This window comes from Hyperoodon ampullatus, assembly GCF_949752795.1.
Source record: "Hyperoodon ampullatus genome assembly, chromosome: X".
Lineage (NCBI taxonomy): Eukaryota > Metazoa > Chordata > Mammalia > Artiodactyla > Ziphiidae > Hyperoodon > Hyperoodon ampullatus.
In genome coordinates, this window is record NC_136913.1 from 6,862,935 (window position 1) to 7,147,893 (window position 284,959).

Here is a 284,959-nt window from a genome sequence, read left to right on the forward strand (position 1 = left end):
TTAATCACTGCTTCAGAGCCACAGGTGTTTTCCAGACCATACAGTCGCCCTGCCTGGGGGTGTCGACGTGCCTACTGGCCCGCCCGGTCGTCTTCCCCATCTGTCTAGGGAAGGGTGGTGGCATCCAAGGTGGCCGCGTCTGTCCCGCTGCGCATCAGGATCCCATGCAAGCTCGCTGTCAACTGCCTTGTGACCATAACGCACACGGGATTTTTAGTGAATAAAAAAATCAGTGTTTGTTCTCGTTTTCTGTGGCCCCTGAGCTTGTCTCCATTAGTGGTTTATATATGAGTCCATCCCAGCATTATAAAATACACCAACTCATCTTTTTTGGGAAAATTTTCACCTGTATGAATGTGTCTACACACACACACACACACACACACACACAATTATAAAATCCTTATGTAATCACAAAATACAACACGGGATCAGGCATTAATTACCTTCACATGTACAACATCCTGAGTATTATATTTTTCAGTCATCTCAAAAAGAATGCAGTGAAAAACAAAAAACTACAGGCGGTGTTTCACAGCTCTCTTCCACTTTCTCCTCCCAGCTTGCTCACAGAAGGTGGCCCCCGCTTCGTGAAGACCTCATCGCCGTGAGGTGAGGCTAAGATGAGCATAACCAGTGACGAGGTGAACTTCCTGGTGTATCGGTATCTCCAGGAGTCAGGTAAGAGGGCGGCCTCCTGTCTATAGGAAATCACCTTCCACATGCCAAGTGCAAAGCGAGCAACCATTCACTGGTCGAACACCCAGGCTATAGAAACAGAAGAGCTCAGAACACTCTTGTTCAGAGGATTACAGGGGGGAAGAGAAGGTTCAGGGGCCGTCCCATTCCTGGGGTGGGATGAGGCAGCATGTTCTTCTTTCCCTTGACATTTCTGTTCACGTGAAATCAGATTGGAATTAAGATCAAGAGCAGTTGTGATAGATATGGTGACGGGCGGGGGTGATTGGGGTTCTTGGCCCCAGCACAGGGAGGGCATTTATGGGCCGGTGTATACATGTGGTGTGTATATGTGGGGGTGGGGTGATTTGGGGTTCTTGGCCCCAGCACAGGGAGGACCTCTATGGGCCGGTGTATACATGTGGTGTGTATATGTGGGGGTGGGGTGATTTGGGGTTCTTGGCCCCCAGCACCGGGATGGCACTTACGGGCTGGTGTACACATATGGTGTATTTATATGGGGGTGGGGTGATTTGGTTGGGTGGCTTGAACAGAAATATATTGTCTCAGTGTTCTGGAGGACAGCAGTCTGAAAGCAAGGAGTCAGCTGGCGTGGTTCCTTCTGAGGGCTGTGATAGAGTCTGTCCCAGCCTCTCTCCCAGCTTCTGGTGCTTTCCCAGCTGTCTTTGGCTCTCCTTGGCTTGTAGGTGCATCATCCCGTGATACATACCTTCACCTTCACGTGGCATTCTCCCTGTGTGCATGTACCTCTCTGTCTAAATTTGTCAGGTTTCTCCTTTTGTCAAGACACAGTCGTATTGGATTAGGGGCTCACGGTATTCCAGTACGACCTCATCTTAACTAGTTACATCTGCAGTAACCCTTTTTCCAGATAACGTCACATTCTGAGGAGTACTGGGGGGGGTAGGACTTCAACATATGAATTTGAGGGGCCAGTTCAACCTGTAACAGTTTGTTCTGTGCACATTTAAGCTTTATACACTTGGTGTCGTGTTGTATATATCCTGCAACTTGATTTTTCAAGAAGGAAGCCAATTCCCAGGTCCCACTTGCCAGAAACACACATGCTAGGACTCAGGGTGAACCAACTGTGGGTCCCTGGGACGGGCTCTTTCAGGGTCAGCCCAGAAGGGTGCGATGGGCAGGCCTTGCAGGTAAACCAAATGGCTCGATTCTTATTCTTGAACACATTATTCACCCATTGGAAAAATGGTTATCCTGGGGCTTCCCTGGTGGCACAGTGGTTAAGAATCCGCCTCCAGGGCTTCCCTGGTGGCGCAGTGGTTGGGAGGAGTCCGCCTGCCGATGCGGGGGACACGGGTTCGTGCCCTGGTCCGGGAGGATCCCACATGCCACGGAGCGGCTGGGCCCGTGAGCCGTGGCCGCTGGGCCTGGGCGTCCGGAGCCTGCGCTCTGCAGCGGGAGAGGCCACAGCAGTGAAAGGCCCGCGTACCGCAGGAAAAAAAAAAAAAATAGAATCCGCCTCCAGTGCAGGGGACATGGGTTTGAGCCCTGGTCCAGGAAGATCCAACATGCCGCGGAGCAACTAAGCATGTGTGCCACAACTATTGAGCCTGCACTGTAGAGCCACGAGCTACAAGTACTGAGCCCGCACGCTGCAACTACTGAAGCCCGCAACGCCTAGAGCCGGTGCTCCGCAACAAGAGAAGCCACCGCAGTGAGAAGCCTGTGCACCACAGTGAAGAGTAGCCCCTGTTCGCCGCAGCTAGAGAAAAGCCCGCTCAGAGCAGCAAAGACCCAATGCAGCCAAAAAATAAAATAAATAAATTAGAAAAAAAAAAAGGTTATCCTGGGCAAAAGGGATGAAATACATCGGGCATGTAGCATGTTATAAATAAACCTCTCCCCAACCAAGCCTGGATCTCTCTTTCTGCTAGCGACCCCAGCTAGCATTTTTCATGGAAAGTACACGTTCTTTCTACATATACACTCGAACCTTTGGATTAGCTTTTGCCAGAACATAGTATAAAAAGTTGATAAGCACGTGAGCCATGGCTGCTGAGCCTGCGCGTCCGGAGCCTGTGCTCCGCAATGGGAGAGGCCACAGCAGTGAGAGGCCCACGTACCGCAAAGAAAAAAAAAATTGATAAGCAAAACAAAATAGACACTGCCTCACCCCTGTAAATCAGGGAAATCACCACCGCTGCTCTGTTACCTTAACCTCAGAACTTAACCAGGGAATCTCTCACCTGGAGTACAAGTGTTCCCCTAGCACTGATCTGATAGATTCCCAGAAACGATTGTAAGTGAAAGTTCCATGTACCACACCCTGTCTCCCTGTAGACTTCCAGCATTGAATTTGGGATTCTTTCCTTTTAGAAACACCTCCTCACAAAGATAGGATGAAGGCAAAAGCACGGTCAAAATGTGTAGACAAATCACACGCTAAAATCCCCGTCCCTCTGTCTGTGAACATCAGGGTAAATAAAGGGTGTGAAAGAAAGCTTTTGTGTAACCCAGAGAAAGGTTTCTCCCCGTGGTTGGTTCCTAGAGCCGTGCCGCAGGAGCGTTGCTGACCTCTTTGAATAAACACAGAAATCTCCATTCCTCCCCCAGAAAGGCGAAACTTCCTTTTTTGGTGTTTGTTTACATTTGTCTCACATTTGTTGATAAAGTTTCTGTAACCAGGCAACTGAGACGGAGACTTGGGAGACAGCAATGTATAGAATTTCATCAACGCTGATTGTATGTAACCTCTGCTGAACTGCTGTCCTAATTTGTCAGACTCCCTAGAGAAAATCCCATAGGTTGAGTGAGGAGTTAAGAGATTACTCTGTGTCCCTCTGATGACTGACTCGAGTACCCCATGAGGACATGCTCAAAGGAAGAAATGCCTAATGTGTAACTGTTCATTTTGGGGTGGTTTTACATGTTTATCTCAAATCTCAAGCTTTGGTTAAGCATATATTTATCGAGCACCCACCAAGTGCAAAGAGCGCCTTCCCCTTGGCCTGTTAATGTCTCCTTTCTAGTTTTTCAAAAAAAAAGAAAAAGAAAAGAAAGAAAAAGGTCTCTTGATTAAGTATCTGTGCTCTCTCTCCTTTGCCGCCATCAAATGCATTCAAGCTAAGTCCTGTATTGTGATAAGTGATTCATTCCTCAACCCCTCCCAGCGTGGCTTCTGTACTAGAGGTTGAAAGTTCTCTGTTGTGAAGTCTTCAGTAGTCTTCATCCTCAGGTTGTGTGTAGAAGAAAGTGGGTGCGGAGGAGGCCGGAGATGGTAGGTGGTGAGGACCCCGCAGTGAGGCACACCCCTGGTTCTCTGGTAGATCTGCCCACCACCTCGCAACCAGGAATAGACTCAGAGTGTTCCACGCCCGCTCTAGGGACAAGTTCCCTGCAACCACGGGCACTCCTGCTCCTGCCACCTGAGCCGATGCAGAGAGTCCTGCACTAAACGTATCACATTATCAGGTAGGATGCTTTCGGCTGCAAGTAAGATAACGGACAGGACATTCATCCCCCCAGATAGCAGGAAGGCAGGGTATTGAAATGATACTTTCCTGAAAGTGTTGTGCAAATCCACGTCTCATCTCTGCAAACTCAGGAAAGAATCTTGAAAATGGGCTTGTTTTGTGTTTCTGCCCTCAAGAGGCAGAATTCGTGTCATCTTGGACTCTTCCCTGACCTTCATCCAGCTGTATATATATTCCACAGCCTTTTCCTTAAAGGCTTGTTGTCACTGTTCGTTGTCTGAAGCAAGGGCCATGCCCGTAGAAAGCACTCCCTAAATACTGTTGATTTGTGACATCTCACAGTTGCGCTGCATGGCAGCCTGATAAGTGAAACTGGTTAGTCAGCAAGGCTTTTCAACTCAGCAGGAGGAGATTTTGACCAGCTCTGGCACCAGAGTGGCTCAGTTGGTTTTTGCATGAGTTAACGGTAGTCCAGTTTTGAGGGCTAGGAGTCTGTTGGCCTCTGCCTTACAGGGATTAATCGTGTGGTCAGATCTGCCGTCTGGGCAATTGTTAAGAAGCAGATTGTGGCAGAGCGTCTTTGCCACGCAGCCCATAATTCCCTTCATGATCCGAGCAAAGGCTCACTGCCCAGCATGCATAGAAGCCAGTACTATGCCAGCAGCTTTTGAGAGAAGAAGGAGGTCTTTTGCGAGGTCAACCTGCAAGGACACAAGGGGCAGGACTCACACCTGTCTCCCTGATCCAGGGTTTGGGGCAAAACTCAAAGGGTTGGGGGAGTTTTGAACTTGGAAGCCGACTGGCTAGTCTCCAATCAGTCCGTACAAGCTACTCGCACTGCTGGAAGCCAGGTTTTCCTCATTGAAGGGTTTCTCGCTTCATGAAAGGCTCTGGTGGCAACATTTCTCTTCTCTGAGTTCCACACACTGAAGATTCTTGGTTCCGGGGTCATCCTGGAGATGGGTTCTCGTGTTGTGCTGACACAGGGCTGTCTCTGTAAAATAACTCCAGGTTCGATCAATCAACAAGCTGTTTAAGAAGGCAAAGCCCGTTTGAGCCGGTCGGTGTTTTCTGTGTTCTCTCACTGTGGACGCGTGTCAGCCTGCCCGGGCTTCTGCGAGCAGCCCCTCCGGACCATCCGATAAGTGAGTCTCTGTAGGCACATTAAATATTTCCTCTGGGGCCTCATCCTCAAATCTAAATTATAAAGAAACATTGTTCTCCCAGATCCAGTGGGGCAGGGACCCAGTGGACACTAGCATTGGTGGCAGGCAGCTCTTTACACAACCAGGGGGTTTACCTGCCAGGAGTTGCCAAGGCTCTGGTGAAGGAGGTGAATGAATGGCTTTGGAGATCTGTCACGAACAAGCCCGAGTGTCTTTGTTATGTCGTGTGCACAGGACCAGCTCCATGACGGATGGAGGGAAAGATGGTCTCATATGACGTTGGGTCAGTGTCACCATTAATTCTGGAAAGGAGAGAAGGTCTGGGGGTTTGGGGCCAGATTCTCCATGACGTTAAATCGTGACAAGACCTTTTTCTCGTTCATCTCAGTGGGCAGCCTTGGAGAAGACAGACATGACCTTTCCTTGTTAGATGTGGCTGCTTCTCCCCTCCCCACCCTCATCTATACCATCTTTTTCTTTTTCTTTCTTTCTTTTTTTTTTAATGTAAGGTATAATTTTCATGCCATAAGATTCACCCTTTTTGGAGTACAGATTTGCAGTGTTTGCCAGACGTTTACAGTTGTGTAACCACCAGCACAGTCGAGATACGGAACAGCTCCATCACCCCAAAAAGTCCCCGGTGGCCCTTCCCCCACTGCAGCCCCTGGCAGGCACCGCTCTGCTTCCTGTCCCTGTAGTTTTGCCTCTGCAAGAATGTCTTAGATGTGGAATCTTACAGCAGGGAGCCTTGACAGTCTGGCCTCTGTCGGTGCGTTTGACGTTCGTTCACACTGGTGCATACGTCCGTAGTTCCTTCTTTATTGCTACGTCATATTCCATTTTAGGGGTGCAGGGTGGTTAGCCCTTTGTCCCATGTGAGAACATTTGAGTTGTCCCCAGGTTTTGACGATTACAGCTAAGGCTGCTACAGACGTTTGCATACAGGCTTTTGTCGTACGTGGGTTTTCATTTCTCTTGGGTTGGTATCTGGGAGTGGGATTGCTTGGCCGTGTGACAAGCGTGGGTTGAGTTTATCAGAAGCCACCACATCCTCTTCAGTCTCACTCCGCAGTGAGGCACTTCACAACCATCAGTGGTTTTATAGGTTTGATTCGCGTTGTATAGCTAATTGGTGCCTGGGGCGCAGGACATGTTGGAAAGTAAGTAAAAGGACACTGTGCCCCGCAGATACATCTACAGGATACTGATGAAGTTTTATACTTCCTCTCAGGGTTTAAAATTAGCCTTCGTGAGCCTGTACCGGGGTCACGGTTTCCACAGATCTGCTGAGTGAGAGAACATCCACCCGTGGACACCTAGTCCTCCTTAAACGTGCACCTTTCTGCAGGAAACGAGGGAACTCTGCCGCCTGGCCAGCCCTCCAGTGGGTAAGACCGAGCCTGTGGGCAGGACATACGTCCGTCTGGGCCGGCTTCCAGGTAGATAGCAGGATTCCTGCCGGCAGGGCCCCAGGTAGGGCAGATGCTAAAAGTTTCCATGCATTGATTTGACTACACACCCGAGGTATTAATGTCATCGAAACTTGGGGAAGGGTTTCTCTACTGTGAGTTTTGTGACTGACATTTGCACACCATGAAGAACAGACAGAGGCTTAATCAAAACCACTTGACGACTGTGGTGGTAACTGTAACATTGAACACGGAACACAAGTGAGAAGTTGTTTCCCTAATGTTTTGTCAGGTGCGGGTGTGTTACCAGGCTGCGTGTCCCCAGTGGCTGTCATTTTTAGCATTTTAGACAGTAAAAGGAGCTTATCATTATGATAGATGGTAGAAAGTCATTTATCGTATATCACAAATCATCAGGATGGTGAACTTCTTGCTTCATTGTGGAGATTTAAAGACTTCCGAGTAGGATTGAAAACTCCTCCTACGCTGGAATTTACTTTCTGATCTGTCATGATTCGTGGTCGAGAGGCCAATCTCTTACACATATGTATCGCCTATGTTAGCATTGCTTTATGTGCCTTATTCTCAGAGGAGCATCCATGGTTTTCAGAAGTAAAAGTCTGGGGCTTCCCTGGTGGCGCAGTGGTTGAGAGTCCACCTACCGATGCAGGGGACACGGGTTCGTGCCCCGGTCCTGGAGGATCCCACATGCCGCGGAGCGACTAGGCCCGTGAGCCATGGCCGCTGAGCCTGTGCGTCTGGAGCCCGTGAACCACAACTACTGAGCCTGAGCATCTGGAGCCTGTGCTCCGCAACGGGAGAGGCCGCGACAGTGAGAGGCCCGCGCACCGCGATGAAGAGCGGCCCCCGCTCGCCGCAACTGGAGAAACCCCTCGCACAGAAACGAAGACCCAACACAGCCCCCCGCAAAAAAAAATCACAGTGGAAGCAACCCAGTGTCCATGGACAGATGAGAGGGAAACACAGTGTGGTGCCTCCATTCAGTGGGATGTTACTCGGCCTTAAGAAGTAGGGACCTCGGACCCGTGCTACCACGGGGATGGACCTTGAGGGCCCTGTACTCAGTGAAGTAAGCCAGTCACAGAAGGCAGATACTGTGCGGTTCCACTTACACGAGGTCTCTGGAGGAGTCACCTCCACACAGACGGGAAGGTGGGTGCCAGCAGGTGAAGGAGGACGTGGGGAGTTAGTGTGGGACGGGGACAGAGTCTCCTTTTGGGAAGTTGAACAGGTTCTGGAGACGGTGAAGATGGTCGCACAGCAGTGTGAATGCGCTTCATGCCCCTGAGCTGGGCGCTTTACATAGGTAAAACGGTGCATTTATATCATGTATATTTTAACCACAACTTTTAAATAAATCACAGTATTATAGGTAAGTTTTGTGTGTAGAGTATTTCAGAGTTTGGAAAATATGTCTCAAAAGGAAGATAAGAAGCCACTTAAATTCCACAGTAACATTATTAACACTGAAAGGCTTTTTAATAGAACTGTACAGCGTTTGGGGTGAGTCCTTGGCACACATGGGGTCTTTTTTTGTGTGTGTGTGGTACGCAGGCCTCTCACTGTTGTGGCCTCTCCCGTTGCGGAGCGCAGGCTCAGCGGCCATGGCTCACGGGCCCAGCCGCTCCACGGCATGTGGGATCTTCCCGGACCGGGGCACGAACCCATGTCCCCTGCATCGGCAGGCGGACTCTCAACCACTGCGCCACCAGGGAAGCCCCTACATGGGGTCATTTTTAAGCTAGGTTGGTATCCTACAAAAATCTGGTTATTTTTTAAAAATAATACTGAGAACAGCATGTTTTGCAATAGCAGTATACTGGAGATTTCCCCAATGTCTGTGATTGGCTAAACAAATTGTGGTGTGTCCATATCCCAGAGTCCCACTCAGCAATAAGTGGGAACGAATTATTGATACATGACACAGCCTGAGTGAGTCTCCAAGGAGATGTGCTGGAAAAAACAAGCCATCGTCAAAGGCCGCAGAGTGTATGGTTCCTTTTGTAGAGCGCTCTGAAAATGGCAAGCCTGCAGAGATGGCTGCCGGGTGTCGGGTGGCTGGTCCACCTGCACAGGGCTGCTTTGGGGGAGTTCCTTCGTGCTGATGAAAGAGCTCTGTGTCTTGACCACAGAGGTGATCACACATGGACACATGGGATAAAACTATACACGCTACGTGTGTAGGTGATGCACGTGCACACACGCACATGCACAGGTCAGGAATGGTGAAACCTGGAGAAGGTTTGCAGTCAGGTGACCAGTCAGTTGGATGTAACTTCTCGGTTTTGATGTTGTCCTAGGGCAAGATAAGATGTCACCATTGGGGGAGGCTGGGTGAAAGGCACACCGGACTCCACTATTTTTACCACTTCCTTTCAGTCCATGATAATCTTAAAATTATTAAACAAAAAAATTAAACAGCAGTGATAATTTTGCACTTCCATGGTCTGCAGAGCTGTGTGTGTTTGTGTGTGTGTGTGTGTGTGTGTGTGTGTGAGAGAGAGAGAGAGAGAGAGAGAGAGAGAGATCAGTAATACAACTGAGGCCGAGACATTTTAATTAGAATTTGCAGGTCATTAGCCATTGTGTAGGCCTAGGTTTTGATGGGGTGTCTGTTTTACTTGGATTCGACTCATAGCTGTATTAACTAAGAAGTGAATAGCCACACTAACCTTCTGGGGCTTTTGGAAACAGAAAAAATAATGAAGAGTCATCTGAAGGTGAACAGCAGGTGTCATGTATACATAGCACAAATCTTTGCTTCCTTGGGAACTCAGCAAACTCAGGTGTGCATCGTATGCAGTGCTCACCTGGCCGTTTCCTCCTGGGTAATTGTCATGAGAAGCAATTCTGCATTTGATTGGGCCCATAGGTACTGGACGGGCTGTATTTTTACGGGGAGGATAAAAGTCTATGCAGTGTTCTTCCCCACCTTTTCCAGTGTTGTACAAGGTTTTTAAATATCCCCTTATGGTCTTTAGCTTGAAGAATTCTATTAGGTGGGTAGAGTTGAGGGTCTTAATCTCTGGAGGTATTCTGAATGGCCACAAGAGCGTGCATTATCAAAAGACTGTCAGCCTCTCCTGGCAGTCAGGAAAGAGCCAGGGTTTCTCAGCCTCAGCACTGTTGACATTTGGGGCGGGCCGTTCTTTGCCGGTGAGGCTGTCCGGTATTGTAGGTTGTTAAACCGCATCCCTGGTCTCCACCCACTGGATGACAGCAACGCTTCCCCACCCTCCTGTGTTACAGCCAAAAATGTCTCCACTTTGCCAGATGTCCCCTGGAGGGCAGAATCGTCTCCAGTTGAGAAGCACTGATACACATCCCTGAGTTGTGGGGTGTTTCTTCTTCCAGTTAGTTTTTATTGGAAAGTGGAGTTGTAATGGGATTCTCATTTTCTCACTCTTTATCATCTTCTTGGGCTGCATTTTGATTCCTTCTGCTGCAGAACTCAAGTAGATTTTAACAGTGAGCATAATGCAGTCCCTGTTTTTATTAAATTTTTCCAGAGTATTTTTCCCCTCGAGGAAGAGGGAAGTCTGCCAGAACCGTTCTCTAGCAGATAATAAAATAATTGGAAGTAGCAGTCTTCAGTCTGGGTTTTGTTTTCGGTTTGGGGGGGGTGCTTTGGACTCCCAGTGAGGAGGTTAGATAACCAGGAAAAGGGTGTTCCTCTTAATATTTTTGAATAACTGCATCTCCAAAAATGATTAAGCGGCATTGCCCTCTGTAATCCCAGCAGCTGACAGATCACCCGGTAGGCTCCGCGGTGTTTCCTGGGACCAAGGAATGACTTCTTATGCAAGACACGTTTCCCGGATCCGGGAAGTCATTTTAATGGTTCAACTATCTTAATTTAAACACAAGTTCAGGGCTTATTGTTCAGCTGAGTCTCTAAAAATATTTTTGACTGCAGTGGCTCTTTTACATTGCTAATGTTGTCCCTGTTTAGAAAGAGAATCTTTACGAAAACGGTCAAGGCAAGCATTTCTCTGAGGTAATGGTAGCCTTTGCTTTAGAAATCATAAAGGAAAATATTGGTTTCATCAAATAATAAATCAGGAAGACCTGAGTAGTTTGTGCCTATGAGTAGAGGATGAAAGTACCTTTAAAATCACGTGAGGGAATTTCCTGGCGGTCCAGTGGTTAGGACTCGGCGCGTTCACTGCCGGGACCCGGGTTCGATCCCCGGTGGGGGAACTAAGATCCCGCAAGCCGCCCGGCCAAAATAAAAAAACAAATAAACATTAAATAAAACCATGTAAAACAATAATGTCTCATGTCCTCATGTCTTCCAGTAGATGGAAGCAGTGCCTTTTTGGTGGTTTGTTGGCTGCGCCCCCTAGAGCACGCTCAGGCTCTATGGTTTGCTAGAAGGATTCACAGAATTCAGTAAGTGTCACACTCAGTGGATTCCAGCACAAAGATACAGATTATAATGTACCGCGTGGTGTTCTCACTGAAGTAGGTACAGGTTAATTGTGTGAGGCCATGCCTGTGTTAAGTAGCCTGTTGTGTAACCCTTGCACAGTGTATATCCGTGTGTCAAAGCATCGCAGTGTATGCCTCACATTTACACATTGGTATATGTCAATTATACCTCAGGAAGGCTGGAGAAAAAAGATACAGATCAAAGTCAATCCTATGTCTCCATTTCTGTTATGTTCCTCTTAATTGTAGTATAATTGGGTTTATATTTTGTTTGTTCAAATGTCTTGTTTATGCAATATCTGATAGTGCCCTTTATTTTGCATTGATAGCTTCAATTTTTCTCCATTAAAATTTAATCAAGGGGCTTCCCTGGTGGCACAGTGGTTAAGAATCCACCTGCCAATGCAGGGGACACGGGTTCAAGCCCTGGTCTGGGAAGATCCCATATGCCGCAGAGCAACTAAGCCCATGCGCCACAACTACTGAGCCCACGTGCCACAGCTACTGAGCCCGTGCGCCACAGCTACTAAAGCCTGTGTGCCTAGAGCCCGTGCTCCACAACAAGAGAAGCCACCGCAATGAGAAGCCTGTGCACATCAACAAAGAGTAGCCCCCGCTCGCCACAACTAGAGAAAGCCCACGCGCAGCAACAAAGACCCAACGCAGCCAAAAATAAATAAAAATAAAATAAAATAATTTATTTAAAAAAATTAGTCAGTACACCCGCCCCCCCCAAAAAAAAGATACAGCTTACAATCAGCCAAGGGAAAAGGTGAACGGGGTCCAGTCCAGGAGAACCAGGCACACGCTTTGCAGGTGTCCTCTCCTGGTGGAGTGACCTGATGGCACCTGATTCTCCCAGCAGCATGTACGATGACACACGCGCAGTGTTGCTAGCCACCCGAGCTTTGGTGTCCAGGTTTATATCAGAGGGCGGTCGTGAGGGCCTGCAGCACCTGCTGAGGGGGACAGGAGGAGAACCTGGACAGACCCTGGCTGTGTCCCTCCTGCCCCAGTCCAGTCCAGTCCAGGTTGTGGTTGCATATCTATATCATTTATGCATTTGTGAGTCTGTGTTTACCTCACTTTTAAAAATCACTTTAAAAAATGTAAGGGCAGATAAGTAGCTGGAGAATATGATAGCCATGCCTCTTATGTAGAAAAGAGTAAAGCACCCCCCAGGAAAGCTTTGTGGCATCACTAATGCACACTTCTCCTCCAGCGAAGCCTGCCCACGTCCCCTTTGCAGAGCACAGTCTGCAGCGGGGCTGAGCCTCCTCTTACGCTGTGCCCGGGCGTCGGAAAGAACCTGTACTACGAGAATCATCTCGTCACAGACCCTCTCGTCGTGGTGCTAGTTGCCGGCGAACTCCTCTTCGTTCAGGAAGAGTGTTTTCCTAAACTGCGCTTTGGGTTTGATCATAACCAATTAGAGCAGAAAAACGGAACCGCGGAGAAGTTGCTTTTGTATGTCCCAGATGTTCACAGTCATCCCGGTTCCCGTGCAGTTTTGGTTGTGCAATCTTTTCTAAGTTTACTGCTCTCGTTGGTATGTGTGTAAAAGCTCGGATTCAAGACTTGCCATTCTTGTGCTCATTAATTTGTCGGGGGTGGGGGGTCGGGGGAAGCAATTAGAATAAAACTCACTTGAAAATCAGTTGAGTGTTTATAAGTTACAGTTGTTTAAATATGTGTCTTGCTCAGTACAGACAAACAATTTCCATTGGTATTGCCCTCAGAGAGAGGTTAGATGCTGTTGAAGATGCCCTTAAGTCTTAGGATACTGTTGTTTCCAACTTTAAACGTTACTGATGATATGAAAAAACCTAAGATGGTTCCTGTTTCCTTTTTTTAGCTAAGACGAAATAACCACTTACTAAGGTGCCTGTTTTCCAAAGTTCATACACCATTACATTTAAGATCTGCCTGCTCTGAAATTCTAATGTGACCTTAAAAGTGTCCAGCTTTAGTGTATTTTATTTCCTGCCAATTTCAGTTCCCTTTCTTCCTTGCAGACTGAAGAGCCAGTCGTCTGGACTGTCAGACACAACACTGTCCTTTTCCTCCCAAGTTTCTATATGTTGTTCTACTGATGTCTCCACGACCCACTTCTTAAATGCCATTGTCCCCAAGGTGACATCCTTTTCTTTCCCTCCCATGTCTATGTGGCCAGTGTGCTGTTCCTTCTGCAAGTCTAGGTGTCCATCCTAGCCTCTCTACTCACCCCCAGTCTAGGTGTCCATCCCTAGCCTCTCTGATCCCCCAGTCTAGGTGTCCATCCCTAGCCTCTCTGATCCCCCAGTCTAGGTGTCCATCCTAGCCTCTCTACTCACCCCCAGTCTAGGTGTCCATCCCTAACCTCTCTGATCCCCCAGTCTGGGGGTCCATCCCTAACCTCTCTGACCCACCAGTCTAGTTGTCCATCCCTAGCCGCTCTGTTGCCTTCCATACTGCTGTTTTGGCTGTATATCTCCCAAGCATTCTTTAACATAATTCCACACGTAATACCATTGCCATTTCCTGACCAATGTCCCTCCCCGGCAAAGAAAAACTTCCTCTGTCCCGTAATCGTATCACAGTTTAATATGAAAACATCTGAATCATGTTCAAATATTCTTTGTCCATAGTATCTTTCCTACTGTCTCCATCAGCTGGGTACTCCCCATATCTTGTCAGTGCTACATCTTTCCCCATTGTCACTGCCTTGCCTTAGTGACAGCAGCTCCCATTTATTGAGCACGTGCTCTGTGCCAGGCATGATTCTAAGTACTTGACCAATAAAACTATTACCCCTAAGAAGTAGGTACAGCAGCCGGTATCGTTGACAGATGAGAAACCCAAGGCGTTGAGAAGGTAGCCACTTGCCCAGGTCACACTGCCAGGAAGTTGTAGAGCTAGGATTCAGAACAGGCCATCTAGCTCTGGAACGTTACACTTAAGTGATTTTTCTTGACTCTTTTTTGTTTGTTTGTTTTTGGCTGCCTTGGGTCTTTGTTGCTGCGCGTGGGCTTTCTCTAGTTGTGGCGTAGTAGGGGCTACTCTTGGTTGCGGTGCGCGGGCTTCTCGTTGCGGTTGCTTTTCTTGTTGCGGAGCATGGGCTCTAAGCACGCGGGCTTCAGTAGTTGTGGCTCGCAGGCTCTAGAGCGCAGGCTCAGTAGTTGTGGCGCACGAGCTTCGTTGCTCCGCAGCATGAGGGATCTTCCCGAACCAGGGCTCAAACCCGTGTCCCCTGCATTGGCAGGCGGATTCTTAACCACTGCGCCACCAGGGAAGCCCTTTCTTGACTCTTAATGTGGTGAAATTGTTGATTCATCTTTGGACATTAAAGCCTGTGTTCCTGGAATAAACCCCACTTGGCCCGGACATTTTGTGCTCTTCATATATATCACTGAATTCCGTTTGTTAGTTCTGTGTCTGGTATATTTGAGTGTATTTTACCAGGAGAAGTTAGGCTGTGATGTTCCTTTTTGGATGTCCTCATCAAGTTTGGATCTTAGGGTTATAGTGGCCTCATAAAACAAGTTGAGGGATCAGAAACTGCTTTCCTAAGCACCTGTTGGTCCCATCGCCTAGTTTAGGTGTCTCCCCTGGATTAGTCGGAGGAATCTTTCTGTAAAAGATAGTAAGTATTTTAGTCTCTGTCACAACCAGTCATTTCTGTCTTTGTAGTGTAAAAGCAGCCATCAGAAGTACATAGACACGTGAGAGTCGCTGTGTTTCAATAAAACTTTATTTGCAAAAACAGGCAAGGGAACAGATTTGGCTCAGAGGGTGTAGTTTGCAGACTCCTGTCCAAGCCTACTAATGGAATGTAGGAGTTTCTCCCCATCCAGGGAACCTGGATGCCCCCCCGCCCCCATGTGTGTATAGTGAGTATCGATTACTTCCTTGTCCTTTGGACACTTCTCTTGCCCTCCTCTGTCTATACGTGTATTTCCCATCCTCAATTCTCTTGTACTGTCTACATCATTTTTGCATATACCTAAAAGTATTTTGTTAATATTTATTAACATTTTTCCTGAAATTGAAGCAGTTACTTTATCCTAAATTTTCAAATATATCTATTAATCATACTTGCATGATGCACATCAAAGTAAATAACTTTGATTTTAAAATATTTGCCCCTGTGCTGTGTTAAATTGTTTTAGGTACTGTCAGAGGTATGGATGCCATCCGGGAATCCTTGATACGCACGAATAAAGCAGTTGTCCTGACTTGCAGTTCTATAAATGTCTCTCGCTGGCTTGTCTGTTGAGTGGTGGCACTGCCCTAGGTGCTAGGGTTGGAAGGACAGATGGGAGGGGGAAGGAAGTCTTTTTCCTCCCCACCCAGGGAGTGTCACAGATATTAAAGAGGCGTCTGACCCAGAGGCTGATACGTGTGAGGTTGGAGGAGTTCGCAGAGGACCATGGGGGAGGGTGCGGAGAGGAGGAGGCATTGAGCTAGAACTCTTCAGGCAAAGGAGGAAGGAGAGCGTTTCAACCAAAAGCAGGAGCCCGAGTTAGTGCCCGGAGGCTCAGCCAAGCCCCGCATGTTTATGGAGGAGGAACCATCTTGGCGCGGGGAACAAAGGCTACAGGACGGGAGGGGAAGGAAGGAAGTGCTGGGACGCTGGGTCAACAGCCCACGAAGGCCAGGCTGTCCGGTGGGAAGCCACTGATGAGTCTTTGAAAGTAAATCCGGAGGCTGTGTATGTAAGTCAGGGATGACTGTCAGTGAAAACTGAGAATCAACCAAAATGGTGACCATTGAGACCAATTAGCAACCAGGGGAAATGCTTATATTGTGTTAGGTAAGAAAGAACACGGGTGCAGAATTCTAGGACCACAAGAATTACATGTAAAACTTAATTTGCGAGGGCAAGCGGAGTGGAGGAAACTCCCCCGTGTGAGAACGGCACTTGTGTCGAGCATGTAATGGTGTGACTTATTCCCTCTCTCCTCCAACTTGGTTTCTCTGTTTTTCCCCCAAGTCCTGTGTTAATTGTAGTTTTTAACGGTCCTGTCCATCGTAAATCTCTGGTTTGGCAGTCGTGCTCGACTTTCCCAGTCAACGAATAGCGGCTCCGGAATTCACGAGGGTTCAAAGCTGTTGCGGCGATGGTGCCAGAAGGAGCGGGCCCCGAGCGAGGCTCCTCCGAGTGGCGGCCGGAAGCGGGAGCGGAGGTCTGGCTGAGCTTGTGGCGGCAGGCGGCCGCCTCCCCGGCGCCCCTCACGCAGCTGCCGCCCCCCGGCCAGCTGTGGGCCCAGGAGGAAGTAGCACCCTTGGTTCATAACCTGCCTCGTGCTCTCTCCTCCTGGAGGCCTCCCAGGTTTAGCGGATGTTACAGGTCTTGGCAGGACTGCGAGGTCTGCAACAGCCAGCAGCCCAGGCTGCTCTCCGCTGCCGCCCCTGGGGTCCAGGCCAGATGTGAGAAGTGAAACCCTATTTTTAACGAGGTCCTCCTGGTATTTCTTTTGGGCGCCATCCAAGCAGTTCCATTTTACGCTGAATTCCATGTTACGGCAGGTCAGTGAGAACAGGTCTGCAGCTCATAAAGCCACCTCCCTGCACTCGGTTTTATCTCCAGCAAGATACTGGAGAACTGGGACAGTGTGGGAGAGCTGGGTCTCGGGGATTTTTTTTTTTTTTTTTTAAGATAAACACATTGAAGTGTAGAGTTGTTATGGACATGTATAGTGATGTAGACTGAAAAATCAAAAAGAGCTCTCAGCATATGTTTGTGCTTTTTACCATGGGTAAAACTAGAGTTTACGGTTATGAATTGCTTCCCGGGCAGAAAATGTAATCCTCTGGTGAGACGAATCCATCACTTCCAAAAAGAAGAAGTGAACTGATTATACATCAGCCGCCAGAGATGAGGGTATGATTTCTTATTCTCCCGCCTTTTCTGTTTACATCTTCTCACTCCGTGTGTGTGTGTGTGTGCGTGCGTGCGTGCGTGTGTGCGTGTGTCTGTTCCTCTGTTTGATTTATTTGGTCCAGCTCTCTCTGGACCTCCCTCAGCCTCTCCCGTCTTTACTTTTATTGGTGCTGTCCCCACCTGCACACCTGAGTCACCCGGTCCCCCCGCCCTCCTCGCCCCCCAAGAGGAAGGCGGGCCGCTTTGCAGGCAGCTGCAGTTCTGTTAGATAAAACTTTATGATCCGGGAAGTACTGACAGAGGAGAAGCTGTGCTGCTGACTGCACCACGTCCAGGGATGTTACAGAAATAAGGAAGTGCCACGTAGTCCTTAGCCGTCCACAGTTTCGTTTTCAGAACGACCCCATTGTCAAACCCCGGTAGCCAGTTGGACTGGATGAGCGTGTTGACCAGTGGCTGCTTGGTGGTCATTAATCGTAGGGCTGGACCGGCGGCCAGAGCCACTGACCTCTCTCTCTCAAGGTGGGTTTTGCGGGCACGTGGAAATCGTATTACAGTCCTCCCATCCACAGACTCTCACATGTGTGTTTTCACTTCCTGTCCAGTAGGCGACATCCCCATCAAGCTCCTCCACCCCCGTTATATTCATAAATCCGTAGTCCCGGTTCCTCTCTCTGTTTCTTGGCGTTCTGGTCCCTGCGTGTGATAAGGTTTCTTGTGGCCCTGGTGGCCTGGCGTGGCCGCTTCCCACTGGAATTGTAAGTGATGGACTCTTCTTTCCGTGGCCTTCATCTCTCCGTTTCATCACTCACTCACCTCCATAAATTAAAATCCCGTGGGTTTGATTGGGACGATGAGGTCATTTTTTCCTCTGCCTAGAATTTTAGAATTGAAAGGGACCTTGGAGATCGCCTAATTCCACCTGTTTGTTGGTCAGAAAAGGAAGCCGGGGAAGCAAGTGAGGGCAGGCCCAGGCCGTGGAGCACATGGGTGAAGTGTGTTCTCTCTGTGAACAAAAAGAAACAGTATCAGGGCTTCCCTGGTGGCTCAGTGGGTGAGAGTCCGCCTGCCGATGCAGGGGACACGGGTTCGTGCCCGGTCCGGGAAGATCCCACATGCCGCGGAGCGGCTGGGCCCGGGAGCCATGGCCGCTGAGCCTGCGCGTCCGGAGCCTGTGCTCCGCAACGGGAGAGGCCACAACAGTGAGAGGCCCACGTACAGCAAAAACAAAAAAAAAAGAAAAGAAACAGCACCAAACTCCTGCATCACTGCATCTGACTTTGCTGTCTCTTGTTCCTAATATAGCTCTCTTTATACACTTCGTCTTTGTTTGCCTCTTTAACCTGGAAAGCATTCCGTCTAGTTTCTGCAATGTAGGCCTTGTTTGCAACTTATTTTGTTGAAATTTGAAATATAAATGGTATTACTGATGAGATGATTTTCTTCCTCTTTTTAAAAAGGATACCATTTTGAATCATTCAGAGGTTTCTAAACAAATTTCAGTAGTGTGTGGTGTGTGGGTTAAGAGAATGGACTCAGAGATCAGATGGCCACTTGCTAGCTGTGTGCCCTCGGGGAAATCACTTTTAACTGCTCTGTGACTCAATTTCCCCATCTGTAATAGGGATTTATTAAGACTAACTCATAGGTTGTTGCCAACTCGCTAACCTAATTCATGAAAAGGGCTGATACGCATAATAAGCACTTAATATCATTACCTTTATGATTAACTATTATTATTCTCAAATAACATGATGGGTTTTTAATTCTGGTATAGACATATGGCCAAGAGCCCTCTTTGGTGTTTTGAGACTGTTGCTTGTATGACATCTTCATCTAAAAGCTGTTTTCCCAAAACTGAGTTATTTGTAGTGAGGTGGATGGACCTAGAGACTGTCATACAGTGAAGTAAGTCAGAAAGAAAAAAAATACCGTATGGTAAAACATATGTATGGAATCTAGGGGAAAAAAATGGTTCTGAAGAACCTAGGGGCAGGACAGGAATAAAGACGCAAACCTACTAGAGAATGGACTTGAGGATATGGGGAGGGGGAAGGGTAAGCTGGGACAAAGTGAGAGAGTGGCATGGACATATATACACTACCAAACGTAAAATAGACAGCTAGTGGGAAGCAGCCGCATAGCACAGGGAGATCAGCTCGGTGCTTTGTGACCACCTAGAGGGGTGGGATAGGGAGGGTGGGAGGGAGACGCAAGAGAGAGGAGATATGGGGATATATGTATACGTATAGCTGATTCACTTTGTTATACAGCAGACACTAACACACCATTGTAAAGCAATTATACTCCAATAAAGACGTTAAAAAAAAAAAAAAAGAAAACAGGGAATGAGAGGCTTCGAGGGCTATTCCCACGCCTGCAGGCTCTTCACTGCTTTTGAGAAGGAGAGTAAGTCCTAGGTTCCTTGTGGTGAACCATCCAAGTTACTCTGGTAGTTCTGTGTCCCATCAAAGAGCACCTGGAAAGCTTGAACGCTGCTGCCTGACACAAAGGAAGCACTGAGTAAATGTCGGCTACTGGGCTGCTACCGTTGTTACCACTGTTAATCAGACAGAGCAGAAGGAGAGTCTTAGTGCCTTTGGGCTGCTGTAACAAAACACTGCGGACTGAGTGGCTCATAAACACACACGCTGTTTCTCGCAGTTCTGGAGGCTGAGAAGTCCTGGGTGCCGGCAGGTTCGGTGGGACCCGCTGACAGCCCAAGAAAGTGTTCTGGGAAGAAAGTTGTATTTACTCCTAGAAAGATAACTGTGAGAGTTTTTGCTCGTGTTGATGTAAGGGCACTAATCCCGTTCATGAAGACTCCACCCTCACGACCTCTTGCCTCCCAAGGCCCCGCCTCCTAATACCATCACCTTAGGAGCGCGGGTGTCAACATATGAATTTTGGGGAGACAGACATTCAGTCCGCAGCAGAAAGAAATGAAAGAGCAGATATGGGAAGCCATGACATCTGCTTTTGTGTGGTCCATGTGTGTGTGTACACATATATGTATACATACATATATCTACGTGTCTGTGTGTATGTGTATATCTATCTATCTATCTGTAGTAATCAAGTTGGCACACTTTTCCTATAAAGGAGTAGATAGTAAATATCTTTGGCTTTGTTGGCCATACTAGCTCTGTTGCAGCTACTCAGCCCTGCTATCATAGTGTGAAAGGAGCCGTAGGCAGTATATCAACTCCTGCGCATGGCTGTGTTCCAGTAAAACTTTATTTCCAGGCACAGGCAGCCGTGGGCCTCAGCTTGCCTGTCCCTGATCTAAATAATTTTCATATCATGCCCATTGGCCTTGGATAGCTGTCAGTATTCCAAGTATAAAGTCCATTAAGTACTTGATAAAGATTCTGCGTTTTAGTGCCTCAAATTGGTGCCCTTGGTATTTGTTCCAGCTGAAGATGCAGAACCAGTGGCACAGCTGCCTAAGTGTTACATGTCTGCTTTTCTCTGCCGAATAAGCACTGTCTCTAAGGGCCGTGAGTGATCATTTAGCAGGTTTTGCTGATGAATCAGGCCAGCATTAATGGGGCAGGATGGTTCACTGCACAACTTGAATGGTTTGTGAAGCCATTGTGAAAGAGGTATGGTTTAGTGGTTTTGCAAGAAACAAAGCATGTACTTAGTTTGTTTTAAATCTGTTTTTATTGCCTAGTTGGACGAAGCACCTTCATGCACCTGCTGTTTCCCTCTCTCATGAGACTGTAGCACCTTTCAACCCTAAATGGGAAGGATCTTACTCTTCAAGATCTTTTTTTTTTAATTTATTGTTTTTATTGAAGTATAGTTGATTTACAATATTGTGTTCGTTTTAGGTATACGGCAAAGTGATTTGATAGGTGTACAGATATGTATATATATATCTATATAGATATGTATATATCTATATTCTTTTTAAAAATTCGATTCCATTATAATTTATTACAAGATATTGAGTATAGTTCCCTGTGCTATACAGTAAATCCTTGTTGGTTATCTATTTGATGTATAGGAGTATGTATCTGTTAATCCCATACTCCTAATTTAGCCCTCCCAATCTTCCCCTTTGGTAACCATAAGTTTGTTTTCTATGTCTGTGAGTCTCTTTCTGTTGTGTAAATAAGTTCATTTTACTATTTTTTTAGATTCCACATACAAGTGATATCATATGTTATTTGTCTCTGTCTGATTTACTTCACTTAGTATGATAATCTCTAGGGCCCTCCATGTTGCTACAAATGGCATTATTTCAGTTTTTATGGCTGAGTAGTGTCTTATTGTGTACCCACCACATCGTCTTTATCCATTCATCTACTGATGGACATTTTGGTTGCTTCCATGCCTTGGCTATTGTGAACAGTGCTGCTGTGAACATCGGGGTGCGTGTATCTTTTCAGATTACTTACTCTTGAAGGTCTTACTGTGCTTTATAAAAAACGTAGTGCTTGTTTTAAACCTTTCCCAGTTTATCATGATGATACCCTTTTTTCTCCTCGGAAATATCTTCACTTCATCTGGTTATCCCCCATTACCATGTGTTATCTGAATTCTGTGACTTGGTTTTCAATGGCAGCAATCCACCCGCGGTGTTTATAAATGCAGCAGAAGTGTGAGTAGACTAGACCTGTGGATTGTGTCCTTTCGGGGGGTGTGCTTCCTCTGGGTCATTGGTTGTCTGCCGTGGTTAGGGTCAGTTAGGCAATAACTGCAGGCCTTTTTGGTTGTCGTGGCCGGGAGGAGGCTTGCTGCTGACGCCTAGTGTGTAGAGGGACCTCCCTGGCGGTCCAGCGGTCAGGACTCGGCACTTTCACCTCCGTGGCCCCAGGTTCAGTCCCCTGGTTGGGGAACTAAGATCCTGCAAGCAGCACGGTGCAGCCAAAAAAAAAATCTGTGTAGAGAGCAGGGATGCTGCTAAACATCCTGCAGTGCACAGGACAGTGCCCCTTCCAACTCCCCGGCCCAGCAAAGAATGGTTTGGCCCAAATGTCAGTCATGCCACCGTTGAGAAACCTTCCTGAGGAGAGATTCATCAGGGATGCCTCTTGCTTAGCAGGAGGCAAGTCTGCGGGCTTCAGTGACCGCTCCAGGCTGCCCGAGCAGTGGACACCAAGGACGCTCACACTGAGCCGTCCCAGGAATCTTTCATCAAGGTGCCACCAAGCTCTGTATTCTGCCCTTTTTTACCAACTTCCACACCTGCCATGGAGCCAGTTCTGAGCATTTGCATCTCTGTCACTGACATCCTGTTCTCTGTTCCTCCCAGTGTCTTGTTGGGGAGAAGAAGGGATGCCCTGAAAGCTGGGGGAAAGCTGAAGAGGCATAAGGCACAGAAGTCATAGCACTGGCAGACTGAAAATGAATATGCTCATTAGCCCTGGAGTCTCATTGGGAGGGCTGGGGCACTGGTGGCGGCATATGGACGCTGGCCACCCCCAACACAGGGGCATCCTTCCTGGAGATGCCAGTCTTCCAAGGTGGCGTATTACACGGCACCTTGGCACAGGGCAGCAACCGTGACCTAAGAGGGAGTGCTGAAGCAATCCTCCCTGACAGAGGCTGAGGACATCCCCCTGTTCCACGGTGAATGAATTCCAGAACCGGGAAGTACCCTAGCATCCTCATTGCATGGACGAGGCGACATGGAAAAGGGATGTTTCCACTAGTTCATGGTCTTCTGTGTAGATTAAAAAGCATCTGTGGAAACCATGTAAATGTCCATCGACAGATGAATGGGCTAAAGAAGATGTGGTACATATATACAATGGATTACTTCCTACCCAGCCATAAAAAAGAATGAAGTAATGCCATTTGCAGCAACACGGATGGACCTAGAGATGATCACACTAAGCGAAGTAAGTCAGACAGAGAAAGAAAAATACTCTATGACATCACTTATAGGTGGAATCTAAAATATGACACAAAACAGAAACAGACTCACAGACAGAGAGAACAGACTTGTGGTTGCCAAGGTGGAGGGCGGGGAAGGGATTGAGTGGGAGTTTGGGATTAGCAGATGCAAACTCTTATATATAGAATGGATAAACAACAAGGTCCTACTATAGAGCACAGGGAACTATATTTAATGTTCTGTGACAGATCATAATGGAAAAGAATATATATATGTATAACTGAGTCACTTTGCTGTACAGAAGAAACAAACACAACATTGTAAGTCAACTCTCCTTCAATAAAATTTTTTTTTTAAATCTTGTGATGAACCATAATGGGAAAGAATATGAAAAAGAATGTGTATATGTATAACGGAACCACTTTGCTGTACAGCAGACATTAACACAACATTGTAAATCAGCTCTACTTTAATAAAATAAATTTAAACTAGAAGAAGTGTCTGTGTTCCTGCTGCTCTTGCCTCTGCTTCTCCCTTCGGCTCCTGAGGCACTCCTTAGCCCCGAGTGGTAGTAAAGGAAATGGAGGCCCAGCCCAGTGAAGGGGCCTGGCCCAGACACCCAGCCCCCGTGTGGCTGAGCTAGGACGGAACCCAGGACTCCTGACACTTTGTCTGCCTGGCCCTCCCACTTGCCTTGATGAAATCTGCTTGGCCAGAAATCAAGAAGAAAGTCTTAAAAACAAATGGACTGAAAGCAACCATTGATTTGGAGGCCACACATAGATCTGTCCAAAGAAATGCAGCTAATGTAAATGTAAACAAATAGGAGGACTCTTCTCAGCAGTGACATGGAACATTACAGCAAGGGTTTGAAGATAACCTCGTTTCCAGTCATGATTTACTGTCATCTCCAGTAGCGGACCCAAGGGTTCAAGGTCATGGTTCCCTTACAGAGCTTTATCCCCCTTAGTCATCATTTTGCTTTAGTGGGGGGACATTCCTTCTAGCAGATGGCTTTCAGCCCTCCTCCTTGCAGAAGCCTCGGACTCCCACACCCCGCCCCCGTTCGTCTTCACTGCTCCATCCCCTTCTTTCAGCAGTCCTTCACTGAGTATCGTCATCAACATGTTCTAGAAATGGAATCTACTTTGAAGAGCAGTATCCCGTGGAGAGACAAGAAAGTTATGCAACCAAACTATATCCCCAACCCAGATAAAGAGAGCAATCCAGGACATATTCAAGTCTTGGCTTAGAAGTGGGTTTGCACCCAGTTCTTTACAAGTTGCCTGCACTGTATCTGTGGCTGCTGCCGATTCAGAGCCACTGGTGGTCCAGCTGGGAATGGGCTTGGCATCCACCTGGAGAATTTAAGAATTTTGGTTCCTGTGCCTTTGGGTCTTAGAGTAAATAAGGTTAAAAAGGTGAATCTTGGAGTCACATAGTCTAGAGTTGAAATTCTAGTTCAGCCTCTCATCACATGTATGGACCTTGGACAGGTTATCTTATTTCTCCAGCATTTGTCCTTCTCATGTGTAAAACAGAAACACCAACTCTCAACAGCTGCTGTGAAGATTGAGATAATGGACACAAAGTGCCCAGGTTTGATTAAAGGTGGTAAGGTAGTCAGAATCTGCTGTGTTTCACGTGACTTAAGTGGCATTTCTAACAAATATCATATATTATTAACACATATATGTGGAACCTAGAAAAATGGTACAGATGAACTGGTTTGCAGGGCAGAAATAGAGGCATAGATGTAGAGAACAAACATATGGACCTCAAGGGGGGCAAGTGGCAGGGGTGGTGGTGTGATGAATTGGGAGATTGGGATTGACATGGATACACTAATATGTATTAAATGGATAACTAATAAGAACCTTCTGTATTAAAAAATTAATTTAAAAAATTCAAAAAAAGTAGCATTTTTATGGCCCTGTGTTACTTGAGGGAATAAATGAGTGGGTGAGCAGATGAATGAAATAATACTTCTGTAGACTGAATTTTGAATTTCCCTTCCGAAAACACACACACACACACATACATACATACATACATACATACATACATACATACATACATACATATGCTGAAGCATAATCCCCAGTATGATATTTGGAGGCAAAGCCTTTAGGGGGTGATTAGGTCATGAGGATGGGGCCCTCTTAAATGGGATTGGTGCTCTTCTAAGAGGCCGCATGGAGCTCTCTTGTTCCTTCCACCTTGTGAGGTTACAGGGAAAAGACAGTCATCTGTGGACCAGGAAGTGGCCTCTCACCAGACACTGAATTTGCCAGTGCCTTGATCTTGGACTTCAGCCTCCAGAGCTGTGAGAAATAAATGTCTGCTGCTGACACCACCCAGTGTGTGGTGTTTTTTTATAGCAGCTGGAACGGACTAAGACATAGACCAAAAGCTTGACTTTTCTTCCACAGCTGCTCCATCAGTCACTGAGATGTGTTTGTCAGGAGCCCTGGTCACAGTCAAGGCTGTGCTCTGGTGGAACACTCTGTAGAAGTTTCTAGGTGGAGTTTTGTGGTGGGCTGCGATTGGTGTCCTACTGCCTGAGTTTGGAGCTAGTGATTGGGGTATGTCAGTTAATTTTGGGAGATCTCAGGACCCGATCCGTAAAAGGAGAGAAAAGAGAATGAGGGAATGACTGTAGAGGGTTACGGAATTAGGAGGAAGTCCTTGGAGCAATGCCTGACTGACAGTGTGTACCGTGTGAGGGCTGGCGGGTGTTATTTTATTACTGCCGCGGCGGGCGTAGTCCTGCACTAGACCTTGTGAAGATACCAGGAGGATAACAAATGGCTCTCAGTCCAGTGTCCCGTCCCATCAGCTGGTGGAGACACGAATGGAAGAGATGGTAGGAGCCAGGTGGGCGGGGCTGTCACCCAGGAAGAATTCTTCCGAGAGAGAAGCCACTGTGGCCCGGAGTATACAGGGATGAGCCCATGCGATGGGGAGTCCGGCCGAGAACCCACTCGGTTCTGTTCCATCCACTGACCTCAGATTTTTCTAGTCTACCCCTTGCCGGAAAATGAGTGATAAAAGCTTGGAGATGAAGACTGTCCACAGGGTGGCAGAGACTCGGGGGGATAGACTCATTGGTTAACACAGGCGTGGGTGGTTCTGTTCTGGCAGGAGTGGGTAGGGGAACGGAGGGCAGAGAGAGAGAGAAAACAACTTAGAGGGAAGAGGGAAGGCTGAATGCAAAGGGCGTTTGTTCGTGTCCTTCAGAGAGTAAGAGCGGAGGGACCCTGTGCGGGGAGAGCCTCCGAGGCGCTCTCCTGTACGGTCTAACTTAGGGGCTTACAGTGTATAAAGAAATACAAGTTAATAGCAGCTACAGTGCTGCTCCTGAAATAAGTATCAAGTGCCTATTTTATATATTCTTAATAACGAGGCCACGAGCAGGAGGTGGGGTGAGAAGCAGGGAGTGGAGAGAGAAAGGGACGCAGATGCAGGCAGAGCTCTTCTCTCGCGAGGCAACATTGCCACCTGCCGAGCGTTTTGTTCATTGCAAAGGCTGCGTGTGTTTTGGTAACGAAAGGCAGAAGCCCTGGGGATGTTGACTCTGATGCAGGCCAGGGGCCCCGCCGGGCTGATGAACGTGAGTGCCAGAGGCAGGGAGACCCCCGCCAGCCCCCCGCCAGCCCCCCGCCAGATGAGCCGGGGTGATGGGAAGGCGCTCATGGCAGAGACAGCTTGGGAGCGGGCTGCCCGGGACCCACGCAGGTGAGCGTCTGACAGAGCACAAGGCAGCCTGTGCCTCGGACCCGCACCCCTGTCCCCCATGGACCCCCGGCTCCTCCTACCCTGCGCCCTCCTTTACTGAAACAGGCACTGTTTGCTCCCTGCAATCACCGTCCTGACTTGCCTCCCGACGTTTCCATCCAAGCAGCTCCATCCACACCTCATCTGCAAGCCCCTCTCACGTGCCCAGTGTTGTCAGCAGCTTCCTACAGAGGCACTTGGTGGGGGGTGCTAGGGGAGGAAGGGGGGAACCCAGCACCTCTTAGCCAAGGGGATCGCTCTGTTTTTTCGGTAAAAGGACCCAAGGCCACACCGCTGAGTCCGGACCAACCTCTTTTTCTTCGGACAGTGGGTGGTGAGATTCATGTGCCGCGAGCCCTGCAAGGAGTGCGCAGACAGGCACGAGCCTGAACTTCTGGAAGGAGCCCTGCAAAGCCAGGCAGAGAGCCCTGCCTCCTGACTTCTGTAACAGAAACCTGGAACCGGGGCAGACACGGGCCAGTTTTGCTCTTAATAACGCGGGAAGGGCTCTACCTTTACAGCTGTTTTCCCGTCCCGTGCAAGCAGAGGCCTGCCTCGGTCTGCATCTCTCCCTGTCTCTGCCGGATCCTGCCCACGACACCCCACGTCAGAGGCCGGGCATCCTACGGCCACGTCCGTTCCACTCTTAAGCGCGTCTGACGTCAGCGGTGCCGCCTTTTCGGTCTCAGTGGCTGTGCCTTCCGCCCTCGGTCCAGGCTTCACGGAACCCTGGCCTCCCTGTCTTGCTGCAGGTTTTTCGCACTCGGCCTTCACGTTCGGTATCGAGAGCCACATAAGCCAGTCCAACATCAACGGGACTCTAGTGCCGCCGGCCGCCCTCATCTCCATCCTGCAGAAGGGCCTGCAGTATGTGGAGGCGGAGATCAGCATCAACGAGGTACGTGCACCGCGGGGCGGGGCCGAGCCGCGCAGACGCCGGAGCGTGCCTGCGCCGGGAAGTCGCGCCCCCTTAGCACACGGCTCCCCGCCGTCGCTCACGGTCGGTTAGGGTTCCTTATCTCTTTGCGGTAGATACTTTCTCCAGCGGGGGACGGCGCTTCTGTTGCACCCAAGGAGCAATCTTCCGAGGCCCTTTATTTAGCTGGGTGTGTGGTTTTCCATATCCACGCGCACATCGCCAGCTGTTGACTGAAGTCACACTACGTTGCCCAATGGGAAAACCACGCAGCAGATCTGCAGCTGCTTTATACGGGCGTCCCTGGGTACGCACCGGGGATGGTTCCGCGACCTGCCGCGGGTACCGAAAGCCGTAGTGCTCAGGTCCCGCAGCTGGCCCTCCTGCATCCGCAGATTCCACACCCGCGGATTCTGCCCACCGCGGATGGTCAACATAGTAGTAAACGTGTTGGAAAAAAGAATCTGCGTACAGTGGGCCCAGCCAGTTCAGACCTGTGTTGTTCAAGGGTCAGGGGTCCTTCAGGACAGGTGTGGGCCTTGCACGTGCACAGAACACGCCCTCCCCCCCGGAAGAGTTTGAGCAGTCCAGTCGAAGAGGGATCCTGGGAAACATTCGCCTAGAATCTGTGTTTCGTGTGAACCCGACACAGGGCACAGCCGGAGACCACGGAGGATACATGAGGACTGTTGTGTCCGAGAGGATTCCAGGGGGTGGTTTTGTTGCTCGTTGCAGAGCTGCAGGGGAAGGCGGCAGTTGTATCCACAATTATCCATTCAAGTCACTCCAATTTGTTTGTGTCCCCTCCCTCTTTATAGATGGGGGCCCAGTGTCCCCTCCCTCTTTATAGATGGGGGCACAGTGAGTCCTTGGGCCAACGTCATACCGATGTTTAAATGGGCTCCTTTGGTTGAACACAGTGCTCCTCTCCCCTGTTCTGTTTTGCTCTTGGGATCGTCCTGTGAAGAGGCCCGGGGCCTCCCCTGCATCTCGGCCTGAGCCCCTCTGATTTTCACCGCACTTCCCGCCCTCTCTCCTCCTCTCTGCCCTCGTGTCTCCCCCCGCGGTGTGGCACGCTGCACTGCACCAACTTCCCGTCTTCTGTCACGGTCCGTCCTGCACGGCTGACGCCGTCCGCTGCCCACGCGCCCCTCTTGACCACCAAGTGTCCCCTTCCCAGGTCACACCACCCTCGGGCCCGTCTTCCTGAACCCTTCCAGTTCCCTCCATCCCCGCTCCCTCTGGACTACTCTCACCCTCACAAGCCTTTTTTTTTTATATATACATCTTTATTGGAGTATAATTGCATTACAATGCTGTGTTCGTTTCTGCTGTATAACAAAGTGAGTCAGTTATACGCATGTTTTCATATCTCTTCCCTCTTGCGTCTCCCTCACAAGCCTGTCTTACGCATAGCATTTAACTCCACTTTCTCTTCAGCTTTCAAAACTACGGAAGGAGTGTATCTTGTGTTCTGTCACGTGTATTCCTCTGCCGTTTTCCAAAACCCCACATCCGTGAAAACACCTGAGTGTCCGCCCACCCTGTGCTCTTTCTTGCCTAACAACGGGCAGTCTCCTCTTTCCTTGTCTTAACGTTGGGTGCCTGGGATCTTCCACCAGCAACTTGAGGCCCCGTCGCATCTCTCTTTCCACAAAGCAAACAAGTGTGGGGATAGGGTTACAGGACCCCAGAGGCCCCACCAGCTCTCAGATCGTGTGATGCTCAGTGAGACTGGATTTCCCTTCCCCCTGCCCCTGTGCCCTCTTGCCCCAGTTTCCACGTCTTTCAGCTGCAGAGAAGCCCCCATACCTTCTCTCCCTTGGCCATTCACAGTCCAGTGTGTCCAGAGGAGAACGGAAGGTCGTCTCATTTGTCCCTTAGGTTTCGGGTAGTTAAAAGTGAGACAGTGTGCTTTTAGAGCTGAAACTAGAAGGTTTTACCCTGGGCAGTTACAACCTTTTGCAAAATCATCATCCATTTGGGGCTTGAATATACGAAGAAGGAAGGTGACGTAGAAGCGGGCTGACCAGTTGGTCAGCACTGGCCCCTCCGTGGCTGGAACCCGGGCAGCTGATGAGGTGACTGGCTACTTTTCCCCATGTTCTGTGTTATTTTATATTGTTTCCCTTATTTTCAAATACTGTATAGTAACCTGTAGTCAGCCGGGGTGATGTTTCATTCACACACTGTGTTGCTGGAACTTAGGTCCTTCAGTTCTTCCTAATTTATGACAAGACAGGCTAAAACATGTTTGCACGTCCAGTAGACACACTGAGAGGCTCTGAGTTTCATGTGACTGATCTTTGGAGCGCTTTCTAAGGAAAGAACTCTCTCCTGTGGTGCTAAGTTTGTTTTCATCATCTATGGAAGCCAGAGACTCGAAGGAAGTTCGGGAAATAGGAAGTGTAACTGAACAGTGCTGTTGTTAGAATATCATGGCTGTGTTAGTCTGTGCCCTGATCCCAGGAAGTCATTTCAGATGGTAGCAGATGTGTGTGTGTTTTAGTACATCAGACGGACAGATGCATTAGGAATCAGATCGTGAGCGGTGCAGGGATGTCTGATTTGGGCCTGCGGTCTCCGAAGATACGTCTGTCCCGTCAAAGGGGAGTGGTTCCACACTTGTCAGAACGCCTGGGCGGGGTTTCCCACCCTCGGCACTCTTGACACTTGGGGGCCAGATCATTCCTTGCTACGGGGCCGTCCTGGGCCCTGGGGGGTGTGGAGTAGCATCCCTGGTCTCCACCCACTAGATGCCGGGAGCACCTCCACAGTCGTGACAACCAAAAATGCCTCCAGACTTGACCAAATGTCCCCCGAGGGGGTAAAATCACCCCCCTGTTGAGGAGCAGTGTGTCAGGGGTAGCCCTGTCGTCATGACAGGAAGTATCCGCATTCAGGTTGGTATCTGCCGAGTGCTGGGTGCCCCTGGCAGCGGCAGGCACACCGGGCCCTCCGCGGACGCTCGCTCTTGCCGGCCCCTGCCCGCCTGGCCACTCCGTGATCCCTTCCCCTGGCTCAGGACGCCCGGCCCGGCACGGCTCCCGGGAGCCCGCGTGTGTGTCCCCGGCACGCGCCCGTCTCGCCGGGGGCTGACGTCTGTGCCTGGGCTCTGTCCGCAGGACGGCACGGTGTTCGACGGCCGCCCGATAGAATCACTGTCCCTGATTGACGCGGTGATGCCCGACGTGGTGCAGACGCGGCAGCAGGCCTTCCGGGAGAAGCTGGCGCAGCAGCAGGCCAGCGTGGCGGCCACGGTGGCGGCGGCGGCGGCAGCAGCCCCGGCAGCCCCGGCGGCCGTCTCCCAGCAGAATCCACCAAAGAACGGCGAGGCCACGGTGAACGGGGAAGAGAACGGAGCACACGCGATAAGTGAGTGCGGGGCTCCAGAGCTTCGCGCTCCTGGCAGCCTCTCTCTGGTCTCTGAGTCCGGGGTGAGCCCCGCAGGCTCCTTCCAGGCCTGCCTGCTGGGCGGTGTGTGTGCGTCAGTGTCTAGGGTTTGCTTACTCTGTGGCTGGGAGGGCTTCGTGCTCTGGGTTTTTTCACTGAGATCCTTGGACACAGCATCCTTTACTTACACGTCCCCAGCTTTAGGAGATTGTGCTGCTCTGAGAACTCCTTTGTTCCACCTGGTGATGACCATCTGGCACAGAAAGGCGGCCCCCGCGCCGTCCTCCGGCCTCGTGGACAAACTCTGACCTAACACTCGGAGCTCACGGTCACTGACAGGGCACCCGGCCCAGACAGCAAATGCTGTCTTATTTGGTGGTTGCAGCAGGGTCCCCGTTAGGTAATGGCCCTAAAGTGTCTGGCAGACAAGTCGGAGACCGTGAATCTTTACCCAGGGAACCTGCCGGAACTTTGACACGCGGCTTATCAACTCGGAGACAGCTTCAAGGTCTAAGCTCAGAGTGTGTGTGCACGCGTGTGTGTTCTTCCTCCTCTGAAAATCATTTCCCTCCGAGCAGCTGTGCCGCCCCCGCGGGGGCAGCTCATTCCCCCGCCCCGGCACAGGCCCTCTCCCGCTAGAGTCGAGACGCAGCTCCAGCGCTGCGCGGGAAGCCGGGGCAGGCTGCATTGCGGGTCGTGTTACAGCGGGGTGGCTTAAAGCCCATCTGTCTAGCGTCAGATGAAGAGACCTCCCGCCGGCAGGCCCCGTGATCACTGTTAACGAGGTCCAAAATGACGGGACAGGGAAAGAAGAAGAAAAAATAGGTGGCTTGTACCCACGGATCACTTACGGGCTGCCCACTCCCGTGGGGTACATCCCTCAAGGTGCCCAAAATAATAAAGAAAACAGGAAGGAGGTACGTGTCCTTGTCTTCTTAGTCTCCGCCCCAGGCAGTGATCGTAACTGGTGAGCTCTGAGAAATCCGTATATCTGCCGAGACACAAATTTTGCAAACTTATAAATTGCACCGTGTATTTTAAATCTTAACCTCTAGGGGAGTGTGGCCACGTGGAGACCGTTGTGTGCCTTAAGGAATGCTGGTGGCTGGCAGGCAGGTAGCCTTTGTTTCAGGAGTCCCTGGGCATTATTTTTCACCTGAGGGCTGGCCGGCGCCCCATCCCACGTACACCGTCCAGTGGTTTCCGACTCTCACTTTGTCCCTGAAACTAGTCCCACCTGCTCTTTGCTCCCATCTTGCTACAAGGCAGGCTGTGGCCTGAATGTAGCCTCTGAAGTGATACTTCATTCTGATCTTCAAGAATCCTTTTTCTTGTGCCACATAGGGGGGAAACGGCCACTGTCCAGGGGGAATCTCTTCTGGGTGGCACTTAGTGTGGCTTGTCACCCTTCCAGAGCCTGGACCCTATGGGTCATCTGGAAGGAGGACTGCTTGGGTTCAGAAGCCTGGTGGTTCTGCTTGGCTTGAAAAGCATGGTATGCAGATGACTCCAGTCAGAAAACAGCACTGGAGTCCCAAGCCTCTGAGGGTGTTTGAAGGCAGAGGGGTTGAGGGTGGCAAGCCTTCTGGCAGGATCATGGCGTACCCCCGTGGTAGCTTCACAGATAAGGAGCTTCACAGATAAGCCGCTCACAAGGGTGCTTCCAGGGAAGATCTGTTGTCCCGTCAAGAGAAGGAACCTTCCGGCTCTGCTCACGAGCCAGCTGGCTGTTATCTTTTCTGTCCAGTCTTGTTCCGGCTGTTGTTAGAAATTAGCCTCGCCCTAGTTATAAAGAATAAATACCAGTTTTTATTCCTCTATCAAATTTGGAGACTGTGAAGAAATGTCACCTATCTACTAAATTACACAATACCCATGATTTGGTTGTAATCGTCGTGGGTGCCCTGAGGATGTTTCCTCGGTATCCGTCAGACCTGTGTCTTTTCCTGTTTCCTGTGACAGATAATCATTCAAAACCAATGGAAATAGATGGGGACGTGGAGATTCCACCCAACAAAGCCACAGTCCTTCGGGGCCATGAGTCTGAGGTGTTCATCTGTGCCTGGAACCCTGTCAGTGATCTCCTGGCTTCCGGGTAAGGGTGTCCGGCTGGGGGTGCCCAGGGTCTGGCTGTCTGAGTTCTCCCTCACAGGACACGCGCTCCCCCGCCGTACCTCGTTGGTGGCATCTTCCCAGTGAGTGCAGACCAGGGCTGGGGGCGCCCCGAGTTCCGCAGGCTGTACAGAAGTGCCCGGTCCGGCCGTTTTCTCAGCGGGGTGGGGAGCAATGCACAGACATTTCAAATTACTAAGTGCAAAAAAGGTCGGGAAGAGAAAACCACTGTGAGTCAGGACAGAGGACCCCGTGCCGAGGATGCCCGACCTAGCCAGACAGCAAGTAGCGGTGCGCATTGCTGGGCCTGGGACCGGAAGCTGAATGCTGTGTGTGTTCCTTGCGCAGATCTGGAGATTCAACCGCCAGGATATGGAACCTCAACGAAAACAGCAACGGGGGCTCCACGCAGCTCGTGCTGAGGCACTGTATACGGGAGGGGGGGCACGACGTCCCCAGTAACAAAGACGTGACCTCGCTGGACTGGAACGTAAGCCTCCGCCACCGCCCAGACACTCGAACACGTGTACACCACAGCGAGGGCCGCCGTGATGCTGACGGAGCCGGGCAGACGCAGGAAGGGGGCAGTACTGTTGGTCAGCCCACCCTGGGGGGTTGGCCCCCGTTTCTGAGCGCTCCTCCCGAGGCCCTCCGTGTGGGCGGACCTCCAGCTGGGTATTCAGTAGCCCCACGTTGGCAGGATGGAGTCTTTCTGGTGATTTTATCAGGGAACCCGTTCTGCTGGAGCTCTGTGAGTTGTCACGAAGGAAAGTTGACTTTCCACCCTGAGGCTTCAGCACCTGTGCTACGTGCATTTAATACGTGAGAGACACAGAGCTCTCTCTTTTTTTTTTTTTTTTTTTGATTGGAACATCTTTTGATTTGCTTGCCCTTTATCATGTTTATGCATATTCTGTCATTTCACCACTCGTCTCTATTTGCACATATTTTTAAGAGCTCACCTAAGTCTCCAGGAGTCTCACGATAACTTTTTGTACAGTATTTTTTGTTTTTTGGGTTTTTTTTGCGGTACGCGGGCCTCTCACTGTTGTGGCCTCTCCCGTTGCGGAGCACAGGCTCCGGACGCACAGGCCCAGCGGCCATGGCTCACGGGCCCAGCCGCTCCGTGGCATGTGGGATCTTCCCGGACTGGGGCACGAACCCGTGTCCCCTGCATCGGCAGGCGGACTCTCAACCACTGCGCCATCAGGGAAGCCCCGTACAGTATTTTTTATGGACGTCGTCAGTGCTGAGGGGTTGCCACGTGTTTTCCTTGCCCTGTCGCCTCCTTGTTGGTTGTATGCGGGGAGCCTGTTTGGTCGCACATTTTATTTAATTGGAGGGCAGTGCGAGCTATAAAGTAGGCCAGCGGGACTGGGGAGTCTCGTGACTGGAAACCTGTCGTTGACATCGGGTGCTCCAGCCCGGGGCTAATGAGAGGGGCTCTTTTCCAGTGCTGCCTCTGCTAAGCTGTTTCTGTTGGTCTGTGTTTCTCCCTGACCTGCAGAGTGACGGCACACTGTTGGCTACAGGTTCCTACGACGGTTTTGCAAGAATATGGACGGAAGATGGTAAGTCCGGACTCCCCTGTGTTGGGGTCGGAGAGGAGGTGCTGGGTTTGTCATCATCCGGTGAACAGACTGAGGCTCGGAAGTCACCCTGCTCGCTGTGTTTGTGTTTTACGTACCAGGTAACCTGGCCAGCACCTTAGGCCAACATAAAGGCCCCATCTTTGCCTTGAAATGGAACAAGAAGGGGAATTACATTTTGAGTGCCGGAGTAGACAAAGTGAGTGTCTGCTTAAGATACATACATTGCTGTGATCTGTAGATGCTTATTTATGTCTAATCTCAGATAACATCGTGCTTTCTATGAATTCTGAGAATTCGGCCTCCCGTTAAGAAATCAGAAGGATCTCTTTTGTTTGTTTCTGTGGTTTTGATCTTAGTGTTCGTTTATAGCACATCGTGTCTTAATGTGCTGTAGACTGCTCTACAGACCTTGATCAAAGCTCTCCCCCGGCCCGTCACACCTTTTACTTTGAGGTTCATAGTTCACTGATAGAAAGAAGAAAATCCCCAAATTGCATTTGTCCACTGCTTGAAGAAGCCCACTGGCGTGGGGTGTCCTCTGCATAAACTTACACCCCCCAGACTGATTTTAGGAATACAAACGGTTTTCTCTCCCCAGGCTTCTGTTTTCCTAGTCTGACGACTTGTTGCTTCGCGCTGTAGACCGCAGGCTTCCCTGAGAGCAGGAGTAAGGTAGACGCCCATGCGAGGGGCTGGGCTCTCTGGGCTGATGCGGCCCATTTCACAGAGGGGGAAATGGAGCCCCAGAGAACTTCACTAATTTGCCTCGGGACACATTGGTATAAAGTCGGATTGGAACTCAGGCCCTGGATGCCAATGACAACTGCCCTTTAGCTTTCACACTCTTCCAGAGAATTCTTTGCATCTGCAGGTCCTCCCTGTCCCTGAGGCCGTTTTTTATAGTCATTGTGGATTTTCTACCTGATTATCTTCTGTTTCTGCCAGGCGATGAACTGGATGGTTAGTGGAAATGCACATTTGGAATTCTAGTAGCCTCTGAGTCAGACACTATCTGCCATGATTAGTCAACCATGGCAGGAGTAATAGTCATGTTCTGTAAAGTGATATATTCTCGGGGAGGAAATGTAATTTAGGGATGTTGGCTTTGACCTTCAGTGCGTGCTTAACCCAAAGTGGCTAAAATGTGTTTCAGTTTCTTGAAAGCTTTTGCATAAGGAATACTTTCTTTTGCCCAGTGTATATTTAACATTAAAACATCAACAAGTTGTTACAATTATTGATGTAGTAGGTGAAATTGTATCAGAATTGTGGAAGGGTTTATATGTTCTCTGCCTTGCCAGATTTGTGAGTGGCTCAATTAAGAAAAAAAGTTATACTCCATCAAACAAAAAATTGTTGGGAATTCCCTGGCAGTCCAGTGGTTAGGACTCCGCACTTTCACTGCCAAGGGCCCGGGTTGAGTTCTCGGTTGGGGAACTAAGATTCTATATAAGCTCTGCGGCGCGGCCCCCCCAAAAAAAAGGTTAATTGGTCTAGAGCTGGCCGAAAGTTTCAGAGATACTCATTGCTCTGAGTATTTCCTCTGAAAATTACTGCTGTTGATACGAAATAGAACTAGTTCTTCTTAAAGTAAAATCTTTATTAAACGTCATTGACAGGGAGGTGTAAAGGTTCCGATTGAGTTGAAAATTCCAGTAGATTAAGAACTAATTCCCGTGGTCTTCATCGAGCTGCCAGATGCCTTCTTCCCTAAGTGTCTCCCAACTTTAGTACGTTCTTAAGCATTTGTGATTTACTTTGTTTTCTGGGGAGGAGATCTTTTTTTTTTCCTCCTTATATATAGACCCATAAATCAGTGCCATACCCCAGTGTAACCCAATTCTCTACTCTGTCTAGTGATCCCAATTCATGGAGTGACGGTCAGGGGAATTTTCAGAAATACTCATTTCTGCAGCTTTTCATTGGGAAAAGTGCCAAAAAGGTGTTTATCGTTATAGTTTTTTCAATAGCTTTTCATGTTTGGGGATAAGGGGGATTTCCCACCAAAACTGGTAGTTTTGCGAGTATCAGTTACAGCTGCTGTGTCTGGTGGAATAACCAGTGCATATGGCCAACTTCATGAGTGTGACCCTCTGGATCGTTAAGTGTGTAAGACACACCCAGGATTCCAAAGACACGGGTGAAAAAGAGAATGCCAAATATCTTGTTGATATGAGTATGTTGATCTTATGTTGAAATGATAATATTTTCGCCATGCTGGAGTGAAATAAACTTTATTGTTAAAATTAGTTTTACTGGTTTCTTTTTTAATTTTTTAGTGTGGTGACTGAACATTTTAAACTTGCTGTGTGACTTGCATGCTATTTATATACTGTTTATTGGACAGTGCTGCTTTAGAAAAGAGAGGGGCTCACTGCATTTTCTTGTATCATAAATTTTGCTAGAGGAAACTTTGCAAGAAGAATAGTAACTAACTTTTTTTTTTTTTTTGCGGAGCACAGACCACAATAATTTGGGATGCCCACACAGGAGAGGCCAAACAGCAGTTTCCGTTTCATTCCGGTGAGTATTTTTTAAAATTTCCCTTTTTATTCTTTGTCATTCAAAAATAATGACTCAGAGTCCTAGGAAGTGTCCCTTAAAGTAATGGTAAATGTGTAGAGGATGGCGTGCATGGAATATAGCTGGTAGCGAGGAAACCCTTCTCACAGGAAGCACTGCTCTAGAGGTCTCCAACGTACAGATACCCTCAGCGCTCGTTTGCTCAAAAGTTTAAAGACAAAGCTGCGAACCAGCCCCAGAACTGGTGTGGGCTCCTTTCTGCTGCTGCCCCAAGGGCGCTGGGTCGGGGGCGTCCCTAAGACCTCGCCCAGCTTCCGCAGTTCACCCGGGAGGACCCCCAGGGCGTGCAGTTGAGTTCATAGCTCAGATGGATTACAGTAAAAGGATCCAGAGCAGTGTCGGCAGAGGGCAGAGGCACATGGGGCGAGATCCAGACCTTCCAAAGGTTGTCTCCTGATGGGGTCGCGTAGGACCTGCTGGGTTCCCCCGGAAGCACGCGGTGATCGTGCGTGTGAAAGGTCGTGTGAAGTCAGCGGAGCCCGGTGCCCAGCATTTCTGGTTAGTAGGCACCCTGTGCCCGCCTGCACCCGAATTCTGCACTCGCAGGAGGCGCAGCGTAAACCACGTTGTTTGCACAGACGGTGGAGGCCCAGAAGCCGTTCTTACCGGTTAGGACATGCTGGGAAATCCGAATTCCCAGGCTCGGGCCAATGCCATCCCTGCCGCCACGGCTTCCTGCAGGGAGCAGTGTCAGGCCTGCAGTGGTCTTGCCTGCTCGGATGGGTAGCTGCTGTTCTCGACCACACACGTCGCTGTGTGTGTCGGGTCCTCACCAGGCCACGTGGGGCGGCCAGGGGTCTAGGGAGTCCAGGTTCCCAGATTCCCACCTGATGCTTCATGTTCCATGTGACTCAGTCCTGTTGTGAGACGTGGTCTCTTACCTTAGGACAGAGGTGGAGACGAATACACTGTCAGGAGAAGCTGGCTTGAAGTCGACGGCAGGGGGCGGGTGCCACTTCCCTTCCCGGGAGGCGCCTGCTCCACTGAGGGAATCGCTGAGTGTACAGGGTGGACGTTTACTGTGTCAGGTGGCCCCGGGACAGTGTTCAGGAGAGGATCCGAGGGTCTTTCCTGCTGGGTATTTCTGGGTGCCTGGTGATGGTCTGAACCAGAGGACTGGCCCCGAGGACTCCCCAAGACAGTGCGTCTCCGCCGTGCCCAGGGAGGGCTCCACGCGGGGGACATACATGGTCTTGCAGGGAGCAGACCATGAGGAAAGGTCCCGACAAGGCTTTGACACGACTGTGACAAATGCCTGGGCGCCAGTGTCTGTCACTCCACGCGGCACTCCATTCCCTCCTGACGGAGGCAGACCCGGGAGGTGCCGGTTTGCACCCCGCTCCCCTGCAGAGGCAGCCTGTCTCTTCCACGGCTGTGCTTGGGACCACACCGGAGACACCTGCTCGGGCCGCCAGTGAAGTTTCTTGTTGCTTTAATCTGATGCCACTGATGATGTGGAAGTTGGTGAACGTTTTATAGAATATATTTCCCCACGAGGAAGTGGACAGGGCTCCAAGAGCAGGCAGCTTGGCATCCCAACCTGTGTCTGTGTGTGTGTATGTGCCTGTGCGTGTGTCTGTGTGGGTGTGCTCGGACCGGGCAGAATATACAAAGCGTTCCGCACTGTCTGGTTCCACAGCATTTCTGTCCTCCCATCAGGAGACCCCTTACCCACTACGAACCCACTCCCCATTCCCCCTTTCCCCAGTCCCGGGCAACCCAGTCTCCAGGTTTTGATCTGTGTGTGTCATCTCCATGTCAGACATGTGTGCTGTAGCCTCTGCAGCCCAAAGCAAGTGAGTCCGGTGGATGTCCATCGAGTTTGGCATAAGTCCCAAGCCCATCCCTACCTTTGCTGTCAGGACGGATGCAGTGACAGGGCAGAGGCGCAGAATACCAGGTGTGCTGGCGTCCGTGCTCACGTGACGGGGGAATATCTGTGATGAAGAGAGCTCTGGCTTCTGTTTTTCAGAGAGTGATTTGCCCAAAATAACCATCGGTAAGGTTCGTCTAACAGTTTTATCTTAAGAATTCGTGTACCAAGGCTTCCCAGAGCGTTGCCAAGGTCCATGGAGTGGCTTTCCGTCCCACAGACCACATGTCTCTTGTGTCCTGAGAGAGCTTCTCACTTGCGGTTTTGCTGCCCACGAGGTCGACCCATATCCCATTGCTGGGTCAGGAAGCTCCGTGTGTTATTTGCTCTTTCTCTGTAGTGTCAAGCGGTGTGGTAGAGACTGTCCAAGATGGAAAGAAAGGGTGCTGTTTTTCAGGTTGAAGCGCAGGCAGGGAGAGCGGTAGGGGCACCTTTCCTTAGCGTTTGATGGGTGGATCTGTGAAACCGCCTTGCCCCATAGGTGTTCACCGTGAAGGCCTGGTGGGATGCGTCCGCTGTTCACCAACAGCAGGGAGTGTTAGCTCAGAGCCTGACGGCGTTCCCCCGCTCGGCAGTGACAAGGGACGGTTACCAATAGACTACTGATAACACGCGACGGCTTGGATAGGTCCTCAGGGGGTTCTGCTGCGTGGAAAAAGCCAGTCTCCAAGGGTCACATGCTGGATGATGCCATTTACATAACATTCTCGAAATGACGAAATTTTAGATGTGGAGCCAGAGTTGAGGGGTGGTCCAGGGAGGGCTTGGTGTGCTGGTGACGTGGCAGAGGGAGGTCCTCGTGGCGATGGAACAGGGTTCTGGATCTTGACTGCGGTGGTCGTTGCACAAGCCTGCGCACGTGATCAAACAGTGCAGCACTGCACACGCGTGGCGCCCATTCACCTTCTGGGTCTGGGCGTTGTACTGTAGGGGCATAAAATGCCACCAGCGGGGGAAGGGTACAACGTGGGGCCTCTCTATTACATCTTCGCAGCGTCCTGCGATTCTGTAAGCATTTCAAAATTAAAAGTTTTTTTTTTTTTTAAAGCGAAGTAGTAATGCTTGGGTGTACCTGAGTGCTGCTGACGGTCAAACGTCATTGGCCAAGTGTGGGCAGGGAGGCCACACAGACCCCCCAGAATAGCTTAGCCCCGTTACCTGGCCCCACCCACACTGGATGGTGAGCTCCTGGGGGGAGGGCAGGGTCCTGGCAGCACCGTCGACACAGAATGGGGCCAGACGCCTGAGTACACAGCATCCTCCGTTTAGATGGCAGGGGTTCGGCGCACGTTAATTCTTACGGCCAGGTGCTGGTCACCAACCCCTGAAACGCCCGCCAGATGGTGCCTCTTCCAGGCGTATTAATTGCACACCCCACTGCAGAGGCTGGCCCAGGAATTCGGGGTTTGGCTCCTGCAGTGTCGTCAACGGCAGCAGCTGCGGCTTTGCTCTTTGCTCCCTGGCTCCCGGGAACGTCCTTCTGACCAAGTGGATCCGGTTCCTTTGTTCCAGTGGGCACACGCGGGAAATGCAGCAGAAACCGTGGGCCCGTGCTGAACTGCTCTGCAGGGGGTGTGACACACACAGATGCGTGCCCTGGGTTGTTGAAAAAGCCATTGCTGCCTCCCGGCCAGATCCTCCCACCCATAGCCTCTGTGTGGGGACGGAGCTGGACGGGGGAGCTGAGGGGACCCGGCCCTGCAGCTGTGGAAGGCTGGCGCGTGCGCACGGGTGCACCTCTTACTTGAAGGCTGAGCACGGGAGGGGGCGGTCCGAGTTAGCGTATCCTGAGGAAGCTGGATTCTTCTCCCAGTTCAGTGCTGACCTGCCTGTAAGAAGCACACGTGGGACACGGTTAGGAGTCGATCTGTAGATGAAGGTCTCACCGGGGGCTTGCAGGACTTAACCCTCTGTTTGCCCAGAAGCAAGGAAGTGTGTGGAGAGAACAAAGATGCTGAGTAGTCTCCCGGGGCGGTTCGGAGAAGGGAAGAGGGCCGTCACCATCCCGCAAACCTCACAGAGCTCTTGGAGCCACTTGCCCCTGAGAAAGGCCCAGGAGCCAGAGGCAGTGTTCATCGTAAGGTCACTTGTGTCCCCTCAGGGGTTCCTGTCAACGATAAGCATCCTCCAGTTGGTGGAATGCATTAATTGTGTGGTGGGGGATTTTGGGGGGCCGCGGCACGTGGCCTGTGGGTTTTCAGTTCCCCGGCCGGGGGTGGAAGCCGGGCCCTCGGCAGTGAGCACAGAGTCCTAGCCGCTGGACCACCGGGGAAGTCCCTGTGGGAGGTTTTCTCAGTGCGGATACCCTGAACGTAGGCTATGAAATCTTCTTCCTCTCCTCTCTATCTAAAACGAATCCGATCAGCCCAGCACAGCGATATTCCCGGGAGCGGCGAGGTGCGGGAGAAGACGGCGTGCGTCTCCCCTACCGTGTCTCACCTGTGCCGGGGGAGCAAGGGACTGCGCTTACGGCCCCTGAGGTGTCACGGGGTCTCACTCCGGAGGCCTCTGGGCGTCCCTCCAAGTGCGAAGGACAGACTCTAAGGGAGTGCGGGACAGAGGCGGTGCTCCCACTGGGGGTGCTGCTGTGTCTCGTCCCTAGGCTTCTTGACTGTGCTGTTTCTTGTGCGTCGCCCGAGCTCTGTGCACGACTGCTAAACGCAACTGTTCCCCCGGCCTTTTGCTGCTTCACAGCCCCTGCTCTTGACGTGGACTGGCAGAACAACACCACCTTCGCTTCCTGTAGCACAGACATGTGCATCCACGTCTGCAGGCTCGGCTGTGACCGCCCGGTCAAAACGTTCCAGGGACACACAGTAAGTGCGCGTTCCGACCGTGGGGCTCGGGTTCCTGCGGACGTGCTGGGAGCTGGGAGCTGGCTCCCCTCTGCCAAGGGTTAAAAGATGCTGTTCTTGGGCAGCCCACTGCTCCTTGGGCTGCTGTAGCTATCTCAGGTGATTGGCTAACCCAGTTATCCATCTGGGCAGGCAGTGTTAAAAAAAAAAAAGAAAAAAAAGTGACCTCACATGAGCCAGATGTTGGATTTTGCGGGAAAGCCTTTAAAGTAGCTATTATTAGACTCTATGAGGAAATAAAGGAAAGGCTGCTTGTAATGAGTGAATAGATGTGCAAGGGTAGCAGAGGAAGGAAGACTGTTCTTAAAACAGTCAAGTGGAAATCTCAGAATCGAGAGGTAGAACGTCTGAAGTGAAGATCTTAATGGATGGTGGAGAGATTGCAGAAATACGGTTAGTAAACCTGAAGAGAGATCATAGAAACTAGCCAATTTGAAGAACTGATAAAAGATTGAACGAATGAATAGAGGCTTAATGACCTACGAGACAGTGTGAAGCACTGTAGCATATATGTGTAATGGAGAGAGAAGACAAGAATGGAACAGAAAAATTATTTGACACGATGATTTTGCCAAGTTTTCCTAAATTGGGTGGAAAACATCAACATTCAATCCAAGAAACTCAAGACACCAGCTGACTTCTCACTGAATTCGTTTTTTTAATGAATTAATCTTTTTTATCAAGGTATCGTTGATTTACAATATTACATAAGTTTCAGGTGTACAACATAGCGATTCACATTTTTAAAGATTATAGTCTATTTATAGTTGTTATAAACTATTGGCTCTATTCCCTGTGCTGTACGATGTATCCTTGTAGCTTATTTATTTGTACATAATAGTTTGTACCTCTTAATGCCCTCCCCCATCGTACCCCTCCCCCTTCCCCAGCAGTCACCGTTAGCTCGTTCTCTGTATCTCTGAGTCTGCTTCTTTTTTCTTATATTCACTAGTTTGTTGTAGTTTTTTAGATTCCACATATAAGTGATAGCATGCGATACTTGTCTGGCTTAGTTCATTCACTAAGCATAATACCCTCCAAGTCCATGTTGTTGCCAGTGGCAGAATTTCATTCTTTTCTTGTCTGAGTAGCATTCCGTGTGTGTGTGCGTCTGTGTCTGTGTGTGTGTGTGTACCACATCTTCTTTATCCATTCATCTATTGATGGACACTTAGGTTGCTCCCATGTCTTGGCTATCGTAAATAACGCTGCTGTGAACATTGAGGTGCGTGTGTCTTTTCACACTAGCGTTTTTGTTCTCTGGAGGTATCATCAGATTCTCCCGCATAGCCCACGAGGCTCTTCACAGCCTTTCCTTGGCAGAGCCCTCTGGTGTGCAGCGCCCCCGCCTCTACCCCGGTCCTCCTGGAAGACCTGTTGGCTGGGAGCACCTCACACCTGCACTGCTCCCCGCCTTTGGCTCACGGCATCCCTTGCCACTAACTTACCCGACATAACTTGCACTGTCCGTGGCACTTGCCTGTTTCCTTATACCCACTTTTTCCAGCTTCTGTCCTTACAGGTCCCTGCTTCCAAAAGAAGGTTCTTTCAGAGCCCAGGGACCAATTGTCCTGTTAACGTCTTGTCGTGGCTATAAACAGACCCTTCTTTTTTCATTTTTCTGACCTCGACTTCTTTCTCCTCTACGCCTAGACCGTCCCCGAGCTTTTAGTAGGAAATCTTTGTGACTTGCCAGCTGCCCCGTTTGGGACTTTCATGCCCCGCACCACCTGGCTCTTTAAACGGGTCCCATGGCAGCCCACCATTCCACACAAGCCGTGAGCTAAATGTAGTCGAGCTGATTTCTTCCCGAGACCCCGTGCGCCGTTTCTGGATGCTTTCTGGGAACTGTGACTTGGGCTGCAGACGGAGGGAGAGGAAACTCCACTTTCACCCCGGAAGATGGGAGAGGGCTCGCCTGGGGACGGCCAGTGGGCACCAGCTCCCTCTTGCAGGCAGGCCCTCGGAGATGCACCCTCGGGTTCTGTTCTCAGCAGTTACGCTCAGAGCCCCCCACGCTGCCCTTGTCCCTGGTGTGCATCTCTCACCAGGCACCGCTTCTCTCGGTGTCCTCCCGGGTCCGCTTGCCTGTGCGCACACGCTCAGTCCGGCCGCCTCGACCTCCCGGGCTCACCCACAGGCCTGCCCCTTGTCCTGCAGGTTCCAGTCCCTCCCTGTTTTCTGGGCCTTCCACCTCGGGTACCACAGGGAACACAGACGCAGCCTTATCCCCCCCTGTCTCGCACGTTCAGCACTCAGTGCCTTTAGCGAGTAGCATGACCATTACCATTTGTCATCCAGACCAGAGCACTTGGCAGCGTGCAGTTAATTGGGAAGTTAATTATGAGTGTGAAATGAGTTACTTGTTAGGCTGCAGCAGCAGGCCTGAGAGAACGGGCCGGGGCTCCACGGTCCCCCTACTGGAAATGGGAGGCCCGGGACCGGCGGCTGGCTCCCGCCATCTCTCCCCGGCCCACCCCGCCTCCACTCAGCTGCAGGCGGCTCCCTTGCCCACGGGAGCATTTGCCTTCGCCCTCCAGGATTTAGCCTCGAGGTCCCCTGGCCCCCAGAACCGGAAAGCCGCCTGCAGCCTTGTTCCTTTCTGTGCCTCCGCCCAGTCCCCTTTGCACACTGGCCTGCCTGCTAGAGCTTTCCATATGTGCCGAGTTACAGCGTTCTGCTTACTTGGCCGTTTGCTCTGGAAATAGCCAGGTAACGTGTGCTCGCCTGCATGTGTGTGTTCACGTCACATCGTCTTGGGCCTGGGTTACCCCTCTGGGTAACCTTGCGTCTTTACGTTTCCTCCCCCTCCACTCAGCACCAAAAGAGAGATGTCCTGACAGATTTAGACAGAGCGGGTAGCTGTTGTATTAATAGTGAGCAGGGAAATGACTCTCCAAGTCAGCTTTAAAATAACTTGCTGGTCTTCCTGCTTTTACGTGCTGCCCTTACTCTGTGTAAATTCATTTGGCTTCCTTCCTAGTTGTGATTTTTTTTTTTTTCCTTAGAGAAATAAGATGAGGGTGGCTGGCTATGTGTGGCACACGGCTGTGCATTTTGTATCACTGAGCAAGGCGGCGTAAGGAAAGGGGGAATACGCACGTGGCCTGGGGTGTGTGCTTTTCTCTCCAGGGTGGATGCAAGTAGGCTTTTTGCAGAGGACAGTGCGCTCCCTCCCCCTGCTGGAAGGTTGTGTTACTGCTCCCAGGCCTGCCTTTCTTTTTGAAACCCTTTGCTCTCTTCCAGAATGAGGTGAATGCCATCAAATGGGATCCTTCTGGGATGTTGCTAGCATCCTGCTCTGATGACATGACATTAAAGGTAAAGCTTTCTAAAAGGCTGAGCCGTTTGACCAACCCAGGTGACCCCCCGTACTCAGTGCTGGTCTTAACATTCACGCTCCCCCAGCTGGCTATTCTGTTCCGAGCGCTGTTCCCACCCCTGTCGTCTTTCCTCTTGGCAAATGGCAAAAGTCTCTGTCCTGCAGTGACCTCACTGCTTCATCCTGCCCTTCCCGCGGCCTCTCTCACGGGTGCCCCCTAGTGTTCAGCTGGCCCCTCTGCTGGCCAGTCCACCAGCTGCCCACCCCGCTGGGCGTGAGCTTCCCAGAGGCGGGAACCTAAGGCATGCCCCCAGCAGGGGTGGTGGAGAACCTGCCCCCGTGGGAGAAGCAGCCGCTGCTCACCGTGTTCCCAATGTGTTCTCTAGATCTGGAGTATGAAGCAGGATACGTGTGTCCATGACCTCCAAGCTCACAGCAAAGAGATATACACCATAAAGTGGAGTCCCACCGGGCCAGCCACCAGCAACCCAAACTCCAACATCATGCTAGCAAGGTAAAGGGAAGGCAGCCCTCAGCCCAGTCTCGGTTCCTAAAAGCAGCCTTGCTCACTGTGGCTGAGCCAGCAATGTGGCCGGTCAAAGGTATTCATATCCAGAGAGCCCAGAAAATATTGCCAAGTTGTCTTCCAAATGTGCTTACACCTTTCCATAGTAAATGGAGAGGCGGCTGATTTTGAAAGGGCCCCGAGATATAAATTATCACGTGACGGCTAACTCGAGGTAAGGACGGTCTTCACCGTGAGGCTGGTGGGAGGAATCAGTATGTGTCCAGGCTCCCAGCACTTTGCTTTCCTGATGGAGAAAGGTAACAGTTCAGCTTGGACCTTGGGCTTGGTGTACTTGGTTCAACTCGGAGCTGCAGGTGGTGAGAATGCTGAATGGTGATAAGTCTCCCCAGCCGCAGCCAGATCTGACCTAACTGGTTTATACAGTGGACCCCCCACCACCACCAAGACACCAGCATTGGAGGCAGAGGAGTGGCTAGTCAGTCAGATGCCAGAATTGAGAAGAGTGGTTGTAAGTCCCCACAGTGGCCTCCGCGGAACTACATCACTTAGCCTGCGGTCAGCAGACTCGTCCCCGTGCTCATCGGACCCCATGCAGGATATAATGTTCCGATCCCAGTATGATATTTTAACAGGAACCTTTAGAAAAACGAACTAAAGAGATTCTGAGGCTGAATTTCCGGGTTACTTAGGGGTCCGGAGCCCATGATGCAACAAAGCGTGGGTGTTTGTTTAGCTGTTTGGCCTGGGAAGGAATGTCTCCCTGCCAGGAAGCAGCAGTGGGTTGGTTCTGTGTAGTTGCAGAGAACAGGGTTGTGGGGCAAAGTGGCAGGTGGCACGGCCCTCCTGTCAATGAGGGAGAGCCCTCCGTCTTTGCTTTGTAGCCGTGGGGTGGGCGGCCTCGCCAGGCAGCAAGGACTCGTGTTACTGAAAGGACCGACCCCAGGCCGTCTCTCAGAAAACACTGGACGGAAGTCCCACATCAGCTGAAAGGCCGATCCAGAAGAACACGAAGGCCGTTACTCTCTTATTTCAAGTAATTGTCCTGAAATCCACTTAAATGTCTAGGATACAGAACGCTCTCTTTTCTCTTTTTTTTATAACTTGGAAGGTGCTGTGTATCACGTGGCACCCATTACGAGCGTAAGCGATCCTTCTACTTACCAAGCATAAAGGGACGTGCTGCTGCCTGTAAGTCCCTGCAGAGAGAAGCAGCGCCGGGTAAAGCATCTTTGTGCTGTGTACGCTTCTTTCAAATTTGGAAATTACTAAAATTTGCAGCTCCCAGGAGTGCGATTGTGTATTTGGATGCGATTATATTTTAATTCTGTACTCGCTCGGTTTGCTATTTCCCCAAATACGGCTCTCAGCATTATTTTAGTTGGCAGCGATAGATGTCGTGTTGTAAGTTGTGGGAGCGCTTTAGAAAACGTAGTGAATACCAAAGTACATATCATTCATGTCTTAGAAAAACGCACAGACAAATGAGTGTGGATGTCAATTTGTCTCCCTCGTAACAGCACCCAAAAAAAGAAGGAGAAGATGTGTTTTACGACCGTGGCTTTGTTTTCAGTGTATCTGGTTCACGTTTTAGAAGAGGAAGAGTGTACCCGCTTGTTGTCCCTCGAAACGTAAGAGCCAGGAAAGGAAGGCAGCGCCCGCTGCCCGTGCCGCGTCTTAGGGAAACAGTCGGGAACCCGCGTGTGTTGTGGTGACGTTTTCTCTCCCGTCTTTCCAGTGCTTCGTTCGATTCTACAGTTCGACTGTGGGACGTGGAGCGGGGCGTTTGCATCCACACGCTCACCAAACACCAGGAACCGGTCTATAGTGTAGCTTTTAGCCCCGACGGGAAGCACTTGGCCAGCGGCTCCTTTGACAAGTGTGTGCACATCTGGAACACGCAGGTAATCCCCTGATTCCCACCGCCCAGTCCTCTCCAGAGAGAGCGCCCCCACAGTCATGATTTTGGTGGCCCACGCCCGGAACAGCAACCAGGGAATGAGTGTGTGCTCAGGAATGCCTCACCTCAGATGCGGAGCCTTGACACAAACCCCAGCTCCCCGGGTGGAGCCCAGACCCAGTGCCATCTGCCCTGTGCTCCGTGTGGGCGGTCGGTCTTCCCCGCCAGGGACGCCCATAGACTCGTTACTTTTTCTGAGTCCTTGGCAGGTAAGCCTTCCACCTGCCACTTCCTTCTCTTGGGTATGAGGAGTCACCTTGGAAAATCGTAGCCCAGTCATCTTCCTACCCGAGAGGCTGCCCTGTGGGTACTGAGGTCTAGGTCAGAAGTGTCCTTCCATCCGAGCTTTCTAGGGGGAACGGCCGTCCGGGGTGAGGCCAGCCCTGACCGCCTCTGTTCCACACCAGCTCCTGTAGCTTCTTCAGGGAACAAATCAAGGACCATGAGGAATATTCGTTGGCTGTTGTCATGGCGTTTTGATTTTTTGAAGGGAAGTGCTTTATGTTTGGGTAGCGGCAGGTATGTCACTGTTGGTTATGCTGTCACGGAAGTAAAAGGAGACGGTGTTTGAGTATACTGGGCTCTTGGGTCTCCTGCTAATGGAAGAGAGAAATGTGCTATGGGAGGGGTCACTGCAGACAGCCAGCGATCCATTTTGTGTGGCCTCAGGATGGATGAAGTGGCCTCTCCTCTCCTGGTTTTTGGGGGAGTTTTTTTTTGTTTCGTTTTGTCTTTTGTTTTTGTATTTTTTGGCCGCCCCGTGCAACACGCGGGATCTTACTTCCCCGACCAGGGATTGAACTCGTGCCCCCTGCAGTGGAAGCGCGGAGTCCTAACCGCTGGACCGCCAGGGAAGTCCCCCCGCTCCTGTTTTATTCCCACGCTCCTTCGTGATTCCTTTAGGCCTGGGTGGCATTCGGACGAACGTACTTTCTCAAGCCCGCGCCCCCTTGTGGCTGGTGCAGGGAGGCGGTGCGGGAGCCATGTTAGCTGGCGGGGTTGGGGGGCCGAGGGTGGTCCACTGAGACCTCAGGCTTCCCAGGAGCCGCCTCACGTGCTCATGTCTTCTCGGCGAGCAAGAGGCGACGGTGGCCCTTGCGTGGAGCCAGCCTGGTGCCGAGCCCAGCCTCAGAGCCCCCGATAGGCCACCCGGAAAACAGACATTAACGCGTAGCAGGAGCTTTTGCTGGAAATGGTGATGGATGGATTTCTAAAATGACATCATCAGTTAGATAACTGCTGCTGTCAGCAAGTCATTAAATCATTTTACGCCTTTATTTTTTTTTTTTTTTTAATAAATCACAGAACTCTTTGAGACGTTGAGGGTCTCTCTAGTCCTCAGTGAGATGGACGCCTCTAAATATAAAGACGCGCATGACCTTGTTGACTTGCTCCTTCCCCGGCTGCCTCAGTTCCCCTGCCACCCTCAGTCGCTGGCCCCCGGGAATGACCCCTGGGAGGCGTGACCTCGGCTGCAGCATGTTCAGGCCGACTCCGCGGGCTGCCGTAGGTCAGCTACGCCCCCACGTGGCAGCAGGTCTGAGAGGCGCGTTACAGCCGCTGAAAACTCCGTTAGCTTCTCTGTTTGAAAGTTTCTGTGCTGACACCCTGGGGGTCCACGTCGGCGGTCTGCATCGCGAGTGACGGTGGCTTTGCTTTGCAGAGCGGAAGTCTCGTCCACAGCTACCGAGGCACCGGCGGCATCTTCGAGGTGTGCTGGAACGCCCGAGGGGACAAAGTGGGCGCCAGTGCGTCGGACGGCTCCGTAAGCAGCACCCGTAGTTTCCTGGGGGGCGGAGGGCTCGGCGGTGGAGACACGAAAAGTCAGACCCCTGATACCCGCGGGGGCCTCCAGCGCTGTGGTGGCCTCCGAGCGCCGCAGCCAATGTGTGTTGGTGAAGGAAACTTCTGGGCTGGCACCGCCTCTGGGAGCAGCCGTCTCTCTTACTTACTGAATGACGTTTTCTCGGTGAAATTGGTGGTCCTCGACCGGGGTGATTCTGCCCCTGGAGGATATCTGCAATGTCTGGAGGCATTTTGGTTGCCACTGCTTTGGTCGGGGGGCTACTGGCATCTGGTGAGTGGAGGCCAGGGCTGCTGCTGAACCTGCTACAGTGCACGGGATGCCCACAGGAGGGACGTGACCAGCCCCAAGTAGCGCAGGTGCCGAGGCTGAGAAACTTGGTCCTGTCTTGGCTCCCAGCCTGCTGGGCCCTCGGGTGATAAAGGCCCGACTTTGCATTCCACGGGTCTCCGGGGTCCCAGTGGCCCTATGTTGTTCCCCTAAGATGTCTAGCTTTTGGATTCATGCCTGCACTTGGAATTGCCATGAGCTGTAGGGCAGGTGGCAGTGGGCTGGCTGGCCAGATGTCAGCCCGGCCCCCAAATGTGTGCTCAGGCGTGATTTGCCCTCTGCCCTGCCATGTTGGTGTCTGGTCTGTGACACCCGCCGATGGCTGTGGCCACCCCATTAGTTCCTAGCATAGCCCTCGACCTGGCTATTCCCCTCTGTCCTGTTTGCCTGGGGTTGGTTGGTCATATGCTCAGATGTTAGTCTGTCGTTAGAGATGCTCTGAACCCTCTCTACTGTGTACCAATAAAACCTTGTAAAAAGTGGGTGGCAGGCTGGATTTGGTCCATGGGCCGTTTGCCATCCTCTGCTCTAAAGGCGTCTTGTGTCGTGTCTCAAGATAACAGGAGCTTTCTCTTCCCTTCCAGGTGTGTGTCTTAGATCTGCGAAAGTAAACACGAAATATTTTAGAAACAAGAAGAGAATTCTAACGGACCAGCAGTGAATGTGTGGGGTTGTAGCACTATTCAAACACAATTCTGTCAGCTCCAAAACTGTACGAACTTGACCTTAGAGTGTACTTTGAAATCAACTCATCCCTGGCCACAGGAGTCTCTATTTTTTTGTAATCTTTATCAAGAAGTTTAAAACAAAAACATACACACAGTCATATAAAAGGGGGAAAGAATGGTTTCCACCTGGAACGTTCAGCCTGGGAAGCATGAAGCCACCAGCTAGACGGTGCACGGTTTGGTTCCCATCCAGAACAGGCTCTGATGGCTGAGAGGAAAAGAAAGAAAAAAAAAAAAAAAAAAAAAAACTGTGCCAAAAAGAAAAAGGAAAAAAATGCTGTGATAAACCAAAATGGGGGTGGGGAACTCCTCATGTGGTGGGTTTTTGTTTTTTTTTTTTCCTCAAAATTTGGACACTACAGTTACTCTCACAAGGATGTTCAAAGACCAGTTTGTACGGATGAAACGGGCAACTTTGTAATCCCAACACTTTCTATTTTCTAGACTCTTTGTCCCGTGGTTTTTCTATGGGCTGGAATCCTGTCGTCTGGGGGCCTTGGGTCTGAGGTGGAAACTGTTTTGGGTTTGTTGCTTGTTTGCTGATGTCGCCGCCCCCTCCACCTCCTCCCTTCCTTCGTGGTCTTGGTTGGCATCACCCCCTCACAGAGTCTCTGACGGGCGGGGCTTTCTCGCCCTCCCCGCCCCACACTCTCTCCGCCCCTTTCCTCATAGTTGCTTCCCATCTTAGGTCTCAAGGGCACTTTTGGCGCATAATAAGTGCTTTATGTAAGAAGGCAGGGCAGGGGGACTTTCTACAGGAGGAAAAAAAAAAAGTGACTTATAAGAGAAAGAGCCCAGAGTATTTTTGGAGAAAAAAAAATATTTTTATGTTAAAACAATTTTAAAATCCTAAAATGGCCATCAGACATAGAGAGCTTTGTGTGATTCATATTTAAAAACAAATAAAGTTTAGGAAGACACAGGCAGGGTCTGAGGTGGCTTGTTCCCTTTACCTTCAGCTTCTCGCGAGGCAGTAAAGACTCTGTGGGAGGGGGCCAGCTCTGGGGTCGGCGCTGGGGCTCTCCTACGGCCACAGAGGAAAATCCGGGCCCTTCCAGCTCGAAGACGACCCTGGCATTTTTCAGGGTGTGTGGACCGTATAGTAGCCGGCAGGAGAGACCCGGAGAAGCGTGCCTTCGGAGCCGAGAAGCGTTCCCAGGACCAGCGGTGTTGAAGGGGCCATCCCAGCCGTCCACTCGGCAGGATGCCGCCTGGCATCGTTCAGGCCACAGGGCCACCTGTGGTCCCCCCACCAAGAGCACCTCGGCCGGTCCTTGCGCAGCTGACGGGAGAGGCTCCAGGATCTCACTGGGTCTGATAACGACAAAAAAGAACAGGGAGAGAGGTTTTCGGTCCTGAAGGTGAATTCCGTAGGTAGAGTGTCACTAATCATTTCTGTCCTGTTCATAGTTTCTTCCTCTTGCCACGGAGGAGGAGCAAGGTTTTCCTTTTGTAATAATGAATCTTTTTACTGTTTTTAAAAAATTAAACATGGCTTTGTGTTCCTGGAGGAGCTTCCTTTCATTGGATCCGGTGACCTTTGTACTTTGTTGTCATAACCCGACGCTGACCCATCTTTTCAATTAGCAGCGGGGGAAGCCGCGGAACACGGGGCCTCTGGGTTCATCTGTCTTCCTGCAGGCAGAGGCCGGGGTGGGTCAGGGGGCCGGGCCCGGGGGGCTGGCGGCAGGCAGGGTACAGCCGTGTGTGTGTTCCAGCAACAAGGCCCGTGGTTACTTGAGGGTGCTGTCTGTCCGTGGAGGCAAAAGCTAACGGGCAGAGCAGACCAGGCCCTCCTGCAAAACTTGGATTGTCCGGGGACCAGCCCCAAAAGCCAGCGTGCATTCATCTTTCTCGGATCGTTAATGGGCCTCCATGGATCTGTGAGTTCTTCAGGCCCCGTCTGTAGGAGACCAACAAGCGCTCTGTTCACGTATGAGTCGAGCATTTTATTCCGGATCTGTTACCTAAACGCTTGGCCTCTAAGAAGATCAGCGTTCTCCGGAGTCTCCACTGCCATCTGTGAAGATGGCAGACATCCCCGGGTACACTGGTAATTGCCTGCCACCGAGAAGTTACTGGGTTTGAGGTGCAGTTTGGGGGGATCTAGACGAGCACCATCCGGACCCCCTCACCTGATGAAAATGGGTCACGTCTACAGACATCAGCTGTCCAGGGTCAGGACACAGTTTGTGTTTGACAAGCCAAAGCCTGCTGACGGGTGAAGACAGTCGGTTCACGATACGATCCTCACTGGACGGTCGGTACCCAGGGTCTCCAAGTGCTGACTTTAGCCTCTTGGTAAATCTGAAGCAGTTGGGAGTTGCCGGGTTGGAGCCGAGGGCTGTGAGGCCCCTGACACGGGGGCTTGATCCCGGGCCTGGCAGTGACCTGAGGCTGAGGAAGGCAGACCATCCGCGTTCCTGGCGTCCTCGGCCGGCCACTGAGAAGGGGCCTCCCAGGGGCCCCAGGGAGGCAAGACGAGGCAGCCAGCGCGCCTGGAACCCCATTCCCACTCTCAGCAGGACGGCAGCCGTGCCCTGAGCCGCAGACGCTGCCCACCAGCTGCACCGTGCCAGCCAGCGCTCAGCGGACACATCCCTGTCATCGGTGCCCCGTGGCTCGTGTTAGCGTTGGACGTCGTTTACAGCTTCTAACACTTGGAAGTCAATGCCTCAGTCTCAGTGACCAAATGGGACCTTGATTCTGAAAGCAGGAGTCACACAGCGATCCTCCCCGGAATTTTCGGTTGGGTTTGCGGTGACTGAGAACTCATTCTGCGCACACCTGGGCAAGGGATGCGGCCCCACGGGGCACGTCTGACCCCACATGACACCCAGAACGCGACGCTCGTTTTGTCTTTCTAAAAATAGATCTTGGAGCCGAGTGAAGTGCACTTTGTCAAACATAAGGGTCTGCTTCTGTTCCTTGTAATTTTTCTCTCTTAACCTTCTGTTCCACCTTTTTTTTTTTGTCGTGTTTCTTGTCAAATGCAGAATCTTTCCTTCCGCCGCTCACTGAGGTTGTGAATTCTGGCTTCTGCGGTTTTTATTGTCTGTGTCAGACGTGCAGCCAGATGTGCTCCTGCCCGCGTTTTCCAGGCTCTGTTCCATCCACACGGCCCCCGTTTCGTTCTCCGTCCGCCCCTCACCCTCACGCGCTCCCAGAAGGAGAATCACCTTGTGCGTCGTAGCTCATTCGTTCCAAGAGAGAATCAACAGATCATATTCAGTGTCTTGAATAAATTGCTCTATTTTGATAGAGAACTTGGTGGGTGTGCTTTCTTCGTCTTGGCCGGCACCTCTGGGGCCCACGCTGACACCCCTGAGCGTAGACGGAGCTCTGTGTCTTCTCCAGCAGAGAACAGCGGGAGGGCCGCTTTCGGGGTCGCGACGGCAGGAGGGTCAGCTGCCCCGTTACGGTATAAAGGGAGCGTGCTTTTTAGTACGTTTCCTTTGTGTTGCTGTGTTTCAGGCTGGCTGTTTTAGAAAGTCAAAGCGGATGAATTTTCTCCTGTCAAGTGGGGTTGGTTTGCTGGGAGTTGCAGTTCAAGGGTGAGCTTTGAGTAGTTAGCAGAACCTAAGGTGGTGGATATTGGTGAGCGGACACCGGGCACGATGCACACAGACATCTGGAAACGTGGACCGGAGTCTGCTCCGTGCCAGCCCTGGCCAGGTGTTCCCAATGATGCCACTTTCATCAGTGGACGGATGTGACATAATTGAATTGAACCGCTGTCCCCGTGGTAGGCAGACGCAGCGAGACGGGCTGCGTTTGGCTGTACACGTGAGTCACAAAAGAAGGGCGTGGTGCCATTTCCTCTAACCCCAACTTGATCCTGGGCTGGAACAGAGCCAGGGGCTGGCCCCTCCCTTCCTCTCTCTGCCCCGGTGTTGTCTGGGGTTCAGCCTTGCCTGGTTTTGTTTTTCTCTTTTTTAAGTCTTGCCAAGTTGACCAAGCGTGTTCCCACATGGTGGATTTGGGGTGAAGCTCCGAGCACCCCAAGCCCTGCTGCTAAAGCCACGGGGAGGCCCCGGGGAGACCTTTGTAGCAAACACAGTGGGCTTGCACAGCGTTGGGCAGAGCTTCCCGGGGTGGATGCGTGTGGGACATGGGCTTTGGTGGCTTCGGTAACGATGCTGGTGGCATAGTCATAGCTTCGAAGGGGGTTCTTCGTGCTGTGAAGGAAACTGGGTTGAATCCAGATTGTCCAACTTTCATCTTCAGATGCATGGTGCCCATTGCTGCAGTGATTCTAAAAATGTTTTGTCCGTTGAGGCTCCCACTTTATTTCGGGAATCCAAGTTTCCCCTCACGGCGCAGAGACCTGTTTTTTTTTTTCAACTGCCCACATCTGGGTGCTTTTCCTAAAGGGCCTTTGAGGTGTTCTCTATATTCACGGAAAGGTTTCTGTGCACCTGTGGATGCTGGTGGTGCTCACTGTTGGTGGAAGCCTGGACATCACTTGGTGAGATGCATGGAAAGGGCTGGGAGAGGGTGGGAAGCAGATAACGTACCCTTACAAAAAGACTCAGAATTGGGTGGAATGTTCTTTTTGTTTTTTTCTTCCAGTCTGGCTCCTTTTTCTCCCAAGTGTCTTCATCCATTTGCAAGGTAAGCAAAGGAAGACAGCAGCTCCACCTGGAGGACCACGTGGGGGGTCGCGGGGAGGGGACCCGTGATGCGGGAGGGCGTGGGGAGCCTCGGGGTGGGGGGCGGGCAGGGGGGTACCCATGGTGGAAGGAAGCAGGGACTGTTACAGTATTGCCTTCTCCTAAAACTTGAAGTTAATCCTCTGGGGGATAGGGTCTCCTATTAGGAATATCCTTACCCTCGAGCAAAGTTCTTGAGAGAAACGCCACCAGAAACACAACTGTAAACAACGAAGAGGGTATCTTTGGAATAGGGGGAATAAGTAGCTTCATTTAAACGTTTCTTAAGGTGTGGTAAACTGGCCAATAAGTTGAAATCAAACAGAAGCCACCTGATCCGAGCAGGCTTATCTTCCCACCCAAGCTACACTCCCAGCTACACCTGTCACATCCCGACTCCTGGCTCTGGGTCCCATTTCCCTCCCCTTTTTAAGAACCTTCCCATCTCCCATCACCATCGGTTCCTCTCCCCTAGGTCTTTCCCCTTACCGTCCCAGCTACCGTCTACAAAACAATAACAGCAGCCCCTGCAGCAGCCAGCCTTACAGGGAAATTGCTTAAGGCCAGGCGTGGTCTGTCGTGATCTGCTGTGCTCGTTTGTTTGTTACTCCCCGGAGGAGTGACTGATAGCATCTCTGTCTCTGATGCTCATTTCTGTCCCCAGTGCCCAGGTGTAGCTTAGGGCGTGGCATGTAGTCCCGTGAAGGTATCCACTCACCGTCTCAGTCTGCCTCCATCCCAATCAAAACCACCCTGCCAGCTGCAATGCTGACACCCCATCTACTGAGAGAGGTCACTTTAACCAGACACTCACAGCAGCCTGGGTTCTCAGGTGCAAACTCTGAACCTGACTGTGGCTAATGTAAAGCCAACAGAATGGGTGAGGAGGACATTGAGCGCCTCGGGGGCATCTCTGGAGAACCAGGCTTGGGGGCCGTGTTCAGCTGCAGGATCGGGCCCATACACATAACACCGGGCACAGACACAGCGGTGGGAGCTGCCCACACCTTGATACTGGACACTGGGCCGGCCCCTGAAAGCACACCCCGGATGCCTTCCAAAGCAGACGCACCAGCTGCCGACCCCTTTCCAGCAGTGCTTCTGCACGGCCCATTGCCTTGGGCACCAGCTTCCAACTTAGACTTGGGACACGAATCATTTTCTGCCAGGCCCATAGCTTGCTCTAGCTGCGAGGGAGCCTGGGAAAGTGAGCAGCTGGCAGCTTTGCTCTAGAGTGGGGTTGAGGCTGTGCCTCATTCAGCATGGGGAGTCCTGAGAGGACGGGCTTCTGATGCTGCGGGCAGACGGAATGTCGATGCAGAGATTAAGGATGCGGATGACACCCAGGAAAGTTCAAACTCCTTCACACCTGCTGGGCACTCTGGGTCAAGGTGGCTGGGATGTAGGTCCATCTTTAGGAGCACGCAGCCCTGGGTACCACGGTCGCAGTCACAGGATGCTCTGAATCCATCTGTGGCCATGTGACTCCAAAAGCACAAATCCAGAAGCATCCTGGAGAGCTTTTCTAGAGCAGGATGGAGTCCTAGTCTTGATACGAGGATCACATGGCAGAGCTGACTGCAGTGTCCTGAGGAAATGGTGCCTTGCCTTTCGATAGACTTACCTAGGTGGCTTGCATCGCCAGTGAATAGTATACATAGTATTTTTGCCCCCAGATATATATATATATATATGCACATGTATACGTTCAATATCTATAGTATACAAATTTTATGAACAGCCGACCGTCTGCACTGCCCATCCCCCAGCCCGCGGCTCCCGGGGATGCAGAAGACCCCCTGCGGATAAGGAAGACCCCCCCGCGGATGAGGACCAGGACCCCTGCGGATGAGGATGAGGGCCTCTGGATTTTGAAATCCGTGCGGGTCCTAGAACACATCTCTCATGGATATCAAAGGACAGCTCTCTATATAATTATATATGTATACTTTATATATGTAATCTATATTTCAACTGATGGAAAGATGGAAACGTAGGCAATGTCTGAGCATAAGTCAGGTCCTAAGGATTCCTTAGACTCAATCATTGCTCAACACAACGTGGGGACCGAGGGCTCAACTGGTGGTCCAAGCCTGTCCTCCGCTGCCCCCTAGTGGTGGATAAGGAGCTTGCTGTGCAGCTGCTGCTCTGTGCTCCGTGGATCCTGCTGCCTCATGGCCTTTTGGCATCATCACTATCTGACTCAAGAGCATTCGCTGGAGGTGTTGTTCAGACAGAATCCAAGTCAGGCTGGGAGCTCGGACACAGCTAGTTTATTAACTTTTCCAAGGACCTGGATCTGGCATTTACATTACAGCCAGATCAGAAAAACTAATGTCGATGGAGAGTCTGGAGAGTGTCTGATCTCCAAAGAGTCCCCCTGCCGTCCCCAAGCGCAGGCTCACGGATCATCCCTCCTACCTCAAAGAGGATCTCGGGGGACACACTAACGTGGTGATGGGGGTGAGATTTGGGGGAATGCTACACCCTGCAGTGTGCTGACTGCAGGCGAGAACACAGTCCTAGGGGGTGAGACACGTGGAGTCTGAGGAAGACGGGTCTGGACCTCTGTCTCCTCCTCTCACAGGTCTCCCTGGGCTTTTGGAACAGATTCAGCCTCCTTTCCGTTGCAGGACACACTTGCAACATGGATTTCAATTGTGCTGGCGTCAGAACCTGGAGAGGAAAAAAGACTGTCACGTGATGGTGTCCGTGCCCGAGAAGGTCTTTCACAAGCTTCACAACCGTCTGTATTTAAAAAAGAAAATTACATGATGCTTTCACCTACATGTGGTTAAATCATTCCGAAGGACAAAAGTCCTACAGAATCCTCTGGGCAGCTGATGTGTGACCCCCCTGAAGGGAGGTCCACCCCGCCTCCCTTCCTGCAAACCTCACCGCTGGGCAGCTCACCGCATCTCAGCCGAATCCTGTGGACGCTGCAGCCCAAACGGAAACAGACTGTTGACCCGGGGGAGTTTCGGAGCCCTGGGACACGCTGTCTAAGGGGCCCGAGGTCTCAGTGCACTGCGGTGATGGTGGGCACAGCTGCCCCAGGGGCCACTCGGGGGCAACAGGGCTCCGGGGTCGCCCAGCCACCTGCTCTCAATTCCACGAGGTGCCCCAAGGACTCCTCTTACTAAAACTTAAGAGGAGGGACGTAGGTGACAATCAGTAGAGTGAAAGCAAACATCACTCCAGCCAAAAGAATAATCCTGGAGGTCTGTTTAGCCATCCCAACAACACGCCTTCCTTTAGAAGGTGTGGGAGATCTTTGCAACAGATGTCAGAATTGTTCTTTCTACGGATATCACTGCACAAATATCCAGGCCTGCCTGCTGGGTGCCAGGTTCTAGGGTGTGTGTGTCAGGAATACAGCGAAGGAAGACGCAGAGAAGGGTGGCCTTTTCAGCTGTGCATGGGGCAGGTGACTGCCTTTCAGGAACATCTCCAGATCCCAGTTCCCTCCACCGAGAGGCCCCGCTGACGGCTGCAGCCTCCTCCCCTCATGTCCCACTGCTCACTCACAACCTTCAGGCACATGCTTCTCTTCCATCCAAGCTCAGTGCTGCCCCAGGGCCTTTGCACATCTCTTTTTTTTTGCCTGCAAAGCACTCCAGATTTTCTCATGGCTCACTCCCACACTGCATTCAGGTCTCAACTCAAATGTTACCTCCTCCTCAAGGAGGTGTCTGGGACGCGTATCTAAAACCACTCTCCTGCCCTCTTGACGTGTTCTTTGCAGCACTTCTCGCTGCCTTGAATATTGTACAGTTCTTTGAGACTTTCATTCACAAATGCTGATATAATAATTATTATGTAATCATATGGAGAGTCTCAGTGGACAGCGCATTTGTCTACCTTAGTCACCACAGTATCTGCAGTCCCTCAACAGGCCCCCGGCACGATAAACTAACATTGAATGTCTAAATACCGTGGGGTCACCGCCTTGACATCCGTGGGACACGGCACAGGCACCTCAGAGCACTCATGGAGACTAACGTATAAACACCGGCAAGAGCAAGCCCGCGGTAAGAAGAGCCACATGCAGAGTTTAGAGGACACTTCGGGGGAAAAAGGAGAGGCCGTCAGCACTGTGGGCTTGGAAATGCCTGGGGAAGCCGGAGCTACAGGAACAGGTGACGATATTACCCAAGAGGAAGCAAGCGCGGGGTCCGCTGCGTGGCCGACACACCACCGTCCCCACCACCACCCAAACCCCACAGCGGCCTGCGCTGCGAGAGGCGCGCAGCTCCTCCCAGGGCGGCCCCGAGGCGAGTCCGGGAGAACACAGGTCGGAGGGAAGAGCCCACCAAGAGGTGGGAAAGGAATTCAGAGGACGGGGGAAGGGCCAGCATCGCCGCTCTGGGCCCGAAGCCGGCTCCGAGTAGAGGCCGCGCCGCCCTCGGGGCAGGTGGGAGCGGGGAAGGCTCGGTTCTCCGGCGTCGCTCGCCGTTCATGAGCGCGTCCTGGGCTCGTGGGAACTTGTGTGCGATTTCTGTGGTCTTTTCGAAAAGCCTCTGGGTTGGAGCGTCACACGGGGGCTCGGGATCAAGATCTGGCCCGTGACCTGACACTTGGGGACATATTCTGCCCCCTTTTCCAGAGTTCCTGCTTCCTTCCCCGTCCCCCGGGGCTCCACGGAGGAGACCCCTTTGTGTCACGACAACCCTGAGTGTCAGACGCCAGTGCCGCCGCTGAACACAGAAGCACACACACGCGCACACACACACACACGCCCCGCGCCCCTGGTCCCCAGGCCCGCCTGCGCCGAGTTGGCCGGGTGCTTGCAGCGTGGGCTTTCCGGCAGGCCTGCCTTTCCATGGGTTTTCGCGTGTGGTCTTAAAGTCTCTGAGAAGCAAATCCAAAGAGGCCATGGTGGGGGTGAGGGACTAATTCTCTCTCGGTGCGTGTGCACATCTGAGTGTGCGTGCGGGAAACGCGGCTGCCAGCGACCTCCCAGCGCCCAGGGGCCGAGCGCCTTCCTAGCAAGTCCCGTCAGGGAGCCTTGCAAGCCCAGGCAGGTTCTCGAGAACTTCCGGGCTCCACGCGGACCTAACAGTTGGGAAGGCATGTTGGGTGCCTCCGGTGCCCTCAGCTGTTGCTCCTGGATCCCTTCAAACCTCGAGGCCCGAGATCAGAAATCCCAGCCAGGTGGTCAGTTGCATGAGCCACAGAGGGCGCACAACCCCTGGGCCTGCGTCCCCATCAAGGTGTCGAATTGGGTCCAGCCAGCCCGACAGAGCTGGAGGCCCTGGGGTGTGTTCCCTCCCACACTCCCCTGGCAAACACAACCCATGGCGCCCCCTGGTGTTACGTGGAGGGGCTAGTGACGGCAGAGAGAATCACAGACAATGAGGTGTATGAGAGAACGGAGAAACGGGGACGGTAACGGGGAAGCGTGGGGGAGAACAGGGAATTTGGGGAGGTGTGAAGCTGTGATGGAGGGTAAAGAGATGTGGGAGAGACGCAATGCGGGGAGAAAGTCCTGTGGGAAACGGCAGAAACCTGGTCGGGGTGGGGGAGATACGGAATTGCCAGGCAGAACAGAGAGTGATGGGGAGAAGAGTGTTGTGGGAGAGACTGGCCGTGTGGAAGAGAGGCACCGCGGGAGGGAGAACCGTGGGAGATGACGGGCCGTTGTCAGAGAGAAGGAATCAGGCTGGAGAACAGAAATCTGCGAGAAAAAGAACTTGGGGAGCGGTGGGATGCGGTGGCAAAAGGAACTGTAGAGACAACAGATTTGTGAGAAACCCTGAAGAAGCCAGAATTGTGGCGGAAAAGGGGAAATTGTGGGAAGAGGATTGTGGGAGCAATAGGGGCTGTGGGGGAAACACAGAACTGTGAGAAAAGCAAGGGGTTGTGGGAGAGGATGGAGAATTGTGGGAACCACAAGGGAGCGGGGGAGGGAAAGGGCAATTGTGGGTAAGAGGGGACGGCGCAGGAACGGGGGTGTTGTGAGGGAGACAGGGAAGTGTGGGAAAGACACGGGGAGAGAGACGTACAGTTACGGCCCCTCACTTCCATCCACTGTGCTCTGCACAGGCCACAAGCTTCCCACCTGTGGACACACTACACGTGCTCTCTTCTGACGACAGCCTTCCTCGTCTCCCCACACGCCCCGCGTCTCGGCCCTACCCCACTGACGCAATCCTTTACACCCTGCGGTCCATCTTGTCCACAGCCACACCCCTATCCCTGTGGCCACGCCCCTCTGCCACAGCAAGGGAAGGCCTGTTCTCCTCAACGCCCCTCCCCGCCAGGCCTCTGCCTAAGACACGCCCCCTTTGGGACCACGCCCCCACCTCCACCGCCGTCCCGCCCTGCCACCAGAGGCGTGCCCCCCTGCCGGTGGGCAGGGCTTGGGGGAACCGGGTCCAGGGTGACGTTGAAGGCTAGGGGAGCAGATCTTCCGAGAAATACACCCCCCAACCTTTGAAGGCAATGATAAGGTTAAAGTATCCATCAGATCCTGAACTTTCCCGTTGTGAGCACAAGCGTCCCTGTTGAAGTAGGGCCAGAGGTCTGACACTACGCTTCGTAAAGCTCATGGACAGAGGAAATAATATTTTAAGGTTTTCTGGTGCTCACCAGATAAAAACCAACCAGGTTTTTGCTTATTTGTGACAAGTACCCTTTTTTCTTGACTTTCAGTCCCAAGGGAAATTCTGATGCTTCGTAAAGATGCGATTTTGAACGAAGTTTTCATAGAGAATTACACACAGATCCCCTCAATGTTAGCTGTTGCCATGGTCACAAAGCGTGATCGTCCAATCAACTCTCCCACATCCATTCACTAGGCTAGTCCTACAAGCAACTCTGAGTGCATCTCTCCACTTAAAAACCTTAACTGGCCTCTCTCTGGCCACTAGATAAAATGCAAACTCCTTAGCAGAATCTGTAAAAACCCTTCGTTAGCTGTTCCCGACCTGCCTCTCCAGCTTCCCACAAATCCCACGCTGTGGCCACCCCTGAACGACGTACAGATGTTCTGCACTAAGTCTCCACACGGGGTGTCCTCCGGGCTTCCTCCTCTCCCTTTCCAGGCTGCGGTGCAAGACCCAGTCTGCACATCACCTCCTCCGGAAACCCTCACCCATGCGCCAACACCAGTGGAGGCCCTGCCTTTTCTGTGTTCCTTTAACGCGTCAGACTTTTTAGAATGAAATATAGTATTGTCTTTACTTAACTGATACTTGCAAGTTTCCTACATGATATTTGCCAGGGACACTCACAATCCACACACACCGCCCCGCCCCTCAGCTAAAATACTGTTGACCATATTGCAGAGGCTCGATGAATATCTGTTCAAACTCAGTGGACTTATGTCAAGTACCTAGTAAGTGCCAGACACCACGTCAGATACTTCCTGTCGGAGGCTCAGTGTAAGCCTGTTGGCCTCGAAGTGAATCCTAAAGTAGTAGACAGAGGCTTAAGGATATGATAAACCAGTGAAGCTTCATCTTAACCAGTGCAAACAGGGAGAAGCCGAACTGTATTTACTGCTTCGAGTTTGTATCTCTGGGCTTTTCTCCCACATGTAATAGTACTTTCTGTCTCATGAGTAGCTCCCTGCCTTTACTAAAGAGACTAAAAGCAAAGGGGCTGGGAAGGAGGAGAAAGGAAACGGCCCAAGACCAAGCCAGCCGTATCTCATTTCCAAGATTACCACTGTAGACAGAAGGCTGCCGTTTCCTGAGGGTTCTGGCAGCAGCGTGTACAGCCTGTGGTATAAGAACAGGAGTCTCCTGCCTGGGGACCATTCTGCCCTGGGCTTGTTTCCTGACACGTATCCATGTCGTTAGCCCAGATCGCTCTGCCTTCCTACTTTAAACGCAGATTGGAAATTTTCATGGACTCTTTCATTCTATTTCTCGCCAACATTTGCTCCATGTCTCCGCTCAGGTTATGAATATGTAATGGGGTTTATGTATGCTTACTAGAGTTAGCATTTATGGAATGCCCTCTGTGTCCCAGCACTATTTAAGCACACAGCACAAAGATCTGTTTAATCTTATGAAAATCAGTGTCGTTAGCACCCTATTAGAGGTCAAGAAATACTAAGTGAGATTTGCAGGAAGGGCTGGTCCACAGCTCACTTGGAGGAGGCCAAGATGGACGGTCCTGCGCCCAGAAGCCACGAGCCCTCCCTGGAGGTTATCATCGTGGCTCCTGCGTAGCAAGTCCATTCCTTATACTTAGACCATATGTCACCTTGCCTCTAACAAGCTTGACAAATGTTGCTTTTATTCAAAGAAAGTGCTTGCTCATTATAAAGTCTTACTAAAAAAAAACGGTTAAGAAGATCTCAACTCTTTTTTTTCCCCAGCTCTTTTGAGATATATTTGACGTAGTACCCCAACTCTTATGTTACTAAGAATTCTTTAAATCTTATGTCTAAGAAGTCTTTACATCTTACAGTTAATTACTCTTAGGCCTTTTAGAACTAATGTCCCATCAAACATGTGTAATTTAACATAATTATTACAAACGACTATTGGGCCCTTACCACGTGCAGTGGTCAGCATGAGTACAAGATGATACATGGGCTGCAGAGTGATGCATTCCGGTTAAAAGCGTTTTCAACCAGCCCCAGTGTAATAAAGTGCGAAGAGGGAGGGGCTTCAGGGCCTCAATGGGAACAGAAGGAGGGCGTGGGGTGGCCTCCTCCCCAAGCAGCATTTGTGGGAATCGACCCCCTGACCCCCAGAGGAGGTGCTGCAAACATGTGTCTGCTCGTAAAGAATTCCCAGCCTTGTGACTCAATGCTCACAGCAAAATGTCTGCTCAAGAAGAATCTTTCAAGGGAATAAAGATCTGCATAGACCAGGGACGGTAAAGTTAATCAGTTATCATAACCATGACAGTCCCTGAGATTTAGTTCGGAATAAGCATCATAGGTCTAGTGACTATTCTCTCTCATGACCCATCTTGATTAGACTATAAATGAGCTTTTTGTAATAGTAAATTCAGAATACGGAGCAAATGATAAATTATAAGGTTACAGTATGTTTAATGAAAAGCACATATAATAGATTTATTTATTTATATAAATAGTATTCATGAATATATAAATATAAAATGTATGTAGTAGTTTAGTAGATAGCAACCTTTAGAGAAACGTTATTTGGGTCTTGAACTTTCTTCCTCCTTGTCGGCTGGGTTAATAGACATAACCCCAAGTCAGATTAAACAGGAGTTTAAAAAGAGGACCAATTTGAGGACCACAGTGCTAGAGTCTTGAAATGAAAAGGACAGATCGGAAGAGCCAGCACTGGACGAGCAGCGTGTTGTCTTAAATGTCCCCGAATGAGGTGGACAAACCAAGCTGCAACTAAAAGCTACAGAGGTCAGGCTGTACCATTCATTGTCTTACAGCAAACGTTCGCGACGGCTTTGAAGGGGCCGTTTATCTCACATGCAAAAAGCCATCCAGCCCAAGGTGGAGCCAGTTATAACGATTACAAGGCTACGGTGCTTAATACCTAGAGGAAAGGTCCCACCGTCATAGTAAAAGGAGAGGTGGATGATGCAATGCAGGCCTAACGCTGGCACTTTCCACTCTCGCCTTGAAGCAGGTTCCGGACATCAGGATAGAAATGCTATGCACCAGCCACGTGGCCGTTTATCAAGCGTTTCCAGGGGAGCCAGGGGCCCCACCATCTGCCGGCCTTGGCGGAGGGGCTCTTACCTTCAGACAGCAGGCTCAAGGCCTCGTCGGAAGTGTGCTCGCCGGCCCGCACCTCCTTCCCGGCAGCGGGGCTTTCCCGGGGCTCACGGGAGCCCCTCGGGGACGGGGAACCCCGCTCGGCGGCCGAGGTGCTCATCGATTCCCACTGGATCTCCTTCCTGGGACCCCGAAAAGCTGGGCGCCAGCCTGTCCAGCCATAGAAGGCCAGGGACAACAGGAACCCTTGGGCTGGATTCAGTATCCCCTGGCAGGGAGAACAGAGAGACAGGGGTGAGTCAGGGTGAGGCGGTGGGAATCAGAGCGCTGGGTGCTCCCAGGGTGACTCGGGGCCCGCTGGGCTGGCCTCACTGCAACCTGCCCCACTGGCTGGTGTAGGGCGAGACAGATTGGCTGGAGGTGCTGGGCCCTCAAAGGTGCCTGAAGACCCAGGAGGTGGGGTGGGGAGAGGAAGCTGAGTCAGACCAGGGAGGAGGCGGGAGAGGGAAGGCCCTGGACGGCCCGGCAGGGCTGTCTCACCTCTGGCCCGTGGCCGTGCTCGCGCCCCTGGCAGGATGTGACTGCACAAAGGCACCTGAGCCTAACAGTCAGTCTAGGAAACTGCTTACGTGTGGTCCCTGCACGTGACCAGAGCACAGGCAGGGGTGGAGGCAGCTAATGCTGGTCTTATCCTCCTGCATCAGCTTTCCCCCGACTCTGAAGCAACATGAATTTTAATGCTGTGTAGGGCACCGTGCATCTCTCCACCAACAGCTCGTGTATGGATTTTTGTATTTGCAAATGCAATATAAAGAAAACATGGAGGGAAACGACCCATACGCTTCCCACCTTATTAGGATTTTATGTATTTCTCGGCAATATTTTTTCATACACGTGTTACTAGGTAGTTGAAATCAGTATAATTTTTAGATCTTGCATTTTTCACTTAACACTAGATTTCACAATTGTCCTTTTTTTACATTGTCACCTTCAACATCGGCTTAACATTCCTCAAGATCAAAGACCATCATTAACTTAACCGTTCCCTTTTGTTTAAAACAATGTGGGTTATCTATGATGCTTTATAATTACGGATAATGTTATAGGCAATACCTACATCCCTATGGTTTTTTCAGTCTGAAACATTTCTTCAAGAGAAATTCCCTGATATTTTATTTTATTTATTTATTTATTTTTTTCAGGCACAAGATGTATATATTAAAAGTTACTGGGATACACTGTTTTGTTTTGTTTTGTTTTTTTCCCTGATATTTTAAATCTGCCTGAAAGGTTTGATTCACTTGCCAAGTTGATTTACCAGAGTCATATCCGTTTAATAATGATCCCAACACAATGAAAATAGCTAGCTCGTGGACCAAGGCCAGATGTAAGCATCCCAGGAACCTATTCAACTCCCTGCATATTTAAATAACATATAGATCATACTTCTGAGTGGTTTTATCCCTTCTGTTTTTTTTTTTCTTTAGGAAGAACATTTTAAATTAAGATGGACCTACCATCATGAACCACGTGGTCTCGGCTGCATTTCTGACCTGTTTCAAAGAGCCTCCATTGATATCCGGTTGCATTTCAAGATAGAATAAAAGGCTTTCATTGATGATATTCGACACCCAACTGTTAGAAGGAAAATGGCCCACAGGGCCCACAGGTGAAGAGAACATGTGACATAATTCTTTTTTTTTTTTGCGGTACACAGTCCTCTCACTGTCGCGGCCCCTCCCGCTGCGGAGCACAGGCTCCGGACGCACAGGCTCAGGGGCCATGGCTCAGGGGCCCAGCCGCTCCGCGGCATGTGGGATCCTCCCGGACCGGGGCACGAACCCGCGTCCACTGCACCAGCAGGCGGACTCTCTACCACTGCGCCACCAGGGAAGGCCCCATAATTCATTTTTAACGCTGGGGGTCAGGGACCATGCCTCCCGAGACCTAGAGGTCCTGGGGCGGGGGCAGTGCCTGCTTAGCAGCAGGGAGGACGCGGCACACCAAGCATCTGACGTAAGACCTGCCCCCCCGCCGAGCCCAAAGCAGAGACCAGCAGATCCTTCTGATGGTCGCACTCAACACCACATCAGGTGGAAGGTTCTAGCACATGTGAAATAACCCAGAGTTCACCCTTCCTCTGAAGAGTAAGCTCATGTTTTGATGGAGACCACAACAAATCTTGACATTTTATGTCTGAATTTTTTGAGGTTATTGTTGGCAGGCAGGTGACGTTTGAAACCACAGGCTCGGTGTAGTTTTAAGGGAGCTGATGTACGTCTCTCGTCTCTCGTAGGAGACTGTCCAAACAAACATGCTCACATCACATCAATTATTAACACCACAAAGGCGTGCTCTGTCTTGCGAAGCATTGCTTCACCACAGCGAAGTGTTTCCTGATTCCAGTCGAGTTTGCATTGGTTACAGGTCTGTGCCCAGCACACCCACTTGCAACGCTGGGGCAGGACACCTGTGGAGGGGGTTGGGGTGGGGGGTGGAGGGAATGGGGGGTGGGTGGACAGGAAGATTGCTCTCTACCCTTCTTTTTTTTTTAATTTTTTTTATTTTTTTGGCCGTGCCACGCAGCGTGTGGGATCTTACTTCCCCAACCAGGGATGGAACCCGTGTTCCCTGCCGTGGAAGCGTGGCGTGCTAACCACTGGACCGCCGGGGAAGCCCCACTCTCTACGCTTCTTGCCTGAGCGGCGAGTCATAACACTAAAGATGGGTCCTTGCCCTTGTATCTTGTCAGATACAGGAATCCTGGTGTCAAGACTGATGCAAGGACTTCCCTGGTGGTCCAGTGGTTAGGACTCCACGCTTCCACGACAGGACGTGCAGGTTCGATCCCTGGTCGGGGAACTAAGATCCCACATGCTGCACGTCAAAAAAAAAAAAAAAGACTGCTGCAAATGGGTGGATTTAGAAGGCCCTTGATTTGAATGCTAACCCCAGCGATGGGGCAAAACTCCGGAGGCATATGGTTGGGATGCATCAAAACTAAACTCGGGACTTTTCGTTCTTAGGGCTTTTTATACAGTTTGAGTAGATGTGAATATCCTTCCAGAAGTTCACGGAGGGTAGACTTGCCTTCCTGTCTCGCAAGCATTTCCTCCAAAGGCTCCTATAGCACAAGTGTCAAAAATTTCCTCTCCAAAGACGCTTCCCTTTGGAACTTTCAGGTCACACTTGGAAAAGCAAATGACAGGCGGTTTGCATTTCCCTTCCCAGCGACAGTTTTAAAAAAAAGAAGAAAGGTTACCAAATAATGAAAACCAGCATGATTTTGAAAAATCGGGTCTTGATCACGTCTCCCATCCGCCTCTCGTTCTCCGTGTAAACTCCTTGACTTCCTTTTAGAAAAGAGGCCACTGTGAAGAGCAGAGGGGGACAGCACGTCATTTCATTATTTACGTTTCCCGCGTGCAAAGCAAGGGCCGTAAAGCAGATGGGAGCTCAGAAGCACAGCCAGGAGAGCGTGAAGCCCAGCAAGACCCTGCCCGTGCTTTCTTCACCACCTCCACGTGGGACTTCTCGGAGACTCACGGCAATATAGAGTTTTTAAACGTTTACTACGAAATCACTTTAGATTTACACAAGATTTGCAAAGACAGTACCGAGAGTTCCCGTATACCTACACCCAGCTGTCCCCGGAGTTAACATCTTACACAACCATAGTCACATTGGTCACCATGAAGAAATCAACACTGGTACAGTGCTATTAACTACACTCTGGAGTTTATCTGGATTTTACTAGTTCGGGAACTACAGTTGTTTACAGTTTATATTTTTTACTATAAAAATGATGCGTGCTCGCTATTTTAAAATGTTGAAAGATTTGACATTTATCCTTGTAGACAAGTTCGAAAATATAAAAAAGTTTAGAAAAGAATTGATAACCCATAGTTCACCCAGAGACAAGCATTGTTAGCATCTTAGTGTATTTCTTTCCAGTCTTTTTTCTATAAGTCATTTTCATTTGTTTGATGTAATCAAATCACTATTTTTTAATGCAATTTTGTTTAAAAAAAGCTATATTTAATAGACTAGTTTTTTGGGGGGAGGGGTTTTTTGTCTTTAATTTTTATTGGCGTACAGTTGATTTACAATGTTGTGTTAGTTTCAGGTGTACAGCACACTAGTTTTAAGTGCAGGTGTGCAAAGAGAGATGCAAAGAGCTGCAGTGATTTTTCCCTCCCTAGTGGTAAAGCACGTCACTTCGGTTAAAGTTCTACAACCCGCAGCTGATCATCCAGTGACCTTTCTGTTCAGGTGTGTTTCTTTCTTCTCATTCTGCTCGTGAGGGACCCACAGGGCGGCATGAGGGGCCTGGAGACTTGCCCCAGGGCACGTTTCCTTGAGGATGGGATGGGGGCTGGAATGCAGGTCCCCAGGCTTGGCCCGGAGGTCAGTCCAGTGCATTCTGCTGACTCACAAGATCCCTCTCACCCAGTTCTTCCTGATGCATTTGACTCACTTCCTGTGCTCTCCTTCCTGTTTACTGCCCAAGTGGGAGAAGACACAGGCCCACACATCACGGGAGGGCCCAGGCTCCCGGGACGGCTCAGTCCACGTCCGTCCCTTCCCCTCGGCTACCCTTTCCTGCTCCCGTCTCCCCTCCGCAGTTTTCCAAGGCCACTCGGGTCCTCTGGGGCACGCCAGTGGCAGACTCAGCATGAGCCCAGACAGAAGTGAAAAGCCCCCCGGTCCCGGCTTTGAGCTAGCAGACGTTGGCCAAGGACTCGTACAGCCCATAACTGAGCAGGCTCGCTCCCTCCCGTTTATTAACCCCCTCCGTTTCCCCAGCTGTATTCTGCTCCTCTCTGGAGGATGACAGATGAGGTCCGTGGTCCTAGATGATGATCAGAGCCCGGGGCCCGGGGCCGTAGCCGTGGCCTCACCCCCAGAGCACTTCCCTGTGCTTTACCTGCAGTCACTGTCTTTCGGAAGAGGATGGGGTTGGCCACGAGGACGAGCAGCAGGGGCAGGTACGTGGTGACGTAGTGGGGGACGGCGTGCTCCAGGCCCCTCTCACACCTGAGGGAGGAAAGCCGGGTCATGCTCGGAAAAGAAAAAACGGGGCTTTGCCTGAGATACGCCGACTTATCTGGACGTCGAGCTAAGAGGACCAGATCGAAGAGGGAAACACACAGATCGACTCCTGACTCTGCCCGAAGGAAACCTGACTCATATCTCACGTCTGCGGACAAGCGATAAATCACAGAAGACGAAGGATCCATCATGGCTCTGTTTGTCTCGTAAATCAGGGAGCTTTTCAAGTTCCCTGCTGGGAAAGGGTGAAGAGTGGAAAAGGCTCCCTGGGGTGGTGGATTCCCCCCCGTCCCGAACTCCCCCACTGGGTCTCTCAAACAAGTGGGTCTCCCCCTACTTGTCTTTCAAGCAAGGCAAAGGCGTTCTATGAACCAGCTGGGTTTTCAGCACTTACTACGTATGTGCTAAGCCTGGCTGACATCACGCATAAGATCCAAGCTCTGTTCTCGACCAACTCAAAATACCCAAGCCTCACACTGCACAGGATTATCTGTTCTCATGGTGACAGATAATCGTTTCAGTGGTTCTTTTCAGGGAGAAGGACCAGGATTTCTACTGACGGGTCTTGAGAATCATCCGTCACCACAGGACACGGTGGAGTGCCACACACAGGTATGTGACCAAGGTCGGGGCTATCAGTGAACAAACACACAGTGTAGAGGAAAATGGCCAAGAGGAAGAGAGAATCCAAAGCAAAGGGGATGTTGCCCAGGCCCAACCCCGGACGGGGTGGAAAAGCAGAGGAGGGAACAGGTCCTGTGGCCACGGAACGTGGAATGATAAAAATCCTAGCACTCTCGTTTTCATATGGATGACGTGCTCACACCAGAGGCGAAAGTGGCTGAAAATGCATGAAAACAGGTAAGAAAAACGCAGTGCCCGTCTTTGTTGCCTTAAGGATGAAAATACCACCTGAGGATGGTGCCTTCTTTTTTTTTGTTTGCGTGTTTTGTTTTTTACCCTGAAAGCCGTATTTTATTGGAGTATGGTTGACTTACAGTGTTGTGTTGCTACCTTCTTTTTAACAGAGGCTTTCCTCTTCAGCTGTGAAAGTTAAACTGGTCTGGAAGGGCTTGAGGGCAGAAAGGGAAACAAGAGGAGGAAGAGGTGAGATTCGGATGCCCGAACGCAAGGAACCAATGAGAGAGGCTGGGAGCCTGCCAAGCGCCAAGGGCTCTGGGTCGTCGTGGGCTCCGAGGATGGATATGAGGAAGGAGGGAGATGCTTCAGGGGGGCGGCCTCGTGGAGGCCGCGGGGCACCTTGGCGCTCCTGAGTGCCCTGCAGCAGTGGCTCCCTCGCACTCAGACGCAGTGTCCCCAGGATCTCACAGGTGGAGGCCAGAGATAAAAAACTCCCTTTCCAATGAAGCGCATCCCTCTGTAACAGCTGCTAACTGTGTATTTGTCCTTTTAGGGTTCCTGGGGAGAGTGGGCTGTTTGGAGTGATCGACACAGAGGCCTGGGAGGAGTCACTGTCCACAAAGCAACACCAACGTGGAGACATCTGAGTGAGTGGCTACAAGAAAGCGAAAAAGAAGGGGGGCAGAAACGGTCTACACCACAGGTCAGCAGACTTTTTCTGTAAAAGAGCAGCTAGTCAGTATTTTAGCCTTCAGAACCCTCATAGCCTCTGTCAAAACTACTCAGCTCTAATGTGTAAAGCGGCCATAGACCATACATACACAAATGGGCACGGCTGTGTGCGAATAAAACTTTATTTACAAGAGCAGGCAGAGGGCCGGATCTGTCCTGAGGGCTGCGCTGTGCTGATCCTGGGCGTACACCGCCTTGAAATCACAGACAAAGAGACAATGTCCAACCTCTGTTTTTCAGCTTTCCATTGAAAATTAGAGTATATATCCTTGGAGGGACCTCGAGGCTTTACAAATGGTTGCACTGATGGGGTTTTAAACTTGAAGAAATGCCTGAGACAATTTCAGAGGCCACATCGCCCAGTGTCTGTGTTGAGAACAGCACAGGATAGAGAGAGGTGAGAAAGTGCAGACAGCAGAGGCTTAAAATAAGCTCGTCAAGAGCGAGCGACCCTGTGTGTCTTCCAGCCATCTCCAACTCATTCTTGGGATGTTCAACTCACCTGCTCGCCCAGGGGAAGCTGGTTTGAAGCATGAAAAATAAACAGTGGGCAGGGGAAGGCTGCGTCCGTCTGGAGGGGGAGAGGCCTGGAGGCTGGCACACAGGCTGGTACGGGGGAGCCGTGCCCCCACTCTGCATCCACACCGCGCACAACGCCGACCCACACGCACGAGACAGGGAGAGAGGGAGGGATGCTAACTCAAGGTGCCAGCCACTGTGCTCTCAGCTGCACAGATCCAGGACGATGGCCTGCCCGCCCGCTCGGGGTCAGCGCCCGGGCGTCTCCTGCAAGAGAGGCGGGTGGGGGTCCAGGCATCGGGGGAGCAGGCTTGCGGGGAGCCCCGGCTTACCTGGCCACGGACGGGTAGTACAGCATGAATGCTCCCTCTACGCACAGCAGTGCGGCCAGGCCCCAGGCCATCATGTGGTAGAGCAGGATGGTGCTGGGGGAGGAAGTGGCAGAGAGGCGGCCACGCCTGAGGTCCAGCACTGACCAAGCCCCGAGCTCCGCGAGCGGCAGGAAGACGCACACACAGCAAACCCTCGGCAAACAGCTGCCTGATGTTGCCTGTGAGGTTTTTATTTTTCCTCTGATGGAGGTGAAATTCATATAACATCAAACTCACCATTTTAAAATGAGCAACTCAGCGGCATTTAGGACATCTACAATGCCCTGCAAGCACCACCTCTGTCCAGTTCCAAAACATGTTCATCCCCCCAAAAGGAAACCCGGACCCATTCGGTGGTCTTTCCCCGTCATGCTTGTGCCCCCAACCCCGGCAACCACTCATCTACCATCTGTCTCTACGGATTTGCCTATTCTGGACGTTTCATCTAAGGGGAGCCATACACGACGTGGCCTTTTGCATCTGGCTTCTTTCCCTCAACCTAAGGCTTTCAAGATTGAGAGGAGGGGACTTCCGTGGTGGCACAGTGGTTAAAACTCCACGCTCCCACTGCAGAGGGCCCGGGTTCGATCCCTGGTCGGGGAACTAGATCCCACATGCATGCTGCAACTAAGAGTTTGCATGCCACAACTAAGGAGCCTGCATGCCGCACCTAAGGAGCCCGCCTGCTGCAACTAAGGAGCGTGCATGCCACGACTCAGGAGCAGGTGACCGCAACTAAGGAGCCTGCCTGCCACAACTAAGACCTGGCGCAAGCAACTAACTAACTAACTAAATAAATAAAAGACTGAGAGGAGTGAGGCACGGGTACCTCAGAATTCCTCCTAAGTGCCTGGCTCCCCCAGTAGGCAAGCAGCTCCTGGCCTCTGTCCTTTCTGAAGTCACCTCCATACCTAATATGCAAGCGTCTTAATGCTCAGTCCAAACCAAGAAGGAGGTCTCTAAGAAATGGGTGGTTATTCGACGTTCCAGGACAGCGGGGAGGTTTCCTATCTTGTCCCCCTGCCCCCCATTCCCTGCATCGTTCAAATTCTCTCATCGTTACCATCTCCATCCTTCATCTCTGTACTCCCACGCACCCCACCCTGTCCCCCCTGAGAGATTCGAGGCAGCCAGCCTTGCAGGTGGGGTCAGGACGATGGACCACCTCAGCCCGTGCAGAGCTACCTCGCTCTTCCAAGACAGCCTTCGTTTGCCTCTTCTGTGCAACGGGACGGGGCCCGGGGCTGCTCCCTCAGAGGTGCCCACTGTTACTCAAAACTCTGCCAGATGGGGCTTCCCTGGTGGCGGAGTGGTTAAGAATCCACCTGCCAATGCAGGGGACACGGGTTCGAGCCTTGGTCCGGGAAGATTCCACATGCCGCGGAGCAACTCAGCCTGTGTGCCACAACTACTGAGCCCACGTGCCACAACTCCTGAAGCCCATGCGCCTAGAGCCCGAGCTCCGCCACAAGAGAAGCCACCGCAATGAGAAGCCCGCGCACCGCAACGAAGAGTAGCCCCCGCTCGCCGCAACTAGAGAAAGCCCGCGCGCAGCAACAAAGACCCAACGCTGCCAAAAATAAATAAATTTTTAAAAAAACACAGAAAACCCTCTGCCAGATGGCTGGCAGAGAGGGCAGCCCCTGGCCCATCAGGACTCTAACCCTGCAGACCCGCCGTGGGGACAAAGGGCGTGGTCAGGGATGCAGTGAAGGACACCCTTCTACAAGGAGACAGGAGGGAAGAGAGATGGCCCAGAAGAGGGCAGGCATGCTTCAGGGAGGAAACGCTGCACAGCCGGCCCACCGGGCGGCCACGCGGACGCGGCTGCACCTTGGCCTCCCCTGGCACTGCTGGTTCTGGAGCAGCCCTTCCCTGCCCGACCGGCTTTGGGAGCGCGTGGGGGTCTGTCCTGCCCAGAAGTCACGGGCTTTGCAGGACACTCAGGAAACTAAGGAGCATCTTTGCGCAGGGGCCAGGCTGTGGCAGGGTGGCATCTGCGTTCCAGACACCAAGTCTGGGCTGCAGGGAGCCGCTGGGGTCATCTCCTGGGTGGGAGGGCGAGGCCAGCTCGCGCTCCCCAGAGCCCGGCCCTCGGTTCCCCCCGGCCCCAAACGCCCACGAGGGGAGGAAGTCAGAGCCGGGCCGCGGGACCCAGGCCGCAGCCACATGAATAACCGATACAGCCAGAAAGCCACACCCATGTGGCCGTGGTGGATCGATCCGGAGCAGCCCCGGCTGAAGGCCCTCGTCCCTTTTTCTGACGGCAAGCCGGTTTTCACGTGCAGGCACGCGAAGGCCCCCCCCAGACCCTCCTTGCTCTCACACTCCCCTTTCCTTAGGGCAAGCAGAGCTTCTCCCGGGATCTCAGGTGCCAGCCGGCATGGTTAAAACGTGCGTCTCCCGCACCTGGAGCCCAAGAGGCAGTTTACATGCTAACTTTCAATCTGCCTTAATGACATTGCTTAGGGAAAATTCTTCGGCACCAAAGGAAACAGCTAAATGCTGGAAGGATCTAGAAGGGAATGTGGAGTTTAATCCAGCCACACCGGAGAAGTCTGGCCCCCTGCCTGGGAATTCCTCGGGACCCCTCTCCACCAGCTGCAGGTTCTTCATTGCCACCTGCAGAATCCACTCCGCCCTCGGCTCTGAAAACAAGCTGGCGATTCACACGCTCAGCTCTGGCTCTAAACCCCCCAGGGCTGGCCCCTCAGAGACCTCACCCTGGGAAGCGGGACTTCTGCTAGGGACGAGGTCGGGGCTGGGTCTCCGTGGCTAGAGGGCACCCGTCTTATTTCTCTGCTGTGTGCCCGCTCCTTTTTGATGGGAGAGCCCACTTCACTGCCGACGGTGTTCCTAGCCTGGAACCCTGCCCTTGGGAGGCATCTGGATGTGTGGCATCCCTGGAGGGTGGCCTCCTGTTTGATGGGCGGGTCCTTGGAAGCCTGGCATCCTCTAGTCCCTGCACGTCCGTAGACTTCTGCCTATCCTAACGCCAAGCTCCAAGATGAATTCCAAACACCCGCCGGGGTGTGAGGAGGGCTTCCGATTGCCTGTCCTGGCTTCTGAGGGCTCTGTCTGTCCTCCGGGTCCAGAGAGCTGTCACACAGCCCTGTCCAACTCCAGTCCCTCACGGGTGGAGGTGCATTTCCTATGACAGCAGGAGACATACTCTTCTAGCTTCTGTTCGGTGCTGCAAGGTTCCTCTCATCTCCACAACTGACTGGTGGCCTATGAGGCCTCTAACTGTGTCATAGCTCCAATCCCTCCCGAACTGAGTGAGGGAACCATCCCACTTGCACTCAGCTTCAGGGACAAGGTCTCCTCATGCTGCTCACTGCCTACCCAAAATCATTCTCCCTTTTTTTCCTCAGCAACAGAACCTGGATGTCAGGCAGAGCAGCAGCGCGCTTGGATAATCAACTATATTTCCTACCTCCTCTTACAGTTAAGTGTGGACAGAAAACTAAGTTCTGGCCAGTAACACGAAAATGTTATTGTTGTGTAAAACTCCCATGCACAACAGGCCTGCATAAAACAGCTCCCTGCTTAAAGGGATCTGGCTCAGGGGACAACAGGCCCCTTTTGCATGGCCCCCTACCTCCTTCCTGTTTTCTGGAATGCTGATGTGATGGCTGGAGCTCCAGCAGCCGTACTGGGCCATGAGACCTTGAGGATGGAAGTCACATAATAGAATGGTGGAGCAGAAACAGAGAAGGAGCTTGGGTCCCTGATTTCCATCATAAGAGCCCTAGATTGCCTACCTCTGGCCTCTTTTAGCGTGAAAGAGAAATTCCTATCTTAAGTCACTATTGTTTTATGTATTTTATGTAGCCAAAACTAATTCTCACTGATATACCTGGTTGGCAGCCTTGAACCTTAACTATCTTCCCTACAGAATTTTCACAACCAAGTATCCCTCGGTTTTGTACAGATGTGTAAGAGCTTGGGAACTAAGGCAAAAAGGTAGAAGAAAGAAACCCAAAAATGAAGAGAGTACTAAATTTCAGGCCAGAGAGACAAAGTGAATGATGATGTGATATACGTAAGGAATACCAAGGATTTTAGAGTGGCGATTCACTAAGATTGCCCAGTGTAGTCTATAGCCTTAATATGGTCTTTATTTGGTTACTCACGTTGGTTTTAAAAGTGAATTTATTCCACCAGTGGTGCTGGGGCAACTGGATATCCACCTACAAAAGAATAAAGGTGGACCTATCCACACAAAAATTAATTCAAAGATCTAAGTCACATTGTTCAAACTATAAAACTCTTAGAAGGAAACAAAGGTATAAATCCTTGTGACCTCAGGTTAGGCAATGGTTTCTTAGGTGACAGCAAAAGCACAAGAAATAAGAGGAAAAAAACCACAAAAACTGGATTTCATCAAAATTAAAAACTTTTATGCTTCAAAAGATACCATCAAGTAAGTGAAAAGACAACCTGCTGAATGAGAGAAGATATTTGTCAATCAATCATATATCTAATGAGGTACTCGTATCCAGAATATATAAAGTACTCCTATAACTCAATAATAAAAAAGACAAACAGCCCAATTAAAAACTGGAAAAAGGAAGCGAAGAGATATTTCTCCAAAGAAAGTACACAAATGGCCAATAAGCACATGAGAAGATGCTAAACATCATTACTCATCAGGGAAATCAAAACCACAATGAGATGCCACTTCACACGCAGTAGGATGGCTACAATCTCAAAAAACCAAACAAATACACAGAAAGCAAGTGTTGTTATCAAGGATGCGGACAAACTGGAACCATTCAACATTGCTGGCGCAAAGGTAAAATGGTACAGAGTCTTTGGAAAGCAGTTCAGCAGTGCCTTATAAGGTTACACAAAGTTACTATATGACCCAGGAATTCCAGTCCAAGGTGTATACCCATAAGTATATGGTGAAAACATATGTCCACACAAACACCTGCATACAAATATTCATTGCAGCCTTACTCGTAACAGTCAAAATGATGGAAACAACCTAAAAGTCCAGGGACTGATCAACGGGTAAAATGCAGGTAGCGAAACAATGGAATATTATTCAGCCACGCACAGGAATGAAATACTGATACGTGCCACAATATGGATAAATCTTGAAAATAACAGGCCAAGTTTAACCAGCCAGATACAAAACGCCACATATTGTATGACTCCGTTTACAGAAACTGTCCAGAACAGGCAAATCGAGAGACAGACAGTAGATGTGAAGTTACCAGGAGCTGCGGGAGAGGGAAGGATGGGGAATGACTAGTAACCAGTACAGAGATCTGGGGGATGAATAACACATCATAAAACCAAATAATGGTTATGGTTGCACAGTTCTGTGAATATGCTCACAAACAATGGATTTTATACACTTAAACAGATGAACTTTATAAAGCTATTTGAAAAGAAAAAAAGCAAACAAGGGCTCCATGCAAAGGGGACCTAATGGATGTGGACCACGAACTTGGTCGGGGACCCATCCTTCCTGGGCCTGGAGCCAGGAGACCAGGACACCCGCCGTGCCTTCCTGCTTCTCTTTGGCACATAGGTTCTCTGGGTTTCTTTCTCCTCCATAACGCGCACATCCCAGCTCCAACCCCAGCTCCCAGTTACGGAGCGCCTGCTACGTGCCAGGCTCCATCCATAACCATCCACGGGTACTATCACATTTACTGTTCCCAGGAACCTCCTGAGGTGGGTACTGTTTTGCAGCTGAGAAAACGGAAGTCCAGAGAGGTTCAGCAACTTGCCGACAGTCACACAGCTAGTGAGTGACGGGGCAGGAACTTGAACCCACCAGGACCAAGGCACTAACCCTTCCTGGGTTCCTCCCAGGCAGCCCCTGGCAGCTCCAGAACTCTTGGGCTCCGTATTTAGCATCCTGTATGAATACATACATCTAAGAACTTTTTTCCTAAACCTTTAGACACCATCAGAATTTTTTACTTTCATGCCAATTCTTTTTTTTTTTTAAGTCTTTGTCCTGTTCCAAATATTTAATTTACTGAAATACTGTTTTCAGGGTTTTAAAATCCTCATTTTTTTTCTTGGTAGGGGGCACCCGGAGAAATCCTCGATATTTCGATTGTGCCTTCAGCCTTTTATAAAAATGAGCTGGCACCGATGTTTCTCGGTGGAGGGGTCAGCTGAAAGGTTCTGATCAGCTGTGTCTGCCGTACAGAGATGGAGCGCTCAGCGGTGTCTCCAACCTTCCCTCAGGCAACAAACTAGGGCAAGAGCCAGCTGGCTTGCTCTGAATACCTCAGTCCCGCCGATCTCCGGACCACCAGGTAGGCATCGACCGCATAGCAAAACAGCCACCAGAAGCAGGCGCTGTACAGCAGCTGGATCCACATCTGTCATCGGGAAAAGCCGGCATCAAAGCTCCCGGACATGGGTTCCAGACTGCCCCGTCCGTGAAATGAGCTGGCAGACGCCCGCTTCCTCTGACGTCACGGGGCAGCACATGAAAGCCCTCCGGAGAGGCTTGGAAACCCAGGCTGGGATGTGGCCTGGGACGGGCGTGTGCCTTGCTGCTCTGTGTGCTCCGCTGCACCGGGTCCAGCGAGCCCTGCCTTGTGCTACGCTTGTGGTCAGGGAGATAAAGGGCTCCGGTGTACAGCTTGGCCTGGCGTGAAGGTCTTTGAACGAGAAGCCCTTTGGCTGAGGACCAAGGAGGATGAGCAGGAAGGAGCTTCCCAGTAGAAGGAAGGCGGGGGGGTGGGGGGGCTCCGTACGTTAGAAGCAGCACGAGATCTATAGACGAAGACGAGGCTCCATCGGGATGCAGCTGGGAAGCAACAGAGGGGAGGAAGGGAGAGACGCTGACAGTTGTGGCACAGATGGCGGGGTCAACAGGGCATCCGTGTCCTTTGAGGTCATTCACTGGAGGGTTAACTTGGCAGACAGAGCAATATGGATGAACAAATTGCTATATTTAAATATATATTTTGTTAAGTAAATACATCCATTAAATCGATAACTTTTTTTTTCTTTTTTTTGGCCAGCTGGTTTTGATTGTGGCTGGATCTAAGGTAAGGATTGAATGTGCGTTTAAGGGTGGGGATGGGGAACAGACTAGCACAGTGGTTCTAAAACTGGAGTGTGGGTCAGAGGCCCCTGGAGGGTTTGTTAAATCACAGATGGCCCGCACCCCAGGGTCCCTGGTCAGTGGGGTGAGGGCTCTGAGCATGTGCATTTCTTTTGTTTGTTTGTTTTTTTGTTTTTGCGGTACGCGGGCCTCTCACTGTTGTAGCCTCTCGCGTTGCGGAGCACAGGCTCCGGACGCGCAGGCTCAGCGGCCATGGCTCACGGGCCCAGCCGCTCCGCGGCACGTGGGATCTTCCCGGAGCGAGGCACGAACCCGTGTCCTCTGCATCGGCAGGCGGACTCTCAACCACTGCGCCACCAGGGAAGCCCCTGAGCATGTGCATTTCTAAAAGTTAACAGTGGGCTGGCGGGAGGGATGCGACCACACTTTGAGGGCACAGCGTAACGAAGCGGGGCAAAGGGGAGGGAAGGGAGAGACCAGGGGAGGTCCACTTACTGCACTCCCCATGCAGAAGGCGACGGGCCACACGTCTGTCCCGTTCACGGCTGAGATGTCGTCCACGAAACTCGGGAACCCTAACCACACCGTAGACCGGACTGTGATGCCTAAGGGAGAAGCAGGTCATGCTTTGTATCTGCTCCTAATGCAAATCTAAAGGTGACTGTTGACTCTGTAAAAATGATGGATGGACGGATGGATGGATGGATGGATAGATAGGCAGACAGACAGACAGATAGGACGGGAAAGAGAAAGATGTGAGGGAGACAGGGAGGAAAGAAACACACGCTGGTGTGTGCAGAGAAACAGAGAAAAAAATAAGACTCAGAAAATAATTATTATGGTAGTGGAGCAATCCCAGGCACTTTGATTTCACCTTCAACCGCCATTAGCCACAGTGCTGTCCCTAACGCTGTCTGTTTGTTTATTTGGCACCCAGAAGTGATTATGTGAATAACAATTTATATTTCTTGGTTATATTTTTAGTGTCCGAGTTAACTAGTCCTCACATAAAAAAGAATGATTGAAAAAGCACATTCTGAAGTTTAAAAAGATAGTTCTTTCATTCTTTAAAAAAAATACATTTAAGATTTTCACAAATGAGTTCTTGATAATCTGCTTTTGACATTTATTATTTGTGAGTTTTCCTTGCTATTTGACCCAAATATCTAATTCTCCTCAACACAGTATACACACCTAAGGCATATATTAGGGTTCTTTGTTAAGTAATTCGATAGATAGCCTTTGTTTAAGCATTCACTATGTGACACACTGCTCAAGGGGACCTGTGAGCAGTACAGAGTTACACACTAGTGTGTGTATTTCACATACAGAAATACACACTGTGTCACATGCTACCGAATATACACTGTGTCATATACCACTAAAGGGGGACTATGAACACTAAAAGCCTAAGATATAGCTTCTCATTCTTAAGCACAGATAACAAAAATAATGCTTTGCTTCCACATAGTGCTTTGCCGTTTTCAGTACAGAGCTCTGCTTTTAGCTCGATAAACACTTTTTTTTTTGTATCTATATGAGGTGATGGATATTTCCTAAACTAAACTTGTGGTAATCATTTCATGATAAATGTAAGTTATTATGCTGTACACCATAAACTTATATAGTGCTATATGTCAATTATGTCTCAGTAAAACTGGGGAGGGAGTTCTCTGGTGGTCTAGTGGTTAGGATTCTGTGCTTTCACTGCCGTGCCCTGGGTTCAATCCCTGGTCAGGGAACTGAGATCCTGCAAGCTGCATGGTGTGGCCAAAAAAAAAAAAAAAAAAGATATTAAAAAAAAAAACGGGGGGAAAAAAACCACCCCGTGAGACAGGCATCTGTATTTCTTATTTTTCAGTGAGGAGGTCTGGTCACCAAGCCTTCCCCTGACACCTGCCTCTGCTCATTTGCCCGCAATGTCATGCACCTTCCTTCTAAAGGCCAAAGGATATACAAATATTATTTTGCTGACCCTCAAAAGATGTTTGGGTGCAGCTCTATTTTCAGATATTCAAGTTACAGAAACTAGATTATTATTAAGATGCTTTTCCAAAATGCTTTAGCAGAATCAGGAAGAAAACCAATTTTTTATTTTATTGTCCTGCACCAAATTGATTTTATCGCTATAGCTTCCTGTCTTACTCCTCGAGTCTAAGAAAGTGACTAGAGGTTCCATAGCATTTATCTGAAGCCAAGATTCTTGAGTGTCTCCAATCACACAACCAGGAACAGGAGAACCAGGCCATGGGACACACAGCCACCTGTGCCCAGAGAAGCACTCAAGGTGCCCCAGAAGCTGCTGCCACCCCCTCACGGCAGAGCGGTGGAAGGCACTTCAAATACCACCAGCAGCCTTTCCTTCAAGAGCAAACATGACTGAAAAATACAATTCCAAAATGCCAGCACCTGTCAGCCAATTACAAAACATGAACAGTATCTGGATCCTGATTCGAACAAACCAATTGTAAAATAGCATTTATGAGACACCTGAACATACACCAGTGATATTAAGGAACTGGTTTTCATTATTTTGGGGTGATAATGATATCTGTGTGATATATATGATTTTTAAAAATTCTCATCTTCTACAGCTATATATTGAGATTTGTGTGGGTGAAATGATATAAATTCTGGAATCTGCTTCAAACTAATCCAGTGGAGAGTGGGATACGGGGATGGGGTATAGATGAAGCTAGGTGATGGGTACAGGGAGTTCATTATACAATCTCTCTACATTTGCATATGTTAAAAATTTTCCAAAATAAAAAAGTTAAAATGCTTGGCAATATCTAGCATAGAGGTTTGTAAAATGGGCCATGCTAGAGTTGAAAGCAGGGCTCAGCAAAGTCTCTGTAAAGGGCCAGAGAGAAGATATCTTAGGCTCTATGGGCCATAGTTTCTCTGTTCAGCACTCACTTCTGCCCTTGTAGGGCTAAGATGCCCCCCAAACAATGCACAAGTGCAGGGCATGGCTGTATCCCCATAAGACTCCACGTACGGACGCTGACATTTACATTTCATGGAATATTCACGTGTCAGAAACAGTCTTCTTCTTTAGATTTTTCTAAAAACACTTTAAAATGTAAAAACTTTCTTAGTTCCTGGGCCATAGATAAGAGGCAGCAGGCAGGATGTGGCCCAGAGGCTGCAAGTTTGCCCACCTGTGGTATAAAACCCAAAGTTAAATAGATAAATAAACAAGTAAGTAAATAAAATTGTTATATATATATAAAACACATATATATATAACATATATATATATGGGTTTCTTCCTGATTCTGCTAAATCATTTTGGAAACGCTTTTGTGTGTGTGTGTGTGTGTGTGTGTGTGTGTGTGTGTGTGTGCGCGCGCGCACGCGCACGAAATATTAACTGTTAGTCTCTCACTAGTGGTACAATTAGGGATGCATTGTATTTTCTGGGTTTTCCTTCACAGCACCGTCTAAAGTTTCCCTAGTAAGTGCAATAACAAATACATCAAACTGTTTAAAAAAAAACAAAAAAAACACGGTCCCCCGAAGGAACTTTTACCAACCATCTTGTATCGCAGAGTCCCCCGGTCGTCCAGTCCGGCCCCTGGGGAGCCGCCTCCGGCTCGGCCCTCCCACCCGTGGGCCGGGCGTCCTTACCCGCGCGGCGACCAGGTCCCAGGCGGGGGCCGCGCGCGCTCATCCACGCCCCCGGCCGGGAGCGACCTGCGGGCCGCGCGCCCTCAACCGCGCGCGGACGGGTCCCCACCCGCGGGCGCGCCCTCACCCAGGCAGCCGAGCAGGTCGCAGGCGGCGGCGGCGCGCAGGATGCGGGCGGAGGCCGGGGCGCGGGCCGTGGCCGGCGGGGAGGCCGAGGGGAGCCCGGGGCCCGCGGGCCGGCGCCCGGGCAGCAGCCGCAGGAGGCCGAGCGCCAGGTGGAGCGCGCCGCTGCCCAGGCACAGCGCGTGGAAGGCCCGCGGCTGGAAGCTCAGCACCAGCTGCGTGGCGGCGTCCCGCGTGGCGCAGCAGAAGGTCCCCAGGCGCGGGGAGGCCATGGTCCATGCTGGGGATGCGGCTCGGGTCTGCCGGGACCCCGCCGGCCGGTCCGGGTCATGTGCTGGGCCGGCCCTTGGCGGGGGTGGGGTGGGGCCGTCATGTGCCCTGGGCCTCTCCGCAGCCCCCGCCCGATCCCCCGCGCTGGCAGTCAAGGCGCCGGGCTCGCTGGGGGCCTCGCGCCTCTGCAGACGCCACGAGGCCTCACGAGGGTGATGCTTGGTCGGGGGGGGTGGGGCGGGGAGGGGCGGGGAAGGAGCGCGCCGGGGTGGGGAAGTCAGCTCTCTCCCCTTTCATCAAGGCCTTCCCAAGGGGAAGCGTGGGGCGTTGTTAATTCTCCAGAATCCAGAGCCCCTCCACGCCCCCCACCCGACACCGCCGTCTCATCTTAACTCATATTATAAGAAAGCATGCCTCGTGCCAGATCTGCCCTGTGTGGGACTCTGACGTCCCTAGTCTTGATCCCTTCACAGGTTCGTAAACTGTGACTGCAGTGACTGGCATTAAAATACTGCTTTCTTACGGTCGCTCTCCCATACGGAAAGGACCCCCCAGAGCTAGGATTTTCTCTGAAAATCAGCCAATCTTGAAGAAAGGGGAAACTGCTTTGCCCAGCTCCCCGCCCCGCCTCCACGCATTGTGCACCTTTCAGGGCTGTTCCATTTTTACTCGTCTCAACAATGTAGGGTTAAGTTTTTCACATTGTGAATTCGCTTTGGAGAGTAACTCTGTTTAGGAAAAAAATGTTCACGTTTATTCAGATTTTCTTAACTTCTTTAATTTCTAGATGAATTTCAGTATACATTGAAAATCATGCCTTATTCTCTATGTATAAAAGTTTCAGGGGCTTCCCTGGTGGCGCGGTGGTTGGGAGTCGGCCTGCCGATGCGGGGGACGCGGGTTCGTGCCCCAGTCTGGGAGGATCCCGCGTGCCGCGGAGCCGCTGGGCCCGTGAGCCATGGCTGCTGGGCCTGCGCGTCCGGAGCCTGTGCTCCGCAATGGGAGAGGCCACAGCAGTAAGAGGCCCGCGTACCGCAAAAAACAACAACAACAACAACCAAAAAAAAAAAAAAAGTTTCAAAATGATATTAGTACTAATGATAATATACTGAGTGGATTTTTTTTCTTAAAAACTTCAGGGTTGAAAATAAAAGAGCCCCCTCTAGATTCTGGCTCTACTAACCAAAGCTTTATTTTTTAAAAAGAACCCTCCACACCCACACCCAGCTCCATCATATTTATTAACAGCAAACCGAATAGGCCTCTTTGCAGCCAGCAGCAGACACACTTTGACCTCTCCCTGCAGTAAATGTGGCCTCCTCTAGAATTTTTCCAACCAACCACAGGTAAGGCGTCCCTATCGTTTTCCTCTGTCTTCTCACCTACATTTCCACCACCAGCTTTGCAGTTTTAAGTAAGACAAAGTTTGGGCTCAGGTCCTCAGCCTTTTTCCTGGAAAACCACAGGACTGGGCTTCTATTGGGACCCATGAAAGGCAGACGGGAGCTGCACTGCCAGATGGAAGCAGAGCCTTTAACCAAGAGCTACAAGCGCCACTACTTCAAAAAGACCTGACCCGGCGCATCTGTAAGCAGGGGCAGCTGCTTTGATAGAAGTCCGGAACAGACCGACATTGTCAAAACCTTAACGGCTCTTGGATATGACACCCTTGCGTGTAAAAACAGTAGGAAACATCATAGGACTACTCCCCAAACGCTGGTCTACCGCTCCTGCAGAAAGCATTAATCTCAGTATCTGTTTTGAACAGTTAATCTTCTATTTCCTTGGCTCTTGGAAAGCAGAAGTTGCTTCTGGAAGTTTGTGTGTGGAATGTGCTTTAAAAGATAAAAATGAAAAAGGAGAGTCTGTTCGTTTGCTCTAATGCCAAAGGTTCCGGTAGCCAATCTGTGCAAAAGCATCACTGCGTTTCAGTCTCTGTTGCGTGCCCAAGCGGCACGTACCCCACCTCTCTGCTTCCCACGTGCACACCTGCAGGCTCTGGAGGACTCAGGTGCCCAGTGTCCTCCAGAATGGACAAAAGTGCTCAAAGTTGCCTACAAAGCTTTAAGGGGATAAAAAGCGTTGCCGTGGCTTATATCTTGGTATTCAACTCCTTTTCTGCCTCCTGGGGAGTTCAGTAGTTCTGCAAATATTCCACCCGATGGTTGGGTTTTGAACCCAGGCTTAGAAACCAAAGAGCCTCCAGACTTGTGGTTTTTGTTGGCAACTGACCTCACCTGGCAAGACCTGAGAGTCTTGGCTTCTGAAGGGATCTTGTCCTTTCCTCTGAAGAAACAACAGAAATGGATGGATTGAGAAGTAGTGCCTCAGTACAGCTTCAGCTCTGCAGCAGTCAGATAACGAATCTGTCAGCTACGCCGTGTCAGCCTGGGAAGAGATGAGACTGAGCAAGCCCTGGAAAGGAGAGGGTGGGATTTGTGTCCTGAGAGGAAAAGGGAAACTAAACTAACATGAATATCATCGCTACCGCGACCTCCTTCCGTGAGCTGGCAGCATTAAGAACTTTAAGTCTTGCTTAACTCGTACCCCCCATCCTTGTGGCTCATCTTTTTATCTCTAGGTTCTGTACAAAGCACTAGAAGAGGTGAGGAAACCTATCCAAGGTCACGGAAGTGGTAGAGCTGATGCTCAGATCCAAGCAGATTATGCCATAAACTCCAGAGGGGAACTGGAGATTCATTTCCCCGTCAACGTGAATGTCTACGAACTGGTCAGACCAATGAAAGCACTTTCTCCACTCACATCTTGAAGCAACAAGAAGTCCACTTTTGAGAAGTTGGAAGCAGGTCGCAGATGGCCTAATTTGATGCCATCAGAATGTGACTGCACTTTCAAGGAAGTTGAGGGGGGGTGCAGTGAATAGGATGGACCCACACATATATGTGTTACCTGTTTCAAACTTCGTTTAAATTTTATGTTTCTTTTTGTGGCACAGTATACTAATATAGTAAAATGAGATGAAATTATTTCTGGGCAGGCTATTTGCTCTGGAGTCCTGATGCACATGAGACTGTCAGATCTCAGGTATGTAGTAAAAGATGAAATCCGCTCATTAACCGCAGACTTTGGCTAATTTTGAAATGACTGCTTCGCTGCTACTCAAGCAGCTGTGAGCAGGCAATAGGAAATCCACACGAACCTCAAGAGCTTGGCTTGTGGCGAGAACTCCCGCGTGTCTGCAGATGACGCAGCCTTACGTGCAGCTGGTCACACACACAGCAGAAACGTGTCTGATACACACGGCAGAACAACAGGTCGATCTCAGAGGGACTGAAAGGCACTCACAGAGAAAGTGTGGGTCAGTCAGTCCCCTGAGGGAGCCCGTGGCTTAAATGTGATGGCTCTTCCCCCGAGTCTTTGGGTCTCACTGTGTTGCTTTTAGTTGGACATCTAGAGTAAACCGTGTGCATAACCCCAGTCTCTCAAACTCATGACAGCTCTTTAGTCTCTCACAGGGGTCAGAAAACTTAATTCTTCAGAGGCCAGATGGTAAGTATTTTAGCCTTCGCAAGCCGCACGTTCTCTGTGGCAGTTACCCAACCCTGCAGTGGGACCCCCAGACTAGCCATCGGCAGAAGGTAAATGGATGTGTGTGGCGCTGTACCAAGAAAGCTTTATTTACAAAAGCAGACAGCTGGCCCTCGGGCTATAATTTGTCCACCGCTGGTCTTTTCTGTCAAACTAAGCAAACCAAAATAATAGTAAACTAAGAAATATGTGTGGTTTGTTTTTTTTTTTTTTTTTTGGCCACATGATTCGGCTTGTGGGATCTTAATTCCCTGACCAGGGATCGAACCCAGGCCCTCGGCAGTGACAGCCCAGAGCACCAACCACTGGACCGCCAGGGAATTCCCTGTATGGGCTTTTGTACGGTGTGGTTACTAGATTTTTAAAGAGTATTTGATTCTGCTTTAGAAAATAAGAGAAACTCTGCGAAGAAACAAATAGCTCATGAAACACATGAGACCGAGAAGCCTTGGAACATTAGTGAGCTTTTCAATTGGCCATCACTGGTGACACCTACCCTGGCTACCCTTTCTCTCAGTGCTTTAAATTGTCTTAATGTTGTGATTGGAGCATCTTAATCCGGTCTCAGGGGCAGCCTAGCCACTTATGAACTTGGTGGCTACCATTGAATCCAAGTGATTTCCCACAGGACACTTTTGAATCATAATGATGTTAAAAGAGTCAGGAAAAGGAAAAATTTCCCTGTAATTTTGTAGTGAGAAACCTGGCAGTCACTACCTTACCCTAGAGGTCAAGGTGAGTGTCACCAGTGACAAGCATGTGGATGTCAAGTACCCCCTGACGGGATGCGCTGAGGGCGCTGCATCGCTTCTGCAGGTTCCTCCTGAAATCCATAACCCAGTCTGGTCGTGAGAAAAATGTCAGACGAGGCCACGTTCGGGGACATTCTATGAAATACGTGACCATGCCATGGAAAACAGGGAGAGGTGGAGAAACAGGGCAGAGGAGGCTAAGGAGACTCTCGTGACAACTAAGTGCATCAAGGGATCCTGGGACATTAGCACACAGACGGGAAATCCAAATAAAGTCGTAAGTTTAGTTACTAGTAAGGTAATGATGTTAATTTGTTAGTCTAGACAAAAGAACCATAGTTACGAATGCTGTATTCAGGGAAATCAGGTAAAGGGTATACAAGCTTTTTGTGTATTATCTTTGCAACTTTTCTGTAAACCTAAAATTATTATTATTATTATTTTTTTTCTCGCCATGCCGCGCAGCATGCGGGATCCTCGTTCCCGGACCAGGGATTGAACCCTCTCCCCTTGCGGTGGAAGCGCAGAGTCTTAACCACTGGACCGCCAGGGAAGTCCCAACCTAAAATTATTCTAAAATTTTAAAAATTTTATTGTTTTAAAAGCCAGTCACGGTGTATCTCACCTTCTGAGATGCTCCACACTCTGTGGAGTGTGTTTCTCTCTAAATAAATCCAATTCTTACCTATCAAAAAAATAAATAAAAGAAATAAAATACATAAAAGCCAATCACACGATAGTGCCTGCAGGCCTTCTACAAGTCTAATTATGCAGAGGTAAAGAATGATCACAAATCAATTAAATTTTTAGAAACTTGCTCTGTGTGCCCGGAAGAAATCTGTACATTGTAGTAAAAATTCTACCACCTTTCCGAAAGCCTCTCTCCGATACTTCCTGTTATTTCTACTGCTAGTCAAGTACTTCTACATTCCTTGAAGTTCAAATAGATTCAATTGAAACAAATATTTTGGCCAGCAGCCAGTGAAGGAATTTCCAGCATCCGAATCAGTAGCCCTCCAACACCAAAGCAGTAGCGGCTTCCGTTTTCAGGGCCTCTCCTTCCCATGCAGCCCCCGAATTGTTTCAGCTCTGAGGATGCACAGATGGCCCGTCCCTTTCTCCTCGTGTGTACGGTTGCAGTTGTGCTGGGAGTGAGAGGCGGAATGGGATGAACGTTATCGAGCTGCCACAGTGTCCGGACTCTCCTGGCTGTCGTTTTATTCCGTGCTTCTCGCGGTGCGCTCTCACCAACGGGCTCAGCATCACCCGCGGAGTCTGTTAGAAATTCAAGTTCATCGTGCCTTCTCTGAGGACCTCTTATAAGTATCTCTATTGGTTTTTTTTCCCCTCACACTGTGGCATTGGAAGCTAGAAAGGCCTCCATTCGCTAATCACTCAAATGATATCATCGTGAATGGGCAGAAAGTTCATCCTGCCTTTGGGAAAATCAGTCCGTTCAAGGATCTCTCACTGAAATCTCACGCGTGTAGAATCTTTTCCTTTTTCTTTTTTTCCCTTTTGGCTGCGCCGCACGGCATGTGGGATGTTAGTTCCCCGACCAGGGATTGAACCCGGGGCCCCCAGCACTGGAAGCGCAGAGTCTCAATCACTGGACCTCCAGGGAAGTCCCTAGAATCCTTTTTTTTTTTGCTGCTTGGAAATTGCTTGGGCTGGTTTTCACGAGAACCCAGGTGCCGCATCGTTATGCTGCGATTTCGTTGACACCGCTCTCGCCGAGTTGCAAGCACGCTGGGTCCCAGAAGGCGTTCAAGATTTGAAAACGTTGTTCCCCAAATATAATTCTCCGGATGCAGGTAAGGCTGCCAGGCTGGCCTCACAACTCCTGTTCTCTCAGGAGCCCGGAGCCCGGCCCCCGGGGCAGAGCTTTGATCTCTGGCCCCTGACCTCAGCTGAGGGTCACTCAGGGGCGGGTGGCGGACATGGCCCAGGCAGGGGGCCGTTTTTTATTCTGCCCTTGGCCCCTTCACCCCTCCCTGAAGTCTCCCTAACTTTGAATGTTGAAACAGAGGTTGAGCTCTTGGTCTCTCTGAAAGCCCGGGGCTTTTCTTCGTAAAGCAGAGGACGGCACCAGAGACCCTGGGGAGAGAGAACTGATACGAGACCCAGCATGCCTAGGGCAGCCACTGAGAACTTGGGTCCCCGATTAGAACTCAAGAAAGCAGTGACAGCAGATGACTCACACCCCCTCCACTCATTCCCCAGGGAAAAGTGTTCTGTCTCTGGCAAAGAAGTCACCACCATTCAGGATCTTTCCTGGGATCCCAGGGCATGGGACACCATTGACCTGAGTCGTAAACCTGGACGAGGCCTGAGTTTGTGGTTTTAAGCCCCTGAATTTCAGAATGGTTTGCTATGAAGAGACGTCATTTTCATTTTCTCCTTCTTCTTTTTTTAAATTAATTTTTATTGGAGTACAGTTGATTTACAACGTTGTGTTAGTTTCTACTGTACAGCAAAGTGACTCAGTTATACATATACATAGATCCATTCTTTCTCAGGTTCCTTTCCCACATAGGCCATTGCAGAGTACTGAGCAGAGTTCCCTGTGCTCTACAGTAGGTCCTTATTATCTAGTTATATATAGTCGTGTGTGTATGTCCATCCCAATCTTCCAACTTATCCCTCACCCCCTTTTCTCCCCTGGTAACCATAAGTTTGTTTTCTACATCAGTGACTCTACTTCTGTTTGGTAAATAAGTTCATTTGTGCCATATTTTAGATTCCACATATAAGTGATATCATATGGTATTTGTCTGTGTCTGACTAACTTCATTCAGTATGACAATCGCTAGGTCCACTGAAGTGACATTTTCAAGTCTACTTGGAGAGTCAACCCACTGCTCAGCCCCCTTGCTGTGATGCTGTCTCGGCCCGCTGCTTCCGTGGGCCCAGAGAGCCCAAAAGCAATCAGTGCTATTCCGTGAAATACAACCTGAGAAAGAGATGCCAGTGTCTCTTTTGTAGGTATCCCAAATCTTTTTTTTTTAATTGCAATATAGTTGATTTACAATATTGTGGTAATTTCACGTGTACAGCCAAGTGATTCAGATATATATATAATATATATATATTTCAGATTATCTTCCATTATAGGTTATTACAAGATATTGAATATAGTTTCCTGTGCTATACACTAGGTCCTTGTTGTTTATCTATTTTATGTATAGTTGTTTGATTCTGTTAATCCCAAACTCCTAATTTATCCTTCCTACCCTCCCTTTCCCCTCTGGTAACCATAAATTTGTTTTCTATGTCTGTGAGACTGATTCTGTTTTATATATAGATCCATTTGTATTATTTTTTAGATTCCACATGTAAGTGATATCGTATGATATTTGTCTTTCTTTGTCTCACTTACTTCATTTAGTATGATAATCTCTAGGTCCATCCATGTTGCTGCAAATGGCATTACTTCATTCTTTTTTATGGCTGAGTAGTATTCCATTGTAATATATATATATATATATATATATATATATATATATATACACACACACCACATCTTCTTTATCCATTCGTCTGTTGATGGACACTTAGGTTGCTTCCATGTCTTGGCTATTGTAAATAGTGCTCCTATGAACAATGGGGCACATGTATCTTTTCAAATAAGTGTTTTTGGGTTTTTTGGATATATACCCAGGAGTGGGACTGCTGGATCATATGGTAACTCTATTTTTAGTTTTCTGAGCTGTTTTCCACAGTGACTGAACCAATTTACGTTCCCACCAACAGTGTACAAGGGTTCCCTTTTCTCCACACCCTCTCCAGCATTTATTGTTTGTGGACTTTTTGATGATGGCCATTCTGACTGGTGTGAGGTGATGCCTCATTGTGGTTTTGATTTGCATTTCTCTAATAATTAGCGATGTTGAGCAATTTTTCATGTGCCTGTTGGCCATCTGTATGTCTTCTTTGAACAAATGTCTATTTAGGTCTTCTGCCCGTAGGTACCCCAAATCTTTTTTTTTTTTTTTAATATTTATTTATTTGGCTGCCCCGGGTCTTAGTTGCAGCACATGGGATCTTTAGCTGTGGCATGTGGGATCCAGCTTACCAGGGATCAAACTCTGGCCCCCTGCATTGGGAGCACAGAGTCTCAGCCACTGGACTACCAGGGAAGTCCCAGGTATCCCGAATCTTTATGAGGGCTTCCCCCGGAGCAGTCCTCACTTGGCTTGAGGGTGGGACCAGGCTTCCCCAGGCACCACCTGAAGTCAGCAAATAGCTAGCCTGTTCTGCTGGTCCTCAAGAGAGCACTTAGGACCACCAGGAAGCTGCGGGCCTTTAGCCAGGCTTTTCCCACACTAACAGGAAAAGTCCCATTCATTGTCTAGAATACCTTAGAGTGGTTTCCATATCTGCAGTAAGCCAACTAATGTTCCCCAAAGATGACAGGTCCTAATCTCTGAAACCTGCAAATCTTACCTTATTTGGAAAAAGGGTCTTTGCAGATGTGATTAAAATAAGGATTTTGAGCTGAAGAGATGATCCTTGATTCTCTAGGTGGGCCTTTAGGGCAATGACAAGGAACGCCCGCAGCCACCAGAAGCTGGAAGGGGCGAGGAACAGATTCTCCCCCAGAGCCTCCATACGGGGTATTGGCCCTCCTGACACCTTGATTCCAGACTTCAGGCCTCCCAAAGGGAAAACATTTCTCTTGTTTTAACTAGTTTATGATACTTTGTTACGACAGCCCTAGGAAACTAACACAACATCGCTAAAGCGTCTCAGGTTCAACCTGCCCAAAGGAAAGTCATCAGTGCCCCCCTTCACTTGTTTCTGCCCCAAACTCCATGTATCAGCTGCTCAACTCAAGTAACTTCAGCCAGAAACCCAGGAGTTGTTTTTGACAGCCCCCAGCTCCCAGGATACATACCCGCCCTAGGAGTGGGGCGTGGAGGCTCCGATAGATTCAGAATGAACAGGACTGGGGAATGTCTGTGTTCATTTACAACAGAGAACATTCCTTTGCTCGTGGGGTCCCCACCTGATGAAACGCCCCCCCTCCACTTCCTCTCAGCTGGCAAGATAGTAGCTCAGTCACTCCCTCCTGGATGTGCTTTGAGATACTTCAGAGAAAAAAAAGGGGGCAGGGATGAAACAGAAGAAGTCTATTTTTGTGTCTGCTTGAAATGTCCACGATAAAAGATGAAATTCTTTTTCAAAATTTCACCTATGGTTTTGTTCATCCTTTTTTTTTCTCCTTCTCTTCTCTACTTGGATTTCTTTCCTGCTGAAACGTTTGCATCTCAAAGATGTTTTGCCTGTAATTGTGCTCTAATTGTTTCAGGGTGGTTCATGGTTTTTTCCCTCACAGCCACAGTTAATGTTTCATATTTCCGGCATCCTTTACATTCCTTCGCAAGCCCTCCCTGGTGTTGGACAAGTAAAAAGGGCTCAAGAAATAGATGCTCACTGGCTACTTTATTTTTTTAATTTACTTTTTATTGGAGTATAGTTGCTTTACAGTGTGGTGTTAGTTTCTGCTGTAGCATGAAGTGAATCAGCCACATGGATACCTATATCCCCTCCCTCTTGGACCTCCCTCCCGCCTCCCCGCACCCCCCCACCCACCCATCTAGGTCACCACAGAGCACCGAGCGGAGCATTTATTGTTTGTAGATTTTTTGATGATGGCCATTCTGACCTATGTGAGGTGATACCTCATTGTAGTTTTGATTTGCATTTCTCTAATAATTGGTGATGTTGAGCACCTTTTCATGTGCCTATTGGCCATCTGTATGTCTTCGCTGGTGAAATGTCTATTTAGGTCTTCCGCCCATTTTTAAATTGGGTTGTTTGTCGTTTTGATATTGAGCTCCGTGAGCTGTCTGTATATCTTTGGCTACTTCATTAAAACAAACAAACAAAAAAACCCTGAAAAATAGCCACTGGCTTTCTAAAAATGTACTTTAAAATATAAAAACGTTTAGAATTTCCCTGGTGGTCCAGTGATTAGGACTTGGAGCGTTCACCGCCAGGGCCTGGGTTCAATCCGTTGTTCGGGAACTAAGATCCCACAAGCCACGTGGCACAGCCAAAAAAAAAAAAAACATAATAAAAACTTTTACAATAGTAGCTTCAGCTAAGTACTCTCTTTTAAAGTACTCCTTATTTGCACAGTTAGGTATTGTTATATATATATGTGTGTGCATTTTTTTAAGCACCATTTATTTAGTCCCTTCTAGTTGCCGGCAGGAAACTTGGCCTTTCACATATATAACAGTTAAAAGAACATGTCCTAAAGGTAAAGGAATTGGGACTCACACAGACCTAAGCAAGAATCTAGTTTTATAGGCAAAGCTTCCCCATAGAAGGTTTCAGCCTGTTTGGTGATTGGCATTTGAAGATCAAGGGAATCTCAAAAGGTGGTCAAGTGCCTAAGTATCAATATCTTACAGAAGGAGGTCAGCTCAGTCGCTCAGTGAGAACTGCCCTCTGGTACTGGAGCTGGCGCTGGTTCCCGTGAGTGGTAGCGTGTGAGTCCTTCATGGGGACCTGGGCTCAGTGACCTCAGCCACGTTATTTAACCCTGATGAGTCTCAGCTTCTCCTTCTGTAAAATGGGCTGATGCATGCCCTGAGAAAATCTGCTGAGAGGACCCGAGTCCATCTGAATAACATGCTTGGCACACAGCAGGCTCTCCGTGAATGACAGTCAGTGTTTCTCAGCTGCTGTGGCTGCTTTGTTTGCAGCTATAATTGCTGGGCCCTAGGATGCAAACTCCAAAGATAGGGGCCACAAATACTATCATGGTGCCAGGCACATGGAGAGACCCAGTGGTCTCTCCTCCTGTCCCCTGCACAGAAAGAGGAAGTCTCTCCCCCCTAGAGATCTGTAAATATTCCAACTAATAACAAGATCCAGGGTAAAATCCTTGTAAGGTGAGAGGGAGAAATTGGTTGCTGGGTTGTGCAGACTCAGCTTTATCTAAGATCTGCAGCTAAATTCCAGTGTTTGTAATAATAGCTTGTAGGAATCAAGAATAAGACGACAAACACTGGTGACTAAGGGCAAAGTCATTGTGTCAAAGTTTTCCTCTAACTGCCACCATACCTGTGCTCCCTGATCTTGACTGACCCTCTACCAGTCTTAATCGTAGGGTCCCCAACTCAGGTACACTGTGAGTCAGGTAGGAAATGGCTAAACCTGCCTTTTAAAAAATATCCCACTCAAAGGTGTTTCAGAAAGCCTGATCTTACTAACTGAAGGGTACTTGACCCTACAATGTGAAAGGTAAAAGGAAAATTCTGGAACTCATCCTCCATTACGTTTTATAATTATAAATCTCCTGTTAGAACAAAAAACTAAAATAATTTGAACTCTGTTTCATAGAGAGGACTAGCTATTTTTTAAAAAATAAATTTATTTATTTTTGGCTGCGTTGGGTCTTCGTTGCTGCCTGCGGGCTTTCTCTAGTTGCGGTGAGCAGGGGCTACTCTTTGTTGCAGTGCATGGGCTTCTCATTGCGGTGGCTTCTCTTGCTGTGGAGCACGGGCTCTAGGTACGCGGGCCTCAGTAGTTGTGGCACAAGTGCTCAGTAGTTGTGGCTTGCGGGCTCTAGGGCACAGGCTCAGTAGTTGTGGCGCACAGGCCCAGTTGCTCCGTGGCACGTGGGATCTTCCCGGACCAGGGCTCGAGCCCATGTCCCCTGCATTGGCAGGCGTATTCTTAACCACTGCACCACCAGGGAAGTCCAGGATTAGCTATTGATTAAATCTCTGAAAGTCGGTTCAATTTGCCCTTGGTTGACTAATTCATTGCCTGTTGATCAAGTGAAAGCAGAACTCACTTTCATTTCACCTATTTCCTCTCTATCAAAGGAAATAAGCCTCAGACTTGAAAAGATGGCACACACACACCCGAGGCTATTGAATGCCTAGGTGTGGATGCTCAGAGGATGCTCCTTGGGTCCAGAGGGTATATGCTCAGCCTCATGTTCTGAGCAGTGAAGATGAACATCCAAAAAATGAGAAGCTACACAGAACAAACGTGCCCTGGGCTTTCCAGAAGAACAAAAGCTACGTGCTGACAAACATACTCCACTCTCAGAAATTCTGGCTGAGCTGTGAGTTCCTAGAAAAGAAAGCTGTCACCACTAGAAGTCCACACTGGTTCAATGTCATGCTGAATTCTTTCAAAAGGGGTGCAAGGTTGATACATTGGGACTATGCCTTTCATTCACAAGACAGTGATACTTTCACAAGATTGACAGTCTTGTCATAATATGTCAGACATGATACAGAAGTTTAGGTGTGACAGGACCACAGGCAGATGTGCTCAATTGTGTAACCCCAAGAATGTTGATGAAAGATTTATGAGGGGCTGAGAGGAGAGCATCTATCTCACAGGCCACACACGGTGTGCTGCTGTCCCTTTCATCATGTTTATTAATGTCAACATAGACAGCTTTATAAATATTCAAATGATGCTAAGTTGGAAGGGATGCCTAATGTGAAGATTAAAAAAAACAAACAAACTCAGCAGAATGATGTTTATAAGGATGAAGGTAAATTTACACCTAAGTTCCAGGAATGACAGTATAACACTTTCAAGTGGCAGTGGGTGATCTGACAGTGATTATACAGTGCACATAAAATGTTAAAGATGACTTCAGCTGTGATTTATGAAGACAATGATTGCATGCTTTAGTGACTCTAATGGTCTGAATATTTCAGCCCCAGGTAAGATCTGAGATTTAAACTGAGATTCTTGTCAATACCAGCTTTAACCGGGGGCAGCATGTTTTGGGATAGGGGATGTGAATAAACTCTAGGTGCATTTATATGGTTCTTTAACTTTTGGTTGATCATACACATCTTTTTATTTATTTTTTCCATCCACTTTTAACTTAATTTATCTAGGCCATGCCACGAGTCTTTCGGGGTCTTAGTTCCCAGACCAGGGATTCACCCGGGGCCCTTTGCAGTGAAAGCGTGGAGTCCTAACCACTGGACCACCAGGGAATTCCCTCCATCCACTTTTTTTTTTTTTTTTTTTGGCGGTACGCGGGCCTCTCACCGTTGTGGCCTCTCCCATTGCGGAGCACAGGCTCCGGATGCACAGGCTCAGCGGCCATGGCTCACGGGCCCAGCTGCTCCGCGGCATGTGGGATCTTCCCGGACCGGGGCACGAACCCGTGTCTCCTGCATCGGCAGGCGGACTCTCAACCACTGTGCCACCAGGGAAGCCCCCACTTTTTTTTTTTCTTTAGTTTACTTATTTATTTTTGGCCAATCCTCACAGCATGTGGGATCTTGGTTTCCTGACCAGGGATTGAACCCGTGCCCCCTGCACTGGAAGGGCGGAGTCTTAACCACTGGACCACCAGGGTTAAACTTTTTATTTAGAGATAATTATAGATTCACATGTAGTTGTAAGAAATAATACAGGGACCTCCTTTGTATCCTGTACCCCGCTTCTCCTAATGGGATCATACCGGAAAATGATAGCATACTATCACAACCGGGAAATCAACACTGATAAAATCTGCGCTTCCCTGGTGGCGCAGTGGTTAAGAATCCGCCTGCCAGTGCAGGGGACACAGGTTCGAGCCCTCATCTGGGAAGATCCCACACGCCGCAGAGCAACTAAGCCCGTGCGACACAACTACCGAGACCGCGTGCCACAACTCCTGAAGCCCGCGTGCCTAGAGTCTGTGCTCCGCAACAAGAGAAGCCACCGCAATGAGAAGCTGGCACCACAAGGAAGAGTAGCCCCTGCTCGCCACTAGAGAAAGCCCGTGCACAGCAATGAACACCGGACGCAGCCAAAATAAATAAATAAGTTTATTTAAAACATTGATACAATCCACCAAGCTTGTATATAGGCGTGTGTATTTAGTCCTGTGCAATTTAATGTGACCACCACAGCAAAGGTACACTTGAGATGGATTTTTACAGGCACCTTCAAGTCTCCATGTACAAAGGAAAAGTCACCTCATTCTTCTAACTAGAGACATTCTGGACACTGCAGCTTGGAGTTATTTATGAGGCGGTAACCCAGTGGCCAGCGCCATGACCGGTGCCCAGGGGAGCTTGCCCTCTTTCTTCAATTGTCCGGATAAGATGCAACAGATCAGCCACAGAGCCAGAGAATGCAAATCCCTCTCTCTTGACCGCTAAAGACACTGGGACTGCTGCTGAGATTCCTCGTCCTGGCTCTACAGCGGCAGATCCCAGACAAGGACTCAGGGACCCCTCTGTTCTGCGCTCTCCTGGCTTGTCCTTGCCACCTACTTCCTGCATCATCACCTGGATGAAGCGTCTTCGAGGAACCAGGTGTTCCCCAGCGTCCAGCTACAGAACAGTAATATACCTAATACGTTAAGTCCTCTGGGCACAATTATACCAAAGGGAGAGCAGGGTTTGAACGCAATGACTTGCTCAGCTATAACTACAGAACGAGCCAACACCGGCCACTCGGTATCTGGGCTGCAGCGCCGGACAATGCGGGCGCGCGCAGAGGGCTCCAGGGACCCGCCAACCCGCTGCCCTGCGGTGGGGGCACAGTGGGCCGGCGCGGGGACAGGCGGGAGGCACGCGGGTGGGCGCGGGACGGCGGCGGGGACACCCGCGGCGCTCCCGGCCTCACCTGCGCGGCCGCCCGCCGCCCGCGGTCCGCGCGAACAAAGGCGGGGGCGCCGGCCGGCCGCGCGCTCCAAGATGGAGGGCGCCGGGGGCTCCGGCCGCTGCTGGGCCCGCCTCGCCCCGGCCCGCCCCGCGCGGGCGCTTCCGCCGCCTCACCTGCCGTGCCTAGGCCACCCGAGCAGCGGGCGGACGTGCCCCGAGCCTCCGAGGGCGGCCCGGTGCCCGAGACGGAGGAGAGGCCCCCGGACCTCGAGCCCGCACCCCCGCCCGCCCGCCCTCTGGCCCCGCGGGTCGCGCCCCTCACCCCGAGCGCGCGCCCCCCACCCCGCCCCCAAAGCCTGCGCGCGCCCCGAGCGCGAGCTCCGGCCCCGGCCCCCAGCACACTGCGCTCGGCTGGCGGCGCGAGGTCCTGAGCGCGCTCCCAGCCTCGGGGCGACTTGGGGAGCCCCGGGCGCGCGCCCCCGACGCCCGCGCCTCCCACCGCCGGCGGCCGCGGGGGTCCCGGACAGCGCACCTCTCCCCCGGCTCCGCCTCCCACCCTCCGGGCAACTCGCGGGAACCCGAGCGCTCGCCCCGGCCCCTGCCCCCCGAGCGGCGCGAGCCCCCGGGCGCGCGCCGGACCTCGCCGCTCCCCGCCCCCTCCCCGCGGGCCCGCCCCCTCCGGGGCCCGCCCTACCCCGCGCGCCGCGCCGCGCCGCGCCGCGCGTCCTCCCGGCTCCCTCCCTGTCCGGGGCCGGTACTTTCCTCCCAAGTTGCAGCGCAAGTTTGCCAGTGGCCGGCGGCGGCGGCGGCGGCGGCGGCGGCGGGGCGCCGGGAGCCTCCCTCGCCCTCGGCCGGCCGGGGCTCCCCGGAGTGCATGGGTGCAGGTCGGGCGGCCCTGGGGGCCTGAGCGGCCGCGCCGCCTCCGCGCCCCGCGCCATGGAGGGCGCAGAGCCCCGCGCGCGGCCAGAGCGCCTGGCAGAGGCCGAGGCGCGGGCGGCCGATGGCGGGCGCCTGGTGGAGGTGCAGCTGAGCGGAGGCGCCCCTTGGGGCTTCACCCTGAAGGGCGGCCGCGAGCACGGCGAGCCGCTGGTGATCACGAAGGTACGGAGGGCGCGGGACACGCACGGTGACAGCCGGGATGTGGCCTGGGGCCGAGGGACTCGTCGGGGGGTAGGAGCGCTGGAGGGGGTGTCCGGTTCGCGCCCCCGGGCCCGGGACGCGCGTCCGCCTGGGTCACCTGCGAGGACGTGGGTAGTAGGACTCGCATAGGTGTGTGGTCCGGGCGCCACCTTGGCCACTCAACGTTGTTTCCCGGTCTTGCTGGCTCCCAGCGCCGCGCAGTTTCAATGGCTCCTGTTCCGGGTCCCCTCTCCTCCCCCTCCGGGGAAGGGCCTGGCAGGGTCCCCTGTCACTCCCGGCTTCGCCTGCGCCGGCCTGCACCTGTGGGCCTACCCAGAGGTCGGGGAGGGACATTCCCACGTGCCGGGGGTGGACAGAGACGTCCCCACCTGTGTCTAGGTACTTGTTTCTGCACCCCTTGGACCTGCACCCGTTATCGCTAGGAAGCCCAGACTAGCAGCTGCCTCCAGCCTAGCTTCTCGATTCCCAAAAGCCCATCAATATTTATTGACTTTCACTTCCAGCCCTAGACCCACGGCGCCCTGGATACCTGCAAAAATAAATTGAAACTTTTCAGCGTCTTTTATAAAAGTGGGATTTGAGCCCCTAAAATAAGTTCCTAATTGTGTGTGTGTGTGTGTATGTATTGGGGTTACTTTAGTACTTTGAATTCTCTTGTCTCAAAACAGAAAACCCATCTTGAAACTTACCAGCCGAACCTGTATAAACCTGTAAAAGCACACAAACAGCAAACCAGTCGTCCTGTTTTCTTCTGGTTAAAAGTGTCTATTGGTCAGTTTCTCTGGGAAGGTCTGGGCCGCGCCATTCCTGGGGACAAAGTTCCCTTTAAAATGCAAAAATTCTTGGCTTCTAGTAGCGTTTGAAGGTGACTTACTGGTTTTCTCTGCTTTCCTGCTTCACCACAGCAGGAAGAACTAAAGTGACTCCTAACCCACCCCACCGGATTGAATCTGGGAGGCGGTGTGGCTTTGTTGTCTAGATAGTAAATGAGACACTAAACTTCTCTGATCTTTATTTTCTCTCACTTTTATATTTATAAAACTAGAGACTTTGAGGGGAGACGTGCACTGAATTTATGTGGAACCGGGGAAAGAGGCTGTCATTGTTGTTATAAGTTTCACCCACGTGCAACCCGTTAATGAATTGGATTCTTTGGAAAAATGTATGTGGTGGAGCAGCCATAGAGTGTACACCTTGTGCAGGGCAGGCATTTCCTGCATTCACGTGCATTAAGGCATAGTAATCTGTGCCTTTTCAATAATAAAAGTTTTACCGGGCATTTCTGATGGTAAAAGTTAAAAAGATATCAGGTAAATTACTCAGACTTGTATCGTTTCTAGAGATTCTCTTAAAAAAGAATACGCGCGTGCGCGCGATTCAACCTGTCTTCCTCGGACCTGTCTTTACAGCAGATGGAGTAAATCGTAAAACATTATTTAAGATGACATCTTGCTTTTTGGGCTTATGCAGTGTAAGAAAGCTGGACTTAAACTCTAAAATTCAGTTGTTTGACCGGAAGCTGGAGAAGGGAACCTCCTCCTTTCTCTGTACCTCAAGTTCTAAAAAACCCCGCGCATTCTTAGTGGTTTCTCTTCTGCTTGTGCAAGAGGACCCTGTTCTAGAAACTGAAGGAGGTGGACCGTAAACCCGTGGACACACACCAGGGCCTATTCAGGGCACAGGAGGCAGGCAGTCTGCTCCTGATGTGGTCCCTGGGTTGGCTGTCACGGTAGTTGCTAAGGTGTGTGGGTAGGTAGGGCTCGGCTGGTAGCGGGGTACACGCCCTGTCTTTCCAGATCGTGCTTCAGGATTTTGCAGAAATAAAACTGCTTATGAGCCTTATCTGAGATGCTCATGTGTCCCTCCCTTACACTGCTGCTTGGTTTTTATAGGTGCTTTACTGTGACTGGAGATTTGTGGTTTCTTTGCTTAGGATTCAGGACAGTTTGGGACATCAGTGACAAATTTCCACGCACACTTGTGTACACATGCACACACGTGTGCTCACATGCACACACGTGTGCTCACACATGCATGTATATACTCCTTAACCACACATTGTATTGCATGGTATTTGCAGTATTTCACCTACTTGTCTTTCCTCCTGGATTAAGTCATCACTGATGCTTGCTTACAGTCCAACAGCTGGTAATTAACTCACATTATTAGAGAAGGATATATGAAAGCGTGTCCATTATAATCATTTAAAAAATGGAAATAGGGCTTCCCTGGTGGCACAGTGGTTGAGAGTCCGCCTGCCGATGCAGGGGACACAGGTTCGTGCCCTGGTCTGGGAAGATCCCACATGCCGCGGAGCGGCTGGGCCCATGAGCCATGGCCGCTGAACCTGCACGTCCGGAACCTGTGCTCTGCAACGGGAGAGGCCACAACAGTGAGAGATCCGCGTACCGCAAAAAAAAAAAAAAAAAAGAAAGGAAATAGACTGTTGTGATGGAGACTGGGGAAATTTGTTCCACCTCCAGAATTTAGATTAATCCAAGCTTTGAATCTTCTTTTCCCAGTACCTACTGAAAAATCTCTAGGGCTCATTAAATAATAGGTCTTCTGATAGCTTTTTTTTTTTTTTTGCATTTAAAAAACCTTGTAATTACATTGTTACATATTAGAGCCCTGGGATATTATACAGCTCATTTCTAACAGACTCTGACTTGGAAGAAGCTTGATCCAGTGTAAGAGGATGCACTCTGTTTATGACGATGAGTGTCTCAGTTGAAAGCCTCATAGGAGTGTACATCTTAGAACTGGAAGTGATGCCAAGAACAAGGCTGGTTCAATCCCTGATCTCCTGATGGAGTTTTTTATTTTATTTATTTATTTATTTATTTATTTTTGGCTGCGTTGGGTGTTCGTTGCTGCACACGGGCTTCTCTCTAGTTGCTGCGAGTGGGGGCTACTCTTCATTGCGGTGCGCGGGCTTCTCATCGCAGGGGATTCTCTTGTTGCGGAGCACGAGCTCTAGGTGCATGGGCTTCAGTAGTTGTGGCTCGTGGGCTCAGTAGTTATGGCTCGCGGGCTCTAGAATGCAGGCTCAGTAGTTGTGGCTCGTGTGCTCTAGAGCGCAGGCTCAGTAGTTGCAGCGCACAGGCTTAGTTGCTCCGCAGCATGTGGGATCTTCCCGGATGAGGGCTTGAACCCGTGTCCCCTGCATTGGCAGGTGGATTCTTAACCACTGCGCCACCAGGGAAGCCCCTTGATGGAGTTTCATTAGCCCATTTTGTAGATGAAACAGCTAAGGCCAAGGAGGGTTCAGTGGTGTGCCCTGAGGTCACAAACCTGGCAAATCTTGAGAAGGGTCCTCAGGACCAGATCTTGACCCTGCATGTCTCTGCTTTCTCTCCACTTGGTGCCATCTGCTCTTGTCTGGAATCACTTGCAATGCCACGTTCAGTAACTTTGTCACATCCTATGAGGGTTTTTCAACCTTGGCACTACGATGTTCTGGGCTGGATGTTTCTTTGCTGGGGGCGGTGGCGCTGTCCTATGCATTGTAGGGTGTCTAGCAGCAGCCGTGGCCTTTGCCCACTGGCACCACCCCCCAGGTGTGACAACCAGAGAAGTCTGCAGACGTTGCCAGATGTCTCCTGGGCACAAATCACCCTCGCTAGAGTAACTATATCACTTTTGCTTTGAAAGGATTTTAGCTTTGAACGCTTGTGCTTAATTCTTCTTTTTGAAGATACTCAGAGGCCCCTGGCATAGTCAGCTTTGGCGGAGAAAGCTGTTTTCTTCCTAAGCGCTGGCCCTGATAATAGGCTTTATTTACATAGTAAAACTCAAACAAATACTTGCTTCATCTGCATTTTTGTATCTGGAGAAAGGAAATGGAAGCAGGAACTCCCAAGTGCTGTGTTTCATGGGCATTCAGCGGGGCTGCTGGGTGAGGACTGCCTTTTCTCTGGGTCGGGTTTGAAGTTAAAGGGATACTGACTTCCCGGGAGTGGCATTCTTGGAATTCAAAGTGCACACATGAAGTCGCCCAGCAAGGTGGCAACCAGATTTGTAACCATTCGTTGCACTGACACTGACTTGTAGCTTGACGTATTACCAGGGCTGGAAGATACACAGAACCCCAGTTTTTCATACTGCTGTCGGAGAGGGAGCAGAAATAATGTCGGTGCCTTAGGAAACTCCAAAGCCTTTGACTTGTTAGTGTTTCCGAGACTGTGCTTTGATGCGGGACCTCTCAGGACATGTGTAAGTAGGTGCGATGTTGTACGTGGTCCTGCTGTCTGCGTGGCACTTTCTTTCCCCAGCCGCTCAGCAAGTGTACAAGTTCCACGGGGGTGGGTAGGGCCTGATTTCTGACGTGTCAGTGGAGGGGCTAGAATTCCAGAAGGGCCGTTGGGGATTCGTTAGGAAACCTTAAGTGGGCCAGCTGGGTGTCAGCGGACCCCCCTCGGCCTCAGGAATGTTTGTTAACCGGGGGAGGAATGAAGCCTCTGCTCCTCCTTTTCACCGTTTCTTAGGTCCTCCCCACCCCTTTCTGCCAAGAATGCCAGAGCCTTAGCCAGGAGCTCCAAAGAAGACAGTAATTTGGGCCTGGCCTGGTCCCACGGGCGGCTCCTTTGGGACCCCGTTGATTTTCAGGTCGCCTTTGGGGACCAGAGCCGTCCTGGGGGGAGGTGCGGGAGAGCTGGGGCTTGGGGTGCCCAGCCTGACGCACCCTCTCAGGAGCCTCCGGACCATTCGGCGTTTCACTGGATGCCAGGCCGTGTCCTCAAATGTCCTTCTTGGTTTGCATGCTGAAGGCCGGGTGGAGGGGACGCAGGGCACATTTTTGGGGGGTTGGCCCACACACCCAGGTGGCAGATGTGCTGTGTCAGCCGTTAGAGCTCCTGATGGCGGAGGCTTGGGGCCGAGACGAGCTGTTGGTTGGGGGTGGGAGGTACCTCTGCGGTGGTCTGAAAGGGGCTCCGTTTCATGGGGTGCGCTGAGTCACGGTCGCTGGTGACCTGGCAACCCCGGTCAGGACAAGTTGTTGTCTGGACGTGCTTATATTTGCCCCCAAGAGCCACGTACTTGATCAGTTACCACTGAAGGCTGTGAAAAAGCGGGGGGGTCTGTTGAATTCAGCTATGGATCGGGAACCGATGGATTCAGCCTCTCTGGGTTTTGCTCGATGTCGGCGTTGAAGCACAGTCCCACGTCAGCACCCGTCTAAGGACCACTGACGCTTTCCCAGGGCTCCATGGAAATAGGTGGTGGGTGGACGAGGGCTGGGTGCACCTCCTTGGCAGACCCAGGTGCTGTGGGCACTGTTACGGCCTGGGCAACTCCTGGGCGCTGAGAGGTCCCTGCCTCTTTGAGGCCAGCTGCAGTTTGCTGCTTGTTCGGAGGAGTGTAATGCCAGAGACTCATTTGTATTTAAAAATTAATAGTATGGTTAAAAAAAAAAGCAGGGTGAGTTTCTTTCCTGTGCTGAAACACCTTTCCAGTTGATGGAAAGGGAAGACCTGCCTTGCCAGCTGGCATTCAGATATATCTTTATGCCTTTGTCCCAGCCTGTGCCTAGCTGGGTCCTGTCAGTTCTTACCCCTGGTCCTCCCGAGATGTTTTGGGTGCAGGGGTGGGAAGTCTGGCAGAGAGACCCAAGTCCCATCCCGAGCTCTGGTGCTGGAGCTTTGAGGTGCAATGGGTGGGGGATTCTTCCTCTCGTAGAAATTAATTCAGCAGGACTCACATCTATAAATCCAGAAGCTTCCACGGTGTGAAAAGCTATAAACTTAAGCTGTCCGTCACACTTCTGCATCGTGATGGATTTTGCCCTTCTGGTTCAGTTATGAGTGCTTCGTAACATGTCCTGACATTCGTCTTTTGAAAAGAAGAAAACAAGTTTGCCCGAGAGCTAAATGTGGAAGAGAATGAGAACGGAAGGCTCATAAAAATACCCGTTTTCACCTTGTCCTAACGAGCTGGGATTTCTTAATTCACCTTTCTATTTCTTGGCCAAAGAAACTGGGCTCCCAGCTTGGAAAGGGCTGGCTTTTCTATTTGGAAGGCATTTTGGAGCTGTCCTCTTGCCCAAGTTGTTTTGTGTCAGCATGCAAATGAACCTGGATTTGAGGATTTCTTCGGGGCTCTGGGGAGCTTTTCTTCTTGTACACTGGGCGCAGTGTAAACAGTCAACGAGATAATTTAAGGACTTAAAGGCTGAACAGACTTTTTATTCAGTCTTAGCTCTTTTACTTTTCATGCACTGCAGTCAGGCATGGGGCCATCCTTTGATGAGAAATTATGCAAGCCGCACTCTTCCAAGCTGCAATTTCCACCCACACGAAGGGTTTCGAAAGCCCTCAGGGTTGCATATTGCTCTTTTGGTCTTTTTAAAACCTTGCCAGCGTTCAACAGAGGGAGGGTGTATTCTGGAAGAATTGTTTTCCTGTTACCTTGCTGGATTCGATATTTGCATGGCCCTGTGGTAGGTGGAGTCTGTTTCCCTGACCAGCGCGAATGTTAAGGCCTCTCTTTGGGGGAACATATCTTAGTAGGAGGATGACGGTAGGATATGGTTAAAACATAATTGGACTAACTTTATTTTAGGTTTGAACTAATAAGGTTGTTCTGAAAAGCCAGGATGTTTTGAGTTGCAATGCAGAGGTAACTTTTTTTTTTTTTTTTAACCTGGGCTGTTTTTCTAAAATCTCCTGGGTATGAAGTTGGAGGCAATGTCTGCAGCCTCTGTTGGATGGATCTGGAAGAACAGTGCTCCGCATGGCCTGGGAACGGTTGCGATGGTCTTCCTTTTGGCCAAGGGTGGCCAGGACTTGCAGATCAAAGGCAAATTGTGAAGGTCAGCAAGAACTCAGGCAGGGTAGATTGTGTGGGCTCTAAAGGCAACATTTTACTTATTCAAGGGAGGGAAGACACAAAATGTTAGTGTATCTTTTTTTTTTTTAAGTGTATCTTTTTGAGTTTTGTTTTTATTTTTATCAAAGTGGCTCTTGCAGGGTTGAAATAATCAAATAGTTCTGCAGGGCTTGTTATCATACCAGCAGTTCCCCACTGTCATTTCCTCTTCCCTGGGGAAGCTATTGAAACCTTTTAGCTGATTTCTTTGGGCATTTGCCTATATTCTCTATGGCTGCTACGTTCATTGTTCCATTTCGGGATAACTATTGACTTCCCACTATGGAAGCTTGGGATGTAGTCTTTTTTTCCACACCAGCTACCCAGACACATACCTTGGGTCCCCATACTCCCAATGTAACTACATCATAATTTTGGTTAGAAGAGTGTTTTTTCAACCTTAGCACCACTGACGTTTGGGGCCAAATAGTTCTTTGTCGCGGGGGACCGTCCTGTGCCCTGTGGGATGTTGAGAAGCATCCACCCACTAAAAGCCAGTACAGATTCCTCCATCTCCTGTAGCTGAGATGGTCAGAAACGTCTCCAGACGTTGCCAGATGTCCACTGGGGGACAAAAATCGCCCCCTTTGAACTGGGAGTTTGGGATGAGCAGATGTAAACTATTATATGTAGGACGGATAAACAACAAGGTCCTACTGGAGAGCACAGGGAACTGTATTCAGTATCCTGTGGTAAGCAATAATGGAAAAGAATATTAAAAAAAAGAACGTCTCTGTGTAGAACTGGGTCACTTTGCTGTACAGCAGAGATTGGCGCACAGTGTAAATCAACTCTACTTCAATAAAAAAAAAAAAAATACCCTTGTGCGCTGAGAAGACCATGGCTCGGGGGAGAGTCGTGTGCCACGGTGTTCATTGTGGCACTCTTTGCGGGGGCCAGGACCTGGGGGCATCCTGGCTGTCCATCGACAGATGAATGGATGGGGAAGATGGCTGGTGGGGGGCGGCCGCGTGGCGCGGGGAGATCAGCTCGGTGCTTTGTGACCACCTGGAGGGGTGGGATAGGGAGGGTGGGAGGGAGACGCAAGAGGGAGGAGATGTGGGGATGTATGTATGCGGGTGGCTGACTCGCTTTGTTGTACAGCAGGGGCTGACACACCATTGTGGAGCAATTGTACTCCAATGAGGATGTTAGAAAAAAAATTAATATGAATATAAAAAAATAAAAATAAATGGTAAAGCATCCTGCAAATATGTAGAAAAAGTTATTTAAAGACAAAATTTATTTTTAAAATTTGTTTTTCATCTCATAATTGACAGAATAAAATGTTACAGCATTTGCAAAAAAAATAAAACAATAAAAAAATAAATTGCCCCCTTTGAGAACCACTTGGTTAGCAGTATTTGGTGTGTATGTTATTTTGAATGCCAGTGCCAACACTGCTGAGCCTGGTGGTACAAACTATGATTATTTCTCCTGCGCAAGTTTTCATAACCACCAGGGGTAAGGATAGGCTTTGTTTCTTTGCCTAATTTTCTATGTGCATATCGTTGATTTGTCCACCGCATCTTCCCCAGTTGCAAAAAATCTTTTACTATATTCATACACACAGTGGGTCATCTTTTGAGACCTTCTCTATGTGAGAATGTCATTATCCTACCTTGACAGTAAATGGATTGTTGGGTGTGGAAGTCTGGGTTGGAGATGGTTTTCCCTAGGCACTTTCTTTGCAGGTGGTGTTCTAATCTCCGCTGGTGTACAGTATTGTTGGGGAGACAACAGCTTTCTGTTTCTTTTCTTTTTTAAATTTAATTAATTAATTTTTATTTTTGGCTGTGTTGGGTCTTTGTTGCTGCATGCGGGCTTTTCTCTAGTTGCGGTGAGCAGGGGCTACTCTTCGTTGCGGTGCACGGGCTTCTCATTGAAGTGGCTTCTCTTGCTGCGGAGCACGGGCTCTAGGCGTGCGGCCTTCAGTAGCTGTGGCACGTGGGCTCAGTAGTTGTGGCTCGTGGGCTCTAGAGCACAGGCTCAGTAGTTGTGGTGCCCGGACTTAGTTGCTCTGCGGCATGTGGGATCTTGCCGGACCAGGGCTGGAACCCGTGTCCCCTGCATTGGCAGATGGATTCTTAACCACTGCACCACCAAGGAGGTCCCAAAGCTTTCTGTTTCTTAGTCCTTTGGACTAACTCTAATTTTTTCTGTCTTATTTTTCTTTTCTCTTTATTTTTGTTCTCAGGAGATTTTGTACAGCCCTATCTTCCAGTCCTTCCATTGAGTTTTAAATGTGTGCTTTTGGGTTTTTTTTATTTCCAAAGTTGTTTGTTTTTTGTCTGTCTGTTTGTTTGTTTTGTTAGTGTTGTTCTCGAATGTTCCTTTTTGATACCCTACTGATCTTGTTTCATGGTTCTTCCTTCATATCTTTGAGAATATTAAACCGGTTTTAAAAAATGTCTTCTTGCCGTGTAGATTCCGTTTCTGAGCTCCGCTGCTTTTTGTGTGTTTGTTTGGCTTCTGTTGGAGGCTCAGTTCGTCCTTGCTGTCTGCAGGTATGTAAGAGTGGGTGACCACAAGGCTTTTTGGAGGCTGGTGCACGCCGGTGAGTGATCTAGCCAGGCTGCTTCTCTGGGGACTCCTTTAAGGCCATAGCTTCGCTTGTTTCTTTTGGGCTGGTCACATCCCTTCACATAGTAATGTTTTCCCCTATTGAACGTAAGTTTCTGGTGTAGGGCAGATTTGAACGTTGCTGCGGGGTTTGCCAGTTTAGAGGAGCCCTGCTTTGCTTGGCGACGTGAGAGTGGTCGTCTCTGCCTCCTGCTCTGGCCACAGTGGTTCCAGTCTGGAGAGAACGTCTTGCATATGTAGCTGAATCGTGCACTCTGTCCTTAAACTTTTCTCACCCTTAATCCTTCAGTCTGTCAAACTAGAGTCATTCCCACTTCAGTATATTGACACAGGGGTGAAATGAGTCAGTATGGAAAGATAGCTCTAGTAGATTTTTTTTTTTTTTTTACATTTAAAATTTTTTATTTATTTATTTTTGGCTGTATTGGGTCTTTGTTGCTGTGCACGGGCTTTCTCTAGTTGCGAAGAGCGGGGGCTACTCTTTGTTGTGGTGCGCTGGCTTCTCATCATGGGGGCTTCTCTTGTTGCGGAGCACAGGCTCTAGGCACGTGGGCTCAAGTAGTTGTGGCTCGTGGGCTCAGTACTTGTGGCTCACGGGCTCTAGAACGCAGGCTCAGTAGTTGTGGCGCACGGGCTTAGTTGCTCCACGGCATGTGGGATCTTCCCGGACCAGGGCTCGAACCCGTGTCCCCTGCATCGGCAGGCGGAGTCTTAACCACTGTGCCACCAGGGAAGCCCTAGTTCTAGTAGATTTAAATTTAAATCTCTCCTCCCCTCCCCCCTTCCCCTACTTCATCCTGCTTCACTAAGACTTTGGAAAACTATAAAAAGTCACGTGAAAAAATTTCTTTAAAAAGTAATGTTAATGCATGAAATTGCCAATTTATCATGGAAAGACTTTAAGCTGGATTTTGTATGGCAACATTTTAATGTGTCTCCTAGAGATTTTGGTGCTTATTCTGACTGTTTAGCATTGGATTTGTAGAAAAGCATTTAATTCAAATACACATCTTATGCCCAGCTCCAGTACATTAGTTGTGCTATTTACAGCCCACTGAAAGTGATTATTTTCTCCCTTCTACCAAAAACTGGTTGTTTTTTTTTTCCAAATTTAGATGGCAATTTTATTTTTATTTATTTTTATTTTTTTTACCAGTTAAGTTTAATTTTATTTTTTTCTGCTTTATAACAAATATAATCAGTTATACATATACATATGTTCCCATATCCCCTCCCTTTTGCGTCTCCCTCCCACCCTCCCTATCCCACCCCTCCAGGCGGTCACAAAGCACCGAGCTGATCTCCCTGTGCTATGCGGCTGCTTCCCACTAGCTATCTACCTTACGTTTGGTAGTGTATATATGTCCATGCCGCTCTTGTGCTTTGTCACAGCTTACCCTTCCCCCTCCCCATATCTTCAAGTCCATTCTTTAGTAGGTCTGTGTGTTTATTCCTGTCTTACCCCTATGTTCTTCATGACTTTTTTTCCCTTAAATTCCGTATATATGTGTCAGCATACAGTATTTATCACTTAATAATAATAATCACTGAAAGTGATTATTTTCTCCCTTCTACCAAAAACTGGTTTTTAAAAAATATATTTATTTATTTATTTAGGCTGCACCGGCTCTTAGTTGTGGCATGCGGGATCTTTAGTTGCAGCATGCAGGCTCTTTAGTTGCGGCATGTGGACTCCCAGTTGCGGCATGCGGACTTCTTAGTTGCGGCATGCGGACTTTTTAGTTGCGGCACGCACGTGGAATCTAGTTCCCCAACCAGGGATCGAACCCAGGCCCCCGCACTGGGAGCGCAGAGTCTTAACCACTGGACCACCAGGGAAGTCCCTAAAGTGTTTTTGAATAATACTGATTTTTCTTTTTTATAATATGAATGAAAGGTAGCTCTTTCAGATCAATGTGATATTCAGAAGAATAAGATTTTAAAAAGTGGTTTGGGAAGTGAAAATAGTAGGAAAGATGAAGGTTAAATATCCCATGACAACAAACTCCATTTCTTCACTGCTTTGCTTTCTGGCAGTAGAAAATCTTTCAGGGCATGGAGTCAGACCCACAGGCTTGGTAGAGATGCTATCTGTTCACTGGAGCCTGTGTCTCCTTTTCCTTCTGGATGTGCTGCTGGACTACACTCCCCAGCTTCCCTTGCAGCTATGAGGCCATAGTTCTACCCAATCAGAAGCAAGTAGAAGTGATGCAGGCCATTTACCGCCTGTCGTGCTCTCCTCTGCTGGTTGTCTGGAATGAAGATGGTCCTAGGGCAGAGCCTCATCAGCACGGGTCCCTGAATGCCTGAGGAGGAAGCTAGCTGACCATAGCCTGGCTACCCTCCCAGTTGTACCAGTATATGAGCAAGAAATAAGCCTCTGTTGTATTTGAGCCATTATACACTTGTTTGATTACTTACTGCAAGAGTTAGACCATTCTAACAGACGAAATCTGGAGAGAAATCAGGAATTTTCTTTTTGGTTGTTGTTGTTTTTTTGTTCTGTTTGTTGTTTAAAATTTTTTTTGGAGTATAGTCGATTTACAGTGTTGTGGTTTATAGTATAGTTTCAGGTGTATAGCAAAGTGAGTCAGTTATAATATACGAATATCTACTCTTTTTTAGATCCTTTTCCCATACAGGTCATTACAGAGTATTCCGAAGAGTTCCCTGTGCTGTACAGTAGATGCTTATTAGTTAGCTATTTTCTATGTAGCGGTGTGTATACGTCAATCCCAGTCTCCCAATTTATCCCTTCCCCCCGGTACCCCTCTGGTAACCATCAGTTTGTTTTCAAAAGCTTTCCTTTTAATGAGTACCGCTAGCTTTAAGAGACTGAATATATAATGTTTAATTTACACCCATACAGAGGGATTGATTATTTACTTTGTAGAAGGAATCACTGTGGGTGTCCAATTAGCATGTAGCTTCTTCCCTGCATACTTACTACATAAAATGAGACCTGCATGCTCAGTTCAGCTTCTTTCCACCGTAGCTTTTCCCTCAGCTGGTAATTTAATTTTCACCCTGTGTTGCTTTGCCTTCCCCTCCCTGCAGACGATTGCCTGGGAGCTATGGAGAGGTGGGGCAGAGACAGGGAGGCTCCCCAGTCCAGCTACTTAGCCCCCCGGGAGGGCTGACCAGAGGAGAGGAGGGTGGCTGCCCGGCTGCCGGTATGATGTCAGGGCCTGCACCTTTCTGCTGGTTGAATTGTGCTTTACTTACCACCTTGGTTCAAGTGCAGAGGGTATTGCCTGGGTGGGTTACATTAAATCCTCATTAACCGGGCTGCCTCTATCAGATTAATCAATTATGATCTTGTATGGCAGGCTCTTCTTTTCCCTAGGGAATAGAATACATAGACACATGAGGTAGACCGTCAAGGAAAGGGAGATGAAGCCGAGTGCAAAGTAAAGCTGGTCCCCGGAGGAAGGTGGCATTGGTGTGGGGATCTGAGGGTTGGGGGCAGGGGGTGCTGAGAGGGGTGAGGAAGGAGAGCCTCTTCTGTTCCAGGTGTTGAAATGCTTACCGGAAGCCTGGGAAGGTGGGTGGGGGGAACCCCGGTGGCCCTCCGTGACTTTCAGAGGAGGTGAAGGGATTCTTTGCTTGTGGCTTGGAAATGCTGAAGCTGATGAAATACTGCTGCTGATGAAATTCTGATTCTGTCTGGATGAATTGTGCCATGTTTGTAAATTTGTAAACACACACAGTGATACTTCTCTGTGCTAATTGTACATGTGCTTGTCAATTTGTAAGCGTAGCAGTACTGTTTTTTTCTTGTTGCAGAAAGATTCAAACCATCTTCAAAAAATTGAAACTAAGGGAAAAGATAATCAGCAACCCAAAACATTTAATAATCTTATTTTTGGTAGTAGAGCTATATTGAATTGGTTTTCCCCGTCTGTGGAACTCTTTGCTTGGTACCGTGCAGATCTGATTGTGAGTTGCTTGAATGTAATTCTCTTAAGAATTACGTTGTAGACAATCTTTGGAATCACATGCTAGCTTAAAGGAAGCTGAGTTTTGTGTATGCCACTTGGAATTTTAAAAATGATATGTTTCGTTACTATGGTATATATTGAGTTTTATCATTTAGCTTTTTGTAGACAGGCATATAAAAAAGAAAACCCTAACTTCTGGAAAACTGAGTACTTCGTATTGATCAAATATGTTGGTCTTGGGCTTCCCTGGTGGCGCAGTGGTTGAGAGTCCGCCTGCCAGTGCAGGGGACACGGGTCCGTGCCCCGGTCCGGGAGGATCCCACATGCCGCGGCGCGGCTGGGCCCGTGAGCCATGGCCGCTGAGCCTGCGCGTCCGGAGCCTGTGCTCCACAACGGGAGAGGCCACGGCAGTGAGAGGCCCGCGTACCGCAAAAAAAAAAAAAAAAATATATATATATATATATATATGTTGGTCTTTAAAACAACTGTGTGCTTTTTATGGTAGGTGCAGCTTTTCTTTTAATTTTCATTAGTGTTTAGATGCCCTGAATCTTGAACGAAAGTTTGGAAAGGAAACATCTGGACTTGAAAAGACAGGCCTTGCTGCTGCTCGAGTCATATTTATTTTGTGTTGATCTCACCACAGAGTGGATGAAAGCGTCCAGAGTGGATGCCTCTACGGGTTACGAGCTGGTGGGGGGCTACTGTTTCCCCTGTTCCTCCCCGTGTTTCAGGGGCTGGCATTTTGGAGAAAAATGATTAGAACCTCACACCACTGCATGTAGTTGTGCAGTTTTACCCCCAAAGGTAAATTTACATTGTCTGCTGCTGATTGAGGACACTCCTTGTCGTGCTCCCAGCTTTTACAGAGTGTAATTCTCAAATTACCTGTGGTGTTATTGCTGATCTGAAAGAGATGTCTCATGCACGCAGAAACGCTTTCTCTTTGTTTTGACCCTCGTGAAAGTGGCCTTTGCTGGCTCTTCCTCTTGGCCGTGCGCGGCAGTGTTGGTTTCTGCTGGAGGCCCCTCCTTTCTCTCTCCTCTCTTGTCTAGGTGGTCTCGTGCGCTTCCTTGAGGCAGGCAGACAGCTCTCAGGTCTCCACTGCAGGCCCAGAAGCTGGGAGAGCCCCCTGGGTACCGCCCCGGCTGCTCCAGCTCAGCGTGTTGCAGATGCGGATCTTTCACCTTCTTTACCTTAATTCTCCTGCACTTCCAGGCCTGCCGACAGGTTTATCCCCCAATGCAGGAGTCATCCGTGATGCTTGTCTCTCCTTGACCTTCCGTGGCCAACCGATCACCCAGTCCCTGGAGCCTCGGTGTCTCGTATTTGTACCTTCTCTTTCACCCCCGGTGTCCTGGCCTCCGTTATCGCCTCTCGGGGCAGTCACGGGACTGGTCTTGTACTGTCACCGCCTCTGGACTCTCCGTGCGCCAGCCTCGTCTAGACTCCCAGCAGTGCACGTGCCGGAGCCTGGCTGGGCTTCTCAGGCTCTTGCTGGAAAGGTAACTCCTCGTGTTGCACCTTAGATGCTCCAGAAGGCTTTTTACCTTTCAGCTGCCCATTTCCAGCCTTGTCTTCTGGAGTCCTCCCTCCTGCCTTGACTGAGGAAGAAACCTTAGGTGTTTCTAAAGAACGAGGCCATGCGTGTTGTGAAGCCATTACGGGATGACGCTTCCCAGGCCTCCCAGCGGCAGGGGGTGACTTGCGGTGTGAGACGGGCAGCGGAAGGAAAAGCAGAGTGCGGGACTGGAGGAGTCCGCCCTGTACAGACGGTGCCCCCGGCCTCGCCACATCACTGTCGCCTGGTCCTGCTTTGTCCTGGAAAGGCAGGCGTGCGCGCACGTGTGAAGGAAGCCCTGCCAGGATCCCCCGCGGCGGGGAGAAGGGGAGAGGGTCCGTGGGCCGTCCTGAGCCTCCCTCGCCTGCCCTCCCGGGCTGCATTTCTGCTGTCTTTACTGCCTCCGAGGGCCCTTGTTAACCAGACTTCAGTGTCATGGGCAGCTGCAGGAGGGGGTGGCCCAGGTAGTGTGGAGGCCGCAGAGAACCCGACCTGTGACCAGTCTGGGGGCCAGGCCACCCCGAGCACCTGCCTGGGCCTGGCGCCACGGGGCGCTCGTCCTGTGGATCCACATAGAGACCACGGCCTGGCTTCCTTGCCATCCTGGCAGCCCCGCGAGCATTCTGACCTCGGGATCTTTGCACGTCTCCCAGCTCTGCACTCTCTTGGACTAAGGGTGCATGCACGGTGTTGAGGAAGCCCGTTCCGTTCCCTGGGGGGGCTGGAGAGCGTGCAGGGCAGGCCTGCCGGAATGTTTTTTCCCTTGAGTTTAAAATTTTTTTGGGGGGGTACGCGGGCCTCTCACTGTTGTGGCCTCTCCCGTTGAGGAGCACAGGCTCCGGACGCGCAGGCCCAGAGGCCACGGCTCACGGGCCCAGCCGGTCCACGGCATGTGGGATCCTCCCGGACCGGGGCACGAACCCGCGTCCCCTGCCTCGGCAGGCGGACTCTCAACCACTGTGCCACCAGGGAAGCCCTAAAAAAAAATTTTTTTTAAATTGAGATATAACTCACGTAGCATAAGATTCATCCTTTTAAAAAAGTGTACAGTTTGGTGGGGTTTAGTATACTCAATTGTGCAGCCATCGCTCTAATTCCAGAAATTTTCATCACCCACAAAAGAAACCCTGTGCCCATGAGCAGTCCCTCCCCGTTCCTGCTGCCCCCAGCCCCTGGCAACAACCAGTCTGCTGTCTGTCTCCACGGGTTTGCCTCTTCTGGACATTTCATCTAAATAGAACCACACAACGCGTGGCCTTTTGTGTCGGCCTCTTTCACTCAGCATCACGTCTTCGAGGCTCATCCACGTTAGCGTGTGTCAGGACTTCATTCCTTTTTATGGCTGAATAATATTGCACTTAATGGATAGAGCATATTTTGTTTATCATTTGTCAGTTGATTGACATCTGGTTGTTTCCACCTTTTTGCTTTTATGAACAATGCTCCTGTGGACAGTCGCACATTCACATGGTTGTCTGTGTGTGGATGTACGTCTCACTTCTTTTGGGTATTTTCCTTGCATTTTGAGCTTGCCATCTACACGCCCAGGCATGGGAACTGCGATTCCCTGACCCGCCCCCCGGTGGGGGTGGGGCTGCGGGTGGGTTATACCTCTCATAAATCAAAAGAATAGAATTGGTCATTCTGGCTTCGAGGCTGTTTAAGCACAATGGAAACTGACCATTTGGAAACCTTAAAATCTTTTAAAATCTTAAAAAGAACACTTTTCAGAACTCATGGGACTTTTGTCTTAACGACAACAGAAAGGATGTGGACCCCTGCTCTGACACACGCGGTCAGCGTCTCACCTCGGCCCCTGGAACACTCCAGGGTGTGTGTTGGTTCCCGGCATCGTCTTCGTCCATAGGGTGGCACCTAACTTTCTGAAGCCTTGCTTTTGGCTGCTGCTTCTTGCTTTTGTGCACGAGTGTAGAGCATCTCCAAACAGCCCTAGAAAGTGGACACCCGTATTTCTCCTGCATCGCAGATGAGGGTAGAGATTTGCCAAAAGGGGGAACTGCACCCACTGCCCTGGTCACCCAGCAGGGCCGTCCTCAGGAGGAGGGAAGCTGCAGCCTGTCTCTTGAGGGCATGGAAGATGCCCATGAACCGTCTTGGAACGAGGACACCGTGCTTTCTCCTGGCACCCTGCTGACCTCCATTCTTCTGTTGAGGGATGCCTTTTCCTGTCTGCAGGGGTGGATTCTGGGTTGCAGAGACTGAGTAGGGTCACTCTGTGGCCAAGGGCAATAACAGCTCAGCAAGGCGTCGCCCCTCCTTGGGAAATGAGCTTCCCTCTTTTCCTTTCTGCTCTCTTTCCAGTAGCACAGCTTCAAATGAAAATGAGGCTCCGCATCTCGAACCTTTCTCGTTGTTTAATGAACCCAGACTACGGGGGAATCCCTGAATGGACCTAACCTTTCCAGGGTTGGGGGTGCCTTGATATTATCTTCATATCCCATTGTACAGTTTATCAAGTTTTCTATTGAGTCTTTCTTTTCACCCTTGTTCTATAATGAGCCTGCTGGGAGGCTTGACCAGGGTTGTTTATGTTTATAGGTGGGAAACCAAGCCCCAGGCGGCCTGCTTGCAGATCATATTAGGTGGTCAGGACTACGGCTCTAGCCGGGGGCCTTTGAGTACAGGAGTGCACTAAAGCTCTTTTTTCTATGTGACTTAAAAAAAATCTTTCTTTTTTTTTTCTTTTTTTGGCTGCATGACTTGCGGGATCTTAGTACCCCGACCAGGGATTCAACCCAGGCCCCCTGCATTGGGGGTGTGGAGTCTTAACCACTGGACCACCAGGGACGTTCCCAAAAAATCTTTTTTTTTTTTTTTTTTTTTTTTAGTTGTGGCATGCATGTGGGATCTTAGTTCCCCAACCAGGGATTGAACCCGGGCCCCCTGCATTGGGAGCATGGAGTCTTTACCACTGGACCACCAGGAAAGTCCCCAAAAGTCTTTCTTAAGGTCATTGTTTAAAGTGTAAAAATCCTGAGGATTTTATAAAATTACATGCCATCCTCCCCACTTCTCTGAAATCCATATGAAGTACCAGAAGTCTCACCTTGGCCATAGACATACTCATGATATTTCTAATATTTGGATGATCCTCTGTGAACTAGAGGTCAGCAGACTTTTTTCTGCAAACGGCCAGGGTCAATGTTTTTGGCTTTGTGGACCAAACTACTCCTTTCTGCTGTTGTGGCGTGAGAACAGCCATAGACAACGTGGAAAGGCAGGGGGGTTGCGCCCCAGCAAGCGGTGGTTTTCACAGTGCGGCCCCCAGGCCAGCAGCATCAGTCTCACCTGGGGCCTTGTTAGAAACGCAGAGTCTTGGCCCCATTGCAGACCTACTGAACCCCAAACTGGGGCTCGGTCGGGAATCCTCCTGGGGATTCTGACGCTGGCTCCAGTTTGAGAACTGCTGCTCTAGAAAGGTGTGACCCACCTGCCATTTATATCGGAATTAACAAGCGCTATCCTACTGAATCAGGGTTGGTGGTGCCCAGGAATCTGAATTTTAACAGTGGCCCCAAGATGGTCTTATGCCCATGAAATAAGAACCAATTTCTAAAGCAGGACTAGTTTGGACCAGTAGAGGAGCTGGGGGAGGTGTCAGGGAACTTCTGAAACCTCAGCTGGGACTTGCTTGGGGTGGGGGGTAGTGAGAAGAGGGTGATGTGGAAGATTGGGGCGGGGGTGGCCTTGTGTCACCTTATGATGAACTGTGCCTGGAGTCCCTGGTCCCAGAAGGTGGATTTCTTTCTTCCAACCCCTCATGTGTGTCCCAAAGCTGGGAGTTTCTGGAACTGTAATTCAGCCCTTCTGTTAATAGCCATCGGACACCACATTTCCTAATGCGTGTGTTCGGTATTTGAAATGAAAACAGGTCAAGGGCACACTGTATGTTTCCTTCGGTATAAATGTCCAGTGGAGGCAGACGCACACAGACAGAGCTGACGGGCAGTCGTCAGGGGGAGGACTGGGGTGATGAACATGTGCTGGAATTAGAGAGTGGTGATGGCTGCGCCGCTCCGAGCATGCTAAACCCCGCTGGATTTCCGCTTTTTTTAAATTAACTTTTATTGGCATAGAGTTGATGTACAGTGTTGCGTTAGTTTCAGGTGTACAGAGCAGTGAATCAGTTATACGTATACCTGTATCCACTCTCTTTTAGATTCTATTCCCATATAGGTCATTGCAGAGTATTGAGTGGAGTTCCCTCTGCTGTACCGTAGGTCCTTGTTAGTTATCTGTTTTGTATATGGATTTACTCTTGGAAGGGGTGCATTTTATGGCATGTGACTCACAGCCCAATAAAGTTGTTACTTGCCATAAGGAAATGGGTCAAGGTGTTCAGCCTTATCCTTGAGTGGCCCAGACCTGGCGGAGAGGAGGCTGATGGGAAGGCCCCTCCTAGGGCTCATCCTGTGGGCGGACCCTCCACACCCCTCACCATGCATGTCACAGGGATTCCTCTGCTGGTGCTGGGTGGACCCACAGGCAGACAGCCTGGGGAGAGAGCCAGGCCCTGGGCTGGGGGAGGGACCCACGCTGTTCCTGCAGGTTAGTGGCAGGGGAGGGGGCTGCCGTGGGTGAGGTGGGCGCTGAGAGCCAGGGAAGGGTTTTTTTTTTTTAATTAATTAGTTTATTTATTTATTTTGGCTGTGTTGGGTCTTCGTTTCCGTGCGAGGGCTTTCTCTAGTTGTGGCAAGCGGGGGCCACTCTTCATCGCGGTGCGCGGGCCTCTCACTATCGCGGCCTCTCTTGTTGCGGAGCACAGGCTCCAGACGCGCAGGCTCAGTAGCTGTGGCTCACGGGCCTAGTTGCTCCGCGGCATGTGGGATCCTCCCGGCCCGGGGCACGAACCCGTGTCCCCTGCATGGGCAGGCAGATTCTCAACCACTGCTCCACCAGGGAAGCCCAGGGAAGGTTTTCAAGCAGGAGGTGATGGCAGGGATCTCTCTGCAGCAGAGGGCAGATGGGCGCGGGGGTGTGGGCAGGAGTCGGAATGCTGCGGGCTCTGGTGCCGATAGAGAGAAGGCAAGGGATCTGAGTGGTATCCCGGGGCACGGCAGGGTCCACCTAGCGCTTGGCTGGAGGATGCTGGAGATGCCCTGAAGGAGCCTGGCGGCTGCAGGTGCTAGTCACCTCTCCCATCCCATTTGGTGGAGGCCCGGGGCTGCACGGCCATGGGAGTCCCAGCTCCTACGTGCAGGTGGCACTTCTAGAAAGCCCCGGGGAAGGAGCAGGTGTGTTCCAGGGCAGCCCTGGCCCCTCCTCTTTGCCCAGGTGTAGTTGGGGTGATGGGCAGGTGTGGTCTCAACACACTTGCCCAGGGCCACGTGGAGCACATGTGCTAGGGGCGCCTCCCCTGGGCCTCTGTGCCCTCCGGAGGGTTCCCGACAGACACTTGGCTTGCTTTGCTGCTGCGTTTTCCATGCTTGGTCCTAGCTGCTTCGAAAGGAAAGGAATCACTTGGGAAAAAAACTCCCTTTGAGCGTAATAATTATTGAAAAGTAGGTGTCTAGTTCAACCATTGGAGTCACTTTGACTCAATTTTTTTCCTTTTTTTCCCCCCTCCTTTTTATGAAACATCACTCAAAATAAGGATGTCACAAACAAAACAAAGGCTAGGTATTGGCTGGGCTTCTCTGGAAGGGAAGATTAGAGTGGTTTTGCTTTTCTTGGTTTAAATAACATGCAGCCAGCGATACCCTGGTGAGGATTAAATGTCATAATGATGATTTCAGGGGCTCTAGAAGTGAGGAGATGGCGGAAAGTTCAGATGTCCCTTTCATTAAAAAGAGTTAGGGGACTTCTCTGGTGGCGCAGTGGTTAAGAATCCGCCTGCCAATGCAGGGGACACGGACTTGAGCCCTGGTTCGGGAAGATCCCACATGCCGCGGGGCAACTAAGCCCGTGCACCACAACTACTGAGCCTGCGCTCTAGAGCCTGCGAGCCACAACTACTGAGCCCACGTGCCACAACTACTGAAGCCCGTGTGCCTAGAGCCCGTGCTCCGCAACAAGAGAAGCCACTGCAATGAGAAGCCCGTGGACCGCAACAAAGAGTAGCCGCCACTCGCCACAACTAGAGAAAGCCTGTGCGCAGCAACGAAGACCCAATGCAGCCAAAAAAAAAAAAAAGTTAGGAAGAGTGTCTCTACGTGGACGTGTGTTCACCGTTGAAGGGATTACAGACCACGTGTAGAAATGACCTCTGTGCATAATAGAAAAAGCAGTAATTTAAAAGTTCAGTAAATATCAAACAGCCCTGGGCTGGCAGCCTGCACTTTGGGGACCCAGTTCCAGTGGTAGCATTGAAAGCTAGACTTCCCTTGTAATTTAGCCCCAAGCTGTAGCCCGATATAAATAATACGAATCCCCACAAAACTGTAACTCGGCAAATGAACCACCTAATTTTGCACAGGTCAATAACCATTCTGGTTATGTGACTTTTGCCAAATTGATTGCACTCTAGAATAAAAATCGATGGCTATGTAATTGAATAAATCTTTTCCATGCTTTGTTCTCTTACCTTTCTTGTTATTCTTAATTGTAGATTGTATTTTTTTTTAATTTTTACATTTATTTATTTATTTATTGGGTTGCTCTGGGTCTTAGTTGCGTCAGGTGGGCTCCTTAGTTGTGGCTCGCTGGCTCCTCAGTTGCGGCATGCATGTGGGATCTAGTTCCCTGACCATGGATCGAACCCGGGCCCCCTGCATTGGGAGCATGGAGTCTTAACCACTGTGCCACCAGGGGAGTCCGTTGTAGATTGTATTTAAGTTGTCACTAGATTGTATTTTTATAGTTGTGCCTTCAATTCATTAAAATTACATGCTGTGAAAACATAATCAGGTATTACTTTTCTCAGAAAGAGGGAGGATCTGAGAAAGTCATTTTTGGTTTTTGGCTATGTTTTGTTCTTGGTGGTAATCAGGAAATCATGTTTCAGATTTAAATAAAGAAACAACATTTAGGTTTTAGGCAAACGAGGTTAGTACATTCTGGGTTTTCCCTCAAATTGTTCTAGTTTAACTGTTTAAGCGTTTTAAAAAATCATTGATTTCTAGTGAGAGAAGGGAAACACGTTAAGTTCAGATACATAAAACCCAGAAGTCTTCCGTTGATTCTCCCCGCCTCCCAGGAATGATGCGTTTGGACAAAAGTAATTGCACGGAACCTTTCTTAGTTCCAGAATTTAGAGCCTCCGAGTCCAGGGAACAATGATGGAAAGCGGGGGGAAGCATTCTGGAGATTGGAATGCCTGCGAGCAGATCAGTAGCCCCGCTGTGCTTCTGTGATCCCAGCACGCAAGAATTCTGCCCTTTTGCACTGTGCAGGGTCTTGATTGGGCCAGGCCAGTTAATGTAGCTGTTTTCCCCCCATTCAGACGCTGCATTAGTGTTCAGAACCTGGGCAGGGTAGGGAGAGCCTCTCGAAGCCAAACACTCTCAGAATTCCCAGGTGGGATGCAAGGGAGTGCCACCCACTGGGACCACCAGCATCTCCGCTGCTCGGGATGCTCTGCTGAAAGGAATGAAGCAGTTTCACTTCTTGCAATGGAGTAGCTCAGTTTCAGATGTGGTGGAGTAAAAGCAGGAAAGATCTTGGGCTTCCCTGGTGGCGCAGTGGTTAAGAATCCGCCTGACAGTGCGGGGGGACACGGGTCTGAGCGCTGGCCTGGGAGGATCCCACGTGCCGTGGAGCAGCCGGACCCTTGCCCCACAGCGTCTGACCCTGCGTGTGCTCTGGAGCCCGTGAGCCACAACTGCTGAGCCCACGTGCCGCAACTGCTGAAGCCCGCGCGCCTGGAGCCCGTGCTCCGCAACGGGAGAGGCCACCCAATGAGAAGTCTGCGCACCGCAACGAAGAGTAGCCCCTGCTCGCCGCAACTGGAGGAATCCTGCGCACAGCAACGAGGACCCAGTGCAGCCAAAGATGAAAACAAATAAATAAATTTATTAAAAATAAATAAATAAAAAGCAGGAGAGATTTCTCCTGAATGAAAGATCACTATTCTTACATCAGGAGTTTTGGAAAAATAACCCCTCAGTATCAAAATACAAAGGTTATGGAATAATATGTGCTTGGAATAGCTGTAAAGGGCTCGATCTCAAAACTTCAAGTTTCAAAAATTTCTCTGTGCAGCTCAATATTACAGAGAAAAACCAGACCGCTCTTGAACAAAATGAAAGGAATTGCAGGGGATGTATTTTAAGCCAGCTTCATTGACTGGGGTAATTACCCATGATTCTGTCTTCTGAGTGGAGACCATTCATTGTGTAATTAGTTTTTGCTTCAAGAAAACAGTATTTGCACAGATACCCTCCTGATAGCATGAAGTTTTAGCTTTTAAAGCTTTTTGGGTTCTCACTAAATGGTGAGAATCTGGGGTTCTATTCCCATCATCCACTTGGCAGGGGGGAAGTCAATGGGCTGGCATTTTAGGGAAACTTACATGCGTGGCTACTTCTCTTCCTGTGTTTATATCCACACTGACCAGAATGCACCCTGGCTAGCTCATTGTTTAGGAGCTTGGGTGTTAAGGACAGTCTGCACAGCCCTCGACACTGGGCGCTCAGGCCGTGTTCATGGCACCGTCTGTATTGCATGACAGCAAAGGGAGGAGCCGCTTCCCTTCTGGAAGAAGAACCTGTGGGTGTGTTTGCAGCTCTCCGGGCGACTCCACCTTGACCTGTGGCCTCCTGTAGCTGTATGGCCCCCTTAGCATGAGCTTACCCAGGTAGCAACTCCAGGGCCTGGCAGCGTGGGCCCAGCATTCCCCTGGGATCTTCATCTCCACTTCACTGCCCAGCGCCTGACACGTTTTAGCTACTCAGTGAATGTGTTATGCAACGGCCTTTGTCAAAGTCAAGGGCACCTTTCTTCCTTTTACTTTCTTTTTGCATATTGGGTTTTGAAGGCAGGTTTGTGGTCATCCAAACAGAGGTCTTTGGGGATAACCTAGCTGTATGTGTCACCGCTGGGCTCAGGTGACCCAGACAGAATAGCTTGATATAAGGTAACCATAATATCTAAAGTTTACACCAAATGACCTTTCTTTTTTTTTTTTTTGCGGTTCGCGGGCCTCTCACTGTTGTGGTCTCTCCCGTTGTGGAGCACAGGCTCCGGACGCGCAGGCTCAGCGGCCATGGCTCACGGGCCCAGCCGCTCCGCGGCATGTGGGATCTTCCCGGACCGGGGCACGAACCCGCGTCCCCTGCATCGGCAGGCGGGCTCTCAACCACTGCGCCACCAGGGAAGCCCAATGACTTTTCTTTGATAGCTCTCATTTTACTTGTTTCAGATCTCGATTTCTCAGAAGAACTTTCCTTTCATTTAAACACAGTAACAACAACAATAACAAAATCACTGCCTAGATTCTCACTTTTCACAAGATGAGCAGGAGTTGGGAGATCTCGTCCAAAGGCGCAAATGCATTTGTAAGATGGACCGTGGCAAAGGATGCCGGGCCTTAAAGCCTCTGGTCAGCTTTAAAACCCGAGGGACCCTGACTCCTGGAAGTGTCACTGTAGGTCTGGGGTTTGCATAGGAGAGGGCACGACTTTACAGTTCCTCTGGGCGGGGGGCAGTGGATTGAAATCCTGGCTGCACATTGGAATCACCTGGGGGGAGGGAGGGGCTTTGAAAGCTGTCGATGCCTGGCCACACCCTGGGCCAGTTAAGTCGGGGTCTCGGGGGTGGCCCAGTGTCCGTGACTCTAAAGCTGGCCAGGAGGTTTGAATGTGCAACCGGGTGGCGAATCATGCATGGCCTTACAGTTTAGTTTTTACTCGTGTTGGTAGGTTTACAGACAGGCACCAAGAGCTCCCCGCAAGACTCAAAAAGAAAATTCAGTCCATCTGACCAGAGGTCCCCCAGGTACCCTTACAGGTGTGTTTTCTGAACCCGAGGAGGCATGTTTTCAGCCAGGGCAGGGAAGCAGGGTCTAGCTCTGGCTGGGTTCTGGTAGCCGGGGGGGTCACGGGAAGCAGGGGCGGGGTGGGGGCGCAGCCTGCATGCTGAGGCTGGAGCCGAGGGATTTTAACACAGCAGGAGAACTGGGGTGCTGAGCTGTGCTTATGGGGTCCTGGCTGCCAGTGCAGGCCTGCCAGGTGCTGGGGTAGACGCTTGAAGCGGGCAGTCTCTAGGTGGGGATTCTGAGTCAGCGTTCTCCTCAGGGAGCTTGTCAGAAATGCAGAGTCTCAGGCCCTGCCCCCCACCCGCTGCTTCAGAAACTGCACCAGAAACCCCGGGGGTGGGGGAGCTTAGCAGGGTGCGTTTAAGGCCCCTCTGGGGGCTCCTGTTTGTAGCCCAGGTTTGGGAACCTCAGCTGTATATCCTTTCTCTTGCTCTGTGGAAGCGCTTGTTATTTTGTAACACGTTACAGCTGAGGCGATCATGCTTTTACGTTTTCCAGCTGCTGGAAATTGAGGCTCGGGGGATATATCAGTTCAGGGTAGTGAAGTTGGCGGACGGGCGAGCTGCGGTCAGCCGGGTGCCCCGGGACTCTGGCCGCGGGCGCAGGACGTGGGGCCACTTGGAAAGCCCCTGCACTCCAAGTCCATCACCTTTATGACATCTCCTTCCAGGGCTGACAGGATTAACTGAAGTGTGAGGTATGTTTGGGTGCTTCTGAGGGTTTGGACTTGGGAGAGGTAGGGGGCTCGGTTTTTGCACCTTGTCAGTGAGCTCAGGCTGGCAGGAGAGGGAAAGGAACACTCGAACCCGGGGCCGGGCGCACGCGGGCCGGGGCCGCTGTCTCTGCTGAGTCTTGTGGGGCTCTGTGCTGGTTTCCTGTGACTAGAGTGTATGGACAGGCCGCCGGGACAGCTGGTGATGTCGGCAGGCTTTGTAGTTGGGAAGCCGTTTGCTCAGAAGCAGGCCGACGGGGAAGGGAGCGGGCAAAGCCCGTTCGGGAAGTCGCCACCAGCTGGAAAAGCAGCCGAGCCCGTGCGTGGAGCAGACGTGTGGCTGTGAACGGTGAAGTGTGCGGCGGGGCCGTGAGTCACCGGGCGCCCCTGCTGGTCCAGCATCGAAGTGTGCACCGTGCCCCGGGGCCTGGCTCCCAGCGTCGTCCTGATGCCCCCCGGCTGGCTGATTCACCAGGTGCGCCCCTGGCCAAGGTTAAGGTGTCAAGTATCTGATGTCTCTTGTTTGTGTCTAGGTCATAGGAGAAACCCAGCTAACAAATGGGTCAAAGGGAGGGTGAGGACTTATTCCTGCTAGTTTCCGCGGCAGGGGTGGCCAGATGCGAGGGTTTTGCTGTGACCAGCCGTGCGCTTGAAGAGGAGAGGAAAGGGTCGCCAGCACCACTGAGACTGTTTTCCTTCAGCTTCTACCAAGCGTTCTCTGGTATCGCTCTTGTAAAGGAAAACTGCAGGCAATCCTTAGACGCTGTCTGCTAGGATTGGACACACCTGAAAACTGTAGCCTGGTGCACAGCTCACCGAGCACCCTTAATTGTCTGCGTGGGCCCGCAGGCTGGTTCTTATCGGGAACAGATGGACCTCACTGGGGAGTGGGCGTTCTCTTACCGGCCGTTTCTCATTGCCCGTTTGGGGAAATGAAAGCTTGCCAAGGTTTCTCTCTGGCTTTCCTGTTAAGACTAGTCACACTAGTCCTGTGACTAGTCTCTCCTCTACAAGAGTGAGAATTCCACTCTGAGTTTTTCCAGTATTTCTGAAATTCTCCTCTCCTAGGTGATGATTCTGAAAATAGTTCAGAAGCCTGGGAGTGACGTTTGGGCTGCAGGCTGTTTTTGCTTGTAACCTTATCGTGAATCTCTCTACGTTTTCAGCCTCCCCTTCCCCGCAGGGACCTCATAACTCTAAGCACTTAGTGACTAAGACACTGACCGCTGAATGGTGACCCGCAAGCACATTCGTGCATGTGGCTGATGATGGGAACAGAGCCCTTGAGAGAGCTGGACCATTTCGGTGGCCGGGAGCCAAAGCGTATTTTAATACCCTGAGTAGAAAAGGGAATATGCGCACTCACCCAGCTGGGACATCTCCAAGATGCATCAGGCAGGGTGGGAGGGGGCCTTGTGCCAACGCTGGAGGCCCGTGTCTCCCTCCACCACCCCCTTAGGTCTGATTGTGTCCCTCCTGCTGGCTGGCTCCTCGGGCAGACTTCCCCACGGGATGGAAATGGTGGCCGCACGTGGCCCTGGGCGTGTGCTCTACAGGCCTGCCTTCTCAAAGGGGGTCCTTTCCTCCCTGTCAGGCCTCACAGAGGTGCTCACCTAGACTGCAACCGGGGTGACTTTGTCCCACACACATCTGGTGATGTCTGGAGGCACTTCTGTCAACGGAGGGGGAAGGTGGCTCCTGGCATCTGGTGGAGAGAGGCCAGGGATGCTGCTGGCCGTGCTGCAGTGCACAGGGCGCCCCAGCATAGAGAGCGGTCCATCCCGGCGTGTCAGTAGTGCTGGGTGGAGAACCACAACGCCAGACCCAGCAACTGGTCCCTTGCGTGGGTTCAGCGGTGTGCCTTCGTCGTTGGGAACGGGGCAGGGCAAACAGGACGGTGGTGGGGACACCTGTGGGGGACAGATGGTTTCCTCAAGAGGAGGGAATGTTGACAGACAAAAAGGAATCTCTGGAGTTAGTTTCTAGGTGTGGGCCCCCGGGGGGCCCTTCCTGTGTGTTCTCCGGACTGGTGAGTACACGGCGGATGCTCCGTAGACGCCTGCTAAAACGCATGGAAGTTGCGGATGCGTCTGGGGCTCTTGAGGCAGGATTGCATAGCTCAGCACTGACTGCTGTGGTCAGGTGTTAGGAGTTTTGGGAACATACTGCAGGTCAAGCAAGGGTCCTTGATGAGCTCTGGAAAGTCATCTGATACCGGTCCTCAGCGCCCTCCCCAGCCCCCTTTCTCTGCCTTGGTTTTGTTTGTACAAACCTTGCCGCTTTGTCAGCTACTTTTACACCCACTCCTTTTCCCTGCCCGGTACGTACCATTTCTTAGTTGAACCCCCCACCCCGTTTCTTCACGTGTCATCTGCAGACCCTGATGATGTCTTAGGGCAAGAAGGGAGTGGGAGTTACACACCCTCGTGTGATGGAGAAAACACCGAAGTCCAGGGAAGGAAAGGACGCTCCCCAAGGTCACACAGCTGGTTTTTGGCAGGATAATGCTAAAAGGAGGTTTGTTTGGGGCTGTTTCTTAAAAAAAAAAAAAAATTAACACGAATGACACAATTATATAGTTACTTTTAAAAAATAAATTTATTGGGCTTCCCTGGTGGCACAGTGGTTGAGAGTCCGCCTGCCGATGCAGGGGACACAGGTTCGTGCCCCGGTCCGGGAAGATCCCACATGCCACGGAGCGGCTGGGCCCGTGAGCCATGGCCGCTGAGCCTGCGCGTCCGGAGCCTGTGCTCCGCAACGGGAGAGGCCACGACAGTGAGAGGCCCGCGTACCGCGAAAAAAAAAAAAAAATTATTTATTTTTGGCTGCGTTGGGTCTTCGTGGCTGCGAGTGGGCTTTCTCTAGTTGAGGCGAGCGGGGGCTACTCTTCATTGCAGTGCGCGGGCTTCTCTTTGCAGTGGCTTCTCTTGTTGCAGAGCACAGGCTCTAGGCGCGCGGGCTTCAGTAGTTGTGGTGCACAGGCTCAGTAGTCATGGTGCACGGGCTTAGTTGCTCTGCAGCACGTGGGATCTTCCCGGACCAGAGCTCGAACCCCTGTCTCCTGCATTGGCGGGTGGATTCCTAACCACTGTGCCATCAGGGAAGTCCCTATATAGTTACTTCTAAAGAGTCATAAGAACAATGGTAGTGGATATGGATTTAAAAAAGCAATAATTATTCCAGGCTGGGGTTTCAGAGACTTGTGCAAAATAGATGCCGGCTTACCTCCTTCTTTTAAAAAAAAAAATAATAATAATAATAAATTAATTAATTTGGTTGCGCTGGGATTTAGTTGCGGCTCGTGGGCTCCTTAGTCGCAGCATGCATGTGGGATCTAGTTCCCTGACCAGGGGTCGAACAGGGCCCCCCGTCATTGGGAGCTCAGAGTCTTAACCACTGGGCCACCAGGGAAATCCCTAGACTTACCTCCTTTGAGTATCTTTATTACGTGGCATTTTTTCCAGTTATAAATATGTGAACTGGCAGTGTGACATTATAGGGTGACATCTGGGTTTTTTTTAAGACATTTATTTATTTATTTATTTATTTGTTCATTCATTCATTCATTTTTTTTGTGTGTGCGGTACACGGGCCTCCCACTGCTGTGGCCTCTCCCGCTGCGGAGCACGGGCTCCGGACGTGCATGCTCAGCGGCCATGGCTCATGGGCCCAGCCACCCCGCGGCATGTGGGATCCTCCCAGACCGGGGCACGAACCGGTATCCCCTGCATCGGCAGGCGGACTCTCAACCACTGCGCCACCAGGGAAGCCCCACGACTTTATTTTTTAGAGCAGTTTTAAATTGACAATGCAATACGAAGATTTCCAGTATACCCACCCCCCATACACACACAGCCTCCGCCGTTATCAGTGTCCTCCACATTTGTCACCAGGGCTGCACCTATGTTGACACACCATCGTCAGCAAGTCCGTAGTTTACATTGGGGTTCACTTTTGGGGTGGGACATTCTCAGGTTTGGACAAATATATAATGATATGTATCCATCATTATAATATACAGGATAGTTTCACTGCCCTGAAAGTTCTCTTTGCTCCACCCGTTCATCTCCTGATGAATCTTTAGACTGTCTGCATAGTTGAGCCTTTTCCAGAACGTCGTATAGTTGGAATCCTACAGAATGTAGCATTTGCAGATTGGCTTCTCTTATGTAGTTGGTATGCGTTAAGGTTCCTCCATGTGTTTTCATGGCTTGATAGCTCATTTCTTTTTAGTGCTGTGGAGCAGAAAGTTATGTTACTTCTTATGGAATGAAATTTCGATTAAAAAAAAAAATTCCCCGCCCCTCACTTGTCCTTCTCCCTGGGTTGCTGAGCAGCTTCTCTTCTCTGTCCAGTTGGTCCTGTACAACGTCTTTGGAAATACTATCACTCAGCGAGCGTGTATTATGTAGCAAATTCTTTGCTACGTGTAGGACATAAATTATCCATTTGATTCCTCGACAGCGACAGCGCTGAGCTGTGTACTGTTATTCCTACTGATAAATGAGGAAACTGGAGTGTGCACACCTTAGTTCCTCCAAGACTGTGAGCCAGTACTTAATGGAGGCAAATCAGGGCTCTCGCATTCTGGATCCTGTGTGCTTTGCACCTGTACCGTCTCTGATCGGAGTATGTGCTTTAATGTGGTCACGTGGGTGTTCTCCAGCAGGGCAGGGCTGAGGGTTCCCTGAGGACACCACGTGGTGGTCTAGACCATCTTCAGAACACTGTTGATCATTGCTGTTGGGATTGAACAGGAGTCACTGCAGAAAATACTCTTCCTATTTGGTTAAAACCTGCTGTAAGGAGTGAAGTAAGTCAGAAAGAGAAAGACAAATACCGCATGCTAACACATATATATGAAATCTAAAAAAAAAAAAAGTTCATGAAGAACCTAGGGGTAAAACGGGAATAAAGACGCAGACCTACTAGAGAATGGACTTGAGGATACGGGGAGGGGGAAGGGTAAGCTGGGACGAAGTGAGAGAGTGTCATGGACATATATACACTACCAAACGTAAAATAGATAGCTAGTGGGAAGCAGCCACATAGCACAGGGAGATCAGCTCGGTGCTTTGTGACCGCCTGGAGGGGTGGGATAGGGAGGCTGGGAGGGAGGGAGATGCAAGAGGGAAGAGATATGGGGATATATGTATATGTATAGCTGATTCACTTTGTTATAAAGCAGAAACTAACACACCATTGTAAAACAATTATATTCCAGTGAAGATGTCAAAAAAACAACAAAAAAAACCCTGCTGTAAGCAATTTGTATTTCTAGCTGAGATCCAAAGTTTGTTCCTGTCCTTTAAGTCATACGTCGTGTTTTGTTTGAGTGTTGCTCGGTGAAATTAGCTCTTGTCTTAAAAGAGGACAACTGTCCCCTTTCTTGGGCACTTTTCTTCCTCCAACTCCTCTGTGGCTTTGTCCTCTCCTGTCCCCACGAGCTGGTGTTTGTCTCTTATCTGCCTGAACGATCAGCCCCTCGGGAGCCTTGGCTTCCTGTGTGGTCGGCCCGGTTGGGTTCTGGGTGCCTGCCGGGTCCTCCCGCCCCCGCTCCACTCCCAAGTTTTTCGTGCTGTCTACGGTAATGGACTTAGAGATCGTTCGATGCTTTGCCTCATGTGCAGTGGACTGTGCAGCTGTAAGATCGGTTTGTCTTCTCCTTCGACAAGCAAGGGAGAGCTGGAAATGCCCTCTCTCGGAGCTGGCCGGGAGGAGGTCAGGGGCCAGAGGTCCGATTTGGTGGGCAAGTTGCTGCTCGAAGGCGCCACATTAGAGACGATCCCCCGGGACAGGGACAGCGGAGAGGGGAAGGGAGCAGGTGACGGAGGAAGGGGACAGCTGGATGGAGAGGAACAGGTGTGAACACCAACGGAGTGAAGAAACTAGAAATGACGGGATAACAGCGGTCCAGCGCTGGCGTGAGAAGGCGTCCCCAAGGAACCTCGTCTCTGCGCTGGCAGGACACTTCCTACCCGCCTGCCTTCTCATTCACCCTGCAAGTTCCCAAGCCGTGTGGGCGGCTTCCCCTAAAAGAGGCCTTGGAGCCTCTTGGGAAGGAGTCAGGACAGGCATCATCCAGGAGGGAGAAAGGGAGCCCCAGGACAAGAGGGGCTGTGTGGTGGAGATGACCGTCACATCAGAGCTGAGCAGAGACGGCTCCGCACGTACCCCGCCAGGGCACACACGGGAACACGCCGCCGGTGGCCTCAGAGCCGCTTTCCAGGTTCCACCGCGGAGCCGTCCCCAGCGCCTGGCCAGGGCGGGAGGGAGGAGGTGTTGGAGAGCACACTGACCCTGCCTGATCGCCGGCCTCCAGCTCTCGGGGAACGTCAGCTTCGCCCTGGATCAGCCCTGGAACTTCAGCAGCCCCTGCAGCGCCGAGCACCAGAAGGTTCCCTTAGAAGGCGCGGGCTGGTGTGTCCTCCTTGGCCCCTCGAGGTCGGCCCTGTTCATCCCGACGGATGCCGACTCCCAGTCTCGCAGAGAGCTTTCGTCGTCGTCGTTAGGGAAAGCAGGTTTGATCCTGCTAACCCTGGAAACAGCTCGCTGATGGAAACAATGCGATACCAATATTTACTGTAAATATGGCGACCTAATACTTTGATTTCAAAACTGGGAGTCGGGAAACTTAAAGCATGGCTGCTCTTTTTCTTCCTGACAGGTGACCTCAGGTAAAACATCTGACTTACACTTTGTGGTTGCTTGGAGGACCAGAACTCTGTAGGAAGGAGGGCTGGGTTGTGTACGTGTACTGCACGTGTGGATGTATAGGTGGCAGATAACTTCCGGGAGTCAGTCTGTCTGCCTCCCCAGTTCCACCCCTCTCCTCCTCATGGGTCCCAGTTCCTTCATCCCACTCTTTGTTTTTTTCCTTGGCTGGTGAGCTCAGGTAAAATAGCTCATCACTGGCCTCAGTTTGTTCATCTGTAAAATGGGTGGAAATCCTTCCCTGTGGCCTTGTTTCCAGGACCTGCAGGGCCTGATGTGTTGCCTGACACTTGTGCTCAGCAGATCGGAGCCTCAAATTACGAGGGACGTCTGTGACCCTCGTTTGTGTGTGTGGAACGTCTGTCTTCCCTCTGCACTGGCCTGGGCCAGCTTGTCTCCTCCCTTGTTTGCCTGCCTGTTTTGCCTCCCTCCCCGTCGTCTTCCCCCTTCCATCCTCCTCCCCCTCCCCTTTCTTTTTCTGCAGCTTTATGTAGGTATGTCGTTTCCATCCTATACAATTCGCCCGTGTTAAGGGTCCAGTCCAGTGACTTTTAGTCAAGTCAGCGTTGGGCATCCATTCCCAGAATCCAGTGTTTCAGAGCATTTCCATCACCCGAAAAAGATCCTTTGTACTCCCTGGTCCCACTCCGGCCCCAGGCAACCACGAATCTTCTCTCTGTCTTTCTGGATTTGCCTCTTCTGGACATTCGTATAAATGGAATCATGTTCTCTGTGGCCTTTTGTGTGTGGCTTCGTTCCCTCAGCATCACGTTGTCCAGGTTCATCCGTGTTGTAGCCTGTGTCACTACTTCATTCCTGTTTCTTGCTGAATACTAGTCTGTCGTGTGGACAGACTGCATTTGTTCATTCGTTCATCAGCTGGTGGATATTTTCGCCGTTGCACGTGCGTGCCCTGTCTTAACTGTCCGTGTGGGCACATCCCCACCTCCGTTGGGCACCTGGGGGAGGTGATCAAGCTCTGTGGCCAGGGGGAGACAGGTCACTTAAGTCCTTGGACTATCAACCAGTTCCATCACTTGTAAGTAGGGCTCCTAAAATATGTCATAAGCTCGTTAGGAAAATCTAATAAACCAAGTATTTGAAAAATGTGTTTCATGTCGTCTCTGTCTGACCTCAGGAAGTAACTCTGAATTCCTGTAACGTGGAGAAAAATCCCCGGCTTCATCAGACTGACAGCTAAATGGAGAGAAGCTTCAGCAGACTTCTCTTCCACGTTGCTTTTCTTAAGATAAAGCGTATAGCGTGCTCGTGTCCGGTCTTGCCTCCTGCGAGTGTGGAATGGGTACGTCTGTAGAGTATCAGGACGTCTGGGGGCGGCGGGCTGCACCCCGAGACCGAACGCCTTGTCTTGCATTTCTCTGCCCTGTCCATGGCGTGGAGCGAGCGTCGGGTGGTCACAGACACCTTGTCCTGTGTCCAGGCCCTCCTTCCCGGGGTCGGCGAGTCCCTCGCGGGCCAGGCTGTGCAGTCAGTGTCCAGCCCGGGACAGTGGGTGACACTTGTCCCCGTGTTGTGCGTCAGGCCACTGGGTGACGGGGAGCGCAGTTTATCAGCAGAAGCGCGGGAACTGGGTGGTCCCGGACGCTTGGCTCGCAGAGCAGGCGTGCTGAGGCAGGTCGGGGTTGAAGTATGGGGTTGGCTGGAGTCGGCCTCGCGCTCACCTTCACGCCGGCTGGAATCCGCTATCAGTGTGTTTTATTGTGGTCTGCGTGGCTCAAGGGAGCCCTGGGCTGTGTGAATCCAGCAGCACGCATCTGGTCTTGACCACTGAGGAAGGGGTTAGAGTAAGTTGCCTGTTGCCAAGTTTCTAGAAGAGCAAGCAACTCGTCATAGAACATCCTTCGTTTCTTCTCAGCACGTTCACGGCAAGTCCAGTGCAAACTTAAGCGCTCTAGCGTTAAGCCAAAAGGAACCAAAACCTTAGGGGATGTTGAGACGACCTCCCTGCCCTGCCTCAGTTGAGTTTGGAAAACATCTGCGTACGATGGTCAGAGAGTGGAGAGGGCCGGCGCTTTCTCCAGAAGCGGCCTCAGCTCTGTGACCTGCATGGGGGAGCGGTTATCCGCTGAGATGCAACACGAGTCTTCCGTGGAAGGAAACGGGAAACCAGGCAGAGGGCTGGATGCATGGAATCGGCAGCATCGTTATCTTGACTGAAATTTCACCAGGTGGCTCTCGGGGTTGAGATAGACGACCTTGAGCGATACCAGGTGACACCGAATATTCATGGTTTTTGTCACTTCCCTGGGTGTGCTTGGGGCCGGCAGCCGTTGCCTGCCCGGTGCGCGTGTTGGTTTTCCAGAGCCGTGAGGGGGCTCTGGGGAAGGGGAGGGTTTCTGCTGGTCACCTGCTGTGGTTTGGGTGCCGTGTGTTCACGTGATGGGTCTCCTGCTCTGGTCACCCGCGTTTCCTTGCTGCGGCCTGGAGTCTGGCCAGGAAGGAAGCCTTGTGTGTGCTTCTCAGGCTCAAGAGCTTCCCCACCCCCTGACCCTCCAGAGATCAAGTGACTGAGGGTGAGTCTTTGAAAACCACAGCTGGAGCTCCTACTGCCTTCTCTGCTTCCTAACTGCTTATTACAGCCTCACCTCGAGGCCTTGCAAACGCCCTTCCAGAGGAATTCTTATAAAAAGGCTTTAAGGGGAGTTCCCTGATGGCCTAGTGGTTAGGATTCCGGGCTGTCACTGCCATGGCCCGGGTGCAGCCCCTGGTTGGGGAACTGAGGGTCCCGCAAACCACACAGTGCAGCCAAAAATAAAAATAAAATAAAAGGCTTTTAGGAATAGAATTCAGTTGAATGACTCAATGAAGTTTCGACTTTTTTTTTTTTTGGTTTGGTTTTGACATTTTATGTATGCGTACTTGTATACACACACACATGTATGTATATGTATACGCTGTACGTGCGAAGCCGTCAGCAGCATCGAAGGGTGAACAACAGCCATCACCCTGAAAGTGTCCTCATGCTGCACCCTTGGAATCTCTCCTTCCAGCCTCGTCCCCCAGCCCTGACACCAGTCTGCTTTCTGACCCACTGTGGGTCAGTGTACGTTTTCTGGAATTTCATACAAACGGATTCTGTGGTCAGTACTCATTCCTGTCCGGCTGCACTCCTCCGTAATTGTTCTGAGATCACTCCGTGTGGACACATATACCAATAGTTCATTCCATTTTTTCACGACTGCACTGGCAGCTTGTGCGTTACATGCTGGTGGGAATCTGTGTTTTTTAATATTAGAGGCTACTTTCTAGAAGTAGTTGAAAGGAGAGCTAACGAGGCGAACAGAGCCACCTTCCCTTGTCTGTGAAGGCTGCTGCTCTGGACAGATGGAGAGAAGCATGTGTCTGCCACTTCCGATTCCTGAGTTTAGTCCCAATGCCACGAGCTCTGACTTCAGCCTTGACTTAGGTCTTCTCTAAACTGGGAAGGATATTTCCTACCATGTTGGAGGTCATTGGCCACCTTCATTTGATCACCAGTAGGAGAACAGTGGAAGGATTTTTAGGGGATTATTATGGGGTGTGATGTCCATTTGGGAGGAGAATGTGGCTCTTCACAGGGCCTTGCACACCTGCTTCAGTGTGCCATTCCCAGCCCGCCTGCTATACTAGTATCTTTTTTAAAAAAATTCAAAGAATGTCTGTAGATGTACTTAACGGCAGTCTTTCATACAGAAAAATCTGTAAATTGAACTCCCCTGGATAGTTGATTCCTGTCTTAAATTCTTGTGACTGCATATTAGAAAACAAAAAATTGAACCTCAGGGTTAAAATCTGCTGTTCTCACAGTTGCTAAGTGAAAACAGATTCAGAATTCTAGGCAGGTATTCAGCCCATGGAATATTCTGCAACAATTCAAGCTGCTGTTTATGAGGAGTTTATAGGAGGGAAGATGCTTGTAACTTAATGTAAAATTGAATACGCGACGTAGAAAGAGGAAGAAAAATTGAGAGTACAGAAAGATGTTACATGTTGGTGTTTTGGTTGTTGAATGTCTGTGAGGTCCCCCCCACCCCCGTTCCTTTAATACTTTCAAGTAATTTAAAACTTTTCTGTAGTGAGTACTTATTTTTAAGAAGGAAAATGTGTGTTGCACACAGCCTGCTTTGCAAAACTGGGCTTTCCCGACTGGGGTTACTGGCAGACTGAAAGACGTTCTCTCTTTAAAAGTGAATATGGTAACGTGTGTACGCAAGGACTTCTGTAATGGAGAAGATATTACAGTATAAATTACCGTACATGCGTTTGATGTGTTTGCTGCCTTCTCCCTTTGGCTTACATAATACATGATGAAAACCCTGTAGAGTTTCCAGCTGGGGCCACCGAGAATTCCTAGGAAAGGAAAGAGGAGTCGACAGGAGAGAAGACGCTGGGAGGGCTGGCGGTGTAACGGTGGCTTTTTCTTTCTGTGGTCCGCTGTGTGTCCGACGCAGGATGCTCACTGCAGTGTCCCTTGCCCCGCGGTTAGTATTCCCCCTCCTTGCCCGAGGTCACATAGCTCAGCAAGGGCGCTGACACTTTAGTCCGCGATGTCCCAGTTTGTCTTGGAGGCATTGCTGGACACTCCTCAGCAGTTACTCACCGTGAGTTACATGCAAAAACGACCAGAGGCTTTTCAGAACTGAATCTCATATTGCGATGCTGTGCGGTGTGTGTGTTTCTGTGTGGTGTCGTAACTTGACAACTTCTTTTTTTTTTTTTTGGCTGTACTGCGCGGGATCTTAGTTCCCCAACCAGGGATCGAACCCGTGTCCCCTGCATTAGAAGTGCAGGGTCCGCTGGACCGCCAGGGAAGTCCCAGTAACGTCTTTAATAAGCATTGTGTGTTATAAATTTCTCTTATTTATGACTTCCTTAGATTCTTTCAGTTCCTGTTAAAGCAACATAAATTTAAGGAGTTGGGACCTTTTCCCCTCAGCCTAGTTAGTGTCCTACTTAATGATTGATATATCTTTTATTTAAAGGAACTCCTGAAGGTCCACGTGGGATTCTGAGCGATTTCTCAAATACACTCATACTTTTCCGTTGCACCGTGGCAGCCGTACGCCTGTCCTGGGGTCCTCGGGAGAGAATTCAGCTGCCGGGCGTGCAGCGGCTGGATGACTTTTAGTCCTAACCTGTAAGCACGGTGGACTCTTAAGGGGTAGTGGAGGTCCCCTCCCGTCCCTGAATCTGAAGGCAGCACGTAATCTGATGGCACACAGGCCTTCGGTTCATTCAGAGCCCTCGAGGGGATCTCCCCCTACTTGCCCTCGCACACATGGAAGCCTGGGGAGCCAGGCAGGATTCGGTCTGGTCCTTCGGTTTCCTCAGAGATGCCGTCTTGCGTTCCACACCAGTGCCACGTCGGGGAGGGCAGGAGGCCCGGTCTTTCCCTCTCTCACGTTTCCCCTCCCTCCCGCCTTTCCTGGGGGTGGGGTGAGGTCTGTCTTGGGAGGGAAGTAAAGAAAGCTGGCATTTGTCTCCAGTGCTTCCAACGTGCCCTTCTCTGACATTGTCCCGCCCATCAGGTGGCTGGGGTGCCGTCTGCCTGGCAGGGGCTCGTCATCCAGTGGGTTGATCCAGGAGGTCTGCAAACCCTGTCGCAGTCACGCATGTTGTTGAATCCTTGCAGCTCTTCTGTGGCTTATAGGACTTTTCTAAGACATTTTATTTAGTGACTTGTATCTTAAAAAAGACGATGATAGGGATATCCATTTTTTAAAGGCTAGGTTTTCAAGTTACTCTTGGGGAAATAATGCGAGTTGACTTCTACCTTGCCTCCATGATCCCTTGAGCTGGATATTGCTGTGTTTAAATGGAGAGCCCTGCCGAGCTGAGCTGTTTCTCCAGGCTTCTGAAGGCAGTGGAGTATGGCTGCTTGTCTGCTTACTTGCTGTCCTGTGTCTGTGTCCCTACAGCCCGCTCTGGAAGTTCTCACTTGCGGGCTTCACCCAACAGCTTCCCTGGGCATCGTGTCCTGGGTCCCACAGCTGCTAAAACCCTTTGGGGTGGCATCTTGGCTTCCTGGTGCTTTTGCTGAGGTGCGCTTTATCAATCAGCGTGACCTGGACCCCAGGGGCCCTAGACCTCTTACCGGGCAGTGAGCTGGCCTGTCATTGGATGTGGTTGTTGAAGTGCAGATGCCAGTCTCCAGTGTCATGGTGGTATTGATGTAAGAGTGGCAAAACCATGCTGTGGGCAGTACCGAGGGACATCCCAGCAAGGGGCTGATTCTGTTCTAGAACAGATGCTTTTGGGGGCTGTGCTGCTATGTGTTTTCTGAGTTTTGTTGCTTTTTTATTTCCTTGAAAGAGTAGACACCCTCTATTTTTTTTTTTTTTTTTTTGGCTGTACCTCGCAGCATGTGGAACTTTCCTGACCAGGGATCGAACCCGAGGCCCCTGCAGTGGAAGCACAGAGTCTTAACCACTGGACCGCCAGGGAAGCCCTATTTTTTTTTTTTTTTTTTTTTCGTGGTATGCGGGCCTCTCACTGCTGTGGCCTCTCCCGCTGCGGAGCACAGGCTCTGGACGTGCAGGCTCAGCGGCCATGGCTCACGGGCCCAGCCGCTCCGCGGCATGTGGGATCCTCCCGGACCGGGGCACGAACCCGTGTCCCCTGCATCGGCAGGCGCACTGTTAACTACTGCGCCACCAGGGAAGCCCCCCTATTTTTTTTTAATGTGTATATTTTTGTTAATGTAACTTGCATTCAGAAAAGTGATCCCCCAATGATAAACAGCTGGATGAATTTTCATGGGATGAACACAGCTGTGTAACCCACTACCCAGATCAAGAACTAGAACGTTCCTATTTATGTTCTGGGAACGTTCTAGTCTCCCAGAGGTGCCCTTGAGTCTCCCCGCCAAGATACTGCTGTCTTGAACTTTCACACCACAGGTTAGCCCTTATTTGACTTTTATATAAATGGAATAATATATTTATGTCTAGCGTTTTTTCGCTCAATCTTACATATGTGACATTCACTCCTGTTACTGCCGGTGGCAGTCGTAGCCTGTTTTCTTTGCTGAGCCTCAGTGTTTCTTTTTCTAAGGGCACGTCTGAAAGTGGTTTTGAGCTCAGCTGTAGTCTCCTTTCACCCTTCCCCAGAGACGAGCCATCTTGAACACAGATCTGGCGTCTGTGTTGCCTCAGAGCCCATGTCTGGCTGCTTTGCGGTTGGTGTCTGCCTTCCAGAAAATTCATTGTTTCCCTACAGCCAGTGGGTACCTATTCAGTAGAGCCTTGGGGATCACGTGAACTGCTTCTGGGTTTCACTTCCTGTCTGGCACACCTGAAGGTGGTAGAGGTTTGGAGGTGGTGGCCTCTTGGAGGTGGAATCTGCACTCCAGGACAGGTCGACTTCCCGCGGTTAATAAGGGTCATCCAACTGCCAGAAGATGGCTTTGGACCTGTTGGTTTTCCTCATTTGGGTTTCTTAAGACTGTTAACCGTGTTTATCGTTCTCTGCTTGTCTCGGCTTCAGCTGAGTATCCATGAAGCCAGACAGATCTCGTAGGATAAGGCCGGCATGCCAGAGTGATAGCCTTCAAACCCAAGGGCAAGGGATGGGACCTTGAAATTGTACATCCGTCTCTGGGTCCGTCGTTGATCGGGGCTTTGGTGTGACTACGAGTTGGTCCTTGAGAAGTAATGGTCATGTTGGGGGCTTTTGGGGTGCATCGTGGTCTGCTGGGCGAGCATGCTGTTTCATAAGCTGTTTTCTGCAGCGAGTGACCATGGCGTGCTGAAATGCAGTGTGTACCAAAGGATGGTAGGGTTTTGCAGAACATACCAGCATACTGCTGAGGTTTTCAGCACAGAGGAGCATAGGACACACAGTGTCCCGGGGGCGTCTGCATAAGTAAGCAGAGGTCCGGTGAAAGGGAGGGGAGGGGGTGCTAGAGGAATCATTAGGTGAAAGTTGTACCGGGAGGAAAACCGATCAGATGTCCAGTTGTATAAAATGTGTTGTTCCTAAGAAGTCCACAGGGCAGGCAAGGCATGGCCAGTCCTGAAATGAGCGCCATCTGGGACTTATTTTAATCGGTGTTCTCATCCTCACTAGGGATTGGGGAACCTGCTTGTGCTAACTTCCGTGTGTCGACTGCTGTCACACGGTCCGACTTTTCCGCGTTTCCAGTGTTGCCTCGTTCTTTCTAAAGATTTCTTCCATTCAGCTCACTCTGTCCCAGTCACTTGGTCATTTTAAAAATAGTTTTTCTCTCTTTTTTAAATATTTATTTATTTGGCTACACCAGGTCTTACTTGTGGCATGTATGCAGGATCTAGCTCCCCGACCAGGGATCGAACCCAGGCCCCCTGCATTGGGAGCGTGGAGTCTTACGCACTGGACCACCAGGGAAGTCCCAGAATAGTTTTTCTCTTTAATCTCTGGCACCTGTAACTGTGTTTCTCCTCACCCACAATGCAGGTAAGGGGTGGAAAGAGGAATGAATATATCATGGATTTGAAAGGCTTATGTTCTAAGGGGGTTAATACCACCCAGGCCTTGGAGTGCGTTTTGTGAGGTAATTATAGATGTACGAATCCACATTTTGTGAGCCCAGTTCAAGGTAGCTTTGGGTGATCCTGCCTTTGTCTTCCACCCTGACTGTTGAAATACGTTTGTTACGGTTCTTGAATTTAAAAGGATTTTCAAGATGCTTGTCAAAATGCTTCGCACACGATGTGCTCGTTGGTTCTTAGTATACTGGGAATCAGATGACGGGGTACATACAGTCATACACGGTGTGGTGTATTTGTTCAGAAAGTAGTGGAGCCCTTCCCATAAGCCAGGTGCTGTGCTGGGAGGTTTGGGAGACTTCCAGGAAGAGGACTTGGCTATGAGGTGGATAGCCCATCACCTCACTTCGTAATTTGTGTCCTGAACTCAGCAGTAGGCTAGTATTTCAGAGTTGACAATCAGTACGTTTATTTTAGGAGTCTACCCAAAGGAAGGCAGGACAGACTTTAGTTTTATTGACCCCAAGGGATTGTTCGTTTAAAAATAGTCCATTAAACTTTGTACTCAAATGAGAATATGGTTAAAAATCTCATACTGTACAGACATCCTATAATTCCCTTAAGTGCAGAGGGACATCACGTCTCATTCCCAGGGTTTTGTTTAAGTGAACTAGATAAATTCACATCAGTGAAGCATCAGTGAAGCATTATTGATGTTACTGTCTAGCTGTCAATCGAGATGGAAGAAGATATACTTGCTTTTTTTTTTTTTTTTTGGCGTTACGCGGGCCTCTCACTGTTGTGGCCTCTCCCGCTGCGGAGCACAGGCTCCGGACGCGCAGGCTAAGCGGCCATGGCTCACGGGCCCAGCCGCTCCATGGCATTTGGGATCTTCCCGGACCGGGGCACGAACCCGTGTCCCCTGCATCGGCAGGCGGACTCTCAACCACTGCGCCACCAGGGAAGCCCTATCCTTGCTTTTTATAAAAGCTGAGTGCCTTGAATGGTGTGGATTTGAAGCCGAGTTCTGTGTCTGCCTAGAATGGTGGTGGAGAGAAGCGCACTGCGTTCCACAGGCGTAAGTTCCCCCTCCCTGATCCTTTTGATCACTGTAACCGTCGAGTTCTTTCCATGGGCTGAGTTGTTGATAGTCTGCTGAGTGTTAGTGGCAGCAAACAGGCTGCATCAGTAGAACTCGGGAAGTCATTTTTCTAAGACTTTTCAAAGTGGCTTCAGATTATGAAGTGGGTGAGCGGCTTGCTGGCCGGCTGCCGGGTGAGAGTTCACGTCCTCAGAAACGAGTAGTGGATGTTGCTTGGCGTTTGGCTTCCTCGCTCCCATGGCCCTTCCTTGGAGCTCCCCGATTTCTTTACGAAAATCGCTTCCCCGTTGTTAAGTCTTGGCTTGGGTGGGGAGCCCTACCTGTCCCCACGGCCTTCCAAGGGTCAGCCAGCCACATCCCTTCGCTTCTGCCTCCGGAACAACCTGGGTGGCCGTGTGATCCTCTCTTGGCCAGTCTTTTGAATTAAGCTTGTATTTTGAGATAACTGTAGATGGACTTGCAGTTGTAAGACTATGGAGAGATGCCACATACCCTTTACCTGGTGTCTCCCAGTGGGAACACCTTGCAAAACCCTAGTAACAGTATCACAACCAGCATGTTGACATGGATACGGTCAAGGTACAAACCATTCGATCCCGCATGTGGCCCCTGGATAGCCATACCCTCTCCCCTCCTGCCCTTAACCCCACCTTAACCCCTGGCTGCTGTTTTCGTAATTGTTTCATTTCAAGAATAAGACATAAATAGAATCAGACAGTATGTCACCTTTGGGGATTGGCTGTTTTCACATAGCATAATTCTCTGGAGATGTGCCCACGTGTATGTATATCAGTAGTTGATTTTATTGCTGAGTCATATTCCATACTGTTCACTCACTGAACGACCTTGGGCCAGTCTCTTGTCTCAGACTCCTAGGACTTTTGTCCTTACACGAGGAAGTCAGGAAAGAAGGAGGCGTTTGAGCACATTCACGCAGCTGCCTCCAGGTCCTTGGCATCCCAACCAGCCGGTTTCTGCCCTGCGGCCATTGCCAACTTTCCTTGTCCTCTTTGCTCTCTGGAACCTGCTTGGGCAGTTCCCAGTCCTGTGGTTTGCATGTTTCCCCATCTCTCTGTAATAAATTCCACTTTGCTTGTCTCTCGGTCAGAGCCTTAAATGATCCAGAACCCCGGCGATTACTTGGTCATATATGCCCCACCTCGAGCTAACTGGCCATCCAGGAGGCTGGAGTTCAGAGAAAACAGTGCAGCGCTGCCACTCACATGTTTGAGTTTCTCGCCGGCTCGTCCAGTATTTTCCTCTGACGTTTGTGTGTGCAGACGGTGCTGTCATCCCAGGCGCATGAATAGAAATGTGGAAAGGTACAGAATTGTTTTTCTTCTGCTCTGTCAAAACACTGCTGCTTCCCCTTTCTGGTGACACTACTCTTTTAGCTTCTGCTTTGGGTTGCCTCCTCTGTACTGCTTTTATAAGGATAAAAAGTTCAGAACCTTATTCTGTGGTAAAACTGTGTTCATCAGTCATTGACCATTTAGCCTGGAATTTAACTTAGAGCCAGGGATGTTCCCTAGGTGATGAGTGTCTACTTTGTCCCGTCAGTTTCTAATCTTGTATTAATAGGAGTTCGCTGTGTCAGACGAGAGGCCTGTCCCTGCCTCATTCCGTTCCTTTCAAGTCAGGGTCCAGCAGGAAGGGCCTGCTGGTTAAAGGCAGTGTCTCGTGAAGCTGAGGGAGACGTACGGGAATGCAGGGCAGGGCGTGACTACCAGCTGGCTGAGCCAACCACATCCTTTGGGGGAGGTTAGTGCCCATGAAAAGGCTGCGTGGTAGTCTGTAAAACAACAACAAAAAAAACCTGACAGCAGCTCCCATATTCAGCTAAAGCTTTGATTACTTGGAATATTCAATTGATGAGATTGGTTTTCCGCACTCTGCTCTTAAGGACCTTCCAGGCTCCTCTGTTCTGGGGTGGAGAGCAGCAAACATATGACCTCCTGATGCACAAACCGTCTGTACAAGTTTTCCTGCTGAGACTTGTCCAGCTCCTTGCTGGGTTTTGTTTGTTTGTTTGGGGTTTTTTTTTTTTTTTTTTTTTTGGTAGCATCTGAGGCTTAATTCTTTTTTATTTTATTTATTTTATTTTTGGCTGTGTTGGATCTTCATTGCTGCGCACGGGCTTTCTCTAGTTGCGGCGAGCGGGGGCTACTCTTTGTTGCGGTGCGCGGGCTTTTCATTGCCGTGGCTTCTTGTTGTGGAGCACGGGCTCTAGGGCGCACAGGCTTCAGTAGTTGTGGCTCGCGGGCTTTAGAGCGGAAGCTCAGTAGTTGTGGCTCGCGGGCTCTAGAGCGGAAGCTCAGTAGTTGTGGCTCGCGGGCTTTAGAGCGGAAACTCAGTAGTTGTGGCTCGCGGGCTTTGTTGCTCCGCGGCATGTGGGATCTTCCCGGATCAGGGCTTGAACCTGTGTCCCTGCATTGGCAGGCAGATTCTTAACCACTGCGCCACCAGGGAAGTCCCTGAGGCTTAATTCTTAATGCCACCATCTTGAATTTCTATTTGAACTGGGTCTGCTGGAGGCTTTCTTTCTGTTATGCCCAGTCTCCCTTGGGACACACATCATACCCATTAGAGCACAGACTGCATGAATTGCAATTTTCAGGAGTGTTGAATTAGACCCACAATAAAAATGACTGTAGAATTGCAGTTGCAGAAAAATTTAATTATGCTAGTAATTGAGGCTAAAATTACTTGTAGATACATAACATTTCCTAGTAACTTTAGTCAGGAAATGGAAAATTCTCTAAAACACATTACAACTTAGAGAATTTTATAAGGATACTCCTCATAGATAAAGTTATATTTTTAAAATGAGATACTCATTTTCTAGATTATAGAAAAAATCATGCAATAATCATTAGTGCCTTGGGGAGAAATGGTGTTTCAGAACATTATAGATAAGAACGTAAGAAATGTAATCTTTTTAAAAAAAATTTATTGGAATATAGGTGATTTACAGTGTTGTGTTAGTTCAGGTGTACAGCAAAGTGGTACAGTTATACATATATTCATTCTTTTTCAGATTCTTTTTGCATACAGTTATTACAGAATATTGAGTAGAGTTCCTTGTGCTCTACAGTAGGTCCTTGTTGTTTATCTATCTTATATATAGTGGTTTGCATCTGTTAACCCCAAACTCCCAATCCGCCCCTCCCGCTGCCGCCCCCTGGGCAACCACAGTTCTGCTCTCTGTGTCTTTGATCTTGTTTCTGATTCGTGGATAAGTTCATTTGTGTCATATTTTAGATTCCACGTACAAGTGATATCATTTGGTATTTTGGACAATTTTTTTTTTTTTTTTTGCGGTACGCGGGCCTCTCACTGTTGTGGCCTCTCCCGTTGCGGAGCACAGGCTCTGGACGCGCAGGCTCAGCGGCCATGGCTCACGGGCCCAGCCGCTCCGCGGCATGTGGGATCTTCCCGGACCGGGGCACGAACCCGCGTCCCCTGCATCGGCCAGGGAAGCCCTCCTATCTTTGTTATCTTAGTACCCTATTTTTTCCAAAACACATGATAAAATGTCTATTATTTACTGTAAATACACAAAATTCTGAATTAAAAACCGTATTACACAAAGACATGCTCCTAATAATGGCACTCTTTCTAGGTTTGAAAAACTGCCTCCTAAAATATAATAAATATAAAAGTTATTACTAACTTTTTGTGCACATATTAAACACTTACCAAAGCCAGAGTAGTTCAAATAGTCACAATGTTATTATAGTAATTCTTTCAGACATGAACAAAGAGAAATTCTTACTGATAATGGAGTGTTGTTATTTTTCAAACAAAGAGGAAACTTTTTACTCAACACTAACATTGTTTCACAGAAATCCGGTTTTATAATGATACCGCTATGTTGTTGGACAAAAGATTATTCCACATAATTTTTTTGTTTTTGTTTTTGTTTTCGCGGTACGCGGGCCTCTCACCGTCGTGGCCTCTCCCGTTGCGGAGCACAGGCTCCGGACGCACAGGCTCAGCGGCCATGGCTCACGGGCCCAGCCGCTCCACGGCACGTGGGATCCTCCCGGACCGGGGCACAAACCCGTGTCCCCTGCATCGGCAGGCGGACTCTGAACCACTGCGCCACCAGGGTAGCCCGACAAAGTATTTTTTAATACCCTGTCATGGGAGATAGCTGCCTCCCCCCTTTTTTGAACACAGTGATAAAAGTCCCAAATAGTCCCTTATCAGTCCTAGCAGATGAATGTATATTTTGCATTAATTTGTCCCCCGTAGGACGGAGTAAAGCACAGGAGATGGAATGAACGCAGGCTGTGGCCAGCTTCAGAAATGCCCTTGCACAGCAGTGTAAAGCAGCTATACTCCAATAAGAAAAAAAAAAAAGAGGCCTTGGTGCTGCAGCTTTGCCATGCTGAGTGTTAAAGCGCCCCAACCCAGGAAGAAATAATGGCTCCATCCCTCCTCCATGCGCACAGCCTCGGGGTGTGTCGGGCTCTCATGGTCCGTGCCTGCCTCTGCACACTTCTGCCCATCGTGAACTGGCACACAGTTAACTGTTTTCCCTTGACTAGTGAATAATACAGTCTTCAACCTGGGGAAGAAGGAGAAGTGGGCTAGAAGCAACTTCTGACATCCTGATAAAAGGTTGCACAGCTCCCTTCCCGCGAAGCACAGCCCAGAAGCGCTTGATGTGCTCTGGCCTCGGCAGACGATGAGGCACTACTGGGTCAGAAGAGTTAAGTCATTTTAATATGAGTCTTTTTTTTTTTTTTTTTTAAACTTAAGAATGTGTCCAGCTTTTGCCCAAAGCTGTGAATGCACTTGGGAGACATAAATGTAACATTAAGGAATGAGGATTTCGCCTGTGAAAGCTGGCTGCTGAAAAGTCAGCAAAAGGTTGCTGGGTTTTTCTGTGCAGACTCATCAGGATTGGAGTAGCTTAAATCTTTTTTTTCTTTTTATTAAAGTATAGTTGAGTTACAGTGTTGTATTAATTTCTGCTGTACACCACAGTGATTCCGTTATACATACTTACATTCCTTTTCGTATTTTTTCCCATTATGGTTTATCATAGGATATTGACTGTAGTGCCCTGTGCTCTACAGTAGGACCTTGTTGTTTATCCATTCTGTGTATACTAGTTTGCATCTGCTCATCCGAAACTCCCAGTCCATCCCTCCCCACCCCCTCCCCCTTGGCAACCACAAGTCTGTTCTCTATGCCTGTGAGTCTGTTTCTGTTTCGTAGATAAGTTCACTTGTGTCATATTTTAGATTCCACATGTAAGTGATATCCTGTGATGTTTGTCTGACTGACTTCACTCAGTGTGATCATCTCTAGGTCCATCCATGTTGCTGCAGAGGGTACTATTTTGTTCTTTTTTATGGCTGAGTACTATTCCATTGTATATATGTACCACATCTTTATCCATTCATCCGTGGATGGACATTTAGTTTGTTTCCATGTCTTGGCTATTGTGAACAGTGCTGCTATGAATATAGGGGGCGCATGGAGTAGCTTAAATCTTAAGTGCTTTCTTTTTTTTTTTCCTATTTTTAGATGACAGAGGGAGGTTACAAGTTAGAAACATAATATTTTGGCAGTTTTGGTTTGATTCTAAACTTCAGTTCACTGGGGAGAAATAATATTACTGCAGAGATGAGGAATGTGTCTAGTGAATAACCTGAGTTCATGTAGTCCCGTTGATTTAATCTCTAGATTTTATAAGTATCCAACCCTCACTCCTCTCCTCCATGATATATATATATATATATATATATATATTTTTTTTTTTTTTTTTTTTTTTTTTTTGCGGTACGCGGGCCTCTCACTGCTGCGGCCTCTCCCGTTGTGGAGCACAGGCTCCGGATGCGCAGGCTCAGTGGCCATGGCTCACGGGCGCAGCCGCTCTGCGGCATGTGGGATCCTCCCGGACCGGGTCACGAACCTGTGTCCCCTGCATCGGCAGGCGGACTCTCTACCACTGCGCCACCAGGGAAGCCCCATGATAAATTTTTAAAATGCATTATACTCGTCTGTCAGCCAGGAGTACAGGTGTTACATGAGGAGAGATGTAGTGACTTGGAGCTGGTAGATTTCTAGAGTGTATGCAATGTGTCTTAAATAAAAACATGAGTACAGCAAGGCGTTATAGGTTTTCGTAGCCTGTGTCTCAGATGCGATAATAAATGATGCCCCTCAGCGGTTTTTTGTTTTTGTTCTTTTTGGCCACCAGGCGCGGCCTGCGGAATCTTAGTTCCTTGACCAGGGATTGAACCTGCGCCCTTGGCCGTGAAAGTGCAGAGTCCTAACCCCTGGACCGTCAGGGAAGTCCCTCAGTAGTTTTTTAATTAGAAAAGCTAAGAGTTTTAGTGTTTCAAACTGTTTTATTTGGTGTTGATTTTTTTTAAACATTATAAACATTAAAAGGAAAAAACGATTTGTATTTATAAAGAATTAGGACTCGGGCTTCCCTGGTGGCGCAGTGGTTGAGAGTCCGCCTGCCGATGCAGGGGACACGGGTTCGTGCCCCGGTCTGGGAGGATCCCGCATGCCGCGGAGCGGCTGGGCCCGTGAGCCATGGCCACTGAGCCTGTGCTCCGGAGCCTGTGCTCCGCAAGGGGAGAGGCCACAGCAGTGAGAGGCCCGCCTACCGCAAAAAAAAAAAAAAAAAAAAAAGAATTAGGACTCATTCTAAAGTATGGATGTCTTCTGGATGAACCCGTCTGGTTCTCTAAGGACCTCACCCTAGGCCCTTCCAGGGAGCCCCGGGGGAGAGTGGGGTGGGGTGTGTGTGTGCCGCTGCCTCACCGCCCAGCCCCATGCACACCTAGGGCCCTGGGACCCTTTGGGTCTCTGCCTTGCAGCTGCGTGGCAGCTGCCGCATCCACAGTCGGTGTCTTTGTTCACAGCCAGAAGCAGAGGGAAAGGGTGGTACCAGATGTTTCTGCCCCTTTGATGGCAGAGACAAAGGCTTTCCTCAGAAGCCTCCAGCTGACATCCGCCCCCGTCTCCTGTCAGGACCGTCACAGCTACCCTCCCTGTGAGGGGGGACGCACGTGTCCCCTCCCGTGTCTGCGGGGACTCTGGCTCCACAGTGCTGCCGGCCACCGCGGATGGTCGGATCCTAGTAACAGCGGTGGAGGGCGGCACCTCCGCAAGATGGGGTCAGGGATCCTGGAGGATCCGGACGGGAGCGAAGCCCTGAAAGACCGGCCGGCTGTGGGGATGCAGGAAGAGGACCTGGCGGTGGGCGTGGTGGAGACCACCTTGGTGTGTGTAGGATCCTGCATGGGGGTAGATTCTAACTGCAAAGAGGAGGCGTGTACACAGAGTAGGACAAAACGCCCCAAATCACAGGCTACCCCTTGGGGGTTATGCGCATATGATGTTCCCATGCAACTTTTCCTTTGGTGTGGGGGGGTTCTCGCCAAGTTTTAAAAGCAAAAGAGTGCCAGCGATTTGAGGACATAGGGATAGTACCCGTAAAGATCCAGCTCTCCAGCTTGTTAAAAAAACAAAACAAAAACAAAACCAACCCAAAAAACTGGAAGATCCGCCCACACTGGCTGTTAATTTCCCTGGGGCTACCAGCAGCCAGGACCGGGTAGTAGCTGCTGCGCCTTCAGAGGGGAGCGCCCTGCCACCGCCCCAGGGCCCCTTTCGAGGGCTGTCTTTTGTATCCTGGTCCCCTACCCTCTGGGTGCTAGTGTGTGCAGCCCCGAGATTCCTATGCTTAGTTAGGCTCCCCAGGCTTGGCCTTTGACATGTATCTTTGTCCATTTGAGCTGCCGTAATTTAAAAAAAAAAACAAAAAAAACCTATAAACAAGAAACATTGAGTTTTCATAGTCTGGAGGCTGGAAGTCCAAGATCCAGCCAGGTGCTGGCAGATTCAGTGTCCGGCGAGGACGTGCTTCCTGGTTCATAGGTGGCATTTTCTTGTATCTTTACACGGTGGAAGGGCTGAGGCAGCTGTTGGGGGGCCTCTCGTATAACAGCACTGATCTCATTCCTGAAGGTTCCACCTTCATCACCCAGTCACCTCCGCGAGACCCTACCTCCTCATACCGTCACATTGGGGGTTGGGTTTCAACATGTGAATTTGGGGGTGGGGACACAAGCATTCTGTCTGTGACAGCATCCCTGAGAAGAGTTTCTCAAAGAGACAGCCCTCGTGATGGGTGAGATCTTCTCTCTTTTACCCGATAGAGAGACGAAGTCTTGCGGGGAGCTCTGACTCACCTAAAGGGAAGGTGAGGTGGCCTTGGGTGGGTCCCCTTGGAGCAGCCCCTCCTGCGATGCCCAGCGGCAGCCTTATCTAAAAGAACAGGCGCCGTTTCTTTGAAACAGCAGAAGGCTGGGAACGTCCATTACAAATAAACAGCCATGTGTCTGACAAGCAGGGACACTTTGTTCTCATGTCCAGCAGTTCCTCTTCCTGTTTCTTGATTGCCTATCAGCTCCTGCAGATTGCTTTTCTTCTTTGAAAACTGCAGAATTAAGTCATTCCAGTCATCCCTGTTGAACCGGTGCTTAAATGTTCCCACTACTCATTTGCAAAGGGCAGGTCTGTGTTGTGTTCCTCCTGTGGTATAAGATGAAAGCTAGCTTTAGACTAGAACTTCACTGTCAGGCTGACTATTTTCCCTCTCTGTTCACCCTTCCCAGAGATGTTGCCTGTTGTGTCGTGACAGACACTGGTATCAGAGGGGAAGAAATAAAGATACTCTTGGGGTTTTATCCTCCAGGAGATGCTAGTCTTGCTGTGGGGCTGGCAGCAGAAGCAGGGAACCGAAAACAGAGGGTTTGGGGGGACTTCCCAGTGGTCCAGTGGTTAGAACTTTGAGCTTCCATTGCAGGGGGCATGGGTTCCATCCCTGGTCAGGGAACTAAGATCCCGTGCGCCACGTGGCGCGGCCAGAAAGAAAGAAAGGAAGGAAGAAAACGAAGGAAGGAGGGAAGAAAAGGAAGAAAGGAATATTAAAAAACCCAAAACCAGAGGGTTTGGAGCCCTGAGTGGTGATGCGCCCAGGGTATTCGGGAGGCCAGGAGGTGGCCACTGGGCCCCACGGTGGAAGCGGTGTTGGGGGGTCCTGGTGTGGGACCCAAAAGGATGAGTGGGGTGAGCCAGGCGGAGTGAGTGTGTGCGTGTCAGGGGTAGGGGTGTGAATAGAGGGGACCCAGCCAACAAGGCCTGGAGACAAGAAGGACCCTTTCTTCGGGGAGAGAGGACAAAGGCTTCTTAGTTGCAGGCCCGTGATGTCTGGGCAGGGCTCGTGGTGTCCAGAACCAGGCCTGTTCTGCCTGGTCAGGGTGGGATTTGATTGAACACAGTGGCTCCCCCGGGCCTGACTGGCTGGCCTCTCGCGTTGCTGGTGGAAGAGGCTCTGTGGCAGGTTGAAAGGGGATGTTCGAGCTGTCCGGTTTCCTGTGTTCCCCAGGAGTTACGATGACTGGTGCAGGTACTTCGTCCATTCTCTAGAACAGTGGTTCTCAGCTGGGGGTGATGGCTTTTGTCCCCAGCCCCCCACCCCCACCCCGGGGCACCCTGAGTAGTATCCGGAGACGCTTGGGTTGTTCTGACTTGGGGTCGGGGACGCTGCTGACACCTAGTGGGTGGGGACCGGGAATGCCGCTCCTAAGTGTCCGACGGCGGCCACCCAGTGCCCAGGACGATCCAGCCCTGGATGTCTGTAGCGCCGTGGCGGGGAAAGGCGGTGTGGTACCCCATCGTTGGGCTCTCCCGTGTTTTGTCTGCTGGACGTTTGGGTGGTTTCTGTGTTTTAGCTGGTGTGGTTGATGCCAGTATGATCATCTTGTAGGGGCGTCTCGCTGAACAGACCTACACAGGGTTGACTTGAAGGTTATTCTCTCTGTTTCTGCAAGTGGTTGTATTGATCCGTGCATCCGCCCCGTACACAAGACTTGCGGGGGTTAGAAGCAGCCCACCTGTCCATCGACAGGTGAAAGGATAAAGAAAATGTGGTCTATACATACGATGGAATATTAGCGTCAGAGAAGTGTGATCACGTGGACGAACCTCAAGCGCTGTAACCAGACACAGAAGGACAGTCCTGTATGATTCCACTTCCACAAGGTATCCGCAGGAGTCACGTTCATGGAAACAGAAAGCAGAATGGTTGGTGCCGGGGCCGGGGAGATGCTTGATGGACATGGAGTTGTGCAAGATGAAGTTCTAGGGGTCGGTTACACACAGTGTAATTATAGAGAACACTGCTGAACTGTACATTTAAAAACGGTTGATGGTAAATCTTCTGTGGGGTTTTTAAACCACCCTTTTAAAAAACAAGAGTCACACGTGCTCCGGTCCTCGCCGAGCTGCTTTCCTGCGGGTGTCCTGGTGTCTTCGTGGGTGCACTGCGCTCCTTTGCGGCTCGTGGGACCCACCCTGCCTCTTCTCTGAGGTATGCTTGCTCGCTCGCTCAGGGTAGCAGAGGCGCAGTGGGTGTTACAGGATGACAGGAGTTAGAGCTTATGTAAATGTGGGAGAGGGTCTGTAAGGGAGTTCTGGGGGATCCTGGACGGAAGGAGTGCCTCTGAGAAGCCACGCCCAGCCGGCCTGGGGAGCTGGCCGGGAGGGTGCCTCCATGCAGCCACCTGTACGTGGGCCTGGGCCAGGCATCTCCTTGTAGGAAGACAGGGGATGCAGAGCAATGGGGTGTAAGAGAAGCTGGAGGCCGCCGGGCTCTTCTGCATCACTTCCGCCTTCTATCCTTGGACACATTCTCCTTTGGACCCAATCTAACCAACCGTACAGGGATAGAGATTCTAGAAAGCGTAGTTCCTGTTTGAACCAAGAGGACCCAGAGCTGTGCCTGTTATAAAACACCTGACCTGTGCATGCAGCATACATTTCAAAGGGCCGTCTGGGGAGATGGGGCATGTGTCCTTTTTTTCCCTTTGCTTGATTGCAAAGCCACAGTATGTAAACCATGACATCTTTTAAAGAGGTATTTGTGTCTTAGCCTGAGAACTTAACTACCACTTAAATCATGTTGTTTTTTTTAATGTGAGAAATGCGGTCTGGATTTCCACGAACATAATCCACTTATAGGTGAAACTTGTAAAACGCTCCATGTGTAAATGGCAACTCGCTGTGTTTTAGAAGTTTTCTGTAAGGCTATAGTAGCTAATCAAGGGAAAAAGAAACTTTAAATTAGGTTGAGAATAACCTGTAAGAACAGCTAGGATAACTGAGCTTCGGGATTTACTTTTCCCCCAAACAATGTTATTTGAAAGGACTTAGAAACCACTCTACCTAAATAGCTTGCAGTATTGTAAATGAAGCTGTCTCCCTTTGCCACTTCAACGTCTGGTTTCCCCGTGTTAATGACCAAGAATGGGGATCATTTGTCACTGAACTTGAGAGTCCAGGAACCTAGCCTGTGCTGTAGTCCTGATTGGAACACCCACAAATTACAAGGAAAATGATTTGTAAACATACTTGTGTAATACGTCCGAATTTACAAAATATTTTCATAATTGTCTCATTTTTATTCTCCTCTTGGTCCCGGGTTGTAAGACAACCAGCTCTTACCACCGTTGTTTTGGGTGACAAAATTGAGGCGAAGAAAAATTAAGTGACTTTCTCCAAGTTGTGCAGTGACGTGGTAGAGGTGAGTCTTCAGTCCTGGATCCATCACCCCTCATCTCTGTGAAACCTTGCCCGATCCTCACCCCTCCCCATACCCTGTGCCACTGGGGCCCACGAGTGCCTCCCTCGCTGCGCTTGTCACATGGAATTTATATCCGTCAGGGTCCAGTTGGGAGGCAGAAAGCGCATAGTAATTGGAACAGGGCCTGCTTAATAGGAAACAGGATTCCGCAAACTGGCCACGTACCAAAACACCCCTTATGTCTTGTCTGTCTGTCCGGGAAGGTTGAGTAGTTACCATAGGGACCGGAAGGCCCCGCAAAGCCTAAAATATTTACCATCTGGCTCTTGAAGGAAAAGTTTGCCAGCCCCTGGTGTAAAGGAGTACTAACTATAAGCAGATTATTACTTATTGTCAACTTACTGAGTCTCGATGAGCTAGGGACTCCTCCGGGGTAAAGAGAGCTGTAAAGAGTGCTGGAGTAGCAGCTGTAAGGACCAGCCACTGCCTCTAGGGTTGAGGCACATTACCTGTAAGGGAGGAGGAAGGAGCTGTGCGACCACCCACCTCTTACTCCCCACCCTCCCGCCAGTCTGAGATTCAGATCTGCATGGCATGGGCGTGACAGCAGAGGAAGTCACTGAGCCCCTCGGGCTAGCTGACAGACAGGAAGCTGTCCGTGCAGCACCTGGCAGGTGGCCAGGGAGGTGGCTGGCATGCCAGCGGAACCCCTGGGAAGCCATCCGAGGGCATGCTTCTAAAACTGGCCGGGAAGCTGCCCACTGGAGTGCTCGTGGAACCTGGCTGTGGAGCCGCGGTGGATTCAGCCACTGCCTCGTCCACAGGAGGAGGCAGAGGGGACAGCAGCCCCTCCAGCGCCCTCTACTGAGGACCCTTCCAGAGGTGCCAGCCCACGAAGGAGAGCTGTCCTCAGGTCCTGCCCCAGTATCACCGCTCGCTCGGGCGGCGACGGGGGTTTGCAGTTACGAGGCTAGCTGGCGTGGTGTTGGAGCGGGTCGTTCACACACCTCGCTCCTTCTAGATTGTAACTTACCGGGCAGGGGTGTTCGGAAAATGCTCCCTGAATGTTGCTCACCAGAAACTGTCCCTTTCACGGGTTGGCCTGTGTTCTCTGGAGCGCTGTGCTGTGCTGAGGCTCGGGACTCCGCAGGGTCCTGAGGCCCCTAGACCTTTGCCCCACCTGGAGAAGAGGCACATACCTGGGGCTTTATCCCCCCCCGGGGTGGGCCGTGGCCCCTTTGGCTCCAACGAACACTCCTCCCGGGGTCCTCTGTTGCAGCCAGCCTGGGGTCTGAGCTGCCACTGCTGACCCCCTGTTGCAAATTCCCTTCCCTGAGCAGTCAGCTTCTTTTCTGTGTCTGCTTGGACTTGGGGTTGCTCACTGCAGCCTCCACTTCCTCTGGATCTTCACACGTCTCAGTGACCTGCTCAGCCTGACTCTGTCGCCTTGTCGGGGCCACACCTGCCTTTCTTTGTCTTGGGGTGGCATGGGATCCAGCCTTCGCTGTAGCCGTGAGGGGCAGGCGTGCGTTCGGATCTTCAGAGCAGACCCTCACGTTCGTACGCGTGGGACTGAAAACCGACTGGCTCATCTGAATCCGAATGTATGAGGTGGGTTTTGGTTTCTTAGGATGTTTTGCATGTGGAGGTAGTTATCATTTTTCTTGCTTTTTGATACGTTTTTTTGTCAACCATGAGGAAAGCAGTTTTCTTCCCTAATTGATATTTTATTTATTAATTTTTTTCTATAAAAACCCACAACAAATGTATGTTAACAGCTTCTTAGATCAAGACAGATTCCTATTTGCCCATTTCTGCCATCATTGTGCCCCATTGGCAGAGACACAGAAACGGTGATTGAGTATTCAAAGATGCAGAGACATCTGTGGCACATTGGAGCTTTTTTTTTTTTTTTTTTTTTTTTTCGGTACGCAGGCCTCTCACTGTCGTGGCCTCTCCCGCTGCGGAGCGCAGGCTCAGCGGCCATGGCTCACGGGCCCAGCCGCTCCGCAGCATGTGGGATCCTCCCGGAGCGGGGCACGAACCCGTGTCCCCTGCATCGGCAGGCGGACTCTCAACCACTGCGCCACCAGGGAAGCCCTAGTGGCTGTTTTGAGGATTGGTACACACACAGTTCAATGTGTACATCCTTCCTAATGTATGTACTGAAGAACTAAGAAACCACATAGTCTTGATTCTTTTCTAAACAGGTGTTCCAGTGACTTTCTGGCTTAAAATGTGGAAGCAGCTTTTCCTTAAGAGGATATCAAGTCTGAATACCTTCAAATGTTGATAGGCTGTGACTTCACAGGTCCCACTTCACCGTTTAATATCATAAGCACCACATGCTCACATTTCCATGTTTTTCATGGCACATTCATGGCGCATGATTAGGGAAACTGGAGTGTCATGACCGGCGACAGGAAGGGCCAAGATCAAGAAGTGGTTTTCTTTAGGAAGTAATTCTACTAAAGAACATGGGAGTACAGGTAATTTTATTTTTATTTTTTATTTTTTTAACTTCTTATTTTATATCGGAGTATAGTTGATTAACAATGTTGCGTTAATTTCAGATGTACAACAAAGTGATTCAGTGACACGTATACATGTATCTATTCTTTTCCAAATTCTTTTCTCAGTTAGGTTGTTACAGGATATTGAGCAGAGTTCCCTGTGCTACACAGTAGGTCCTTGTTGGTTATCCATTTTAAATATAGCAGCGTGTATCTGTCAGTCCCAAACTCCCTAACTATCCCACCCCTCACCCCCCGTTGGTAACCATAAGTTGGGTCTCTAAGTCTATGAGTCTGTTTCTGCCTTTTGTAGCATTTTTTTAAATATTCCACATATAAGCGATATCATACGATATTTCTCTTTGCCTGTCTGACTTGTGTCACTCAGTATGACAATCTCTAGGTCCATCCATGTTGCTGCAGATGGCATTATTTCATTCTTTTTAATGGCTGAGTAATATTCCATTGTGTGTGTGTGTGTACACACACACACACACCACATGTTCTTTATCCATTCCTCTGTTGATGGACATTTAGGTTGCTTCCATGTCTTGGCTATTGTAAACAGTGCTGCAGTGAACACTGCAGTGCACGTATCCTTTTGGACCATGTTTTTCTCTGGGTATCCTGTTCAAGACCTATTACGTGCGTGACTGCGTCTCCAAATTGCCATTGAGTATGCTCTGCGTTGTCAGGTTAAAAAGAACTACCCCCCATGGAATGTTAAGCTGACACTCGGGATAGCCAGAGCCTCTTCAAATTCATTATCCCACCCTTCCCTGGTTGTACCAAAAAATAACCAACGAACAATTTCACCTCTTCAAAAAGCGTTTATACTCCAGAAATGGGGTGAGGTGGGGTTTCCTTCTTAAGCATGTTTCCGGAGCTACTGCGAAGCCTGAATTCCCCAAATAGTTGATAAAAACCCTCCTCGGGATGTACGAGAAGGGAGACAGGGACCAGTGACTGTGATGGTATGTTCAGGTCTTAACACTCGAGAGGTTTTTGGTTTTCGACGGGCTTCTCGGTTACCAGAGATGCGCTCTCCGATTATTTCACCATTGGATACTTCTCCTGGATGAGTCAGCTCTCTTTTCCGCAACAAGGGAGCTTAAGGAGAATGAGTCAAATAGTTAAATTAAGCAGACTAAGGAGGTGACATCAGTGATCGTTCTGGCTCACAGAAGGCAGTGCTTTCTCATGGCTTGCTCTCCAGACACCAAAGCTTCCTTTGAGATAGTTGTAACTGATTAATCACGGGTGTGATTCATGGCCTTTGAAATACGATACTGGACTTCACACATCCTTCCTCCTTTCGTTTTGATCTCTGGGCGTCGCGATTTTCCACATCAGTCCAGCTCCACATCTGAGCCCCAGCAGCCGACCCCTTTCCTGTGGCCCATCGATTCTGTCCTTAGACCTTCCTTCCCCGTGTCTAGGGCGCTTGCTTACATTCGTGTTCTCTGCCCTGTGTTGGTTGGAGCCCTTGTTTCTGCCCAGTGCAAAGACAAGAGCCTGCTGCCTTCTGTTCTCGGGCAGAAGAAATTCTTTTCGTGCCAACCTCCAGGAGGAAGCGGCCAGACGCATTTGCTGGCCTAAGAAGGTCGTTCCCCTGCTTCCGTGCTGGCCTTCTGGGGCCCCCACTGCCTCCAGGATACCATGCCAGCTTCTGACTCAAGGTCAAGTTCCTCATCTTCCTCCTTCCGCCCTTATCTTCAGACGCTCCCCGGCCAGAGCTCCGCGCCGGGCCAGGCTGACATTCCTCAGACCGGCCCGGCTTCCCGCCTCCGCTCCATCTACACATCCAGACCCCCCTGTGGCACGTCCGCCCCCCTCCATGCCACCCCTTTCAAGTTGCGCTTCGTGGGCCTCTCTCTTCGTGAAGGCTTTCATCTCCAGCCCCGAGGCCAAGCGAGCCTGGCCCCTCGCGCCCCTGCTGCCCTGACGTGGTTCCTTCCCACGGGAGTCCCGGCTCCCAGGAGAATCAAGGTTCTCCGGCCCCCGTGGATGTCATCCTTGATCATCTGTAACATCCGTTGGATGAAATACAAAAACTTTGTTCCAACGAGACTTCCATTGACTGTTTTTTTTCCCCCCCCGCTGCTGTTTCCAGAAAAAATGTTTCCGTAAGAACAGCAAGGAAATGTGCACATTTGGGGACACTTACGTCTTCATTGAGGCCCTAAACGGGAGGTTTCCACTGCCAGTGAATACTCAGACCAGAATATTCATCCTGGCACGTGAACTTGGGACTTTGCTTCTGCCAGTGGCACACGGACAGGCATCATGGGTGTGCAGTCATTTGTTCTTGTGTGCCTGTCTTTTTGTAAAGGGGCTTTTTTTCGGAGCTACGGCGAGCGACACTGAGAACTTTGCCTGGTGGCTCTAGGACAGGACTGCCCTGTTTGTGGCCCCCCGAGTGCTGCAGATGTCAGGCAGTTCCCTCTGCTAGTGTGGCAGTGCCAAGCGCTCTCTTGACTCTAAGGCAGGGGACGGTGACAAAACGATCCTGAGTGTCTGTAATGCGTGATACGCCGTACAGTGCTGGCAGGCAGAGTCAGTAAGTATCCGGTGAGGCTAGAGCCAACTTCAGGTTTGCCCTTTACCAAGTTCAAGCCTAATTAATTCTTCCAAATTGGAGAAGTTTGGTGGGGTCAAGAGTACAGACTGGAGGTTTTCAGAACGTCTTCTTTTACAACTGTTTTCTCCATGAGCACAATAAACGTCAGACAGATAGTTTGTCTTGGCGAGGAAGCCAAAGGGGGAGAATTCCCCAGCTTCTTTGCCTCCCAAGCCCAGAGCCGTTTTTGCTGGGACCGTAGGTAGAGTGTGGTCAGGACAGGGCAGGTGGGCGCTTCGGAGTGCGGTCTTCACAGGTACGGGAGCGGCTCGGGAAGTCTTTGCAGATGAGGGGAAGCAACACGACGTCATCAGACTTCGGTGACAGCGCTTGGGGACAGTCTCGCAGAACTTGTGCGTCCGAGGGTTTGTGGGAACGAGACTGAAGAACCCACCAGGTCACGGCCGAGTCACACAGCTTGCCTCCAGGGCGTCCTGCCTTGGAAACCTGTCCTAAGGCCCTTGCACGTTCCTTGGTCATAGTGGTCTTGCCTGAAGATTTTTCTCGTGAAACTGAAATTCAGAGAGGGGTCGTCGTAAGGAGAGGGACGCACGTGCTCGCGCTACTCTCGTTCCTCGCCAGCTGTGCGCGTGTTCGCTTGTTTGGGCTTTTGTGACTCTCACCCCCTCTTTCTCCACTTCCTGCACCTTCACCCACCCCTCTTATTCCAGATTTCTCCGTGCTGGGGCCCCAGGGTTCTGTCCTCAGCTCTTGGCGGGTCTGTTTTCTGTGTAGGAGGCCTCCGTCCCCATCCCTCCAGTTTTTAAATTCCTCCGCTACTGGTCACCCCATGAGCAGGCCACCTCTCCCCGGGTACCCTCACCTCACCTCAGCCAGCTGCCCACCGACCCTCCGCCCGGACGGCCCCTTGGCCTCCCACCCGGGACGTGCCAAAAGGGAAACTCTCCACCACATAACCTTCACCTTGGTTACATGTGGCTGAGTGTGTAATCTTGGTGGGGTGGAAACTTATTGACGATCTGTTATTATGTGGGGATAAAAATTGTCTAGACTTTGAAACCGGTTGTTAACCGAATGGTTTGCTTCGTATTTTAGTTAGGAGTGCTCATTTTGTTCATGCTGTTGACTTGCAATGAATAATTGCTTTATTAACCTAGGAAAAGTTCAGCCGTCCTTGGGTTCAGGCGGAGACTTTAGGAAACTACCACGTGGTTTCAGAGCTGAGCCTGTAAGTTGCTTCGTTTCCAGCTCTGTAACTACCAGAGGAGAAACGTTTACGGCTTTAGTGCTTTGTGAGGTTCGGGACGGACTTTTAGGTTAGCCCTGGCAAACAGTCAGAGCAGCGAACTTCCAGACCTGTACACCTCTGTGCCTATAAGCATGCATCTTTTTCACTAGGTTTCCTAGCAGTTTGTAAAAATAATGACTTTTTGGTGTGAAACGGGGGTTGGCAACTTTTTTTTAATAACAAGCCAAGTAGTAAATATTTTTGGCTTCGTGGGTCAGACTATTCTCTTCTCTCCCGTAGCAGTGTATAAACAAATAGCTCTGGTTGTATTCCAGTAAAATTTTATTTACAAAAAAAAAAAACAAACAAAAGGCAGCTGGCTGGATTTGACTCATGGGCCACAGTTTGCCAAGCACTAGTACAGAAAACAGGTTGGTTAATTGATGGACTATTTGATGCTGAGTTGGATTATTACTGTATAGGGAAGACGAGGGTGAGGATTTAAAGATTAAGATTCCTCAGGATAAAAATCATAAAATGCTTTTAAGGAGTCAGGCAATACACATTCATACAGACGTGTTTAACACTGCATAGAGACTATTTTACATACCCAGCATGGCGTAATAATCTAGGACTGTAATGAAAGGAATCAGATACTAAGTGTCAGCAAGGGTGTGGAGAAATTGGAGCCCTACGATGCAGAACGTAAAACGGTGCAGCTGCTTTAGAAGGCAGTCTGGCAGGTCCTCACAATGTTCACCATAGCTACCGTACGACCCTGCCATTCTACTCCTAGGTGTGCACCCAAGGGAAATGAAGATGCACGCGCAAGCACAAACTTGTACACCAGTGCTCACAGCAGCATTAATAGCCAAAAAGGAAAAACAGCTTCAGTACCCATCACCGATGAACGGATAAATAAAATGTGGTCGGTCCATACGATGGAGTTTGCTTCAGCCATAAAAACGAATGAAGCTCTGACACAGGCTACGACACGGATGCACCTTGAAAACCTGAGTGAAAGAAGCCGGACACAAAAGGCCACCTATTGTGTGATTTTGTTTATATGAAATGTCCAGAATAGGCAAACCCTAGACGCCGAGAGCAGATGCATGGTTGCCAGAGGGTGGAAGCATCAGGAAGTGACCACTGACAGGTGCGAACGAGGTTTCTTCTGGGGTTAGGAAACCGTTCTAAAATGGGTGGTGGTGATGGCTGGACAACTCTGTGAATATACTAACAAGCCATTCATTTATCTTTATATGGGTGAATTGTGTGCTCTTTGAATTATATCTAAATACAGCTGTTACAGAAGTAACTAGGTGCAAGATTAATCTATGAGAAATAACTAGTAAATAATAATAATAATAAATCCATCATCAGTTTTTGGAGGAAGGAGATCCAGAAAGTGAATGGGTATTTCTGGCTCTGCTATTTCTGGTGTGTTTCTGAGAGCTCGTGCGCTTTCCCGCCCCTCCATGAATGGTAGACCTTGCGGAGGCAGACCAGGTGAGGGATGCATCCCTGGTCTCCTGCTGGGAATCAGGGCCCAGGTGCGTTCCTTCACCCCTGGGTTGTCCTGAAGCCAGTCTGAGAAAACCTGTGGGTGGCATGTGTCACGGGCATGTTGTATTCCTGGCCGAGTCCTGGAGGCTTGTTTGCTTGTTTGGGAGGCTCACGGGACACACTTCTGTGTTGCAGATCGAAGAAGGAAGCAAAGCCGCGGCAGTGGACAAGTTGCTGGCCGGAGATGAGATCGTTGGCATCAATGACATCAGTCTGTCGGGGTTTAGACAGGAGGCGATTTGCCTGGTGAAGGGGTCGCATAAGACCCTGAAGCTGGTGGTAAAAAGGTAAGACCTGGGCCTCGTGCCTTGTTTACAAACAGAGATGAGCGGGACAGTGAAACCTGGAGTCTGTTGGCTGCGCTGTGTCACTGTGGCAATCGTGATTTGGACTTAAGTCGCGCGCCTGTGTGTGTACGTGTACATGCATGTACACTTAGGAATCTATCTCTTGGCCAAGGATGAATCCAACATCAAAAATTTTTAAAGATTTCTTCTTTTTTTAAAATTAATTTTTATTGGAGTATAGTTGATTTACAATGTTGTGTTAGTTTCTGCTATACAGCAAAATGAATCAGCTATACATATACAGATGTCCACTCTTTTAGATTCTATTCCCATGTAGGTCATTACAAAGTTGTTGTTGTTGTTTTTTCAATAGTTACTTATCTTGGCTGCGCTGGGTCTTAGTTGTGGCACTCAGGGTCTTCATTGCAGCACGTGGCATCTTTAGTTGCAGCATGTGGACTTCTGGTTGTGGTGTGCATTCAGGATCTAGTTCCCCAACCAGAGACCGAACCCAGGCCCCCTGCATTGGGAGCGAGCAGTCTTGCCCACTGGACTACCAGGGAAGTCCCTACAAAGTATTGAGTAGAGTTCCCTGTGCTATACAGTAGGTTCTTAAAAGATTTCTTCTTTTATTACTGTTGACTGTTAATTTTGATTTAAGTGATCTTGAATACTTAAATCTTATTCTTGGCAATATGTAGGTGATTTTCTGGCAGTGAGGAAACTGCTTATGCTCCAAATGATGAAATGTCATTGCCTGTGTTTTACACAAGGTGGCAGGCTACCAGGTTTTGGGGTTTTATGCTAAAATAAGGTGATGCATATAGACTTACAGCTCAGCTAGCAGGTGTTTCCAGTGCTGTGCTGAGGTCTGAGGGGAACAAGTGCATATTCCAAGAAAGGAGATTGTGGATAGAAGTTGGGATGATTTGAAGGAGTCAGAAAATGAAGTTGGGCACGTGATGCTTTTACACACAGGCACTAGAACGGTACTACTGGGCAGCATGGAGGTGTTTTGTGACTTTTTTTTTTTTCTTTTGGCCATGCTGCACAGCTTGTGGGAATCTTAGTTCCCCAACCAGGGACTAGGAATCGAACCTGTGCCCCCTGAAGTGGAAGTGCTAAGTCTTAACCACCGGACCGCCAGGGAATTCCAGTGACTGGTTTCATACAGAAATAATTCTCGACCTTGTGTTTTACAGTTGGCTAATTCATAGTAAAGTGTTGACGTGCCCCTTTTAGCAGAATTAGTGCAGTCTTTCCAAGGTTGGCTGTAAATTTTATTTTATTTTTTAAAAATTTATTTATTTATTTATTGTTTATTTTTGGTTGCATTGGGTCTGTTGCTGTGCGCGGGCTTTCTCTAGTTGCGGCGAGCAGGGGCTACTCTTCGTTGCGGTGCATGGGCTTCTCACTGTGGTGGCTTCTCTTGCTGCGGAGCATGGACCCTAGGCGCGCGGGCTTCAGTAGTTGTGGCACACAGGCTTCAGCAGTTGTGGCTTGTGGGCCCTAGATCACAGGCTCAGTAGCTGTGGCGCACAGGCTTAGTTGCTCCACGGCATGTGGGATCTTCCCGGACCAGGGCTCGAACCCGTGTCCCCTGCATTGGCAGTCGGATTCTTAACCATTGCGCCACCAGGGAAACCTGGCTGTATATTTTACAAAGTAAATTGACTCAAGGCCTTCAGTTTTTAGTACAGACTTGAAGACATACCCCTGTGGACTTTTTATGTATTTATTTTTGGGGGATCAAAAGAGCATCCAAGGAGGGGGTTCAGAAACGAAGAAGGAAAAAATTTCATTCTTTGCCACATTAATGTAGCAGCCTCATTTCTCAGTGGAATAGGCTGTCCTCCTTGTAAATCGGAAAACTGAAGTCTCAGAATGGCCATTTTGGAGCCTTCTGGGGGAGCAAGGGACATGACGGGTGCCATCATGGTGTATAATTTCTTTGAGGTCGCCTTATTAAGCCTCCTAAGGCAGGACGTGTGAAGTTCTCGCAGGATTCCGTTAGGCTTGGTGGAGCGCTGGTGATGGTGAGGGACACTTGACCCACACAGGGGAGACAGCGGTTATAAACCACCACCTGAAATGTCTCCGTTGCAGGGCTGCCCGAGCCCCCAGAACACACAGACGGCTCGTTGGCTTGCTGTCCATCTCCCCCACGGGGAGAGCGCTGGCTTAGTTGACGCGGTGAGCAAACCGTCTCGCCAGTTTGCAGCTTCTTAGCGCAGTGCCCGATGCGCAAGGGCAGATGAAGGGCTTGGACTTGCTGAATCGAATTGATTTGAACTGCACCGGGACGGGCGTCATTGGAGGGCCTGAAGGGGACGCTGACACTGAGGTGCTCATTCAGTAAAACCTGTCAGTGTGACATCGGCCAGCCCAGGGGAGGCAGCAGCAAATAAAACCGAGCCAGCGACACATCCTGGGGGACGGAATCAGGATGCATGAATATTTTCACAGGTCGCATCTCACAAGGTAAAAGTAAAATGTTGGTCGATGTCAGATCTTATTCTAGGGTCCAAAAAAAAAAAAAAGCAGGTGTGTAATAAAGTTGGTTTAGTAATGACAGCTATAAAGAAGGGAATTTGCACCTCAGTAGAAAGTTGGATGAAAGACGCTCATAGGCAGTTCCTAATATGAGAAATGCACATAGGAAACAAGTGTTTAAAAAGACGTTTAACTAGGGATCGACAAGTTTACTTACAAACTAGGTTTTGATTCTCCAGCTGGCCGAGATCTAATGGAATAGCAGTGCCCATTGGTGCTGAGATGCGGGGAAACAAGTGCTTATTTGATGTAATGCTGATGAGACTTTCTGGTGAGTGGTTTGGCAACATGTGTCAAAAGGCCTATTTTGGACTCAGAATTTCATTTCTTGGATCCTAGATATTCAGCCAAAGGGAAATGACTGAAGTGAATTAGGGACCATCCGTACTGCAGAGTGCTGCTGTTATAAATGCTGTCAGCCAAATGAACTTATCTACGAAACAGAAACAGACTCCCAGATACAGAACACAGACTGGTGGTTGCCAAAGGGGGGTGGGGGGTGGGGGAGGGATGGATTCGGAGGGGGGGATTAGCAGATACAAACTATTATATATAGAATGGGTAAACAACAAGGTCCTACTGTAGAGCACAGGGAACTCTAGTCAACATCCTGTGACAGGCCGTAATGGAATAAAATATGAAAAAAAAATATATATATGTGTATAACTGAGTCTCTGCTGTACAGCAGAAATTAACACATTATAAATCTATACATCAATAAAATTTTTTAAAAAGAATACAAGTGCTATTACAAAATTAAAAAGTGGTGTCAGCGGGCTTCCCTGGTGGCACAGTGGTTAAGAATCCATCCGCCTGCCTATGCAAGGGACACGGGTTTGAGCCCTGGTCTGGGAAGATCCCACATGCTGCGGAGCAACTAAGCCCGTGCGCCACAGCTACTGAGCCTGCACGCTAGAGCCCGCAAGCCACACCTACTGAAGCCTGCACGCCTGGAGCCCGTGCTTTGCAACGGGAGAGGCCACCTCAGTGAGAGGCCTGCGCACCGCAGAGGGGACTGAGAAAGCCCGCGCGCAGCGACGTAGACCCAACACAGCCAAAAGTAAATAAATAAAATAAATTTATGGAAAAAAAAATGGTGTCAGTATTTCCTGACATGGAAAGATGCCCCTCAAAGTCCAGTTGAGTGGAACACATACAAGCAGTTATAGAACTGTATAGGCCCCATGAAAAAAAGTTTTAATCTTTAATTGTGGTAAAATACACATAACAAAACTTACCGTCTTATCCACTAAGTGCACAGTCTAAGTGTATTACTTCTCTGATGATAAAAATGTCGAGCTCGTTGCACTTTTTTTTTTTTTTTTTTGCGGTACGCGGGCCTCTCACTGTTGTGGCCTCTCCCGCTGCGGAGCACAGGCTCCGGACGCGCAGGCTCAGCGGCCATGGCTCACGGGCCCAGCTGCTCCGCGGCATGTGGGATCCTCCCGGACCGGGGCACGAACCCGTGTCCCCTGCATCGGCAGGCAGACTCTCAACCACTGCGCCACCAGGGAAGCCCTCGTTGCACTTTTAAAGAGGAGAGGCCTTTGGGGTTCCGTGTGATGTGTGCACAGGACTCAGCAGGAGGTTTGGTCCCCAGGAGGCGGTCAGCTGTGCCCTGTTCTGGGCGGTGCCCCCAGGAGGCTCTGCTTATTGCTCTGTGATCAAGACAGACAGGCTCACCCTAAGGGGTGGGTGTTGGAATGCCGGCTACAGTTACTCCAAGAGTGACTTTTTTTTTTTTTTTTTTTTTTGTGGTACGCGGGCCTCTCACGGTTGTGGCCTCTCCCGTTGCGGAGCACAGGCTCCGGATGCGCAGGCTCAGCAGCCATGGCTCACGGGCTCAGCCGCTCCGCGGCATATGGGATCCTCCCAGACCGGGGCACGAACCCGTATCCCCTGCATCGGCAGGCGGACTCTCAACCACTGCGCCACCAGGGAGGCCCCAAGAGTGACTTTTTATGCCGCATTTATGAGTACTCAGAGTCACACGTGGGCGTGGGAAAACATTCACTTTGGAACGGGAATTGGGGGGACACGTCAGCCTTTCTCCCAACCCCTCTCCTCCGCCCGTTTTGCCGCTCCGGAGAGCGGCCGTGTCAGTACTAATCTCTTAGGTTTCCTTTTAGAAACAGGCACCTACTTATGTGTTACACATGAAAATGGGGGTTGGTCCAGGTTGAGTGCTCCGACTCAAGAGTTCTCCTGACCCCGTGCGGCTCCACGGTCTGGATACTCTGCTGTGTGTCTAGCAGATCCTCTGTGTGTGGACATTTATGGTGCTTCCGGCGTACAGCAGACAGTGCTGCGGTGTGATGCTTTTGTACACGAGACCACATACATGTGTGCGTATAGGCCGTCCTGATCCATTCCTAGCGTGGGAGGTTTTGAGGCAGAAAGTGCCGTGCATTGTGAAGTTTGTTTCTGTTGGGTTTGTGGATGTGATAGGTGACAGATGCTTTTACTGTTGAAATGGGCATTCCTGTCATTATGACCGAGGTTGGGCATCATTCCATGTGTTCAGAAGCTTTCCTTTTTGAATTCAAGGAACATAGTTAAGGATCTAAAAACCGGATGATGTGAGTTCTGTTTGGAGTACACACCATGAGAACTGGGGGTAGGACAGAGAAGGCTTGGGGGCCCAGCCCGTTCGCGGTGGAGTGACTGCGTATCCAACAGACTTGTGGGGAGATGGATCAAACTTTGGCTGTGAAGGGTTGATGGGAGCCCTGGTATAGAATCCCACTTTTGTAATCCGCATACCTGGTTTCCCTTTAAGTGAGGGGTATGCAGAATGATTATCTAGTTTACATAGAGCTTAATATTCTAAGTAACACATATAACCCAATATAAGACCAAACCAAGCAGTTGGTCCAAGTGTTTTTTTTTTTTTTTTCAAGCACACTTTTAAAAACAAACTTAGGTGTTTTTAAATTTTTTAAAGGTAATTTTGGATTAAATTTTAATACTGTGTATGGGTATTATTTTTGCCTATTAGAAAAGTCTGAAACGGTGGTTTTGCCTAGAAATATGAATAAAATTCTACAAAATGGTTAATTAGTTAATACTAGGATCTGTTGCTGTCGTCTGGCACATGGTGAATTACTGTTGTAAGTACTAAAAATGCACATAATAAGGACTTTTAAAACTCCATACTAGGGCTCCCCTGGTGGCGCAGTGGTTGAGAGTCCACCTGCCAATGCAGGGGACACGGGTTCGTGCCCCGGTCCAGGAAGATCCCACATGCCGCGGAGCGGCTGGGCCCGTGAGCCATGGCCGCTGAGCCTGCACGTCCGGAGCCTGTGCTCCGCAACCGGAGAGGCCACAACAGTGAGAGGCCCGTGTACCGAAAAAACAAACAAACAAAAACTCCATACTAACTTACTATTTCCTTATTACAAAGGCACCAGTGAGTGCTTTTAACATGATTTCTCTTAAATCAGTGACGTTTTCTTCTCTATCTAAATCTAAATCTCACCATTCTCGTGTTTCTTTATCCCTAGGCAACCGCTAATCTGACTTGTATCTCAGAGATTAGTTAGCATTTTCTAACTAGTGTTGTATGTAGAACTCCAAAATGGATCATGTACTATATATATATATATATATATATATATATATATATATATATATACACATATAATTTATTTATTTATTTTTGGCTGCATTGGGTCTTTGTTGCTGCGCGTGGGTTTTCTGTAGTTGCAGCGAGCTGGGGCCACTCTTTGTTGCGGTGCACAGGCTTCTCATTGTGGTGGCTTCTCTTGTTGTGGAGCACAGGCTCTAGGTGCGCGGGCTCAGTAGTTGTGGCTCGCGGGCTCTAGAGCTCAGGCTCGGTAGTTGTTGCTCACGGGCTTAGTTGCTCCGCGGCACGTGGGATCTTCCCGGACCAGGGCTTGAACCCACGTCCCCTGCATTGGCAGGCGGATTCTTAACCACTGTGCCACCAGGGAAGCCCTGGATCATATACTCTTAAAAAAAGGGGGGGGTTAGTTTATGAAGGCACTCTGTAGTTAATTGATAGACTGAGCCACCAACACATCAAAATCAAATGTTGCCCTACCTGAGGATCACCAAATGATAAATGAGCTGCCCGAACCCTCAACTGCCTGCCCAGCCCAGGCACCTTAAGAAAGGGTGGCTTTTCTGACGAAGATTGGAAACAGCTTAGGGTCCTGAGGGCGAGAGTGGCCAGTGCGGGCTTGGTTTTTCTCGGAGGTTCTGGGAAGAGGCGTGTACGCGCCTCGGTGTAAAACACGTACCCGTGGTTTTGTGAACGAAGTGGGCATCGTGGATCACATCCTGACGCCCTCTCGCTGGTGACAGCCGCTGGGTGTGCTTGGCTTGCTTCAGCCTGTGCTGCGAGCAGGGCACCCGGCGGCCAGGCGAGGGTGGCGGCGGGCTGACTTCACGAGGCGGTGGCGTCTGGTTTCACGGGGCATGGGCACCGCGTATCTTGTCATCGTTTAGAAGCCGGGACTGGGAGAGCGCGATGCCTTAGGAGACAAGGACCCAGATCAGTGTCTCTCCCCAGCCACGTTTCTTTCCCAGACAGGTGAGAGCCAGCACTGCCTTCCTCCCAGAGTTGTGTCGGCTGGAAACAAAGCAGGGTAACAGGAAGCCCCAGCGGGTGCACACATGTTCTCCTTTGAGATGTCCAGGTGGTATCCTGGCATCTGCCTGGGAGTCAGGGGAACCAGGCACCAGCAGGGGCAGCCTGGCCGTGCCTCCCGGGCACTTTGTCCTTCCCTCTTTGTTTGGCCAAGGAAGTGCTGCTCGCAGGAAAGTGGGGGAGGATGTGGTAACCTCTTCTGTGTCTGTCTCTCTGTGGACTTGTCGCCTGCACTTTCTTCCCCGGTGTCGGCCCCTCCCTGGAGATCCTGACGGGCAGGTGTGGGATGGATGTGGGCGCTGGTATTCCCCTGAGGGCCACGGGCTCTTTTGCTGGGCGGCCACAGTGCTCATACCACTGGCTTAAGCAAATGTGCTTGGAAAAGGTTAAGACCCGAAACTGGGTCACTCGAGGCCTTTTCCTGATTAATGCAGGCATCGGTAAGCCCCTTGCTGTGGGAGACGTGCTGAAGTAGGGGACGCTTCTCGCCCGGTGCTGGGTTAAGGCTGTTGCCGTCCGATGCTGTAAAATGCTCACTAAAAGCTCTGTGTGCACAGCACCGGGATACCATCCACTGTCCTCCGTTCACAGGGAAGTTGTTACCATACGTTCAGCTCCTAAAACATACATGGAATTTCAAACACTGTAGGGAAAATATCTCTTAACGGTCAGGCCGTGAATCATATTGTAGAGCTTGTAATGACTCTTTTGGTCTTTCTTCCACATGTATATGGTAATATTAGTCCTGTTTACAGCGAACCTCACCCGCCACTTCATCGTGCGTGTCACTCTTGAGCCGTCCACTGCTGCGAGCAGTTTTTATGCCAGAGCCACATTATGCATAGGGCTGACGCATGTTTCCTGCCTCTTTGCCGGAGGCCTTAAACCCTTCCGTGACTCTGCTTACGTCCGCTAAGCTTGCCTTCAGGAGGAGATTAACACCCAAGGATGGAGGTTCGCTGCAGGAGGCCGTAAGGGATGGCCACATGGGGTGGCGTGGCGACACATCTGAAGAAAGGAGGTGTCCGGTCTAGGGACGGCACCCGTGCCTGCTAGGAGCAAGCTTGTTGCCACCTGCGTGGGTTTCTGGACGTCCCTGAGTTGCGGTGGGTTCTGCACCAAGCCGGTGTCGTGCCGGGCTCCCCTCTGCTGCCGGCTCCTTGGAGCTGGCCTAGGGCAGGTGGCTCTGTGCGTGGCCCCAGCATCGCTGAGCGCGGGTGTTCCTGAAGCAGCAAGAGGACAGGGATGGATAGGACGTCAGCAGGCTGTATCCTTCCTGCTTTTCCCTCCTCCCCACTTCCTCTCCTTTCTCCCCCCCTCCCCCGCCCCCTCCCAAGAGCCCTTCCCGGGGCAGAAACTATGTTCCCATAGAGGGTGTGTGTCTTCCTGGGGATGCTGGTGGGTGTTGCTTTTGGAGGGTGGTCTGGGATTGATCGTTCAAAGTTCAGGAGAAAAGTGTCTGTTTTGAGCATTGGCGGGATTGTGGCTGTTCGCGGCTGTGCTTATTTTCTTCTTAAAACAGAGCAGACCCAGAGGTTTATCCTGGACAGACGCCGACTCGTGTGGGCTGTTTGCCACTCTCGTTTTTAGGAAATAAAATCAGAAGGGAAAAAAAAAAAAAAGCCACATAGAGCAGAATTGTTTTATTTGGGGAAAGGTTGCTTCTATTCAGATGTAGATTTAGTGTATGGCTTAACCAACTGAATCAGTTGAATCTCTAGGTGAGATGTTTCATATTCTAAGCCAAGTAGAGAGTGGTAAACAGTTATGATTTTGTTTTTCAGTAGAAGGCATGCAAGTGATGTTGATATAAGTTAATTTGGAAACGCTGATGGTTTCTAATGTATTAAGGCAGGCAGAGGATGTTGCACGTAATTTTGTTTCTATACCCTTACGTATACTTGTACTTAGTTATGTTAATGGTTGCACATTTGAGTGTCTGGGGTGTCTTTACCGAAAAATCCATTCTGTTTAAATGTAGCCAAGAAGCTGCATCGGTGCCTTTCTGAAAACTGGGGACAAGCACCGTGACCTCGGGTGGTTTGGACAAAGCGGTTTTAGTACTGGTAGTGCTGGGTGAGATAGTGCCTCTCACCCCGCTTTGCAAAACTTAACGGAAAACTAGCCAGGCCACTTAGGTCTGCTCCAATTCTGCCTGAGTTCATTGTGTGACAGTTCTCCGCGGTCCTTCCTGCTAATGCACCCGGGGAACACCAGAGTCCGAGACAGGCGTGCACTTGCCCTTGCTGGGAGACAGATAAGGGGTGCCCCGGCCTCGTGGGGCGGAACCCTGATGCTTTTATCCCGTGTGAATGCTGTTACTCGGCCCTGGCATTGGTTTAAAATGCAGCTTTGATGTCTTGTATCAGTTTCGGCTATTTAGGTCATTTGGGAATTTTCCTCTTTACCTCTTTCTCCTCGTGTATAAAGGCAGGAGCTCCTGGACTCTTATCCCATTTTATCAAGTGTGATGTCACCACCCACAGCATCGTGTTGTCAGATCAGCGCCGGGGAAAAGAACTCCGCCATTCACAGAGTGTCTGACCTCTGTTTTTATTCGTTCACGTAATGTACGTGGGAAGCGCTCCAGCCAGGCGGCTGAAGTCATACCCATAGGTCCTGCCCTCGGGGCGCTGGCAGCGGAGGGGGCTGATGGGCATGGACGGGAAAAGCTCTCACAAGTGGTGCCTCTGGCAGAAGGAAGTCAGGCTGGAGCCGAGCTCAGCAGTCAGGCTGTCCTTTGAAGGCTGAGCCAGGTTTGAGACACAGACGTGGACCTAAGTCAGTGATGCCGGGACCTCCTAGAGAGGCTGGCAGAGCGGATGGGGGAAGGGAGGAAGGGTAGCTCGGGGCTAGAGCGGCGGGTCTCAGACCTGAGCTCGCCTCTGAATGCCCTTGAGGGCCTGTGCAAACACAGCCGTCCCGGCACAGGCTGTGCCCCGGCGATGCCAGTGCCGCCCGGCCCCGGGAGCAGGATCACAGTATCGCGGCGGGGCGGGGGGCGGTGTGTGGGCTTCACTCCGTGGCAATTGGGAGCAGCTGAGGGTGGTGGGGTGAGGGCAGGAGCTGCCAGAGCTGAGTTGCAGGGAGACTGGTGTGGTAGAAGGTAGAGACAGCCCGGGAGAGGGAGAGGCCGGTCAGCATCTGTCCTCTAGAGGCTTGACCGGCACGGGAAGGAAGCAGCAGCTCAGGGCGGGCTTCATTTTGTGTCTGTAGGGTGGTGGTTTTTATGTGTTTGTTTCACTTTTAAAGAATAAAAAGGGTGTTTGCAGTTGTCGCCCTCCTCCAGCCCGGTATCTCGAGGGCCTGTCCCCACTGTGGGCCTGTCCCTAGGGGCCTCCGCACACCCTCCCTCCCTAAGCTCTGGGGGCTCCTTGCCCGGAACCCACCCCCGTCACCCGCAGGCCTCACTGGGGAGCATTTGAGGAATTTTCCAGCCTGCCCTTTATCTGGAAGGCCCCTCCCCACTGCCGCCCCCCCTTGACGCTTGCTTCTAAGATGCCCCAAGCATCACTGTTGGTTTTATTTTCCCCGAGGACTGTTCCCATCGCCAGTGTCGCCTGCAGCCAACACACCCTGTGGTGCCCCCGTCAAGGTGTCCCGCCAGGCCCTTCCCGTTGGCTTCCCAGCCTGCAGGCCTGGTACTGTCAGCCCCCCACCCGCACTCGTGGGGACCACATGCGGACTTCGTTTATTTTCTGAGGCAGCGCCTGTTGGCTGCGCTTGGAAAGGTTAGGAAAATAACCCGGCGTTCGCGTGATTTTTTTTTTTTTTTTTTTTGAGGGCATTCTGCTGTTTCTCTGAATGAGAAACATTTCATTGAAGCCCTTATTTTAATACTTCCTTTTTAAGAATGAATTTTCTGTATCTAGATCCATTCTTAATTTTCATTGGTATCCTAGCATTTTTTATATTGGTGATCTAAACCCCTTCCTTTCAAAAAAAAAAAAAAAAAAGACTACCTAGCATAAAAAATTATTTTTGAAAATTGAAGTAAATTTAGATTAATTTTGGTGTGCACCTCGTGGGAGAGGTTTCAGAGAACCCTCATTAGGGTGAATAATTGGATTTGGAAGCCAGAAAACCCGGTGTTCATAGTCAGCAGCATTGCTTTTCAGTATTTATGTGGAAGAATATTATGCCATATTGAAAATGACATTTTGGAAGAGTGACAGTGGCCTGGAGGAATGCTCACCGAACCAGGCGGGCTGCAGAGAGAAAGGGCCCCGCCAAGTCTGCACGATGCTCTCAGCTGTCTGAAGCGGGGGGACAGAAATGCAGAGATGTTACCCCCCGTTCACCTTCAGATCACGGGTTATCCCCCTTTACTGTCTTAATCGCATTTCAATTTTTAAATGTTCCATGTTTTCTACAATATGCCTATTCCTTAGGATTTCTGAGCAGCGGTAGCCATTTGAATGAAAAGGATTTCTTCCCTGTACACTGGGGTGACCATGGTGGGGACTCTTAGTCTCCCGTGGGCGTGACTTGGACTCAGCCCAGTTGCGTTTCCGGAGCTGGCAGGATTGTGCAGCTGCACGCCCAGGAGGGGTCAGCCCCCGCATCCCGGCCAGGTCACGGCCGTTTCCTTCCTGGCATCGCGGACCACACCGCCTTGCCCAGAGGCATGGCCTTGGATGTCTCTGGGCTGAGCCGGGCCGTCCTTCCTCCTCCCGGAAGGGGCGTCCTTGCTGGTCTCCCCAGCCGAGCTGGCTTGTGTCTGACTGTGTGGCCTGCGGACGGGGCGTTCCTTTCACAGCTCTCCCTTCTGTTCCTGTTTGATGTCTGTGGGGGACTGGTCCAGCTGTAGCAGACATAGCAGACGTCCCGCCCGCCAGGAGAGGAAGGTTCGGGTGTGGTTCGCTGCATACCTGCTGTGTGTGCGTTTCCTTCTGACACGTGTGGCCCCCTGAGGGGGCAGGGCGGTTAACCCCTAACCAGGTACCACCAGGTACCACGTGGTCCGCGTTCTCCGAGGCCCTCACATCGGAGCATCTTGCCCACCTGTTTTGGCACAGCCTCTGGCCTGTTGCACCCCTCACGGCCCCAGACTTCCAGGGACCCGGGTGGTTTAAAGCCACCTGGAGTGCGTATCTTGTGTGGGAAGAAACACCATCGTCTGTTGAAACGAGAGCCTTAAATCGGCCCCTGCCATTTCTGTTCCATTTGGGAACGCTAGGTGGCGCCAGAGCGTTCGGTCCCCAGAGCTTTCCTGCCCAGCGTGGTCACGGGCTTGTGATGGAGAGACCAGCCCTCAGCCACGTGTCCTCCTCCTCTCATCAGCAGCATCCAGTTTTAGCCATCAGAGGGGCTGACAGACAGAAACTGCCTGAACCTTCCTCGATCCCCAGATATGTTCACTGTGCTCTAGGAAAGTCTGAGGACCTGATGAGAGCCACGTATGTAGGAAAATTTCAGTCTCCCCAGGAGCCATGATTCCTCACTTAGAGCTTCTAGGTACCACCCTTTTCACTGTGTTTTCCTTTTTTTTTTTTTTTTTTAAAGCTCCAATTAGTACCTTAACTTTGACTATGTCTTCTCGAAGTAGAGGCATATATCTGTGTACAGACATACCTTGCTGTGTTGTGCTTCACTTAATTGTGTTTCACAGATACTGCGTGTTTTGTTTTGTATTGTTTTGTTTTACAAATGGAAGGTTGTAGTAACCCTGTGGCAAGCAAGTCTGTTGGCAGCACTTTTCCAACAGCACTGGCTCACTTTGTGTCTCACATTTTGGTAATCCTCACACTATTTCAGACTTTTCCACTATCATATTTGTTATGGTGATCAGTGATCCTTGATGTTACTAGGGCTTGGTTAATAGTGTTTTTCAGCAATAAAGTCTTTTAAAATTAAGGTATGTACCTTGCGCTTTTTAAGGCATAATGCTATTGCACACCTGGTAGACTATAGTATAGTGTAAACATAACTTTTATATGCACTGGGAAACCAAAAAGTTCACGTGACTAGCTTTATTACAATATTCACTTTATTGTGGTGGTCTGGAACCCGACCCGAAACATCTCCAAGGTCTGCCTGTATATTATCCTTTAAAATAAGAGGAGAAACATTTACTCTTCTCAAAGGGCACGACTGCCCCTGTAAACCAGCTGGTTCCCCACTCATGCCAATTACAGAGTTGAAATATGTTACCACAGGGTGTAAGGCGTTTTCTTTTCCAAGCCTCTTTTTCCTCTGCCTGCAGTTTGTCTAGTTTGTTTCCTTCATTAATTACCTGTAAAGGAAGATGACAGACGTTACGGATATTATAGCACATAAAAAGCCATCTGAAAATGAAATTCACGTGGCCAGAACCTTCCTTACGAGGATTTTGAGAAACTTTATGAGGTACAGTTTTGGTTTTACAATCCCTTTACTTCTGTGGTGTGATGAATTCGTCTGTTTTATGCTTTAGCTCGTGGGAAGCTATCAAAAAGTCAACACATTCCACATTTTGCCACCCGTGTATTTTTCCTCGTTTCTGAGTCATCAGAAGGTTTATGTTATAAATGCTTTCTGGGTTTTCTTTAATATTCGTTGTTGCATAATATTCTTTAATTTTTTGCCTGTTGGAAGAATGTTTGATCCCCGTCAGGTACTTAGAGGCTCAATTGAACCCTTTCTCCGATCTCCATTGGGCTGTCAAGTGTCCCTGGTGAGGCTAGATCCGTCTTAAATTGCAGGAGGAGGAGGGGCGAGCATGGGCGGTGTGCTCATGCAGCAGCTTTCCCCTGGAGGCCCTGTGATGTTTTTACGGCGGCTGCAGGGATTTCCAACTGGACATGCTTTTTCACACCTGGGCAGGTGTGGTCAAGAACCTAATAAGCCACCCACGGATGGTGGGGACGGTGGAGGGGGGCAGGGAAGGCTCCTGCCACGTTCAGAAGCCCTGGCAGGAATGGACTGGAGCCTGTTGGTCTTAGGGCGTGGTGATTCCCACGACAGGAACCCTTAGATGACTTCGGACGCTCTGGGAGGCTCAGAGGAATACGTGTCCACCAGTCCCCGTTAACTACAGGGTAGCTGTGTGCGCTTAGTTAAGTGAGTGAATAAATAAATGCAGTCAAAACTCTGCGGGACCCAGCTCAAGCTTTTCTGCAGCCCAGCGCCTTCTCCTCAAAGAGGCTAAGGGCCTGTGCAAAGTTGCACTGACACCGGACAGACAGAAGATGCTGCTGTGTCTTGGGGATGGGGCAGCGGGGGTCGTGGGCAAGATTCATGTACTTACTTAGAATAAATTTGGAAGCCTAAGGGCTGGTTCACATTCTGGAGCCTGCGATTCTCACCCGGGGATGTTCTCCGGTAACGAACCTGTACAAAGAGCGTTGGTGCCCAGATGCAATGGGAAGCAGCTGACGGCGATGCAGTAGGTCACACAGGAATCGTTTCTGCCTCTCGCTCCTTTCTTGGCCTGAAGTTGTCCTTGGTGTGAAGTCCCTGAGTCATCTGCATCCTTTTTCAGGAGGAATGAGCTGAGCTGGAGGCCGCACTCCTGGCACGTCACCAAGTTCTCCGACAGCCACCCCGAGGCATCGGCATCTCCAGTCCCCTCCACCAGCTCCTGCCCTTTGTGGCCAGGCCAGCACCACGCCAGGTAGGCACGCCTTTCCCGCCGGGATGGGGAAGCTGGGTTCACTTTCTGCCACGCTCATGACTTCCCTGCCTTGTCGTAATGGTGCATTTCTCGCTTTATTTTAGTTTTTGTTGAGGTACGGTTAATTTACGATATTATTCATTTCCGGTGTACAACATAGTGATGCAAAATTTCTATAGTTTATACTCCATTTAAAGGTATCCTAAAGTATTGGCTCCGTTCTCTGTGCTCTACAACATATCCTTGTAGCTTCTTTATTTTACAGTTTATACCTCTTCCTCCCCTACCCCGATCTTGCCCCTTCGCCCTTCCGTCTCCCCACTGGGAACCACTGATTTGTTCTCTACGTCTGTGAGTCTGCTTCTGTTCTGTTATATTCATGTGTTTACTTTTTTAGATTCCACATATAACTGATACCATACAGTATTCGTCTTTCTCTGTCTTAGTTCATTAAGCGTCATACCCCTCTAGGCCCATCCATGTTGATGCAAATGGCAAAATTTCATTCTTTTTTATGGCTGAGCAGTATTCCATTGTGTGTGTGTGTGTATATATATACATAATATATACCAATCTTCTTAATCTGTTCATCTGTTGATGGACATTTAGGTTCCTTCCATATCTTGACTCCTTGTAAATAACGCTGCTAGGAACATTGGGGTGCATGTATCTTTTCAAATCAGTGTTCTCATTTTCTTTGGGTATATACCCAGGAGTGGAATCGCTAGATCATATGGTAGTCCTATTTTTAGTTTTTTGAGGAACCTCCATACTGTTTTCCACAGTGGCTGCACCAGTTTACATACCCACCAGTAGTGAACAAGTGTTCCCTTTTCTCCACGTCCTCACCAGCAGTTGTTATTTGTTGTCTTTTTGATGACGGCCATTCTGGCACGTGTGAGGTGATACCTCATTGTGGTTTTGATTTGCGTTTCTCTGATTCGTGGTGTTGAGTACTTTCCATGTGCCATCTATATATGTCTCCTTTGGAAAAATGTCTGTTCAGGTCTTCTGCACATTTTTAAATCAGGTTTGTTTTTTTAGATATTGAGTTAGATGGGCTGTTTATATATTTTGTGTATTAACCCCTCATTGGTCATATCATTTGCAAATATCTTCTCCCATTCAGTAGGTTGTCTTTTCATTTTGTCGATGGTTTCCTTTCCTCTGAAAAAAAGGCCTTTAATTTTCGGGACTTCCCTGGTGGCGCAGTGGTTAAGAATCTGCCTGCCAATGCAGGGGACATGGGTTCGAGCCCTGGTCCGGGAAGATCCCACATGCAGTGGAACAACTAAGCCTGTGTGCCACAACTACTGAGCCTACGCTCTAGAGCCCACGAGCCACAACTGCTGAAGCCCACGTGCCTAGAGCCCGTGCTCCACAACAAGAGAAGCCACCACAATAAGAAGCCCGTGTACTGCAATGAAGAGTAGCCCCCACTCACCGCAACTAGAGAAAGCCTGCGCACAGCAATGAAGACCCAAAGCAGCCATAATTAATTAATTAATTAATTATTTTAAAAAGCCTTTACTTTTAATTAGGTCCCATTTGTGTATTTTTGCTTTTCTTTCCTTTGTCTTAGGAGACAGATCCCAAAACATATTGCTACAGTTTATATCAAAGAGTGTTCTGCCTATGTTTTCCTCTAGGAGTTTTATGGTTTCTGGTCTTAAATTTAGGTCTTTAATCCATTTTGAGTTTATTTTTGTGTATGGTGTTAGGGAGTGTTCTAATTTCATTCTTTTACATGTAGCTGTCCAGTTTTCCCAGCACCACTTATTGAAGAGGCTGTCTTTTCTCCACTATATATTCTTGCCTCCTTTGTCGTGGATTAATAGACTATAAGTGTGTGGGTTTACTTCTGGGCTCTCTGTTCTGTTTCATTGTTGTATGTGTCTGTTGTTGCGCCAGTACCAGATTGTTTGATGACTGTAGCTTTGTGGTATAGTCTGAAGTCAGGGATTGTGATACCTCCAGCTCTGTTCTTCTTTCTCAAGATTGTTTTGGCTCTTCAGGGTCTTTCATGTTTCCATGCAAATATTAAAATTATTTATTCTTGTTCTGTGAAAAATGCCCTTGGTGTTTTGATAGGGATTGCATTGAATCTGTAGATTGCCTTGGGTAGTGTAGTCATTTTAACAGTATTCTTCCAGTCCATGAACACGGTATAGATTTCCATCTGTGTATGTCATCTTCAGTTTCCTTCATCAGTGTCATACAGTTTTCTGCGTATAGGTCTTTTACCTCCTTGGTTAGATTTATTCCTAGGTATTTAGTTCTTTTTGATGCAGTGGTAAATGGGATTGTTTCCTTAGTTTCTCTGTCAGATAGTTCATTGTTAGTATGCAACACGTTTCTTTGTATTGATTTTGTATCCTACAACTTGACCAAATTCATTGATGAGCTCTAATAGTGTTTTGGTGGCGTCTTTAGGATTTTCTATGTACAGGAAGTCCCCTACATACGAACGAGTTCTGTTCTGAGAGCACGTTTGTAAGTCCAGTTTGTTTGTTAAGTCCAACAAAGTTAGCCTAGGTACCCAACTAACACAGTCGGCTATATAGTACTGTACTGTTTAATAGGTTTATAATACTTTTCACACAAAGAATACATAAAAATAAACAAACACAAAAAATAAACTTTTAATCTTACAGTACAGTACCTTGAAAAGTACAGTAGTCCAGTACTGTAGCTGGCATCCAGGGGCTGGCATTGAGTGAACAGGCCAGAAGAGTTACTGACTGCAGGAGGGAGAGGAGGTGGGAGATGGTAGAGCTGAAGGATCGTCAACAGTAGGAGACTGAGGACAAGCTGCAATTTCACTCACTCCTGACGTTGATGGCACAGGTGCTGGTTCCTTGCTGGATTCAATTCTATCTACCCTCTTGGAAAAACGATCCAGTGTTGTCTGGGTAGTAGCACTTTTTTTCTCATCATAGATGACACGGTAGCACTGGATTGCATTCTGAACAGCTGCTGCAGCCTTTGTGTACTGTTCTATGTTCGGGTCCTGTGCCTCAAAAACTAACAGTGCCTCCTCAAATAAAGAAAATTCCCTCGCCATTTCCTGCATCGTGAATCTCCTTGGTTCTTCAGCTACTTCTTCTTCCTCTTGTTCCTCTTTGTCCTTTCTCTGGGCCTCCAGTTCTATCAGGTCTTCATTAGTAAGCTCCTCATGTTACACAGCAAAGAGTTCAATGAAATCATCCTCTTGCAGATCTAGCTTGAAATAAAGATACTGTACTACTGTACCCTACACAGTACCGTACAGTACACAGAAGCACAGCCACTTGTAGAGGATGCACGCACGTGACAATGTACCAGACATGTGAACTAACTTATGTGATTGGACAGGCGAATGCATGTTGCCGTCTTTGAAAGTTCTCAACTTGAAGGTTCGTATGTAGGGGACTTGCTGTATAGTATCACGTCATCTGCAAGCAGTGACAGTTTGACTTCTTCCTTTCCAGTTTGGATTCCTTTTTTTTTTTTTTTTTTTTTTTTTGCGGTATGTAGGCCTCTCACTGTTGTGGCCTCTCCCGTTGCGGAGCACAGGCTCTGGACGCGCAAGCTCAGCGGCCATGGCTCACGGGCCCAGCCGCTCCACGGCATGTGGGATCTTCCCGGACCGGGGCACGAACCCGTGTCCCCTGCATCGGCAGGCGGACTCTCAACCACTGCGCCACCAGGGAAGCCCTGGATTCCTTTTATTGCTTTCTCTTTGATTGCTGTGGCTAAGACTTCCAAAACTATGCTGAATAAAAGTGGTGAGAGTAGGCATCCTTGTCTTGTTCCTGATCTTAGAGGAAATGCTTTCAGCTTCTCACTGTTGAGTATGATGTTAGCTGTGGGTTTGTCATAGATGGCCTTTATCATGTTGAGGTACGTCCCCTCTATACCCACTTTGTTGAGCGTTGTTATCATAACGGATGCTGAATTTTGTCAAAAGTTTTTTCTGCATCCCTCGAGATGATCATATGGTTTTCATCCTTCAGTTTGTTAATGTGGTGTATCACATTGGTTGATTTGTAGATATGGGACCATCCTTGCATCCCTGGGATAAATTCCACTTGATCATGGTGTATGATGCTTTTAATATATTTTTTGGATTCAGTTTGCGAATATCTTGTTGAGGACTTTTCATGTATGTGCATCAGTGGTACTGACCTGTAATTTAATTTTTCTGTGATATCTCTGTCTGGTTTTTGTATCAGGGTGATGCTGGCCCTGTAGAATGAGTTCAGAGCATTCCTTCCTTTGCAATTTTTAGAATAGTTTGAGAAGGAAGGCCATCTGGTCCTGGACTTTTGTTTGTTGGGAGTTATTTATTTATTTTTTTTAGATTGAGTTTCATTACTGGTAATTGGTTTGTTCATATTTTCTACTTTCTTTTTTTTTTTTTTTTCTTTGCGGTACGCGGGCCTCTCACTGTTGTGGCCTCTCGCGTTGCGGAGCACAGGCTCCGGACGCGCAGGCTCAGCGGCCATGGCTCACGGGCCCAGCCGCTCCGCGTCATGTGGGATCTTCCCGGACCGGGGCACGAACCCGTGTCCCCTGCATCGGCAGGGGGACTCTCAACCACTGCGCCACCAGGGAAGCCCGTATTTTCTATTTTCTGGTTCGGTCTTGGGAGATTGTCCTTTCCTAGAAATTTGTCCATTTCTTCTAGGTTGTGTTTCTGTGGTATTAGTTATAACTTTTTTCATTTCTGATTTTATTGATTTGGGGCCCTCTTTTTTTCTTGATGCATCTGGCTAAAGATTTATCAATTTTGTTTACCTTTTCGAAGATCAGCTTTTAGTTTTTTTGATCTTTGTTAATGGTTTTTTAGTCTGTATTTCATTTATTTCTGCTCCAGTCTTCATGATTTCTTTTCTTCTGCTAACTTTGGGCTTTGTTTGTTCTTTTTGTAGTTCCTTTAGGTATAAGGTTAGGTTGTTTGAGTTGTTTGTTTCCTGAGGTAAGCTTGTATTGCTCTCAACGTCCCTCTTAGAACTGCTTTTGCTGTGTCCCATAGATTTTGGATCGTTGTGTTTTAAATAGTGTCTTTCTTGACCTCAGAATGATGTTCTTTTTCTGATGAGAAAAGGCCGTGGACACCCCGTTACTGGTAGGATTCTAAATTTTTTCACTGAGTAGGCAGGTGTATAATGCTTGAAAGCAAAAAGTAAAACACCAAGAGAAAGGACAAGCTAGTGTGCTTCCTCATTTATGTTGTCCAGCTGATAAATAGGAGCCTGGAGACTTCCCTTTCTGGCTGAATCCCTTTGGGCCAGCCGAGTGGGATGGCTGTCCGCATCACTCACGTGTCCACAGCCACCACATTACTTATTGCTGGGCAGGTTTTTTGGCCAAAGCTCCCCAGGAAATTCTGTTAAACACCAGCACTCTCTCCCCAACCCCCAGGTTGCTGTGTGGAGGTACAGGGGAAACCAGGGGGCTTCACAGCCCATGTGCCAGGCCTGGTGGTTTCTTGGTAACTGTGAGAGAGAGGATGTTAGAATGGTGAGCTGGTGGAAGCGGGGTGTGTGTGCTGCTCAACCTGGCTTCTCTGGAGCCCACATTTTGGGGTCAGAAGGGCTAATGCAAGGCAAACATGGGACAACACCATGGGTGTGTTGGCTTGGAGATGTTCCTCCTGGCCTCATGGAGCTGTCCAGTCAGCTGAGGTTAGTGGCCAGTGTCCTCAGTGGTCTGTTAGAAGGATGATGGTAACAGCAATAGTGTGGCTGTGGGGCGTGTACACAAGTGCATGTGTGAGTGTATATGTGTACCTCTGTGTGTCTGTGTGTGTATCTCTGCGTGTGCGCATATTTGTGGTGTGCACGACTGTGTGTGTCTGTGTGTGTGTTTGGAGCTAACATAACTATTTCAAAATCAGTTTTTGGCTGTTAGTAAATACTGCTCTGCTGTGAAGGAAATAGGTGTTAAATACAAGCCATAAGAGATTATAATAGTTGGAGTCCAGGGTATTTTTGAAAAGCCAGATTCTCATCCGTGTGGTAAAACTTAAGTAAAAAGTGGACCTTATATTTCATTAAGCCCATTTGGCGGTTTCTTGATTAAAGGAACACATACGCCCTGTGGAAGAAGTGCTTAGCTTTGTTTATATCTGCTTGGACTTAGAATCTCCTGGAAAAGTCCCCTCAGGAATACTGCTGGGAGGATGGGGAAGAACATGCTCCATTTCTGCGAAGGGTACCTGGTCTGTCCTCTGAAGTCGTGGCGTGGAATGGTCATTGCCTCCCTCACGTGACTTAGCTAGCTCACACTTTTGTGTCCTTGCCTGGGTCACACTTTCTTTTTCTCATCCCGGTTCTCCTCGAACCTCAAGCAGCCAGTTTTTTTCTTGCAAGCGTGAACGTTCCAGCTTTGTTGATCTTTAATGAAAGCACTTAACATGCCTGGATAAACAGTTTCATTGTTGAGAGCTTTAAGTGTGCAGTAGTAGCACTATGTCTAAAAAAAAGCACATACGTTAGTCTTAAAATACTTTATTGCTAAAAAATGCTAATCATCATCTGAGCTTTCATTAAATCACAGGCATACCTCATTTCAAAATGCGGTATGCCTGTGATTTAATATCTGGGTTTGGAAAAGTCATGTGATCTCTGAACTTGCCTTTCTACGTTGAAGATCTTTCTCTCTTTTTTTTTTTTTTTTTTTTTTGCGGTACATGGGCGTCTCTCCGCTGCGGCCTCTCCCGTTGCGGAGCACAGGCCTGGCAGCCATGGCTCACGGGCCCAGCCGCTCCGCGGCATGTGGGATCCTCCCGGACCGGGGCACGAACCCGTGTCCCCTGCATTGGCAGGCGGACTCCCAACCACTGTAACACCAGGGAAGCCCAAGATCATTCTCTTTTGATGGCTTTCTTTGTGTTAGCAGTCCGTAGTATGAATCGTTTCCTGCACTCAACCAGGGGTCCACAAACTCGTCTTGCAGGGGGCCAGACAGGATTGATACCTCAGGCTGGTGGGCCGGTGTCTGCCGCCGCTGTGCAGCTCTGCCCTTGGGAGCAAAGCACACAGCCATGACCGAGTTCCCGTCAGACTCGAGTTATGAGCACTGAAATCGGAATTTCGTGTCATTTTCATGCATCAGGAAGTACTCTTTTGATTCCGTGCCCCGCCCCGCCCCCATTAAAAAACTCTAAAAGCCGTCCTTAGCCCATGGGCTGCGGTTTGCTATCTGCGACACTGAACCAGTGATTGAGGATCAAGGTGTTCACAGGGGCATTGCCTGCTGCTGCCTGCTCTGGACTCGGTCCAGCCTGTGGGTGTCGAGCTGAGAGATGTACCGCAGCGTGGAAGGTTTTCTGTTTGGGGACAGCATCCTGTGGGTAGGACTCGGCCCTTTCAGCCTGCCCTCGGAGAGCTGCTCTTTGACATGGGAAAACTTAGATGCGCCGCACCCAGGGGTCTTGCTGCAGGAAGAGTGGTTGCCTTCTGCCCAGGGCCAGCCGCTCCTACGTGCATAGTCTCATCTTGCCCTTTGCTGCAACGTGACTCTAAAGCACACTGTTGCCTGTGGTTCTCGTTTCCTAGCTCCTCGTCCCAGGACCTGTCGAGCGGCCTGTGGGAGCAGACACATCTGCAGCGCGCCTCTGACCACTTCAGCTCCCTGGGGAGCGTGGACAGCCTGGACCAGCCTGCCCAGTCCTACCCGTCCGGGCGCCTCTCGGCTGCCAAGTCCAACAGCAGCATCGACCACCTGGGCGGCCCCAGCAAGCGGGACTCCGCGTACGGCTCCTTTTCCACCAGCTCCAGCACGCCTGACCACACGCTGCCCAAGGCGGATGCCTCCTCTGCCGAGAACATCCTCTACAGAGTGGGCCTTTGGGAGGCCTCCGCCGGAGGCAGCGACCGGCAGGGCCTGGCTGCCGGCGACCCTCAGTGTGTGGACGAGAGGCTTGGGGGCTTCCCCCCCAGGGTCCCCTGTGACAGCAGCAGGAGCCCCAGGCCCGAGGACAGTCCTGAGCCCAAGCTAGCTGCTTCCGGGAGGTCCAGTTTCGGGCCGGTCTGGCACGTGCCCGATAAGAAGAAGGCCTCTTCGTCCCCGCCTCCGCCCCCACCCCCTCTCCGCAGTGACAGCTTTGCGGCCACCAAGAGCCACGAGAAGACCCAGGGCCCTCCATTCTCAGAGGCGGCCACCACGCAGCACCCTCCGGGCCTGACCCGCGCGCAGTCCCACAGCGACTGGAGACCGGAAGCGGCCGATCAGCCGCAGAGACCAGCGCGCCTGGGCGACGGGACGAGAGCCGGCAGCTCGGGCTGTGCGCCGGCTGTGCCCCTGGACTGCGGGTGGCCGCCCTGCGACAGCGGGGCCAGGGCCCTCCCGGGGGCCCCCAGCCGGCTCCAGGCCTCCCTGTCCAGCACGGACGTGCGCTGCCCGCAGCCTTTGCCCGGGTGCCAGCACCCGCGCCATTCCAGCGACGAGAGCCCCTTCTTTCACGAGGGGCCCAGTGCGGCCACGTGGCTCAGGGAGCAGCCGCCTGCCGAGCGCTTCCCGGATGACAGCCCCGCTCCGGTGGGGCGGCCCAGCGCTGGCGACCAGAAGGGGGACTGTGGCGTGCAGAGCCGCTACTACTGCGTGACCTCCAGGCGCGGCCCGCAGGGAGGCGCCCCGGCCGCGCAGCCCCGCTGCTACCCGCCCCGGCTCGAGGGCGCCCGGCAAAGGGGGAAGGTGGCGCCGGCGGACAGGGAGGCCGGGGGCCACTGCGAGGGAGCCGAGGAACCGCCCGGGGCCGGCCTCGTGGAAACGGCGAGTGTGAAGAGGGTCGCAGGCGGCTTCGCGTGGGCCCACGGGGGCGGCGAGATCTGCCCCCTGCAGACGCCCATGCTACACTCGCTGACCCAGGAAGGGGCGCGCCGGCCTGAGGCCGGCCACGAGGGCGCCCCGGAGAGGCCCCCGCCCGAGGCCCCGGCGGGCAAACCCATACGGAGGAGCGACCGCTTCGCCACCACCCTGAGGAACGAGATCCAGCTGCGGCGAGCCAGGCTGCAGAAGAGCCGGAGCACGGCAACCCTGGCCGGCGCCGCGGAGGAGGAGGAGGCTGCTGCCGAGGCCGAGGCGCGCGGCTGGGGGGTGCAGCCGGCAGGGGGCGCCCCGGAAGCCGCCTTCTCCAGCACCTATAAGGACCACCTGAAAGAGGCGCAGGCCCGCGTCCTGAGGGCCACGTCGTTTAGGCGCCGCGACCTGGAGCCCAGCCCGTCGGACCCCGACACCCTCCCTCGCGTCTGGGAGGCAGCCCCGGCCAGGCTGCCCTCGAGCGCCGGCGGCGCGCTGCACGCCCCGCGCATCGCAGGCCGGAGGCGCTTCACGGCCGAGCAGAAACTGAAGTCCTACTCCGAGCCCGAGAAGATGAACGAGGTGGGGCTCGCGGGGGATGACCGCCCGCGCCAGCGCCCCGCACCTCCCGACGAGACCGTGCGCACCTTTGCCGACAGGTGGAAGTTTTTTGAGGAAACCAGCAAGCCCGTAGGCCAGCGGCTGGGGCTGAGGCCGGCACCCTGTGGGCTCCCCAAGGAGAAGCCGGAGAGGCCTTGGACAGCGGGCCCCGGCAAGGAGGGAGAGGTGGGGAGATCAGACCCGCCCCAGAGGCTGGGAACCTTTGCAGAGTATCAAGCCTCCTGGAGGGAACAGAGGAAAGCCCCGGAAGCCAGGAGTTCTGGGAGGTACCACTCGGCAGACAACATCCTGGACGTGGGTCTGGACCAGCGCGAGAGGCCACAGTACATCCACGGAAGGTCCCGGTCGTCGCCGTCGACCGACCTCTACAAGCAGGTAAGCGTCCTGCAGGGAGCCAGGACAGAGCCTCCGTAATTCCATCTTAAGGCACGTATATAGGACAGCCCCAGAGTATCATGGCCCACTGCCGCTGTGACACGTGTCCAGCTGTCTGAGCATTTCCGTGCACCAGCATTTCTAGTATCAGCACCTGGGGACAAAGTGGATACACCCATGACAATTGCGAGTGCCCTGTTTGCACCCACATCTCGAGTTCCCAGCCTCATCGTCAGCTGTCGCCGAAGCGGTCTTTCCCTTTGATTAGCTTGCCCTTGATACAAAGGGAAGAAATTGGGGGAGATGATAGAAAATGGCAAGCCCTCCTCTGAAATTACAAGCGGTGCTTTATAGCAAGGCCTAAGACAACACATGAGAGAGAGTTTCAAACATTGATGTTACTTGATGCTATTAGTATTCTTCTTAGTCCCTTTTTTTGGTCAAATATTTTTAAAGGTTGTTCTGGGGCAAATGTGATTGAAAATGCAGTGCGTTAAACTGTTCCACTTTTTTTTTTTTAAGTAGGAGTTTTGATGGTGAAAGTTGATGGGAAGCTTTCTGAAAAGCTACATATTTGTATCCATGCCTCAAAGTCCATAGTCAGTCTTCCTCTCCCACTCTCTCTGCTTTGTTTCCCCTTCCATCTGCATTTGTACATTTCAAAGAACAGATTTCCTGCAGCATCAGATGGAGGTTCTTTTAAGGAAAACCAGTCATCGGTTTGTTACACAATAATGAACATCCGCGTGTGAAGAGGTGCAGGTTTCTGTGTGGCCCCCCGGTGCAGAAAGGCCTGCAAACACCGCGACCGCGTGCCTATGCCCCGTGCAGTGTGACCTCTGAGAATTCCATGCTTGCTCGGTCAAGAAACAAGGCTCCCAGACTCCAGGTCCCGGGGCTTGAGGTTTCGCTGCAGGGAGCCGTGACCAGCTGGGTTTGATTTGATTAGGGTTTGGGGGCCAGTGTGTCACACAGGTTTATGACCCTCACGTAGGAGTTCTGCTTCCTGCCCAGAGCCGAAGCGGGACGCACGGTCTTGTTGAGTCATTTTGATGAGACGCTTTGGAGAGCCGGACTCGCGGGTCCTGTGGCCGGCTGACGGCAGGCGGCGTCACTGCCTTCGTGGTGTGGGCTCACAGGGCGAACCCACAATGAAGGGTTCGTGATCACAGAGGTCTCGGAGGCGGCAGCTTGATGACCGGGTGTCTCCTTGTGCCACCCTTGGCAGGAAGCTTCTGTGGAAGTGCGACGGCAAACAGAGGACCCCGGTGCGCGCAGAGAGCTTTCTTCCTCAGTCCAGGCCGAGGAGGGATGCCCCACCCCAAGGTAGGAGACTCTGCACTTGGGGTTACTAAGAAGTCATCTTGGGGTGGGCTGCATTATGGTGGGTGAGTGCTTGGGTGTCTGGTTTCCGCCAGTCCTGAAGTGGCCACTAACCAGGTTCAACTTCCAGCGTCCCCAGGACCAAGCCCTCAGCCCTACACCACTGCCGGCGGGAGAAGCATCCCCAGGGCGGGGACGCTCTGAACGCCATCGTGGCATTTCTGGTTCTTAAAACAGCTGCTGTGTTTTCCGTACAGTCAAGTTCTTTATGTTCACAGAACGAGAAACCCAGTGTAGTGGGCTTGAATGACATGCTTTATCCAGACGGGACGCTTTAACATCGAGGGCACAGCTGGGTTGCTGGGTCTGGAAATCCACATTGTCTGGAAGGATTGTTAGTCAAAGGACTAAGGCAAGCCTTTCTCAATTGGCCTTATTGAATGACTTAATTTTGAGCTTTAAAATAGAAATCAAGTCGGTTGGCTCCCCAAGAGGGGATCAGAGCATCCGAAAGAACGGCATGGCAGCAGTGTTACACTGTCGTGTGCCCTGATTCTCAAGTGTGGCCAGTGTAGCTGTGTCACTGTAGTGAGGGTGGAATTTAGGTGAAATACGGTCGTCTGGACCCTCATCCGTGAAGAGGGCAGGAGAGGGCAGTGTAGGTCACTGCAGGAACTGGGGTACGGCCTTATTTTAAAAGGGCCGATGGAAGAATGGAAGCAAATTTGTACACAATAGGGTCGCTGAGTGCATATTTTTCTGTTCCTTGAGCATCTCTGGGAGTTGGCGTGCTACTCAAATTAAACACCAACCTCAAAATTGAAGATTCTGTCCCAGAGATGACCGATTTAAATGCTTGCTTTTGAGAGCCTTACATAATGGGGTTTTACTTCATTTGGCTGTAAGCTGAGTGCTTCTAGCCTTGCACAAGAGTGTCGGTGGCTCTGAGGGAGCAGGCATGGTGGGCTGTGTGTGCATATGTAGGATGTGGTTGCAGTTACTTACCAGTCTGCACGGCCAAGACCAGAAACCCCTGGGTGAGAGAGGAAGGTCCGTGAACAATACACGTACAGAGCTGAGCTGTGTCTGAGCGGCACAGTTTAGAGCTTTATGGCTCTGGATTGCGAGCAGGTCACGTGTCAAGTGCCAGCTGTCATCTTTATCAAAGCCACTTCCGGGCCCTGCTGCAGTCGTGAGAGTGCGTGCTGTGCGGTAGTGTAGTGCAGTGCAGTGCGGTGAGGATGCTCCCCGCACACTCGGGCTCGGGCTTCGCTCCTGCACGGAGGCCTCGGGCATTTATCCTGCAGAGAGACATGCATGTGCTGGTTGGAGTTCAGCTTTCCGGCTGTGAAGACTGATAACAAATGGCTTATAATGTACATAATGTGTGTGTGTGTGTGTGTGTGTGTGTGTGTTGTAATGGTACTGTCAGCAGCGAAAGGGTCAAGAGGAACGGGGGAGCGACCACACGCTGCCTGTTTCACAGCTGTGTCTGCTGGCAGGCTGCGTAACCACTCTGAAGGAACGAGTTCCAGAAGCTTTCTGGTTTTGAGCTACAAACCCAGCAATTTTCAGAGTCATTGTGTATGCTTTTAAAGAGTGGTGAGGCTCAGTGAAATCCTAGATTAGGGATGTCGAAGAGGCGTTTTTTTGAGAAAATGTTTATCTTCTGAAGTATCAGCAGGAAAGAGTGCCCTTGAGACATTAAATGGGAGAACCCAAGAAATGAAAATGCAGGCAAGGGACTGTCCTTTGCTCACCAACACCAAATCTATAATGCAAAGATTTAAAGATGCCCAGTGTTTTGCATAAATTCATGTAACATATCTGTGTAAAGAAATCGGATTGCTGATCTGTTAACTGGAACGTGATAATGAAAACTGGCTTTTGTTGTGTTTGTTGGGATGCAGAAGAGCCTCAAGAGAACAATTATGCAGCAAATCGAATTGAGAGCATTTTTGTGAGCTTCAGGATTCTGTGTTCTAGATAAAGTAGGACAGAGGTTCTGCCCCAGAGGACCTCCCAGCATAGGAGGGAAGGAGAGACACCGACACTCAGCAGTGAAGCGATGACGTGTAATTATCATCTTTGTGAAAAGTTACGGGATGGTTCAGAATCTCCGGAGGGACGAGGATGAGGCGACTCCTGCCTGGAGGTTGTGGGCAAGACACGTGGTGTTTGAGCAGGACCCAGGCCCTCGGGAGGAGATCTAGCCGTGTTTGCTTGCCTCCGGCTGTGTTCTCATGGGAGCGGCATCCTCACCCATCACGTTTCCAGAGCCGGCGCCCACTGTTTTTGGAGGTTTTGCACCAGATCTCCAAGCTCAGGTGTCCTGACTAACGGCCGTCTGCTCCCTGCCCCAGTGTCGCGGGGACCTTGAAAGCTCGGTGTAGCAGTTTGCTTGGGCTGCCGTAACAAACTGCCAGGGTCTGGGCGGCATCAGCAACAGACAGTGATTTTCTCACAGCTCTGGAGGCCCGAGCCTAAGCTCCAGGCGCTGGCAGGGTGGGTTTCTCCCAGGGCCTCTCTCGGTGTCTTGCAGGCGGCCGCCTCCTCCCTGTGTCCTCACCTGGTCTTCCCTCTGTGTGTGTCTCTGTCCTGATCTCTTCTTGGAAGGACACCAGCCAGACTGGATTAGGGTCCACCCCCATGCCCTCGTTTTGCCTGAATCCCCTCTCGAAAGAGCTTCATTCCATCAGCTTCTGAAGTCCGGGGGGGTTAGGACCTCAAGGTATGAAGTGGTCTACTCTGCTGCGTCCACTCTCTCAGGAAGTGTCCTTTCATCGTTGTCCAGACAAGGTCACACCTGACGTCCTAGCATTTAAAATGAAGGGGCTGCCATCCTAGCGAGCAGCTAGTGAAGGGGGGCAAACAGCGAACCCTCTTTGGAGGGCTGTTGCCGGCGTGGAGTTGCACACACCCTCTGGTGGGTAATTCCCTTTCTAAGAGTGGTTTTCTGAGCAGACGCCCATCGCCCTGTAAACAGCGTATGGGGACCAGGGGACTCTGGTGCCCCCTCTGCCGCGTCTCGTGGAGCTGCCCCCTTGCTGGCTGGTCTCTCCCTGCCTGGACGGCTGGCGGACCCTGGGCAGAGTGGAGGTGGGGCTCTGTGCTCCTTCTGGATCGTGGGGAATAGTGCTTCCATGTTGGCATGACCTGCTTGCTGAAACTGTATTGACGATTTTAGTATACATGACAGTACACGAAGTGGGCTTTCCTTGCCCGTTAGAGGGAAGTCATCAACATCTCAAATTTGGTACGTGGACTTGTTGGCCAGTGTCATGTTTTTTGTTTTTTGTTTTTTTAATTTAATTAATTAATTTATTTATTTTTGGCTGTGTTGGGTCTTCGTTTCTGTGCGAGGGCTTTCTCTAGTTGTGGCGAGCGGGGGCCACTCTTCATCGCGGTGCGCGGGCCTCTCACTGTCGCGGCCTCTCTTGTTGCAGACCACAGGCTCCAGACGCGCAGGCTCACTAGTTGTGGCTCACGGGCCTCGTGGCTCCGCGGCATGTGGGATCCTCCCAGACCAGGGCTCGAACCCGTGTCCCCTGCATTGGCAGGCAGATTCTCAACCACTGCGCCACCAGGGAAGCCCCAGTGTCACGTTTTAAGCCTTGTAAGAAAGCTAAGTTTTACCGCATGGGGTTCGTGCCCCTCACGCGTGAGGGTCTTCTAGAGGACTGCGTCTGGGGGGTTCTGCTCACAGGTCTTGTAGGGGAAGAGCCCGGGAGGCTGTGGCCACTGGCAGGTTCCCACTCCCCGGCCTCCTCCCGGCCATTTCTGCCCCCATAGGAGCTGCCGCCAGCGGACTGGCTCTGACCTGCAGGCTTGTATTTTGTTGGGACGGATGGGAGAGGAGGGGCGAGGAGAGAATAAGAATAAATCCTAAATCCCACTAACAGCCAGAAGGTGGAGTCTGTATGAAATCAAGCTCCTTCATTTCGCGTGAAATTCATCAACAAGCTAAGCCCACCTGAGGGTCACCTTCCTGTACGTTTGCCCTGAGAGGTGATTTGCGGTACAGAGCTTGATGCCAAGACTGATTTCCATTTACTCCACAGGCTGCTCGCAAGTAGGTTTCAGAGTGAGAGCGTTGCCATCCGAGCTGCACCCCTCATTTGTTGCTTTGGGGGAGACGTTTACTCCTCCTGGCCTTCAGTTAGCTAAGTTGAAGCTTTCCATTCTGAACTGCTGTGCTGGATACTTAGGAAGCCCATGCTGGCATGGTCACAAGGTGAAACTCAAGCTTGGAAGTTTTCTGGGGTGGAGCCCAGCATCGGCACAGCTTCCTTTCGGGCAGTGCACTGTCTCCCGTGCCCAGAGCCCTTGCTCAGACACAAACCTCCATCCTCCCAGAGATGAAGAGCAACGGCTGTCAGAAGACCCTGGGCCCGGGCTCCAGTGGTGTGTTTTTACGTCTTGGTTTGTAACTACACTTTCCCCTTGTGTTTATACCTGTGTGGCTTCAGGAAAAGCAGAGTCAGGACAAGGCACAGCAGATTTGTTCACATGCTGGTTTGGTCTCGTGACTTCACGTTATTCTGAAGGACGCGTTGTTAGGCCGTGGTTTGAGGGTCCCAGGGCTTGGGGCCCCAGAGCAGAAAGTGAGGCCAGAGAGCCAGGTCCACGGAGCAGTGAGGTGAGGGCAGAGACCATGCCGACATGTTAACCACTGTGGCGCTGAGGGACAGCGATGGAGACTGGACCCAGGCATCCGAGTTCCAGACGCGGCGGGGAAGCGGTCCTCCACAGACCCTGCTTGTGACGGCAGCTTCTGCCCTCTGAGAGGGTTCTGACACACATCAGCTGATTGCCCCGGTGGCTGCATGCGAGTCCTTTGTTGGGGGCGGGGGTTGGGGAGGGAAAAGCCAAGAGTCCACGGCCCCTCTTCTTGGATGGAGAGACTTCCGCAGCTGTTTGACAGGATCCTTTGCTCTCTTATCCTCTGGTCTCCTTTCTTCTCAGTGGACTCCTGTCTTCAAAGCTCAAACCCTTGGGACGTCCCTGGTGGTGCAGTGGTTAAGAATCCACCTGCCAAGGCAGGGGACACAGGTCAGAGCAACTAAGCCCGCGAGCCACAACTACTGAGCCTGCGTGCTGCAACGGCTGAAGCCCGCGCACCTAGAGTTATGCTCCGCAACAAGAGAAGCCACCGCATTGAGAAGCCCGCGCACCGCAAGGAAGAGTAGCCCCTGCTCGCCGCAGCTAGAGAAAGCCCGTGCGTAGCAACAAAGACCCAATGCAGCCAAAAAAAAAAAGCTCAAACCCTTGTCAGTTGCCCTTGGTCGAACTTGCACGTACAGGGACTCTTTGGTGTTTTTGCCTTTCTCCAGAAATCCACAAGAACACACCGACACTCATCATCTCCTTTTGATCCTTTCACCCATGCTTCCTTGCTCGATGCCGTGTTTTAAGTCAGCGTACCATGGTTTAGGGCTGGGATGACCTGGAAGGCGGCCATATGGGTTTAAGTACACCTTACGTGAATGCTCTTCACGGTGGCAGAGGTGTCGGCAAAGTCTCCTCTGACTGCTTTTGAGACGATCTTTGCTGCCTTTCAGTTCTTCTAGACTCTTCTGGCTCATTGTCTCATTAAAGTGCTTTCCTCTTGGCTCAAGAACCGAATTGTCGGGACTTCCCTGGTGGTCCAGTGGTTAAGAATCCGCCTCCCAACACAGGGGACGCAGGTTTGATCCCTGGTCGGGGAGCTAAGATCCCACGTGCCGCGGGGCAGCTAAGCCTGAGCAAAAGAACCAAACTGTCAAGGACCAGGTCTCTGATCCCTGTTTCTTCTAATGGGACCGAGTGTGGCACCCTACCTAATCCTCACGTAGTCGACTTTCATACCGTTAATGGGTGAAGTCGCACGTCTTAATCCAGGCTGTGTGGTGAATCCGTGTTGGGAATGTGAGCGCGTCTCATCCGTGAACTGTGAACACCGACTCCCTGCGGAAGGTACGGACGGCCTGTGAGAGGCACCGTAGCATTCCTGCAGGGTGTTAACGAGGTGGCGCTTCGTTGCAGAAGTGGACGTGGCAGAGCCACGTTAGGATGAAAACTTGCTCCACAGAGATGATCGAGGACATCCCTGATGCCTGGGAGGGTCGTGGATGAGGCCACGTATCCTTCTCACACCTGCCTCTCCCCAGGCCTTCGTGAGCAATGTTCGGGAACTTTGGAGACCAGGTGCCAGACGCAGGCTTCTCTCTCTTGGGCGAGGCCGAGGCCGCTTAGCTGCAGCAGGTTTCTCCTGTGTTCCTTTCTGTCTGTGTCGGCATTTTATATTAGAACTCTGAAATCAGTGTCTGGAGAAGACCAGTGGGCGGTGAGTCTCAGGCCCACCGAGTTCAGGCTCCCTGACGAGATGGCTTCAAGGACCGGATATCTGTCCAGTTTGACTTCCGTCCCTTGGGACTCACAGGCTTTCTAGGTGTCTGTATGTTGGGTCACGTTGGCTGCTGTTTGTGAGGTTCCTGTAAATGACTTGCTTTAATTTTTAAGTTACTCGAAGTAACTTATGCTGCTATATTTAAAATGGATAACCAACGAGGGCCTACTGGGTAAAACAGGGAACTCTGCTCAATATTATGTAACAACGTAAATGGGAAAACAATTTGGAAAAGGAGTAGATATAACTTAATCACTTTGCTATACGCCTGAAACTAATGCAACATTGTTATTCAACTAGACTCCAACATAAAGTTTAAAAACATAAAATAAAAAATAAGTAACTTATGCTTTTTTTGAAATGGGGCTGAAAAGATTTTATTTATTTTAAAATTGTGATGGGATCCACATAATGTAAAGTTAACCATTTGAGTGTATATGATTCAGTAACACTTAATACATTCACAGCATTAGGCATCCATCACCACCGTCTAGTTCCAGAAGATTTTCATCACCCCAAAAGGAGACCTTGGACCCCTGAGTGGTCACTCCTGAAGTGGGTTTATTATTTTTCTCCCCCCCCGCTTTCTACTTTGCATTTTCCTTTTCTTAAAAATCTTCAAATTTTATTTTTGGCTGCGTGGGTCTTTGTTGCTGCATGCAGGCTTTCTCTAGTTGCGGAGAGCGGGGGCTACTCTGTTGCGGAGCGCGGGCTTCTCATTGCGGTGGCTTCTCTCGTTGCGGAGCACGGGCTCTAGGCGAGTGGGCTCAGTAGTTGTGGCTCGCGGGCTCTAGAGTGCAGGCTCTGTAGTTGTGGCGCACGGGCTTAGTTGCTCCGCGGCATGTGGGATCTTCCCGGACCAGGGCTCGAACCCGTGTCCCCTGCACCGGCAGGCGGATTCTTAACCACTTCGCCACCAGGGAAGTCCCGGTGAAGTGGGCTTATCTTTAAGGTTCAGTCTGAAGTGATGCCCTCTCTAGAGTTAGACTGCATCTTATACACAACTGCCCTCAGTCATAGGTGAGGTGGACCCTTGGCTGTCAGAGTTGATTTCCTCGTACTTGGTGTGTTAAGTGGTGGTGAGATGCCTGCAGCTAGTCCCAGAAATCAGTTTTCTCATAAACTTTCTGAAGGTCCACACACTGAAAATAAAAAAGAATGGTTCTGTGATTTGCCTCTTAAGCAGCGTAAGATGCATTAAAATATTTCCGAGTGGACGTGAAACGTGCACGAAACCGAGGAGTTGGTGTATCCGCTCGGCACCCCCAGGCAGCCACCTGCTCTCCCCTGGCCCTGCGGAGGTCACACCACCTCCACCAGCAGCTGGAGTCAGAGGACAGGAAGGTGAAGGAGGAAGACAGTGGCGTGGGCAGTGAGAGGGCGCTAGCCGGGAAGGTGCATGGCCTTGAGGTTTTCTCAGATGCAGCACTTGGAGCACATGGGTTCCTGGAAGACGTGCCTGTGCTCCTTTCGAGTTGAATCTTTTGTGTCTTTATTTCCATGTGAACCTTAACCTTCTTACCAGGATATCCTGGATGGTGTGCACGGTCGTGCCTTGTGTGTGGGGGGAGCCCCGCTGTCCGAGGTAATGAGGTTGCTGTCCCATGCAGGGAGGAGAGCATGAGTCCAGGCTCACACGTGACCCCAGCTGTCCCCCCGACACAAGGGACAAGTCATCAGGGTGCCATGCCAGCAGAGCTCCGGGTCCTGTCTGTCCGGAGACGAGTGATGAGTCCTTTCGTGGCATCTGGGAACCCAGGGTCGCTGAACCCACGAGAAGTGGGGTGTCCGGAGCCACGAGAGGAAGAGTTCATTCCCAGCAAAGCCATTAAAGTCACGTTGGCTTTATAGTTCTTCTCCCACGTCCCTTGCAAATCTGTTGTGTGTTTTATAGTCTGTGAGCTATAAAAATAAGGAAAATATATTTAGACACATTTAACAATATAATAAAAAGCCACACGTTGTGTGATTCTGGTGCGTGTATGCTGCCCAGAGCAGGTAGATCCGTAGAGACAGAAGGGAGATGGGTGGCTAACAGCAATGAAGGCCCGAGGGAAAGGCAGTCACTGCCAGCGGGTGTGGAGCTCTTGGCGGGTGAGGGAAACGCTTTGGAATTAGACAGTGGTGACGGATGCACAACTCTGTGAATTTACCGAAAGCTACTAAATCATACGCTTCCAAAGGGTGAATTTCAGGGTATGCGAACCTCATCTCAATTTTTAAAATCTGGTCGGTGCCGAGAATCCACAAGAAGAAAAGTTTTTAAAATTTAAAACGAGGCCGCGCGTTACTCAAGTCTGAGCATCGCGGCTCTAGCGCAGATTTCGCAAAGGATCAGATGGTGAGCACTTTTGGCTTTAAGGAACTCAGTGTTCCTGCTGTGCTGACGTCTCTGCCCTTGTAGCCCGGGAGCAGCCGTGGACAGTCCATAAAGAGGTGGGTGTGGCTGTACTCCCATAAAACTGGACAGAGCAGGTTTGCCAGCCCTGGGATTTGGCCGAGGGACGTAAGAGATTGGCCTTCAGTGAGTGCGCTTCCCAGACGGGGAGGTGAGGCCTGCATGGTCGACTGTCTGGATGTTTCCAGAGAGGCTTCTTGCATGCTTCTCTGCCACATGATGTCCCTTTCTCTTGCCATTTTCATTTTACTGGTCTCTCTGGCTTGGTTGGCTTCGCTGTGGCCCGTTCACAGCACGAGCGTGTGGAGAGGGAAGGATGCTGTTAAGCTCGGGCTCCTTTGTGATACTCTGACTTGGAGCATTGGCATCCTTGGACTATACGAGCTCAGTTCAGGTGAAGTGACTTGGGGAAGGGTTGAGGCTTCAGCAGGCTTGTCCCAGCGGCTATGAGGAGGCGTTCTTTCGGCATTTCAGTGTGCCAGGGTGCCTGTCATGTTCTGTTCCCTTCTTATTTGTGGACTTTCTCAAGGACATGAATGTACTGTATCAAGTAAAGGCACATTTGTATTCAACTTTTTACAAGTATTTACGATGTACAGTCCTAACGGCATCAACACAGCGTAGGCTTTGAGCCTCTTATACGCCCCGATAATTACGCCTTGTTCTAGGAAACACGGATATATGAAAACCCAACGATAAACCTTAATATTATAAAAGTGCTTCCCCTTTACACATTGTTCATAGAGAGTCTCCTTTAAAAATGGATTCCTAGAGCAAAAGCAGCACCCAGATCCTGGTTTCTATCTAATACGCTTCTCCATGAGAAGGACGCAGGGCTCCTTGGAGATACGGCTGACGCTAGGGCTGGGGCAGGGTGTATGCAAAACGAGTATGGAGTGTCTTGTGCCCTCAAAGTAAGGAAGTATTCAAACAAACACAAAAAACAAAAAACCGTGTAACAATGAGGCTATGCCAGAGGGACACAGGGGTCCACTTAGAGTTAGGCATGACCAAAGCTGCAGTGAGATAAAGTCGTGCAGGATTGTAACCCAGCGTGTAAAGTATCCCTGAGTCCACACTGATAGACGTAAATGATTGGGTATATTAATACGTGGGGGAGAAGAGACAAACCTGTGCCGAGAAATTCCACATCTCTGTATATCCTCTGCCCTCAAGGGGGTGGGTCAGAGCCCTTTATTCCCGTAATACGGGCTCCATATGGTAACGTTCTTCCACACGGGGTAGGGTGAAAAGGTGGGGTGAAAGTCACGTGACCGAGGAGAAGCTGATGCACACTGTACCTGACCCTGCCCACCAGTCAGCAGACTGTTGTGTTGACGGCGTGATCCTTGGTATTGTACGGTAAGCAGGGCATTCACCTCCTGCGGCCTGCCCTCCACGTCCATAACTCCAGGGTAATCACGACAAAAACATCAGACGCATCCCAGCTGAGAGGCATTCTGCAAAAATGCCTGCACGGTGCTCCTCAAAGCTGTGGAGGGCATGGAAAACAAGGACAGTCTGAGAAGCTGTCGCTCAGGTGGGAGGAGGTGAAGCGATGTGACAACTAAGTGCGATGTGGTGTCCTGGCTGGGATCCTGGGACACAAGAAGGCTATCAGGCGAGAGTGAAGAAAGTCTGAATAAAGTGTAGACTGTAGTTAGGATGAATGAACCAAGATTGGGGTCACTAGTTATGGCAAAGGTACTCATGTCATGTGTAGCCAGTAGGGGAAACTGGGGTGTAGGGGACATGGGAACATTCTCCTCTCGTTGAAATTTTTCTGTGCATCTAAAACCATTGTAAAATCAAGTGTTGAGATGTTTCGAGTTACTCAGTTTGTAAACACCAGGAACATACCTTTTGAGCAGTAAGTGGGTGAAATCCCTTATCAGCCACCAGGCTCTTACGGGATGCCTGTTACGTGGATGGCCTCCCATTGTGCTCTGAGGTACAGACAGGCATGGAGCTGGCCTGGGGTGGATGGCACCCTCTCTTAGGGATGGGATCCTGTACTTGGTAGAATAATACATGGAGATGAAAATTGGTGCAAAGCATGTGGGATGTGGGGGCGCGCAGACACAGGTTCAAATTCTTACTCTCGTTCTCCGTGTGCTTGCATCAGGCCACCTAAGCTTGCCAATAACTTCCCTTCCCTGGATGACGGGATAGCCACACCAACCTTCCTTGCAGACTCATTTAAATGCTAAGTGGGTGTCACACTACCGCAGCGGCGCAGTGCTTAAAATCAAGCAGGTGTGGAAAATATGAAAAAGTCACTCTTGGTGAGATAGCGGTAACGTGGGAGATACTGCAAAGTAGCACGTGTTACTTGTTTAAATGAGCAAGGGTCGGAAGTAACCGCAGTGAATTTTGAAGACGTTGACTGAAGCAGGTGGTAAAAAGAGAAAATTCGTCCTGGAGGGTAAGTGCAGGACTGGGGAGGGTCGGGGCTCTCTGCGTGGCAGTTAGAGACCCTGGTGGGAGGGGCACTGCCTGCGTCAGGGGGCAGGGAGCTGCCTTAGGAGGGGAGGTGGGGCGCGGGGACTTTCAATGCAGATCATTGTGAAGTGATGGATTGGCTAAGTCAGGGTCAGCCTGTGACCCCTTTGTGGTCTGCAGCGAATGCCTTGTACGCAGTAAAACCTCCGGAAGCACTTTGTTAGCTGTTTGGATTACATTCCTCCTGAGTGTGTAATAAACCCCCAAATACAGAAAGACGTAAAATAGGCTATTGAGTGTTTTGTTTTGTTTTGTTTTAAACTTCATTGTTTCATCTGACCTTACGGTTGTGGGATTGAACCTTGGATTGCACACGTTATACGATGGTCTAGCACAGTTAAACAGGCAAAGCTGCGTAAAATTCATGCAGTAGGCTTTTCTGTATTTCCTCCTTTTAAATTATAAAGAGGAAGACACCCGTGCCTTTAGGGCTTTAAAAGGGCAGGGCTTTGGGGGTTTAGGCAGAGAAGCCTTGGGAACATTTCCCCCTGAGGTCAGGAGTCGTCAGTGAGGTCACAAGGGAGCCTTGAGTCCTGGGGTTAGAGTGGGGGGGGCGGGGCTGCGTGAACTTGACCGTCACGAGGCAGCGGGCACAGACAGGCAGGCAGACGCCGGGGCTGCCGCAAGAGCGGGTCCTTGGGGCGCTGTGCTCACGGCGGGTGGAGAGCCGGTAAGAGAGCCTGGGTCCCCCCTCGGGGCATCTCCTGCAGGACAGGGATGCTTTCCTGCCGCCGTGGCTGTGTGCCGGCTTTGCAGTGACTCGTGCCCCTTTTGTTGCGCTGTCTTGAAGAGCAGGTGGTCAGCTCACGGGGCGGTGTGAGGCCAGTGGGGGAGGTCTGCAGACACGCTTCTCGTGTGGTGTTCTGCCTGAAAGTGAATGATAATGCAGATCGGCATGCAGAGTCCACCTGCGCTCTGCCCGTGTGCACGTGTGTGTGTGGGCACGCGAGCCTGTGCTCTGTGTGTGTGTGTGTGTGTGTGTGTGCTTGTACACACGTGCTGTTTTGGTCGCCTGGGTTTCTGCCGTTGGCTGAAAGCGCGCTGGAGCTAGAAGGCAGTGCCTCTCGGGACTGTGCTCTGGGCGGTGAGCTGGTGTGACTGGGAGCCCTTGGTATGTGGGGCGCGCTCTGCAGACCTGCCTTCCCTGCCGAAGGGTCCCCGAGGAGACTGGCGGGAGGGCGCTAGCGTTTCATGAAGACCCTTCCTTGCTTTGCCTTTTCTCTTTCCATAGCAATGAGAAATGAGCGTTTTCACGACGGAGGCTTTGACTGTGGACGTAGAAAGGAAATGGTGAGTCAGCCACATCAGAATGAAAAAAGCAGGGAAATCAGGTGTGCATGTTGAGTCGTGAAAAAAAATGCTTGGTGGGTAAATTCACTCATAGCCTGCTGATGGCAATGAAAAAATGTAAATGGAGAAAATGGCACGGGGTGGTTCCGAGCGTTTTGCAATTCTTGTTCTGCAGTCGTGACAATTTAAAGGCATGCATTTCTTACGGATTTTACCGTACATGTGCTGTGGGTTTTTTTTTTTTTTTGCCTTTTATATTGTGATACATAAAACAAGTTACTAATTTTGGCCATATTTCTAAACGATTGAAATTGTTTTGCTTCACTAGAGCAGGCTTTTGTGTGTGCGGCGGGAGTGTGCCATTTTCACAGGGAAACGGCTGCATGTATGTGGTACGCAGACGCTGACACACAGTTTGGGCCTGCATTGACTGACTCACGTGGGTAGGAGTCATCTTGAAATGACTTAGTGGTCATGCTTAGGTGAAACGTAGAGGCAGAGGGGTTTGAAGAAGGGTTTTCAGACAATCTACCTGACAGCATTAATAATGAAAGAACCTGCTGTCGTATACATTGTCTGAAGACTTACACAATGAAGGAATGGAAAATGATATTTTAACACGTCGCAAAATAACTGAAGATTGGGTACAGGTTTGATGAATGGTTGACATATTTCTTTTCCTTGCAAAGCAGAATCTTTGAGGGCGTATATTATAAATATTTTTTATGATTATGTTGCAGAAAAGTATTTGATGGCTGGTAGGAAACTGGACATCTCTATGCAGCTTTTTGTCAAGCCGAGTGGAAAAAACATTTCACACTTTCTCTCTCTGTCTGTCTCACACACATACCCACAAACATATACCCCTTAGGGAAAAATATTTGCAGGGGGATTTTTATTCATGAATGCATGAACGAGCAAAACACAGAAAAGCCATTTATAAAAGGAGTATTAGAAATCACCATACAGGGGCTTCCCTGGTGGCGCAGTGGTTGAGAGCCCGCCTGCTGATGCAGGGGACACGGGTTCGTGCCCCGGTCCGGGAAGATCCCACATGCCGCGGAGCGGCTGGGCCCGTGAGCCATGGCCACTGAGCCTGCGCGTCCGGAGCCTGTGCTCCGCAATGGGAGAGGCCACAACAGTGAGAGGCCCTCGTAGGGCAAAAAAAAAAAAAAAAAAAAAAAAAAAGAAAGAAATCACCATACATATTGGTGTTGACCGTGCAGGTCAGGTAAGGCTTCTCCTGCCCGGCTGGGTGACGGACAACCCTGTAAATGTATGCTGATGTGATGGCTGCGTGTTTGGCGTGAACTGGCTGCTCCCCTAGCTGCCTTTGGGTTTTGGAGGTTGCGGAAGCTAATACTTCATGTGGCCTTTAGAATGCATTTGCTTTACTCTCACTACCTTGAATTCTTTGCCTCTTGTGTGCATTAAATTTTAGGAAGGTCTAGGTGGGGGAGCAGTAGAAGCCAGAGATGGTGTTTTGTGTCCACCGGATCGGCCCATCTCTCCCCGGTCAGTGGACACTCGTGTTTTCTAGCGGGCTTTCCCTCCAACAGGTTAGATAAGTCATTTCCGTGAGGCTTGTAGACATCCCTGGATGTCTGAAGAGACCCTAAAGCTATTTAGTTTTTCACCTTTGAAAAAAGACTTGCAGAATCCTTTGTGTTCATTACTGAAGGTTCAGAAGGGCTTCTCGCCTGTATATCTTGGACCTTACAACATGGGTACCATGTTCATTTTATGATAAGCAAACTGGGGCTTCAGTAACTGGATTCACACAGCTTCTTAATGGAGAGTGCTTGCATGCAGTATGGCTGGTCTTTAATCTGGTGGGTTCCTGCTAAGTCCTACCACCGCGGATGCTGGAAGGTTCTACAGATCGTCACAGCCTGCATGTAGACCTGTATAAGATGCCAAACCTCTTCTGTTATTAGGTGTCACGTCCCAGGGCCAGTGCACCAACAGTGCAGTGAGAAGGGGTTCCAGTGTGGGTTTCCAGGGCGGTGGTGTAATATAAAGACCTCTTAACCAGGCTGAGAAACTGCGGACCCAGGTCCCAACCTGCGTGGACGTGACCTGTTTCTTCATCCACGAAATAGGGAGTTTGGATGAAATGATTTCTACGGACCCTTGCAGCTATCATCATTTTTGATTCTCGGGGAGAGAAGCCAGGGACTCAGATTCCCCTTACATGACACATCCAGGCCAGTGGGTTGTATTGTGGTATTCATTCGCTACCAACATTCATGTGAGTGAAGACATATATGAGATACACACACGTGGGTAGTATCTTTGAGATCCATATGTAGATAAATAAAATGAGCTCTGCAGCAGACTTGATTTTTCTGCCTGCAGGGGTTTCTTTTTTAAAGAAGATGTTGGGGGTAGGAGTTTATTAATTAATTTATTTATTTTTGCTGTGTTGGGTCTTTGTTTCTGTGCGAGGGCTTTCTCTAGTTGTGGCGAGCGGGGGCCGCTCTTCATCGCGGTGCGCGGGCCTCTCACTGTCGCGGCCTCTCTTGTTGCGGAGCACAGGCTCCAGACGCGCAGGCTCAGTAGTTGTGGCTCACGGGCCTAGCTGCTCCGCGGCATGTGGGATCTTCCCAGACCAGGGCTCGAACCCGTGTCCCCTGCATTAGCAGGCAGATTCTCAACCACTGCGCCACCAGGGAAGCCCCTGCAGGGGTTTCTTGATGCAATGGCAGTGTCATTGACAGCACACCCACTTAGGTGTTCTGTGGTGAAGTCAGCTGCTAACAGACGAAGTTCTCGCAGGTACAGCTTACATACCATATGTTATTTAATGACTTTGTTAAAAAGTCCAGCCAGTGGGCGCTTACACATATTTGGAGGCCATTAAAAATAGAATAACTAGAAATTCTAGGAAGGTATGAAACATTTATACAGACACACACACTTGCAGATTTATGTGTATACACCTGCATGTATATGTATACACATGAGCGTGCAAGTATGTGTATATGTACACATGTGCACATAAATATGTATTATAGACATTTTATATAGGAATAAAGTAAATTTTCATGTACAATAAATATCTGAAGCCTATGGAGTAAATAATCATTTCTAAATATGGTTCAGCTGAGTAACAATCATGCAATATTCTGAGATGGTATTTTCAAAATTTTGGGTCACGTGCATTGTGCTAAAAGGACACGCTTAAAGCAGATGGTTTTCTCTTAATTTACGGAGATCCTATGCTATTCTAAGTATGTTTTCATCTCTTTTACCACAGAGTTTCCCAGAATTAAAAAATGGCTCCTTATTTCATAAGCTTGATGTATGTTTTTGAGAGCTAGGATTTATACTTATCTGTGGTTACAGCCTTCTAGGGTGTGGTATATAGTCTTTAATAAGATTTCCTTCTTTAAAAAATCTGTTTTACTAAGTAGAACAGTTTTATTAAAAACATAACGGAAATTCCGGAAAGCAGAATGAAGACATTAAAAACTGCCCTCAACCTCACCATCCAGAGAGACCACTGTACCCACTTTGTGTCCTTTTTCAGCACAAATGTTCATTGATACGCATGTGATCACACGATACGTACTGTATAGGAACAGGTTTTTCTCCCCTTGTACATATGTGGTGCCTGGCATTCTAAGATACGGTGGCCCAGTAGGACCACCATGGGCTTGTAGGGATGTTCCCAGTCTTTCACAGTGGGAAGTGATACCACAGTGAACATATGTGGTGAAATATTTGTGCTCTTACACGCTCATTTCCTTAGGAGAACATTCTAGACATGGAATTGCCAGGCAGTCTTTTGGAAAATACCCCCAAGTTGCCCTCCATAAGATGGGTCCCTTTCTTAGCCCACCACCAACAGCCTACACCCATCCTGCTTCTCCCGAAACCTTGTCCATGTTAGACATTTTTAAAATTCTGTGACTTGGGGCTTCCCTGGTGGCGCAGTGGTTGAGAGTCCGCCTGCCGATGCAGGGGAAGCGGGTTCGTGCCCCGGTCTGGGAGGATCCCGCGTGCCGCGGAGCGGCTGGGCCCGTGAGCCATGGCCGCTGGGCCTGCGCGTCCGGAGCCTGTGCTCCGCAATGGGAGAGGCCACAACGGTGAGAGGCCCGCGTACCACAAAAAAAAAAAAAAAAAAAAAAATTCTGTGACTTGGTAGGCAAAACTATTTCATTTTTTGTTTGTTGTTTGTTTTTGCGGTACGCGGGCCTCTCACTGCTGTGGCCTCTCCCGTTGCGGAGCACAGGCTCCGGACGCACAGGCTCAGCGGCCATGGCTCACGGGCCCAGCTGCTCTGCGGCATGTGGGATCTTCCTGGACCGGGGCACGAACCCGTGTCCCCTGCATTGGCAGGCGGACTCTCAACCACTGCGCCACCAGGGAAGACCAACTATTTCTTTTTTTTTTTTTTTTTTTTTGTGGTACGTGGGCCTCTCACCGTCGTGGCCTCTCCCGCTGTGGAGCACAGGCTCCGGACGCGCAGGCTCAGCGGCCATGGCTCACGGGCCCAGCATGTGGGATTTTCCCGGACCGGGGCACGAACCCATGTCCCCTGCATCGGCAGGCGGACTCTCAACCACTGCGCCACCAGGGAAGCCCCAACTATTTCATTTTTAACCAGCATTTCCTTGGTGACTAGTAAAGGTGAACTTCTTTGTGTGTTGTTATCTAGCCATTTGTATTTTTTCTTGTGTGCATTACTGTTCACATTTTCTGTGTCTTCCTGCTGACAGTGGTGCCTTCCTTGATCATCGTTCTTTACGTGGCAAACAGATGCCCAAGGTGTGTTGTGTGCTTTTCAAACACGAATGGTTGGTTAGGGTTAGATGTTTTTTTAAAAAATTGAAGTATAGTTGATTTACAGTGTTTTAGGTGTACAGCAAAGTGATTCAGTTGTACATGTATATGTATTCTTTTTCAGATTCTTTTCCATTATAGGTTATTACAAGATATTGAATATAGTTCCCTGTGCTCTACAGTAGGTCCTTGTTGTTTGTCTATTTTATTTATAGTAGTGTGTATATGTTAATCCCAAACTCCTAATTTATTCCTCTCCTTCTTTCCCCTTTGGTAACCATAAGTTTGTTTTCTGTGGCTGTGAGTCTGCTTCTGTTTTTTAAGGAAGTTCATTTGTATCATTTTTTAGATTCCACAAATTAAGAGATATCATATGGTATTTGTCTTTCTCTGTCTGACTTACTTAGTATGATCATCTCTAGGTCCATCCCTGTTGCTGCAAATGGCAATACTTCATTCTTATTTATGGCTGAGTAATATTCCATTTATTTGTCGATGGACGTTTAGGTTACTTCCATGCCTTGGCTATTGTAAATAATGCTGCTGTGAACGCTGGGGTGCATGTGTCTTTTTGAATTAGAGTTTTCCTCTTTTCTGGACATATATGCCCAGGAGTGGGATTGCTGGATCATATGGTAGCTCTTTTTTTTTTTTTTTTCCGGCCATGCTGCATGGCTTGCAGGATCTTAGTTCCCCAACCAGGGATTGAACCTGGACCGCCTGCAGAGGAAGCACAGAGTCCTAACCACTGGACTGCCAGGGAATTCCCAGTAGCTGTATTTTTAATTTTTTAAGGAACCTCCACACTGTTCTCCGTAGTGGCTGCACCAACTTACATTCCCACCAACAGTGCAGGAGGGTTCCCTTTTCTCCACACCCTCTCCAACATTTATTATTTGTAGACTTTTTGATGATGGCCATTCTGACTGGTGTGGTTAGTTTTTTTTTTTTCAAACCGTACAAGTGTTTGGGTTTTTTTCCCCCCTTAATTGAGGTATAGTTGCTTTACAATGTTGTGTTAGTTTCTGCTGTACAGCAAAGTAAATCAGCTATATATGTACATATATCCCCTCTGTTTTGGAGTTCCTTCCCATTTAGGTCACCACAGAGCATTGAGTAGAGTTCCCTGTGCTATACAGCAGGTTCTCATTAATTATCTATTTTATACATAGTATCAATAGTGTATATATGTCAATCCCAATCTCCCAATTCATCCCACCTCCCCTTCCCCTCTTTGGTGTCTGTACATTTGTTCTCTACTTCTGTGTCCCTGTTTCTGCTTTGCAAATAGGTTCATCTGTACCAATTTTATAGATTCCAAATATATGCATTAATATACGATATTTGTTTTTCTCTTTCTGACTTACTTCACTCTGTATGACAGTCTCTAGGTCCATCCACATCTCTACAAATGACCCAATTTCATTCCTTTTTATGGCTGAGTAATATTCCATTGTATATATGTACCACATCTTCTTTATCCATTCATCTGTCAGTGGGCATTTAGGTTGCTTCCAGGACCTGGCTGTTGTAAATAGTGCTGCAATGAACATTGTGGTACGTGTCTCTTTTTGAATTATGGTTTTCTCCAGATACATGCCCAGGAGTGGGATTGCTGGGTCATATGGTAGCTCTATTTTTACTTTTTTAAGGAACCTCCATACTGTTCTCCATAGTGGCTGTATCAATTTACATTCCCACCAACAGTGCAAGAGGGTTCCCTTTTCTCCACACCCTCTGCAGCATTTATTGTTTGTAGATTTTTTGATGATGCCCATTCTGACCGGTGTTAGGTGATACCTCATTGTAGTTTTTATTTGCATTTCTCTAATAATTAATGACGTCGAGCATCTTTTCATGTGCCTCTTGACCATCTATCTGTATGTCTTCTTTGGAGAAATGTCTATTTAGGTCTTCCGCCCACTTTTTGATTGGGTTGTTCGTTTTTTTGATATTAAACTGCATGAGCTGTTTGTATATTTGGAGATTAATCCCTTGTTGGTCACTTCGTTTGCAAAGATTTTATGTGGGTTGCAGATATTTTCTGTGGGATGTTGGTCACTTTGTTTGCAAACCCATTCCGTGGGTTGTCTTTTCGTTTTGTTTCTGGTTTCTTTTGCTGTGCAAAAGCTTTAAACTTTCATTAGGTGTCATTTGTTTACTTCTGTTTTTATTTTCATTACTCTAGGAGATGGGTCAAAAAAGATCTTGCTGTGATTTCTGTCAAAGAGTATTCTTCCTATGTTTTCCTTTAAGAGTTTCATGGTGTCTGGCCTTACATTTAGGTCTTTAATCCATTTGGAGTTTATTTTTGTGTATGGTGTTAGGGAATGTTCTAATTTCTTTCTTTTACATGTAGCTTCCAGTTTTCCCAGCACCACTTATTGAAGAGGCTGTCTTTTCTCCATTGTATATCCTTGCCTCCTTTGTCATAGATTAGGTGACCATAGGTGCGTGTGTTTATCTCTGGGCTTTCTATCCTGTTCCATTGATCTGTGTTTCTGTTTTTTGTGCCAGTACCATATTGTCTTGATTACTGTAGCTTTGTAGTATAGGCTGAAGTCAGGGAGCCGTGATGGCCATTCTGACTGGTGTGGTTAGATTTTTTTTAAAACCAGACGAGTGTTTTTAACTGTCACATCATCACCCTTGCCAGGTGGCTTTGTGAAGTCTGTTTGTATTCTGGTGGCCGCTGGCTCCTGCTGGCTGTGCACTCTGTTCAGTGTTTGCAGAAAGGGTGTCCACCCGGGGCTCTATGGGCTGAATTCCCTGTGAGGTGTAGACTGCCATCTGAAATACTCTGCAGTGCTTTGCAGAGAAGATAAAACTGCTTGGGAGAAGAACCCACGGGTTTGCTGAACGTCTAATGTGGTGATGCCGCATGGAGGCAGGAGTCAAAAGATGGGCGCTGCAATCCTCGCTCGGGGTCGGGTGGGTCACTTAGGCTTGCGACATCAGTGAGGCGGGCATGCTGTGCTTTCTCGGGTGTGTGGAGCTCTCTAGGTGGAGGTTGGTACTAGATTTGTCTCCCCCAGAGAATAGAGACATGCCCTCTTTCCCAATAACCCCCACTCACCCTCCCTCCCATTTTGCTCTGGTTGACAGGAACCTCAGGGTCATATTTGAGGCACATATACCCTAATGACATGCCTCTTTTTTTTTTTTTTTTTTTTTTTGCGGTACGCGGGCCTCTCACTGTTGTGGCCTCTCCCATTGCGGATCACAGGCTCCAGACGTGCAGGCTCAGCGGCCAAGGCTCACGGGCCCAGCCGCTCCGCGGCATGTGGGATCTTCCTGGACCGAGGCATGAACCCGTGTCTCCTGCATCGACAGGCGGACTCTCAACCACTGCGCCACCAGGGAAACCCGATATGCCTCTTTGTGGTGCTTTTTCACCCTTATGCCTTTCCACTTTTTTAAAAGATATTATCTCTTGTTGGGATGTTTCTATGTTCATTTTAATGCTCTTGTTGTGTTTTCGTCTGGTAAGCCACCTCAAAACATTTGATCATTGAGGGTGTAAGTACGTTGAAATAAGATAAATAGATGTTGTAGAACTATAAACTAAACAGATTCAAAACAGCCAGGGGCTTCTCAATAATCAGTTAATATTTTTGTGATGGTCATTGTTTTATGGAAAAATCAAGTTAGTTCAAATTGCCCTTAATGAGCAAGTCACCCTAATTGAATCTGCCCTTTGGACCCGTTTCTGTAGCATTCGGGGCAGCGTGATGGTCACAAGCAGAGATGGAGCCGGGGCTGCCCACCTCTCAGGTAAGATGAGGGGGCAACATGAGTCCTCTCCCAGGCCTGTCAGCTCCAACACGCTAGACTCCTAAGGGTGTGGGTTGGTTTCCAGATCAGAAGAAGAACTGCATTCTCAGTGGACAGGTCTTCGGGTGACATCGTCCATTATCTTACAGATGACCGATCGTATTTGTGTGGTTAGGTGCCCTGGAGCCTGCGAAGTCGTATCAGGTAGACAGAGAACCTCCCTTGAAGGAGCTTATTTACCCTCTACTGTAATGGAAAATAATATATAACCAATTACCACAGACCAGGTGACTTCAGCCATGGTCATTTATCTCTCACAGTCCAAGGTCAAGGTGCTGGCCAGTTCGGTTCCTGGTGAGACCCCTTTCCTGGTGGGCAGACAGCCGTCGTCTTGCTGTGTCCTCACGTGGTGGAGAGCAGGGACGTGGTGGGGAGCAGGCTCTCTTGTGTCTCCTCTTATACGGGCACTAATGCCCCTCATGAGGGTCCACCCTTACAACCTAATCATTTCCCAGCCATGGAATACCATCATGTTGGGGGTTGAGATTTAACATGAATTTTCAGGGGACACAAACATTCAGTCCATAGCAGAAGTGTCAATGGCTGTGATGTAGGGTGGTCAGAAGGCCCAAGAGAATCAGTCTGCCTGCTTTGATGTCCAGTCCTGTACCTTCCCTCCCTCCCCCTCCCCCTCCCTCCCTCCCCCCTTCCTCCTCCTTCTCCCCCACCCCGCAGAGCTTCCTTCCTGTTACCTCACGGGGCCCTTGCCGAAACCTGCTTTGTGCCAGGCACTGCTAGGACCCGGGACACACAGGGTAGACAAGACAGAAGTGGGTGCTGTCAGTCCAGCCAAGAGGAGCGATACTAAATTAAAGTAATACAGATACGTCAAGTACAGTTTAGGGCCAAACCCACAGAGATTAAATCCTTATGGGGGTTCACGAGAAGAAAGGCTTATCTTGGGCAATAAGCCGGGGAAACGCTTGATCGAAAAAAGGTCGCCTTTCATTTGGATCTTAAAGAATAGGAACGGAGTCCATGGGGCAGCCTCTGTGCATCAAAGCGGAGAAAAGGGAGCCCCAACTGTGTGGGGCAGGGAAGGGCCTTTGTCCAAAGTGACTGGGGAGTGGCAGGTGGTTTGGGGCGGGCGTGAGGGAACCTGGCAGATCAAAGCGTGCAGGCTGGCCTTGATTTGGGTGGGAGGGCGGGGAATTCTCGGGGGAGAGAATTAAGCATATCTGCCTTCCATGCTAACTATAATTAAGATGTGTGCGTGTCTGTAAAATTGAAGTTGAGGAGAGAGGAGGATTGGACATGCCTGTCACCGGTCATCTATCGCACAGGACACTTGAACATTCCGGAAAAGTTACCGTGAGATGGCTTTGCTTCCAGAAAATGTAACTTGTGCATGTTGTAAATGGATTCACCCTCTCATGTGTTGAAGTGGGGTGTTTCCCCATTATAACTGCAATAGGGTTTGACTTGTAGTTTGAATCCTTCACATCTGCAGCAGACAGTCGGCCATCTCTGCAGGCAAGAGTGCTGAGTAATTTACAAGGATTTCAGGCAGTGACCGCCATAGAGCGAAAGGAAACTTTCTTAGGCAGTGGAATTGTATTTAGGCTTGGCTGTGGTGGTGAACGCACAGCTCTGCACATTTACCCAAACTCGTCCGACGGGTACACCTCGAATCAGTGCATTTTATGGCATGTAATTGATGCCTTGATAAAAGTGGGATGGGTTGTGGAGAAAAATGGAAGTGGAAATGTTATGGAATGTGAAAACCTACATCCATAGCTACCTGTCTAGGAATTCAAACGTGCATTTTTAAAACAGTGAAGTGGCTCAGAAGACCGTGTACCTGTAAGGGACAAGAATTAAGGTGAACCCAAATTCATACGTTGCTTGTTACCTAGGCCCTAACATTTTTAGCTTTTACGTTTTCGTCAACCGTAGATCACACTTAATAAAAATGACACAAGCTAAATAAAAATGACACAACTTAGATGTTCCTAAAACTGTTACTAAGGTAAATGTCTGCCGTAATAAAATAATATTTATCACGGTGACTGTCCAGACCTGATTTTTCTTCTAACTCTTTTTTTTTTGTGGTATGCGGGCCTCTCACTGTTGTGGCCTCTCCCGTTGTGGAGCACAGGCTCCGGGTGCGCAGGCTCAGCGACCATGGCTCACGGGCCCAGCCTGTCCGCGGCATGTGGGATCCTCCCAGACCGGGGCATGAACCCGTGTCCCCTGCATTGGCAGGCGGTCTTTCAACCACTGTACCACCAGGGAAGCCCTCTTCTAACTCTTCTGACTTTGTCTTTGTTATTTTTGGTTATTATTATTATTTTTTGGCTGCTCTGTGCAGCTTGCAGGATCTTAGTTCCCCACCTAGGGATTGAACCTGGGGCCGTGGCAGTGAAAGTGCAGAGTCCTAACCCCTGGGCCACCACAGAATCTTTCCCCCACCCTTTTTTGTGGACCGTCACGACTCTGAATGACAGTTTGTGGAGGTGCCCTTGGTTCACAGGTGGACGGTCATGAGGAACCATTGCTCCTACTAGCAGCTCAAAAGGGGGGGTGCACAGAAAAGTAATTAAAATCGTTGTTTTAAAAAAACTCCTCAGATCCTCCCCCATGTAAATGAAATCCCTTCCCTAGCATCCTTGTCATAACCTGCAGAGGGCTGATCAAAATGAGCACTTACATATGTTTGCATTTTGCAAAAATTACTGTCTTCCTTGATTTCTAGACCAGGGCTCATTAAACTACAGCCCAAGCGCCCAGTCCCCTGGGCCAGGGTTCGGGAAGCCTGTCCTGGTGCCCGACTGTGGGTTGGTCGGTCCCTGCAGGCTTGGTTCCAAGGGGTATCTCATCGTTTTTTGTTTTTTTTTCAGATGATGGTCTAGTTGGGGAGAGACATGCCACGCCAAGGATGAAAACTTCAGGAGTAGCTTTTAATACCCAAAGTGGATAGAAAAGTGAGAGAGAAGGAATTTGGGAAGGGAGGTCCCATAAAGCAGAGCTTCCTAACACTGGCGTGACATCCAGATTGCCTGGGAGGTGTTCTCTCAGACACAGATTTGCAGGCAAGCATTTCCTCCACGGTCCCTACCTCCGTCTGCCCAGGCCTGGCTTTCTGATGGAGTAAGTCTGAGGAGCGCTTAGATTCGTGTGTCTAAAATCATCACCTACATTCTTCAGAACAGTCTCGACAAGAATTGGAGGGGGGGTGTTTGAAGAAATAAGACTGGCTGTGAATATAAAATGATTGTCGGATACTTGGGGATTGACTGTATATCTTCTCTCACATATTGAGTGAAAATTTTCTGACTTAAAAAGCTTTAGGACTTCCCTGGCGGCACAGTGGTTTCAGAATCCACCTGCCGGGCAGGGGACACGGGTTTGATCCCTGGTCTGGGAAGATCCCACATGCCGCGGAGACACTAAGCCCGTGCGCCACAGCTACTGAGCCTGCGCTCTAGAGCCCGAGAGCCACAACTGTTGAGTCCACGTGCCACAACTGCTGAAGCCCGCGTGCCTAGACCCCGTGCTCCGCAACAAGAGAAGCCCCCGCAATGAGAAGCCTGCGCACCGCAACTCAAGAAAGCCCACATGGGGCTTCCCTGGTGGCGCAGTGGTTGAGAGTCCGCCTGCCGATGCAGGGGACACGGGTTCGTGCCCCGGTCTGGGAAGATCCCACATGCCGCGGAGCGGCTGGGCCCGTGAGCCATGGCCGTTGGGCCTGCGCGTCCGGAGCCTGTGCTCCGCAACGGGAGAGGCCACAACAGTGAGAAGCCCACATACGAAAAAAAAAAAAAAAAAAAGAAAGCCCACATGCAGCAACGAGGACCCAACGCAGCCATGAATAGACAGATAGATAGATAGATAGTTTGCTTTAAAACCGAAAAATAAAACTAAAAATGTTGCCCGCAGTAAGGGCAGGGGTGGTTCTGGGTGGGAGGGCAGGGCACGGGGTTGTGTATCTGCAGCATTCTTTTTTTTCTTCTTTTTGGAAACTTTGGAAACACGTACAGAAAGGGTAACTTTATTCCTGGGAGGTAGTAAAGCCTCTGATGTTTGTTACAGTTTCTTCTGTTCTTTTCTGTGGGTTTGGGATACTTTTTAATGTATCCACTTAGCTCTCTAGACAGCCTGGTCTACTATCAAACAGGATACAGTCGTTTCCTGTGGACATAGCAGGGGCTGTTGGGTCAAAGGCAGACGGAGCTTCTTTTGACCGTCTCTCCTGCCTGTGGTTTGCGTTTTGTTCCGTGCTTCAGGTGTCTTCTGGTCAGCTGTTGGTTGACCGGTGCTGAGTGTGTGGGACCGGCTTGGCTGCCTTTGTGTGCAGCTGAGTCAAGGGATCTGAGTGCCCACCTGAAGAGGTAGCAGATCCGCACTGGGACCGTGAGGTCACTGTGGAGCCCTGAGGACCCTCTTCTGTCCTCCAGCTTCCCAAGACAGATCGTGTCCTGCCTGATCGCCTAGTCAGTCTATGACAGGTGGCCCAGCGTTGTTGATGGCCAGCCCCGCCTCTCCAGAAATCTTAATCCAATCAATTTGGCCAGTTGTAAGAACATTTCAGATCAGTGTCCGGCTTGCCCAAAAGACCGTGTGTCATGTGTGTTTTTAGCAAAGCAAGTAAGAGAAAGCCAGAAGAAAACTTGGCTCAAAAAATCACACGAAAATAGCATCTTTATTCCGTTAGTCTATGGTGTTATGATTCTGTTCTCCTGAAAAATAATTTTGCAACAGAAACTGGTCTGGAGCTTTGATTGGCAGAGGAGATTTGCCTGATGTCTGTCAGAACAAAAACAAAACTTCCAGGGGTCACATCTTGGGAGCAAGGATGCAGGTCTCTAGCGACAGGAGTAAGAAAGGCCTGGAATAGATTCTTGAAACATGTTCTGAAAACGTAGCGTTGGATACTTGAGGGGCCGTCCCAGGTGATGATCTCTAAATCCAGGTGCTCTCTGTTACTGGACACCAGCCCCTCAAGAAGTCAGTGCCTTGACGTATTTGGTTTTGGATCGTGTGTGAGTGGCGCCTTTTCACCACTTCTTCCCCAAGTAACCCCAGATGACATCAGTCTCTCTAATTCGAGTTCTTTTCTTCTTACCGTCCAAGTTCCTGCAAGCAAAAATAAAACCCAGCGGAAGCAGCACGCCTTTTTATCCATCTGTGAAGACACGGAAGGAGTAACATTTCATCTGGTTTTGTAAAGTAATTGCTTTCCCCACGTGGCGTTAGCATCGCGGGAGGGAGAGCCTGCTTGGAGGCTGGTGCAGAGGAAGCTTCCCTGGCGAGGTTGCAGGGAAGAAGTGACTGGGGACTTCCCCGGCGGTCCAGTGGTTAGGACTCCGCGCCGTCACTGCCGAGGGCCGGCGTTCAGTCCCTGGTCGGGGAACTAAGATCCTACACGCTGCGCCGTGCAGCCAAAAAAAAAAAAGAAAAGAAAAATGAGTAAGTGCAGGATGATTCAGGCTCCTGTCCTCCCTGGAGGTGGTCCTCCAGGATACACCTCGGGAGGTGAACTTGTGGACGCGGCCCTCTCCTTCATCCTCGCTAGCCTATCTGTGCATTCGTTTGGTCAGTGTTGTTTGTGTACCTGGAAACTGAGAGAGAAGGAAAGTCGGACAGCCTGTGCCCTTGTGGGAAATCCCAAGGGAAACTGGTGTCTCCCAGGAAAAGAGTGGTAATGCCGTCCTTCCAGGGCATCCGTGCTGTTTGAAGGGACTCTCATGTGTTTCTGTCCATCGATGAATGGATTGGTTGGTCAACTGGTTGATGGCCTCTCTTGGGTTCCCACGTCTTGTCCCCCCATCTCATTTGGCTTGTATGGGGCGCTGTGTAGACAGAAGAGCCTGCGGTTCCCCAAGGCGATGGGTGGCTGCTGGGGATTCCTTGGGGGACAGGAAGATCCCTGGCGACACCAGCGGCTCCTTCAGGAGACCTGCACGTGGAATGGTGTGGGTGTCCCGTGTCGCCCCAGCCCCCTGGCCCTGTGCTAAGGCCTGGTGGTCCTCCGGCTTCAGACAACCTGAGTGGCGATGTCCGATACATCCCAACATGCCAGTGTCCCGGATCGTTAACAAGCAGTTCAACACGTCACAGAATCACCGTGATTCACACCCGCAACCAACAGGCGTGCGGTTTCTAGGAACCCCGGACTGTGACTCAAGTCGTTGGTGGAAGCGTGTCTCTGTTGGAAGGCAGCCCCTCGGGTCTCACCAGCTGTCAGGCAGTTTCACTCTGCAGACAGCGCAGGCCCCGGACCCTGGCTCTGCAGCACGTTCTCACGTACACTTCTCGGAGCACCCAGCCGCCCAGTCCATGGCTGACCTCGGCGGCGTGCTGGCTATGTGTACAGTCTAAGTGGTGGTATCCGCTGGAAGCTCTCTCTGTCTCCCCCCGTCTCTGTTGTTGCAATGAGGCATTTCCACTGCACGGAGTTCTGGTGGTGCCGTTTGTACCCACAGGTGCCCCAGGGTAGGTGGGGGGCTGCCGCTGGGATGCCTTTCCCCGCTCGGGGGCCTGTGCTGTGCCGTGATGTGGGGAGAAGGTACACGGGTTGTCGGTATCGCGGGGACCTGCTTTGGGGTCTGCTCGGCCGCACGCCGGCCCCTTCCTGGTGGGTGGCAAGTGCAGCATCCGGCTGGTAGGAAGCCCCACTCCGATCCTTCCACACCAGGGGCTTTGTCTGCCTCTGTGGCCTGTGGTTCACCCGGGGAGGTTAGGGGATGAACCTCCGTGGGGGCACAGTCACTTGCCCGACGGCACATAGCTAGTAAGTGATTCTGCGCCTGCAAGTGGGCGCCCGAGGGAGCCCCAGTCGGGCGTGGCCTGGTTCTCTCCAGCCGCCTCAGGCCCCAGAGCACGTTAGGAGTAACAGCCTCCAGCCATAGCTGTGGGCACAAGTCACACTTGGCCGTGCGTCCTCTTCTGGTCATTGATTCCAGAAGTACTTAGGAAGGGAAGAAGGAGCCTGTGTGAGTGAAGTTGTCCAAAGAGTTGGAATTTTCCTCTCTTCTTTGGTGAAGATAATTGCTCACCCTGTTCACAGAGGTGTGCTAACTCAGTAATCCCAGAGAGATCCAGAAACACTTGCTTATGTTGGGGATGTTCACGTGTAAGCCCACGTGAACCCTACTGCCTGCGTCTCTGAAAAAATGCGTCTTTCCTCCTGACCTTTCTGCCCGGGGACCGAAAGCTACGAATGCATTTGTGCGTGTAACAGACGTCCAGGTCGTGGTGTGACCTAGTGCACGTAGATAAGGATAGCCCGCGAGGCCCTGGAGAAGAAAACCTGGCTCCCTGTCTCCGTCGAGGTGCTCACAGCCCCGGGGTGAGAGTGGAAACCAGTGCACAGTACAGTCATCAGAGAGAGTGAGCAGCCCTGGGCTAGGGGCTACCCGGAGGCCAGCGGAGCCGTGGGCCTCTGTGACAGCAGGGCAGCTGTGCAGAAGGTGGGGGGTCAGGGAGCAGAATACTGGGACCCGAGGACACAAGGGGAGCCCGGTGACGTCACGGGCTCATCAGGAACAGATGGCATCTGGAAATAGAGCCGCCGCCTCTCAGGGCTGCAGCCTGCGCTTAGACACAGGGCTGGCTGTCTCCACACCATGATCAGAAGTGGCGATTTGAGGCTCCCTGGTGGCGCAGTGGTCGAGAGTCCGCCTGCCGATGCAGGGGACGCGGGTTCGTGCCCCGGTCCGGGAAGATCCCACATGCCGCGGAGCGGCTGGGCCCATGAGCCATGGCCGCTGAGCCTGCGCGTCCGGAGCCTGTGCTCCGCAACGGGAGAGGCCACAGCAGTGAGAGGCCCGCGTACCACAAAAACAGCGGAGATTTGAATCAGAGCAGTGTTGACGGGATTTCAAGAGCATTTGATACATAACTTATAATTTTTTTCTTTGATTAGATTTTTTTGGGCTGGTAACAGTGGTTTGTGTCCTCTCGCAGGGTGTTTGCACTGCCGGGCAGTGTTGAACATGGCCTTCCCTGCACCCTTCCCCCTTCAGATTAGCTGTGTTTCCCTCTGCAGTCCTGTCACGGACCTCTCCCCTCCCCGTGTCCTTCGCAGCGTCCAGTCGGCCCGCTGGGCTCCAGCCCCGGAGGGGGCTGCGGGTCTGTGGACTCCTCAGCCGCTGAGAACCTGCCGGCCTGTTCTCCCTGCGCTGGGAGCTGCTCTCTCCGTGGTTACAGGTCCTGAGCGTTTTCCACGGGAGGATGAGCAGCGAACCCGTCTATCGCGGCTGCCTCTGCAGTTCTCCTTTGCGCTGCTGACTCCCTGCTCCTGGGTCCACCCCGGAGTGTGTGCAGGGAGATGCTTAGTTGCTTACTCGCCTATGCAGCGTCCTTAACTCATTGTATTTTCTTGCTATTTACCCCTGGGTCTTACTATCACCACTGACTACCCGTGAAGATACAATAGAAGGGGCTATACATACATACACACAGATACCACACAGACACACGTGTGACACACGTGATACGTAGACACACGTGATACGTAAACACACACATGATCCATATTATGTACAAGCTAGTCCCTTGGAACCTATTAGAAACACAGATTGGAATATGACCCCAGGGGAACTCCAGATTCCCCTCTTCAGTCCTTTTTTCTTTGTGAGCTGGATTTCCTGAATTCTTCCCAGCTTTTCACTTTGCACGTTCGGGAGGAAGTCAAGAAAAAATCCGGGGTGGAGGACAGACCTGGCCCCGAAATTGCCATGCTAACGTAACTCTGAAGTTAAATGTGGGGTGGGCCGCAGGGAACTAACTGTGCTTCTCGAATGAGAAGTGACCAAGCAGCACTCACTTAGAGAGTGCCCTCAGGTCCTGCCAAGGCTGCCGCGCTAGTGAGACAGGAAGGAGCCCGGGGCACCTGCTGATGGCAGAAGGTCTTTTGCTCTGAGTCACTGTCCGCCTCTCAGTGGGGCTTTGCTCCTACAGGTGTGACCTCTACCTTTTCTGGATAGATCTTAGCGTGTCCTGTCTAAGGCACTTTGCAAATAGAGCTCCTTTTATTTTTATTTTATTTATTTATTTATTTATTTTTAAAATAATTTTATTTATTTTATTTATTTATTATTTTTGGCTGCGTTGGGTCTCCGCTGCTGCGCACGGGCCTTCCCTAGTTGCGGCGAGCAGGGGCCACCCCTCCTGCGGAGCACAGGCTCTAGGTGCACAGGCCTCAGTAGTTGTGGCACACGGGCTCCAGTCGTTGTGGCTCACGGGCTCAGTAGTTGTGGCTCAAGGGCTCAGCAGCTGTGGCTCACAGGCTCCAGAGCACAGGCTCAGTAGTTGTGGCGCACGGACTTAGCTGCTCCGCGGCATGTGGGATCTTCCCAGACCAGGGCTCGAACCCGTGTCCCCCACATGGCAGGCAGGCAGACTCTCAACCACTGCGCCACCAGGGAAGCCCTATTTTTATTTTTTTAATTTACTTTTGGCTGCATCGTGTCTTCGTTGCTGCACGCGGCCTGTCTCTAGTTGTGGCGAGGTGGGGGGGCTACTCTTGGTTGCGGTGCGCGGGCTTCTCATTGCCGTGGCTTCTCTTGTTGTGGAGCACGGGCTCTAGGCGCCCGGGCTTCAGTAGTTGTGGCTCGCGGGCTCTAGGTGCGTGGACTTCAGTAGTTGTGGCACAGGGGCTTAGCTGCTCCGTGGCATGTGGGACCTCACCGGACCAGGGCTTGAACCCGTGTCCCCTGCATTGGCAGGCGGATTCTTAACCACTGCGCCACCAGGGAAGTCCCTAGAGCTCCTTTTAAATTAACATGTTAAATATGAACCCAGATGGCCAAAGACGCTTAGATTTTAGCAATAAATTGTAGCTGATTTAATTCTCTGTTTTACTGAGGTGGTGGCGATTTATTAAATAATAGGTACCAGGTGCTTTCGTGTGGGTCTGTGGATGCTAGAGTTCAACAGTTTTATAGTAAGAAAAAAACGTTCAAGTGTTCCTCAACTCTTTGAAGTGAAAGACTGGGGAGGCGTTCATGAATTGTCATGAATTAAGTTTTACTGTCCTAAGAGGCACTATGGCTTCAATGGAAGGGAGGCACGAGGTTTGCTTTTCCACGGCAGGGCAGATGAAGTAGTGTGTGACAGGGCCTCTGAGCTGGGAGTCACACTTCTCCCACTGTTGTCCATTTGATGACGTCTAAATGCCATTCTGTCTTTTGTAACCAGACAGCTGCCATGTATTGTTCTCTAAACCATCCATTACATTGTTTGGGTTATTTTGATAACTTCTAGTTTAATGTCAACGAAAATAATCAATAAACAATCTATAACAGGAATAGAAAAGAGTTTTATCTGAGCCAAACTGAGGACTACAGCCCAGAGAAGCCTGCTTCCCAGATTACTGTGAGGAACTGCTCCCAAGAAGCATGGCGTTCGTTCGGCACAGCTTTATGTCTTGTCAAAACAAAGAACGTTAAACAAGTCAGGAATACATTGCTTCAGAGTTTCAAAACAGACCAGCACGTACACAGCGAGTCAGTGTGGCCTTGGCACCTGGGAAAGGGAGTCTTAGCATTGAAGGAGCGCCAGCATGGGCGTTCCAGGAACAGAGGCATTTAATCTTTTTTTTTAACATGGACGTTCTTTACTTGTGGTCAGTGCGCCCTTTTAATAATTAATGCAGACGTACAGTGTATGTTTGCTAGGCCACAAACAGGCTGTTTAAGTTGCCATAGAATTCAAGTCAACTCATGTATAAGCCGGAATGACTTCCCCAGACCTCAATAAGTTAGCATTTCTTTTATCAATGTGTGCCTAATACAGATTAAAAACATAAAAATAAACAACACCTAACTTTCCCGAGCTGGGTTAATATTGTCTGAATTTGGAAGCAGAGAAGAAACCTGCGCCCTTTTAGGGTCCCAGCAGGTCTGGCTCTCTTCTGCCCTCTTCCAGATGCTGAGCCCTTCCAGCTGCTGCCTGTGGGCTGGAGGTAGTGCCGGTGGGCAGTGTGGCCCCAGCTGGCTGATGGGGGAAGGGAGCGGAGTTGGGAGTGGTCCATGGTCTACTCTCGACCAGCCATTGAACCTGGAAGGGACCTTTCTCCTGAGGACATAGCAAGAGAGACATGCAGCGAGCCGTTGACTCTGAGTGCAGCTGCCTGGATGGGGTTGGGACATCTGTAATGCCCAGGCCTGGTATCGTGGCCTGGGAGGAGGCCACACCTCCAGGGCCCCAAGGGGTTGCCAGGGTGTGTGGGGAGGAGGTCCTGTCCCACTTGGCAGGCAGTAGGTTACATCTCTTGGTGGCACTTGTGCTCTACCTACTGGGTCTCTGATTACTGCCCTTAGCATCTCCTTTAACAGCTCTGAGGGTGTCTGAACAGAGAACAGCTCTTCCTGAGAATGGAAGGGTCCATCAGAGGCTCATTTTATTATTCAGTCAGGTCGGAAGAAGGTGTGTCAGCGCAAGCAGCAAAGGCATGGCCGGCTGATTTGTTGCGAGTTTGATGGTTATTAGAACGCCCACAAGCTTTAGCTTCGGCACAGCTATACGTGCGTGTGAAGCATACCTGCATGTGTTTTGCAGGGATGTTTGTGTGTGTGCGTGCGTGCGTGCAGACGCGCATATAAGTACATGTCAGGGAAAGATAGAAATGGATACGGATGTGGAAATGGATGAGTATGGAAAGATCAGTGTCTCACTGCGGCTTGCAAAAGAAACAGTCTTTGTTTTTCCAATATTTAATAATAGACTACTGATTTTAAAGTTTTTTATCAATTTATTTGCAGCCTGTCTTAGAAAGTTCTCTCCCTTTGTTTATGGCAATTTCCCGAAATAAGCCACATGAAAATATTGTTGCAACATGAAGTAAATAGTTCTGAATATCACAGTTTGAGGATTTCTACACACATTGTTTTTTTTTAATGTTTGTGTGAATTATATTTTGCCCCCAAATTGCAGTCTGTGTGTACATGTATGTGTGTGTCTGTAATGTGTGTACCTCCTGTCCTGTGGTATGACATGCCAGCGTACCGGCTAACGTCCAGTGTGTGTTTGGCGTTGATGCCTTGTGTTAGGAATTGCAGCGGGGACAGGCGCAGGCAAACATATGTGGATTTAAGTCCTTAACATGATTGAAGGAGGTTATGGAGATCTGGGTGTAGTCCTGTTTGGGGAGAAGACGTTCATTGGAACCGCTGGCTCATTTTTCTTCCTTCCTCCCCTAGACAAACAGATGCCCAGGGTGCAGAAGACAGTCCAGGAGCGCAGCGGGACCCCCAGCAGCCATCCCAGGTCTCTGAACCAGCTGGCTCCCGGGAAGCTCCCGAGGTGCCCCCGGAGGGCCGTGGCCGGGCGGGGACCCTTCCTTGCGATTACAGATACCCGGAGCAGCGCGCGCCCGAGGACCGGCCTGCCGCCCCGCACGCCCTGGGGCAGGACCCCCGGACCCTGAGCGCCGCCCCGCTCTCCCGGAGGCCCGCCCCGCAGAGGCCGCCGCCGCCCAGGCGGGAGCCCAGGCCCTTGGGGGGCGCACCTGCGGCCGCTCACCTGGGCGCGCCCGGCAGGCCCCGCCCCCTGGCCCCGGAGGTGTGCTCGTGCTCCGACCGCCCGGCCCTCGCCCGCAGCAGCCCGGGCGCCTCGGCGGAGAAGCTGAGCGCCGCCCGGCCCGCGGCAGATGGCCCGCGGGCCGCGGGGGAGCCGGCCGGGCAGCATGTAGACGAGCGCGCAGCCTGGCCCCGGCGGGAGGCGCCGCTCCTTTCCAAGTTCCGGCCCCTGCAGACCTCCGCCATGGAGACCTCGCGCTCCCCGTCGCCTCAGTTCGCGCCCCAGAAGCTGACGGACAAACCCCCGCTGCTCGTCCAGGATGAAAATTCCACCAGGTACTGTCCCTGGACGGCGGCCTGAGGCCACCTTCCCGTCTCCCGGCCCCATTCCACCGTGGGAGGCTTTCAGTGCTCCTTTTCTGGGTGGTGAACCCCTGCCGCCTTGCTCCCGGCTCCCCATCCTGGAGTTTAAGTGGGTCCTGGGGACTGACATGGGGGAGAAGCCACCACTCGAGTGCTCAGCTGGTTTGTTAACTTGCTGGGGGCGTTCCTGCCCCACAGGGGGTGGGGGGGTTAAAGGAGGGAGTAGACCGTCCCCTGTCCTGTTCTTCCAAGCCCGACGGGTTGACAGCTGCGTTACCTACAGGCTTCTGCACACCGGGGCTGGTTTTCCCAGCTGAGTTCTGTTTGTAATCAGAATCAAGTTTAACCTAAGCATGTAGACCTTCAGGCAAAATCGGTGTTTTTCATAATGTCCAGTATTTCCACATTCCTTTTTTTTCTAGTTCTTTTTATATGAAAAGGCTGAGGTGGTGTATACCTTTTATTCAAGCAGAGGAAAACGCGATCACGTTGCATGGTGCTGTTCTCAGAGTTACCGGCATGGGATTGTCTGTTGTGCCCGTTGAGGCATTGGTGACTGCTGTGAGGCAGGGACCAGTCAAGAACTGAGAAATAGAAGGGGGGGAATTTTCTTCTCATTCTCTAGAGCACTGGTTGGTTCTCAGCCAGGGTCGGGGTGGGGCATTGCGGCCCCCAGGGGGACACTGGGCAGTGTCTGCAGACGTTTTGGGTGTCACAGCTGCTGGGCGTGGGGCTTGTTCCTCGGCTCCTGGCATCTAGTGGGTGGAGGCCAGGGATGCCGCTCAGTATCCTACAGTGCCCAGGACGGCCCCCTAGCAAAGAATTCGCTGGCCCTGCATGTCAGTACTGTCTGATATAGTAGCTACCAGTCACACGTGGCCATAGCGATGTAAGTTAACAAGAATGAAATGAAACGCGTTGCTCAGTTGCGCCCTCTGGTGCTAGTGGCTACCACCCTGGACAGCCCAGATGATGGCTGTTTTCATCATCATGGAAAGTTCTGCTGGATCTCCCCGCTGTAGAGTCTTGAACTTTTTTTTTTTTTTTTTTTTTTTTTTTTTTTTACCCTTAAGATAACTTGGCAGAGAGGAAATAGTACTGATAGCGTCCTGGGTCTCCGCGCGTGGCATGGCAAATGCAGCTGCACCTGCGGGCCGGCACTGCTCTGCGTTGTTCAGAATGCAGGTGTCACTTAGAGATCCTTTCTGTTGGCAGCGTTGTTCAGCTCTGAAAGGGGGGAGAAGCGATGAAGTAGTTTGTGCGGTTGGTGGAGTGTGTTGGTACCGCTGTAGGTAAGGCGACCAGGCCCCTCGGTTCTCAGGAGCTGGTTTGGGCACAGTGGGCTCCATGGCTTTGCGGAGAAACAGGGTCCACGTGCTTGCTCAGTGCTCATGATGTCTGCAGACTTCAGCAGGTGGGGAATGGTTTTCGTTTCTTCTTGCCCCGAGCGAGTGTGGATTTTCTCACCCTGTCTTTTCTGTGAGACGGATTTCAACAACCAGTGGCGGTACTTGTTGACGATACTGAGTGCTGGTGTCTTCAGGCGTCCACTCTGTTCCCATCCAGTGTGTCATTTGGGACAGCGAAGATTGTCTCGTCCCTTGCTGTGCAAGCCCTCGTGGAGCGCCCTATTCCGGGCAGCGTGCAGAGCTAACTCGGTACGTGTCCCCCCAGGGAGCGCAGTGCAGCAGACGGTAGCCACGCCACCCACGAAGTTCCCACCGAGGAAATGGCTCGTAATGTACTGAGTTCAGTGTCCCCGTCCCCAGAGCGGGTGTTACCGGTGAGTGTGGGCCTGAGAGAGTGGCACGCCATTGGCACACGCTGCGAACCTGAGGCTGGCGCTCCACACAAGTCCGGCCGGCTCCATACCCACCACCAACCACCAGCAGGCAGCGAGTGCAGCACACCGGCTGGGCCTCCCAAGCTGCCTGGTGTTTGGGCGCAGCTCAGAGACTCTCTTCTTGTCCGCACGTGTGCCGACGGATTTCTTGAGCACTACCCGCCCCCCCAACCTCCCTCCGCATTCATCTCTCCCCGCTTCCGGTTACCTCTGCTGGGGAACCAGCCAGGGTGCAGAACAGCTCCTGTGTCCCTGAGACACGCCTTCCCGAATTCAGCAGGCGGGTCCAGAGCCCTCCCGTGTGCCAGGCCGCGGCAGGGATGCGGAGAGGAAGAAAGTGCAGCCTTCCCACCCTGTGGGGAATTTCAGAGTAGTCATTCACTCCGAATAAAAATGCATCCACTCCTGTCCTGAAGCCAGGAAGCTTACTATTAAAAATCTTTTATAATTTTGAGGGTTTTTTTGTTGGTTTACAACAAAATGGAGACCATGCCCAGCAGCATGGGCCAGTGACAATTAGAGATTTGATTGCTCCCAGAAGTGTGTTCCCAGGAGATTTCCTGGAGCCTGTTTCTGGGTTTGGGAGCATGTGTGAGCAGGGAGCTGGGGGGCTGCTTCGGGGTCGTTCGGACAGTCTTGCGGTCACCTCGGGCATCTCGTGGTTGGAGAATCTCCTTGTGGGAGTTGTGGTTTATCAGACACAGGGTGGCATGTGGGCTGAGGGCTCCCTCAGGACTGGGTGTGTGAGCAGAGCGGGTTGGACCGTTTGCTGTTGGGGGCTGGGTCCCTGTGGGCACCTGGACGGAGCCCGCACTCGGGGAGGAGCCGCTGCACGGAGAGGGGGCCGGGCCTGGCACACCCCGCATCCTCCATCCCTCCTGGTCCTGCTTCCCGTGAGGAACGGATGCGGTCTGGCTGCGGTAAGGTCTTGTCCACTGTGTTTTGTCTTCACTTTGAGGTAGAAGTTCATCAGACTTCCCTAAATGTGAAAGTCTGCCCAGGTTTCAAGAGGAGAGATCATTTGTGCTTAGAAATGACTAGGAAGAGATGCTTTGTTGGAAAGTATAGGACAACCTGCGGAGGATTTGTTTTTGTTTTTTACCTCATGTCTTCCTTCGCTGGAAATCAAGTTTCCCCACGAATCGGGGCGCGGGGAGATGCAAATACAGGCTGACTTTTAAGTCCCTAACAGCTGTTGAGGGTTTCTACGCATGGAATGCAAGGAATGGAAGGCAGTGGGGTTCTTGTTTGTGTGTTCTTGCTTGTGTGTTCTTGCTTCAATAAGGTGCCAGAATTTTCCTTCGGAAGTTCAGCATGTCTGAGCAGTATTATCCACACAGTGACAGCCTTTTGAAATTTAATCACTAAGAAGGCATGACAGGGACTATATATGACCACCTAGATTTAAACAAACACCTCTGTTCTCAATGGTTTCTGCCGGAGGAGAGAAGAAAATAAAATTATTTCACTGTAGGCTGCATGCCCCACCCCTTAAGAACAAGGAAAGAACCGTAATGTGTTGCGTTATGTCCCTTGTGCACCATAAGATCACGTCCGTTCGGATCACAGAAGTGGTTTTAGGCTGAGTTAGGAACGAGTCGAGGTTTTGGTTGTATGATTTTGGCCTGTTTTTTGCCTTCCCTCCTGGCTACCAGCAGATGGCTCTCTTTCTCCAATTTGTCCTTCAAGGGTATTTGAAATGGATTTGTGTCCCAGTGGCCCTGGTCCGAGGGATCCCCCGGCACCAGCCGGCTTTCGGGTGGCCCCTGACGAAGCCCCATTGCCTCGAGCAGGCCGTTGCTTTCCGTTTTCTCTTCCCTGTGGGTGCTCCAGGTGCCTCCCCCGCTTTCACCGACAAACTTTTTTTTTTTTTTTTTTTTTTTAAAAAAAAAGGACGCCTGCATGAGTCATTTAAGGTAACACAGGAGCAGCGTGTCCCGTGTTTGCTGCTGGATTCTTACCGCTCTGGTATGAAATGCCGTGTGGAGGGCAGCTCGAAGTGTGGGGCAGTGGAAGGCAGGTGGGGTGAGACCCAGGGCGCACGAGTGTCCAAGGACGCTTCCGATCGGGACCAGGACCGGGCGGTGCTCAGCCTCCGCTCAGAACACGGCTGCTACTTTTTCTAAGGGAGTCCTCCGGCCACCGCGAGGACCGCGCAGGCACCCAGCTTCGAGAGACGCTGGCTGAGGCACTGATGCTAACTCTGTGAAATACGCCTGTCTGTTGCAGGGCTCCCTTGCAAAAGAAAATCTCACTGAGCAGGCTTCTCACCGTTTGCACTGCCACTGACCTAAAAACAAATGAACATCACACTGCCTTTCTGTCAGTAAGCCCACGGATGTGCCTTCAGGCGTGCAGGTGACTGTTGGAAAACGGAAAGACACCTACACGCCCAGGAGGCTTAGGAGATCAAGTTAGGGGTGGCAGGCACGGCTCAACCTGGTCTCCCCATCCTGGGACGTGTGACCATGAAGGCTTCTCCCCTGGGGCCGCCGCAGGCCTTTGAGTCAGGCTTCCCTGGCTGTAAGGGGATGCGGAAACCAGCCGATTTCTCATCCGATTCCTCATTCTGGTCTGTGCCTGGGCGTACGGTGTGTCTTTAGCAGACGGCCCTTCTCTTTGCAGAATCGAGCGGGTGATGGACAACAACACCACGGTGAAGATGGTGCCCGTCAAGATCGTGCACTCGGAGAGCCAGCCCGAGAAGGAGAGCCGCCAGGGCCTGGCCCGCGTCCCGCAGCCACCCGTGCTGCCCAGCGGGCTCGAGCGGGACCAGATCAAGACGCTCAGCACGTCCGAGCAGTCCTACTCCCGCTTCTGCCTGTACAGCCGCCAGGGCGCCGAGCCCCAGCCCCCTGGCACCCCAGTGCCCACGGCCAAGGACAGCCGGGCCTCCACGCCCACGCTCAGCTACGTGAAGGCCAAAGAGAGGACTGCCGAAGACCTCAAGTCGGAGGAGCTGGCCCGCGAGATCGCGGGCAAGGATAAGTCCCTGGCGGATATCCTGGACCCCGGTGTGAAGATCAAAACCACCATGGACCTTATGGAGGGCATCTTCCCCAAAGACGAGCACCTCTTGGAAGAAGCTCAGCAGCGGAGGAAGCTGTTCCCCAAAATCTCCTCTCCCAGAGCCATGGAGGAGAAGTGAGTAGACGCTGCCCTGGCTTCTGCGCCCTGGCTGTATGTGGTTTTGCCCGGTGCCTCTTAGGCTGGCAAGGGCAAGGGCGTGTATCTGTTTGTCTGTCTTCATGACTGCTCTCTGGGGACAGATTCCCTAAGTGCTTATTAGCACTTGGGGGCTCTGTTGTCACCCTCCCGAAATTAAAAGCCCATTCTGGGGATGATGACGTCAGGTCCTGGCAAAGATGTGAAAATATACGTTTCCGGTGATGCCCACGGGGCTTTTTCTCCTAAGGCAGTGGTTCTCAGCCGGAGGCTGTTGTCTCCCCCCACGGGGCAGCTGGCGATGTCGGGGTAGACTTTCGGTGGTCACCACTGGGAGAGGTGCCCCCGGCACCTAGTGGGTGGAGACCAGGGATGCTGCTTGCTGTTCTACAATGCACAGGACGGCCCCCCATCAGAGAATGGTCCAGCCCCAAGTGTCACTAGTACTGAAGTTGAAAAACTTGTCACAAGAGGAGTGACAGTTGAGACTACTTAGTATACGTGTTTATGAAAGAGGCTTTCTGTTGTTGCTTATGTAACTGAGGGGGTGAATTTGCCGTAACAGTTTTGTAAAGAGCGCTTTCCAGCCCCTGTCCTTTAGTCAGCTGCCCACAAAGGTGAATCTGCTGACATCCCTCCTGTTTCTGTACGTGGTCTCCATAAGCATCGTTGATTGACAGCAGGTGGGAGTGCGGGTGCTGTGCAGACAGGAAGTCAGGCCGTAGCAAGAGGCAGCAGATGTGGCTGCTGGCAGAAAGGTGCCTGGTGACCTTGGGGCCTGCGGCCACGCCTACAGATAGCAGCAGACCTGTCCCCATAGACCTCAGGCTCCCAGCGATACATTCTGCACTCTCCTCCCTCCGGGGCGGGGCTTTGAGCACCACTGGGCAGGTGTTTTAGTTCTGACCTCACAACTTACTCCTTCCCCACTCTTGCGGTCTCATCTCTCTAGCTGGTGCCTTTTCGTTAGCACCGCCATTTGCCGGTCACAGCCCAGGCTGTGGGACTCGCGGGCACGTCTGTGTGTACGATCGGAGCTAACGGGTGTTCTTTTTCGGTAGCACCGCCCTTTGCCGGTCACAGCCCAGGCTGTGGGACTCGCGGGCACGTCTGTGTGTACGATCGGAGCTAACGGGTGTTCTGACATTTTGTTACCCAGGAAGGAGGCGCTGAGTGTGCCGGCGGCCGCGTCCCTGGCCACCAACTCCACCTACTACAGCACATCGGCCCCCAAGGCGGAGCTGCTGATTAAGATGAAAGACCTGCAGGACCAGCAAGAAGCCCAAGAGGATTCAGGGAGTGACCCGGACCACGACCTGTCGGTGAAGAAGGTAGGGAAGCTGCAATTCCAAATGAGAACGCGCTGGCAGGCTGGCAGGCAGGGGGGCGACACCCGGCTCCACCCCGACCCTGGGCCCTGCACCGAGCGCCATTTGTGTTGGGCTTCTATGTGGCACGCTGACATTTGGGCCTGTGTATTAAGCCCTTTGTGGGTGAGTCTTCTGTTCTAAAATTGGGCCTCTCTGCCAGGGTCTCTTTGCCATCTCTTTGTAATGAGATCCAGTGTCAAATTAGCTAGGTGGCCACCAGTCTCTCTCATTTTAAGGTCAAGTGATATGTCTCTTCTACCCCAGTTGAATCCAGAGGACTTAATTGTATGACTTGCCGCAAGGCACATGTCCTCTTTGACTATCAATTTCAAATATCTGTAATCCGAATGATGTTAAATTCAACAGTATATTGTGAAGTGCGTTGTTAACCAAAAAGCATCATTTGTTGAACTCCAAAAACTCACCCAGGCACTTGGGGATACAGCAGGAGACAAAACAGACTGGAGTCCTGATTTCCCTGAAGGCACTTGTGTGCTCACAGAGGAGATAGACAGCCAACATAAAAACAAATATAAAAACACAGACAGGGCCCCGTGGGCCAATCCCTGCCTCCCACCTGCTCTTGTACATAAAGTTTTATTGCAACATGGCCACGTTCATTCATGTACGTGTGGTCTCTGGTAGCTGTCACACTACACCAGCGGTGTTGAGTAGCTGCAACCGTGGCTGTGTGGCCCCTGAAGTCTAAAATATTTACTGTTGGGCCGTTTATAGAAAAAGTTTGCCAACCCTTAATGTAATAATAGGTCGGGTGGTCAGAAAACTAAAACAGCGTGCAGGAATAGAGAGGTAAAGGAGTATGATTGTAGAGAAGGCTCTGATGAGCTGATGATGAACAGAGACCTGGAGTGCCGTGAGGGAATGTCTGATTGATCTGGGGAGGGGTGGGGGGAGTGGGGTTTGGGCAGCAAGTGCAAAGGCCCTGGGGTGGGAGTTTTGTGACACATTGGGGAAGCAGCAGAGACCCGTGGCTGGAGCTGTGTGGACAAGGAAGGGGGAGGATTAGAGAGGAGGTCAGAGGTGAAATTGCATGTAACCATGAGGTCATGGTTAGGGACAGAATTATTGCTATCGGTGCCAATGTCTTCACTACTGTACGAGCTTCAAATCTTCATGGCAGGTCAACTGTCAATGGGCCAGACTTGTGACATCTAGGTGTGGTTACTTGTTTTTTATAGGAAGGACTTAGCACAAAGGGAAGAAGGAATTGCCCAAGGCAGTCAGTTTCAGAGGATAGCATGTGCTGTTTGTTTATTCCAGGGGCTTTGAGCATGCGTAGTCAGCACCAGGAGAAGAAAAGGAGGGAACCGGCATTTGGTGAATTTTTCCATACACTTTGCATCTTGGAAGGGGCTTTCATAAAAAAGTACCAATTTTTTTTGACAAGACCCTTGCAAAGGATAATGTTTAATACCTCCTCGTATTGTTACTTGTTAAAAAAAAAAATGCCATTGATTGGTTTCAAATATGGTAGACAAACGCATTCCAGAAGAAATACCCTGACCCTTGTGTCAAAGAAAATGACTTGCAATTTAGGAAGTGACAACCTTGTTTTAATTCAAAAAGGAAACGAAAACTAAGAGTTTTTGGGGCTTCCCTGGTGGCGCAATGGTTGAGAGTCCGCCTGCCGATGCGGGGGACACGGGTTCGTGCCCCGGTCCGGGAAGATCCCACGTGTCGTGGAGCGGCTGGGCCCGTGAGCCATGGCTGCTGGGCCTGCGCGTCCGGAGCCTGTGCTCCGCGGCAGGAGAGGCCACGGCGGTGAGAGGCCCGCGTACCGCAAAAAAAAACAACAACAACTAAGTTTCGTTCCTGGGATTTTAGAGGCCTTGTGTCTGGCCCAGGGGACCGTTTGCTTTCTTCTGGTTGCATTTTCCACGTTCTTAAAAATAATGAATTTTTTAAAAAGTGCTGTTATTCTCATAAACCTAGAAAAAATATCCAGTTTGGACAGTTTTAATTCCACCCCCACCCTAGATGCAAAGAACTATGTACTTCACAGTATGCCTTTGTTTCTCGTGATATACTGAATTTGGGAAGCAGCCGCCTTGGTACCGCTCCTTTCATCTGTCTGGTGCCTCTTCCGATTTCTTTGGGGGCACGAGATGCCGGGCACTGCCTCCCCATCGATGGCGGCTTTTGGGATTGAGGTGAGTCACTGTGAGCTTGCCTCCTGCCCATCACCCCACCAGGATTAAATTCGTAAGCCAACTGACGGTTTTAGTTCAATAAGCGTATGTCGGGCAGTTTCACCCCAAGCAGGAAATGCTTTAAACGGCAGTTCTCTGTGGTGTTACTGACCCAGTAGTCCTGCTCTTCGGCTTGATTTGACCTACAGGCTGCGCTGCCTCTGCTGCCTTTCCAGTGCCCTCACATCTACGGTGTCACGCGGTTACAAAGTGTGCACGGGACGAGGAGAAGGGAGGGCCGTGCAGGTGCACTTGGGAGGACTTGATGGCTCACTTGATAGGAAGACAGCAAGACCTCCGAAGCCCCGTGCGCCAGACATTCCCAGGGGGACCTCGGCTGTCGTGATCACAGTCACTGGTGCTCACAGAGCCCACGTGCCACAGCAGGTGACCCTCTGTATTTTAGAAGAAGACTGAGGACAGAGGCAAGAGAACAGAAGCCCCTGCGCAGGGAGGTGGTAAGGGAGTCCCTGGGCCGGTGGAAGCCTTAACCTAAGAGGGCTAAATTCGTGGTGATCCCTGAGGCAGCTCAGGCAGACCCTGCTCAGAAACAGCCCCGGTTGAGTGATGGAGATGCTTCAGGAGAATCAAAGACAGCTGACGGGTTGAGTCTGGAACCTCTGAGGGTTCGGGCTTTTCCCTGGAACCCAGAGGTGGGTGCGAGGCCCAGAGAGAAAAGACCTTGTTTCCCCCATAGAATGGGACAAAAGCAGGGTGTCTGGGGCTGAAATGGGGGCCCATCCCCACAGAGGGGAGAGGCAGCAGTGCACCTGCTGAGACTGGGGGCCAGCTTCAGCCGCCACAGACTCTAACCCGAGAGCTCCCGGAACTCCACGTGCCGTCCAAAGGCAGACAGGCTTGCCGCCGGCGCCCTGGGTACTGCAGCTAATAGCCACTGATGGGCGTGCTCCCCTGGGCCCGGCCTCATTCCGACGCTCTCAAAGCCTATGTCTACTTCATATAATGGCCCTTCCAGGAAGACGGGAAAGTGTTTCTCATAAACATCTATGCAAGACAGAGAAAGGAATTTGGACTCCTTCCAGAGTGTCCAGTTTCAGGTTAGCCCAGCTGATGCTGTAGGAGTTGAAGGCCCCTCTTAATGCATCAGCATGAAATCTTCATTACGATAACTGCTGAAGAATAATGAAACTGGAAAATTACCAGGAGCACTGGCTAGGGCTCCTCATCCATCCACAGTCATCAAAATCACTTGAACCGTTCATTCACGTTAGCAGTGGCGCCAGGCAAGAACCGGGAAAGTTCTCCATCCCTGCAATGTATTCTGTGCTTTTCCCTCAAGTAATGAATATCTAAAATACGGCCACCTTGGGACATCCCCGGAGGTCCAGTGGTTGGGACCCTGTGCTTCCACTGCAGGGGGTCTGGGGCACTAGGCTCCCACGTGCCGTGTGTGCGGCCAAAAAAACAAAATAAAAATAGGGCCACCTTCTCAGCTGTGGCACTCGAAGTTGACTTAAAACCACATCTCAGATGGGTAGGTAAATAGACACACAGATACAGAAGTGTGAAAACACACCGACTCACAGTCTGAGAGAAAACATCAAAGAAATCTGGACGGGGTTTTCAGTTCCCAAGGGAAGAGAATGTCTTGACATCCTGAGCTGGAAAAGCCAAAAGCAATTTATAAATTCCATGTGGTCTTTCTTAGGAGAAAAACCATGATTCATCAGGAGGGTGGCGGTCCTTTAAAACTGCTCACCATTTTAATCTGCCGGATCTCCAGACATAGTGATAAGCCCAAGGCAGGTTGAACGAAGCGGAGGCAGTGCCCTGACTACAGCTCATGCCTTTCTAATTTGTGGACTTGTTTTGGTAGATAAATGCTGCATGGAGACCCTCTTTCGAAGCATCGTCCTGAGACACAGATCACCCATCTCAGGCAAACGAAGTGTAGGGTGGCTCCAGTGCTTCAGCGGGTCTCCCGAGGTGTTGTTTTTTTTTTTTTTCTCCTGCCCAAATAGTCCCTGGGATGGGGCAGTGTCTACCAAATGGTAGTGGTGAACTCGGAGCAGCTTCTCATGCACACTTGCAGTCTTGCTGGAAGCGGCTGTGGACAGGCGCTTACTGCATGCCAAGCAGCGGGCTAAGCGTCCGGGGATTTCACCCATCTTCACGTCAGCCCTGGAGGTCGGGGCAACTGCTCCCTGCTCAGCTCTGGACACCATCCTGGAGGGGTTCACGAGACTGAGCCTTCTCTCTGTCGAGCCCTGCGGACTCCATCTGGGGCCAGAGTTTGGAAACTGCCCCAGGAGTGGGGGGGTGGGCGGCACGGACCATTTTCATGGGTCCGTTGTACCTCAAATCGTGTTGCTCACTATGGAGCAACAGACTGAGCTTAAAAATCCTAAACGGACTTAACATTCCAACGAATTGTTTAATCCTCATTTGGGTGCGGGCAGCGGAGCACTGCTTCCGTTTTCATCACTCCAGCCTCGGGCTAGCACAGGGATGCGTTGGCCTCGTAAACCCCACGTAACCTGCCGTGTCCGTCGACACGAGGTTGGTGGAGTCGTGCAGGGCGGGTGGCAGCAGGGTTCCGAAAAGGACAACGGGTGACTTGGCTTCTCACCGTTGACCCCTCACCGTTCGTTCACTGTGTCAGGGCGGGTCACCTGTTGGCATGCGCCACGGGTGGGTTTAACAACAGAAGGACATCCGTAGTCCTGGGAAAAGGGTTTTTCTGGGGAAGGCTTACCTGCTGGACTCCTCTGGAGCTGTCCTTTTAATTTGTCTCAAATGTGATGACCAAGGAGACAGATAACCTGCTTTGTCTGCCCCTCACCTCGGACCATACGGTGCCGCTTCACGTCAGGATGGTGACCGAGGAAAAGGTCTTGTACATGTCATGTGCTCTCTAAAAATTCATCATTTGAAGAGCTGGCAGGAGCGGGGAATGGGGAGCTCGTATTGAAGGGTCAGAGTTTCCGTCTCAGAGGATGGAGAGGATGTGGAGATGGCAGGTGGCGCCAGCTGCACAGCACCGTGCGTGTGCCTTAATGCCACAGAAGAGCACACGAGAAAAGAAGCGGGACGGTAAATGTTGCAGTATGTATATTTCACCACGTTTAAAGAAGTCATTTATCTACGTTTTGGTCAAATGGAGATCAGCACTTTATTATATTCTGAAAGACTTTCCTAAGTTCATTGCCATCCTTCATTGGTCTTAATTTTTATTGCTAATTCTACATGCAAGACACTTTTTAATCATGGAGTTCAGTACCAGATGTTCAGTACCAGACTCAATAACTTCTGTGCATGTAAGCCTTCAAATTGGGAACTTCCAAAGAAGGAAGCACAGGGAATTCCCTGGCGGTCCAGTGGTGAGGACTCCGCGCTTTCACTGCTGAGGGCCTGGGTTTGAGCCCTGGTCGGGGAACTAAGATCCCACAAGCCGCACAGCGCGGCCAGGGAAAAAAAAAAAACAACAAAAACAAAGAAGGAAGCACAGAGTATCACAGAGGCCCGGAGAATCCTTGCAAAGATACAGGCTGAAACGAGGTTTACCGTGAGTAGTAGCCCCAAGGGTCCCACTCCTGCATACTCTGATAGGACAGTCACAGGATGAGAAAAGGTTTGTTCTGTTTCGTTTCTAAATCAAACACCAATGATTTAAGAGGAAGGCCTTATCCTTCCCCTAGTCTTAAAACATCCCCAGTTAGTTAGTTAGTTATATTTATTTTTGGCTGCATTGGGTCTTCATTGCGGTGCGCGGGCTTCTCATTGCGGAGCACGGACTCTAGGCGCGCGGGCTTCAGTAGTTGTGGCACGCCGGCTCAGTAGTTGTGGCGCACGGGCTTAGTTGCTCCGCGGCGTGTGGGATCCTCCCGGACCGGGGCACGAACCCATGTCCCCTGCATCGGCAGGCGGATTCCCAACCACTGCGCCACCGGGTAAGTCCCCCCTGTTATTTACGGATGCAAAACAAGCTGCCGCCTGGCTGAGCTGAGTCGCCCGCAGATCCGGGATGCGTGAGGGGGTGCTGCAAGACGGCCCTGACCGCGTCCCCTGCCCTGTGCCCACAGCAGGAGCTCATCGAGAGCATCGGGCGCAAGCTGCAGGTGCTGCGGCAGGCGCGGCAGAGCCTGCGGGAGGACATGCAGGCCAACAGCGCGCTGGGCGACGAGGTGGAGGCCCTGGCCAAGGCCGTCTGCAAGCCCAATGAGTTCGACAAGTTCCGCATGTTCATCGGGGACCTGGACAAGGTGGTGAACCTCCTGCTGTCGCTGTCCGGCCGCCTGGCCCGCGTGGAGAACGCCCTCAACAATCTGGACGACGGCACTCCTCCTGGCGATCGGGTAACTATGGCCGAGGCTGACCTGGAAGGCGGGGCGGGGCGGGGCTTTCCTGTGGGGTGTGCGGCCACCTGTCCGCCTCGTAGCGCAAGATGCTGTTGAACGCCCAGGGCTCGCTCACTCCCTCCTTGTAGCGGGGGGGCGCCTCGGCGAGCATCCGGGAGAGTGGACCTCTTCTCGTATCGCTGCTAGTGTTGGTCTCTTCCTAGAACGTAGTCTCTGTTTGTAACCTTGCCCCACTGCAGGTAAGTGGGTAAGTGGAGCTCACCCCACTGCCTGACGAGTCACCGGCACTCAGTGACAGTGGCGTTTGATGATGACTTGGTTGCTGTGACTTCACAAGAGGGCCGGCAGTGTCTGGAATGAGTCTGAGAGCTGCTTTGCTTTCCTCCTCCCTTCACAGCAGTGCAACTTGGGACATTTCTCAGTGGGTCTGCATGTCCGCCCTTTGCGCATGCAAGACACCATCTACCTCACTGGCTTTACTACTTCGTAGGTCAGGTAGCAGGAGCACATCTAGTTTGCTTCTTTGCACATAATGGGCCTTCAAAATGATCATCGTCATCATTAGTAAGGCACCTTAGCTTCTCTACAAGGAGAGCAGAAAAGGCACCCCTCCCCCTGGACTCCAGGTGAGAGTGGTTTCAGGTTACACCTTACAAAGCGCGTGGCTTTGAGACCGTGATCTTTTGTGCTTAGCCAAGTCGTTAGTGACTGTCAGTCACGGATCGTATATTGCATAAGGGTTGAGAAAGTAACTGGGGCTTCGGACCTCGAGCCCCTTGGGTTCCGTTCGCATTCCATTTCGCTGTTCGTGCCATCTTTGCCAAATTTATCTGAAAGAACTTAGGAAAATAACATGAATGGGAAAGAGGGACTGACTTGTATGTAATTGAAATATTAAACTCTCAAGTATCGATTTAAATGAAAAATAGTATTGTCTTTGCAGCTCCGCTCATCTCTATCTCCCTTTGCTTGGAACTGACAAAGGCTTATTTAGAATCGGAGGAAGTAGAAGCAATCACACACTGGGGACCATGCGCCTGGTCCTCCTGGGGACCTGGCTGCATAGCTCTTAACTGCATCCCTAGAGGGTCCGTGGTAGGGAGGAGAAGCAGACAGGCTCTCTCCCCCTTGGCTGTGTGTGGTTGATGCAGCTTCACCTTCATGGACCCAAAAGGAGTGTTCAGTCGCCACGTCCAGGTGCAGCACAGTGGGCTAGCCTCCACTGGGGCTGGTGCTGGGTGCAAATCTCCGTGTCAGGCAGCCAGGGCTTGGGAAAGCTGTGGTTTGCAGAGACAGGCATGCTAACGAGTGAAAAGATGTGGCCTCGGGCTGTAGGAGGCTTCCTCTGTCTTTCCAGGTAGAAAATGAGCACGTGGGCAGATGCAGACAGACACATGAATCCCTGACTCCCATCAGCAGCTTCTAGTTGCCAGGGAGCCCAAGTGATCTTAGTAGCCCAAACCGCATTTCTGGAATCAGTTGAGGTCTGTTTCCCTTTTGGTTGGAATTAATTGGCTTTACCTTGCCTCTTTCCATGAAAATACATTCTGTCTTTGTTTCACAAGCACCTGAAGGTCAAGGTGTCCCCCGGAACAGGTGACCCCGAAAGGTTGCGCAGTCGGGGGGCACTTCCCGGAAGCCTCACCCCAGGAGCAGTTTCTGCTTTCAGCCACCGTTTAATAGCAGCTCATCTTTTCTGAGCTCTTTCTGTGGATCAGCTCTCTGCAGAGCGCTCCCGCATCCCGGATGCTCACGCCTGGCCGTGGGTAAATGTCCACGTTGCAAAGTGGCGGAATGACGGGGCCCTGCCGGTGTCAGAAACTCGCACCGAGGACAGGGCATCCGTGACATCTGCCAGCCGACACCTGAAGACATTTACCGCGTTCACCTCTCCCCCTCTCAGTTTTCATTAAAGTTGGAGAGGGCGGGGGAAGTGGGTGCACACCCTGTGGGCAGACAGCGATCGTGAGTGCTGCGTTCTGGAAATGGGGGCGCCTGTGTGACCCAGAGCAGGACCCTCGGAAGGAGCGAGGGCACCTCCCCGACAGGCGCGGTCTCTCCCCCCGCCCCGCCCCCTCTCACGGCCTCTGTTCCCGGGCTGCCGCTCCGTCTGCCGGAAGGGTCTAGCAGTCCTGCCCTGGAATCTCTTTAGAACCTGTGCCTTGTGTCCGCCTGGCCACGGTATTGGCAGGGAAGGGCCTTGGACACACGCCGGCTGCCTCAGCCCTTGGCTCTTTCTGAGCATCTCCCAGTCCTGGAGCTTTTCGTGCCTGGATGGCTCCCGTGTTCCTCACGGCCTCTCACGGTGACAGGAGCAAGTGGAGGTGGCAGCGGCCCAGGAGCGCCAGTGGGGGAGCTGGCGCTGGGGCCTGCACCTGCCCACGCCCCAGGTGCTCCTGTGCGGGTCCCTTCAGACCTCGGGTCCCCCCCGCCATTGCCTGGTCCCCAGCAGGCTCGTCTCTCTCTGTCTCTCCAGCAATCCCTGCTCGAGAAGCAGCGGGTCCTGATCCAGCAGCACGAAGACGCCAAGGAGCTGAAGGAGAACCTGGACCGCCGGGAGGGCATCGTGTCCGACATCCTGGCCAGCTACCTCAGCCAGGACAGCCTGGCCGACTACGCGCACTTCGTGAGGATGAAGTCAGCCCTCCTCATCGAGCAGCGCGAGCTGGAGGACAAGATCCACCTGGGCGAGGAACAGCTCAAGTGCCTGCTGGACAGCCTTCCACCCGAGAGAGGCAAGTGAGGGGCGTGCCCCCACCCCCGATGCCTCCCCGGCGGGGCACAGAAGCCGGCCCTTCAGCTCCGGTCCCAAGGAGGCAGATGCAAACCCCAGCCTGTATTTATGTCCTGGAGAGAGAATCCCTCCCAGAACCAAATGGCCGTTAGAAAAGCAATAATTTCCGTGGGTGCGTCTGGGATGATTTATTTAATGTCTTAGTTTCCCTCTTGAATGCTGAGCAGAGTGGCTCCCCGTCACCCTTTGCCTGGAAGCAACCCCACCTGGCGCCCGGCTCCGGCGAACGGTGAGTTCCCGAGTACGAACTGGGCTCTGGTCCCGAGGTGCACGCACGTGGTCCTTGCCGGCTCGGGTCTGCCCTCCCGTCTTCCCACGCTGCACCCCTTCCTCCGCTCAGGAGGGAATGAGCGCGTGTCGGGCAAAGCCTGGCGCACGACCCCTCCGGTGGGGGTGGGTCACCGGAGGTGGCAGCTGCCGGCTTCTCCTGTTGGTCCAGAAGTGTTGAGCATTCATTGTGTCTGTCATATAAGGGTGATCTCCGACCCAGCAAAAATCATGATGATGATGGTACTTCAGTAACACTCTACAAAGGTGAACGGTTTTCCACGTGGTTAAAAACCAACTGTGAAAAGAAGAGCTTACGTGTCGGGTTCACTCCTTCTAAAACTGCCACTTGAATAGCGTTCGCGCTTTAAAACACACACAAAGCAGACAGACGGTTTTAGGACTTCTCGGCTGCCATCACGGTTCAAATGATATTTTCCTGCAAAGAGAAATTACTTGGCTAAAAGCGTGTCCGGTAGTAATGTGCTTGCTAGGTGTTTTTTTCTTAAGGCCGACGAGATATTTCTTAATTTACTTTTTCCCCAGAACATTTATTTTGCGTGTGTATGATCCTTAATTACAATCGGCGACTTCTCTCTTTTTGCCTCTCTCAATTTGTTACCATGCCGTAAGGGCCACATGCCATTTAAGAACCGTTGCTCTGGTTTCTCAGAGGTCCCGATGGACCACAGAACTCCTAGACCCGATCTTTTTTCTGCCACACAGTATACAGCTCCTGGACCCTTTTTTATTGGTTGAAATTGTGAGATTGTAAAGAGTCTATTCACTAAAGAAAACTGTCAAGCTGTCATTTTCCAGTGGACAGATCACAGGCTAGGAGAAAATAACTTGCAAATCATGTATGTGACAAACCATTGGTATCCAGAATGTATAAGAACTCTCAAACTTAACAGTAAGAAAACAAACAGTCCAATTAAAACATGGGCAAAAGACTGAAATAGACACTTCACCAAAGAGGATATATGCATGGCGAGTAAGCACATGAATTCGATGTTCAGCCACCAATGGCACGGTTCTCACATACTTATTTTTAATCTGATCACTGTGGAGTGGTGAGTTTCGTCACGATGCTCATCTGTTGAAATGTGTGGTTAATGGCGGGAGAAGCCCTAGGATAACTTCACGTTGAGGTGATACGCAGACCTTGGTTTGACCTGTGAGACCATTTTACTCCTTATTTCCTCTTACTCCTATAAAAGAAGTTTTCCAGCGGCGGGGGGAGATGTCCCTTTGTTAGCAGTGGCTGCCGCCTTACCAAACACAGACGCACACAAATGTCTTAAAGGACACTAACTAGTCCACACTTCGCCGGCCGGATGGGAGACTGGACTCCCGGGCTGCCGCAGTGATCACTGTGCACCCGTAGAGGGGGCCGACCTGGCAGGCGTCGGTGATGCTGGCAAAATAAACACTCCTTCGGCAGCCCACCGACGCCAAAGAGAAATGCCTTTTCAACAGTTTTTACTCTTTTTCAATTAAGCTATTCCTGACTTGAAAAATCCCTCTTCTGCCCACGAAGTGTCCTTGCCACGTGGTGTGGGTCACTTGCTGTGAAAACTGATCACGTCAGGAAAGGTAAAGCTGGCTGTCCATGGACCACCCCCCCACCCGCCACTGCTTCCTCCCTCGGGGAGACAACCACGGTGATTTCAGTGTGTTTTTAATTGTGACAAAGCTTTTACCTGTGATTCTTTCCCTTCAAATACAGCATTGTGATCATTTTGATGATATGTCTGTAAAATGTGAAAATAGAATTTGTGTCTGTATCCAGCTGTTGGGTGTCTTTTGAGAACTTTCTCTTCTACATAGCAATATATAGCGCTATACTGTCCTTTTAACGAAGCACATAAAATCACAGCATTCCCGTTTGCCTCTTAAATATCTGGTTAGTGGGGACCCAAAGATTGCAGTGAGTCAATGTACATAACTTTGTATATAGTTATGTTATTGCATATAAAAACAATCTGGTGCTAATGTTTTGCCCTTGGCATTCTTTGGTGGTGGCTGATAGCTCACCCTCGGTCATAGCTCAGCTGTGGAATGAATGCTCTGTATAGCGAGATTCCAGTCAGGGGCGTTGCCTGTGGCTTCTCTCCTGCAGTCCACTCTGGAAAATGCGTACAGATTTCACGCACAATACTTTCACTTACGTCTCAACAGACCATTCTGCTTGACGGTCACAAAATAAATGGTGTCTTTCAGTGAACTGAGCATGTCTTTGATTTACATCTTTTTTTTTTAAGAATTGGAATATCCTTACCATATATTAGATTCTTCAACCATTGATAAATGGTGGAATTAATTCTATGTATGTATGTGACTTTCTGTCAGTCTAGTAAAGGGCAGTCAATTTGCAGCCAGGAAAATATCACAGACACAGGTTGTATAAGTCAGTACCTGCCACAGCAATGCTGTGTAACAACCACTGTAAAATCTCAGCAGGGTCCAGTGAGACGTATTCCGTTAGCTCATGAATTTGTAGATCAGGCTCTGCTTCATGTGCCTGTCATCTTCCTCCCAGGACCAGGAGTTGGGCCTGGGCAGGTCAGTGGCAGATGCATAAGAGAACAAGCCGAGTCCCAGCGGTGCTTTTCCTGTCTCTGGTTAGAGTGCACCTGCTAACCTTCCATTGCCACAGCAGGTCCCACAGCCAAACCCAAAGTCAGAGGGTGTGGCCTGTCCCCTACCCCTTTAGTGGAAGGAACCGTAAGTCACGTGGCAGAGTGTGGCTACACGGAGGTGTGAAGAATTGAGGCCGTTGATGGACCGCACCTCCCACACCAGGGTCCGATACCGAAGAGCACGAAATCGTCCAGGACCCGAAGCCAAGTTCCTGGAGCAAAGCCAGCTCTGTCACTTCAGGCGTATGGCTGTGAGCAAGTGCCAGCCTCTCCAGCCTCAGCGTCCTCCTTTGTAGCTGGAGGAGAGCTGTTGGGAGAGCAATTGGGCTGATGTGTTAATGTGCTCAGAACCCGTGCCTGGGTCAGAGGGGTGCCAGGGGAAGCGTCCACCCTTCTGCATCTGGAGGAAATGCCTTCCCTGCATCCAGACGCATCTGTCGGAACCACCCAGCACACGGCAGTTGCTCCTCGTTGGCGGATTAGAAATGCTTCTGTTGTGCAGCAGGTTGGTGCGACGCGAAGGTTAGCCAATTGAGAGGAAGGGATTCTTTTTTTTTTTTTTTTTTAACAAATTCATTTATTTCTTTTTGGCTGCACTGGGTCTTCGTTGCTGCGCGCGGGCTTTCTCTAGTTGTGGCGAGCGGGGGCTACTCTTCGTTGCAGTGCACGGGCTTCTCATTGCACTGGCTACTTTTGTTGCGGGCTCTAGGTGCGTGGGTTTCAGTACTTGTGGCATGCGGGCTCAGTAGTTGTGGCACACGGGCTTAGTTGCACCGCAGCATGTGGGACTTCCTGGACCAGGGCTTGAACCCGTGTCCCCTGCTTTGGCAGGTGGATTCTTTTTGTTTTTAATTCATTCATTCATTTATTTTTGGCTGTGTCGGATCTTCGTTGCTGCGCACGGGCTTTCTCTAGTTGCGGCAAGCGGGGGCTACTCTTCGTTGCTGTGCGCGGGCTTCTCATTGCGCTGGCTTCTCTTGTTGCGGAGCACAGGCTCTAGGCGCGAGGGCTTCAGTAGTCGTGGCTCGCAGACTCTAGAGCGCAGGCTCAGTATTATGATGCACGAGCTTAGTTGCTCCGCGGCAGGTGGGATCTTCCCGGACCGGGAATCAACCTGTGAGCCCTGCATCGGCAGGCGGATCCTTAACCACTGCACTACCAGGGAAGCCCCAAGAGGGAGGGATTTTTAATAAGCATTACTCAAAATTAGGAGAGTGAATTTTTATTTAGAACAAGAAAAAAATTGATGCAAATCACAGATTTTTAAAAAGTGCAGAAATGCCTCATACATTTTATGTTTGGCTTCTACCAGGATACTCTGCTTGTCTTATGTGAGTTCTGAAATGGTCGAGGAATTCATCACACAGGGGGCAATGGAAACGCACCTTAGGCTGCTGCTGGGACGGTGCTTCTGGGAGCCAGTGACCCTTGTGCCGCACTCCACGACCCATGGAAGGAGATGCTCAACGTTTTGCTTCTTCAGGGCCAGCTGCACTGCACACACTGAGCCAGTCTCAGGCACAGGGACGCAGGAGACGTTGACTCCATCGTTAACCTGTTGGCTGTACTGCCCTGAAAGCCCAGGCATCCAGAGTCTGTGTTTTCTGCATTTCCCATTAAAAGAAGAGAACCCCGGAGGGGTGTGTGTGCATGCGTGTGTAGGTATGGACGGTGCATTGAGTCACAGTGAGCCATGTGTGTGTGTGCTGGTATAGTCTGAGAATTGAGTCACAGTGAGGTGCGTGTGCATGTGTGTATGTGCTGGTATGGATGGTGCACTGAATCACACTGAGCCGTGCATGTGTGTGTGTGTATGTGCTGGTATAGACTGTGCACTGAGTCACAGCTGTGTGTGTGTGTGTGTGCATGCTGGTATAGGCTGTGCATTGAGTCACAGTGAGGTGTGTGTGTGGGGGGGTGCATGTGCTAGTATAGGCTTTGCATTGAGTCACTGAGCTGTGTGTGTATGTGTGTGTGTGTGTGTAGGTATAGGCTGTGTATTGACTCACAGTGAGCCATGTGTGCTTGTGTGTGTATGTGTGCTACCATAGACTGTGCATTGATTCACAGCTGTGTGTGTGTGTGTGAGCGCTGGTATAGGCTGTGCAGTGAGTCACAGAGGGATGTTTGTGTGTGTGTGTGTGTGCTGGTATAGGCTTTGAGTCACATTGAGCCGCATGTGTGTGTGATGGTATAGGTGGTTCACTGAGTCACAGTGAGCCATGTGTGAGTGCCTGTTTGTGTGTGTGTGTGTGTGTTCTGGTATAGGCTGAGCATTGAGTCACTGTGCACCGTGTGTGTGTATGTTGTGTGTGTGGGTAGTACAGTCTGAGCATTGAGTTACAGTGAGGTGTGTGTGTGTTTGTGCTGGTATAAAATGTACATTGAGTCACAATGAGCCATGCCTGTGTGTGTGTGTGTGCTGGTAGAGGCTGAGCATTGAATCAGTTTCTGTGTGTGAAGACATAAGCTGTGCATTCTGTCACAGTGAGCCGTGTGTTTGTGTGTGTGTGAGTGTGCTGGTATGGGCTTTGCATTGAGTCACTGAGGTGTCTGTTTCTGTATTGCTGGTATAGTCAGAGCATTGAGTCACAGTGCGTCGTGGTTATGTGTGTGTGTGGTGGGGGGTGGCTGGTAGAGTCTGAGCATTGAGTCACAGTGAGTGGTGCATGTGTGTGTGTGTGTGTTTGTATTTCATGTTGTGGAATGTGCATGAGTTACTGTAAGGTGTGTGTGTGTGCTGGTACAGGCTGAGCATTGAGTCACACTTAGGTGTGTGTGTGTGTGCTGGTATGGGCTTTGCAGAGTAACTGAGGCCTGTATGTGTGTTTGTGTGGTGCTACAGACTGTTCATTGAGTCAAATTGAGACACGTGTGTGTGTGTGTGTGTACTGCTATAGGCTGTGCATTGAGTCACAGTGAGCTGTGCCTGTGTGTGTGTGTGTGATGGTATAGAATGTGCATTGAGTCACAGTGAGCTGTGTGTGTGTGTGCAGGTATACGCTGTGCATTCAGTCACAGTGAGGTCTGTGTGTGTACTGGTATAGGCTGTGCATTGTGTCACAGTGAGCCATGTATGTCCGTGTGTGTTTGTGTGCTGCTTTAGGCAGTGCATTCAGTCACAGTGAGCCGTGTGTGTGTGTGTGTATGTGTGTGATGGTGTAGACGGTTCATTGATTCACAGTGAGCCATGTGTGAATGCATGTTTCTGTGTGTCTGTGCTGGTATACAATGTGAATTTAGTTACAGTAAGGTGCCTGTGTGTGTGTGTATGTGTTGGTATGGACTGTGCATTGATTAACAGTGAGCCGTGCCTGTGTGTCTTTGTGTGAGTATGTGATGGTATAGGCTGTGCATTGAGTCACATTGAACCATGCGTGTGTGTGTGTGTGTGTTGGTAAAGACTGCATTGACTCACAGGTTGTGTGTGTGTGTGTGTGTGTGTTGGTAAACACTGCATTGACTCAGGTGTGTGTGTGCGCGCCTGTATGGGCTTTGCATTGAGTCACAGTGAGGTATTTGTGTGTGTGTGTGTGTGTGCTGCTACAGACTAAGCATTGAGTGATAAGTGAGCCGTCATTTTATGCTGGCACAGGCTACGCAATGAGTCACAGAGCCGTGTGGGTGGCGTGTGTGTCTGTGTGTGTGCTGGTACAGGCTGAGCACCGAGTCACACTTAGCTGCGTATATGTGTGTATGTATGCTGGTATGGACTTTGCATTGAGTCACTGGGGTGTGTGTGTGTTTCTGTATGTGCTGGTATAGGCTTAGAATTGAGTCACAGTGTGCCGTGTGTGTGTGTGTTGTGTGTGTTGGTAGTACAGTCTGAGCATTGAGTTACAGTGAGATGTGTGTAACTGTGCTGGTATGAAATGTACATTGAATCACAAGGAGCCACGCGTGTGTGTGTGTGTTTGTGAATGTGCTGGTAGAGGCTGAGCATTGAATCACATTTAGGTGTGTATGTGGGTGTGTGTGTGCGCTGGCATGGGCTTTTCATTGAGTCACTGACGTGTGTGTGTGGGCGGGCTACAGACTGTGCACTGAGTCACAGTTATGTGTGTGTGTGCTGGTATTGACTGTGCACTGAGTCACAATGAGTTGTGTGTGTGTGTGCTCGTATAGACTGTGCATTGAGTCACAGCATGTGTGTGTGTGTGTGTGTGTGCTGGTATGGGCTTTGCATTGAGTCACTGAGGTGTATGTGTTTGTGTGTGGTGCTACAGACTGTGCATTGAGTCACAGTGAGCCTTGCGTGTGTGTGTCTGAGTGGTGATATAGGCTGTGAACTGAGTCACAGTGAGTTATGTGTGTCTGTGTGTGTGCTGGTATTGACTGTGCATTCAGTCACAATGAGTTATTTGTGTGTGTGCTTGTATAGACTGCGCATTGAGTCACAGCATGTGTGTGTGTGTGTGCTGCTATAGGATGTGCATTGAGTCACAATGAGGTGTGTGTGTATGTGTGTGTGTTGGTATAGGCTGAGCACTGAATCACACTTAGGGGTATGGGTTTGTGTACACTGGTATGGGCGGAGCATTGAATCAGGTGTGTGTATGTGTGCATGTGTGCTCGTATGGGCTTTGCATTGAGTCAGTGAGGTGTATGTGTGTGGGGGGGCTAGTACAGTCTGAGCTCTGAGTCACAGTGAGGAGTGTCTGTGTGTGTGTCCTGCTATAGGCTGTGCATTGTATCACTGTGAACCTTGTGTGTGTATGTGGGTTTGTGTATGCATGTGTGTGTGTGACAATACAGGCTGAGGATTGAGTCACGGAGGTGTGTATGTGTTGATACAAACTGTGCATTGAGTCACAGTGAGCCGTGTTGGGGGGGCTGGAATAGTCTGAGCACTGAGTCACAGATGGGTGGTGTGTTATTTGCTGGTATGGATGCTGCATTCAGTCACAATGAGCCGTGCGTGTGTGTGTGTCTTTGTGATGGTTCAGAGAGTGCACTGAGTCACAGTATGGTGTGTATATGTGTGTTGTTATAGGCTGACCATTGAAACACAGTAAGGTGGGTGTGTGTGTGTCTGTGTGTATGAGTGTGCTGGTATGGGTTTGCATTGACTCACTGAGGTGTATGTGTGTGTGTGTGTGGTGCTACACACAGTGCACTGAGTCACAGTGAGCCTTGTGTGTGTGTGTGTCTGTGTTCTGATATAGCCTGTGCACTGTGTCACAGTGAGTTCTGTGTGTGTTTGTGTGCTGGTATAGTGTGCACTGGGTCACAATGAGTTGTGTGTGTGTGTGCTCGTATAGACTGTGCATTTAGTCACAGTGAGCATGTGTGTGTGTGTGTGTGTGTGCTGCTACAGACTGTGCATTGAGTCACAGTGAGCCGTGTGTGTGTGTGTGTGTGTGTACGTTAGGATGGTGCATTGAGTCACAGTGAGCCATGTGTGTATGATGGTATAGGTGCTGCATTGAGTCACAGTGAGCGTTGTGTGTGTGTGTGTGTCCGCGCTGGTATAGGTTGTGCAGTGAGTCACATTGAGGGGTGTTTGTGTGTGTGTGTGAGTGTGCTGGTATAATCAGATCACTGAGTCACAGGGCGGTGTGTTCTGTGTGTGTAGGTGCTGGTATGGACACAGCATTGAATCAGAGTGAGCCGTGAATGTGTCTTTGTATTTTGTATTTCATGGTGTGAAATGTGCATGAGTTACCTTAAGATGTGAGTGTTTGTGTGTGCAGGTATAGGCTGAGCATTGAGTCACACTTAGGTGTGTGTGTGTGTGCCGGTAGGGACGTTGCATTGAGTCACTGAGGCCTGTATGCGTGTTTGTGTGGTGCTACAGAGCGTTCATTGAGTCACAGTGAGCTGTATGTGTGTGTGTGTGCAGGTATACGCCGTGCATTCAGTCACAGTGAGGTTTCTGTGTGTACTGGTATGGACTGCATTGTGTCACAGTGAGCCATGTATGTCCGTGTGTGTGTTTGTGTGCTGCTATAGGCAGTGCATTGAGTCACAGTGAGCCATGTGTGTATGTGTGTGTGTGTAATGATATAAGCTGGGCATTGAGTCACAGTGAGCCATGTGTGTGGGATTCGGGGAAGGTGTACACTGTGCACTGAGTCACAGTGAGCCGTGTGTTTGTGTGTGTGTGTGTGATGGTATAACTGGTTCATTGAGTCACAGTGAGCCATGTATGAGTGCGTGTTTGTGTGTGTGTGTGTTCTGGTAGAGCCTGAGCTTTGAGTCATAGTGTGCCGTGTGTGTGTATGTTGTGTGTGTTGGTAGTACAGTCTGAGCATTGAGTTACAGTGAGATGTGTTGTGTGTATCTGTGCTGGTATAAAATGTACATTGAATCACAAGGAGCCATGCGTGTGTGTGTGTGTTTGTGAATGTGCTGGTAGAGGCTGAGCACTGAATCACATTTAGGTGTGTATGTGGGTGTGTGTGTGCGCTGGCATGGGCTTTTCATTGAGTCACTGATGTGTGTGTGTGGGCGGGCTACAGACTGTGCACTGAGTCACAGTTATGTGTGTGTGTGCTGGTATTGACTGTGCATTGAGTCACAGTCAGCATGTGTGTGTGTGTGTGTGTGTGTGTGTGTGCTGGTATGGGCTTTGCTTTGAGTCACTGAGGTGTATGTGTGTGTGTGTGTGGTGCTACAGACTGTGCATTGAGTCACAGTGAGCCTTGCGTGTGTGTGTCTGAGTGCTGATATAGGCTGTGAACTGAGTCACAGTGAGTTATGTGTGTCTGTGTGTGTGCTGGTATTGACTGTGCATTCAGTCACAATGAGTTATTTGTGTGTGTGCTTGTATAGACTGCGCATTGAGTCACAGCATGTGTGTGTGTGTGTGCTGCTATAGGATGTGCATTGAGTCACAATGAGGCGTGTGTGTATGTGTGTGTGTTGGTATAGGCTGAGCACTGAATCACAGGGGTATGGGTGTGTGTACACTGGTATGGGCGGAGCATTGAATCAGGTGTGTGTATGTGTGCATGTGTGCTCGTATGGGCTGTGCATTGAGTCAGTGAGGTGTATGTGGGTGTGTGTGGGTGTGGGCTAGTATAGTCTGAGTATTGAGTCACAGTGAGGTGTGTTGTGGGTGTGGGCTAGTATAGTCTGAGCATTGATTCACAGTGAGGTGTGTTGCATGTGGTATGTGCTGGGATGGACTCTCCATTGAGTCACAATTAGCCGTGTGTGTGTGTGTGTGTGTACGTAGTGGTCTAGGGGGTGCACTGAGTCACAGTAAGGTGTGTGTGTGTGTACATGTGTCTGCTGGTTTAGGCTGAGCACTGAATCACTGGTGTGTGTGTGTGTGTGTGTCTGTGTGTTTCTGGGGTGATACAGACTGTGTATTGGGTCACTGTGAGCCTTCCGTGTGTGTGTCTGAGTGCTGATATAGGCTGTGAACAGAGTCACAGTGAGTAATATGTGTCTGTGTGTGTGCTGGTATTGACTATACATTGAGGCACAATGAGTTGTGTGTGTGTGTGCTCGTATATACTGTGCATTGACTCAGTCAGCATGTGTGTGTGTGTGTGTGCTGCTATAGGCTGTGCCTTGAGTCACAATGACGTGTGTGTGTATGTGTGTGTGTGTTGGTATAGGCTGAGCATTGAATCACAGTTCGGGGTGTGTGTGTGTGCACTGGTATGGGTGGAGCATTGAATCAGGTGTGTGTATGTGTGCATGTGTGCTCGTATGGGCTTTGCATTGAGTCAGTGAGGTGTATGTGTGTGTGGGGGGGCTAGTACAGTCTGAGCTCTGAGTCACAGTGAGGAGTGTCTGTGTGTGTGTCCTGCTATAGGCTGTGCATTGTATCACAGTGAACCTTGTGTGTGTATGTGTGTTTGTGTATGCATGTGTGTGTGTGACAATACAGGCTGAGCATTGAGTCACGGAGGTGTGTATGTGTTGATAGAAACTGTGCATTGAGTCACAGTGAGCCGTGTGTTTGTGTATGTGTGTGTCTGTGTGTGTGTGGACTGGTATTTGCCGTGCATTGAGTCACAATGAGACGTGTTGGGGGGGCTGGAATAGTCTCAGCACTGAGTCACAGATGGGTGGTGTGTATTTGCTGGTATGGACGCTGCATTCAGTCACAATGAGCCATGCGTGTGTGTGTGTCTTTGTGATGGTTCAGAGAGTGCACTGAGTCACAGTATGGTGTGTATATGTGTGTTGTTATAGGCTGAGCATTGAAACACAGTAAGGTGGGTGTGTGTGTGTCTGTGTGTATGAGTGTGCTGGTATGGGTTTGCATTGACTCACTGAGGTGTAGGTGTGTGTGTGTGTGGTGCTACACACAGTGCACTGAGTCACAGTGAGCCTTGTGTGTGTGTGTCTGTTTGCTGATATAGCCTGTGCACTGTGTCACAGTGAGTTCTGTGTGTGTTTGTGTGCTGGTATAGAGTGTGCACTGGGTCACAATGAGTTGTGTGTGTGTGTGCTCGTATAGACTGTGCATTCAGTCACAGTGAGCATGTGTGTGTGTGTGTGTGTGGTGCTACAGACTGTGCATTGAGTCACAGTGAGCCGTGTGTGTGTGTGTGTATGTTAGGATGGTGCATTGAGTCACAGTGTGCCATGTGTGTATGTATGATGGTATAGGCGCTGCATTGAGTCACAGTGAGCGTTGTGTGTGTGTGTGTGTCCACGCTGGTATAGGTTGTGCAGTGAGTCACAGTGAGGGGTGTTTGTGTGTGTGTGTGAGTGTGCTGGTATAATCAGATCACTGAGTCACAGGGCGGTGTGTTCTGTGTGTGTAGGTGCTGGTATGGACACAGCATTGAATCAGAGTGAGCCGTGAATGTGTGTTTGTATTTTGTATTTCATGGTGTGAAATGTGCATGAGTTACCTTAAGATGTGTGTGTTTGTGTGCGCAGGTATAGGCTGAGCATTGAGTCACACTTAGGTGTGTGTGTGTGTGCCGGTAGGGACGTTGCATTGAGTCACTGAGGCCTGTATGTGTGTTTGTGTGGTGCTACAGAGCGTTCATTGAGTCACAGTGAGCCTGCTGTTTGTGGTAGTACAGGCTGTGCATTGAGTCTGTGAGCTATGTATGTGTGTGTGTGTGTGTGTGTGTTCCAGTATAGACTGGGCACTGAGTCACAGTTAGCCATGTGTGTTTGGGTGTGTGTTTGTCTTGGTATCGGTGGTTCACTGAGTCACAGTGAACCATGTATGAGTGCGTGTTTGTCTGTGTCTGTGTTCTGGTATAGGCTGAGCATTGAGTCACAGTACGCTGTGTGTGTGTGCTGTTGTGTGTGTGGGTAGCATATTCTGAGCATTGAGTTACAGTGAGATGTGTTGTGTGTGTGTGTTTGTGCTGGTAAGAACTGTACCTTGAGTCACAATTAGCGGTGCATGTGTGTTTGTGTGTGTGTGTGCAGGTATGGGCTTTGCATTGAGTCACTGAGGTGTATGTGTGTGTGGGTGTGGGCTAGTACAGTCTGAGCATTGAGTCACAGGTGTGTGTGTGGGGGGGGCTAGTATAGTCTCAGCATTGGGTCACAGTGAGGTGTGTTGTGTGTGTGTATGTGCTGGTATGGACTCTCTTGAGCCACAATTAGCCGTGTGTGTGTGTGTACGTAGTGGTCTAGGGGGTGCATTGAGTCACAGTAAGCTGTGTGTGTATGTGTGTGCTGGTTTAGGCTGAGCACTGAATCACAGGTGTGTGTATGTGTTTGTGTGTGCTGGTATGGGCTTTGCATTGAGCCACTGAGGTGTATGTGTGAGTGTGTGTGTGGTGCTACAGACTGTTTACTAGGTCACAGCCTTGTGTGTGTGTGTCTGTGTGATGATATAGCCTGTGCGCTGAGTCACAGTGAGTTATGTGTGTGTGTGTGTGCTGGTATAGACTGTGCATTGAGTCACAGTGAGTACGTGTGTGTGTTTTTGTGTGGTGCTACAGACTGTGCATTGAGTCACAGTGAGCCTTGTGTGTGTTTGAGTGCTGATATAGGCTGTGAACTGAGTCACAATGAGTTATGTGTGTCTGTGTGTGCTGGTATTGACTGTGCATGGAGTCACAATGAGTTTTGTGTGTGTGTGCTCGTATAGACTGCATTGAGTCATAGGGAGCATGTGTGTGTGTGTGTGCTGCTATAGGCTGAGCATTGAGTCACAGTGCGCCGTGTGTGTGTGTTGTGTGTGTGGGTAGTACAGTCTGAGCATTGAGTTACAGTGAGATGTGGTGTGTGTGTGTGTTTGTGCTGGTATGAAATGTACATTGAGTCACAATAAGCTGTGCGTGTGTGTGTATGGGTTTGTGTGTGTGTGTGTGTGTGCTGGTAGAGGCTGAGCATTGAATCACAGTTAGGTGTGTGTGTGTGTTTATGTGTGTCTGTGTGCGCTGGAATGGGCTTTGCATTGAGTCACTGAGTTGTGTGTGTGGGGGCAACAGACTGTGCATTGAGTCACAGTGCATTGAGTCATTGTGCATTGAGGCACAATGAGGTGTGTATGTGTGTGTGAGTGCTGATATAGGCTGTGAACTGAGTCACAGTGAGTTATGTGTGTGTGTGTGCTGGTATTGACTGTGCATTGAGTCACAGTGAGCATGTGTGTGTGTGTGTGTGTGCTGCTATAGGCTGTGCATTGAGTCACAGTGAGCCGTGTGGGGGGGGCTGGTATATGCTCTGCACTGAGTTACAGTGAGTCGTGTGTTTCTGTGTCTGTGCTGGTATAATCTGAGCACTGAGTCACAGTTCAGTGTGTGTATATGTGTCTGTGTGCTGGTATGGGCTTTGCATTGAGTCCCTGAAGGTTGTGTGTGTGTGTGTGTGTTGTGAAGATATAGGCTGTGCATTCATTCACAGTGAGCCATGTGTGTCTGGGACTGGGGGCAGGCATACGGTGCACTGAGTCACAGTGAGCCGTGTGTTTGTGTGTGTGTGTGTGTGAGTGTGCTGGTATAATCAGATCATTGAGTCACAGTGAGGTGTGCTGTGTGCGTGTATTTGCTTTTATGGACAGCGCATTGAGTCTCATTGAGCTGTGCATATCTGTGTGTGTGTGTGTGTTTGTATTTCATGGTGTGGAATGTGCATGAGTTACTGTAAGGTGAGTGTGTTTGTGTGTGCTGGTACAGGCTGAGCACTGAGTCACATTTACGTGTGTGTGTGTGTGCCGGTAACGGGCTTTGCATTGAGTCACTGAAGCCTGTATTTGTGTCTGTGTGGTGCTATAGACTGTTCATTGAGTCAAATTGAGACGTGTGTATGTGTGTGTACTGGTACAGGCTGTGCATTGCGTCACAGTGTGCTCTGTGTTTGTGTGCGTGTGCAGTATACACTGTGCATTCAGTCACAGTGAGGTTTGTGTGTGTACTGGTTTGGGCTGTGCATTGTGTCACAGTGAGCCATGTATGTCCATGTGCGTGTTTCTGTGGTGCTTTAGGCAGTGCATTGAGTCACAGTGAGCCATGTGTGTATGTGTGTGTGTGTAATGATATAAGCTGGGCATTGAGTCACAGTGAGCCATGTGTGTGGGAGTCGGGGAAGGTGTACACTGTGCACTGAGTCACAGTGAGCCGTGTGTTTGTGTGTGTGTCTGTGTGTGTGATGGTATAACTGGTTCATTGAGTCACAGTGAGCCATGTATGAGTGCGTGTTTGTGTGTGTGTGTGTTCTGGTAGAGCCTGAGCTTTGAGTCATACTGTGCCATGTGTGTGTGTGTTGTGTGTGTTGGTAGTACAGTCTGAGCATTGAGTTACAGTGAGATGTGTTGTGTGTATCTGTGCTGGTATGAAATGTACATTGAATCACAAGGAGCCATGCGTGTGTGTGTGTGTTTGTGAATGTGCTGGTAGAGGCTGAGCATTGAATCACATTTAGGTGTGTATGTGGGTGTGTGTGTGCGCTGGCATGGGCTTTTCATTGAGTCACTGATGTGTGTGTGTGGGCGGGCTACAGACTGTGCACTGAGTCACAGTTATGTGTGTGTGTGCTGGTATTGACTGTGCACTGAGTCACAATGAGTTGTGTGTGTGTGTGCTCGTATAGACTGTGCATTGAGTCACAGCATGTGTGTGTGTGTGTGTGTGTGTGCTGGTATGGGCTTTGCATTGAGTCACTGAGGTGTATGTGTTTGTGTGTGGTGCTACAGACTGTGCATTGAGTCACAGTGAGCCTTGCGTGTGTGTGTCTGAGTGGTGATATAGGCTGTGAACTGAGTCACAGTGAGTTATGTGTGTCTGTGTGTGTGCTGGTATTGACTGTGCATTCAGTCACAATGAGTTATTTGTGTGTGTGCTTGTATAGACTGCGCATTGAGTCACAGCATGTGTGTGTGTGTGCTGCTATAGGATGTGCATTGAGTCACAATGAGGCGTGTGTGTATGTGTGTGTGTTGGTATAGGCTGAGCACTGAATCACACTTAGGGGTATGGGTTTGTGTACACTGGTATGGGCGGAGCATTGAATCAGGTGTGTGTATGTGTGCATGTGTGCTCGTATGGGCTTTGCATTGAGTCAGTGAGGTGTATGTGTGGGGGGGGGCTAGTACAGTCTGAGCTCTGAGTCACAGTGAGGAGTGTCTGTGTGTGTGTCCTGCTATAGGCTGTGCATTGTATCACTGTGAACCTTGTGTGTGTATGTGGGTTTGTGTATGCATGTGTGTGTGTGACAATACAGGCTGAGGATTGAGTCACGGAGGTGTGTATGTGTTGATACAAACTGTGCATTGAGTCACAGTGAGCCGTGTTGGGGGGGCTGGAATAGTCTGAGCACTGAGTCACAGATGGGTGGTGTGTTATTTGCTGGTATGGATGCTGCATTCAGTCACAATGAGCCGTGCGTGTGTGTGTGTCTTTGTGATGGTTCAGAGAGTGCACTGAGTCACAGTATGGTGTGTATATGTGTGTTGTTATAGGCTGAGCATTGAAACACAGTAAGGTGGGGGTGTGTGTGTCTGTGTGTATGAGTGTGCTGGTATGGGTTTGCATTGACTCACTGAGGTGTATGTGTGTGTGTGTGTGGTGCTACACACAGTGCACTGAGTCACAGTGAGCCTTGTGTGTGTGTGTCTGTGTTCTGATATAGCCTGTGCACTGTGTCACAGTGAGTTCTGTGTGTGTTTGTGTGCTGGTATAGTGTGCACTGGGTCACAATGAGTTGTGTGTGTGTGTGCTCGTATAGACTGTGCATTTAGTCACAGTGAGCATGTGTGTGTGTGTGTGTGTGTGCTGCTACAGACTGTGCATTGAGTCACAGTGAGCCGTGTGTGTGTGTGTGTGTGTGTACGTTAGGATGGTGCATTGAGTCACAGTGAGCCATGTGTGTATGATGGTATAGGTGCTGCATTGAGTCACAGTGAGCGTTGTGTGTGTGTGTGTGTCCGCGCTGGTATAGGTTGTGCAGTGAGTCACATTGAGGGGTGTTTGTGTGTGTGTGTGAGTGTGCTGGTATAATCAGATCACTGAGTCACAGGGCGGTGTGTTCTGTGTGTGTAGGTGCTGGTATGGACACAGCATTGAATCAGAGTGAGCCGTGAATGTGTCTTTGTATTTTGTATTTCATGGTGTGAAATGTGCATGAGTTACCTTAAGATGTGAGTGTTTGTGTGTGCAGGTATAGGCTGAGCATTGAGTCACACTTAGGTGTGTGTGTGTGTGCCGGTAGGGACGTTGCATTGAGTCACTGAGGCCTGTATGCGTGTTTGTGTGGTGCTACAGAGCGTTCATTGAGTCACAGTGAGCTGTATGTGTGTGTGTGTGCAGGTATACGCCGTGCATTCAGTCACAGTGAGGTTTCTGTGTGTACTGGTATGGACTGCATTGTGTCACAGTGAGCCATGTATGTCCGTGTGTGTGTTTGTGTGCTGCTATAGGCAGTGCATTGAGTCACAGTGAGCCATGTGTGTATGTGTGTGTGTGTAATGATATAAGCTGGGCATTGAGTCACAGTGAGCCATGTGTGTGGGATTCGGGGAAGGTGTACACTGTGCACTGAGTCACAGTGAGCCGTGTGTTTGTGTGTGTGTGTGATGGTATAACTGGTTCATTGAGTCACAGTGAGCCATGTATGAGTGCGTGTTTGTGTGTGTGTGTGTTCTGGTAGAGCCTGAGCTTTGAGTCATAGTGTGCCGTGTGTGTGTATGTTGTGTGTGTTGGTAGTACAGTCTGAGCATTGAGTTACAGTGAGATGTGTTGTGTGTATCTGTGCTGGTATAAAATGTACATTGAATCACAAGGAGCCATGCGTGTGTGTGTGTGTTTGTGAATGTGCTGGTAGAGGCTGAGCACTGAATCACATTTAGGTGTGTATGTGGGTGTGTGTGTGCACTGGCATGGGCTTTTCATTGAGTCACTGATGTGTGTGTGTGGGCGGGCTACAGACTGTGCACTGAGTCACAGTTATGTGTGTGTGTGCTGGTATTGACTGTGCATTGAGTCACAGTCAGCATGTGTGTGTGTGTGTGTGTGTGTGTGTGCTGGTATGGGCTTTGCTTTGAGTCACTGAGGTGTATGTGTGTGTGTGTGTGGTGCTACAGACTGTGCATTGAGTCACAGTGAGCCTTGCGTGTGTGTGTCTGAGTGGTGATATAGGCTGTGAACTGAGTCACAGTGAGTTATGTGTGTCTGTGTGTGTGCTGGTATTGACTGTGCATTCAGTCACAATGAGTTATTTGTGTGTGTGCTTGTATAGACTGTGCATTGAGTCACAGCATGTGTGTGTGTGTGTGCTGCTATAGGATGTGCATTGAGTCACAATGAGGTGTGTGTGTATGTGTGTGTGTTGGTATAGGCTGAGCACTGAATCACAGGGGTATGGGTGTGTGTACACTGGTATGGGCGGAGCATTGAATCAGGTGTGTGTATGTGTGCATGTGTGCTCGTATGGGCTGTGCATTGAGTCAGTGAGGTGTATGTGGGTGTGTGTGGGTGTGGGCTAGTATAGTCTGAGTATTGAGTCACAGTGAGGTGTGTTGTGGGTGTGGGCTAGTATAGTCTGAGCATTGATTCACAGTGAGGTGTGTTGCATGTGGTATGTGCTGGGATGGACTCTCCATTGAGTCACAATTAGCCGTGTGTGTGTGTGTGTGTGTGTACGTAGTGGTCTAGGGGGTGCACTGAGTCACAGTAAGGTGTGTGTGTGTGTACATGTGTCTGCTGGTTTAGGCTGAGCACTGAATCACTGGTGTGTGTGTGTGTGTGTGTCTGTGTGTTTCTGGGGTGATACAGACTGTGTATTGGGTCACTGTGAGCCTTCCGTGTGTGTGTCTGAGTGCTGATATAGGCTGTGAACAGAGTCACAGTGAGTAATATGTGTCTGTGTGTGTGCTGGTATTGACTATACATTGAGGCACAATGAGTTGTGTGTGTGTGTGCTCGTATATACTGTGCATTGACTCAGTCAGCATGTGTGTGTGTGTGTGTGCTGCTATAGGCTGTGCCTTGAGTCACAATGAGGTGTGTGTGTATGTGTGTGTGTGTTGGTATAGGCTGAGCATTGAATCACAGTTCGGGGTGTGTGTGTGTGCACTGGTATGGGTGGAGCATTGAATCAGGTGTGTGTATGTGTGCATGTGTGCTCGTATGGGCTTTGCATTGAGTCAGTGAGGTGTATGTGTGTGGGGGGGCTAGTACAGTCTGAGCTCTGAGTCACAGTGAGGAGTGTCTGTGTGTGTGTCCTGCTATAGGCTGTGCATTGTATCACAGTGAACCTTGTGTGTGTATGTGTGTTTGTGTATGCATGTGTGTGTGTGACAATACAGGCTGAGCATTGAGTCACGGAGGTGTGTATGTGTTGATAGAAACTGTGCATTGAGTCACAGTGAGCCGTGTGTTTGTGTATGTGTGTGTCTGTGTGTGTGTGGACTGGTATTTGCCGTGCATTGAGTCACAATGAGACGTGTTGGGGGGGCTAGAATAGTCTCAGCACTGAGTCACAGATGGGTGGTGTGTATTTGCTGGTATGGACGCTGCATTCAGTCACAATGAGCCATGCGTGTGTGTGTGTCTTTGTGATGGTTCAGAGAGTGCACTGAGTCACAGTATGGTGTGTATATGTGTGTTGTTATAGGCTGAGCATTGAAACACAGTAAGGTGGGTGTGTGTGTGTCTGTGTGTATGAGTGTGCTGGTATGGGTTTGCATTGACTCACTGAGGTGTAGGTGTGTGTGTGTGTGGTGCTACACACAGTGCACTGAGTCACAGTGAGCCTTGTGTGTGTGTGTCTGTGTTCTGATATAGCCTGTGCACTGTGTCACAGTGAGTTCTGTGTGTGTTTGTGTGCTGGTATAGAGTGTGCACTGGGTCACAATGAGTTGTGTGTGTGTGTGCTCGTATAGACTGTGCATTCAGTCACAGTGAGCATGTGTGTGTGTGTGTGTGTGGTGCTACAGACTGTGCATTGAGTCACAGTGAGCCGTGTGTGTGTGTGTGTGTGTGTGTATGTTAGGATGGTGCATTGAGTCACAGTGTGCCATGTGTGTATGTATGATGGTATAGGCGCTGCATTGAGTCACAGTGAGCGTTGTGTGTGTGTGTGTGTCCACGCTGGTATAGGTTGTGCAGTGAGTCACAGTGAGGGGTGTTTGTGTGTGTGTGTGAGTGTGCTGGTATAATCAGATCACTGAGTCACAGGGCGGTGTGTTCTGTGTGTGTAGGTGCTGGTATGGACACAGCATTGAATCAGAGTGAGCCGTGAATGTGTGTTTGTATTTTCTATTTCATGGTGTGAAATGTGCATGAGTTACCTTAAGATGTGTGTGTTTGTGTGCGCAGGTATAGGCTGAGCATTGAGTCACACTTAGGTGTGTGTGTGTGTGCCGGTAGGGACGTTGCATTGAGTCACTGAGGCCTGTATGTGTGTTTGTGTGGTGCTACAGAGCGTTCATTGAGTCACAGTGAGCCTGCTGTTTGTGGTAGTACAGGCTGTGCATTGAGTCTGTGAGCTATGTATGTGTGTGTGTGTGTGTGTGTGTGTTCCAGTATAGACTGGGCACTGAGTCACAGTTAGCCATGTGTGTTTGGGTGTGTGTGGACTGGTATTTGCCGTGCATTGAGTCACAATGAGACGTGTTGGGGGGGCTGGAATAGTCTGAGCACTGAGTCACAGATGGGTGGTGTGTATTTGCTGGTATGGACGCTGCATTCAGTCACAATGAGCCGTGCGTGTGTGTGTGTCTTTGTGATGGTTCAGAGTGCACTGAGTCACAGTATGGTGTGTATATGTGTGTTGTTATAGGCTGACCATTGAAACACAGTAAGGTGGGTGTGTGTGTGTCTGTGTGTATGAGTGTGCTGGCATGGGTTTGCATTGACTCACTGAGGTGTAGGTGTGTGTTTGTGTGTGTGGTGCTATAGAAAGTGCACTGAGTCACAGTGAGCCTTGTGTGTGTGTGTCTGTGTTCTGATATAGCCTGTGCACTGTGTCACAGTGAGTTCTGGGTGTGTTTGTGTGCTGGTATAGAGTGTGCACTGGGTCACAATGAGTTGTGTGTGTGTGTGCTCGTATAGACTGTGCATTTAGTCACAGTGAGCATGTGTGTGTGTGTGTGTGTGTGCTGCTACAGACTGTGCATTGAGTCACAGTGAGCCGTGTGTGTGTGTGTGTGTACGTTAGGATGGTGCATTGAGTCACAGTGAGCCATGTGTGTATGATGGTATAGGCGCTGCATTGAGTCACAGTGAGCGTTGTGTGTGTGTGTGTGTGTCCGCGCTGGTATACGCTGTGCAGTGAGTCACAGTGAGGGGTGTTTGTGTGTGTGTGTGTGAGTGTGCTGGTATAATCAGATCACTGAGTCACAGGGCGGTGTGTTCTGTGTGTGTAGGTGCTGGTATGGACACAGCATTGAATCAGAGTGAGCCGTGAATGTGTGTTTGTATTTTGTATTTCATGGTGTGAAATGTGCATGAGTTACCTTAAGATGTGAGTGTTTGTGTGTGCAGGTATAGGCTGAGCATTGAGTCACACTTAGGTGTGTGTGTGTGTGCCGGTAGGGACGTTGCATTGAGTCACTGAGGCCTGTATGTGTGTTTGTGTGGTGCTACAGAGCGTTCATTGAGTCACAGTGAGCTGTATGTGTGTGTGTGTGCAGGTATACGCCGTGCATTCAGTCACAGTGAGGTTTCTGTGTGTACTGGTATGGACTGCATTGTGTCACAGTGAGCCATGTATGTCCGTGTGTGTGTTTGTGTGCTGCTATAGGCAGTGCATTGAGTCACAGAGAGCCATGTGTGTGTGTGTCTGTGCTGGTATACGCTGTGCACTGAGTCACAGTGAGCCTGCTGTTTGTGGTAGTACAGGCTGTGCATTGAGTCTGTGAGCTATGTATGTGTGTGTGTGTGTTTGTGTTCCAGTATAGACTGGGCACTGAGTCACAGTTAGCCATGTGTGTTTGTGTGTGTGTTTGTCTTGGTATCGGTGGTTCACTGAGTCACAGTGAACCATGCCTGAGTGTGTGTTTGTGTGTGTCTGTGTTCTGGTATAGGCTGAGCATTGAGTCACAGTACGCCGTGTGTGTGTGCTGTTGTGTGTGTGGGTAGCATATTCTGAGCATTGAGTTACAGTGAGATGTGTTGTGTGTGTGTGTTTGTGCTGGTAAGAACTGTACCTTGAGTCACAATTAGCGGTGCATGTGTGTTTGTGTGTGTGTGTGCAGGTATGGGCTTTGCATTGAGTCACTGAGGTGTATGTGTGTGTGGGTGTGGGCTAGTATAGTCTGAGCATTGAGTCACAGGTGTGTGTGTGTGGGGGGCTAGTATAGTCTGAGCATTGAGTCACAGTGAGGTGTGTTGTGTGTGTGTATGTGCTGGTATGGACTCTCTTGAGCCACAATTAGCCGTGTGTGTGTGTGTACGTAGTGGTCTAGGGTGTGCATTGAGTCACAGTAAGCTGTGTGTGTATGTGTGTGCTGGTTTAGGCTGAGCATTGAATCACAGGTGTGTGTATGTTTGTGTGTGCTGGTATGGGCTTTGCATTGAGTCACTGAGGTGTATGTGTGAGTGTGTGTGTGGTGCTACAGACTGTTTACTAGGTCACAGCCTTGTGTGTGTGTGTCTATGTGATGATATAGCCTGTGCACTGAGTCACAGTGAGTTATATGTGTGTGTGTGCTGGTATAGACTGTGCATTGAGTCACAGGCTGAGCACTGAGTCACATTTAGGTGTGTGTGTGTGTGCCGGTAACGGGCTTTGCATTGAGTCACTGAAGCCTGTATGTGTGTCTGTGTGGTGCTATAGACTGTTCATTGAGTCAAATTGAGACGTGTGTATGTGTGTGTACTGGTACAGGCTGTGCATTGCATCACAGTGAGCTCTGTGTTTGTGTGTGTGTGTGCAGTATACGCTGTGCATTCAGTCACAGTGAGGTTTGTGTGTGTACTGGTTTGGGCTGTGCATTGTGTCACAGTGAGCCATGTATGTCCGTGTGCGTGTTTCTGTGCTGCTTTAGGCAGTGCATTGAGTCACAGTGAGCCATGTGTGTATGTGTGTGTGTGTAATGATATAAGCTGGGCATTGAGTCACAGTGAGCCATGTGTGTGGGAGTCGGGGAAGGTGTACACTGTGCACTGAGTCACAGTGAGCCGTGTGTTTGTGTGTGTGTGTGTGTGTGTGTGATGGTATAACTGGTTCATTGAGTCACAGTGAGCCATGTATGAGTGCGTGTTTGTGTGTGTGTGTGTTCTGGTAGAGCCTGAGCTTTGAGTCATAGTGTGCCATGTGTGTGTGTGTTGTGTGTGTTGGTAGTACAGTCTGAGCATTGAGTTACAGTGAGGTGTGTTGTGTGTATCTGTGCTGGTATGAAATGTACATTGAATCACAAGGAGCCATGCGTGTCTGTGTGTGTTTGTGAATGTGCAGGTAGAGACTGAGCATTGAATCACAGTTAGGTGTGTATGTGGGTGTGTGTGTGCGCTGGCATGGGCTTTTCATTGACTCACTGATGTGTGTGTGTGGGCGGGCTACAGACTGTGCATTGAGTCACAGTGCATTGAGTCATTGTGCATTGAGGCACAATGAGGTGTGTATGTGTGTGTGAGTGCTGATATGGGCTGTGAACTGAGTTACAGTGAGTTATCTGTGTGTGTGTGCTGGTATTGACTGTGCATTGAGTCACAGTGAGCATGTGTGTGTGTGTGTGTGTGCTGCTATAGGCTGTGCATTGAGTCACACTGAGCCGTGTGTGTAGGGGGGCTGGTATATGCTCTGCACTGAGTTACAGTGAGTCGTGTGTTTCTGTGTCTGTGCTGGTATAATCTGAGCACTGAGTCACAGTTCACTGTGTGTATATGTGTCTGTGTGCTGGTATGGGCTTTGCATTGAGTCCCTGAGGGTTGTGTGTGTGTGTGTGTGTTGTGAAGATATAGGCTGTGCATTCATTCACAGTGAGCCATGTGTGTCTGGGACTGGGGGCATGCATACGGTGCACTGAGTCACAGTGAGCCGTGTGTTTGTGTGTGTGTGTGTGTGAGTGTGCTGGTATAATCAGATCATTGAGTCACAGTGAGGTGTGCTGTGTGCGTGTATTTGCTTTTATGGACAGCGCATTGAGTCTCATTGAGCTGTGCATATCTGTGTGTGTGTGTTTGTATTTCATGGTGTGCAATGTGCATGAGTTACGGTAAGGTGAGTGTGTTTGTGTGTGCTGGTACAGGCTGAGCACTGAGTCACATTTAGGTGTGTGTGTGTGTGCCGGTAACGGGCTTTGCATTGAGTCACTGAAGCCTGTATTTGTGTCTGTGTGGTGCTATAGACTGTTCATTGAGTCAAATTGAGACGTGTGTATGTGTGTGTATTGGTACAGGCTGTGCATTGCGTCACAGTGAGCTCTGTGTTTGTGTGTGTGTGTGCAGTATACGCTGTGCATTCAGTCACAGTGAGGTTTGTGTGTGCACTGGTTTGGGCTGTGCATTGTGTCACAGTGAGCCATGTATGTCCGTGTGCGTGTTTCTGTGCTGGTTTAGGCAGTGCATTGAATCACAGTGAGCCATGTGTGTATGTGTGTGTGTGTAATGATATAAGCTGGGCATTGAGTCACAGTGAGCCACGTGTGTGGGAGTCGGGGAAGGTGTACACTGTGCACTGAGTCACAGTGAGCCGTGTGTTTGTGTGTGTGTGTGTGTGATGGTATAACTGGTTCATTGAGTCACAGTGAGCCATGTATGAGTGCGTGTTTGTGTGTGTGTGTGTTCTGGTAGAGCCTGAGCTTTGAGTCATAGTGCGCCGTGTGTGTGTGTGTTGTGTGTGTTGGTAGTACAGTCTGAGCATTGAGTTACAGTGAGATGTGTTGTGTGTATCTGTGCTGGTATGAAATGTACATTGAATCACAAGGAGCCATGCGTGTGTGTGTGTGTTTGTGAATGTGCTGGTAGAGGCTGAGCATTGAATCACATTTAGGTGTGTATGTGGGTGTGTGTGTGCGCTGGCATGGGCTTTTCATTGACTCATTGATGTGTGTGTGTGGGCGGGCTACAGACTGTGCACTGAGTCACAGTTATGTGTATGTGTGCTGGTATTGACTGTGCACTGAGTCACAATGAGTTGTGTGTGTGTGTGTGCTCGTATAGACTGCGCATTGAGTCACAGTCAGCATGTGTGTGTGTGTGTGTGTGCTGGTATGGGCTTTGCATTGAGTCACTGAGGTGTATGTGTGTGTGTGTGTGGTGCTACAGACTGTGCATTGAGTCACAGTGAGCCTTGCATGTGTGTGTCTGAGTGCTGATATAGGCTGTGAACTGAGTCACAGTGAGTTATGTGTGTCTGTGTGTGTGCTGGTATTGACTGTGCATTCAGTCACAATGAGTTATTTGTGTGTGTGCTTGTATAGACTGCGCATTGAGTCACAGCATGTGTGTGTGTGTGCTGCTATAGGATGTGCATTGAGTCACAATGAGGTGTGTGTGTATGTGTGTGTGTTGGTATAGGCTGAGCACTGAATCACACTTAGGGGTATGGGTGTGTGTACACTGGTATGGGCGGAGCATTGAATCAGGTGTGTGTATGTGTGCATGTGTGCTCGTATGGGCTGTGCATTGAGTCAGTGAGGTGTATGTGGGTGTGTGTGGGTGTGGGCTAGTATAGTCTGAGTATTGAGTCACAGTGAGGTGTGTTGTGGGTGTGGGCTAGTATAGTCTGAGCATTGATTCACAGTGAGGTGTGTTGCATGTGGTATGTGCTGGGATGGACTCTCGATTGAGTCACAATTAGCCGTGTGTGTGTGTGTGTACGTAGTGGTCTAGGGGGTGCACTGAGTCAGAGTAAGGTGTGTGTGTGTGTACATGTGTCTGCTGGTTTAGGCTGAGCAGTGAATCACAGGTGTGTGTGTGTGTGTGTGTCTGTGTGTTTCTGGGGTGATACAGACTGTGTATTGGGTCACTGTGAGCCTTCCGTGTGTGTGTCTGAGTGCTGATATAGGCTGTGAACAGAGTCACAGTGAGTAATATGTGTCTGTGTGTGTGCTGGTATTGACTATACATTGAGGCACAATGAGTTGTGTGTGTGTGTGTGCTCGTATATACTGTGCATTGACTCAGTCAGCATGTGTGTGTGTGTGTGTGTGCTGCTATAGGCTGTGCCTTGAGTCACAATGAGGTGTGTGTGTATGTGTGTGTGTGTTGGTATAGGCTGAGCATTGAATCACAGTTCGGGGTGTGTGTGTGTGCACTGGTATGGGTGGAGCATTGAATCAGGTGTGTGTATGTGTGCATGTGTGCTCGTATGGGCTTTGCATTGAGTCAGTGAGGTGTATGTGTGTGGGGGGGTCTAGTACAGTCTGAGCACTGAGTCACAGTGAGGAGTGTCTGTGTGTGTGTCCTGCTATAGGCTGTGCATTGTATCACAGTGAACCTTGTGTGTGTATGTGTGTTTGTGTATGCATGTGTGTGTGTGACAATACAGGCTGAGCATTGAGTCACGGAGGTGTGTATGTGTTGATACAAACTGTGCATTGAGTCACAGTGAGCCGTGTGTTTGTGTATGTGTGTGTCTGTGTGTGTGTGGACTGGTATTTGCCGTGCATTGAGTCACAATGAGACGTGTTGGGGGGGCTGGAATAGTCTCAGCACTGACTCACAGATGGGTGGTGTGTATTTGCTGGTATGGACGCTGCATTCAGTCACAATGAGCCGTGCGTGTGTGTGTGTCTTTGTGATGGTTCAGAGAGTGTACTGAGTCACAGTATGGTGTGTATATGTGTGTTGTTATAGGCTGACCATTGAAATACAGTAAGGTGTGTGTGTGTGTGTCTGTGTGTATGAGTGTGCTGGTATGGGTTTGCATTGACTCACTGAGGTGTATGTGTGTGTTTGTGTGTGTGGTGCTACACACAGTGCACTGAGTCACAGTGAGCCTTGTGTGTGTGTGTCTGTGTTCTGATATAGCCTGTGCACTGTGTCACAGTGAGTTCTGTGTGTGTTTGTGTGCTGGTATAGAGTGTGCACTGGGTCACAATGAGTTGTGTGTGTGTGTGCTCATATAGACTGTGCATTCAGTCACAGTGAGCATGTGTGTGTGTGTGTGTGTGGTGCTACAGACTGTGCATTGAGTCACAGTGAGCCGTGTGTGTGTGTGTGTGTGTACGTTAGGATGGTGCATTGAGTCACAGTGTGCCATGTGTGTATGTATGATGGTATAGGCGCTGCATTGAGTCACAGTGAGCGTTCTGTGTGTGTGTGTGTCCACGCTGGTATAGGTTGTGCAGTGAGTCACAGGGGTGTTTGTGTGTGTGTGTGAGTGTGCTGGTATAATCAGATCACTGAGTCACAGGGCGGTGTGTTCTGTGTGTGTAGGTGCTGGTATGGACACAGCATTGAATCAGAGTGAGCCGTGAATGTGTGTTTGTATTTTGTATTTCATGGTGTGGAATGTGCATGAGTTACCTTAAGATGTATGTGTTTGTGTGCGCAGGTATAGGCTGAGCATTGAGTCACACTTAGGTGTGTGTGTGTGTGCCGGTAGGGACGTTGCATTGAGTCACTGAGGCCTGTATGTGTGTTTGTGTGGTGCTACAGAGCGTTCATTGAGTCACAGTGAGCCTGCTGTTTGTGGTAGTACAGGCTGTGCATTGAGTCTGTGAGCTATGTATGTGTGTGTGTGTGTGTGTGTTCCAGTATAGACTGGGCACTGAGTCACAGTTAGCCATGTGTGTTTGTGTGTGTGTTTGTCTTGGTATCGGTGGTTCACTGAGTCACAGTGAACCATGTATGAGTGCGTGTTTGTGTGTGTCTGTGTTCTGGTATAGGCTGAGCATTGAGTCACAGTACGCCGTGTGTGTGTGCTGTTGTGTGTGTGGGTAGCATATTCTGAGCATTGAGTTACAGTGAGATGTGTTGTGTGTGTGTGTTTGTGCTGGTAAGAACTGTACCTTGAGTCACAATTAGCGGTGCATGTGTGTTTGTGTGTGTGTGTGCAGGTATGGGCTTTGCATTGAGTCACTGAGGTGTATGTGTGTGTGGGTGTGGGCTAGTATAGTCTGAGCATTGAGTCACAGGTGTGTGTGGGGGGCTAGTATAGTCTGAGCATTGAGTCACAGTGAGGTGTGTTGTGTGTGTGTATGTGCTGGTATGGACTCTCTTGAGCCACAATTAGCCGTGTGTGTGTGTGTACGTAGTGGTCTAGGGTGTGCATTGAGTCACAGTAAGCTGTGTGTGTATGTGTGTGCTGGTTTAGGCTGAGCACTGAATCACAGGTGTGTGTATGTGTTTGTGTGTGCTGGTATGGGCTTTGCATTGAGTCACTGAGGTGTATGTGTGAGTGTGTGTGTGGTGCTACAGACTGTTTACTAGGTCACAGCCTTGTGTGTGTGTGTCTGTGTGATGATATAGCCTGTGCACTGAGTCACAGTGAGTTATGTGTGTGTGTGTGTGCTGGTATAGACTGTGCATTGAGTCACACTGAGTACGTGTGTGTGTTTTTGTGTGGTGCTACAGACTGTGCATTGAGTCACAGTGAGCCTTGTGTGTGTTTGAGTGCTGATATAGGCTGTGAACTGAGTCACAATGAGTTATGTGTGTCTGTGTGTGCTGGTATTGACTGTGCATGGAGTCACAATGAGTTTTGTGTGTGTGTGTGTGTGCTCGTACAGACTGCATTGAGTCATAGGGAGCATGTGTGTGTGTGTGTGCTGCTATAGGCTGAGCATTGAGTCACAGTGCGCCGTGTGTGTGTGTTGTGTGTGTGGGTAGTACAGTCTGAGCATTGAGTTACAGTGAGATGTGTTGTGTGTGTGTGTTTGTGCTGGTATGAAATGTACATTGAGTCACAATAAGCTGTGCGTGTGTGTGTATGGGTTTGTGTGTGTGTGTGTGTGTGTGCTGGTAGAGGCTGAGCATTGAATCACAGTTAGGTGTGTGTGTGTGTTTATGTGTGTCTGTGTGCGCTGGAATGGGCTTTGCATTGAGTCACTGAGTTGTGTGTGTGGGGGCAACAGACTGTGCATTGAGTCACAGTGCATTGAGTCATTGTGCATTGAGGCACAATGAGGTGTGTATGTGTGTGTGAGTGCTGATATAGGCTGTGAACCGAGTCACAGTGAGTTATGTGTGTGTGTGTGCTGGTATTGACTGTGCATTGAGTCACAGTGAGCATGTGTGTGTGTGTGTGTGTGCTGCTATAGGCTGTGCATTGAGTCACAGTGAGCCGTGTGTGTGTGGGGGCTGGTATATGCTCTGCACTGAGTTACAGTGAGTCGTGTGTTTCTGTGTCTGTGCTGGTATAATCTGAGCACTGAGTCACAGTTCAGTGTGTGTATATGTGTCTGTGTGCTGGTATGGGCTTTGCATTGAGTCCCTGAGGGTTGTGTGTGTGTGTGTGTGTTGTGAAGATATAGGCTGTGCATTCATTCACAGTGAGCCATGTGTGTCTGGGACTGGGGGCAGGCATACGGTGCACTGAGTCACAGTGAGCCGTGTGTTTGTGTGTGTGTGTGTGTGAGTGTGCTGGTATAATCAGATCATTGAGTCACAGTGAGGTGTGCTGTGTGCGTGTATTTGCTTTTATGGACAGCGCATTGAGTCTCATTGAGCTGTGCATATCTGTGTGTGTGTGTGTTTGTATTTCATGGTGTGGAATGTGCATGAGTTACTGTAAGGTGAGTGTGTTTGTGTGTGCTGGTACAGGCTGAGCACTGAGTCACATTTAGGTGTGTGTGTGTGTGCCGGTAACGGGCTTTGCATTGAGTCACTGAAGCCTGTATGTGTGTCTGTGTGGTGCTCTAGACAGTTCATTGAGTCAAATTGAGACGTGTGTATGTGTGTGTACTGGTACAGGCTGTGCATTGCGTCACAGTGAGCTCTGTGTTTGTCTGTGTGTGTGCAGTATACGCTGTGCATTCAGTCACAGTGAGGTTTGTGTGTGTACTGGTTTGGGCTGTGCACTGTGTCACAGTGAGCCATGTATGTCCATGTGCGTGTTTCTGTGCTGCTTTAGGCAGTGCATTGAGTCACAGTGAGCCATGTGTGTATGTGTGTGTGTGTAATGATATAAGCTGGGCATTGAGTCACAGTGAGCCATGTGTGTGGGAGTCGCGGAAGGTGTACACTGTGCACTGAGTCACAGTGAGCCGTGTGTTTGTGTATGTGTGTGTGTGATGGTATAACTGGTTCATTGAGTCACAGTGAGCCATGTATGAGTGCGTGTTTGTGTGTGTGTTCTGGTAGAGCCTGAGCTTTGAGTCATAGTGCGCTGTGTGTGTGTGTGTTGTGTGTGTTGGTAGTACAGTCTGAGCATTGAGTTACAGTGAGATGTGTTGTGTGTAACTGTGCTGGTATGAAATGTACATTGAATCACAAGGAGCCATGCGTGTGTGTGTGTGTGTTTGTGAATGTGCTGGTAGAGGCTGAGCATTGAATCACATTTAGGTGTGTATGTGGGGGTGTGTGTGCGCTGGCATGGGCTTTTCATTGACTCATTGATGTGTGTGTGTGGGCGGGCTACAGACTGTGCACTGAGTCACAGTTATATGTATGTGTGCTGGTATTGACTGTGCACTGAGTCACAATGAGTTGTGTGTGTGTGTGTGCTCGTATAGACTGTGCATTGAGTCACAGTCAGCATGTGTGTGTGTGTGTGTGTGCTGGTATGGGCTTTGCATTGAGTCACTGAGGTGTATGTGTGTGTGTGTGTGGTGCTACAGACTGTGCATTGAGTCACAGTGAGCCTTGCGTGTGTGTGTCTGAGTGCTGATATAGGCTGTGAACTGAGTCACAGTGAGTTATGTGTGTCTGTGTGTGTGCTGGTATTGACTGTGCATTCAGTCACAATGAGTTATTTGTGTGTGTGCTTGTATAGACTGCGCATTGAGTCACAGCATGTGTGTGTGTGTGCTGCTATAGGATGTGCATTGAGTCACAATGAGGTGTGTGTGTATGTGTGTGTGTTGGTATAGGCTGAGCACTGAATCACACTTAGGGGTATGGGTGTGTGTACACTGGTATGGGCGGAGCATTGAATCAGGTGTGTGTATGTGTGCATGTGTGCTCGTATGGGCTATGCATTGAGTCAGTGAGGTGTATGTGGGTGTGTGTGGGTGTGGGCTAGTATAGTCTGAGCATTGATTCACAGTGAGGTGTGTTGCATGTGGTATGTGCTGGGATGGACTCTCCATTGAGTCACAATTAGCCATGTGTGTGTGTGTGTACGTAGTGGTCTAGGGGGTGCACTGAGTCACAGTAAGGTGTGTGTGTGTGTACATGTGTCTGCTGGTTTAGGCTGAGCACTGAATCACAGGTGTGTGTGTGTGTGTGTGTCTGTGTGTTTCTGGGGTGATACAGACTGTGTATTGGGTCACTGTGAGCCTTCCGTGTGTGTGTCTGAGTGCTGATATAGGCTGTGAACAGAGTCACAGTGAGTAATATGTGTCTGTGTGTGTGCTGGTATTGAGTATACATTGAGGCACAATGAGTTGTGTGTGTGTGTGTGCTCGTATATACTGTGCATTGACTCAGTCAGCATGTGTGTGTGTGTGTCTGTGCTGCTATAGGCTGTGCCTTGAGTCACAATGAGGTGTGTGTGTATGTGTGTGTGTGTTGGTATAGGCTGAGCATTGAATCACAGTTCGGGGTGTGTGTGTGTGCACTGGTATGGGTGGAGCATTGAATCAGGTGTGTGTATGTGTGCATGTGTGCTCGTATGGGCTTTGCATTGAGTCAGTGAGGTGTATGTTTGTGTGTGGGGGCTAGTACAGCCTGAGCACTGAGTCACAGTGAGGAGTGTCTGTGTGTGTGTCCTGCTATAGGCTGTGCATTGTATCACAGTGAACCTTGTGTGTGTATGTGTGTTTGTGTATGCATGTGTGTGTGTGACAATACAGGCTGAGCATTGAGTCACAGAGGTGTGTATGTGTTGATACAAACTGTGCATTGAGTCACAGTGAGCCGTGTGTTTGTGTATGTGTGTGTCTGTGTGTGTGTGGACTGGTATTTGCCGTGCATTGAGTCACAATGAGACGTGTTGGGGGGGCTGGAATAGTCTGAGCACTGCGTCACAGATGGGTGGTGTGTATTTGCTGGTATGGACGCTGCATTCAGTCACAATGAGCCGTGCGTGTGTGTGTGTCTTTGTGATGGTTCAGAGAGTGCACTGAGTCACAGTATGGTGTGTATATGTGTGTTGTTATAGGCTGAGCATTGAAACACAGTAAGGTGGGTGTGTGTGTGTCTGTGTGTATGAGTGTGCTGGTATGGGTTTGCATTGACTCACTGAGGTGTATGTGTGTGTTTGTGTGTGTGGTGCTACACATAGTGCACTGAGTCACAGTGAGCCTTGTGTGTGTGTGTCTGTGTTCTGATATAGCCTGTGCACTGTGTCACAGTGAGTTCTGTGTGTGTTTGTGTGCTGGTATAGAGTGTGCACTGGGTCACAATGAGTTGTGTGTGTGTGTGCTCGTATAGACTGTGCATTTAGTCACAGTGAGCATGTGTGTGTGTGTGTGTGCTGCTACAGACTGTGCATTGAGTCACAGTGAGCCGTGTGTGTGTGTGTGTGTGTGTTTACGTTAGGATGGTGCATTGAGTCACAGTGTGCCATGTGTGTATGATGGTATAGGCGCTGCATTGAGTCACAGTGAGCGTTGTGTGTGTGTGTGTGTCCGCGCTGGTATAGGCTGTGCAGTGAGTCACAGTGAGGGGTGTTTGTGTGTGTGTGTGAGTGTGCTGGTATAATCAGATCACTGAGTCACAGGGCGGTGTGTTCTGTGTGTGTAGGTGCTGGTATGGACACAGCATTGAATCAGAGTGAGCCGTGAATGTGTGTTTGTATTTTGTATTTCATGGTGTGAAATGTGCATGAGTTACCTTAAGATGTGAGTGTTTGTGTGTGCAGGTATAGGCTGAGCATTGAGTCACACTTAGGTGTGTGTGTGTGTGCCGGTAGGGACGTTGCATTGAGTCACTGAGGCCTGTATGCGTGTTTGTGTGGTGCTACAGAGCGTTCATTGAGTCACAGTGAGCTGTATGTGTGTGTGTGTGCAGGTATACGCCATGCATTCAGTCACAGTGAGGTTTCTGTGTGTACTGGTATGGACTGCATTGTGTCACAGTGAGCCATGTATGTCCGTTTGTGTGTTTGTGTGCTGCTATAGGCAGTGCATTGAGTCACAGAGAGCCGTGTGTGTGTGTCTGTGCTGGTATATGCTGTGCACTGAGTCACAGTGAGCCTGCTGTTTGTGGTAGTACAGGCTGTGCATTGAGTCTGTGAGCTATGTATGTGTGTGTGTGTGTTTGTGTTCCAGTATAGACTGGGCACTGAGTCACAGTTAGCCATGTGTGTTTGGGTGTGTGTTTGTCTTGGTATCGGTGGTTCACTGAGTCACAGTGAACCATGCCTGAGTGTGTGTTTGTGTGTGTCTGTGTTCTGGTATAGGCTGAGCATTGAGTCACAGTACGCCGTGTGTGTGTGCTGTTGTGTGTGTGGGTAGCATATTCTGAGCATTGAGTTACAGTGAGATGTGTTGTGTGTGTGTGTTTGTGCTGGTAAGAACTGTACCTTGAGTCACAATTAGCGGTGCATGTGTGTTTGTGTGTGTGTGTGTGTGTGCAGGTATGGGCTTTGCATTGAGTCACTGAGGTGTATGTGTGTGTGGGTGTGGGCTAGTATAGTCTGAGCATTGAGTCACAGGTGTGTGTGGGGGGGGGGCTAGTATAGTCTGAGCATTGAGTCACAGTGAGGTGTGTTGTGTGTGTGTATGTGCTGGTATGGACTCTCTTGAGCCACAATTAGCCGTGTGTGTGTGTGTACGTAGTGGTCTAGGGTGTGCATTGAGTCACAGTAAGCTGTGTGTGTATGTGTGTGCTGGTTTAGGCTGAGCATTGAATCCCAGGTGTGTGTATGCTTGTGTGTGCTGGTATGGGCTTTGCATTGAGTCACTGAGGTGTATGTGTGAGTGTGTGTGTGGTGCTACAGACTGTTTACTAGGTCACAGCCTTGTGTGTGTGTGTCTGTGTGATGATATAGCCCGTGCACTGAGTCACAGTGAGTTATGTGTGTGTGTGTGCCGGTAACGGGCTTTGCATTGAGTCACTGAAGCCTGTATGTGTGTCTGTGTGGTGCTATAGACTGTTCATTGAGTCAAATTGAGACGTGTGTATGTGTGTGTACTGGTACAGGCTGTGCATTGCGTCACAGTGAGCTCTGTGTTTGTGTGTGTGTGTGCAGTATACGCTGTGCATTCAGTCACAGTGAGGTTTGTGTGTGTACCGGTTTGGGCTGTGCATTGTGTCACAGTGAGCCATGTATGTCCGTGTGCGTGTTTCTGTGCTGCTTTAGGCAGTGCATTGAGTCACAGTGAGCCATGTGTGTATGTGTGTGTGTGTAATGATATAAGCTGGGCATTGAGTCACAGTGAGCCATGTGTGTGGGAGTCGGGGAAGGTGTACACTGTGCACTGAGTCACAGTGAGCCGTGTGTTTGTGTGTGTGTGTGTGTGTGTGATGGTATAACTGGTTCATTGAGTCACAGTGAGCCATGTATGAGTGCGTGTTTGTGTGTGTGTGTGTTCTGGTAGAGCCTGAGCTTTGAGTCATAGTGTGCCGTGTGTGTGTATGTGTGTGTGTGTTGGTATAGGCTGAGCATTGAATCACAGTTCGGGGTGTGTGTTTGTGCACTAGTATGGGTGGAGCATTGAATCAGGTGTGTGTATGTGTGCATGTGTGCTCGTATGGGCTTTGCATTGAGTCAGTGAGGTGTATGTGTGTGTGGGGGTCTAGTACAGTCTGAGCACTGAGTCACAGTGAGGAGTGTCTGTGTGTGTGTCCTGCTATAGGCTGTGCATTGTATCACAGTGAACCTTGTGTGTGTATGTGTGTTTGTGTATGCATGTGTGTGTGTGACAATACAGGCTGAGCATTGAGTCACGGAGGTGTGTATGTGTTGATACAAACTGTGCATTGAGTCACAGTGAGCCGTGTGTTTGTGTATGTGTGTGTCTGTGTGTGTGTGGACTGGTATTTGCCGTGCATTGAGTCACAATGAGACGTGTTGGGGGGGCTGGAATAGTCTGGGCACTGAGTCACAGATGGGTGGTGTGTATTTGCTGGTATGGACGCTGCATTCAGTCACAATGAGCCGTGCGTGTGTGTGTGTCTTTGTGATGGTTCAGAGAGTGCACTGAGTCACAGTATGGTGTGTATATGCGTGTTGTTATAGGCTGACCATTGAAACACAGTAAGGTGTGTGTGTGTGTCTGTGTGTATGAGTGTGCTGGTATGGGTTTGCATTGACTCACTGAGGTGTATGTGTGTGTGTGTGTGGTGCTACACACAGTGCACTGAGTCACAGTGAGCCTTGTGTGTGTGTGTCTGTGTGCTGATATAGCCTGTGCACTGTGTCACAGTGAGTTCTGTGTGTGTTTGTGTGCTGGTATAGAGTGTGCACTGGGTCACAATGAGTTGTGTGTGTGTGTGTGCTCGTATAGACTGTGCATTCAGTCACAGTGAGCATGTGTGTGTGTGTGTGTGTGTGGTGCTACAGACTGTGCATTGAGTCACAGTGAGCCGTGTGTGTGTGTGTGTGTGTGTATGTTAGGATGGTGCATTGAGTCACAGTGTGCCATGTGTGTATGTATGATGGTATAGGCGCTGCATTGAGTCACAGTGAGCGTTCTGTGTGTGTGTGTGTCCACGCTGGTATAGGTTGTGCAGTGAGTCACAGTGAGGGGTGTTTGTGTGTGTGTGTGAGTGTGCTGGTATAATCAGATCACTGAGTCACAGGGCGGTGTGTTCTGTGTGTGTAGGTGCTGGTATGGACACAGCATTGAATCAGAGTGAGCCGTGAATGTGTGTTTGTATTTTGTATTTCATGGTGTGGAATGTGCATGAGTTACCTTAAGATGTATGTGTTTGTGTGCGCAGGTATAGGCTGAGCATTGAGTCACACTTAGGTGTGTGTGTGTGTGCCGGTAGGGACGTTGCATTGAGTCACTGAGGCCCGTATGTGTGTTTGTGTGGTGCTACAGAGCGTTCATTGAGTCACAGTGAGCCTGCTGTTTGTGGTAGTACAGGCTGTGCATTGAGTCTGTGAGCTATGTATGTGTGTGTGTGTGTGTGTGTTCCAGTATAGACTGGGCACTGAGTCACAGTTAGCCATGTGTGTTTGGGTGTGTGTTTGTCTTGGTATCGGTGGTTCACTGAGTCACAGTGAACCATGTATGAGTGCGTGTTTGTCTGTGTCTGTGTTCTGGTATAGGCTGAGCATTGAGTCACAGTACGCCGTGTGTGTGTGCTGTTGTGTGTGTGGGTAGCATATTCTGAGCATTGAGTTACAGTGAGATGTGTTGTGTGTGTGTGTTTGTGCTGGTAAGAACTGTACCTTGAGTCACAATTAGCGGTGCATGTGTGTTTGTGTGTGTGTGTGTGCAGGTATGGGCTTTGCATTGAGTCACTGAGGTGTATGTGTGTGTGGGTGTGGGCTAGTATAGTCTGAGCATTGAGTCACAGGTGTGTGTGTGGGGGGGGCTAGTATAGTCTCAGCATTGGGTCACAGTGAGGTGTGTTGTGTGTGTGTATGTGCTGGTATGGACTCTCTTGAGCCACAATTAGCCGTGTGTGTGTGTGTACGTAGTGGTCTAGGGTGTGCATTGAGTCACAGTAAGCTGTGTGTGTATGTGTGTGCTGGTTTAGGCTGAGCACTGAATCACAGGTGTGTGTATGTGTTTGTGTGTGCTGGTATGGGCTTTGCATTGAGTCACTGAGGTGTATGTGTGAGTGTGTGTGTGGTGCTACAGACTGTTTACTAGGTCACAGCCTTGTGTGTGTGTGTCTGTGTGATGATATAGCCTGTGCACTGAGTCACAGTGAGTTATGTGTGTGTGTGTGTGCTGGTATAGACTGTGCATTGAGTCACAGTGAGTACGTGTGTGTGTTTTTGTGTGGTGCTACAGACTGTGCATTGAGTCACAGTGAGCCTTGTGTGTGTTTGAGTGCTGATATAGGCTGTGAACTGAGTCACAATGAGTTATGTGTGTCTGTGTGTGCTGGTATTGACTGTGCATGGAGTCACAATGAGTTTTGTGTGTGTGTGTGTGTGCTCGTATAGACTGCATTGAGTCATAGGGAGCATGTGTGTGTGTGTGTGCTGCTATAGGCTGAGCATTGAGTCACAGTGCGCCGTGTGTGTGTGTTGTGTGTGTGGGTAGTACAGTCTGAGCATTGAGTTACAGTGAGATGTGTTGTGTGTGTGTGTTTGTGCTGGTATGAAATGTACATTGAGTCACAATAAGCTGTGCGTGTGTGTGTATGGGTTTGTGTGTGTGTGTGTGTGTGCTGGTAGAGGCTGAGCATTGAATCACAGTTAGGTGTGTGTGTGTGTTTATGTGTGTCTGTGTGCGCTGGAATGGGCTTTGCATTGAGTCACTGAGTTGTGTGTGGGGGGGCAACAGACTGTGCATTGAGTCACAGTGCATCGAGTCATTGTGCATTGAGGCACAATGAGGTGTGTATGTGTGTGTGAGTGCTGATATAGGCTGTGAACTGAGTCACAGTGAGTTATGTGTGTGTGTGTGCTGGTATTGACTGTGCATTGAGTCACAGTGAGCCGTGTGTGTGTGGGGGCTGGTATATGCTCTGCACTGAGTTACAGTGAGTCGTGTGTTTCTGTGTCTGTGCTGGTATAATCTGAGCACTGAGTCACAGTTCAGTGTGTGTATATGTGTCTGTGTGCTGGTATGGGCTTTGCATTGAGTCCCTGAGGGTTGTGTGTGTGTGTGTGTGTTGTGAAGATATAGGCTGTGCATTCATTCACAGTGAGCCATGTGTGTCTGGGACTGGGGGCATGCATACGGTGCACTGAGTCACAGTGAGCCGTGTGTTTGTGTGTGTGTGTGTGTGAGTGTGCTGGTATAATCAGATCATTGAGTCACAGTGAGGTGTGCTGTGTGCGTGTATTTGCTTTTATGGACAGCGCATTGAGTCTCATTGAGCTGTGCATATCTGTGTGTGTGTGTGTTTGTATTTCATGGTGTGGAATGTGCATGAGTTACTGTAAGGTGAGTGTGTTTGTCTGTGCTGGTACAGGCTGAGCACTGAGTCACATTTAGGTGTGTGTGTGTGTGCCGGTAACGGGCTTTGCATTGAGTCACTGAAGCCTGTATGTGTGTCTGTGTGGTGCTATAGACAGTTCATTGAGTCAAATTGAGACGTGTGTATGTGTGTGTACTGGTACAGGCTGTGCATTGCGTCACAGTGAGCTCTGTGTTTGTCTGTGTGTGTGCAGTATACGCTGTGCATTCAGTCACAGTGAGGTTTGTGTGTGTACTGGTTTGGGCTGTGCACTGTGTCACAGTGAGCCATGTCCATGTGCGTGTTTCTGTGCTGCTTTAGGCAGTGCATTGAGTCACAGTGAGCCATGTGTGTATGTGTGTGTGTGTAATGATATAAGCTGGGCATTGAGTCACAGTGAGCCATGTGTGTGGGAGTCACGGAAGGTGTACACTGTGCACTGAGTCACAGTGAGCCGTCTGTTTGTGTATGTGTGTGTGTGATGGTATAACTGGTTCATTGAGTCACAGTGAGCCATGTATGAGTGCGTGTTTGTGTGTGTGTTCTGGTAGAGCCTGAGCTTTGAGTCATAGTGTGCTGTGTGTGTGTGTGTTGTGTGTGTTGGTCGTAGAGTCTGAGCATTGAGTTACAGTGAGATGTGTTGTGTGTAACTGTGCTGGTATGAAATGTACATTGAATCACAAGGAGCCATGCGTGTGTGTGTGTGTGTTTGTGAATGTGCTGGTAGAGGCTGAGCATTGAATCACATTTAGGTGTGTATGTGGGTGTGTGTGTGCGCTGGCATGGGCTTTTCATTGACTCATTGATGTGTGTGTGTGGGCGGGCTACAGACTGTGCACTGAGTCACAGTTATGTGTATGTGTGCTGGTATTGACTGTGCACTGAGTCACAATGAGTTGTGTGTGTGTGTGTGCTCGTATAGACTGCGCATTGAGTCACAGTCAGCATGTGTGTGTGTGTGTGTGCTGGTATGGGCTTTGCATTGAGTCACTGAGGTGTATGTGTGTGTGTGTGTGGTGCTACAGACTGTGCATTGAGTCACAGTGAGCCTTGCGTGTGTGTGTCTGAGTGCTGATATAGGCTGTGAACTGAGTCACAGTGAGTTATGTGTGTCTGTGTGTGTGCTGGTAGTGACTGTGCATTCAGTCACAATGAGTTATTTGTGTGTGTGTGTGTGTGCTCGTATAGACTGCATTGAGTCATAGGGAGCATGTGTGTGTGTGTGTGCTGCTATAGGCTGAGCATTGAGTCACAGTGCGCCGTGTGTGTGTGTTGTGTGTGTGGGTAGTACAGTCTGAGCATTGAGTTACAGTGAGATGTGTTGTGTGTGTGTGTTTGTGCTGGTATGAAATGTACATTGAGTCACAATAAGCTGTGCGTGTGTGTGTATGGGTTTGTGTGTGTGTGTGTGTGTGCTGGTAGAGGCTGAGCATTGAATCACAGTTAGGTGTGTGTGTGTGTTTATGTGTGTCTGTGTGCGCTGGAATGGGCTTTGCATTGAGTCACTGAGTTGTGTGTGTGGGGGCAACAGACTGTGCATTGAGTCACAGTGCATTGAGTCATTGTGCATTGAGGCACAATGAGGTGTGTATGTGTGTGTGAGTGCTGATATAGGCTGTGAACTGAGTCACAGTGAGTTATGTGTGTGTGTGTGCTGGTATTGACTGTGCATTGAGTCACAGTGAGCATGTGTGTGTGTGTGTGTGTGCTGCTATAGGCTGTGCATTGAGTCACAGTGAGCCGTGTGTGTGTGGGGGCTGGTATATGCTCTGCACTGAGTTACAGTGAGTCGTGTGTTTCTGTGTCTGTGCTGGTATAATCTGAGCACTGAGTCACAGTTCAGTGTGTGTATATGTGTCTGTGTGCTGGTATGGGCTTTGCATTGAGTCCCTGAAGGTTGTGTGTGTGTGTGTGTGTTGTGAAGATATAGGCTGTGCATTCATTCACAGTGAGCCATGTGTGTCTGGGACTGGGGGCAGGCATACGGTGCACTGAGTCACAGTGAGCCGTGTGTTTGTGTGTGTGTGTGTGTGAGTGTGCTGGTATAATCAGATCATTGAGTCACAGTGAGGTGTGCTGTGTGCGTGTATTTGCTTTTATGGACAGCGCATTGAGTCTCATTGAGCTGTGCATATCTGTGTGTGTGTGTGTGTTTGTATTTCATGGTGTGGAATGTGCATGAGTTACTGTAAGGTGAGTGTGTTTGTGTGTGCTGGTACAGGCTGAGCACTGAGTCACATTTAGGTGTGTGTGTGTGTGCCGGTAACGGGCTTTGCATTGAGTCACTGAAGCCTGTATGTGTGTCTGTGTGGTGCTCTAGACAGTTCATTGAGTCAAATTGAGACGTGTGTATGTGTGTGTACTGGTACAGGCTGTGCATTGCGTCACAGTGAGCTCTGTGTTTGTCTGTGTGTGTGCAGTATACGCTGTGCATTCAGTCACAGTGAGGTTTGTGTGTGTACTGGTTTGGGCTGTGCACTGTGTCACAGTGAGCCATGTATGTCCATGTGCGTGTTTCTGTGCTGCTTTAGGCAGTGCATTGAGTCACAGTGAGCCATGTGTGTATGTGTGTGTGTGTAATGATATAAGCTGGGCATTGAGTCACAGTGAGCCATGTGTGTGGGAGTCGCGGAATGTGTACACTGTGCACTGAGTCACAGTGAGCCGTGTGTTTGTGTATGTGTGTGTGTGATGGTATAACTGGTTCATTGAGTCACAGTGAGCCATGTATGAGTGCGTGTTTGTGTGTGTGTTCTGGTAGAGCCTGAGCTTTGAGTCATAGTGCGCTGTGTGTGTGTGTGTTGTGTGTGTTGGTAGTACAGTCTGAGCATTGAGTTACAGTGAGATGTGTTGTGTGTAACTGTGCTGGTATGAAATGTACATTGAATCACAAGGAGCCATGCGTGTGTGTGTGTGTGTTTGTGAATGTGCTGGTAGAGGCTGAGCATTGAATCACATTTAGGTGTGTATGTGGGTGTGTGTGTGCGCTGGCATGGGCTTTTCATTGACTCATTGATGTGTGTGTGTGGGCGGGCTACAGACTGTGCACTGAGTCACAGTTATGTGTATGTGTGCTGGTATTGACTGTGCACTGAGTCACAATGAGTTGTGTGTGTGTGTGTGCTCGTATAGACTGCGCATTGAGTCACAGTCAGCATGTGTGTGTGTGTGTGTGTGCTGGTATGGGCTTTGCATTGAGTCACTGAGGTGTATGTGTGTGTGTGTGTGGTGCTACAGACTGTGCATTGAGTCACAGTGAGCCTTGCGTGTGTGTGTCTGAGTGCTGATACAGGCTGTGAACTGAGTCACAGTGAGTTATGTGTGTCTGTGTGTGTGCTGGTAGTGACTGTGCATTCAGTCACAATGAGTTATTTGTGTGTGTGCTTGTATAGACTGCGCATTGAGTCACAGCATGTGTGTGTGTGTGCTGCTATAGGATGTGCATTGAGTCACAATGAGGTGTGTGTGTATGTGTGTGTGTTGGTATAGGCTGAGCACTGAATCACACTTAGGGGTATGGGTGTGTGTACACTGGTATGGGCGGAGCATTGAATCAGGTGTGTGTATGTGTGCATGTATGCTCGTATGGGCTATGCATTGAGTCAGTGAGGTGTATGTGGGTGTGTGTGGGTGTGGGCTAGTATAGTCTGAGCATTGATTCACAGTGAGGTGTGTTGCATGTGGTATGTGCTGGGATGGACTCTCCATTGAGTCACAATTAGCCGTGTGTGTGTGTGTGTGCGTAGTGGTCTAGGGGGTGCACTGAGTCACAGTAAGGTGTGTGTGTGTGTACATGTGTCTGCTGGTTTAGGCTGAGCACTGAATCACTGGTGTGTGTGTGTGTGTGTGTCTGTGTGTTTCTGGGGTGATACAGACTGTGTATTGGGTCACTGTGAGCCTTCCGTGTGTGTGTCTGAGTGCTGATATAGGCTGTGAACAGAGTCACAGTGAGTAATATGTGTCTGTGTGTGTGCTGGTATTGACTATACATTGAGGCACAATGAGTTGTGTGTGTGTGTGTGCTCGTATATACTGTGCATTGACTCAGTCAGCATGTGTGTGTGTGCGTGTGCTGCTATAGGCTGTGCCTTGAGTCACAATGAGGTGTGTGTGTATGTGTGTGTGTGTTGGTATAGGCTGAGCATTGAATCACAGTTCGGGGTGTGTGTGTGTGCACTGGTATGGGTGGAGCATTGAATCAGGTGTGTGTATGTGTGCATGTGTGCTCGTATGGGCTTTGCATTGAGTCAGTGAGGTGTATGTGTGTGGGGGGGTCTAGTACAGTCTGAGCACTGAGTCACAGTGAGGAGTGTCTGTGTGTGTGTCCTGCTATAGGCTGTGCATTGTATCACAGTGAACCTTGTGTGTGTATGTGTGTTTGTGTATGCATGTGTGTGTGTGACAATACAGGCTGAGCATTGAGTCACGGAGGTGTGTATGTGTTGATACAAACTGTGCATTGAGTCACAGTGAGCCGTGTGTTTGTGTATGTGTGTGTCTGTGTGTGTGTGGACTGGTATTTGCCGTGCATTGAGTCACAATGAGACGTGTTGGGGGGGCTGGAATAGTCTGAGCACTGAGTCACAGATGGGTGGTGTGTATTTGCTGGTATGGACGCTGCATTCAGTCACAATGAGCCGTGCGTGTGTGTGTGTCTTTGTGATGGTTCAGAGAGTGCACTGAGTCACAGTATGGTGTGTATATGTGTGTTGTTATAGGCTGACCATTGAAATACAGTAAGGTGTGTGTGTGTGTGTCTGTGTGTATGAGTGTGCTGGTATGGGTTTGCATTGACTCACTGAGGTGTATGTGTGTGTTTGTGTGTGTGGTGCTACACAGAGTGCACTGAGTCACAGTGAGCCTTGTGTGTGTGTGTCTGTGTTCTGATATAGCCTGTGCACTGTGTCACAGTGAGTTCTGTGTGTGTTTGTGTGCTGGTATAGAGTGTGCACTGGGTCACAATGAGTTGTGTGTGTGTGTGCTCGTATAGACTGTGCATTCAGTCACAGTGAGCATGTGTGTGTGTGTGTGTGGTGCTACAGACTGTGCATTGAGTCACAGTGAGCCGTGTGTGTGTGTGTGTGTGTGTATGTTAGGATGGTGCATTGAGTCACAGTGTGCCATGTGTGTATGTATGATGGTATAGGCGCTGCATTGAGTCACAGTGAGCGTTCTGTGTGTGTGTGTGTCCACGCTGGTATAGGTTGTGCAGTGAGTCACAGTGAGGGGTGTTTGTGTGTGTGTGTGAGTGTGCTGGTATAATCAGATCACTGAGTCACAGGGCGGTGTGTTCTGTGTGTGTAGGTGCTGGTATGGACACAGCATTGAATCAGAGTGAGCCGTGAATGTGTGTTTGTATTTTGTATTTCATGGTGTGGAATGTGCATGAGTTACCTTAAGATGTATGTGTTTGTGTGCGCAGGTATAGGCTGAGCATTGAGTCACACTTAGGTGTGTGTGTGTGTGCCGGTAGGGACGTTGCATTGAGTCACTGAGGCCTGTATGTGTGTTTGTGTGGTGCTACAGAGCGTTCATTGAGTCACAGTGAGCCTGCTGTTTGTGGTAGTACAGGCTATGCATTGAGTCTGTGAGCTATGTATGTGTGTGTGTGTGTGTGTGTTCCAGTATAGACTGGGCACTGAGTCACAGTTAGCCATGTGTGTTTGGGTGTGTGTTTGTCTTGGTATCGGTGGTTCACTGAGTCACAGTGAACCATGTATGAGTGCGTGTTTGTCTGTGTCTGTGTTCTGGTATAGGCTGAGCATTGAGTCACAGTATGCCGTGTGTGTGTGCTGTTGTGTGTGTGGGTAGCATATTGTGAGCATTGAGTTACAGTGAGATGTGTTGTGTGTGTGTGTTTGTGCTGGTAAGAACTGTACCTTGAGTCACAATTAGCGGTGCATGTGTGTTTGTGTGTCTGTGTGTGTGCAGGTATGGGCTTTGCATTGAGTCACTGAGGTGTATGTGTGTGTGGGTGTGGGCTAGTACAGTCTGAGCATTGAGTCACAGGTGTGTGTGTGTGGGGGGCTAGTATAGTCTCAGCATTGGGTCACAGTGAGGTGTGTTGTGTGTGTGTATGTGCTGGTATGGACTCTCTTGAGCCACAATTAGCCGTGTGTGTGTGTGTACGTAGTGGTCTAGGGTGTGCATTGAGTCACAGTAAGCTGTGTGTGTATGTGTGTGCTGGTTTAGGCTGAGCACTGAATCACAGGTGTGTGTATGTGTTTGTGTGTGCTGGTATGGGCTTTGCATTGAGCCACTGAGGTGTATGTGTGAGTGTGTGTGTGGTGCTACAGACTGTTTACTAGGTCACAGCCTTGTGTGTGTGTGTCTGTGTGATGATATAGCCTGTGCGCTGAGTCACAGTGAGTTATGTGTGTGTGTGTGTGCTGGTATAGACTGTGCATTGAGTCACAGTGAGTACGTGTGTGTGTTTTTGTGTGGTGCTACAGACTGTGCATTGAGTCACAGTGAGCCTTGTGTGTGTTTGAGTGCTGATATAGGCTGTGAACTGAGTCACAATGAGTTATGTGTGTCTGTGTGTGCTGGTATTGACTGTGCATGGAGTCACAATGAGTTTTGTGTGTGTGTGCTCGTATAGACTGCATTGAGTCATAGGGAGCATGTGTGTGTGTGTGTGCTGCTATAGGCTGAGCATTGAGTCACAGTGCGCCGTGTGTGTGTGTTGTGTGTGTGGGTAGTACAGTCTGAGCATTGAGTTACAGTGAGATGTGTTGTGTGTGTGTGTTTGTGCTGGTATGAAATGTACATTGAGTCACAATAAGCTGTGCGTGTGTGTGTATGGGTTTGTGTGTGTGTGTGTGTGTGTGCTGGTAGAGGCTGAGCATTGAATCACAGTTACGAGTGTGTGTGTGTTTATGTGTGTCTGTGTGCGCTGGAATGGGCTTTGCATTGAGTCACTGAGTTGTGTGTGTGGGGGCAACAGACTGTGCATTGAGTCACAGTGCATTGAGTCATTGTGCATTGAGGCACAATGAGGTGTGTATGTGTGTGTGAGTGCTGATATAGGCTGTGAACTGAGTCACAGTGAGTTATGTGTGTGTGTGTGCTGGTATTGACTGTGCATTGAGTCACAGTGAGCATGTGTGTGTGTGTGTGTGTGCTGCTATAGGCTATGCATTGAGTCACAGTGAGCCGTGTGGGGGGGGCTGGTATATGCTCTGCACTGAGTTACAGTGAGTCGTGTGTTTCTGTGTCTGTGCTGGTATAATCTGAGCATTGAGTCACAGTTCAGTGTGTGTATATGTGTGTGTGTGCTGGTATGGGCTTTGCATTGAGTCCCTGAGGGGTGTGTGTGTGTGTGTGTGTTGTGAAGATATAGGCTGTGCATTCATTCACAGTGAGCCATGTGTGTCTGGGACTGGGGGCAGGCATACGGTGCACTGAGTCACAGTGAGCCGTGTGTTTGTGTGTGTGTGTGTGTGAGTGTGCTGGTATAATCAGATCATTGAGTCACAGTGAGGTGTGCTGTGTGCGTGTATTTGCTTTTATGGACAGCGCATTGAGTCTCATTGAGCTGTGCATATCTGTGTGTGTGTGTGTGTTTGTATTTCATGGTGTGGAATGTGCATGAGTTACTGTAAGGTGAGTGTGTTTGTGTGTGCTGGTACAGGCTGAGCACTGAGTCACATTTACGTGTGTGTGTGTGTGCCGGTAACGGGCTTTGCATTGAGTCACTGAAGCCTGTATTTGTGTCTGTGTGGTGCTATAGACTGTTCATTGAGTCAAATTGAGACGTGTGTATGTGTGTGTACTGGTACAGGCTGTGCATTGCGTCACAGTGTGCTCTGTGTTTGTGTGCGTGTGCAGTATACACTGTGCATTCAGTCACAGTGAGGTTTGTGTGTGTACTGGTTTGGGCTGTGCATTGTGTCACAGTGAGCCATGTATGTCCATGTGCGTGTTTCTGTGGTGCTTTAGGCAGTGCATTGAGTCACAGTGAGCCATGTGTGTATGTGTGTGTGTGTAATGATATAAGCTGGGCATTGAGTCACAGTGAGCCATGTGTGTGGGAGTCGGGGAAGGTGTACACTGTGCACTGAGTCACAGTGAGCCGTGTGTTTGTGTGTGTGTCTGTGTGTGTGATGGTATAACTGGTTCATTGAGTCACAGTGAGCCATGTATGAGTGCGTGTTTGTGTGTGTGTGTGTTCTGGTAGAGCCTGAGCTTTGAGTCATACTGTGCCATGTGTGTGTGTGTTGTGTGTGTTGGTAGTACAGTCTGAGCATTGAGTTACAGTGAGATGTGTTGTGTGTATCTGTGCTGGTATGAAATGTACATTGAATCACAAGGAGCCATGCGTGTGTGTGTGTGTTTGTGAATGTGCTGGTAGAGGCTGAGCATTGAATCACATTTAGGTGTGTATGTGGGTGTGTGTGTGCGCTGGCATGGGCTTTTCATTGAGTCACTGATGTGTGTGTGTGGGCGGGCTACAGACTGTGCACTGAGTCACAGTTATGTGTGTGTGTGCTGGTATTGACTGTGCACTGAGTCACAATGAGTTGTGTGTGTGTGTGCTCGTATAGACTGTGCATTGAGTCACAGCATGTGTGTGTGTGTGTGTGTGTGCTGGTATGGGCTTTGCATTGAGTCACTGAGGTGTATGTGTGTGTGGTGCTACAGACTGTGCATTGAGTCACAGTGAGCCTTGCGTGTGTGTGTCTGAGTGGTGATATAGGCTGTGAACTGAGTCACAGTGAGTTATGTGTGTCTGTGTGTGTGCTGGTATTGACTGTGCATTCAGTCACAATGAGTTATTTGTGTGTGTGCTTGTATAGACTGCGCATTGAGTCACAGCATGTGTGTGTGTGTGCTGCTATAGGATGTGCATTGAGTCACAATGAGGTGTGTGTGTATGTGTGTGTGTTGGTATAGGCTGAGCACTGAATCACACTTAGGGGTATGGGTTTGTGTACACTGGTATGGGCGGAGCATTGAATCAGGTGTGTGTATGTGTGCATGTGTGCTCGTATGGGCTTTGCATTGAGTCAGTGAGGTGTATGTGTGTGGGGGGGCTAGTACAGTCTGAGCTCTGAGTCACAGTGAGGAGTGTCTGTGTGTGTGTCCTGCTATAGGCTGTGCATTGTATCACTGTGAACCTTGTGTGTGTATGTGGGTTTGTGTATGCATGTGTGTGTGTGACAATACAGGCTGAGGATTGAGTCACGGAGGTGTGTATGTGTTGATACAAACTGTGCATTGAGTCACAGTGAGCCGTGTTGGGGGGGCTGGAATAGTCTGAGCACTGAGTCACAGATGGGTGGTGTGTTATTTGCTGGTATGGATGCTGCATTCAGTCACAATGAGCCGTGCGTGTGTGTGTGTCTTTGTGATGGTTCAGAGAGTGCACTGAGTCACAGTATGGTGTGTATATGTGTGTTGTTATAGGCTGACCATTGAAACACAGTAAGGTGGGTGTGTGTGTGTCTGTGTGTATGAGTGTGCTGGTATGGGTTTGCATTGACTCACTGAGGTGTATGTGTGTGTGTGTGTGGTGCTACACACAGTGCACTGAGTCACAGTGAGCCTTGTGTGTGTGTGTCTGTGTTCTGATATAGCCTGTGCACTGTGTCACAGTGAGTTCTGTGTGTGTTTGTGTGCTGGTATAGTGTGCACTGGGTCACAATGAGTTGTGTGTGTGTGTGCTCGTATAGACTGTGCATTTAGTCACAGTGAGCATGTGTGTGTGTGTGTGTGTGTGCTGCTACAGACTGTGCATTGAGTCACAGTGAGCCGTGTGTGTGTGTGTGTGTGTGTGTACGTTAGGATGGTGCATTGAGTCACAGTGAGCCATGTGTGTATGATGGTATAGGTGCTGCATTGAGTCACAGTGAGCGTTGTGTGTGTGTGTGTGTCCGCGCTGGTATAGGTTGTGCAGTGAGTCACATTGAGGGGTGTTTGTGTGTGTGTGTGAGTGTGCTGGTATAATCAGATCACTGAGTCACAGGGCGGTGTGTTCTGTGTGTGTAGGTGCTGGTATGGACACAGCATTGAATCAGAGTGAGCCGTGAATGTGTCTTTGTATTTTGTATTTCATGGTGTGAAATGTGCATGAGTTACCTTAAGATGTGAGTGTTTGTGTGTGCAGGTATAGGCTGAGCATTGAGTCACACTTAGGTGTGTGTGTGTGTGCCGGTAGGGACGTTGCATTGAGTCACTGAGGCCTGTATGCGTGTTTGTGTGGTGCTACAGAGCGTTCATTGAGTCACAGTGAGCTGTATGTGTGTGTGTGTGCAGGTATACGCCGTGCATTCAGTCACAGTGAGGTTTCTGTGTGTACTGGTATGGACTGCATTGTGTCACAGTGAGCCATGTATGTCCGTGTGTGTGTTTGTGTGCTGCTATAGGCAGTGCATTGAGTCACAGTGAGCCATGTGTGTATGTGTGTGTGTGTAATGATATAAGCTGGGCATTGAGTCACAGTGAGCCATGTGTGTGGGATTCGGGGAAGGTGTACACTGTGCACTGAGTCACAGTGAGCCGTGTGTTTGTGTGTGTGTGTGATGGTATAACTGGTTCATTGAGTCACAGTGAGCCATGTATGAGTGCGTGTTTGTGTGTGTGTGTGTTCTGGTAGAGCCTGAGCTTTGAGTCATAGTGTGCCGTGTGTGTGTATGTTGTGTGTGTTGGTAGTACAGTCTGAGCATTGAGTTACAGTGAGATGTGTTGTGTGTATCTGTGCTGGTATAAAATGTACATTGAATCACAAGGAGCCATGCGTGTGTGTGTGTGTTTGTGAATGTGCTGGTAGAGGCTG

The 284,959-nt window shown here is 50.1% G+C and overlaps 3 protein-coding genes across 5 annotated transcripts; 2 read left to right on the plus strand and 1 right to left on the minus strand.

Moving 5' to 3' along the window:
• Positions 1 to 593: 593 nt before the first annotated feature.
• Positions 594 to 52,153, plus strand: TBL1X (transducin beta like 1 X-linked; the record flags this gene model as incomplete). 2 transcript variants are annotated; one of them, XM_079728258.1, is made up of 14 exons in its annotated part: positions 594 to 681; positions 27,404 to 27,549; positions 30,693 to 30,942; positions 32,923 to 33,055; positions 33,421 to 33,562; positions 34,580 to 34,643; positions 34,763 to 34,860; positions 37,127 to 37,187; positions 41,815 to 41,936; positions 45,222 to 45,296; positions 45,684 to 45,811; positions 47,562 to 47,727; positions 49,447 to 49,548; positions 50,502 to 52,153. In XM_079728258.1, the coding sequence occupies 14 exons, from the start codon at positions 624 to 626 to the stop codon at positions 50,526 to 50,528; spliced, it is 1,572 nt and encodes a 523-aa protein (XP_079584384.1). In that variant the 3' UTR covers positions 50,529 to 52,153. The 2 variants fall into 2 exon arrangements, with proteins under 2 accessions (XP_079584384.1, XP_079584383.1); XM_079728257.1 differs by having other exon boundaries at positions 624 to 681; positions 27,368 to 27,549.
• Positions 52,154 to 57,555: 5,402 nt separating this feature from the next.
• On the minus strand, positions 57,556 to 83,575 carry GPR143 (G protein-coupled receptor 143; the record flags this gene model as incomplete). Its single annotated transcript, XM_079727077.1, has 9 exons — positions 57,556 to 57,973; positions 64,989 to 65,232; positions 66,482 to 66,599; positions 68,227 to 68,335; positions 69,892 to 70,001; positions 72,461 to 72,553; positions 78,758 to 78,852; positions 80,043 to 80,152; positions 83,308 to 83,575. 9 exons carry the CDS (start codon positions 83,573 to 83,575, stop codon positions 57,879 to 57,881), a joined length of 1,242 nt encoding a protein of 413 aa, XP_079583203.1. The 3' UTR covers positions 57,556 to 57,878.
• A 15,827-nt stretch (positions 83,576 to 99,402) lies between these two features.
• SHROOM2 (shroom family member 2) lies at positions 99,403 to 236,918 on the plus strand (the record flags this gene model as incomplete). 2 transcript variants are annotated; one of them, XM_079727326.1, is made up of 10 exons in its annotated part: positions 99,403 to 99,567; positions 161,129 to 161,280; positions 175,908 to 176,039; positions 183,584 to 185,822; positions 187,051 to 187,148; positions 220,492 to 221,145; positions 225,641 to 226,159; positions 227,340 to 227,511; positions 233,804 to 234,076; positions 236,556 to 236,918. In XM_079727326.1, 10 exons carry the CDS (start codon positions 99,403 to 99,405, stop codon positions 236,820 to 236,822), a joined length of 4,671 nt encoding a protein of 1,556 aa, XP_079583452.1. In that variant the 3' UTR covers positions 236,823 to 236,918. The 2 variants fall into 2 exon arrangements, with proteins under 2 accessions (XP_079583452.1, XP_079583453.1); XM_079727327.1 differs by lacking the exons at positions 99,403 to 99,567; positions 161,129 to 161,280; positions 175,908 to 176,039; positions 183,584 to 185,822; positions 187,051 to 187,148 and having other exon boundaries at positions 221,054 to 221,145; positions 233,807 to 234,076.
• Positions 236,919 to 284,959: the final 48,041 nt, after the last annotated feature.